We start from the raw sequence: 288,358 nt of genomic DNA, 5'->3' as shown, positions 1-288,358 counted from the left end.
AAAGGTAAGTGTTTGAGCATGTGCTTATTGCACCTTACCTGCTAGTAACAACTCACAAGAGAAATTAATTCTGAAGCCATAAATCTGTTGTGTACATCTCTTTCTGCATTGCAACACTGCTGACTACAATCACAAATCAATTGATGCGAGGTTCCTTTTGCATGGTGAGGCTCTTGCCCTGTTTCCTCAAGGTAAATCAGGATTTATGCTGCAGGCAACAATATGTGGTGGGGGAAACACAGACAGGCCAAGAAGGGCTGGAATCCTTGCTCAGGCAGAGACAAGGTCAGGGAATGTGGCACATCGAGGACCTGAAGCCTGTTTGGTATCTACCAATGTGTAAAATCAACTTTATTGTATTAGTTTCGATCTTGTGTATAAAATAAATAGTTTACAAATGGATAGCTTAAAAAAACCTAATATTTAAAGAAACTGGTAGAGGAGAGTAATAGAAATGGAGATGGGAGCCTCTATTTTGCAGGAGATGCCTGGGCATAAAGTGGAGGAAGACACACTTTACATGTAACACAACTTAGAGTTGAAATAACATCTGTACAATAAAATAGCCAGAATTTGTGTTATGGATCATATTGATGGTTTCTCTACAGCTTTTATTGCATGCAAAACACCAGTTCCCAACAATCACTGCACAACTACCACTTTAATTACATTACTGTAACAACTTACAGATGAAAACAGTCATTTCAGAAGTCTCACCTCAGCTTTATTCCCACCCAGTTGTCAAAATATCCTATTTACAGTTGCAATCCTATACAACAACTCCAGCAGCACAACTGCTGACTAGTCCTTCACATTTATAAAAAAAAAAAAAAAGAGTACACTTAACTGAAGTGATATACTTGCTTTACAGTTTGCTGTGCTCACCCAAAATTTGCTAATTTTTTGCTAAACTCAACACTTTGGAAGGGCAGCTGAAATTACTGGACAACTTTCAGTGTATTAATATGCTTTTCAATAGAGAACAACTGCATCCCTTCACCCCTCAGGACCTTTAACAGACCAGTATTTTCCTTCTATGGAACCTAATCAGAGACCTCATTAATTTAACAAAATAGGAATATCTCAACATAATGATGGATACTCTTCTCCTAGAAGCCTACTTCACATAATAGTCACACATTGCAGATGTAAATTATACAAGTATCCATATGCTTCATTTATACGACTATTTAACCAAACTGGCATAATAAATATGTCTAGTTAGATACTTGCAGTAAGTGTGCAGCTGTCTGGAAGGAGGTACAAAATCACCATTAGTGAAATCCAAACTGCAGCTGTCATTAATCAAAGCTTTGCCCTTGAACATTCATCACTGGGATATTGCTGTGACAAAGTGGACTTCTACTGCTGTTTGGGATGGGAAGATTTTAGTTCCTTAAAATAATTCAAGTTTTCTAGTGGTGCAGATGTTGTGGAAAAGGCAGTTTTCATGCTTGGTCTCAACAGAGCAAATAAGCAGAGGAAAGATCATCAGAATATTAAGGAACACTTAAATTGTATGCAAAATGCTGAAGCTTTGTACAGTACGTGAAAAATCCCTATTGAAAATATTTGTGTTTAATAAAAATAATAGATGTTTCTTGGGTCAGTGAACTGGAGATAATGTAGTCAGGAGAGAGTTGACTGTTAGGCCAAATGTAGATTTTTACAATATTGAAGTGGTGATGTAGAAGAAGCTTAGGTCAAGATGAGGTTCCATGTGTAAAACTATGCTGCTGCTGCCAGGCCCTACATCCTTTGATCAGAAAAGAGCAGGGACTGTTAAAATTATTCATCCAATGGATTGACAGGGATGGAGGGGTTTGCACAAGTTCAGGGGATTAAACCAGAGCAAGCCAGAGAGCCTTCTCATGGTGAATATGACCAATATTCATATCACAGAATCCACTTGGGTTGGAAACGATTTTGAGAGACCATCTAGGCCAACCTCCCTACAATGATCATGGACATCTTCCACTAAACCAGTTTGTTCAGAGTCCCATTGAACCCGACCCTGAATGTTTTCAGGGATGGGGCAGCTGCCAGTTCTCTGTGCCAGTGCCTAATAACCCTCATTATAAAAATATTCCTTTTATCAAGTCTAAATCTATCCCCTTTTACCTTAAAACTATTCCTCCTTGACATATTGCCACAGGTCTTACTAAAAAGTCTGTCCACATCCTCCTTGGATTAAAAATACCCTTTATTAATTTTAACATCCTAAAATTCATTAATAATAATAACCTGTCTTAAAATAATACCCTTCAAGTATAAAAAAAAAAAAGTCCAGAAGTCACAAAGGTCTTCCTGGACCCTTCTCCAGTCCAAACAGCTCCAGCTCCTTCAGTCTTCCTTAACTGAAGAGGTATTCCATCCCTGTGATCATTTCCATGACTCTCCTCTGGCCCTGCTGTAACAGGTTCACATCTTTCCTGTGCTGAGGATCCCAGAGAGGGATGCAGAGCTCCAGGTGGGTTCTCACCAAAGCAGAATAGAGAAGGAGCAACACCTCTCAGGCCCTGTTGGTCATGCTGCTTTTGATACATCCCAGGACACAGTTGGCTTTCTGGGCTATGTCAGGCTTCACTCTAGACTGTGAGCCATTGTTCCTTTAGAAAGATGATTAAAAACTTTCCAAAAGTTTCCGTTTTCATGAACTCTGCAAGCCTTATTATTTTATGCATTAACTAGCAGCTAACCAGGCTTCTTCACAGATAAAATACTTGTCCATAGAGGGGATATAGGCCACTGGATCTGCATGGATGTGGCAAAGTCAAATTTAACCACAAGAACAAGGTGGTGAGTGACTGCTATCAGACATGTTATTTAGGCTAGACAAAAGATGATACACTCCTATAAGATCAACAGGGACAACCTGCAACATCCACATAAGAGGCTGAAGGTATTTTGTGACGGTGCTTGTGAGATGTTTCCCAATACCCTTCTAGAATGGAACTTGGATTCATACTTTAAAATTCTCTTAGCACCTCCAGAACAGAGCAGCCATGTACACTGATTTATGGGGATGATCCCTGGGCTGTGAATGCTTAGAAAGAATGCTGATCATGGGGGCCAAAACCTTGTCAGAAACCATTCAAGCTATTTTACATGTATATGATTGAGTCCCCCGTGGGGAAATATGTGGGTCACAAATAAAGACATTTCCAACTAGACTTCAGCTGTCAGTACATTCTTTTAGAGTGATTTGTTGGACAGTGAGACTGTGCAAATGGGCAGTTCATAAACTTGCTGAAAATCCATACTCCTGCTTGCCTTGCAGTAACTTTGTCACGTAACCATACTTGAAGAAAACTACTAAGAATTTGCTGACTGCAGCTTCTTCTGCATTTGTGAGCCATCTGTTCAGTCCCAGCATTTGGGTATATTGCTTCCACATGAAATCCGCACACTTTACTGGATGCTGCTTTATGAGAGCATTATCCAGTTCAGAAAGAGTAGAGAATCTCTGCCATCCTCAGCTGTGCAGTCACACCCAAGAGGTTTAGAATTCACTCCTGGTGCCACTGAGAGCCCTAAAGATATAACTTGTATACAGAAAAAAAATTTAGGTCTTTTCACTGCACTATTGAAATCGTACTTCCAGGCAAAAAAGTGTTAGCTGGAATTATTCTAAATTTATTGTATAGTGAATGACTACTCAAAACTTTCTTCTTTGCCAAACACTTATCAAATATCTTTTGGTTTGGGAAAAAGCATCACAGTCTGCGGCACAGTTTTAGTATATAGCCATAAATGATGAGCAGTGGGTTTGAGATAAGCAACTATCATACCGCTCATGTCCAGTGACTTCCAGAGAAGGCAGTGAAAAGGAATTGTAATATTGTCTGAAGCTCTCTTGCAGCAAAATGATCATGTCTGGATGAACAATCATGTCAAACTATATTTTCCTTTTTATCATGACCATTTTTATACTACTGTTTTTTTCAAACATATGATGAGGATTGGCACTAAAGACACTGGAGAGGAAGATGACAATTTGAATTAATCACAATCCTACAAAAATGCTTTTCAGTTTTGTGAAGAGATTTCTATTCAGGAACGTCGATATCCCCAAACCTTTGGCAGAGCTTAGCATGTATTTCTCTTATATAGTAAAACAAATCCTGTTTCAAGGAAGGTTCTTCCAGAAACTTTCAAATCTGATTTTTTTGAGTGCAAATCTTGCAAAATACAAATCTGGACTGGGAAATCCTGCAGTTCTTGTATTTATCCTTAAAAGTAATGCTGGATGAGAACACTTTGCCAGCACAGGTTATCTCACAAACCTAGTGTAACCATTTAATACAATTCTTATTAGAGGGTATTTGTCTACTCAAATTTGTAAGCCAATCAGGATTTATGTGGTTGTCCCACTGAGAACTGTGTATACATGTCCTAGCTATCCTTTGTCTTCTGCTCTAATCCTTTACTTACCACCCACACTGCTTAGCAAAAGTTCAAGGTGCTGGCCCTTTTCTTTACCCAGACATCCTCCAGTCCTTAGGATTGTTTTGATTTAATACCAACTCTTCATTTAAATGCAAAATTCACCTGGCATAACATTATTACAGCATGATTACTGTCTTGTCCCTCACAACTCCATCCCATTTCTCCAGAGATCCATCTCCTCACCAACTGACAATCAATACCCAAAGCTACAAACACAAATCTGGTGCTCGACAAACTACCATTACAGTTCATTTCTTAGGCCTTTCTTTCATGAAAGTAAAGAAAACTTGCAAAAAAACACGGTACAAAGCACAGCCTTATTACAGGGACCTTCACCATATATCCTAATGCTACATGAAGTTCTGCAGGCAAATGCTCAAGGAAACCCCTCAGCACTCTGGTACTCAAGAGACAGTTGACATCCCATGCTGAGCAATACACCAAAAAAGAGGAAAATCCTCCAAAAAGGCACAAATCCCATCCTTTCATCTTAACTGCAGAGGCCAAAGCTAAAAATATAGTGAAGAAGATAGCTAAGTCATAATCTCTTGTATAAATTTACTAACTTGTTTGATTGATTTTCTCCTTCGACCAAAATCTTAAAAGGGAGACATTATCTTGACAGCAAAGGTCATGAATGACATAAGAGAGAACATGAAGGCACTCCAGTGGGAAACTGGGGCTTGGTAGTCATTCCCAAGCCACAAAGCCCTATATGATAAACAATACATACTGCAAAGCTGAGCAAAGAGTGTTTGTCCCTCACCTTCCCAAGAGTCCTGGCAGTTACTTTATCTCATTAAAGTACTGGATGTACTTATCCAATATTTACAGTCCTGTTCTTAGGTTATTCTAGCAACTGTCATAGTCCTAGACAAGCAGTTAATGAAAGATGCATATATTTTAATTTGTGTGGAGTGTCAACTGGGATTCTTAGGCTGTTACCCATACACCTCACTTAATCACCAACAAAACTTTTGAGTAGTCTTGTCCTTCCCTCTGACATGCAACATTTGCACCACATACAGGACAGATTTTCTTGGGTTCGTGCTTCGTATGTGTCCAGCTCAGATTCCTTAGGTAAACAATACCCATGCGAAAAAAATCTACTGCACAACTAGATATATCCAAACTAAAAAAAGGTTCCTTCTCCTCCAGGAGTGTCTGTTCTGAAAAACTAAGATATTTCAGAAACAAAGCCAGTTTGATCCAGAAACAGATTTTTTAAAGCATGTTTTTAAGCAGTAATTGTTTTCACTGTGCTTGTATGTTTGCTCTTTTTGTTGTTCTGGTTTGGCTGGATTATTAGTACACAATTCAGCCAATCTAACCAGGTCATCTCAGCTCAAACAGGATCTCCTGCTTTCAAAGGCACCATCTCTTTCTATTGCCTGAAGAGATATATCCTTATATTTAGGGGTATAACTGTAATTCTAAAAGCCAGCCCATCTGTGGTGCAAATTATGGGGATTGAATCTCACCCTCAGTTTCTTTGGGCCTGTGGATAATGCACAAGTGTTGGTTACAGTTATCTAAGCTTTTGTCTGCTCCTAATTCAGCTCACAGAATCCTAGATTGGTTGGGGTTGGAAGAGACCTTAAAGACCATCTAATTCAACCCTGCTGCCACGGGCAGAGACACCTTCCATTAGACCAAGTTTTTCAAAGCCCCATTCAGCCTAACCAGGAATACTCCCAGGGATGAGACACCTAAAACTTCTTTGGGCAACCTGTTACAGTGCATCAACATCCTCATGGTAAAGAATTTGTTTCTTATTTATAATATAACCTCGAATAATTTGTGCAGTTTTGGTCACCACAATATAAGAAAGATATTAAACTATCAGAGGGCATCCAAAGAAGTGCAACAAAGATGTTGAAGAGCCTTGAGAGGAAGCCATATGAGGAGTGGCTGAGGGTATTTGGTTTGCTCAGCCTGGAGGAGACTGACAGGAGAACTCATTGCAGTTAGAACTTCCTTGTGAGAGTGAAGGCAAGGGGCAGGCACTGACCTCTTCCTTCTGGTGAGCAGAGGGCATAGCCTACTGTTGTGTCAGGGGAGGTTTAGGTTGGATATTAGGAAAAGCTTCTTCCCCTGGAGAGTGGCTGGGCACTGAAACGGGCTCCCCAGGGAACTGGTCACAGCACCAGCCTGACAGAATTCAAGAAGCATTTGGACAATGCTGTCAGGCACTTGGTGTGTCTCTTGGGGATGGTCCTGTGAAGGGACAGGAGTTGGACTCAATGATCCTGATGGGTCCATTCCAGCTCAGTGTATTCTGTGATTGTGGTTCAACATGCCTTCTTTCAGTTAAAAGCCATTTCCCCTTGTCCTATTACCCCATGCCCTTATATAAAGTTCCTCTCCAGAAAAGCACTAAAGACTGGGAACAAGTAAAATCTGTGGACTCTCAGTCACAGAGGGTCAGAATAATGGCAAATTCAGTAAAAAAAAAAAAAAAAATCAATAAAATATCCAGGTTTGATCTTGCATTCTCATTAAAATATTGATCCCTACTGCATCAGAGTTCATGAAGCTGGTTTGTTCCATAACAATCACTCAGATTTCATATTATGAGCAAGTACCTCCCAAAGCAAAACTTCCAATGAAAAGTCTCATAGATGGCAGTTCCATCCTCTAACAGACATTCATTTGTCCAAACTGTAAGACAAATAACTTTCAGCAATTAACGGATTTGCAGAAGTAAAAAATTATCATGAACGATGCAACATACAGAGATACACAAGTATTAATAGTTTTAACACCAGTAATAGCTCAATGTCTGCTCCTATTTGCAAATGTTCTGATTTCTTATTACTGCCTGCCCTTTTGTGGCCCAATTTTTCCCTAGGTAGATATCCTATCCCATCTTCCACAGCCAAGATAACACAACGGAGTAAGAATAGGTCCTTGACTGGCATAGAGTCTCTCCAAGAGAATGAAATCAGACAATGCTTTCCATTATAACTTGAGCCTGACAGCCTAAATCAGGATGATCTCATGATATGGTGTAAGCTTTGGATTCCTTAGTTAAGCTCTGTGTCCAGTCACAAGTGTCCTGTGAGGTCTTGGGTTAGTCACTAAAGCTTTTGTTTTGACCAGCTGGGTTTTGCAATCTGTAAAAAAGTCCCAGCAGAGCAACGGTCAGCTGGGCACCACCACACAAGGACAGGACTCCTCAGGAGGCTTCTGTGTTATTCAGACATGCACACTGTCACCAGACACTCCTAGGTGTCAAATGGAGACTGTACACACAGACACCTAAAACTGCTTTCTGAATGGAGTGGGAAGCCTTAGTTATCGCCCCCGCCCCCCATTCTAGAGGATGATTTTAAAAGTGTGGTCTTCAAAATAAAGAGGCCTTCCTCTGAAGAGCTTCTACATCTATGAGATTCATTGTCCTTGCTGTAAACTCTAGTAGCAACTCATAAAATATAATGCTGACCTCACATAATGCATGCATTTCAGAATGCTTTATGCACCCTGGGTAATGAACAAAATTAACAGTCTAAAAAGCTTTCTAATTTCACATCTAATGAGACTATACAAAAAAGCAGCTGGAACTCCTGCTTATAAACACCTTACTATAATTACAAGAAAAGCAAAAGAATTAGGCTTTCTAATCGTAATAAATTACCAAGCAGAATATATAATAAAATCTAACAAGCTCTTTCTATATTGCACTGTGTTAAGACAACCTTTTTATATTACCATCACAAAATGCCAGGCAGCTAATTAAGTGAAGAGCTTTTTTTCCTCAGGTTAAGTAGAGCATCTACATTTCTGCAATGATTATACTGTTGGAAAGTTTGTCCTGATTCTGCTCCCATTTAAAGAAAAGAAATTAAGTCAGCATTATAGCAAATTGTGTGCTTGTTCTCAAGTGCATTTAGCAAATGGTCAAAATGGCCAGGTAAGAGCCTGAAATAAACAAACTACACTTGTAACCACAGTGTTTCTCATTCAAGGATTTTACTGCATTTGATAAATATTAATTAACTCCCATACTGCTGCTCTGAAGTAAGCAAGGGATATATTTAAGTATCATTTGGTTTGCTACTGAAGTGCATCCCCCCTTTTATTCTTGGATGGGATAGAGCAGCTGTTTAACAACACACATGAATATTAAGCAAGAGGTTTAGAGGAGTAAGGAATACCTAATCCAAAAGGCAGCCCAGAGGGATTTACACAGGTAGGTAGCAATTACTTAAAGTAACAGCCCCCAGACTCCACAGGTAATTTGTTCTTCTGTCACCGCCACTTTACATTTAAATTTGCTGCAGCTTTTAATAATACTGGAGGACTTCGGAGGCAGCACGTCAGCTCTGAACTGTAGTGAGGGAAACTGTAGCACAAAATCAGGGCCAGAATTGCTAGAATCTTCTTTTTATTCTGACAAAGCGAGAGAGATGACATAAGTGATCACAGTAAGATTTTGGCTTCATGCTGCTGAAAGAGGCTATGAGTAGCTGTTTAGAGTTCAGAGGATTCAATAATTAAACACCTCAAACAGCTATTCCACCACCCAAACACTGTCTAACCAACAAGCCCTTATTTTTAACGCATCCCACCCCGTACAGGGTACCACACTCAGCAGCAATGGCCACCAGCTGGCACAGGGTTTCTGCCCCATTTCTCTTGATGTCTGCATCAATGGATTATCTGCTGCCAGCGCAAGGAATTCACAACATGGAAGACACAATGTCATCTCAGCCTCACATTCTGCATTACAGGGAAACCTCTTTACAGTCTCCCATTGCAAAATCTACTTAATATCTAGCTGTCTCAGCATGAAGAGCCAAATTCTTTCTTGGGCAGATGAAATCTATTAGAGAAAATTCTGATTTATAACAGGACAATCCATCAAGCAGCCACTCTAAAAGGGCAACAAGGATATTGTTGTCTGTGTAACAGAAATGAAACAGGAAGAGCAGACAGCTTTCTTTTGCCATGAAACATCACCACCAGTCATTTCTCTCTGTGATAAAAGGAGGCATTTTAAAAAGATCAGCATTAGTTAGGTACCTATCTACAAATTTCTTTACTACTTAAATAGTCTCTGTTGGGTGGAGGCACTTGCCAAGGAAATCTCCATAATTATCCCTATAAATAGATCATTTAAACACACTTTGCCTACTTCAAACAATTTTTACAGGGTAGCCCACTCTGAGAGACCCTCCAAATTACTTGCTCTGTTTTACACCCAATCTACACCAGTGCTTCCAGTTTCATTATTAGGATTATATTATCAGCTTAACTTGTTCTCACTTATCCACCAAAACCAATTCTGGCAGGACAGCCAAACATTTATCTTAATTGAAAACATCATGTCTTTGTTTTTTCATCAAATTAATAAATGAGGTTACCAGATGGCTCCTTTAGGATCACTGAGCTGGGCTTCTTAAGATTTCATGTTCCTTGTGCACTTTACCACAAACCTAAAATTCCTTAACACTGCCAGCACATCACATCAATCAGTACTTGCATCCTCACATGACCAAAGTATCTCCAACAAAAATCTGAGTTTCACAAACACAGAATCCTTTCCTGAATCCAGCCTCTCATATCAAAAGACTTGACAGCAGACCTGCGGCCACATGTTAGGAGTGGTGCACCATGGAGCAGTCCTAGAGAGACTTCACATTTGATATGCATTACTGAGTATGTTCTCCTAAATAGAATTTATTTCTTAGGAAAGTCAAGTGTCTTTTATTGAACACTTTTACAATCAAGTATTCAATCTCCCAGATAGGCTCTATGGCAACATTAATCAGCATTTTATATAGTTAAAATTTGATCTATCAGATTATCAACCTCTTTCTCCTTTTTAATGCTGAAGAAAGGGAAAAGACCTCTGTATGGCTAATTTGAGAGACTGAACCAGGCAATGCATTGCTGGCCCCAACCAAAACCCTCTGCAGGGCCACTCCTCCTGCCTCGCTGCAGAGGGCTTCCCAAAAGTGAAAGCAAATCTCATGTTTCCCCAGCTCCTTTAAGGAGCTCCACCTGGCATTGAAAAGGCCTGTATTTCTTTTCGATTAACTGCACAAAACTGTAGTCTGAGCATCTTCTAGGCATTTGGATATGGTTTGGTGGTGGTGCATTTACACCATCCAACACCTAGGAGGCTGATCCATTGGAAGTATGCATATACATTACTGCAGTATGGATCTGAAACGGGCTTGGCCATGCCTACATTGACAAATCCTCCATGACTGCTTCCTGGACAGATTCATCCTTACCTAAATCTGAAGAAATCTTTGGACAGTCAATTATTTGGCACAAACAGATGTTACTGAGAGATGTTGTGCTCCCACTTGCTTTGGCATTATGGCTAATTGAAACTTCTTGAGAAAATCCAAATGGCTGGAAGAGCATTAAAGCATCCTGAATTGGAGTTCAAAGCACTGGAAACTCACAGGTGCATGGTATAAACTTCATGCAGTAAAAGATAAACTATACCTACAGGCCCTGACACATAGCAATGTTTTCTCTGATCTCCCAAAAGCCATAATGGAAATTATTATAGACTTCTGGTGAGCAATCCAGAAGATTTTGAAATAGAAAACACCAGGCTTACTGTGGATAAAAAACCGTCAACAGATAGATACATTTGAAATCAGTGTAACCACAAGATGTCACTCTAAACTTTACTTAGAGGAAGGGTTAGACTACTGCAACTTTTAATAGAGTTCAAAGATACTTTTTTCGAAGTATATTCACAGTCTTCGACATTGCATTTACAAAAACTTAAACCGTAAATTAAATGCTACATGTTAAACACAACTAAAAAACATGTGAGAAATGCAGTCTACCGCAACAAAACTTACTTTTAAATCCTCAAAAGGCAGGCTGGGTATGAAACAGTAACAAGAATAAAAACAGAACACCCTTTTGGTTTGAGAGGTTAAAGAAGAAAAAGAATGAAATTAACAGTTTGGTTCAACACTGGAGATCAGAAACAACTCAAGAAAATGTAAGATTTGGGAGAATATAGCCGCTAAACATTTCAACCCTGTATCTATCCCTCTGTCTCACTGCAGTTAGGTTAGATTTCTCCTGCTATCTAATTGCTGTCTACTTGGAAAGACTCTGCATTTGTTTTGCAGTGGAAGTCATCTAGTTCATCTAAACTGCCTAACTATTTGGATAAAAATCAGATCTAAGAGAAAGGAAGCAGCACTTTTGGTAGCACCAGCATCTCTGAAAGCTCAAGCAGCAAAGGCTCGTGGAAGTGTCCAACAGTTTTGACCTTGCTTTAAAATATGTGTTATAATACATCACACAATGGAAATTGTGAAGAGAAACTCTCTTTACTGTGCTTAAAATCTAGGAAATCACTAAGAAAAATTAACTCCAAAACACTGATAAGGTTACCAAGGTACTCCCAAAGGTAGAAAGTATCACATCTCAGGAGTACGGTCACACATCACTTTTCTCTCTGCTCTGACACTTGATTCAGTATACAGAGTGGCTGTGCTCTGGGAAAGCTGTCTGAGCAACCTTTGCACCATTTATCTGAGGAGCTGAAAGGCTGAGAGCAGTAAGAAGACTTCTTGACAGTTCTTAAGCTTAAGAGCATTAAATGCCACCCTGGGAATTAGATCCTATCCCTGGCTCCTACCGATAGTCTCACTGAGATCAGAAAGTCACATACATAATATTTTTCAAAAATAATCACCCATCAGATGATCCTCATGTTTTAAGTACCCAAAATGAGACACTGAGTCTTGCTGGCATGGTGACACTCCCTGCTACAGCTGGAGCTGTAGTCAGACATGAGAAATTGTGCATGTGGTGACATATCAGGTCAGACATGTCTTCAATCAGGCCTCAAAAATAAGATATTTTTACTTCTATTTCTCAGGGCTTCAGTATCACCTCTGTAGCATCTCTCAGAGCATAAATAATGATGGGAAAGCAATTAATTAAATACTGGCTGATGAGCTGAGTCCTGCTCCTTCTGCATACTGAATGAAGCAGCATTTTTAAAGAGAACAAGTTTGAGGTCAAATAAATAAGTATCACGCTGTACGTACAGGAATTGAACCAAAACTGGCTTAGTTATAGCACTGCCCTCTGATCACTTATCTAATTCTCTTCCTTTCACACTACTTGGAAATAGCACATCCTTTCAGCATAACACAAAATAACATAACGGAATGTAACAACATGCAATGATAATTATTATAAAGCTATTTTCTATTTCTAAAGCCTGGGATTTTATGTAATGGTGCCTTAATCAGCTATATCAGCAGATATTCAAAGCCACACAACTATGACAACAAAATGAAGATGGGGAAGAACAAATGAAAGATATAAATTCAGTTTTCTTCGCAATGAGTACATAATTATCTCAGAGGCAGATCGGGGTGACAGAACACAACCACAAAAAAATGGACCTCACAACAGAATCAACGTGCAATGGGAATGAACAGCACAGGCTGCAGCATTTCCTGTCAAGACACACTGTAATACTCAACAGAGCTCCCAAGGAGAGAATAATACCTGAGCAAACTGCAGCAGAAGTATGAGATAAATATGATATTCACAGTCACCTGCCATCATATGTATGTATGAATTCATGTAAGTATTCTATATATATAGTCAATAAATATATACAGGTATGTGTATCTAAGATTAACTTGTTCACTTTGATGCATCTTACTGTTCAATGTTCAATCCCAATTGCACTTAAATCACTCCAATCAGCATTTTTCACTGACTCCCACAACACACTGAAAGCACAGGGCTCAGTAAAAAGAGTACTTGAATTCCAAAAGATCCACAGGGGTGGCACTGGCAATAAACTTGGCTCAATTATAACAGCTTTACGAAACATTAGGTACAACACTCTTAAAAGCTAAAATGTTTCTATGATTTCAAAATTACCATGTAATTTCTTAAAAATCACATCACAGTCTAGCCTAAAATGACTCTGTAGACCAAAACATTAGCAGGGGAGAAAAGCTCTGCTATTTTAGAGACAAAAATAAACATTAGGATTAGTGATGGAACAGCTTGCTCCAGATTATTTTCTTCCATTTTATTAGTAGATATACATACTACATTAGCAAGATATAAAATCCAGTCTTTATTTCTTTAACACCAAAAGAAAATCATCTCATTGTTCTTCTATATTCTGTCAGCCTGAAAGAAAAAAACTGCATTATTCAAAATAAAACCAAATTATCTAAATTAATTTCTTAATAATTTGTCTCTAGTTCTCATCACAAACCAACAATAAAGGGCTATCCCTACCTAATAGAAAGAAAAGCTTCACATTGGGTCAGCAGCCACACAGTAACAGCTGCTGCAACTGCATTTTATTAATTCTAATTATACACAGAATCCATATGGCCAAGATGCACTACAAAAAAATAAAATACAAAGAAACCCTACAGAAACAAAAAACAGCTTTTATTGAAAAAAACCACCAACCTCAACACATATCATATTGCTCATAATAAAAATGGTTTATTTCTAAAGCACATTTTTTCATTTTAAATCACAAAAGTCCCCATGGGTTCTGAATTCCTTGTCTGAGATGTAAATATTATCATTCACGGGTTAAAAGGCAGCAAAACACAAGCAGAGGGTTGCATTAGGATTACAAGTGATTACATATTACCCCAGTTGTATCAGTGCTGTAATCGGTTTCTTCTTGTACTCAGACAGACCGAGAAAACAGACAGAGCCTTGGGCTGGGATCTTCTATTTATCAGATATCATCAGCATCCACTCCCATAAATGCAAGAGGTAGCAGAGCTTGGGTTTTGGGTTGAGATCTTTCCTGGAAATTCACAAGCTTTTAAAATTTAAATTCTTTCAACTGAAAACTCATTTAGGGTATCCCATGCAAGATTCCCACATCTTTGCACATACCTTCCCTCAAGGTAGGAAATAGCCTAAATATTAAGAAGCTGCCTACTCACATCACCAGGCTGGCTAGCAAGAACAGGGAGCACAATGTCCTGGCTCTCTCTGCTCATCTCTAACCAGTACAACATCACCTTAACATCCAGTAAGCTCCAAAGACTAAAGCAATTCGGAGAAATATTTCAGCTCCTCCATAACAGACACAACTCAGAAAAGCTGGGTAACATTTCAGACTTCAATGAAACAAAAAGGTTGCCCAGAGAGGCTGCGGGTCTCCTCCCTGGAGATATGCAAAAGCCATCTGAACACAATTCTGAGTGACAAGCTCTAGGAAACCCTGCTTAAGCAGAGAGGTTGGAATAGGTGACCTCCACTCAAGATACCAGTGGTCCATTCCAACCTGACCCCTTCTGTCAGTCTGTGAAGTTTCCTTCTCTGGGTATCTTCACTCAAACTCCTCTACAGCAACGTGATGATGTCTGTCTTTTCTCCATGTGCATCCACCTGCCAGCTCTCACCAGCTAAATTTGGACCCTCTGCCCACTGCCAATGCAACCTGATAGAATCAAAGAAGTCTTATTTCCTCCAAAGGATCCACAGGCACCATGGGTTGGGAGGAACTGCAAGAGACTGAGAGAAATTATAGTAACACAAGAGAAACTGCACTGCCAAGGAAGCAAAAGCAGCAGTAGGCCAAAATCCACTAAAAACCATTTACAACAGATCTGCCTTTTTTCCTATCTTTTTGACAAATGGTCCACTCCTTGTGACTAGACTTTCACTGGAGAATTGCAAGGGTTAGTTCCTCTAGCCGGCTGCAGTCCAGCCCCCAGCTCTTAAAAAATAAAAAGATCACACAGCTTCAAACCATCGCAAAGATCAAGCACTACCTTTAGCTCATTTGAGAGAAAGCACAAAATTTGCTTACTAAGAGAATTGGACTTCAAGAATAAAAGCAGCTGCAGCTGTCTTCAGGCAAAACAAAAGCTGCCCTTGAATTTAAATTTCAGATCTGCTGTAATTTATGCTGCAACAAAGAAAGATGCCAGTTTAGGAAAGTAGGACTGTGCAGAGTAATAACAGGCTTCCCCATTGTCAGAGATGTCATTTGAGCATCTCTCAAATGTGACAGAGCACTGAAGAGGTTTTGCACATTGCTTTTGCTCCTCGACATTTTTAATAGCCAGTGAGGGTTTCAATATTTTTAGATACAGCTAGAAGAATCTGTATTTCTCAGTCAGGCAAGGTCTGAATATAAATCTGAGAGAATCACCCAACACATGATCCCAGGCAAGAAAAATCAACAGGGGTTTTATTCTTTGACATCACGAATGGTGGATGCAGGCCCTGAGCAAGAAGATTGCTTTATGTCCCTGGGCTGGAAACAGGCACGGCTGCACTACATTAACACCTGAGGAATTCAGTGTGGTAACTGTGGGTGAAATAGCCTGATGTGACCAGAAAGCAGCTCACCGAGAGTAAATCAAGAGAGCAATGACACAGGAGACAAGTGACCTTACATACAGGAGCACTGCAAGTAGTTGAGCACACCAAACATGTGAGAGGGACATAAACATCTACTGAGAGCAAGCTTGGCAAATATGAACAGGCAACTCCCAGCTGTGCTTTCCTGTTGAAAAGTTTCCCAGCACAGCAATTAATTTCATGTCCTTCCAGTCCCTGAAACATTGACAAAACACTGAGTACTGAAAAGTTCTGAAATATGCTTCCTCCTAGGCACTGAGAAAGATGGGTAGTAGCAAGTCACCATCACCTCACCTCAGAAAGGTGACTGTCAAACAAGTTCTCTGAATTTCCTCAATGCTAGCAGCTTTATCAGGAACCTTGTGAAATTGGACACTGCCTTGTTTTCTGTGATGCCATGAATATTGTCTGCTCAAAGAAAGAAGTACAAAAGAGGTCTTGGCGGTTGTTAAGTAAAGCCTGAAAATATGACAGCAGTGTTTCTTAAAGACAGATCACAGGAGCAGACAGTAACAACCTTCAGTATTTAATAGATTCTTTTCTATGCCTTTTGTGCAAATCTCAGCACTACCATGTATGACCAGCACTCCATTTTTGCATTTTCTGGAATCTATAATTGTTCTTCACATCTGCTTTGGTCCAGGCCCCATCTCTAGCCTAGGACTTTGAGGCAGGTCTCCTTTTCTTATCATGTGTCCTACTTTTCATACATTTATTCCCCAGTCCTGAATCACCTCCTTTCCTCTATTCTCAAATGCCATTAAAAATTTCTCCTTAAACACAACATGCCTAAACAAATTCCTTGTCTTCCCACTAATCTCCTGTATTTTCTTCTTCTCCTTCTCAGCATTAAAGCCTACATAATGTGGGGGATATTTTTTATCATTATTCTTAGTTGACATGCCTGGCTATAGCTATCAAAATCTTCCTCATTTTTCATTCTTAGAGTTTTTATGGCAGTGACATATTGCAACATTACTCCTATGATAGGTTCCTCTCAAGGTTTTTTCATATTTAAACTATCCAGAAATTTAGCCATGTCCCTAAGAGCAAGAGAACTGTCAGTCCCACCTCACAACTTTGTAGACACTGAGGTCAATCAAACTAAGACAAACCCATAGGAAAGGAAACTCTTGTCTTTCTTCATGCTAGCCATAATAAATACTTGCATTTCTCAAAAACTGTGCTATTTTTAATAGATACATATGTCCTAGAATAATGAAACCAAAGAGAAACTTGCTTTTGATCTCTGAAATGTCCTCTTTATATACCTAATCTGTCCTAGGCACCTTCCAGTAACATGGAAGAATATAAGATTTAAGCAGATCTCTGCAATTCTGGAGACTAATGTAACACCATTGAGGTACACTTCCACTTCATTTATACAATCTTTTAAAAGAAAACTAATATGCGATTGCAGGAAAATCATCTGAGTTCCTTTAAAAGACATGATCACTCTTTTAAAACATATGGCTATAACAAGGCTTATTTAAAAGTGAGCTGGATGAGGAAGAGTCTGAAGAAACCAGCTTAGGGAAATGTAACATTGCATCCTAAGTCTGCAGGACCAGGCTGTGACACAGATGATGAGTAAATTCTGTAACAGCAATGTTTACTACAGCAATTTTTAAGATGAGCAGCTTTAGAACATCTGCATTATTTTTCAGAAATGGTACAATACCATCAAAAAAAGAAAAAAAAAAGGTGATGCAGATTTTAATTGTAAATACAGCATTTTAAAATTCAGGCAAAGTTACGCAAGCATGAGATAAAACCCTAAGACATGGTTTCAAAGTCCTCAGGAAATACGTCACCAGCTGCAGATTGGGTTTATCCGAATTTTAGAAAACCCTATTGAGATTAGTTTTTACCTAATACTGCATAAGATGATTAAAGTTATTTGTGGCACTTTAATTCCTACTAGAAACAAAATGATATTTTATAGAGATATATCTACAAAAAACCCAAACAACCCTGACATAAACCTCTTTTATCCACTCTCATTCCACAGAGCCACCCTCTAAGCTGGGGAATCATGCACTTTTCTTAATGAAATGAAGGCTAGACAACTATATAGCAGAGGTTTCTCAAAATAAATTGTACTAAACTATGTACTGCATTATTCAAATTGATGGAATTTCCTGAAGAACAGAACCTGAACAAAGAAATTTTTGGTTGCTTTAACACATTTGGATGACTGGATGTATTATTACTCTCTTTCACGATTTCCCTTTTTTATCTCAGCATGATGTCTCCAAGATGCCCCATTATGAGGCAATCCCACAAATAAGTCATTTGGATTTCTGGATGTTTCATTTCCTCTTCCTTGCAGGGTTTTTAAAAAGTTCATATCAGCACATGTGCTACAATTTAAGGGAACCTTGTGATTTTACTATCAGCTAGCTACAGATGACACTACAAAAAGAAAAAATCCTTACAAGGTCCTAACAACAGCATAACTCCTCACTGCCCATAGAAGAATGGGCAAAATCCTTCTGGTGAAAGCAAATTAGAACTAACCTAAGAGTAATGTCAATATCTAAATTCATGTTCTTTCCCTTGCGTGCTCCTTCTGAAGAGTTTCTCCTCCTCCCTCCTCTTAGGGCTGGATTTTCAAAGCATTGTGTTTGGACCACCGGAGTATAAATGGGAACTCCAGAGACTGCAGTTCCACATGTCACTTTGAAAATGTGTCTCTTAGCAATTAACTCAGCTGTCACTGAACACAGCCACTCTAGCAAGAAGTCCCACAACAAGAACAGCCCAAAGGAAGAAGGGAATGCTTTTGAACACAAATTAGAATGCAAAAGGACAATCCTTCAATAATCCTTCTGTAAATCATGTACAGAACTTTTCCTTACATTATTGTAGTGGCTTCCTGCATGTGTAGAATGTATGCAAGAAAAATACTGAATCTTCCTTTCTCTCATGTTTCCCTGCTGCTCAGTAGTCCACATTTAATATTTATGGAACACATTGAAGATAAAAATAGTCAAACACACATTGAGGAACCAAGTTCAAAGATGGCTGAATCAAATCAGCATAATCACACAAGCATAAATTTGGGAATAAAAGGAATTAGATGACACTAGATTTGAAAAGTGACTTATTGTTGTTATTATTATTTTTCTTTATCTGTTCTTGTTATACTGAATTTAAGACATCCTACAGATTTTCAAAGCTATTTGGAAGTTACTGAGAGTTGAACCCACACTTAAAGGACAGAGATGGTTACAATGGATGAATTTATTTGTAAAGGAAGCAAATTCTGATGAAGCTGTTAGACCTACAAAAACTGAATTTGGCACATAAAATTATGTTAACTTTATTTCTGGTAAGAATGTGCACCTCTGCATCCAGGTTAAGGATTCTGTATTAAAAAAAAAAAAAAAAAAAAAAAATCACATTTTTCCTTGGTAGTTACAGCCTAAATATTTGAAAAGTCAATCATCCTGGATAAAACCAACATATGACAGCTATAAACCAGAGAGTTTTGGAAAGCAATGAAATCTCAGACTCTGGAAATTAAGTCTCATTAAGTTCAGGAACAGAAAAATGGACACTTTCAAGACCATTAGACATTCAGTAAATATAAAAGATAAAGGAACATTAGGAGTACAGAACTTAAAAGGAGACCAGAAGCCCTGCCTCAGGTATTCCTTTGTGTGGTGGTCTGATTAATAGGTTAATAGGGAAACTACGCCATGAAGCTAAAACAGATATTATGGAAGTGAGCATCTTTTTAAACAATAATTAGGCAAGGATCTCATTATTGATTGTGTAATAACATTATCTACCACACTTAAAACGTGCAAGATGTCTCCTCTCATGGAGAAGAGATCCCTCTTTAGTATTGTTCCAGAATCTAGACCAACCAAGTAACAAACCAAATGTAATAATGAGAGACTTTGAACATGTCTCGCAATTCCCAAATCTCTTCTACAAAAGAAAGCATTTAAGAAGAAGGAAAAGACATCTAAAGACCAACAAATTAAAACGCTAACTTCTGTAACACCATACTCCTCAATCTGCTATTGTAGCAATCAAAAGATGTCAATTCTTCTTCGGATTCAACCTTATTGTAGCTATAATCACTTTTTCATTTCTAACATGTGTAACACATCAACAGATACTGTAGTGCAGCCACACACAAAGCACACATGTTCTGAAAGTACTCTGAAGTATTCTCACTACTTCCAAGTAGTGCAGAAGTAAATGTAGAGCTAATAGCACTTTTGTGACTGGTATATTTCTTCAGTACACATTTCTATATCCATAGTCACCTTCATAAAAACAATATGGAAAGATCCAACCTTTTATTTTCTAAATCTCTTTACAATTAGTTGGTAAATGCAATTCAATTATTAATCTATTTTCTTTTTTAAAGCACACAGGTAAATTAAAATTATGTAGAGTTTATTTAATAAAGTTAAGAGTTTTAAAGAAGTTCAGAAAAGTTACAAGTAAAACAGCACTAACATTAATTAACTTTGCAGGAAATGTTAGAGACTGGTAATACACATTTTCCACAAATGCTACAGAAATTTCTGAAACTAGTCCCAGACCTCTATTGTCTTCACAGTAATAATGCATTATTGATATGCTTCCACTTTCATGACAAAATTTTTCCATAACTGGTCCTGACTGTACTCGGGCTTTAAACAGCCATAAGTTGAAGGCATATGTGCCTTCACAAAAATAATTTGTGTTAGGAAACGCACCCTTGAGATGAGTTCCTCACAAAAATGTAGATGTGTGTGGAGGAAGGGCTACGCAATGTGAGCGAGAAGGCAGAGCAAGGGAGATACACAGTTACAGTCACCACTTCTTATATTCATGACCTTGAAAACAATATATACAGTAACTCATGGAGGTTGCTTTTTATAAAGGTCCACAACAACAAGTGCTTGATTTTAACAAGATTTTCATTTACAAGTTGAAATGGGGTTCTGCAAGTAAGTGGAAGAAAGACTGAGTGATACATTTGTCTGAACACTGCAACATCACATGAATGGGAACATTCTGCCCTACTGTGTCCTGGAGAAACTTTCTTAAATCATTTTTGAGTTCCTCTGCTGACACTTTTCACAAAAACATAAATCATAAGACACAAAGACTACCAATGCTACTTGGTGCCAGTGAAATGAATAAATTTTGGCCATTTACCTGTGGAGATGGCTTCATCTTCAGCTTTGCATAAACAATTGTATCCTACTCTGCTTCTGTATCTCCCATTAAATAAAGAAAAGCAGCAAGGTTTAGGAGTAACTATTCAATACCTTAACTTGTATTAGGTTACTGTTATTTTTCTTCCTCTGTAAGTAAGAAAATACCTTTCAAATATCAGGACAATAAATTTCCACTCAGAGAGCCTGCAAGGATCATCATCTCAACATGCTTTACACCATAAACACAAATTAAATAGTGACCAATAAGGAAGCTACTAGGACTGACCTAGCTCCAGCCTCCAAGAGAGTGCACCTAGTATTAAACAATAGTACCTACCTAGAAGTGCCTGAAACAAGCTGCTCTTAAAGATGCCCATCACCTTTCTGATGGCTTTTTTCAGCTGTTGCTCTTCTGGCTTCTGTAGTTTTTTGCAATATTCTTCCAGCAGCACTAAAGCTCGGTCAGTATCTAAAAAAACAAAAAAAAAAAAAAAAAAAAAAACAAACAAAAAAAAAAAAAACAAACAAAAACAAACAAACCAGTGTCTTTATTAGCTCTGAAAAGCATCTAAATGATCAAAGGTTAACTAGACATTTTGAGAGGCATTATGCACACATATAGGAAACATTTACAGCAAATGTTTATAGAATCATAATATCACTATTGTTGGAAAATATCTATAATATCATCGAGTCCAACTTTTAAACCAGTACCACCGTGTTCCCCAAACCATGTCCACAGGTGCCACATCCACATGCCTTTGGAACACTTCCAGGGATGGTGATGTTACTGCTTTCCATCATTAGCTGTATGTCATGAACAACATATGCAATACTGCATATGCATTTGGGAAAATGATCTTTGGAATAGCATCTATAACAAGTGCTCAACTTCCATTTATCCAAAACCATCTGGAAGCTATGGGGCCTGGATTAAATTACAACTTGCAGAAGCTACAAAATTATAAACAATAACCATTATGGATACCCATGTAGGAACACTGGCCATAAAATATATTCATAGAAGACATTAAAGTGTTTGCTTTGCATCTGCAGCACTCAGTTCTCTGACTGACAAATGTGTATTTGAAAGGCAGGTGTCCAAGTGAGAGACTGTTTTTTTCTATTCCCTCAACACATAAAATTGCTATCTACCTCTTTGGTAAATGAGGCTTTGATAGCAGACTTTCATCCATGTGCTGGCTCAAAGAGAGCAATCCAGCCTTTCTGTAAGAGCACAGAGGAGCAGAGCTCTGTTTCTCCTGATGCTATTATCTTTGGGTAGTCACTTGCCAAGAGCATGAGTGACATGTAAAATTGCATGAAATCCAACCATCGCCATCTTACAGAGAAGAAAACAGAGGAACACAGAGAATCAGAGTTCATCTGTCCTTCTTCCCATCCCAATTAGATCCCAGAAACATACACAAACATATCTATGACACTGAGATATCTGCACATGCTTTTGCAATTGTATTGCCACCAGATTTTCAGTAAGATTCCCATACACTAAAAAAAAAAAAAAAAAAAAAAAAAAAAAATCCCCTAATTAATCATTAAAAGCAAGTGTCCCAGTCTAAACTTCTTCCATTAGAGTTCAATGCAAGTTTCATTACCAGGACTGGGTCAGATTCTTCTGGTTAGACTAAACTCAAAGTTGTGTAAAATGCTTGGAAAGGCAAAAAACTACTGTTTTTATAATTCTTTTTTACTAAATAACTGAAAGAAAGCTTCTTTTTTACCATATAAAGATTGTCTGTCTTTGTTCAGGATCTTGATGACTCCCTGTAATACAGGCCTTGGGATGTGACAACCAGATGAGTTCATATCGGGGCAGAGACATGATTTGTATTCTGTAACCTGATTACATTGTCAAATTTTAAAAGGGGAACATTTTAATCAATCATTAAAGTTTAAAAAGATGCAATGTTTTTTCTTTCTCTCCAGAAATTCTAGCTGATCACAAGCATTTTTTTCAGTGAAATTAAAAACAATTAATAAAAACAAATTGTATTTAAATGTTTTTATATGCGCACAGACGTATGTATATAACTGTATAGCATCATTAACATTGGGAAAGACCTCCAAGAGAATTGAGTCCAACCTTAGGCACCTATCACATAGACAGGAGATTAGGGAACATTTTACAGCAGCCTAGCCATTATAATGGAGGAGCTCACAATTCTCTGCTCCCACCTTGAAGGGGTCTCCAAGAGGAGCCCTTTCTCTCTATGGGAGTTGTCCTTGGGGCTGGCAAGGATTAGACAATTGCACTTAAGACCACTTATAGCCCACACACAGAGAGAGAGATGAGCTTATTTAAGGCCACATCACAGTAATTGGGCTGGGCTTCCATCAAATCATCCAAACCAAAAGCACAGCCTTGAAACAAAGCTCTGGATCCAGGTGGGATATGGTTGGGTACAAATAACTACTTCTGCATGTGAGCTCAGCTTCTTTTGCCTTTAAAACCCCAATTACATCATACCTTTTACTGACCTCATAACTGCCTGACCCACCTGATACACTGAACTTTCTGGCCACCCTCAATAAAATAATTAGGTCGTAACTTAAAGCATGGGTTGAAATCAGTAACTCCAAGTACAGACCTGCATGTGTCATGCATCCATGGTTACTTATATTAAAGTGAAGCTGCAGACTAGTGGAAAACCACTGCAAAGTATCCAATACTAAGGACACATTTTAAGAGTAAACTGAGTAATTAGGAAAATGGGATGGGAATGCCTCTTCCACACCAGGGATACCACTCTTTTTTTCTTAGTGAAGCATGCTGACATCCCCTCTTTCATTAATCATTCCTTTCCTAAAGTGTACAGTTCACTTTTAAAAAGTATCCTCTTTGGGGATATGAACAGTTTTTATTTTCACTTGAAATACTACTTTTCAATTCGTGAAGATGCAAAAAGTCTAATTTTCGTTGACCCCAGAAGAGTCCAAAATTCTACAAACTGAACAACCAGCAACAGAGCATAGTTCTAGTGCTAAATCTAAGTCCCAGATAAAGGAATCATCTCCCTGCCTAATTTTTCTCTCTAGCTTTAACAGGATACATTGTTATTCCATTCCTAAGCTCTAGCATGGAGCTGCATCCTTTCCCTGCACTATCTCACTTGGCAGCAGTGTTCCTGGGTGATTCAATCAGGATGCCCAGGCATATCCTGACCAGGAGTACTCCAGCATGGCAGGGAAGGGGACGATGCAACCACTACTACTGGAGCACTCCTGAAAAGTCAAGGGATTTATGAAGACTACTTGAATCTCCAGTCAATTTGCCACTAGATTAGGCTTCCAAAAAAGAACTTTCTCCCTTCTTGATGAAGTCTCCTGGTTAAAAAATTACTCAGAACTAGATCTTCATATGGACTTGACAGTATTTAGCATGCTGGGGCATAATCCTACCTCTGCACAGCACAGAACAATAGGAAATAATGTAATAAAACGGCACAGCTGAAGAATGCTCAGTACTGTCCCCAAAATAATAACCACTGTCAACTCCCAGTCATACCCAAATCAAATGAGGACATCCCAATTTTTTCTTTTGCAGCTACAAAGCTTGAGTACTATCTGGTGGCAAGAATGGACCGCAGCACAATACTCAAATAAGAACCACATTCCCTGCCACCCAATTAAGTGGAAGTTTCTGAATCTGAATTCCCACACATTCTTTTCATCAAGAAGATTGAGAGATCGGTGACTTCCATGAGGGAGTAGATCACTGTATACATTATTGTATTCAATAAAGCACATAGTTAATCTCTAGCAGCCAAATAAAGTCTAGCACCTTAAACAGTGTATCAGAAATGCAACCAAAATAAATAAATAAAAAAATAATCTTTGTTCTATGGTAACCCTGTTCTCCAGTACTGATACCAAAACCAAATCCAAGCAAGACAACAAATCCACTGACCACATAATTTAACATCCCAAGAGGTGGGCCTCTGTGTGGAGCCTGAGTAGGTCCTTTGTCTGTGAACAAAAGACCACTGAAAAATCAGCAACAGCTGTGCCCCATGAGGCCTGCTGGACATAGATCTAATTTTTTTACTGTGTCTTTGTATTTTATGACCCTATTTTCAAATTGACCCTGTTGGCTTTGAAAGATGACTTTGACAAGGAACCATTCAGTAGATACAGTCCTACAAAAAATTATATTCTTACAGTCAGTAGATGGATTATTGTTTTATTTAAATAAATCACACTCAAAATCATCATAATACAATTTTAAGAAAAAAATCTTAAGGAATAATACAGCCCTACAGGATCTTGTCCAAGAAGTCACCAGTTAACCCAAACTAACTCACAATTCTGTAAATTTTATTGCTTAATCACTCCATAATCTTTGAAGTGGCTCAGGAGTGTTTGTGGTTTATGTTACCAATCAGGGAACAGGTTATTGCTACAATACGTAAATCAGAGATATGCAATACTGACAGAAAACTACAGAGCAGTAACTCTGTTTACTGGACTCCCTCAGAAAACTTTCTTTCCTCTTTCAATCTAAAGTTTTTATCACACAAGGAATTACTCAATTTTTCTTCTACAGAATGAGTCTCTGCTTAAAGTATTTGTCTATGTAAGAACCAAAGAAGAGGTAAATCCTTTCCTTGGGGTTATTATTCTAGATGGGATTATTACAGAATTTGCCACGCTTAACAGTACCCTCACTGCATCGACTTTTCTGCGATGTTGATTTTGAAAGCTCAGTAATTTATGCTACAAAATAAAATAATCTGTCAGGGCAATGCTTATACATCTCATGAAATAAATACAAAAGTTGTATAGAAAACTGTATAGAAAAATCCAAGTTATATTTTAACAAAATGTAACTTCAGTATTATCTTATAGACATAAGGTTTTCTGGGGATACTATCAAAAAGAAATGAAGCTATACATCCAAGCACATACAGAGTAAGGTGAACTATATATCACCAATAAATTGTTTCCTAAAGCATTGCTCTTAAAATGCAAGCCACACATACAAAAGACTAAATTTGATAATCATGCATACTTCAATTAACACTACAATAATTTAATCATCTACTTTGCTAAAATGACATCAAATTCAATTCTCTCTACTTCCCAGAGTCTGCATCTGAGACCTGGATGCCACTTGCAATACCAACCAGTTCCCTGAAGCAGAAGGATTCTCTTCCTCTGCTGGCTTTTTATCTATGCTCTCATGTTTTCCAAGCACATTTTTAGAATCATTCTGAAACTCCATATAGGCAAGGAGACACCACACTCACTGCAGCATTTACAGTAGGGTCCTTGTAGAGTTGAAGCATCTGCTGGTGTGGGCAATTGTGTTTTAAAAGTTCCTGTGCCCTCAAGTGGGACTGAGGATGACATAGCCATGCCTGCCCATGGCCGGTCACACACCAAACCCTAGGACTGCCCCTAAAAACAGGTTTCTTAACCATCTCCCAGGTGTTTATGCACACCATTTATCCTTCAGATGAACTAAATACACTACACCTGAAGATAATTTAGGTCTATCCATGAACTTCAGTAAGTAATTAGGGACAGATTTGACTAACAGGATTAACTGAAACTATATGAGAAAGATAAAAATGATTCAAAAACCAGACTCCAAGCAACTCCGTTTTCAATCCAGGGTTTGTTGAATTATGATGGCTCAAACCAAAGGAGTAGATAATGGAAGCACATAACTCAAGGAGATGCTGCAAAGGCCATATATATGAATATATGGCTCTTTACAAGCCATTAGAGTTCCTTCTGACCACAGCAAAGTCATATAGGCTGAACCCATATATGTAACTGGTCAGAACCAGTTACTGATTTTGCACTCAAATTGTTGTGCTTTGAACACCCCCAGTCTGCTGAGACCTGCTGCTGCTGCTTTCCTTGGGAGTATGATCCTGCCATTCAACTCCTGCTAGGAAGCAAGATAGTTTTTTTTCTCTCCATGTCTCAGATGATGGAGAGAAAAAAATGAAAATACAATTCCAAACTCAGCAAGTTCTGCCTTGCACATGGAAGAAATCAGAGTCAGCTGGTTAAGAGCACCCTGCACCAACACAAGGGAGTATCAGGCAGCCACTGCCTCTCAGTGAACCAAGTCTACTACAGCCTCTTGCTTAGTTTAGAACCACATTTACATTTTCCTTCCTTCCATCAGTGTTTGTGAATGGAAATATTTTTTGGGGTGCAACAGGGTAGAAAAACATTAAATGAAAAATAAGGTTTCATTGGTGAGAGATGTTTAACATTAGTTGAGATCTAACCCTAATTGAATTGATAAGAAGAAGGGGTGTTTTTATTTCAATTTCTCTTTTTTTTTCTTTTTTTTTTCAATCTGCTTTTTCCTAAAAGGGATTTCAATTATCTTCTGACTTGCAAAGTCTGTTGTAGACGTGAATTTTAAAAAGGAAACGTCAACATATTTCACTTTACAGGTTTCTGAGAACCAGAATTGGGAAAATGTAGGGCATTGAAGCATGAAAAGGCATGAGGAATGGTGGAGAAAAAACACAGGAGCCAAAATAGAAGTGAGAAATTGAACCAGAGCACCAGGAAAGGGAGCAAGGAAGTGTTCTCAGTGATCTTTGATAACTTTAGAAGAAATGGATCTCAAAAACTACTTTAATTTTGGAGAGTTCACACCTTCATTTAGGTGACCAAAAAGAGACAGAGGAGCAAATATTGTTCCCTGCCTCAATTGATTTAATTCTCTGGTCTATAAATCACCAAAAAAAATTACAATCAATTGCTTCAGATCAGCAGGAGAGAATGAAGTAAGAAATTTCCAGGCAACCTGCTTCAGGACTGATCCAAGTCAAAACTATCAGTAACTCATTTACCTTCCCTGATCTTCACACAGAACAGCAAACGCAAAGGAATAAATCCTGCTAATAGACAATACTCAGTCTCCATAGAGGAAAAGAGTAGAAAGCCAGTTAAATTTTAGAACAAAATTTAAGAAACAGTACACTAAGATGGTTGAGAAAAACACAAGCTGTAAGCTCACATGTTTCAAAGGACTTGAGAGCTATTAGACAAATGATAATCATAAAATATTTACATATAAACATCAATATGAGAGACACATTAATCTAGCAGACTGCACAGAGGGAAAGCAGACAGGGAATATGTGTAAAAACAGAAAGCTCCCAGAATCTGGGCCCTTCATCCCTGTAAGAGGACTTTCAACAACTATCCACAAAATGCAGCATATGGATTATACAACCTTGAGGAAGCATAAGGCATGACATATGTGACAATCACCCAGTGTGGTGAGCACTCACAACAAACAAGCAAAAGGGTTAAAAATAACAGCTCCTCAGGATATGCATGGCACATAAACCCATCTTCTTTCCTGCTAGGGAAAACAAGGGGACAGAAAAAGGAGGGGGGTAATTATCGAAGGGATTACCAGGCCTGTTTCTGGGGTTTCAGCTTTTAGCAACCAGATTGGCACACAGAGGAGGCCAACACATGGCCTGTGGAGATTAATCTGGGGCAAGTGGAGAGTCTTTCAAGGAATGATATTTCAAGCTGAGGTTGCATTCTGAGTTGCTCAAGTTGCTCCCTGCTCTCAACATCCCTAAACTAACTGTAGCCTTGGTGAATCCTCTGCACAACTGCTTTCCTGCAGAACACAAATTTAGGAACAGTTCCCTTGTGAAGCAGTGTTATTTTATACCATGATGCTGCCAGCAGACAAGAAATGGGCCAGACAGACTGTTAAGAACTGCTATGCAAGTACAAAAACAAATTTCTGAGAACAAGGTATGCCCAGGCATATTAAGAGGAAATCAGATATCCAAATGCCAAGGAGAACTGAAGTTAGGAGGACAGGCAGCTTTACCTGTCCATGCAGTTGTGTTATTGCAGGTCTCTGTGCCCACACAGCTCATGGGAAAGGCTGCCATGGAACCGCAGAAGTTGCTCAGCAGTCTCTTGTTCCAGAATATTGATTTGAGCAGACAATAACAACACAGAGGGCTAAATGTTCTGCAAGTCAGACTGCTTTGAAAAGCAGGAGTCGTGTTATGATGTGTCAGCTGAACTTTCTGAGAAACAGAACAGACAGAAAGAGCCTGGAGGAGCCCTATGAGGTTTTCAGTTTTCCTCCCTGCTGTGCAGAAGGACCCAGGCTTATGCCCAGATGGTGTCCAACTGCACTAGTAACCTCCTACAACATCCACAAGACCCCTCACCATCTGACTTCACTGCTTGAAGGTTCTAGTGTTTTTTTCCTATTACATAAAAAAATATTTTTTGTTATAAATCAGGACAACTACTTGTTCTCCCAATGTCAACGTGTAAAGCAAATCACCATTATTCCCTTTACAGCCTCTTCTACACTTGTTTGATTTGTCATGTCCCTTCCCTGCTCAGTGTCCTTTTTCACAGTTCCAGCCTCTGCTGGAACTTTTGTATACTTCTGACATTCTCAAAGCCTCTTATTCTCTTTTCTGGAATTAAATTTATCTTAACACACAACCTATAAACTCAGGCTGGATGCCCAGTAATGATACAGCAACATTGACTGGTGGATGGAGCTGGACAGAAAAATCGTCAGCTTTATGAAACAAAACACACAACCAACCAGAGAAGTGATGCATTCTTTTTTTTTGCCTATTTGTTAAGAACCAGACTTTTTGTCTAACTCACCATAAGGTAAACTAAGAAAAAATTCACTTATCAGTGTTGATTAGTTTGATGTAATCTTGTCCAAATATCTTCACACTTGATTTTACAGCATATAACCATGCATCTGTTCTGGTAAAATGCTGTCCTCACACATTTTTTAGTTTTAAATATAATTCTTCAAACTTGACTAACTGTACTTACACAAGGAATAGGATAATTATATAAAGATCAGGGACTGGCTCAGCATAAACTCACAAACTTTACTCCAGCATTTCTGTTTATCAGAAAGTATCCTGAAAGCCAAGCTACATTCCTGCTTCAGTACCCCCAGATGGGACTATCTGACCCCTGCAATCCTACAGATATGTCTTCTCTACTCATCCCTGCCTGTAAACTACAATTAAATATTTCAAAAATACTCAGTATTTAGTGTATAACCTGTTAATCTTATGTATCACACTTCACCACAAGGAAGAGCCCAGTTCTTATCAGAGGCTCACTCTGGGACCTGAACTCTTCCCACCACATCACTTTTCCTCAGGGGACCACAAAAGGGCTTTAGCAACTGCTGACATCAGCTGCTCATCACACCAGGGCCATTCATTTTTTCCAATTCTCTTTCCCCAGGTATGTTGAAGGCAATCTGGGACCTGTTCATTAGTAATTCTTGCTCCAGTTTGGTGACCTGGCTACACAGGTGACCTGTTTGCATCTCAGACAACAGAATGAACAGAGTCTGGGGCCTTGAGACTCCTTCCAAAACTAGAGACACCCTGCAATTACAAGTAGCTTCACCTGACCTTCTTGCTTCTGCCTTTCAAGCGTCACAATGTTAAAATCTAGGTGTACAAATGTTAATGTTAAATCAATAATGCAAATATGAAGACAAAATGAAAAATGAAGCCACAAACCCTCAAAATGGCATAGCACCAAATAAAAACCTCTTATTTATACAGCTGAATAAATGTAAATTGACATCTTAACAGTGCAAAATTATCAGAGTGCCCTGCTTTGAAGAGCTTACAATCTAAATCAATGCAAGACACAAAACTAGTGGAACTTCATTGTATAGTTGCAAAGAGCAAAAACCAGGAGATGCACTTAGTACAGCAGCTGTCCATTTTTTTTTTCCTTTAAAGGAACACTCAGTATCAAAATTAACATAAATGTGAAAATTGGAGTGAGATAGAAAACTAAGAAAAAGATGCCTGCTGAGGAATAACTAAGTTCTAAACTCATACAAAAGAATCATTATATTACATGCAAGAAAACAATTCAGTAACACAAATGCCTTTCTAGTGATGCAAAAAAAAAATAAATGGAATGAGATCAAATTACCTTTATTTATTAGCAAAATAGGCATTATGGTCTTACATTTTCTCACATCCATGTTGAAATTTTAATTTAAGAACCTTTGTATTATACTGGAATCTCCAAGTCAATTAAAAAAACCCAACATGTGCCTTCAGGCAACAACATAAAATAAATTTTACATTTTGGACATTAAACAACTGGGTCTGTAGATTTGCAAACCTTGGGTTGGGGTTGTTTGGTTGGGGTTTTTCTGGTTAAAAGCATAGCTTAGCAGACATCCATCTGCAAGGCAGGGTTAACACAGTGCTCAAGACCTAGAACTGAACCGGAAGGTGCCTGGAATTATCCCACTAAAGCAGAATGCAAGACATGCCCACATGGTCAGGGGAGAGAATAAAACAGAGAAGATTGGTTTCTGCTTGTGAAACTGTAAATTGTACAGATTCCCTCTTTCCAGGAAACTCTACATGATTCAATTCCCTGATAAATACGTTTTGAAGGAAGCGTTAACCTCGTCAGCCCAAAAGTGAATTGGGGACAATTGCACGGACTCGTTCTGGCAAAGTGTTTACTGCCACCAAAAACTCTTCTGGACCACATCCAATAAAGAGCAAATGTTTTCTTCACATATTTTGTATGTTGATTACTACTGTCATCACCCATCAGGTCAGGACAGCTTTGTTGGCTCTTTCTGGGATGAATACGGCAGGAGAAAACATGACCTTTATTTCTATTTTTATAAAGCTGTTGTTTGGCACCATTTAATTTGCAGTAAATAAAAGAAGATACCACAGTGAAACAGACCTTAAATACTTCTAAGAAGCAGGAACCTTGTATGACTTGACCAAAAATAAGCATATCTGAGTAAGGCAGATTTTCTCATTTTGCTGAAGCAGGGACTGCAAAATCATCTTTTATCACATTTGGCCACTAGTTACAAATTCAGCTTTTTCTCCATGGTTACCCTCTGACATCTAGCTTGGCCATCTGGAACAAATTCAGAAGGAAAGAAGAGAGGATGAGAAGGAATAAGATTATGCTTATAATGCAAGACACCATTGCTTCTACTGAGTGCAATATGCACTAAAAAGGAATGGAGGAGAGGATGCACAGCTGCCTCTTGTGCCTGTACCAATGCTATGGTTGCTTCCAATTCCAGTGACTAATACTACAATAATTTATAACACTTTTTTCCCCCACTAAAATAGTGACTAGCGTTAATTTATAGCACTTACAGAACACACAGTGTCAGTTCTCATAAATATCTCAGATAAGGAGATGTTGTTGCCACTAAAATTTATATGAGAGAATGAGACATCATCAAACTGAGGTGAGTTATAGTGTGGTTACCCTGTGTTTTGTCTATGGGGAGAGAGAAAATTACAGTTGTCCAGAAGGTAATGCAGATTTTAGGTGTGTTAAAATGCCCTTTGGAGGTGGATCTCTCTCTCTGCTGACCAAAGCAACCCTCCAGGACTAAAAGCTGGGCACCCTACCTAGGTGAGGCAGATAAAATGGGATGGCTCTACATTAAACATCTGGGAAGTACCAGAATAACAACAGAGCTGAAAAGGAGTACAAATTTCACTATTCCCAGTCCAGAGTCCACTTAGCTTATGAAAGCATATAACAAAGGCTTGTTCTGTATAATGCCTGCTCCTATAGTCCTTTTGTGGGCAAAACACTTCACTGTTTCTCACAGCAGAAACAATGTCTGGCTGGATAATACTCATTGCCATAAAAGCAGTGACATCTTTAAATCAAAGCTTTGTGGTGAAAATTGGCACCGTTTAGATAGCAATTTTCTGACACTTGTTTAACTCTTAGAAATCTAAAATTGTGCTTTCCACAGTCTGTAAACATAACTAAAATTTGCAGTGTTCCATTCAATTAACTCTAAAAACTGAGGGGTAGTTGAACAAAACTGGGAGTGAAGAAGGTGGCCTTTCAGCCATGCACTTATTTGAGAATTCTTATTCCGCAACTGAAAGGACAAAAATCTTCTAATAACAATTACCTGTTACAAGTTACCGAGAAAGAAAATTTCCTATATGTGTTGAATTTGCTGCTGTAAGATGTAAGAAGAACCAAATTCAAGATTTTTGAGCACAAAAAGTTATGATCCTAAATTTAAATTTTGTTAGCTAAAAAGAAGCTGCCAGTTTGAAAGAGAATTAGGGCATGAATGGGCGCTAGCTTTGCCTGGTCCTTTATGAACTTTGTTTTGAAAGTTCCTGCCGAGTTGTTTTTAGATCCATTCCTTTCAACAGACCAGTCACAAAGTCAGCATTACCACTACAAAATCCAGCATTTCATAGAACACACCTGTCAGATTCTTCTAAATGGCCCAGAAGTTATCCACATGGGATCAGACTGACACGTTTTTAATTCTTGACATTGATATACTTGATAAAATATGTCCTGGAAGGCATGTTTTAATATAAAAGGAATGACAGAAAAAGTTATTCCATAACCAAAGCAGCACGTCTTTACAAACTGGCTACAAGGTGGGGTGAGCCAAGACAGTGTTAACAGCAGCCTACAGGTTTCATCTGACTAAAGGTACAATCCCTCTCCCTTAGAGAGATGCAAAGTGGGATGAGGGTAGCACAAAACCCAACACTCATATCTCTGACTGCCTAGACACAGCTACATGTGCAAGGAGGATGACAGGGTTAGTCTAAAAGCAATGTGCAGCCAGACACCCAGATGTGGGGGTTCCTGCCATCATCTGTGTAGATCACAAGCAGGGGTCCAAAACTGGAATGTGGTCTCCATCACAGAGGAGCATGGATTTAATTAGTTCTTTCCATCACTGTGAAAGACATGAATGAATTACAGTAACAGTTTTGCTATTAACTGTTCTGTTGATGAATCAAAAATATATGCAATTACAGATCTAAACATAGTTCCTTACAGTTAACGGAAATCAAGCTAAGTAACTCAGGAAGGGAGGGAGGGAGGGAGGGAGGGCAGACATCTAAACTCATGCAAAAACCTAACTTCACTTCTGTATGGTCATACAATTTCACTTTGAAGCAAAGCCTTCCTCAAGAAATTCCATATTTCCATGAATATAGTTTTATTCAGAAATATCCAAGTTTGCAAAAGTAAGGTAAAAATTAAGCAAAAATAATGAACTTATTTACTTCTCAAAATTGTTCATCTCATTCCATCTCTAAATGGCACTGTCCAACAAGTCATTTTGTAACTAGTCAGATGCCTGTCTTGTCTGATTTAAAACTTCAAGTGTACTTCAAAATTAGAGATGACCAAAAGCCAAAGAGAAGAGTCCTTTGTTTAACTGTGCGGCAGTAGTGCACCAATCCACACAATGTATCACCCCATACCTAAAGGGAGCACATTCAACACCACAGGATACTCCATAGTCCTTTTGCAGCCCTGCTTTCTGCTACCAGCAAGCATTCCAGCTCTGTGAACATTCCTGGGAATGTAGAGCCTCATTGCCCTCCACACTGAAGTGAGAAAAACAAAGCATTGTCACTCTAGCACATCTGGCAAGGACAATCAGGTACTGATACATGACCAGAACCAGAAGCAAACCTTTTTTTTCCACATCCATAAGAAATTAAAGCTTCCTATAAGTTGTATGATTTTCATTATTAAGCAAACTATTTTTTCCCTAACTAAACAGGCCTGGACTTTTAAGAGCAAGGTGGCAGGCATCACACCAAGCAGCAAGGTAAATTAGGTGCAAAGCTATGTGAAAACTGAAGACTGGTATGAGATGTGAGAGCTATTTCAAAGCTAAATTCCCAAAATGCTTCAGTTGTTCTTTAGAAAGACCCAGGACCAGCCAGTGCCAAAGAAAGCAGTGCTTGGTAAGAACTTCCAGTGATAAATATCAGTATGCTTTAAAGCTTGTTTCACAGGTTTCTCTGTCTCCATACTGATTTTAAGAGAATATTTTAATCAAATCCAAAATAGCACTGCAAAAAGAAGTGCTGACAAGGAGAGGGATAATCCTGTCCTCAATGCTGATACTGAAATACTTCTGCTCAGCCTACAAGACAGTATCCCACTGAGAAGATTTCTACAGATGCCCTCAACGGGAAGGACAGTAGACATGAATTCCCAAATTTTCCCCAGAAAAGGAAAATAAGTCATCATCAAAAATACTAAACTAGTTACCCACAAATGGCTGTCAAAATCATATAACAAATAAATGGGAAAAAAAGCCAAAAATCAAACATGGAAGAATCCCTTCAATCTCCATAAAATTCACAGGAGTAGCAGGGATTACTTGAAAAACTAGCAATCTTTTGAAAAATGGTAAAATGTTTTGAGTTGCCAGCATGCTTTTAATTACGTTTAGAAAGTTAAAATCTATTGCATGAACTAGACAAATTAAGTTGTTCAAAATCACAATGAAGTTGCTGATTTGCCAACATGTTTAATCCTGCAATTTACATGCTTAAATACATTCTCAACAATACCTTTAAATAATCAAATACATTCAAACTGGTAACTTCAGCCCACTGACTGATGAGACAATTTAAAGTATTTCAAGGGGGATATTTGGGTCTCATGACTTTACATTTTAATGTTGCCAAAACACACATCCTCAAAACACCAAAGAAGAAAGTCAAGCCTTGGTGTACACTAAAACTGACCCAAACTGGCTGCAAACAAACAGGAAATTCACAGATTTTTAAAGCCAGGAGGGACTGCTGCGATTGGCAACCTCACTTCTGCACAAAAGAGGCTGTAAGATTTCACCCCAAAAGTCCTACAGCAAGTATTCAGAAACTGAATTACAGCTGAACATCCGGCACACGTACATCCTTAGTGTAAATCACCTAAATCAGGATTAAAATTTAAATTATGAAAAGCCTCAGTTTTCCTTCTGTAAACAGATAGGATACAGAAGCCTCACCAGCACATCAGGGAGACACTTTTACATCACAGCAGGAAGAATAATTAAGGCAACTCCTCCACACACGTTTCCACCTTTACTATACATAATGGCAAGTGATTCCATGAATGACAATGCCATTCACTAAAATATTTCAGTTTTGCAACTTCATTTCTACACTATAATTTTTAAAAATACAAACACAATATCCCATTTATTGTTTTTTAATGAAAATAATTCTAACAATCTGCACGGTTTATTATTATTTATATAGTAAATGTTAACTCAGGAGTTATTCCTATAGGGAAGAGAATCCAAAGTCACATCAATTACATCCTCATTTCTGTTTGTAACATTCACTTTTTGCCCTTTCCCCCATATTTTGTATCATCAGATACTGGGATGTATCAGATCCAGGCACATCTGGATAGATGAGCTGAATAAAAAAAGGTTCACATGACCCTTATTCCATTAGCATATTCAGAAACTTTAAATCAGTGTCCAATTTGCAAGAAACCAGAAATAACCTAAGGTCTGCAAGTGTTTTTAGAGTAAGAATTTGCCTTCATATACTCCCAATTGTTGTTTGAACACTGGAAGCCACATTTTCCAAAGATGCAAACACAAACTTGAAGTGAGAAGAGGCCAAATGTAAGACTATTTGTCTTTTCTTAAATGCTGCCACTACAGCCTTAAAGACAGTAGTTTTATATTGTCCTAAAGCATCGAAATTCAAGCGAATTGAAATCAGATTTTAAAAAAAACCACATACAAATCATCTTCAAAACACAGCTCTCATAACTTGTTTTTAAAATTAGCCTTGAAACTTTGTTATTTATTTATGCTGCTACTGATAGCTGATGTTTATCCGCCAAACATGTCACAAATAGATAGCAGATTAAACTACAGTTTTAAAATTTATTAGCATTGGTTAAGAGTGGCTTCTCACAAAATTAAACTTCAAGCTTTTCTCTTGGTGCCTGTTCAAAATCTTGGGTGGCTGATCTTTACAAAAAAAAAACATCTGAGACCAAATTTGACATAAATCTTAAAACACAGCATAAATTTACTTTTAAAAATTATTATTTAAGTGCACAGATTTTTCTCCCATTTTCAATGCAAAAGAAAAACCATTTCCATTCCCCATTAAAGCATTTTTAATTTGAAATTCTTAAGCATTAGAAATCAACAATCAAACACAATGAAGACGCAATATGAGATATGAAGCTTCATAGCCCACCTTTCTTCTTGACTGGCATTCTTCTTCCTACTTCTGAATCTGGTTGCAACCACTTTTTTACAGGTACTAACGAAGTACTACTGGAACACTCTGCAAGGTCGGGAACTGACTATCTATTGCAGAACACTTTTACAGTTCAGTAAGGAAATGCAGCTTCAGTCTTCATGTCTATGAATACTTGCTGATCCCTTGAATTGGACTTCCGACGCTCTCCACAAATAAAAAAAAGGGGGGGGGGAAGAAGTTTTTTGATTCTTTTTTAAGAGATGCTTTCAATTTCTTTAAAATATATTTGACTCTACAAAAATACAAGAGGAAATGTTCCTTGGCAATATAAAACCTTATTATAACTCCTCTTCTGGCAGCAAAGTTTGAAAATTAAAATATTTTATGCAATACAATTAAGGCACAGTCCATCTCTAGGCAGTTTTCTCAATACTCCACCTGTACATGCTCAAAAACATATTATTTGCAGGACAAAAATGCCCAAGTAATCCAAATAAGGAGGAAGACAAAAACAATCCAAAGTGCCTCTTTAAGCTTTTTCACTTCTTGAATTAATTTTGCTAGCTATGTATTAGGTGACTACACAGCAGCCTGAAAAGATCCCTTTTTCCTCACCAGACAAGAGCCTTCAAATATCACCCTCTTACCCAACAGAAGTCACTGGGCAGACACTTTCATTTTTATTATCTGCAAGCCACCCAGCCTTACGGTCTTTAATGTCCCTCTGATCCTCCCATGTATTAAAAGAGAGGATTGAAAAACGAGGAAAGCAATCCCTTGACCTGGAATTATTAAAGTGACAGTGCTGCCCACTGGGCACTTGGGCAAAGCAGATTGCTTTATACTGGAGTCATTTACTGCATGCCATTCCTTCCCTTGCACAGCAGCAGCAGCCACCTCGTGAAAGAGGAATAAGGAGAGTTAGGAGAAGAGCTTCACAAAAGGTTCGTTTTCAGAGATAATGAAGTATTAATGAAATAAAAAGCAAGCCATGAAATCAGTCCGGAGCTTTCCACTCAGAAGTGCAGTTGGTTGGCTTCAGTATCAGCCTCTCTCTCTCTCTCCCTTTTTCTGGAAAAACAAAAAGAGAAACAGAAACGGGATAGGTTTTCCTCATCTACTCCGTTAAGGAAAAGTCCGAGAAAGGCGGACAAGCTCGGAAGGCTTCCCTTCCCCTTGAGAACGGGGAGCTGCGATGCACACGACAGGGCTTTGCCGCGCATCGTCTTCTCCGGGAGCCGGGTTCGTCAAGGGGGCGGCTCTGCTCTGCTCTCTGATGTTCGTAGCTGGGATCTGCTCGTCCCCGCATCCCGCGGGCAAACTCAGGGGCCGTCCTCCCTCATCCTCTCCCTACTCCACCCTCCCCCGGTTCTCTCGAACCCAAAGAGGTCTGCCTGCTGCTTTCTGAGGCGAAACAAGGCACAGAGGGCTGGATGGGGAGATGGGGGCACTGGGAGCGCGGGTGAACTGGCGGAGCCGGGCTAGGTTTAAAGACGAGCACAATTCCCCCCAGGTCGGCTGAGAGACAAGCGAGAGTCAGGAGCTCAGGGGAAGAGGGAGGGGTTGGAGGTGGGGCAAAGCGAGACACAGCCGGGGCGAGGGGCGCTCGAAGGGGGCGGGTCGGGGAGGGAGCACAAAGGACCCGGTGGCGAGGGAAGGGGGCAGCGGGCGTTGCGGGGGCTGAGGGGGCGGGGAAAGGGCGCGGGCTGAGGGGAGGGGGTCAGCGGGTTACCCCGAGGACTGGGCCTCCCCGCACCGAAGGGGGAGTCCCCGCGTCCCGGCCGCCGGTGCAGGGTCCACGCTCAGCCCCGCTGCCATCGACGAGCCGCCACCGCCATCCGCCGCCCCGGCAACCAGCGCCGGGCCCTGCCCGCCGGCCCGCGGCCAATCGGCGGCCGCCATGCTGGGCCGGCGGCCAGCGGCCCAATCATAGGCGGCCTCTGAGGGCCCTGGTCATGTGAGCGAGTAAGATGGCGGCGCCCACGGGGAGGGCGTGAGGTGGAAGGAGCCATGTTGTAGGCGGCGGGAGCGGCTCGGTGAGAGCGGCGGGGCCGTGGGGCTGTGTTCCCCTGTGCGGCTCAAGGTCGGAGCCTGGGCCCGGCGGGGAGGCCGGGAGGGTCAGCGCGGTGCGGGGGCAGCGATCGGTAGCGGTGGGGTTTGACGGTCGGGGTCGAGCCGCAATTTCTCGGCGCGAGGGTTCCGACCTGAGCCGGGCCCCGGGGCTTTGAGAAGGTTCCCTCTGCCTCACAGCAATGCTCAGGGAGAGACGTGTGTACAAGTCGTGAGCAAGACTCAGGGACAGGGGGGTGCTTGAAACTCTATGATGTGCTGTCTGTGGGATCCCAAAGCACAGGTTTGGGGACCCTCCTCAGGCGGCCTGAAGCGATCCCAGTGAGCTCCTGCCCGCTTGTCCCGCGTTCTCGGGTCCTGCATCCTGCCAAGTCCGAAGCCAAGCAGTCTGTCCCGTAGGTAGGGCTTGGGACACAGCCTTCACGTTATAAAAGCAACTTAAGGTAAGTATGGTTGGCAAAGTAAGTCCGGGAGAATTTCCTCTGTAGTAAAACGTGTATGAAAAGAAGCACTTGAATCATTAAATTCCAAGTGTGATCAAGAATTGTTGTAAAGGGTTGGCCTCAGGAGTCATCAAGATGCTCTTACCACTTTCTGCCCCTCTCAACAGGACAGGGAGAAGGTGTGAATAAAAGCTCAGGATTGTGGTAAGGTCAGGGAGGTCACTCACCAGTTACCATTACAGTCAAAACAGTAAACTGTGGGGAAATTGAATATATTGTCAATTAAATCAGAATAGGGTAATGAGAAATAAAGCCAAATCCTTAAAACACCATCCCACCCCTCCATTCACTCCTGTTTTTCTCTATGTCCTCCTCCCTCTTAGAAGTGCAGAGAGCCTCTTAGAAGTGCAGAGAGATAGGGAATGGGGGTTGTAGTCAGTTCATCACGTGTTGTCTCTACCAGTCCTTCCTCCTTGCACTCTTTCTAGTGTGTGGTCCCTTCTATGGGAGACAGTTCTCCGCAAACTTCTCCAAGAGGAGTCCTTCCTGCAGGCTGCAGTTCTCTATGAGCTCCTCCAGTGTGGGTCCCTCCCACAGGGGTCAGTCCTTCATTAGCAGTGGCTGTTCCAGTGTGGGTCTCCCACAGGCTCACAGGTCCTGCCAGGAGCCCACTCCTGCTTGGGCTCCTCTTCCCATGTGACCATATGTACTGCCAGGAGCTTGCTCTAGCACAGGCCTCCCACTGGGACACAGCTTCCTTTGGGCATTCACCTGCTCTGGCATGGGATCCTCCAGAGGCTGCAGGTGGATCTCTGCTCCACCATGGTCCTCCATGGGCTGCAGGGACACAGCTGCCTCACCACAGGGTGAGGGGAATCTCAGCTCCAGTGCCTGGAGCACCTCCTGCCCATCCTGTACTGACCATGGTGTCTGCAGGGCTGTGTTCTCACTCCTCTTTTCCACCTGCTGTTGTGCAGCAGTTTTTTTTACCCTTTCTTAACTTTCCCAATCACACCACCATGGTAGTGGTTGGCCTTAGACATGACCTGCAGCAGGTCAGTCTTGGAGCCGGCTGGAACAGACTCTGTTGGACATGGGGGAAACTCCTGGCATCTCAGAAGCCATCCTTGCATCCCCCTGCTACCAAAACCTTGCCACACAAACCCAGTGCAACTGTATGCTTTCTGATTTATGTCTACAAAGTATGGATTTATTTGGTTTGGTTTTTTTTCTATTTTTTCAAACAGTTCTGTTTGACAGTTAAGTCAATTTAAACCTGGAGTATCACCATGCAAAATAGGAAATGCATTTGTGATTCATAGTGGCAAAGAGTCTAAATGTTTATCTGATTCATACTGGGGCTATGTAACTTTTATTACATTTGTTTATTTTTTCCTTATGATCCAGGACTTCAAGATGACAGGAAGAGAGTTTCTTGAACTAGATTCTCCACAGCAAAGACTAATTTTTGAAAGATTTAAGCGGATGGAAATCATACAAAAGATGTTCAATGAGCTTCCTAAAGCAGATCAGTAAGTGCTAGTAAAGTAAATGAAGAAAAGTGCATCAAACATTTCAAGTCTTAGAGGCCTTTCTTTTTCCTTATTCTTGTATTACAAATTTTCCATGCAGTTACAAAATTAGTTACTTGTGAAGATGTTTGTTATTGTCCAGAACAGAAAACTCGTTCTGTGTTATTTCAGTGTTGTCTCTGGTCCTGCTCAGCTGGTTTCTGGCATGTGCTCCCCTAGTGCTTGGGATATTGGGATAGCTGATTAGCCCTGACTAGCTTTGAGCATTCTCACAGTCCTGTGCTAGAGCTAAAAATTTTTCTAGGAACCTGAAATGTGATTCTGCTGGAATTATCTTGTGTCCACCAGGGCTGGCCTGGGGCCAGAACTGAGTGAGCATCAACCTGCTGGTTTCAGCATTTCATTCTGCACCGTTCCCTGTTTCAGGAAGGCGAGGCTAAGGTATCCAGGTGGTGGTGGTGGAGTCAGCTGGAGTCCTGCAGGCTCACCAGCAGGGTTCTGTACAGCACGAAGCCAGCTAAATGCCTTCTGGGCCTCACAAATGACCTTTTGGTTTGTGATGGTGTATGTCACTGCAAAACCTTACTGGACCTGAGCTAGTTCTGTTTGTTAGGAGCCATTTGCATGTATGCATCAGCTTGGATAAATTTTTTAGAAATAAAAGGAAACTTATTTCTGTTTTTTAAATAAGACTAAATTGCTGGCTAAACAAACTGCTGGTACTAACACAGGGCCTCCCCACATAGGTAAGAAAGAAAAGGCTGCAACTTTGTGTGGGATCTGCCACCTTCACATTCAGCCTCCAAAACTCCTCCTTCCCCAGGACAGCAGGGGAGGCAAATAGTCAGTAGTGATGTGGTAATATGTGGATAAAAACTCTGGACTTGCGTGCCTCGGAAAGTAGTAGCTGCCAGACCCTGGCAGGACTTAAAGCCTGTATCCAGAGGGGAGCTCACTAATGTCTGGAAAGGAAGAGCAAGCACACTGCAGTCAAACTGAGAGTTCCTGTTTACCCAAACACTTGTTTTTAACAGTAGGGAGCTGAAACAAACAAAAAAACCACAAACCCCAACTCTTTATCTTCCTTTTCTTTTGTGCAGTGTAGCAGTTCTGTACCTCACTAAGTAGATCCTGCTGGTCCTGGGTACATTAATTTGCTCTGGTTTGCAGAGCACTTAAATATGCTCTGAAATTTTAATCTCAGTCCTCCATATTTATTGACATGCTTGCCTGTGTTTCACTGCCTGTGACTGTAAAGGTAAAATTTGAATTTTCCTATTCAAAACAAGAAATAGTTGGTGTCCTTGATGTCTGACATTTTTAGTGTTTTAAGTTTTGCAAGATCAGCAAGTACATCTCTGAAATATTTTCTATGTGTTTTTTTAGCGCTTAATATTATTTGAAACATTAAAATGTAGAAGTTATAAGTAGATTGACTTGACTTTTTTAAATTATGTACTTTGTTGTATATATACTTCCTCATTTCTTTTCAGAAAACATTATCCTTAGAAACACGCTTATTATGAGAGTTTTAATGAAGTTTCCATTAACTGTAAAAATGGGAGGAAAAAAAATTGTAGCAATGGCTTCTCAACTTGTCACTTTATTCTTGAAGTGTGTGTAAACTCAGGCATGCAACAAAGGATGCTGCAGTGGCTGCTTTTTGGAAGTAGCTACTCTCCATTTTGCACCCCTTGTTGCAGGATTTTCAGAACAGAATTTTTATGTTGACTAAACTAAACTTTTTTAGAGTTCTCAGTTGCTGAAATTACTTTCCTTCTTTCACAGGAACCTTTGCAATCATGGAAAATATTTCCTAGCAGCAAATTCAAGCTTATGTGGCTTAGTAGCAAATAATTTCTTCAGGAGCATCCTACATGTCCGAAAGGCTTCACTGGTGTCTGCTATGCCAATGGCTGTTATTCCATTTCTTTCAACAGCAGCAATTTATGAAGCTTTTGTACACGACCCTTTATTTTCAGGTATTTCCTTTTTTATTTTTTTTTTCAAAGGGCTTTGATTTCTTTGTTACACAGTGTAGCACTAGAGGAGCTTTTTCTCTCTGCAGAACGGTGCTCTTAAACTGTAGTGGTTTTGAAAAACCTCAGTTAGTAAAGCAGAGTTTGAAAAACAGAATGCATTGGACAGCAGTGAGTTGTCAAAGTAGAGTGGGAAAGGAGATATATGTTTCTATATATTTCTAAAAAATTCTTTTACAGATTACTTTTTTTTTTTTTTTAAGAGTCTCCTCCTTTTGTAATTTTTGTCATTCCTGTACAGCTTGGAAGTTTCTGTGAAGAGCCTGTTTTCACGTTCTTGCATGCAGCTTATAAATTGATGTGGTGGAGCACATGTGAATATTCACAGTGAAATATTGTTTGCAATGCAGGTCAGCTGAACTGTGAAGTGTGTGCTGTGATCAGAGGAGGATTAGTAGGTGCTGTTGTGGGTGGTTTCTATCCCATTTTCCTGGCTATCCCCTTGAACGCAAGCCTTGCAGCCAGGTACGTCTTTCTTACCTGCAATGTATTGATTGAAATGTGTTTATGGGTTAAATGTTCTCAGTGTAAGTTCTGCAGATATTTAATCTGTGCACACTTGTCTTCTTGTAGACATTTAGGATGTGGAAGGAGATTTACATTAAGGTCATCTGATTACAAAGTAAAGTTTGTAAGAGCTATACCAAAGTGAAATAAGATCTGCTAAGTGATCCATTGGGAAGCCCTTGTGTTTAGCAGGAACCTTCCAAGTCTCCCAGGGTGTTCTTGGGTGTGGGCAGTGGTGGCTGCCACCACTGAAGGTGGCTGCACAGCCGACAGACCCCCACTGACCCTGGGCAGTGCCCAGCAGCCAAAGTCCCTGACAGGTGTCATTCGGTGTAGTTCAGAGCGCATCAAGGGCAGGGCAAGACTTGGTGAGACCCAGGGCATGGTCAGAATTTTTTTAAAGCATTTATCCAGAGAGCTCAGTACCACCAAATGAATTTAACCTAGGAGGAGAAAATTACTATCTACATAAGTATTTATGTTAAATCTTGACACCTGTGTAGAAAAAAAAAGTAAGTTTCTACCACTGTTTCTGTTGTTCAGGTATATGTCAAGTCCCTTGCCAGGGAAAGAAAATCTGTTGCGCTACTGGCTCACAACTGCTCAGCCTGTCTTTAGAAAGATGAGTCTGGGTATACTGGTACAGGCTCTGACTGGATTGTACCTTGCCACTAAACAACACGGAATATATATCAAAATGCTGCTGCAGCTGAACACTAGCAGGGATCCTGAAGAGCTACCTGAATGAAGTAAAGCAATTTTTCAATTGCCTTGGATAAGTAACCATAATAAACAAGAAAAAGAAGTCTTGCTGTGTCTTTTTTTAATAGAAAAACAGAGTGTCTGCACTGGCATTTTTTTAGATTTTCAACTTAAATGCAGGATAAGCTTTTCATTATGCCTAGTTTAGTGCAGACACCTGAATAACAGACAGGTGTATTGTTTTGGAAATGGGAGGCAAGAAAGCATTTATAGTGCCTGCTTTAACATTTGATTCTAAGGTCGTGCTACAACTTTCAGAAGCTGTAAATAAATAAAAGTATGCTTGAAAAATAGTATTTTTTCCTTTCATAACGCAAACCATGGAGATTTATAAAACCAAACTACCAAAAAAATGACCCAAGGGGAAAGATCAAGGCAGGATTTTACTAGATTACTCAAAATCTGATTATTTTTCTCCCTTTTCTCCATTCTGCTACCACAAAACTGTCACATGATTACCCCTTTTACACTATTAGATAGGTCACACTGTAGAGAATACTTTTAACACAGAGCAAGTAGGAGTAACAGTTGTGTCCGGCTTCCTAGCATATCAAAAAACTTCTGGCCTTGTAACCATTTTGCCTTGAAATTGTTCTCCTGAAGGATGGGGCTGTGTCAAGCAGCCTCTGAGGGCCAGTGCTGTTACTGGGATATCTCAGTCACAACTAAAATCAGTGGTCCAGGGTAATGCACTCATGACTCAGGTGTGTCTTCATATAGGTGGCTATATATTCCAGAGCAATATAAATTCTACCGCATGGTGTCTTTAGAGTGTTCTGAAGTCTGAGAGCTAAATCAAGAATTCCTCTACAAGAAGCAACACTCCTGATCTGATGGAGTCTTTAGCCCTCGTAGGTGGGGGTTCACCTCTTCTCCCTGGCAACAAGTAACAGGACAAAAGTAAACGGCCTCAAATGGTGCAAGGGGAGTTTCAGGTTGAATAGCAGGAGGAATTTCTTTACAGAAAGGCTTGTTAAGCATTGGACTAGACTGCGCAGGAGGTGGCAGGAGTCACCATCCCTGGAGATGTTCAAGAAACCAGTGGATGTGGCACTTGGTGCCATGGTCTAATTGAGGAATTGGTGATGAGTCAAAAGTTGGAGTTGATCCTGGGGATCTCTTCCAAACCTTAATGATTCTGTAACTGTAAAAGTTACACAGTTACTGGTCAAGTTACTTCAGTAAAATTCTCGCATCCCCTTAGACACATGCGGAAATATTTATTAATGAGAATTAAGAATTCAATATTGAGACCTTTAACTGAAAAGGGTTAAAATTTATGATGCAATGCTGAAAAAAAAGAATCATTGAAGAAGTTTCAGCTTATCTACCTTTTCCTTAATAATGGGTCATTAGAGCAAGAACATGACACGTTCTTTCTCTATTAACTAGGAGCAGCAGCCTGATCTGTACAGGGAAGCAGCACTACACACTCCCTGTTGTTGTTAGGTAGAGATCATTTAGTTGTCCTTGATGTAAAGTGTTGCTGTGTCACGTGGTGTTCCCATCCTGGTCTGCACCCAGACAGCTTGGCCTTACCTTAATCACCCCGACTGGAGATTCTCATTTTACATGACAGTGAATTGTCATATCTCCGGAAGCCATCAGACTTTAACCAACAGAACCACTTACCTGTGATAATAAAAACATAAAATAAAGGTGTTATTGTGCAATAGCATCTTGAAGTGACAATGACTGGTGCAGTGATTATTGGAAGCGTATAGTTAAAATGCCATAACCAGATTCTAGTGCTTATTAAAGCGTGAGATTCAGAAGTACCTTCCCTTCTGTGTACTACTTTCATTTTGGTATGAATTGAAGTCGTAATTGCCACTCAGTCACCAAAATGCATGTTCTGATGTTTAGTGATCTGACCTGGATAAACCCTATCCTTTCAGGTACTCATTTCATGGAGTGAAAGGTGAAGATTGTATATTAAAAAAAAAAAAAGTTACATTGCTCAACATTTTTAATAAGTTGCAAAGACTGATAGCTGTTTCCAGCACAGATTGCAAGTGTGTACTTTACATGTTCAGCACTAGTCACATCAAAGGTCAGCTGAACACTCCTGAGACTAGAAAGGTGGTGTGTTTCTGAACAAGGAAACTTTTCAATTACACACTCTGTAGTTCTCCTTAAGCTATTGAGAAGTGTTCTCAGAAGTTCATCAATGAAGTCTGAAATTGTTTCAGAGCTCCATGGGACAGCAAGACACTATCCCAGTTCTGGCATGCAAGCATGTGGAAGAGTGCCTACAACAGGAATCTGGGAATGCTCCTTCCATTCCTGGTTTCATACACAGTATTTGACCTACCTCCTACGACCCCCAAGAACCAGTCCTCAGCCTCTGACAACTCTTAAAAACTCCCCAAAAACACTGAGTGAGAACAGGTATCAACTGGATCCTTTCTTCCACCAGTGTGGTAGAAACAAGTCAGGTACAGGCCACATATCCCAGAGAAAAGACTTCAGGCCACTTCAGGTCTGGACTACACCCAAAAGAAGGCCAAGAATGGCTATAGATAAGAGCCAACAGAAGTACTAAAAAAGCACCACTTTCATCTTCTAGATGCACCATTCTAAATGCTGTCTCAACATTACAGTCTATTCTACAGCTCCTGCAAATTACATCCTCATACTCCTGGTACATGTGCGAGTCCTGCCCTCCTACAAATTGAGCACAGGCAGAGATATTTCTCCACATCTGCATATCCCACCTAAAATGGGTGGAGAAATGTAGAATCAGCAGCTGGTAACATGCAATTTTTGCACAGAGTGTTCTTTAAACAGAGTCCATTTGAACAGCTCCCATACCTAAGATATCCTTCAGTCATTTTACAGCCTAACTAATAGTAAGTACAGCCCTATAACCAGGATATTGTTGATTCCAGCAGCAACTCCTCCATGGTATATTGATCAAACATATCTATATTAATAAAAAATTAAAAACAGCTATGAAAAACAAGAATTGCTGATTCTCAGAAGTACAGCTCTAACTGCAGTTCAAAGAATACCACCTTTGTGTTGTCCTCAGCACAAAATTACCTTTAAAGACAGAGGAGCAAGAACATTTCTCCTGCATACCCTGACCCATTTTATCTTTTTTTCCAGTCTCTATGACCCAGAAATAGCAGCAACAACATTTTCCCCTTTCTGTTTCACCACTTTGTTTAAGGAACCAAGTCATTCATGAGAAAAAAAGATGAAAAAACATTTGAGCCCATAAACTGAAAGATCAACAAGTCTCATTTTATTATGATATTGTATTCTTATCTGAATGGCACATAATTACAAAGAAACATTTACAATATATTTTCAAGTATTAAGTTATGTCATTTCAAGGCTTTCACTTCAAAAAGCTACATTAATAATACACCATACAGATAGTACAGTTGGTTAGAGTTTCAAATAACTTCCTCCCTTCTATTTGGTTTAAATATGATTCAGTAGGCACTAGAAATGCCTGCAGCCACTGACTTTCTTGGGACTTGACCTTGTTCTTGTACCACAATACATGATTTTGCATGTCAGAAAATCAGCTGCTCTCAGACACAGCCACGGGTCGTGTCACGACAGAGCATTGTGCAGGTTCACAGCACAGGCCAGAAGAACTGTCCCTGATCCTGCCATTCAGCAGTGATGCAACAAGAAAGAATGCATGTTTAAATTAACTTAAAATAACACTCCTACACTGAAGTAACCGTAAAAACGCCACTGGAACATCCCATGCTTGCTGCATTAGTGTTTCTCTTTTCCTCAAGCACATTAAACTGCAAAATAAAGCATGTTCATGAAGCCTGAGCAAGGCAGGTTGAGAGTAGGTTGAATCTAAGTTATTTCCATTTTGCATATCAGTCAGTGCAGGTCCTGGTGGTTAACTCTGACTCCTGTGCACTGGTATAACCCATCAGTTACAGCGGAGTTACCCAAGATTGAAACTTTGAACAGCCCTGTTGATTCCACCACAGAAGTGTAAATCTAAGTCTATTAATCCCACTAAGTCTCTTTTATGCTGTCAATATCCCCTGAACAGACGGAATTCTGCATACAGTGGAGAAAAACCTGTTTGATAGAATATTGCCTTATAAGAAAAATCATCTTGGACGACAGTAAATAATCCCAGCATTCAATTTTTTTTTTTAACCGAAGACAGCAAAAGCCCTCTTTATTCTCATTTCTTATACTACCTTTTAAAATAAAGCAGGAAATGTGGCCAGCAGCTGGTCCCGTCTCTTCCGCCCCAACACAGCTGAATCCACTTTAGCATAAAGAAAAACAAGGATGCTAAATACACATATACTTCATCACACAGTGATGTTTCACAAAGAAAAAAATCAAACTCCTTTTCTACTGATGAACACATGACAGGGTCTAGCACCAATAAAGCAAATGACTGGGACAAAATGCTTTCACCTACTCAGCCTTAAACACAAAATTTAAGGCTTCAAGAAACAAGACTTCAGAAACACTAAATAGCTTTTTTTAAAAAAGAAATTAATAAATGAAGCTGCTTTAGAAAAGTATTCTTTGTGAAACCTCACTTTACATATTATCATTTTCACAATCCTTCTTCCCCCAACTGACATACATTTAAACAACCTAAACATTATAATACAACTGAAAAAAGAACCCACTCATCTTTTGTCATAGGGAGAAACACTGACTAGTACAAGAAAACACACACTTTTTTGTCAAACTATTTTTCTTCCTATCTCAGGAGTAATTATGGAGCTTTTTTCAAATCACTAGCCTCAAGATACATATTTGCTCATCTCCAAACTCTGCTTAATTATATCAGGTTATGGATTTCTGGATCTTGTAAGAGGCTAAATTAAGAACTCTACAGTAGAGTTAAGCACATGCGCATACATGCAGTATTTTTAAAATTTAAAGCTACTCTGAAGTAACATAGCAATTTCAGTGTGCATGGGCACAGAGATTTACTTATGGGAAGGTAATGAGTCACTTCGATGCACTGATTCTTCAAACCTAATTCTCCTTAGAGTCCATGCAAGAGTGACTCCTCTATGTGAGGATTCCTCTGCAGAGATTTAACCAGTGCTCAGGCTGTTTCATCAGGTAAAATTCTGCATCGTGAATCAGAGCAAGCTACAGAAGGGCTTCTGAAAGGTACTGTGCATCCCTAATACTAGACAGCATTTTAAACCAACAGGTCACAAATTCCTTTTATTTTTCATTCAAAAAGCAATTTACTTAGACTTTTGGGACAGTCCCCTGTAATAAAAGGCTATAAATGTCACATCCCCCTTATTAGCATATTTTCCTTTTTCAGCTCATCAGATAACTTGGTTTAATAGGAAATTTCTATTTCAAATGGTGTGAGCATTTTTTTTTAAATTCAAAATGTAGCTCCTATATTGGCCACTATGTGGCCAATGTATTTGTTTCAAAAACCAAAGGAGGAAAACAGCTAATGAGAATGATGTGATTGTAACCTTTACTATTAGTTGTCATCCAGAGCTAGAAACATTTTGGCAGACTAGGCCAAGGACCAGCGAAATCATTTCTGAACCAGTCATTACAAGAGACTGGGATAAGCAAAGCAAGCTGTCTGATACCACATTATGGGAATATATTGATCCTTACCAGGTTGCGAGGTGGAAAACGACTGTTCTTTAACCCCTACACAACGGAGCCTGGCAGGGCAACCACCTAAAAGAGAAACTGTCAGAGAGGTTTTAATAGTAATGTATAACTGAGATGCAGTATAATTTCATATGCATGCTTTCTTTTGCCGATCATTACTATTTTCTTAAGTCTGTCCAGTGACGATGTCATAATGGAGTTTTTGTTTGGTTTTCTAAGCAAGCATTTTCAGCTCCTCAGGATAAGCAGGCTAGACATTATCTGACTCAAGACCGGGTAGTCAGCATTATCTTTACTGCGAAGTGGAGCCGAGCACACCTTCATGCATCAAGTCGGCATGATCTTTTCACCCAAGTGCTGCGAACGGGCTCTGGCGGCACCGTGTCAGTCTGCACGACCACTGTCGCACTGCTGCACACAGCTCTGCGCGACTCCCATCGCCAAACAGGCTCACACCACTACCGTCCACATGCCAGATTTACAGGACCTTAAACCAAGGCCACCGTCTGGCTCCCAGCGTGCCGTTCCAGAGATTTTTTTTTTTTTTTGTTACCCTGGCCACTTAAGTAAGCGCCAGGTTCCCCTCCTTTGCATCTCCCCCAATACCACCCCATCACCACTGTATGGATTTCTTTTCCTCCGCACCATTGCCTGCTTCCTCCGCCGCGACGCGAGGCCCTTACGGGTGAGAACCCCACGAGTACTTCCAGCAGGTACTTGACCCTACATTTTGAAGGAGGCCGCTGCCCGCCGAGCACAGATGGAGCAGAACTCCACCGACACCTGATCCCGGTCCACGTGCAGGCAGATCCCGCCGGGGGCCGCCCACTCCTCCTCCGTCTCAGTCCCCGCCGCCGCCTCCTCCAGGCCGCGGGGCCGGGAGCTGGGCAGGGCGTAGTCGTGGTCGCTGCTCTCGCCGGCGGGCCGGAGGTGCTGGTGCTGGCGGCGGGGGCTGCCCGTGTCCCTGAAGAGGCTGGTGCTGAGCTGCAGCCCGCCGGCGCGGGTCCCGGCCAGACGGCTCAGGAGCTGCCCGAGCGCGCTCTGGTTCGCCAGCACAGCCCGCAAGTAGCTGCTCTCCCGCTCCAGCTCTCGCAGGCGGCGGCTCAGGCCGCGGTTGCGGTCCCGCAGCTGCCGGTTCTCGGTAGCCAGGCCCTGTAGGCGGCTCTCCAGCCCCAGCACATACTGCTTCTTCTTCAGCCGGTTCAACCGCGCCGCCGCCGCCGCCTTCAGCCGACTCCCGGCCCCGCCGCTCTTCCGCCCAGGCGCCGCCGGCCGCGGGCCCTGGCCAGGCGCGGGCAGCGGCTCCGCGTCCCCACAGAAGCAGCCGCTCAGCTCAGCTTCCAGGTCCCAGTCCGGCCGGGCCGCCTCCAGCAGGTCTCCCAGCTCCAGCCCGGGGAACCAGTCCTCCTGCTCCCACACCTCCAGCGGACCGCCGGGCGCCTCGGCTTCCTTCTCCTGCCGCCGCGGCTCCGAGGCACCCGGGGGCTCCCGCCGCGGCGGCGGCTGCGCTTTGGGCCGCGCGTGGCCCGTGTCCCCTTCCCCGCCGCCATCCCGCCCTCTCGGGGCCTGTCCCGCTCCGGCCAGCGGCCAGACGGCGCCCGAGGGGCTGGCCCCCCCGGCCGAGGCCGCCAGCAGCTGCGTGAGGCTGTGGCGCATGGCGAAGCGGCGGGAGCGGGGCCCGGCGGGACGGGACGGAGCCTGAGGGCAGCGGGCGCGCGAGGCTGCGGGCCGGCGCTCCCGCCGCGGGGCCTGTCGGGAAGCGGCGCGCGGGGGGTGTGGCGCGGGAGCGCCTCGCGACTGCGCGCGGGAAATCGGCGTCTGGGAATGTGGGGGAGTGTCACCAAACGTGGAGCGTGTGGGACGTGTATTGAGAGAGGCTGCTCTTCGACGTTTGGTCTTGGTACACTTTCGAGCCTAATCAGCGAGAAGGGAGATCCGTGAAACAGAGAGCAGCCAGTAAGCTCAAAGGGATCTCCAGGTGTTGGAAAGACAAATCGGTTGTCACTAGAATTGCCCTGTAAAGGTTTAGGGCTCTACACGTTTTAGTGACCTCAGACCTAGGGGTAGGTTAACAAGGCTTGGGGAGAAGGATGTACCGCTGACAGTGGACACAAAGGATGCGGAATATACGCGCCACAGGACATTTGGCAGAACTCCCATGGTAAGGAGTAAGTTAATAAACCCAACTCGGCAACTGTGCTAAATCAGCTCCGACTGGGTAAAACAAACATAATTCCTGCAGGGAGAGATCCCAACCACCAACTCATGGATCACTGACCCAAAAAAAGGAAAAAGATTGGGCACGTAAACTAATTAGCAAGAGAGAGTCATTAACTGATAGAACAGTAATTAATAAGAGAACTAAGTAGCTTGTAGTTTGTAACACGAATTCCCTTATTTGCTAAAATATATAAATAGTAAAAAGTTTTGATAGTTGGTGCGTTTGATTTGTGGAATACCACCGAGCACGCAGGCTTGTGCAACACTGAAATAAATTAAATGTCTCACGTGTAATTATTGGCTTGTTGCACACCGGGTAACAAATCCCATTTCTGTGGACAGCGGGGTGACAGGTGTGGGAAGCTGGGGGTGTGAGGGGAGACGTGTGTGGTTGGGGCAATGAGAGGTGTGTAGGAAATGTGGGTGTACAGGGGGTGTGTGTGTGATGGGGGGAGAAGGAGGGAATGGGGGGCAGTGACAAGGGGTTTGCGTGTGAGGCAGTAGCGGGGAAGGTCTCTCACACACAGACATTGCCAAAGGGTGGGAGGGGCAATGTCCCTGAGGAGTGCAGAACGTGGGGTCTTTCCCAGCACACCCCATGGCTGGGGCTGGGCCAGAGGCCTGTGAGGCTGTTCTGTCACACAGCGAGTGGGTGTCTCTGCCCAGATTTAGAGTATTTAGGCACCTGATTTCAGGGTCTCATGTAGCAACCAGGGGGATACAGGTGGCACTCACTACCTATGGACTAATCCAGACATAGCTGCCAGCTCTCAGAGCAGGGGCATAGTGTGTAATGTGAGTCAATTGGTGTTCAGGCTATGGCTGTCTAAGATTAACTGAGATTATCTAAGTGTGTGTGTGGGGTGGGCACCTTGTAGCAGGGAAGCATGGTTAAATAAGTAGGAGAATGTGGCCCATAAAATGCATGTAGAACGACACTTGTAGGAGCCAGGATCAGAAGAAATGCTGTGGTTCATCACACGGCAGGTAGAGCAGTACTTCTCACCTGGATTTGCATGGGTTCAAGGACAGTCCAGAGAAGTTCAGAAGAAGGGCTGCTAGCAGCTGCTGCTTATGTAGAGTCAGAATCACAGATTCATAGAATTCTGTGAGTTGAAAGGGACCTTAAAACTCACCTAGTTCCAACCCCCTTGCCTTGAGCTGGTAAACCTTTCACTAGACCAGGTTGTTCAGAGGCCCATCAACCTCGTATTGAACACTTCCAGGGATGGAGTCATCCGCAGCTCGTCTGGGAAACCTGTGCCAGAGCCAGAAACTATATCTGGTTCAGCCAGTCCTTGAGACAAACTGGTCACTGGCCTCCAGACCTGCTGCCTCCAGTCATTTCTGTAAACGACCTCAATAGACAGCAAGTCTGACACTGTGCTGTGGCTTATAGATACTCAGGACCAAGATACACTCAATCCATTACCTAAATTCTTGAGTTATCCCAAGGCATAAACATATGGCAAAGAACTTGTATTCTGGAGGCACCTGCCTACAGCCCAGGTGGGGGATGCTGTTCGGCCCATCATGGTGGTTGTTTGGGGTTTTTTTTTTTGTTGCTGGGGACTTAAAGAACAGGAGCTAAAACTCGGCAGCAAAAAACTTCCTTCTTGCCTAGGAGACCAGCAGGAGAGAGTAGGAGATCTCTATCCCACAGTGCTGACAGGAAAGATTTTTCTTTTTGTCAAAAGCTGCCAGATGTGTACAAAATGGAAGAGTGCATTACTAATATTTATCTCCAGGAAACAGCTAAGAACTGGGAAAAAACCCTGGTGGAACATCTAGAACATTGTCCTGTTCCAAAGAGCAGATTGAAATCACCCAAAAGGCTTGACAATTTATTCTGAGCTGAATGGGGATAGAAATACTACTCTAGCATAAAATAGAGTTTAAATGACTACATGCATATGTAAGACTACTAGAAAACTATAAATAGTAATTTGCTTGAGAATCAGTTGTTGTATGGTATTATTGGATTACCTGTTAAGATCCTAAATTTAGAGAATTGCAGAGATAGCAAGGTAGGATTTCTTTCTTGGAGCCTCAGAGCCTCTTACGTGCCCATCCTCCGTTGAACTTCAAAGCAGAATCAAATACAAAAGGCTACAAGTTTGAGGTTTTGGTCATCTTGAAAAATAAAGCAGTTTTAACAATAAAAAAAATGGAAACATATGATTCAGCAGAGGTTAGCACTAAATAAATCAAATTAATATTTTATGTTTTCCACCCTAATAATTTCTGTCACAGGTGTGAGTGGTTCAATGATCCATGCTCAGATTTAAGAGCGTAGTGCTTTTCTTTCATGTCTTAGGTTGCAGTATAGGATGTGCCCAAAAGTATGTAATCTATCACCAGCTGTTAAAACCAGGTGGGGCAGTCATCTTTATCTTTTCCACAACCCATCCTTCCTCCAGGAAGATATCCTCTGTTTATTTGGCCATTGAGTCCCACTGCACGACTGATAAAATTACATCATCCCATTAGGAAATGCTCCAGCCAGGGTGAGGAGCCAAGAATTTCCTACCTAAATAAAAACTGAGATTTGGAACACCAAGGCAGCCGTTGGATCCACTGGATTCCAGAGGAAAACCAAACCTTTCCACATCATCACTGTACCTTCATAGGAAAATTGCACCCTTCTACAGGAGCACTGCTTCAACTGAGCCACATCTGTCACTGCAGGAGGACTGCAGCCACCATTTAATGGGACTGCTGCCAACACCCTGACTGATGGGGTGTCAGGTTGTATTCTGACTCAGTCAGTGTTTTTTGGGGGTTGTTTTTTGTAATAATGTATTTCTATTTTAATTTTCCTAGTAAAAAACTGTTATTCCTATTCCCATATCTTTGCCTGAGAGCCCCTTAATTTCAAAATTAGAATAATAATTTGGAGAGAGGGGGTTTATATTCTCCATTTCAAAGAGAGGCTCATGCCTTTCTCAGCAAACACCTGTCTTTCAAACCAAGACATTTCATAGAAGTGTAATGACAAAAAGGCTACAGAACTGTCAGTGTAGGTGGGTTTAAGCTAGTGAGGATGGTATAAACCAGAAGATGGTCCCATGGAAAGGAGCAAAATTCAGGGGTGTGTTACCATAGAGGCACCTGTTGAGAAGAGAACAAAGAAAAAAAATGCAGTTATGCAACAAAGTGACACAGTTTGACATTCAGAGCTCTCTCTTTAGTCAGCAAATCCATACTGTGCTTTCTGTAAGCATCGAACTGCAGCAAGAGTGCATTGTACTCCAGCTTGCTGCATTCTCGCTGTCCTTGTAGCTCTTGAACCTTCAGATCTTTGTCTACTGCTGCCTCTTTCTTGAGGCACCTCCCTCCTCTCTGCATGGCTTCTTCCACAGTCTTGTTTCTCCTCCAGCTTCTGAATCTCCTGTTCCTTATCTTGCAGAGTTTTGCTCCTCTCCATGACCAGGTTCAGTAGCTGCTCTTTCTCTTCATGTGTCCTTTCCAGCTTGGCCTGCAGCTCACTGTCCTGAGCCCTCTGCTGACTCTCTGCCTGCTCAGCCCTTGCAGCAGCTTGTTGGTGCCTTTCCTGTAGGAGCTGCAGCTGCTTCTTCAGTGAATCCACCTCCCCGGCATAGGTACCTGCTTGCTGGCTCTGAGCTTCCAGCAGCTCCTTCCCTTGCTCCTGGGCTCTGTGACTCTCCTAAGTGTATTTCTCCTGAAAGGAGCACAACTGCTGTGAGAACTTCCTGGCCTGGGCCGCCAGCTGGAGCACTTCATCTTCCTTCTCCCTCACAGCCTGGCTGATGAGTGCTTCCCTGTCCTGCTGCAGGTGCTTGTTCTCCTCCCACAGCTGCATGTGCCAGTTGTTATGTTTGTTTTTGAAATGGATCATCTTTTCATGGTGTTTGACTGGATCCATTAAGTGCCCCTCCAAATACTGAATACGCTGGGTCTTAATTTTCACAGCATCCTTGGTCCTCAGTTTCTCCAGCTCCATGTTGAGCTGCTCCAGGTCTCCACAGCGTTCGTGAGTGTCATCCACTTTCTTCCTCGGTATAGAGACAAGACAAAGATTCTGTTCTAGGTGTGAACGCAGCAGTGCCTCCTCATTCTGCTCCTTAGAACTCTCACAGAGTTCCTCCAAGCCTTCTGTCAGATCTTCCATGTCTTTGCCTGTCTCTGGATCACCTGTGGAGTCAGCCATCCCTGTTCCTACTTCCTAAGCCATGGAACCCCTGTCTCATGCAAAGACAAGATAAAATTTTATAGTGGCTGCCTCTGTTAGTGACAGTCAGCGTAATGAAACAGTGCCCAGTGGTTGTGGCGCCAACACGGCTGCCATAAGCTGGTGGTGTTTCTCTGCAAGTCCAGAGAAACTGATGTGGGGAAACAGAACCTCCCAAAACCAATGTCAGCCAGTAACCACACAGGCCTGCTGCCCTCCCCCTCCTCTGGTTCAGAGTCAGGCACACTGAGACTCAAGGATGCCAGACTCTGTGAGCAAAAGCAAAGAATGTGGGCTTAGTATTTGTGCAAGGCTAGTCATTTGCTGATGACTAGCTTTGCTAATTATTCTTTCTTGAAGCACTGCTGTTGTAGCTACAAGAACTACTATTATATTTAGGTAAAAAGCTTGTAAGTGATAGAACTATAAATAACTCCTTACTCAATTCTTTTCCTCTGCCTTTATATTCTCCTACAGCCCTGTATCGTAACTGCAAATAAAACAAAGAGGGTTACGTCAAACTTCTAATTGATTTACAAGATTTCTATGAAAGTACATTGCTTGCTAAAAATAACTGAATAGCCTTAACCCATGCTTTGAGATTTATGAATCAATTAAAAGATCTCTACAATGTTAATAATTAGTGAATGCTCTGTGGTGCAAAACCTCTGTGCCTGGAGAAACAGCACCTCGTCTGAGTTTTCACACTGATCTACCGGATTACTTTAGGCATGTAATTTTAAAAATCTGGTTCTTCATGTAAAAATAAGGAAAATATTTATATTACATATGCACCAAAATTATTATTTCTGATGAATCACACAGCATGCTACCCAGACATTTGAAAAATTAGCCTAAAACTCATCTACAAGTTTTTCATTTGGACACAGACCTGAAACAGCATGCTGACAATCAGGTTTTGTAAATTCCAAGGTTTGACTGGAGGTAAAGATAGGATGTGGGAAGGAGCCAGCTTAAAGCAAGGATGAAAGATAATGTACAACAAAAAATGAATGAAGCACCTGTGAAGCACAAAGAATTTCAGAGCTGTGTAGTACAGACACCAGCTGTGCCTCCACCATCCTGGGCTCTCTCACTGCTTTTGCTACCTTGAATCCTTTGCAAATAATGGAGGAGAGGGAGAAGGACTGAAAGGTTTAGGCTATCCAATGGAAATACAGTGAAGAGCAGGGTTTAAGAAGAGAAAACTCTTTCCTTACCAGGTATTTTCTTTCTGCTTTCTGTTTGTTGTCTCTCCTATTGTGCAATTCTGTTTCCATAGAGGTAAGACGCTGAATCCAATCACTCCAGAGCTCATTACCGCATCCAGGCTGCTTGGAGCCAAGCCAGCCCCACCAGGGTGGCTGAAAGAGCTGGCAGTGTTTCTTAGCAAACAAACATTGCTGGCACTCTCAAAAGCACACAGATTTGGAAAAGGAAGGCGAATTTCTGCAAGCTTAGAGAACTCCTCGTTCTCAGCTTACTCCCTGCACATGCCAGAGGAGATCAGAATGCAGGCTCTGACCTCAGAACACACTGAAGGTCCATAGAAAATAAAGACAGACCTTGCCCTGAACAACTTGCAACTTTATTCAGCAGCTAATGAAAATCTGGCAGATAGGACTGGGAAAGGCAAAATAAATGTAACTGGAAGAAAGAAACTGCAGGTTTTGCTGAATCGTCTGGAAAAGAATGCAAAGAAGAAGAGAGTGCTGTGGTAACAGACATGAAGCAAACAAGAGGAAAAGGGCACAGTACACATTTCAAAATGGGTAAAACCAAAGCAATGGGAGTTACTGCACCAACTCAGATTTGCAGCCTTACTTGCAGAGATGGGAGGTTTCTGAACACAGAGCACAAAAGGAGAGCTGGTTTATAGCAAGTGAAAACAGTGTAATTTAGAAGATATACACATATCTATCTATGCATATACACACATATGTTCTAAAAAAAAATATGGGCTAAAACAAAGATGAACTTGTAACATGAAGGAGAAGAGAGGAAGGAACTGTTGTGTTTCTCCAGACAAGAATGAATATACATAAAGATATTCTAGGAGTGTGGCTGCTTTGATTCTTAATTTCAGTTCAGTTCGTCTTTACGACAAAGCATAGTTATTAATTTATCAAACTGCCCTTTAATGAGTAGCTAATTAGGCACCTTTAAAATTTTGGTTATGGATGACTAAAGGCTTTCTCTTTGACTTAAGAGCAAAGTAACAAGTTTCTTGAAACTTTTTGTCTTAGTCAGCTTCCCAACTCACATTTCTCTATCAGCATGTTATCATACTACTGAAGTTAAGAATTCTGTACATGGTGAAAAGAAAGGTATTAAAAACTGGGGAGGAACTTTTGTACTTAAGGAACAGTTTTTGTTACTTGGCTCAGTTTCTTGGTTAACCTAGATGAGTACATAGTACTCCTGTGTCATTCGTTAATCAAACTAGTTAATTACAAGTACAATGTTGCAAGTAGATTGTTGGGTCCCAGAAACCTGGGGTTTTTGAGCTTTCTGTTCTGTCAGGAACTGACCCCCTGGAGAACACTGCTTTTGACCTGAGCCTTGGAGATGGCATCTAAATATGAATGGTAAAGTTAAAATCATGGGTGTGTAGTGAAATAGAAGTGTGTGCTTTCACATGGTGATGGGCTTTCAATTTGAGGTTTTTTATAGTATAGTAATAGGTATGGGACAATATGGAGGATTTTGGGCATTCTCTCTTTCAGTGCTCATCTTCCTTCTTCTTCTTCTTCATGGGTTTCAGGTAGTAGTTTCTGGTTGGTCAGTCAGTGTCACACTAAGGGTCATGGGAATTTAGTTATTGGGTTAAAAGGATAAATAATATAGGTGTTAATTCTCTATTGGACTTGTAGCAGCTGCATCTTCCTCCATTTTCCTCTCTTCTAGCAGGTAGCTAGAAGTGCTGTTGAACGCTCTGTACTTTCTGATAAGATTTAATAAACAAGCAGCCTGAACACGAGAAAATCCATTTCCATCGTGAATTTGTTAATCCTGGCTCTGAGTGAAGGCAGAAGAGACTGAGACAAACCACTAATTAGGTGGTGCAAAACTCCTGCACTGCTGTTACAGTGGTGCCCGTGTTGTGAGGAATGAAGATATCTGCTAAGTCTCAGAGTCAAGGACCTCCCTGAGGAGAAGACGCGAGCAGCTGGAAGCTGGAAAAGTCCCTGGGGTGAACAGGAGCTCAGAGATCCCTAGACACTGGTGAGAGGTGAACCAGGAGCCCGTGGTGCTGGCCATTCACGGAAAAGGAGGGACCCGAGGAAGAAATTGACTGCCAGTAAGGTAGGAGTGATTTGTTATCTTCAGGGTGATCTATAAACATGAGCAACGTAATGTCCAGGTCTCAAAAGTACATTCTGGACCAAATAGAGTTAATGGTCAAAGACCATCCTATTAAAGTCTCCTGAGACCAATTAAAAGATCTTTTAAAATGGGCCCAGGAACAATTTCTGAATGAGGACCCCCAAAAAACCTGTTCAATCCATTTCTCTGGGACGTTTCAGATCTCAGATTGTATAATGCAGCCACAGTTGGACGTCTTGTAGCTGCGAAGTTATTTTCTGCTTGCAGAGTGGTATATGAAGTTGTAACACATAAATGCAAATCGCAAGCAGAGAGCCAAGATATGATCCCCATGACAGAAATCCCCGAGATGCAAGCCGCAGGGGAAGCTATGGGAGCGGGTGGAGTGCAGGGAATGTCCCTCCCTCCTCCGGATCGAGCTGGGACAAAACCAAAAAAACACAGGATGCTTTCTGCTCCTGCTGAGCGACTCCCGACAGAGGAGGGACCCTCGAAATCTCGGGGGAACGACCCTGGATCGGGGATGGCCGAGCCCCGCTCAGCAGGACCGGCGCAGCAGCTCGGACACCCGCTCCTCAGCAGGGAGCAGGCGCTGCGGTCCGAGCGCCGCTGCCGAGCGCGGGGAGCGGGGCAGCTCAAACAGCGCCTACATCGCTGCTGCCGCCCACTGAGCAAAAACCAGCCCCGACGTAAAAACTGGGGAGCTGGGATCGGCACAGCCGCCTCCCGCCTTAAGCAGAGCGGCGCCGACAGCCACCGCTGTCCGAGCGGTGGGGGGGAAAGGGGAAAGGCACCGCCGCCCGGACCGGAGTGTTATAAATTACTCACCGCAATCGGGTAGGTCAGTCAATAAGGAAATTCATTAATTCGTTGATAAGGAGCGGGCAAGCAGCGCTGGGGACGCGGGGAGTCCGCGCTGCACCAAGACGTCCGTCCTACCCCTGGTCACTGCCCCTTTTACAGGCAATCTCTGGCAATCTGGGCTGTGGCATGCCCACCGTGCTGGGGTACAGGTCCCAGCAAGCCCGAACATGATGGCTAGTACTCCAGCAGCAGTGGCTACAAGCCCCCACCAGGTGTGGACAAGGCTCGAACATGTTCTCAGGTTACACGCTTAGCAAGCAGGTAACAGCAGTGACAAGCCTGCTCATGTTCGCACAAGCCCGCGTTTTCCTTATAAAAGCGGATACAATTCATAATTATAGCGGCCAAAAAAGAAAAAAAATACATAACAGCAAAACCCAGCAATTCGCAGCAAAGTGATTCAAACAAATCTAATGAAATCATGATATTTTCCTTTGTCTCGTGTCCATGCTTTACTTTAAGTTCAGTATTCCCGTTTATATTGATCCCACGGTATACTTCCATAATGACACTATGTAATATTTCACAGGAGGGAGCGGGCCAGCCCCCGGCGGTGGGGCCGAGGCTGCGGCAGCCGCGCGGAGCGGAGCGGAGCGGAGCGGAGGCAGAGCCCGCCGGGGAGGCGGTCCGCACGGCTCGGAGCAATTCCGGTGCGCAGTTTAAACATCACAAGCGCGGCTTTGCCCAGCCCGCAGAGTGCGGCAGGGCCGAGCCAGGGAGAGATAGAGCCGGAGGGAGAAGCTTCGCAGCTCACCCAAAAAGAAGGAGAAGGGGGCACAGCTCAGATTCCGAATCGGAGCCTGCAAACACAGAATCAGAAAATATACACAGCAGCTCCCTAGTACCGAAAACTGCTGCACTAACATTTAACCCTTCGCCAGCCTTTTTGCAAGCTCTCTCCCGGTCGCAGACAGAACAAACAAGCGCAGCAGGGATTTTTCCCGGTCCCTGGCACTCCTCAGAGATCTCAATCGTGCCGATCAACCCTCCATTTGGCCAGATAGTCACATATCATAATGTAATCCCGAGAGAATTTCTGAGATCTGTTTCAACTATGGGACACTGCTCAGGATCTGTTTAGGTCACAAGATGGCGGCGCCATGTGCTCTCGGTCCGTACAACAAGATGGCTGAACCAGGCGCACGACTTCCGTACGACAAAATGTCGGTGCCCTGTGCACTTCCGTGAACTATGCTTACGTACTTCTGCAAGTGCCATTTTGTGAACAACAAGATGTCAAACCTCCTCCTACAGCTCCTCCTCTGGCAGTTTCTATTACTGCACCCTAAAATACAGCAACAGATGCCAAATCCAAGTTGCTTTACAGAAGGAGGAGGGAATGAAGACATTAATACAGCTTTGAAGTTAGAAAAAGGAGAACACAAACACACAAAATAAAGGTAATTCACAGACTGCAAGCAGGGAATTAGTCCCATTTCCTTCAGGAACAGGGGCCATCCCAAAAAAGAAGAAAACAAAGAAACTCTCAAGAGAAATGCTCACAGATTGGGATAAGATCAGAAGAAAAATACTGAAAGAATGAGATTTTAACATGGCATCAACACAGCTAGGGGCCATGCCAGTCAGTTATGGAAGGAGAAATGTCTATCCCAAATGGGCACCTCTGACGCACAATATAATTAAAGACCTGAGGCAAGCGTTGAAAGAGATTGGTTTAGGCTCTCCAAGTTTCAAGCAACTATTAAAAGGTATCTTTGGTAATTATGATTTGGTACCTTTTGACTGTAGACACATTGCCATGATAGTCTTGACAGATGTACGGTCCATGTTGTGGGAAGTCAAGTGGAAGAGAGCTCTCACAAAATTAATAGAATCTTATGCTAGAAGTATTTTGGTTTGAAATACAGATGTCTGCTAAGAAAGGCAGGAGCCTTTCTTTGAAATGGAGAATGTAAACCCCCTCCTTCCAAAATATGGGAATAGGAATAACAGTTTTTTACTAGGAAAATTAAAATAGAAATACATTATTACTAAGAACAAATTTAAAACCATTGACAGAGTCAGAATACAACCTGACACCCCCATCAGTCAGGGTGTTGGTAGCAGTCCCTTTAAATGGTAGCTGCAGTTCTCCTGCAGTGACAGATGTGGCTCAGTTGAAGCAGTGCTCCTGTAGAAGGGTGCAGTTTTCCTATGAAGGTCCAGTGATGATGTGGAAAGGTTTGGTTTTCCTCTGGAATCCAGTGGATCCAACAGCTGCCTTGGTGTTCCAAATCTCAGTTTTTATCTAGGTAGGAAAGTCTTGGCTCCTCCCCCTGGCTGGAGCATTTCCCAGTGGGATGATGTTGTATTGCACTAAGCAGTTTGTTTTGTATTACAGGGTTTAGGGTTCTTATATTGCACTGAATGGCTTGTTCTGTACTCCCCTTAGTTTGTGGTGTTGGTTGAGTCCTCCCCTTCGGTTGCACCCCATTGGTTGTGGTTGTCCAGCCTGGGATGCCTTCCGCAATGATGCTCCCCCAAAATTGGCAATTGCCTGTCCTGGACATCAAGGACTGTTTCTTCCAAATTCCCCTACACACAAAAGGTGCCCCACAGTTTGCCTTCTCAGTTCCTACTAACAGTCGAGAAGCCCCAGTGAACCACTATCACTGGAAAGTTTTACCGCAGGGAATGAAGTGCTGTCCTTCTATCTGCCACTGGTACGTGGCCTCATTGCTGTCCCCGGTGCGTGCCCAAAAAAGGGAAGCTGTCATCCTCCACTATGTGGATTGTGTGTGCCCCTGATGACTCTATACTCCAACACACACTTGACCTAGTGGTTAAAGTTTTAACCTCTGCTGGATTTCAATTACAAGATGTCCAACGGGTGCCACCTAGGAAATACCTGGGCTTGTGTGGACCATTGTCCCACAGAAATTAGAAATCAAGAGTAATCCTAAAACCCTAGCTAATCTCCATTCCTTGTGTGGGTCTTTGAACTGGGTCAGGCCCTGGCTGGGCCTCAACAATGAGGACCTAGGCCCCCTCCTCAATTTATTGAAGGGGGAGAGAGAGCTGGTTTCTCCCAGGGAACTAACCCCAGAGGCAAAATCTGCAATCAAAAAAACATGAAAAGCTTTAGCCAAGAGGTAGGCTCATCGTTACCAGCCCAAGCTGCCTTTCAAATTCATTGTCCTAGGAAAGTTGTCACACTTGCATAGTTTGATATTTCAGTGGATCAAAGGGCAGAAATATTCAGTCTTAATTATAGAGTGGGTTTTTCTCTCCCACCAACGATCCAAGACAATCACTAAGCCACAAGAGCTGATGGCTCAGATGGTCCGAAAAGCCAGAATAAGACTGTGTGAGCTGGCTGGTCATGACTTTGTGTGTATTCACCTCCCAGTCAAACTTTCTAAGGAGGTAAAGAACTCTCCCGAAAGGTTGACCAAAGAAATGTTTGAGCACCTGCTCCAGAGCAATGCCAACCTGCAGTTGTCTCTGGACAGCTACAGTGGACAAATATCAGTCCGCACCCCGTCACACAAATTGTTTAATGAGGAATTCCACCTCATTCCTCATGACAAAAAGGAACTGGAGACTACTCAAAGCTCTCACAGTGTTCACTGACACATCCAGGGCTTCCCACACATCAGTGATGACTTGGAGAAATCCCCAGACTCAGCATGGGGAAGCTGATGTTGAGTTTGTGGAGGGGTCACCCCAGGTCACTGAACTGGCCGCAGTTCATGAGAGCCTTTGAGAAGTTCTTGGAGCCAATTGACTTGGTAATGGACTCAGTCTATGTGGTGGGGGTAGTGTCCAGGGAGGAATAGGCAGTTCTCAAAGACATTGAGAACAAGCAGCTCTTCAGGTTGAAATTTATTTAGTTTCTAATTTATTTAGTTTCACATTGGGAACATCCGTTCTATGTGATGCTTGTCAAGTCACATACTGATTTGCCAGGCGAAATGTCAGACGGGAATTGCAAAGCAGACTCCCTGGCTGCACCAGCTGAAAGGATGTGCCTCCCAGACATTTTCCAACAGGCAAAACTGAGTCACCAGCAATACCATCAGAATGTACCAGGTCTGATCCATCAGTTCTAACAAACACGGAGTCAGGCTTGTGCCATTGTGGGTACCTGTCCCAGTTGCCAGTTCCAGGCCATGACATTGCTGGGTATGGGGGTTAACCCCCAAGGCCTTGGGAGATGTGAAGTATGGCAAACAGACATTACACACATTCCGAGTTTCAGTTGCCTTAAGTTTGTACATGTAGGCATTGACACATATTCAGGTGCAGTTTATGCCTCTGCCCATGCAGGAGAAAGGGCTGTGCATGCCAAACAACACCTAGTGCAAGTCTTTTCAGTGCTGGGGATCCCTAAGGAAATTAAGACTGACAACAGCCCAGCGTATGCATCCAAGGAATTCCTAGAGTTTGTCCAGCAGTGGGGAGTGGAATATAAAACTGGCATCCCCCACTCCCCCACAGGTCAAGCTGTGATTGAGCATGCCCACCAGATGCTCAAGCAAGTCCTGGCTACACAGAGCAGTTCAACAGTGTGGATGTCACCACAACAAAAGCTCTTCAAAGCCATGTTTACAATTAATTTTCTAAATTGCTCATTTGAAAATATGAGTCCTCTGGTGGTACGTCACTTTAACAACAGTAATCAGTTTAAGTTGTCTCAGCTTCCACCAGTCTTAATTAGGGACCCAAAAACTTGGGAAACCAAGGGACCTTATGAACCCATTCCCTGGGGACGTGGCCACACATGAGTATCCACCCCCACAGGCAAGCGCTGGAAACGCCTTAAGTAGGTAAAGCCTTTCGTCCCCAAAACTCCAGCTCCAGCAGAAGGTGATGAAAAACAAGTAGCTGTCACTTCAAAAAGAAGATACTGCTGGGAAGAGGAAAGAAAACCTTCCTGAGATTTGGTTACATTCCGGAAGACGCACTGACTTTTAATATACTTTAAAAATGTTCGGTTTTCCTTATAAAAATAATTCTGTTGCTTTTTCTTGTTCTTCTTCTAATAGTATTGGCGTTTGGAATTCTACATAGCTTATTTTTTAAAGCCATTACCAATATAATCCCTACTAACTAAGAAGTCAACCACATAAAGTTGACAAAACAAAAACAATCTAACTGGACCACAGATCACAAGTGGTGGACAAATACATGTTCTGAATCAGAATACAGCCCAATGCTCCTCTTTTAACTTTATTTAACAAAAAAGGGGGAGATGTTGCATTGCACTAAGTAGCTTGTTTTGTATTACAGGGTTTGGAGTTATTATATTGCACTGAATGGTTTGTTCTGTACTCCCCCTAGTTTGTGGTGTTGGTTGAGTCCTCCCCTCGCCTCTCCCCTTTGGATGTGCCCCATTGGTTGTGTTTCTATTCGCCTCCTCCACTTCCCCTGGGTTTAAAATTGACACCATCCTTTGTTCTCTCTCTCTTTTCCCCTGGAAGTTGTTCCGCAATAAAGACGGACTGTGGTCCTGGGAAAAGGAGCCTCCTTATATTTTACCTTTGTCATTGTGGGCTTACTCCTTTTCCCCCAGCTGTCCAGAGCTAGCTGAGCGGACCCAGGGAAGAAGCCAAACCCACAGGATGAGGTAATTTTATCAGTCATACAGTAGGACTCAATAGCCCATTAACAGAAGATATCTTCCTGGAGGAGGGATGGATTATGGAAAAGATAAAGATGACTGCCTCACCTGGTTTTAACAGATGGCCCATTAGCAGAGAATATCTCCCATGGAGATAAGGATCACTGCCCTACCTGGTTTCAACAGATGGTGATAGAATACATACTTCTGGGCACATCCTGTAATGAAACCTAAGACAAGAGATCCACACAGAAACCTCACATTGGGTCAATAGACAGACGATCCTCCTAATGACAAACCAGTAGATCAAGCGGCAGTCCTGCCTCAAGACATGTTCGAAGATATCAAAGAAGCAGCTCAGAAGACCATAATTCAGATCCAGCCTACTGGATTTCTAGGGTGAATTTGCACAGAGGTGAAACAAGGTGTATCAGAATCATTCACTTCTTTTATAGATCGCTTAACTCAAGCATTGGAAAGACCAGGCAGTGATAAAAATACACATCCACATCTGCTTCAAAGCTTGGCTTTTACAAATGCCAACCATGAATGTAAACATATAATTAGTACTTTGCCTAACCTGCAACCAGCCCTGCCTGAAATGATAGAAGCTTGCAGCAAGATGGGTGCTCCTCAATATATGGCAACAATTCAAGCAAACGCTTTGGGGGAACAATTTGGAAAAAGTTTAGAAGCTGCAGATAAAAGACTGGAGAAAACTCTGGCAGCTCTACATTTAACTCCTCAGCAGTACACCTCCTCAGAAGTAATGACAACAGAACTTTCCAAAAAGCCATACTTCAAATGTGGAAAATTCGGACACATAAAAAAGTATTGCCCAGAATCAACAGAGAATGCAAAAGCACCAAATTTATGTCCAAGATGCAGAAAAAGAAGGCATTTTGCAAGCCAATGTCATTCAAAGATGGATTCAGATGGAAAGCCTTTACCCTTGACAGGAAATTCTGAGAAGAGCATGGATCACCAGCATGCAACGACACAAGTGATGGTGACAGGACAGCAGCCAGTGGACCAGCAAAACACACAATATGTGGGGAACCCCAATCAGCTGCCCTACGCAAGACAATCTGCCACTTCCCCAGTGAACCAGACCCGTTACCCCCAGGGGTGCAATGTGAACTGGCAGCTTCCAAATTAACCTACTTCATGAGTGAGACTCATGCAGTGATTTCCACAGGAGTCACTGGAACGAGACAAGTCATGGAAGAGACAAGACTTTCTAATCATAGGCAAAGGCAGAAGTAGCATTTTAGGACTCATCATCTACCTGAGAGTCATCTTGTCAAATCAGAATGAAGAATTAAGTGTTAGCTCAGGTCTTGCAGGCTCCATTGATTATTCCAGAAAATACTCCCAACAGCCAAGGCCATTGCTCTGCCAGCCAATGCAATTGGACCTCAAGTCATGCCAGTCATGAGTCAACAGCCATTGCCTGGAAATGAAGACGTGGAGATGCATGTCTTCTGGGTGAAACAAATAGGGCGAGATAGACCACAAATAACTTGTGACCTGACATATAACAACAAAACAATCGTGATAACAGGAGTGTTGGACACAGATGCAGATGTGACAGTCATTTCATATATATTTTGGCCCAGAGAGTGGAACCCAATCACACCTCTGAAATCCCTCTCAGTAATCAGAGGATCCACGGTGTGGAGGAGTTTCTGGACCAGTGGGGCCGTGGAGAGCTCGCTTTGCAGTGTTGGGATATATCGGGCTATTTCAGTACTAGCAAGGACACGATGACCTTGGACTGAAAATAAGAGATAAACAGGTGTCAAGAGTGAGAAAGCAAGCCAGGATGTGCTAATCGCAAGAGCAAGAAAGTAGAACACAAACATAAAATGCTGTAACCAATTAGTAGGGTAGTCGTGGCACATGAACAGTTGTTTATAGCCAATGAAATATTAGTATTGGGCACATGAGCACATGCACGTATGTCAGAACTTTATAAAAGACAATAGCTTGTATAATAAAGTTGAGCATTCACCATAACTCTATGAGTCTTACGTGTCTGACTCCGGTCGCTCCTCGCAACACCACGGTATGTTTGCGGAGTGAAAATTTAATCGTCACAGGACCAGAAGAAAAAATGGCAATTGTCTGTCCATTCATTGTACAGAAGCTGATCACAGTGTGGGGAAGAGGCCTCTTGTCATAGTGGGGAGCCAGAATAGAAGTGGATTTTTAATGGGGGTCACTGAAGTACGCACCACCCTAAAGTTAACCTGGAAAACAGACAATCCTCTCTGGGTGGACCAGTGGCCCCTGGAAAAGAAAAAGTTGAGTGCTCTCAAGGAATTAGTGGAAGAAAACTGCAGAAAGGCCACATCAGAGCAACAAATAGTCCCTGGAATTCTCCAGTGTTTGTCATCCACAAGAAAACCTCAAATTCATGGAGATTGCTCCATGACCTCAGGAAAATCAATGAGGTCATTGAAGAAATGGGACCACTTCAACTTGGACTTCCATGAAGCAAAAGCTAGATGGAAGGAGAATGAGGAGATGCCATGAAGGTTGGCTGAAATATCTTTTTGTAAATTAGAGGGGTGGACTGTACTACATGAAAGAAAATTCCTTTAAACCATGAAAGAAAAGACATTGGGGGGGTGGAGTGAAGTGTAAAGTGTTTGGAAAATACTTTGCCCCGAGGGAAAAAGGGAGATCACTGTTCCTGGGAATGAAATATGAACAGAGAGAAGTGAGCTGAAGAGAACTTTTGTCTTTAAGTAGCTCATCCTTTAAAGTAATACCCAGTGACTTTTTACCATGGCCCATAGGCACAGTTTTAGGAAGACTGTGAAAGTGGGAGGAGTTTCATGATAGCAGATCCCAGGCGGCTGTTATTCATGAAAAAAGTGAAGTCAGGAGAGAACTGGTTATTTCCTCTCTTGAAAAAAAAAAAAAATCCTTATAGCTTGAAAAAACAAACTCCTCTCCCTAAAGTAAACTGAAAAGATTATTGTCCTGGTTTACAATACAACATACATATTCTATTACCATCTGAGAAGTGTGATCATCCTTATCTCTGTGGGAAATGTCTTCTGTTGATGGGCCATCACTGATAAGGGTGATCATCCTTATCTCTGTGGGAAGTATCTTCTGTTAATGGGCCATTGAGTCCTACTGTAGAACTGATAAGATTACTTCATCCCATTGGGAGATGCTCCAGCCAGGAGGATGAGCCAAGCCTTTCCTACCTAGATAAAAACTGAGGTTTAGAACGCCAAAAGCAGCCTTTCTCCACTGGATTCCAGAGGAAGAACCAGGTTCTTATCCACATCATCGCTGGACCCTTTGGAGGAAAACTGCACCAGCACCCTGACTGACAGGGTATCAGGTTGTATTCTGACTCTGTCAGTGGTTTTATTTTTATTATTGCATGTATTTTGTTTTTTTCTTCTTTTTTTTTTTCCTCTTCCCTATTAAAAATTGTATTACTGACTTGAAGTCTCACTGGTTTTGCTTTTCAAACCAGTACATTTATTGGCGCCCAACGTGGGGCAAGAAGGTACTGAGAAAAAAGTCAGCATTACAATTTTGAATTTTGCCAGCCACCTATTCACCATGATTCTCAACATGCTTACGTGGGTTTTATATCTTACTCTCTATATTTTTCCGCACATGGGGAACTATCTGCCGGTTGTAATGCTCCTGTGTAGACCAGGGTATGGTATAAAAATTGCTTTATTGGTCTATTATGTCTATTGCATGATAACCTCTGAGGCAATGAACATCATTCGGAATATATACTCAACTTTGTTTGTTTGTCCTAGTCTAGGCTGCTACATCTGGGGTCTCAACAATCGCACCCAGCCCCTGGGGGGAGGGGAAAAGGATGATTTTTTTCCAATTTTTCAGGCATGGCACAGCAGTTTTTGGAAATGTTGAGTTCTCTCTGGATGCCAAGGACAGCATAATATTGTTGTTAGTTCTGCTTTGTCTTCTCTGCACAGCCTTCACAGCCTGCAACATGCTTAGAAACAAAACACTACATGGTATAGTGCAGCGTATTCTTGAGGAAGAGGAAAAAAGAAACAAATCTACTGCGTCCATGTCTGCACAGACTGTCACAAAGGAGAAAAGAGCCAAAAGAAAAGCAACAGCATCCGTCTCTACACAGACTTTTATCCAGGAAGAAGGAACCAAAAGTGCCACCAGCATCTCCACACAAACTGTCACCGAACCAGAACAGCCCAGACCAGTAGCAGTTGCCCCCGTTCAGAAGAAGAAATCAAAGAGCAAATCAGTTCGCATAGTCACTGATGAGGACGTGGCAGGACCTTCGCACCCAGCAGAAGAGACAGAGCCAGAAATCATCACTCGCTCTCTATCCCTGGGTGAGCTGCGTGACCTGCGGAGGGAATTCACCCGCCAGGCAAACGAGTCCATCCTGACCTGGCTGCTCCGCATCTGGGACGCTGCAGCCAATGACACAGTTCTGGATGGAAGTGAGGCCAGGCAACTGGGATCTCTGTCCCGGGATGTGGTCATTGACCAGGGGATCGGGAAAACCCAAGAAACCCTCAGCCTCTGGCGGCGACTGTTGACAAGTGTGAAGGACAGATACCTTTGTAAAGAAGATCTCCAGGTGCACCAAGGAAAATGGAGCACAATGGAACAAGGTATCCGATGCCTGAGGGAATTGGCTGTGCTGGAGATCATTCTCTCAGAAGATGAGAGATTTCCTAAGAGCCCAGACTGTGTCCGGTGCACCTCACAGATGTGGTTGAGATTCGCATGGCTTGGACCAGAGATATACTCCCGTTACCTGGCAACGCTGCAATGGAGGGAAGGTGAGGACATGGTAGGCGTCTTGGCCAATAAACTAAGAATTTATGAGGACACTGTCACTGCCCCATTTCGTACCCATGTCTCAACCGTGGAAACAAGGCTGGTTGAGCAAGTCCGGAGCTTGATTGAAGAGGGCCATCAGAAGCTTAAAAAAGAACTTAAGGCAGAAAACTACCAGATCTCACCAGAACCAACAAGAGTCTCTGCCATTAGGAGCCGGCGTTTCCCAGCCAGGGAGAAAGGACACACTCCACGAGGTAACCTCTGGTTTTTCCTTCAGGAGCATGGAGAAGACATGAGGAAGTGGGATAGAAAACCCACCTCCTCCTTAGCAGCCCGGGTACGTGAACTGAAAAGAGGGACACCGAACATAAGAAGCTCACCTAGAGTCAACGCTGCTCCAGTCTCTCGTGCACAGAACTCCAAACAGTAGCAGAACGATGATATGACTGATCCTCTTGAAGGGACCTCAAGAACCTATCTACAGGAAGAGAGCAACGTGTACCAAGACCAGGAATAGAGGAGCCCTGCCTCTAGCCAGGTAGAGGAGAGGGACAATCGGATCTACTGGACTGTGTGGATCCGATGGCCTGGCACATCCGACCCACAAAAACATAAGGCTTTGGTTGACACCGGCGCCCAATGTACCCTGATGCCATCAAGGTATGTAGGAGAAGAGTCAATCTCTATTTCTGGGGTAACAGGAGGATCCCAGCAGCTGACTGTAGTAGAGGCCGAAGTGAGTTTAACTGGGAAAGGGTGGCAGAAACACCCCATCGTGACTGGCCCAGAGGCCCCATGCATCCTCGGCATAGACTATCTTCGAAATGGGTATTTCAAAGACCCAAAGGGATATCGCTGGGCTTTTGGGATAGCTTCTGTAGAGACAGAAGACATCAGAAAACTGAATACCTTACCTGGTCTCTCAGATGACCCCTCTGCTGTGGGACTATTGAGAGTTGAAGAGCAACAGGTACCAATCGCCACAACAACAGTACACCGTCGGCAATACCGTACCGACAGAGACTCTGTGACTCCCATCCATGAGATGATTCGTAAACTGGAAAGCCAAGGGGTGGTCAGCAAAACCCACTCACCCTTCAACAGCCCCATCTGGCCTGTGCGCAAGTCTGATGGAGAATGGAGATTGACTGTGGACTATCGTGCATTGAATGAAGTGACTCCACCGCTGAGCGCTGCCGTGCCAGATATGCTGGAACTCCAGTACGAGCTGGAGTCCAAGGCAGCAAAGTGGTACGCCACCATTGACATTGCCAATGCATTTTTCTCCATTCCTCTGGCAGCAGAGTGCAGGCCTCAGTTTGCTTTCACCTGGAGGGGGGTGCAGTACACCTGGAACCGACTGCCCCAGGGGTGGAAACACAGTCCCACCATCTGCCATGGACTGATCCAGGCTGCACTGGAAAAGGGTGAGGCTCCTGAACATCTACAGTATATCGATGACATCATTGTATGGGGGAGCACAGCAGGGGAAGTCTTCAAGAAAGGAGAGAAGATTATTCAGATTCTGCTGAAGGCTGGTTTTGCCATTAAGCAAAGTAAGGTAAAGGGACCAGCTCAGGAAATTCAGTTTCTAGGAGTCAAATGGCAAGATGGACGTCGTCAGATCCCAACAGAGGTAATTAACAAGATCACCGCTATGTCTCCACCAACCAACAAGAAGGAAACACAAGCTTTCCTAGGTGCCATAGGCTTTTGGAGAATGCACATCCCTGAGTACAGCCAGATTGTGAGCCCTCTCTACCTGGTTACCCGCAAGAAGAATGATTTCCACTGGGGCCCTGAACAACAGCAAGCCTTCACCCAGATCAAGCAAGAGATCGCTCATGCGGTAGCCCTTGGTCCAGTCAGGACAGGACCAGAGGTAAAGAACGTGCTCTACTCTGCAGCTGGAAATCATGGTCTATCCTGGAGCCTTTGGCAGAAGGTACCTGGTGAGACTCGGGGTCGACCACTGGGATTCTGGAGCAGAAGCTACAAAGGGTCTGAAAACAACTACACTCCAACAGAGAAAGAAATTTTGGCTGCCTATGAAGGAGTTCAAGCAGCCTCTGAAGTAATTGGCACTGAAACACAGCTGCTTCTAGCACCTCGACTACCGGTACTGGGCTGGATGTTCAAGGGAAAGGTTCCTTCCACACATCATGCCACTGACACTACATGGAGCAAATGGATTGCCCTCCTCACTCAGCGCGCCCGTATTGGAAATCCGAATCGCCCTGGGATTCTGGAAATAATTACAAACTGGCCGGAAGGTGAGACTTTTGGGTTATCTTCTGAAGAGGAGGAGCAAGTGGCACGTGCCGAGGAAGCCCCACCATACAATGAGCTACCGGAGACTGAAAGACGATATGCCCTCTTCACTGATGGTTCCTGCCGAGTTGTAGGCACTAACCGAAAATGGAAAGCTGCAGTATGGAGCCCCACACGACAAGTTGCACAAGCTACCGAGGGACAAGGTGGATCGAGTCAGGTTGCAGAGTTAAAAGCCATCCAGCTGGCTTTAGATATTGCCGAACGGGAGAAGTGGTCAAAGCTCTATCTCTACACTGACTCATGGATGGTAGCTAATGCTCTGTGGGGATGGTTGGATCGCTGGAAAAAGGCCAACTGGCAGCGCAGAGGGAAACCCATCTGGGCTGCTGAGATTTGGCAGGACATTGCCAGCCGAGTAAAGAAGCTAACCGTGAAGGTTCGACATGTGGATGCGCATGTACCTAAGAGTCGAGCTAATGAAGAGCATCACAACAACGAGCAGGTGGACCGAGCTGCCAAGGTAAAAATATCACAAGTGGATCTAGACTGGCAGCACAAGGGAGAATTATTCCTAGCTCGTTGGGCCCATGATGCCTCTGGTCATCAGGGGAGAGATGCAACATACCGATGGGCCCGTGACCGAGGGGTGGACCTTACTATGGACAGCATCTCACAGGTCATCCAGAACTGTGAGACCTGTGCCACAATCAAACAGGCCAAGCGGGTGAAGCCTCTGTGGTACGGTGGACGATGGTCAAAGTACAGGTATGGGGAAGCCTGGCAAATTGACTACATCACCCTTCCCCAAACCCGCCAAGGCAAGCGCTACGTACTGACCATGGTGGAAGCAACCACAGGATGGTTGGAAACCTACCCTGTGCCTCATGCCACTGCCCGCAACACCATCCTGGGCCTAGAAAAACAAGTCCTTTGGAGGCATGGTACCCCCGAAAGAATTGAGTCAGACAACGGAACCCATTTCAAGAACAGCCTTATCAACACCTGGGCCAGAGAACATGGTATTGAATGGATATATCATATCCCTTACCACGCACCAGCTGCCGGGAAAGTTGAACGGTGCAATGGACTCCTTAAAACTACCCTGAAGGCACTCGGTGGGGGAACCTTCAGAAATTGGGAAATGAACTTGGCAAAAGCCACCTGGATGGTCAACACCAGAGGGTCCATCAATCGAGCCGGTCCTGCCCAATCTGAACCCCTGCACACAGTGGATGGAGACAAAATCCCTGTGGTACACATGAAAGGTATTTTAGGAAAGACTGTTTGGATCAATCCCACCACAGGCAAAGGCAAACCAATCAGTGGGATTGTTTTTGCTCAAGGACCTGGTTACACTTGGTGGGTAATGCAGAAAGATGGAGAAACCCGCTGTGTACCGCAAGGAAACCTTATTTTAAGAGAGAACTGTGTGTAGGGTTTCATTCTGTATTATATGTAAATATATAGGGTATTGGTTTGGGTATAATGTAGATGGTAATAGAATAAGGGGTGGATTATGTCCTGGTTTACAATACAACATACATATTCTATTACCATCTGAGAAGTGTGATCATCCTTATCTCTGTGGGAAATGTCTTCTGTTGATGGGCCATCACTGATAAGGGTGATCATCCTTATCTCTGTGGGAAGTATCTTCTGTTAATGGGCCATTGAGTCCTACTGTAGAACTGATAAGATTACTTCATCCCATTGGGAGATGCTCCAGCCAGGAGGATGAGCCAAGCCTTTCCTACCTAGATAAAAACTGAGGTTTAGAACGCCAAAAGCAGCCTTTCTCCACTGGATTCCAGAGGAAGAACCAGGTTCTTATCCACATCATCGCTGGACCCTTTGGAGGAAAACTGCACCAGCACCCTGACTGACAGGGTATCAGGTTGTATTCTGACTCTGTCAGTGGTTTTATTTTTATTATTGCATGTATTTTGTTTTTTTCTTCTTTTTTTTTTCTCTTCCCTATTAAAAATTGTATTACTGACTTGAAGTCTCACTGGTTTTGCTTTTCAAACCAGTACAATTATTTAAGTAAGGAATTGACTGAAGTGTCTTTGTATGTTGTTAAGATATGAAAAAGAGGAAGAAGGAAGTGGTCTGAAGATCTGCTCTGAGTTTATTATTATTTTTCTTTGTGTTATTAATAAAGTTTTTCTTTATCCCCTGTTAAGTTTTAAGCCTGCTTTACTTATACTCCTATTTCATAACAAAAAGTAAATATATTTAAAATTAGCAAACCCAAACTATAACATTTTTGGTACGTTGGCTGGGAAACGAACAAACTAAACCAAGACACTCACAAGGGAAATACTTGGGATAGAGAATTTCAGAGCAAGCAATCAGACCACAGAAGATACAACTGAGGACCAATATCTACAATTTGCAAGATCTACAGCAACTTTTGGGAGAAAGCAATTGGATCAGAATCAATTTTGGGAATCACAAATTGTGAACTTGCCCCACTTTTCAACTTGTTGAGAGGAGACTGTAACATAAAAGCTTTGAGAACTCTCACACCTGAAGCTCAAAAGGCCCTTGACAAAGTTGCTGAAACTCTTCAACAGACACATCGTTGTGCAATGTCACAATCATTATTTCTTTCAGTGTTGGGAGAAAGAACGCAATTATATGGTCTCATATTTCAGTAGGACACCTCAAAAAAGGATCCTCTGTTAATCATCGAGTGGGTTTTCTTGTCCTACAGATCCCCCAAAAAAATTTTTACTACATTAGAAATGGCAGTGCAAATCATAATCAGGGCCAGAACAAGATTGTTAGCAATGGCAGGCAAAGATTTTAAAACAATTTATCTGCTATTGAAAAACGAATATTTTGATTGGGCATTGCAGAAATCAGAAGAATTACAAAATGCTTTACTAGATTATTCAGGTGTTTGTTCAATTCACTTTCTGAGTGGCAAATTGTTGCAGGCAAAATTGAGTTTCAGGGAGAAGCCCATGTTGAGTGAAGTTCCATCGGATGCAATAACCTTGTTTACAGACAGTTCAGGGAAAACATATAAGTCAGTTATTACATAGCAAAATCCAAAAACAAAAACATGGGAGTCAGATATTCAACAGGTAGAAGGTTCTCCTCAAATTGTGGAATTGGCAGCAATGGTCAGAGTATTTCAGTTGTTCCAGGAACCCCTCAATCTAATCACAGATCCAGCCTATGTAGCTAATGTGGCTAAGAGAATTGAAGGGTCACTTTTAAAGAACATTGACAATGATATTTGTATTGATACCTGTCATGTATGCATCAAGCTTTGCTACACAGAAAAAATAAAGACATCAGGGCACATTCCTCTCTCCCAAGACTTTTGGTGGAAGGGAATGCAGAAGCAGGCAAATTAACAATGCCAATTGCAGACACCTTGCCAAACATTTTTTGAGCAAGTGAAATTAAGCCATGCATTTTTTCACCAGAATGCGCAGGCACTTATGTGAGCATTTTGCATCCCCAAAGATCAGACTAAATCAATTATAAGTGCTTGTCCAGATTGTCAACTCGTGCAACCCCCTGTGTCCACTGGAGCAGTGAATCCGAGAGGATTGCAGAGTCTGCAATTGTGGCAAACGGACATCACAAAATACCCATCATTTGGGAGATTTAAAAATATACATGTTTCAGTGGACACCTTTTCAGGTGCATGCACACCTTTTCCTTGCATGCAGGGGAAACAGCAAACACGCATGTCAACATTTTTTGCAAGCATTCGCTTCATTGGGTGTGCCTCAGGAAATCAAAAGAGATAATGGTCAGGTCTACATAGCCCAAAGTCTTGAAATATTCTTGATGAATTGGGGTGTGCGTCATACCTTTGGCATCCCTCATTCTCCAGCAATCGTTGACGGAATGCACCAGACTTGGAAAAACAAAAGGGGGGGAGGCGCAGGCTATGCCTCAAATGCGTTTGAATAAAGTGTTGTATGTTTTAAATTTTCTAAATAGCTCTTCTGCAGAACCAAATCCACTGATCATCAGACACTTTTTCTAACACAACATAGGCAAAATTGAGGGAAAATCCTTTGGTTTTGATTAGAAATCTGGAGACAGGAAAAATTGAAAGTCCACTCCAACTAATAACCTGGGGCAAAGGCTACGCTTGTGACTCCACAGGTGCCAGTCCCAAGGGGATTCCTTTGATGAACGTGAAACCCTATCAGCCACAGACACAAGCAGACGTCCCTGGAGGCAAAGAAATGAGCACGCAGACATGAACTGCAGTCTCGAAGAAAAACATCTTCTGTTCCACATGCAAAGGCTGTGAACTTTGGGGTTTATGTCAGTGCAAAAATTGTGGGAATCATTGACATTGTAAAGCATTATTGCCAGGAATGTGATGTGGATCGTGTTACAATTCAGACTTTTACACAAAGTGCAAGGCTTTTGAAAAATAAATAATTTGGTTTATCACATTTGGCCTTGAATTGGAAATAAAATTAAAATGTTGAAAAAAATTACATTTGTGCCTTATTACTTTGTTGCTTGCTTTTGGTAATGTGATCATGCCTGTGAGTCAACCGAAGGACAATGTTTGGGTGACCTTGGAAAATGCTTCAGGCCTGGACACCATTTGTTAAAGGAATTCAAGTCCAGAAAAGCCTTTTTCAACCTCTTTGGTCAGTATACTGGTAGACAACTGGCCAATCCCAAGAAATGTCTCACCAGATCTTTCTCGATTCATTGCCAATCCCACAGGGGAATGGAGTGTTTGGACCAAATTCCTTCCTCAGGTATCCTGTGAGCCACAAGAATTGGAAATTCTTGGCTCAGTGAAAATGGAATTTTGTATAATATATAATTTTCCTGGGTCAGAACAAAGTAAAGACAAATTTACAGATTCACTACAAATCATGTTGTGTACAAAAATGTAACATCTTGGTGCAATTCCACCACAGTTTCACACACTGTACCCAATGATATCAATTTGCAGTTACCATGAGTGGTTTACCTCATTCGTGGAGATAGAGTTTGGCCTGCCATTCCATCAAACATCAAAGGCAGTCCATGCAGCAGTGGGAGACTTACACTGCTAACACCTCATGTAAAAATGATTGAAAAGCACAAATGTGGAGAAAAAAGATCCACTGATGAATATGAACCTGATTGTGATGCAACTTTAGAGCATGGAATTTTGGAAGGTTTGTGGCAGCTCTTCTTCTGCCTCAAGCTGCTGCAGGGGCAGCCTTGAAACAATTGGCTCAACAAAGTTGTTGGCTAAGGAAGTGATCTCGTGCTCTCTCTCAATTAGTGATTTGTTAACTGATGCTCAAGGAGAGAGACATGCAGTTCTGCAAAACAGAGCAGCAATTGATTTTCTATTGTTGGTGCATGGACATGGATGCAAAGATTTTGCTGGAATGTGTTGCATGAATCTTTCTGATCATTTGGTATCTATACAAAAAGGTATACAAGACTTGCAGGACAGTAACTCCAAACTCAGAGTTGAAGAAGGATGATTTTCTAATTGGCTGAGTCTCACACCACTGTGGAAAAAAATTTTGAAAATGGCCATGTATGTGCTGTTTGTCATGATAGTAAACACAGTATTTGTGCCTTGTCTACTTCAGTGTATCCGCCAATGGATTAACAAAGCTGTAAATGCAGTGTTCATGGTTCAAACAGAAGGGGGAGATTAGATCTTGCATTCATTTTCAGGTAGCTTTTCAAAATTTGAGGTTTGGTCTGTTAGTGAGGTGATACACAGAGTCTTTTGAGACACCAGAAAAAGTCTGTGTCAGTCTCTAAGAGGGTTAAAAGAATAGCAAGGCACAGAATGTCTTCTACTCGATCAGAAGACATGGAGATTGTCACTGCCACAATCTAAACCTTTTATTTTGATAGCAGTGAAAATCAGGTATAAAAATTTTGTAAAGTATGATTGTAGAGAACATAGCAGATTACATGACACTTGCCTGCAAATCTGAAGCCTTCAGACCCCATCCCTACAATTAAACCCAAAGCTGTTTAGATTTAGCAGTATATTGGAGCTTCACAGGAGATACAAGTACAATAAAATCATTAATCTTGTGAAACTGAATGTTTCGTTCACAGCAACCTCTGTTTTCAGGTGAAAAATTAATTCATATAGGGAGTGTATAGCTGTACCACATTGGTGAGAATATATTGTTCTAAGTGTCATGCACACATGTTCCCTAGTCAAAAAGTGTTTTGTATGTCTGGGAGAGAGGAAGCTGGAGGAGTTACAGTCTCGTACAAAACATCTGAAGCAGGAAGATAACAAAGACTAGAAAACTGCTTTTGACATTTGTAAACTCCACAGATAATTCCTGCCTGATGAGAAAGTAGATTCCCCGATGGATACAGGTACAAACAAACAAATACATTTTGGAGAATATATACCCAACATCCTTCTCATCACTAAAATTGGCCTTTTAGATCCTTTTGAGTAGCACTGGAATAAAAACTGTTTCACCTTTACATCTTCAGCACTTAAGACTTAGTATAGTATGCTAGCAAGATAATGAACACATTTATAAAGCAAACTTTTTATAACCCTGATTTTTTACAGTACTAAGCCCTCTTCACCATGTAGAATAGGACATTGACAGTGCCACTTCATGCTGTGTTTCTCTCATTGGGGAAGTAACTGTCATGTCCTAGAAATGTACAATCACAACTAGAGGAACTTTCAAAAAGCTAAATTCTTCATGCCCATATTGCATGTTGGTGAGATCTAACATGGCTGAATGAGGACAAAAAAAAACCATACCAATGAGCTTTAACACTGTCCTAGGTTACAACCTAAAGATGTGCCCAAAAGTAGGTATTCCATCACCATCTGCTGAAACCAGGTGGGGCAGTGATCCTTATCTCTGTAGAAGATATCCTCTGCTGATGGGCCATCTGTTAAAAACAAGATGGAGCAGTGTTCTTCATCTTTTCCATGACCAGTCCTTCCTCCAGGAAGATATCTTCTGTTATTGGGCCATTGAGTTCCACTGCACAACTGATAAAATTACATCATCCCATTGGGAGATGCTCCACTGAGGGGATGGAGCCGAATATTTCCTACCTAGATAAAAACTGAGATTTTGGAACACCAAGGCAGCCCTTTCCCACTGGTTTCCAGAGGACAAGAGCTACCAAACCTTTCTGTGAGATCACTGCTTCAACAAGACCACTTCATCTGGACTGCTACCAAAACCCTAACTAGTGGGGTGTCAGGTTGTATTCTGACTGTCAGTGTTTTTTCTTTTGTACTATTACTAATTTGTACAATTACTATTGTATTTTATTTTTTTCTTTTTTCTTATTAAATTGTATTTCTGACTTGGAGCCTCTCACTGGTTTTGCTTTCAAACCATTACAAACACTAATGCTGCTGTCTTATCAGAAAGACTTCAGGAACAATCCTAGCAATGTACAGAAACAGTTGACTTTGCTCTTATATTTCTGCTGGTTATTTGGATCATTTAAGGGATCAGCAATGCTTCAGTTAGACAACACAGTCATCCAGGTAGCACAGCTACCTCTGAGTTCTGTAAGTGCCTTGTTTCCTAAATTTGTTTTCAGTGAATAAGAAATTTAAAAATCTTTACAGTTTGCATAATGATCTGCAAGCAGATGTTTAATTTGAAATAGAAAGTGACATCTGACAGCACAAAACCAGAACAGTAAAAGAGCAGAAACTGTCAAAAAAGCTACTGTATTCCTCTTCCAAGTTCCACCCCCATGCTTTCAGTTTCATTCCCAAGATTTCTTTTTAACACTAACTAAATAAAAAAAACACCTTATTTTGTCAATTTTGCAACCATGAGCATCCTGAGAGGTAGTGTATCTTCTATCCAGGTGTTTGGAGAGTTCATCATCTTCTCCCAAAGGGCAGTTTCATCTGAAGTAGAATCCATCCAATCTACTGTAGTTCCATAGCTTTTGCCTAGAAAAATGTCAGTTTTAACAGAAAAATTACTTAACATGCTTCAGAGTTAAGCGCAAATTTGCCTGCTCTAAAATGGTTATGAAACACTAATCTTAGAGAAATTAGGATTTTAGTTAAAAGTTAGTTATTTACTAGAGTTAATTAAAAAGCAGATAGATAGATAGGCCTTGCTGAAAATAATTAAAAGTTAGAAGTTAGTTAGAAGAAACCATAACTTGAGATAGTTATCTAAAACTGAAATAATTGATTGCCTGTCATTTTATGTTTGCTCAGCTGTGCTTGCAATGGGAAAAGATGAAACTAGTAAACAGGTCCAAAGACACATAAACAATTCCAACCAGAAACTTACTCCAAGTCACAAAGGGAGGGAAACTGGAGTTCTCCCAGAAGTCATTTGTATTGTCATTGATAGAAAAGGTCAAGAGCTCAGGGTGAGGAAGACCCAACTTACTGCCTCTTTTTAAGACCCCTTCCCATAAGAACGACCCCAGACTTAATTCAAGAAGCCAGCCTTGCATGCTTAATAGCCATTCAAGCTAATTACCATAGGATGTGAAGAATGGGAGGTGTTGCTATTATGAATATGCATTTGTTTGAAGCTTTTCTCAATAAATAGACTCCATGATCACCTGTAATTTTGCAGCGTAGATTAGGGGGTTACCTCACACTGCTGCCCAGCACTGAATAAATATATACTTTCTAACTTTAAATTGTCAGAGAGTCTTTTTGTCTGTCACAGTTCAGTATTGGTATTAGACCAATATTCATATTTTGCTAATTCAGTTACACCTCCTCAGGTACCTGACCTAGTGCTTTGGAGATCCAGTTCTACAATTTTACCCCTGAGCATTTATGTCAAATACAATTAATAGTAGTTTCACACAAATTTTGTCATCTTTGTCCAGATTTTTTCCTTTTTATCTTTGGTCTTTTTGTCACAATCCCAAGGAAGAAATGCCAATTGCCCATATACCTGAGAAGGTTTAACAATAAAACAGGTTACTGATTTTGTACTGAAATGCAACCTTGGATACTCTAAGATTCAAATTAATATTTACTATCCTAATTTGTAATTTAGGTTATGCTGGTGAACCATGCAAGAAATTAAATTTGTGAAAAGTTGTATGTTGCATTTCTTGAGAAGAATCCAAACACATCCTCCCCTCAGATCAGAGAGCAGAATAAAAGAGACAAATAGATGAATTGTATGCTTTTCCTGTTACTATATCTGCACATCTTACATTTCCCTTATGCTAAAAACTTGTTTGCATTTATAATTTTTCCTATTAGTATATTCCAATCTTATCCTTCATTCCTGATCTATCCTTTTATTTCCACCCACTGGTGTCTTTACCATATTTTTTGCATGACTAAGTTTGGAAGACATCAGATTTCAGGTGCAGGAAGAGCATATTCTCATACTTTAATCAGTACCAGACACAATATATGGCTGGACAAAGCTTTGTTTCTAGTATTTCTCCTTGTCAGTCATCCTAATCCTCCTGACAAAACTTCAGGACCTGTTCTGAAGAACAGGTACTTTACGGAATGAAACTGTTCAAGAGAAAAAGAAGACTTAAAGAGAAGAGAAGAAATGGAAAAGGGGAAAAAAAAAGAAAAAAGAAAGACTACTTTGTAAATTAAATATTAATGTGGTGATTGTCCAGTACCTGTTCCAAGGCCTATCCGGAGGCCTCCCAGAAAGTGGTTTGCTAGTCTGTTGTGATCCCAGACTGTGAGCTCTATGCAGGCTTCTTTTAAATCTTCTGGTCTAAAGCCATCATAGACCATGGTGTGGTTGAAAACCGGGTTTGTAGTTTTGGCAACCGTCCTTGTTTTCTGGCGACTTTTTCTGCTGGTGTCTGGAAGAATGGTACTTCAGGGAGAAAAAGCACTGTCAGTTTGCACTTGCACAGCATAGCCTGCATTAAACATACTGAAAATGCAAAAGCTGCTGAAAACTATGATCTGCATATTAAAATAGGACTGAAGATAAGGTGCTTTACAGAGATGGAGTGAAGGGTCATATTCTCAGCCCCTTACAGGAAATACTGGCAGCAGGTATCCACCCTTCTGCTTCAGAGGATGGAAGGGCAAGTGTCCTAAACCAGGACAAGCAAGTCAGGTGGGGAAGAGGCACAAGTGAGTTTATTTGCTGTGTTATGACTGATGATGCTGAAACATTTTGTTGCTGCCAGATATTTCCCCAACCATATTGTTATTCTTGTCTCTTCACATTTTCAGTCTGTATGTGGAAAGGAAGGGGGAAGAAATACAACTATGTATTCACATTATTACATTATTTCACGCTTCTGTCTCCTCCCAAAATTTGCTAAGCTAAACTGTGTTTTGCACAAACATGCTTTGCTTAAATGTGAATAAAAGCCAGAACAGTTTGAGTAGTCCTTCCACCAAGTGACTGAGAGACAAAACCAAAGTATAATAATGACACAGAAAGCTCTCCCAGTAAGTTTTACTTGGTGGTACTTAATTAGTATCTGGAAGTTGTAAACTATGCAGGACAATTTGCACTACAATAAAGAGGAAACAGAAAGCAATTCAGTGATCTTTTAATACGAATGTAGAAAAAGAAGATACAATTAGAAAGCACAATGGTAGCATTATTAGATCACCATGTTTGATGACTTCCACCACAATTCTTACCATTTAATAAAAGAGTTGAGCCTATTGCCTCTCAGAAGAGGAAGGTTATGGCATTCCTTCACCCAGATGTGGACCTCACCAGTAGACAGAGTCTTCTTTCCTGAAAAATAAAACAAAACATCTGCTTAAGCAGATGCCTTTTAAAGGTATTTTGTTTGATGCAGCAGTTCTTGCCCATTTGTAGAAGTGATATTGAGCCTGGACTTGTTATCTCACATCTTAATTCAACATTGCTCTCTGTACTCTGGAAGTTGAAATCTTCATCCCATCAAGGTACTGCAAGATGACATCATGTCTGCACTCCTACAATGACTTTTTTTCTGTAACAACTAAGCAAACACATGCCACTGGTCTCTTCTTCCCAAGAATCCTAAACATATCAGCTTGTCATCAGCCTATGTGATGTTAGCATTTATTGTTGCTTGTACTTTCAAATAAGCTCTTTTATGCTTTTAATAAATTTGATTCTTACTGACTGACCGTCTGTCTGGATTAAAGACCTGACCTGGCTTCACTCTTAGATTGGTCCACTATCTGTTGCCAGACAAGATTAAACCAAACTGCTATAAATTTCTGCTTTCTAAATACTTGTTGCTACTTCCTACATCTAATATTGCTTGAAATTCAGTGTGCTGTCATTGTTTAGCACTTCACAACATCTGCCTGATGATCTAGAATCTCCAAAATTATTGAGAAAACAGAATTTTGTTACATGTGCATATTACAAAACTTAGATTGTGACAATGAGGTAATTTCTTCCTCAAAGATCTCAAAATGGTCTTTGGAGTTCTTAACTGTATTCACAATCTGATTTAATCCTCTAGGAAGAAAACAGAAAGTTTTTATGCTGAAAGAAGCTGTCTGAAGTGAATGGCAAACATTAAATGAGGGGTTTCTTTAAATTTAAAGAAAAAAAAAAGACAAAACCTTGATGAACCTTGATGAAAAGGCTTGATGAACCAAGCAAAGCAGCAATGCTTACCTCCAATTGGATGTGGGACATACTGGAGGGCTAGTTTCATCTCCCCTCTGTTTTCTAGATTAAAAGTTATTGCTGAAGTCTGAAATGAAAAAAAAAAAATAAACCAAACATCTGATATTAAAATGGTGCTGCACTTGCTCCATATCCTCAGAAGACTCATTCCATATTTGGTTAACAAGTGTCTTCAGATTTCTGTTGCAGCAATATGACAATGAGAAACACTTTGAAATTCCTACTCCTTAGACTGTGAGAAAGTTTTCCGTACTATAATAGCTAGCTAGACTAAAAGACATCTCAGAAATGTATTTCTGTTTACTTACCAGTGTATAAGTAGTTATGATTATAATCAGCAGAAAACCCACAGAACACACAACACCAAGCCTAAATAATGACTTGGTTTTGCACTTACACAGTAGAAAATGCAAAACAGCCAACCTACCCTTGGCTTGAGAGGAAACCAGTTGATCTGCTTATTGGATGGATCATTCCAATTCCAAGATCCCAAATCCAACTCCACTTCACCAAGGAAGCTATTCCTCCCAAAGGTATCATTGTGCCAGACTGAGATATTGAGGCTTTGATTCTTTAGGAGCTCCTTCTCAATTTTATACTGCCAGGAAGAAATAAGGAAAAAAAAATTAAACAAGCTGAATTTTTACTAGTGCTGTGTCAGAAAGTGATACAGTTAGAAAAAAAAAAAAAAAAGTCTGGATTTATATGTCCATAACTGTCCACTTCTTCAATTCAGAAAGCAAACAAACCACAATAAAACCCAACTGTTTACTTTTTATTTCTACCATCTTAAGCTCATGCATGACTCGTGTTTGTTTACAAGATGTATAAAACCACCAGTGTTCTCAATGCTGGTTCCAGAGATCACTGCAGAGTCAACCTATCAATGGAAGCACACAGCCAGCTCTGAAGGGCAATCCCTCTCATGCTAATGTCTCTTTTGAGTGCAATTTAGATCTGTGCCCAAAACCCAAAGTTCCTTACACATACAGTATATTATATCTAGTAATAGCTCGATAAATACCCGCAGTATTTCATTATAGACTGGATTAAAAGTTTTCTTTTTGACAGAGGTCTTCCGTTTGCCCAGTCTGTATTTCTCTGGAAGCAGGTAGGTCTTTACATACCTAAAATTTAGACAGAATTGTTAGAAGGGTTAAAAAACCCCCAAAACCTAAAAAATCCAGACCCTCTCCAACTTCATCTTCAAAAAGACACAAGTATTTGTTTACAAAGTAAAAGAAATCCACTTGAGTAGACATTATACTACTTAGCTTGTATATTTAAGAATTAGTACAGCAGTGGTGATGTATAAACATCATCACTTTCTTGTAATATCCTTCTCCAGGGGAAAATCTGTTGGAATGTCTCCTTAGCACATGAAAATACAGAATATATACCTGCAGCAGGCCCAAATACCGTATTTATAGGTACTAATCCTACTGAAAACATATCAAAGTGGGATTTTGAAAAGGGACATCTGAAAAGTGGCATTTTAAAAGATAATATTCTTAAAGGTTTTAATTTTCCATGTTAATATATATATACACACCAATTTATAAGGGTGGTTCTATATTCAATCAGAGTAAAAACAATACCAAAAAACACAAAGCACATTATAGCCTCTTAATCTCTTTCTTGGATGGTTTACTCCAGCAGGTTGGAGAGGCTGGAGAACCCCAGCAGCTTTCATTTCCACATTAAAAGAAAAACTTCCATTAGAAAAGAAATGCATTCTTTGTACTTACGGGTCTGAACGCTGCCGCTTAACATCTGCTACTGCCAGGTCTTTACACTGGCAAATAAAGATGTGCAGCTCATTCAGCTTTTCCACAAAATCAATGGCAAACTGAATGTTCCCCTTCACATCAACACTGCCAAAGTCTGCACTGTAGATGCTCATTAGGCTGCCACTCATCTGCATCGTACAAGAAGAAAAATATTTTCCAAACATTGCATTTCACCAGATACTTCAGCATCAGGGTAGAAGTTGTACTCAGGATTCAGGCAGCAAAGAAATCAGCTGCATCTCTTTAGATGTAACAGTAAAATGTAATGGACACTACTATACAAGCTTCTCAGCAAGTATATTAATAAAAGAAAGATATTTGGAAATCAATGGTGTTAGGCCAGGATTCTTAGAGACAAATTTGAATGGGTTAACTGCATTGAGATAGAAGAAATTAAATTACAGGATGCTGTAGGAATGAAGACTGCCTGTGCTCACATCATGGAAATATTACTTCTAAATCTCCCCAGCAGATCTTCCTTGTAGAAAGCAGAGCCTAAGAGTTCAGGACAACAGACCTTCTCAAAATACTAACAAAAAAGATTACTAGATAAAGTCTATATGTCTGAATTATGTACCTAAGTATGCAATTAAATAAAACACTGAAAATGAAATACTAAATACAGAGAAGAAAGATGTGTGTATACATATATATACTTTATCTCAACATCCTTCCACAAAATTCTGTTTTTATTACTCAAAGTCCACATAAACCAATGACTTTTGGTAAGAGCTAGTTGACTCAACTACACACCTGATATACCAATAATAACTCCTGCTTTCACTTATTTCTCTCCCCTTCCTCCCTTTCTAAATGTTTGTTCTGTATGAATTGTTCTTCATTTTCAGCTACAAATGTAAGCTCTAAGGGTAAGATCAATACCTTTGTTCAGAGCCCTGAACAAGCACCAATATATTACTAGGAAAAAAAAATGAGATCTAATTAATTTTACTTTACTTGCTTCAGGCAATTCCATGCAAGGAATTATGTTATGTTCATATAACAGAAGTGGAAAGAGGGAGACAGAGATGATAAAGGAAGAAAGATAAGATGAATGAGAGAAGAGCCAAGACAACATTGGAGAAATTAGCAAAAGCAAAGTGCCATTAAAATAATGCTTTGGTTTACATACAGAGGATAAGGAGGCCATGCCAGAAGAGCTGCTAAGATTGGTTAGAGAGCTGGGACTCTTCTTGATTCTGCCAAAGGAATAACTGCTTTCTGATGCTGTATCTGTCTCTCTGTCATCACTCTATAAAAACATCACAGAAAGAAAGTCTGTGTACATTGTTTATAGTCACAAGGAAAATTTTAAAAAAACAAAACTAAACAAACAGAATTTTAATGCAGATTGAGACTCAGTGGAAGTCTGAATTTAAATTCCCTTGTAGTGCAACATGAATAATATTTCTTGAATTAGGTCATGCATTTAAAGTTGAAAGGGAGTTTTTCTGGTGAACAGCCTACACTGATAATTTTTGAAGCAGCAGTGCAACTAGGTTTGGGTGCTTGTTCTTTTGTCTGTTTTAAATCTCAAGTAGCAATGAAATATTACAAAGTTTATTGGGACAATTAAACTCGACTTCTCTGTGTCACTATCTCATGCACAACCTATGCAATCGATAATGCTCAGTTCTTTCACCAGCCCTTTCTGTGTCAGTTCTGTGCCTCTCTCTTAAGGGCGTTGGCCAGAAGGTAACATTCAGAGAACAGCAATGGATACAGTGAATGGTTTTTGCTAAGTCTTTCTTGCAAGAGGGCAAGCAGGGCTTTGCTTTTTCATGAGGGAATTGCAGCTTTTGTTTCCTTGGTCATTTTCAGGTTATGTACTCACAACCCCATTCTATCCCAGTGCTACCTCTGCACTAAAGAATTTATGCCCCTCCTACACAAGCTGTTACAGACAACTTCATCTTCCTGCTGTATTCCACCCAGGAACAATTTACAAGGTCCCCCCACTTCTTCAAACAGTTTTGAACTGATGCCATAGGTCTTCTAATAACAGATACAAGGTTAGTAAACAACAATTTCCACATGTATGAAGAGAATATATATATAAACATTTAGCATATAAAGACTTTTTGAATTTGTTTATGAAATCTGGTTATGTCTATTGTGTTAAGTAAAAGCAGACCAGAATTGTTCCTCTGTTCAGAGGTCAACAATATGGACTGAATAATGTCCAGCCTACACAGGGCAAAGCTTCTTGAAAGAAGATTGATTTGGAGAGTGCTCTTTGAGACTGCACAAAATAAACCCAGAGAGTGAAGTAACAGTTAAGCAGTGTGGATAATCAGTCCAGTTACCTGGACTCTTTGAAAGACAGAAAAATCCTAAATCTTTCTAAAGGGGAGGATATACAGTGATTAGACAAGGGGGAATTGGCTTTTTACTAACTGATTATAGGTTTAGATAAGATACTAGGAAGAAATTTTTCACTGTGAAGGTGGTGAGGCACTGGCTTAGGTTGCCCAGAGAAGTTGTGGCTGCCCCCACCCTGGAAGTGTTCAAGGCCAGGTTGGATGAGGCCTTGAGCAACCTGGTCTAGTGAAAGGTGTCCCTGCCCATGGCAGGGGGGTTGGAACTGCATGGTCTTTAAGGTACTTTCCAAACCATTCTGTGAGTCTTGTGATAGACAATCATAGATGTCATAGCCCTGACAATTCAAATTGCTTATCACTTTTAAACTTCAATGTCATTTTAGGAGATTTGACTATGGCCTCAGTGCTTATTCCATCATACCATGATGATGATAACAACAATAATTAAGCATGGCTTGCTGTTGGGAGTTCTGAAATTTTATTTGCACAGAGCTAATGGTCAGTTACCTGAAACTATAACATTTCAGAGATGGTGCTTACCTCTTCCTGTAAGAATGAGGGTACTGACTTGCTCAGTCCTTTGAGTTTTTCAGGGTTGGAAAACAGTTTATCAGGCTGTGAAGTCACTGTGGAAACTGAAAAGCAGTAATTCAAAAGGCTTCAAAAATATGTTTGTACATCAGAACAGTGAAATTCCGTAGCAGGATACAGTTAGAAGCAAACCATTTCAGATGAAACACATGCACATGCACAACCAGCTTGGATGCGAGGGGATTTTTTCCCCCATAGTACTAAGAGAAGTTATCATTAGGAAGAATAATCTATTGTGGCATTGTCTATAACAGTGACCAACATACTTTGACCAGAAATGCTGCTTGACATGAGGCAGCCTGGGTGCTACAAGCAAATTCTGATCAAAAGTGATGAAGAAAACATTGCAGATTTCCTTCTACATTTTCCTCCTAGAACAAGAATAGGCACAATTGTGCACTAACAACATCATCACTGACATTAGAATCATCATAATATTCTTAATAAGAAGTCAGCATACAAGCCAAACACTCTTTTGTTTACTCAGTCTATTTAACTGTGATAGGCAAATCTGTGTAATCAAGCAAAGTCTAGACCTGACCAAGGATGTTGCAAGTATTCCTACTTAATTATAAGATGCATATGTTATTATTTTTGCACTCTGTCTCTTTCATACATGCATACCACTACTGCAGCTCACTTCTGTGCTCTTTCACTGTACAAAACCTAATTGTACAAGATAGGCTTGCAAAAATCCAGTTTGCAGTAAGTTCACAATCCTCAGAATTTTTCATGCTCTAGCCCCATTTATATTTAATAGTACAAAGATTAACTGGATACACATTGTGAGATGCATCAATATCATGTGACAGAAAATGATTTGGCAACAAACAGCCAGCTACAGGAGCACATATTTCTTGCATAAAACGAAACACTGCACACAATGGGATTGTTTGCAAACTGAGTGAAGTTTTTGCCAAGCTTCTGATGTCAAAACTCATCTAGCGCTCAACAGACCAGTTACTGTCAGTATGCAATTAGAGGTAGTACTTAGAGCAAGTATCTAGTCCAAATGTGTTACTTATTAGTTGGTAAATAAAAAAAGTATTGTTAATGTATTAGAGCAGTTATTGGAGGAAAAGTCTCTCCAGTATCTGCTGGAAGAATCTTATTACTCACTTTCTGCTGCATTTTCAGTCCTCTCTTGATGCTGATCAGGTTTCGGACCTGCTCAGTGCAGTATTAACAGTCATTCAGCAGAACACTTTTGCAAGGTTATAAATAGCATCAGTGTACTTTATAAGTGGGATTTTTCTGTTTTTTTGGTGTTTTGGGGTTTTTGTACTTCCCCACACCCCATGAACTTTGTGATATTTTTTTTTCCTTCCAACAGTTAGTAGTGGTTTAGGTATTAGGCCTGTATGGCTATTACGGTCTGTTTTATTTTGGTGCATCATGGAGTCTTTCTGTTTATGCAAACATAAATTCAGAACTAGAGACATGGCTCAGTGGTGAACTTGCCCGTGCTGGGTTAATGGTTGGATTTGATGATCCTAAAGGTTTTCTCTAACCTAAACAATTGTATGAATCCGTTTCTGTGTTTTGCATTGCTGTTCTCCTTTGAGGAGCTGGATCATGACAAAATAAGAGTGTAATATAAGTGTACAGGCTAAAAAATCAGTCTTTTTGCTGTTCCAAAAGAACAGCCTTTTCAAGAGAACTTATCTTATTCCGCCTGTACAGTTATCAGTTTGGCTGTGAGTAATTTTTTAACTTCAGTCTTAACAAATTAAACTCAAATTTCCCCTGCTCTTTACAGGTTAGTCTCTACATAGTCACACTGAATGCCAAACAGGCTTTCAGTAGGGGTCTCCACTTGAAAGCAGAGTGCAGGATGGTGCTTAAGTCTTGTAACTTTACTGAGTGTTGTTGGTATCCTAATATGCTATTATTAGCATATTGCCCATTATTAGCATATGCCTAATTATCCTATTGATACTATGGGCCACTGGCATGCAAAATGCTTTAAAGCATCTAAAGCATAAAATAAAAAAATACAACTGCACACAACTGTTCTTTTAAAACTGTAGTGCTCCAATACAGTAAATAAACAATTGTATGCTATATTCCACCATATTCAATATTATTTGATAGTTTTCAATTCTGTTTATTTTGACACGTTCTTGGAGCAGGTTTTCTTTTTATTTTTTTTTAGATTCAGAATTTCTAAAGGTATATAGAAAAGAATAATTGTAAGGCATCTGTAATACATTAATGGACTGATGATGATCAGCAGTAACTGATCTAGAAGTTAATTTATTACTTAGAATAATGCTACTTTATAGGACTAAGGCACAGATATTAAGAAAGGTTCCTTTCTATCTGATGTATTCTAAAGAGTGTTTTGCTCTAGCAAAAGTCATCTTGGATCTTACAATGCAACAGACAGACAAACTTAATATTTACTGAAGCCAATTTCTTTCAGCTGGACTTGTATTCAAGGCTCCCTATGATTTCAGTAACTCATAGGCTGAATGACTGAAGGCCAAAAGAATACACTCATAAGTGGTACAGTTTCTACAGATACAGGAGTATATAAATAGATTCCTTAAGAATAAACACGACAACAGAATTCCACAAAAGCTTTTCAGCCATGCTGAGGCCAACCAAATCTAAAACCACAATATAATTCTTGGTTAGAAAAGAAAAATCACTAGCAAACAGAGGCCACTGAAAAAGCAATAAACTTCCATGCAGACACAAATTATATTTACCATCTTCAGCACTAAGAACTAATTCTTCCTTTGGTTTATTTATTTTTTCTTTATCTGTGCAGGAAAAAATAACACAGTTAGAAACTTTGTTATTCAGTATAAAATGGATGGCAATGATAATCACAGAACTAAGAATAAGAGGACCAAAACCACAGACAAACCCAGAGAGGCTTTTATTTAACATTCTACCTCAAAGGCTACATCCAAGCAGGGGCCTCATGGTGACATAGTTTCTATCAGCGTGTTGTTGCAACAATGTTAGTGCACACCTAAAACCTAGAAACTGGTTAGAAGCAAGCAGTAGCATAAGTAGAATTAGAAGAACAACTTGCCAGTATCTTTCAAAAATCCACATCTCCATACTTCAGTTCCTTACAAATGTAAGTTCAGTTTGTGTCTTTCCCATTAGACATCAGCATGAAAACACTCAGGGGCAGGGTGAAGTGAGACAGGAATAATAATTAAAAAAAAAAAAAAAAAAAAACAAACAATCAAAGGAGGCTACTGAGGGGAAGCTGGGAATTCATTTTAAGTATAATATTATCTCACTGTATTCTCTTAAAGTAAACTTGATCTATTTACTGCTAAAATACACAGGTGGACCATTACTAAACTGAGTTTTTCATGCTTTCATTGTCTACTTATTTGACCCAAGCCAGCAACTAGGAGGCAATGACAGTAGTTGCTCATTACTGTTTTGGGTAATTGTCAATCCTTTCACAGTTGAAAAGCTATCCAGGAAATAGTTAATCACTGATCAACACAGTGCACTCCTGGAAGATGCCTGCTTCACAGACCAGCCTTGTTCCAAGATTAACACCAAGAACTGAAAGTTAAACTGTATGAGAAAAGAATCTGGTTCCAAAATATAACCTCCATACAACTTATTGAGAAACAAAAAGCCACGACTTGGCAAGGCTCTATGGACGACCAGCATGAACACATTTAAGCCAAACTGGGGGTCATGGGAGACACACACGAGCTTTGTTCTCACTTGAGGTGGCTGATGGAATGTCCTCTAGACTTTTGGAAGGCTTTTTCCTATCTGCACTCCTTTTCAAAGCCATCAAAACAGGGTTTAATTCTTCTTCACCACCTGTTATGAGATAAAACACATGAACACTGCACACACAGACAGGCTATTACAAGCAAGTTAATGAAGAACCAAACACAGGTTTCCCATGAGAATCTATTTTGACAGTCAGCAGAGACAGTGAACATTCAATGAAAATACAAGAGAAATCCAAAATAAAATAAACATCTAATTTTAAGTAGCCATTTGTGCTCTTAAAACAACCTCAGTCATCAGAGCAGACAAGTCTGACAAGTGGTTGGACAGACAAGTGATTTGCCCTGTGTAGGTGTAGGTCTATCTTTACTGACTAATAACAGTGTTTGAAGCAATTATTGCACTCAGCTGGTTAAAATTAATATAGGATAAACTCAGATTGTAGCCATTTTGTAACCAACTTTTAATGAATCAGCACAAAAGAAAATTTTAGTTTTTCCCTTTGTACAAATTTGTCTGTTATAGTCTTTCCACAGTGAAAGTAATTTTGTTTCAATGCCAGAGTAACCAAAAAACCTCAACAAAATCAAAAGCAAACAAAACTAACTAATCAAAACCACAAAAAACCAAACACCAATTCCCCACACACACCCAAAAAAACCCCAATAAACAAACAGACACCAACGAGCTGTGAATGTATTTGGAACCCTGAAGTTATGTATTAGACTCCAAAAGTAGAATCAAGACAGACCTAGCTCCTTCAGAAATCTTTAAGACTTTCTTTCCTCCCTATCTCACTTTCCTCCCCCTCTATCAACCAATCACATCATTGCTGCCTGTAATCACGGGTGAAACCAAATGACATTTGATTTTTTTCTCACTTTTTCTTCACTTATCTTTAGTTTTCACTGACTTTTATTGGAAACTCACTTTCAAAAGAGGCTTGGATGTAAGTTGGCAGACCCCGGGAACTTCATATATTTCTCAGATTCTCCAGGAGAATAAAATATTCCCAGTTTCTCAGTATGAGGCTAAAAAGGTTAAATTATCTCCTGTACCTTAAGATCTTTGATGAATATCATACACTACACATTGACTAGAACTGCCATTTAACCAAATAATGTGAATCCTGGTAAATGGATCTCTTCATTTATATGGCCATTTTTCTGTGCAACAGGCAGCAATGCTAAATAAAACAGCAGAGTATTGGTATTACCCTTATATCCAGATATTCCACTAATAAGTATTTATCTTCAGAGACTAGCCAGTCAAACTAAAGAATAAACCAAATGAGCCACTGATTTTTTTTCCTCTTTTAATCCAGTATATTTGAAGGGATTACTAGGCTGAATGTTACAAATGTATTAATTTGAAGGCAATGCCACATGGGATAAGAAAAGTGTAAATCACAAAGACTGAATTGATCCATGCTGCTAAACTATCCTTACCAAAAAAGGCTTACCCAAACAAGTCTGTTAAACCCTTTCCAACCAGACAACTTAATTAGTTCTCCCCACCCCTCCCAAGCAAATATCCAAATCTCTCAATTAAGAAAGTATCACAAAGACTTTCCATTAATATATTTCAAGCTGGATACAAAAAAAAAAAAAAAAAATATTGTAGCCATGTTTTAACTTAGCACCATGAATTTTAGAAATCAGATAGCTCACGAGTTGAACTTTCGTTTCCAGAGTGGGAATCAGAGTTTTCATCTGAAAACTTGGATCCCAAATTTAAGTTGTTGCCTTCCTCTTCATTGTTATCCTCATGCTGAGACATTTGGCAGAACTGAGCTGCTTTTGGCTGGGGGTAGTTGCTCTCATCTTTAAGTGGTGTACTTGCTCTTCTGAAATTCACCAGTGCTTGAAATTCTGAATTCTGTTCAGAAGCCTCCAAGAATGTGCTTTCATTCATCCCTTTTTCATTTATCCCAAATGATTTGATTGCAGCCATACTGTTCTTGCCTTCCAAGGGATGAAGATAAACAGGAACCATTATTCTCTCTCCCATTTTGTTAATAGCTCCATCTCTTTTAAAACCAGAAGCTTCAATTTCACTTACTGCTAGATCATTAACTGAGGCTTTGACATATTTTTCTTGTGCTCCCTCTTTGAGAACTATCTTCATTTGTGTATCATAACTACTTAGGGCATTGTACGGCTGTGACCTTGTCATGAATAGAGTCTCTTTTTCTGATGGAAATGTATGATCCTCAAATTCTTCTTGCTGATATAAATCTTTGGATATTGGATATGAAACTGCAGATGCTTCATAAAGAAGTTTTTCTAAAGAGTGACTTAATTCAAATTTTGCAATATTTGAAACAGAAGTTTTTTCTATAGTTTCTTGTATTTCTTGAGGGTGATCACTGTCTTGTTGATGTGGAACATGTATACCTACACTAGTCTGTATTTTATCATGAATTTTCATATCCATATTTTCCAGCACAGAAGCTGGTGTTTCAGAGACCTCTTTTGGTGAATTCTGAAAATTAACATCAGACCCTCTATATCCAGTGCTGGACAGTGCAGATCTTTCTGTGGTCTTACCAATTCCCTGCAGCAGATCTTCATTATGCTCATAGGCTGTGCTCATGGCTTTCACCTCAGCAGTCCCCTGTACTGTGCTGTCAGCATGTTTAGGTTTAGGACAGGGTGTTTCAGAGGCCTCCTTCAGCATCCTCTCTATAAGAGAGCTCAAGCCACTGGCCTTGGATGGGGCTACAGACTTTTCTATATTCTCAGTGATTTCCTGAGGTATCTCTCCACCATGCTCATAGGTCATGCTTTTAGCTTCCACCTCCAGAGTTCTCTGTACTGTGCTTTCAGCATGTTTTGATTTAGGAGGGGGTGTTTCAGAGGCCTCCTTCAGCAGCTTCTCTAAAGCAGAACTCAAGCCACTATCTGAAGAGGGGGCAACAGACTTTTCTATTATCTCACTGATTTCCTGCAGCACCTCTTCACCATGCTCATAAATCATGCCTTTTTCTTGCACCTCAGCAGTTCTCTGCACTGTGCTGTCAGCACGTTTGGGTTTAGGAGGGGGTGTTTCAGAGGCCTCCTTTAGCAGCACCTCTAAAACAGAACTCAAACCACTGGCCTTGGATGGGGCAACAGACCTTTCTATAGTCTCACTGATTTCCTGCAGCACTTCACCATGTTCATATGTTGTCCTTCTAACTTGCTCCTCAGCAGTCCCCCATGCTGTGCTGTCACCATGTTTGGGTTTAGGAAGTGGTGTTTCAGAAGCCTCCTTCAGCAGCTTCTCTAGAGCAGAACTCAAGCCATTGTCCTTGGGTCCAGCTACAGACTTCTTTATGGTCTCATGTACCTCTTCAGGCTGACCAGTAGCTTCTTGGTGTGCTGATTCTACACTGCAGTTAGTTTGTGATACACTATTCAAGTCATCATATGTTTTCATTCCCACCCTTTTGTATTCAGAAGGTTGAGATACAAGGGTTTCTTCAAGAAGGTTCTCCAAACCAGCTTGAAGCCTCTGAGAACCCTCAAGAGTATCATCCTTTTCTGCTGCCTGATATTGTAGATACAAAGGTTCAAATTCCCTAAACAGTTTTCTGAGACTTTTTCTGTTCTCATGCTTATCTGTTGATGACACATTAACTTGTCCTGTACTCTTGCCTATTTCTTCTCCTTGATCAACAGAAAAAATATGACTGTCTTCCCCTGTTCTCTCAAAGACCTTGCATGGATTTGACTGAAAACATGTCCCTTTTAAAATATTTTCTTTTGGGTTTAAGCTACATGATATTTCAGAGGCTTCCTTTTCTAGCTTCTTTAGACATGATTTAAATATATCAAGCTCACCCTTAGGTAGAACAACTTTATCCACAGTCTCTGCAACTTCTTTATCCAAAGGAGTAGTCTTGTTTTCCTCTTTTTCTATAGGTAAATATAGTTTATCACCTACTACTGTCTCCTTTAAAGCATCTTTATCACCAGGTGACTGGAGCTGCAAGGATACATGATGATCTTTTGATGAAATAATGCTTTTTTCTCTAAGTTCTCTAACTTCTTGCTCTGGAAGACCCATCTTTTCCTGGGATTTTGAGATAACTGGTCGTCTGTCCAGCTGGAGAGGGTCCGTATTTTTTGCGTGTGTCACATTCAGACCTTTTAGGATAGGAGATCCTACAGACTTTTTGCGTACCACAGAATCTAGTTGCTGTATTTTTTCTTTCTCAGATGTTTGGGCTTGTTGTTGAATTAACCCTTGCTTGTTCACATTATCTCTACCTTTTTTATCTTCCTTTGATTTTCTTTCATAGGTAATTGATCTAGTACTGTTTGGCAAAGAATCATCTTCCCTGCCAATGCTGCTCTGGAATTTAACTCCAGTATCCCAGAAGTTTCTCAGACTCTGGAAGTGTGAAGGATCTAAAATTTGATTCGTGGACTTTTCATTCATCTTTTCTTTTAAAGACAAAACCTGGAAGCTGGGCTTCTGTTGGGAAGAAGCAGTGGCTTTCTCTTTAAGAGTTTCCTTCTCATCTTTATCTTTGCTTTTTGAGGAAGCTGAAGTAACACCAGCTCTGGGATTCAAGTTACGGGCTTTTAGGAGTTCTGTACCTTCACAAGCTTCATCAGATTGAAGTGTCCCTCCTGGCTTTCCAAATGTATGGCCTGCTCCACATTCGAAAGACTGGTGACTTTTGTTTCTTGAAGCCTGGCTCACACAACTTAGTTCAGGACTTCTTAATGTATTCTTGCTCTGATCATGCAAAGCCTTAGGTAGATACACTGCAGATTGTTTGAGTTTGTCACTTTCTCTGAGACCTGTCAGTGCACGGCCACCTGATGCATCAGCATTAATACTAACTTCTTTCCCTCCATGACTGGGGATAGTTTGATCCCTTTCCCAGAATGCTCTGATCTCCCTTATTCTTCTTTTTTCTTGTATTGCTTTCTCCGATTCACATTTCTGAGCTGGTAGCTTTTGTTCTTGATGTTCCAAGAGATTTGATTTTTTATTTTGTTGTTTGATTTCTTGACCATGTTCTTTTTCTTCAACTCTTGTACAATCAAAATCAGTCAGCAATTTATCATTTTGCTTTTCATTTGCTTCCCCAGTCTTAGGCTTCACCCTCTCCTTTATCAGCTGCACGTTTTCTAAAGTAAAGGATGTAGATGAAATAGTGCTCTGTTGTTTAATCTTTTCAAATGGTCTCTCTTCTGTATCTTCTGTTTTTTCATGCATGCCAGGCCCACTGTGTTCTGTAGGAAGAACTGCTGTTCTGAGTGACACATCCACCACCTCTCTGGGCTCCCTGCCTTGGGACTTCATTGATACAAGTTCCTTATCTTCAGTACTAGAACTTCTCTTAAACCACTCTAAAACTTTTGGTACAGATTCATCATCCACTTTCGTGAGTCCATCAACATGTTTTCCAGGTTTGAAAGTGGTTTTAGCATCTCTCTCCTCAACAAGATCAGGCTTACCTTGTTGAAGACTTGTAGAATTGGTACTGGACACCTCACACGCTTCTGTTTCAGCAGAAAGTTGATGTCCATCTACAATGTAAACAAACTTATCAGAGTTATGAATCAGATATATGACTAAAAATGTTTGGTCTACCTAGAAAATTCTCCGATTTTTTTAACTGCTAGTGGAGAAAAGAGTTCTCTATCCTTGTGATTTTGGAAAAAAACATGGGCAATAGAGTGAGAAAAATTCCTGCTCTGAGACATCCTACTGGAATCATTGCTTTTCAGGGTACAAGCTAAGAAGATGAATTAAACCCATTCTTAAAGGAAATGCCTTCAGTGAAGGGAGGCTGTGTGTGACACATGCATAGAGGATGACAATCCAGCATATTTGTGTTTAGTCCCATAAGCAACCCCTAAGTCACATCTAAATTACTCCCAAGGACAACTGACAGCACTACGCTAAAATACTATCCACAACAGAGGTGCCTATACTGGCTCTGATAAGATTACCAGTAGGAGATCATAAAAGTATTTTAAAAAATTGATTATTTAATTCTGCAGTGGCACATTCCTGCAGTAGCAGATTCCTACTACTGTTTCGTAGCTGTTAATTGTTAGGTTGAATGCACATTCTATCCTATCTTATTTCATTCTTCATTTCTATTAGACTCTTACCAGTAAAGTTTTTGTGTGACTCTGATTCATGGCTCAAGATCTGGTTGGATTTTTTTTCATGTGTCTCATCAACACTCTGTTCATAATTGCTGTTCGACAGGATATTACTTGAGGTCTTCTGTGGAGTTCCAAGTTTCTTGGTAGAAACTGTATTTGTCCGGAAGCTTTCACTCACCGGGAAGACTGATCGGTTACTGTCACAAGGGCTGGATGCAGATGTGTCTTCTTCTAAGCCATCTATTATTTTCATTTGTAAAGTTGATGAATAGGTTCCCAAGGGCTTTGCAGAAGAAATTTGCTTATCCCCAAGTGAATCTGATTGAACAGCATAATTTTCAGTACTCTTTTTTTGGTCAGGTTTTAAGATACCATGCTCTCCGTTTTCTTTACCATGGTGCAGCTGTGGGCTTCGCAGAGGTTTTCCTTTATCTGAGCTAGATGAAAACCTCACTTGTTTCAGTTTTTCCAGTGAATTTTGTGTGGAGTCTTCTGCTCCTTCCGTAAGAGAGTTCTTCTTACCTTCTCCTTCAAAAATAGTTGCAGTAGAAAGACCATTTTTTTTCTGGACATCTAACATCTGACTGACCCGAACTTCTGAGTCAGTGGAACTTGAGCTTGAGCTACGCTTCAGAATTCCCCTGGGTGGGGTACCAATGCCATTAATCCTCTCAGTCTGCTTGGTTGGTTTGGGAACAAGGTCTTCTCTTTGTGATACAGAATCTGCTGCTTTGTGAATTAGTTTCCTAGCTTTTGGGACAGGACGCTTAACTATTTCCTTCTGTGATTCATCAGTAAGTTCTACAGAAGGCTTCTCAGGTTTATCTGTTTCACCATTTTGTAAATTAGATTTAGGTGGGCTGTCTTCTGAGAGTGAACAAATTTCTGTAAGACATAGAAGACCTCATGAGTTTACATGACATTTGCCAGTATAAACATAAAGATATGACAGCGCAGATCTAAAATGCAGTGATTATACTGGTTTATTGAAAACAACTGCAGCAAAGTAATTTTACATAGGTGTTTCATTTACATAGGTGTGATTTCATTTTTATGTAATAGAAATTTTTAGCAAATTAAAAGCCTCCAGTTATTTCTTATTTTAGAAACATTAACTATTTAATGATACCAAAGAGAGCACACCAAGTTTTTTATCAGCATTATTCCTGCAAGGGACAAAGTTTGTAGGGAAGGGCAGCTTTTGAATACACATACACCTCTTCAGTGTCAGAACATAAACAGCAACCTACAAAAATGGAAAGTGGCTATTTCAACAGTCATATGGAACAAGGCAAAAGCAGAAATAATCTCCTGGCAGGGAGATGAAGGGTTTTCTACTCCTACTATGCAAAACTTTCCTTTTCCTGTTAGCATGCTTCACAACAGAGACAGGAGAGTAAGAGCCACATATGACTCTAAATTACAACTTGAAATGCCTGTATTGTGATATGCAATCACTCATCAGCTTGCTTGCAGAAAATACTGCTGGAAAGGGAGGATAATAAACAGGACTATGGAAACAAAGGAGAAAAGTATGAACCAAAGAGTAGAACTAGGCTGCTTCTGTCAAGCTAATTAGCAGCAATGACGGAAAGGTCAAAAAGACAGCTATGCCAAATTCAAGAAAATTTCACTGTCCTCTTGTCAGCAATTCAGCACAAGCAGCCCTCTCAGATGGTGTGCTTAGTAATGACTAGAACTATGAGTAAAAGAAAGGAAGCAAAATCAATTTACTCATGTCTACCATCATTTTCTGAGTATATCCACATGCTTTAGATGAGGTTTGAAATAACCTAGTTGACATCTTCCAATAGTTAAGACAAAAAATGCTTTGATCTCTTTCAGAAAGAAGCAGAAAGAAGCAATGAAAGTAAAAATAATTTCCATATAAACCTAAAGGAAATTCACAGTCATCTGCTAAACAAGTACATTTACCCTTCTTTGACAGCTGAGGTACAATGGCTGGTCTGTCCTCTGATTGCTCATTGTTCAAGTTATCATCTGATGCAGTGGAATTAAATGGGTTTCTCCTTTGCTAAAAAAGGAACAAACATTACTGTTTCAGTCAAATTCTTAAATCACAGAATAGACATAAGTGCAGTGATTTCCTCCATCCCAATAATCTATCAGCAGAGAGTCTGAAGGCATACCTCTTAAATTGGATACATGACAAAAAACCTAAAGAATATGAACAGGAAACTATCAAAGTGCCAGCGATAACCTCATCTTCTTTTGAACTCACCAACAACAGATAAAAGCTACCACTTAAAGACACTTAAGAATTCCAAGTTCTTGCAAATTAAATAATTTTATTTCTAATTCTGTGATGGTAGTCAGAGCAAGTCAATCACTTACAGTGGTTGAACAGATTGGAAATAATGTTAAGAGAAAACAGCCACCAATTACAGGTTTAGCAGCACTTTAGGGCTGAACCTTTAGTGGCTCTCATTACCTCCCTCCAAAACAAATTTAAAAAATACTCATTTTTTTACAAATTTTCATTTTTCCTCAAAGCTTTACTTATGTTTACCACTGAAGTAAATAATTTTCACTGTATTCAGTATCAGTCATACCCTTACTGATGAGACTGTTGCCTTAACAGGTCTTTCCTCTGGTTTATTTAACACAGGCGTTACTTCTTTGGAACTGCAAAAGAAAATTATATAACATCTTCAGCAAACAGGACATTACTTTAAGCCTTTTTGGAAAAGCAAAACAAAGATCCACTCAAACATAAACAATTGGCACCTGAGTTTTTCTATTTAGCCTGTACTCATCAGATTTAGAATAAAAGCTTCTTCCTATAGCAAAGGAGATACTCTTGCTGCTTTGTTTCCTTGCAAAAATGTACTTACTTGTTAAAGAATACAATACAATACAATTCTACTTGGCATGGCAGAAACCGTATTTTTGATACATTTTAGATGTCTGAGCAATCTTTATAAAAAATAAACATAAACATATATTTTATATTTACTATAAATGTAGCAAATATAGCTACTCTCCAAACAATATCAGTGCTGCCATCTCCATCCTTGTCCTACATTTGTACTGCTAGGACTGAAATCAAAGTGGAGGAAAGTGCCAAAATCTGATCAAAAATAGAGTTTTGCAAAGTGTCAAAATCAGAAAAAAAATAGAAAAACCCCATCACCACTATAGTAAAGATGTGGCACATCACAGATGACAACATCATCCCTCAGAGTTACATTTTATAAGCTATTCTTTCAACTGAGATGTATAAATTCTTTTGATTGATAGCATAAGTGAAGTACATTATTACTTGTGATAAGTATAGCCCAGATATGGAGAAATTAAAAGAGCTAGAAGCAACAGCTCCTGTATTACTTAGAGAAATATTTCATCTACTTGCAGAATAACACAAAGTTTTTTCCCAAATCAGAATTTTAATCTTTGAGTTTACCAAAACAACTCTGATTCAAAAAAGTATTTGGTTTCTGAAGATGGATGTTACATGTGGATTTCAATATGGTCTTCACATAACAGCCGTATTCAGTATCCTAATTTCATATGAAAAACAGTGACATTAACCAAGATACAGGATTATGATTTTGGGGTGGGGGAACAGGGTGAAGCACAAAAAGAAATTATATTTCCAGACAGGAAATATATCTCAGGCTAGGAAGGAAAGCATCTCCTATGTTTTTCCAATATAGATGTACAAAGAGATTCCAAAACTGAGTATTTCTTTGCTCAATAATCTTTCTTATGTGTGGAAAGGTTTAAGGGTGGCAAGCAGAAGAGCCACAAGGTGTCTCAGAACAGAAACAGCATCCACCTCTCATCAAGTTCCAGTTTCATCTCCTTGCATTGACAAATAGTCTCTCCAGTCTGATTATTGGCACCAGTCTGCCCTCCTGAGCGGGAGGACAACTTTCCCGTCTTCTCCAGGGTGCACAGTTAAGCTCAAAGTTTAGGGAAGAAAAAAATCCCAAAACACTCTGATAACTACCTTTGAAAGTCTATTTGCCCTTGGACCGCTAAGTGTGTCTGAGCAGTGACATCACTCACATTTTGCAGAAGGAAAAACATAATTACAGTGAAGAAAAAAATGACCATAGTGAGCATTAAAGGCGTTCAACACTGCCTTTAAGCAATATACCACCATGTATAGCAACAGAGGGTTTAAGGTATGAGCCAATCTTGTGATGGAATCTATCTCAGGGGTGAAAAATTAACTGTTCGTACATTTTTTAAAGACAGTAACTGCTGCAGCCTCTTACATGCACACACCAGATTACTAACAGATTACTATTGTTATTTCTACTATTTGCTGATCCCAAGTAAAAAAAAAAATTGTTACTCAAAGAGTGAATTTCTGGTTTCTTTTCCAAAATATCCTTTCACATTATGGTTTTTAACCTTAGTTCTAGTATAAGTGTGAAGAAAGACACACATATAAAAGAAACTACAGAAAATGGAGTTTGTCGTCTTTCTTTTATAAAGCACTTGTGGTTTTGTTTTTGACAGCACCACACCTGTACGCTCCTGCATTTTGTGTTTTCTCTGCAACATCTACTATTGAACAGGACAATCATGATTTTTGTTTTTAAGGTTTAGGTCCCAAATACTGCAACCCCTCACTCATTTTTAAGCAAGGAAAATACTGTTAAGCACCCTGAGCTGCAAGAAACTGGTAAGATGTAGACTTCAATGTAAACATTGAATGTAAACTTCAATGCAGTTTTTACAAGTGGAGAGGTAACTTTGTGTGTGAGTTCAATGAAACATAATCTCACAATCTTGAATGCACTGCTTCTTTGGATTTACCATAGAATAATTAAAGATTATTAACTTGGTATTATGGCATTACATACTGAAAACCCTGGTCTAAATAAAGCAAAGCAAAAGAACAAAAAACAAAACCAAAAAAAATAAACCCAACCAACCAAACAAAAAACCCAAACAAAACAAAACACACACACTCACACAAAGAAAAAACAAAAAACAAAACAAAAAAATACAAAAAAATACAAAAAAAACCCCAACCAACAGCCAGGATCCTATAAGTTTTACAAAAAGGGTCTGAAAATGGGTTTACCCACAACCCATATAGATAAGAAAACTGAACAAACAGTTCCCAGATATGATGCATTCACAAGGCTAATCTGAAAGTGTGTAAAGCGAAAGTGACAGATTGAAAAAGGCTTTAACAATTCTGCACTTCAGCTTGGAATAATGATGTGCCAAGAACCACAGTGAAGGCCCAAGTCCCATACAGACTGAGGCAACAAGGCAAAGGAAGAAGCAAAGCTAGAGAAAAGGGTTACAGATTTGCAGGCATTGTCAATACATGGATTTTAAAAGTCAGGGCTTTTGTGCAAGTTTTCCACTTGCTGAACTTCAGGACCCCCACTTGCCACCTGTTTAATGTTGATTAAGAATAATTTCTAGTTTAGGGAAGAAAACAACTTACAAACCTTCACTTGAAAGGCAGCCCTCCTTTTTTGAGATTCAGCCTATAGACAGATGGCATTACTGGACAGAGATAATATTTACAGTGTGACTCATTTTGGAAAGCTCATTCTGTTCAAGGTTACACCTTCAAAGACATTTCACACACCTGCCCTGTTAAGCCTCTGGTATGCAAAAAAATTATCACAATGATATACAACTCAAGAAAGAAATAATTCATAGCTTCATTATGGAATTTAGATATTTGGGGTGTGGGGATAAATGTCACCACTAATTTTAGGAATATTGTTGCTCCACCTAATATAGCAGCACCCTGATTCAACAGTAGCTGAACTGGCTCCAGGGTTGGATTTTATCCTCATTAGTTTCCAAATAGACCTACCAGAACTAAACTTCCTTTACACTCAGTAAGAATTGTTTTGCTTTAAGAACAGGATCCAGAAGAAAAGTACTCTGAGTAATTTGTTATCACATAGCTTCTGGACCCAATCCTCAGGTTAGCTGTGCAGTTTATGCAAAGCCTGCAAGTCAATGCTGGCTGGAGGCACACTCTTACAGAAAGAAGGGGAAAGAGGAAAAAAAATAACAGAAAAAAAAAAAAAACAAAACAGAAAAGCCCCATAAACCCCACATCACCCACAAAGTTATTCTTAAAACAGCACTTTAAAATGCTTTAGAAGTCCAAGTGCTTGAACCACAGGTAGCATTTGGACGCTGTAAGCCATCAGCTGCCTTTAATGCAGCTTCAAACTCTAGAATGATACTCTGTTTCATCCTCTTAGCTGTGTTAAGACTATTGCATTGTAAGAGGAAGAGCCCATTAATTCCTTATGGCTCCACTCTTAGCAGCCAAATTAAATGTTTGTAGACTTTCCCTTCCCACCCCAGATACTGGGGTCATTGCTTTCACACCACTGTGTTTCCTTCTGCCATTAGAGACAGGCCCACAGTTATGCCAGGCCACTCTTCTTCAAATTCCAGTATCAAGAGAACAGAAAGGAAGAGTCTTTTAAAAGCATATGGTGCTTCCTGCAATTTCTCACATGCAACATTGTGCAGGCTAATCTCAGTTATAGTGAATTAAGCCCATACTAAAATCATAAGCATTGAATTTCATAGTCCTGCCACATTTGCTTGCCATAGGTTTTGACATTTTAGAAAAAAATTATCTGAGGCATCTAATCAAGTTATTTATGCAAAGACAATGTAAGTAAGCATCCAATCCACATATGATAGATCACTTCCTAAGGTCCATGTCCAACTGCCTCATAAATCACTGGACTGTGTGAACTTGCTTTAGAGGGAAGATCTTGAGCTCTTGAGGAAAGTGTAAGTACACATGAACAAGGCATGGAGGCCAATTAACTTTGGTACAATTTGGAGCAAAAGGCAGGAGAGAGTCCTGGAAAATAATTATAAAGCTTTGCATGGCTGTGATCTGAAATAAGTCATCAAATCACTTTAAGTTGAAGACCATTATCAAGTTGGTCTCATTTTAAAAAAAAATATCTACATATTCTTAAACTTTGCTATGTTAAGTATTTTTTAAGAGGCTGCCCTGGCATATTATGAAATCTATTATAGTTTATCAATCACGTACAGTTTGTGGAGAGTTGTAATTATAAGAATAGCATTATAAAGCTATACTTCTTTAAAAATATCATCATCTTTTCCTGATGTGGAAGATGATACGTAAAATATTCTAAAAGATACATTAAACAGCAACATGTCTTCTGCTGTTCTTAAAGAAATAACTTCATAGCAATCCCCTGAAAGCAAAAGCCACCTGCAAAAAAAACAAAACCTATTTAAGTAACAACTAACTCTGCCAGCATATCAGTTAACTTGAGTTGGGAGGGGAAACAGAGCTCTGTCTTGTGATAAGCACCCTTTATCATCCTTTTTGGACAAGTTCATTTTTGGCAAGTCTATAACAAAGCATTTATTTCACCTTTTTCAGCACAATTTCCATGTGGTCAAAACAAACACCTCTGAGTTCACTGATAGTGATAAAATATAAGAAAGATGAGTTACACAAGCCAGAGTTGTTGAGACTCACACCAACCTTTGCTGCCATTCACCATGAATGTGTGTGCCCAGACTGCAGACCACAAAAGTGAAAGGTTAAATTGCTACTAGGTATTATATAAATGCATAGTAGGAGAAGCCTTACTGCAAAGAAAAAAACAGATGATGTACAGAGAAGGACTTAGAAGACACACAAGAAAGTGACAGGTTATAGAGATGATCAATGGCACAACCAGAAGTAAAACAGTTCCCTTAAGAAGTAACTCTGGCTCTTATCTCACTCTGTACATTATAAGCACAAACAGTGGCTATCTGGGTTACACCCTGATTCTTGTTTCCTCAGTGTGTTGAGGAATCCAGCCACTTCAATATATTTATCTTTTACCTGCTCTGACTCCTGCTATATCAGCACTTTTCTTCTCAAATGTAGGCTTTTTGGAAGTCTTTACCATAGCCAATTAATTACGTGTAGGTATGTTAAAGAGAAAATATGTCTGTTTCAGAAATCAACTCAGGATATTTCAAAGCTAAAGAAAGCTGTTTGGGATTTTTACAGACTTGAGATAAACTGATTTAATATTAAATTCTTTTTGGTTCAGAAACTACTTATCATCCAGCCTTCCTGATAACTGCAGTAATTCAGGCATACCAAAGATGACTTTAAAGATGAAATTTAAGATGACTTTCAAAGATGAATTTATGTTACACAAAGGAAGCTTCTCCATTCCAGAAAGACATTTACTTTTCTTGGTAGAATCTGACTAATTTTCTGCAGCTATCTCAAGATTCTAGTTTGTTCCATCTGAAATATGTTTGATCTTCTTAAAAAGTTGCAGAGGTCTTAAACTATGTGCCCAATAATTTGGAAAATTCAAAACAGCAATTTCTTAGTCTCCAGTTGTTCATGTGATCCGAAGTGTTCAAAACATGTGGATGTGGCACCTGGGAATATGGCTTAATGGTGGCCTTGGCAGTGCTGGGTTAATGGCTGGACTTGATGATTTTACAGGTTTTTCTAACCTCAATAATGCTGTAATCCAAGTTTAAAATTCAGGCTGAATTAATTGAATGGTTTCAGTAAACAAGTGAACGAAGAGATGCAGAGGTTCTGGTCCCCCTATTACTGACTTCAGGGGACTGATCATTCTAACTAGAAAACCCAGGTCTCACTTCAAGGAACCAAAATAAATTGTGACATGAGAACATGTGTGCATGCTGAATTGTCAACCTTTTCTGAGACAAGCTGAAGTCGATTGTTCTATATTCAAATGCAGAATAGTACATGACTATGTGCCTGTCACACGCAAAGATTTCTTGTACAATTCTCAAATGAGGGAACATTTGGTGATCTTTGAAATAAGAGATAAGCACAATATTTTGGGCGGAACCTGCAGCTCCCAAGTTTCACTAGTCCATAGATATGCATTCTAAGCATGATAAACAGACAGCTTACCTTGAACCAGTTTTCTGTTGTTCTTCTTCTTGATGTTCCACAATGCTGTGTAGATCTGGTGGCATGAAGGCTTCTTTATTAACATTGTTCACCCAGCTGATCTTTGCTTTGCTCGTTTTGTTCTGACCCACTTCAGCTAAAATATGAAGCAAGAATATTGTTGTTTCCCACATGTTCATACAGGATTTCTTGAAAAAGAAGTACAAGTATTTGCATTTGCTATTTCTAAAGCCCACTATACTTGAATTGTTTCTAGAAGCAGATCTAGTGCCTTCTAAAGAACACCATTTTAATGCTACTAAAAGTGTCAAATACTGTTGTGAATACTTCATTCTATTAGACCAGATATATCTTGTTTAAACCTTAAAGTGATCCTAAATGGAGGAGTTTTCTACAAGAACCCTGGTAAAGACTGATCCTGCAGTTCTTGCCGTTAGACAAATACTGAAAGTTCATCCTCCGTGTCCTGAGGAAGCAAAAATTATTAAACCATATGAAACTGAAAATATGTTGAAATCCAGTCAGTTATTCCCTTCCTAAGAAATAAACTGGAAGTTGGTCACAACTCTCTTAGGCAGGTGGCTAGTTCTTTATGGACAGAATTACCACAAGATGTTAAAAGGATAATATAAAAAACCCAAACAAATAAAAAGCCCCACCTCACTCAGCAAATGCAAACACATTTGCATATCTTTTTAGGGTGGGACAAAATTCTATTCTGTTATCCATTTCAGAGCAAAAACATTCCATTATTTCCTCTAATGCTTTTTCCTCTTCACCAACAGTTTAGAAGTAAAGAATTTCTTTGTGTGCAAAAATAAGCAAGATTTTTCTTCACACTTTTGGTATCTATAACTGCAAGGAAAAATATCTTGCCATCTCGTGAGTCATTTAAACCAAGCAACTGTTCATAGTTCTGAATGTACCAACATGTCCCTTTGTTTAAGTACAAGATCGGGATGAATTAACTTTCCTTTAACATGGTATGGCTTTCAGTACTTTCCTTCAAGATACAAGTTACTGTGAAATTTAGCTAGAATTTTACAGCTGATTTTCATAAACTTGAAGCACAAAACCAGCCAAAACAACAAACACATCACACTAACCACCTATGATTCTTTTTTCTGCATTCTTTTCTGTTTCAGGCTTTTTCTTTTTAACTTAAAAACTCAAACCAGTAACCTCAAACTGACTAAATTGACATTAGTTAAAGTCATCTCTAACAAATATAGAGATTGAGCAAGTGCAATATTACAGGGTTAGATGGAGGAAAACAAAGCTAACTTGTAGTTACAAAACACATAGAATGCAAGAAAGTGTAGTCCAGTCACAATATGGAAGGGAATATCTTACTTGCTTCACTAGCACACAGAAAAATTCCTTGACACAACCAAAAAAAACTAAGTAGTACAAACATCAGCACAATCTGGTAAGAATAACCTAAGTCTTGCCCTTCTAAATTAAAAGGACTTAGTAGAACCTGAAGAGGTTAAAAGGGAATGTAGGTAGATTTCACTAAGAAAAAAAAATATCAGTTTCTATATGAAGAATGATAAAACAGACCAGGACATTTTAGATTAAAAGTCAGATGCTGAGAGATTTATGATGGGGGTCTGTAAAATCCTGGTTATTAAATAATATGTGTTTGTGAATACAGATTTGCTGCTCACTCCCTCCCTCCAAGGGATAAAGTTGACGGTGACCAGGGCACCCATCGTGGCATGAGGATTCTGGGTGTGCTTAAAGTTCACCTGGACACAGGATGCCAGTTACAGCTGCCAGAGCTTCCAGCACATATATTTCAGTTAGTTATAACCACTGTCTCTAGCTTGTGATGCCTGCCATTAAGCCTCAAACCAAGCATGGAAATCTTGGAAATTCATGTTAAAGAGCAATTTCCTCAATCTCGGATTCTCTGCATGTTCCTAAATAACTCACACAGCCTCAGAAATGGAAATGAAAATGAGTGTAGGAGTGCAGAGCGCTTTTAATCCTACACATAAACAAAAGCCAGTCCCTTCTGTTAGCAGTCACCACTCTTTAATATACAGCACTGTGGGAGAGGAAAGCTTGCACTGTAAATTACATGGGAAGTTTTTTGTTTTTGCATCACTTTCCACTTGTAAAGACACCAGTACTTTTGTATTTCACAAGCAACATTGTCTGAGATTAGCAAAGTAAGAGCCAGCCTTTCCAAAATAAAAGTACAAACCAAATGCTTACCAATGGTGGCAGGCTTCCTGCGCATGGAAGCTCTGATAATATCTGCTCCATGGATCTTGTCCCTGTGCCTCTTCAACTTGGCCTCATAAAACCACTGCCCACTCATATTCTTTAGCTTAACATGGTCTTTGACTTTTTCTGGTAAATGCCTGAGGAAGAGAAAAGTGAAAAAATGAGATATAACCATACTTCACATACTTACCTATGTGAACAAAAAAAAAAAGTGTCAGATTTTTTTGGTTGCTTGCTTTTTTGTTTTGGGGACCAGGGTTGTGTTTTGTTTGTTTATTTTTTTTAATACTGTCTCCACATGCTGTTTCCATCTTCTCACCTGTTATGCTCCTTTTAATTATGAAGGATGACATTGAGCTGGAAAGGGAAGAGCCTCAAGCCTTACTTCAACCTCAGTCTACTAAAAAAACAAACAGATTTGCTATGATAAACACTCAAGCACTAGAGAAGTCTCCAGTTACTGCAGAGCCTGACTTTCTGCCTTCAAAGGCCAGTTTTCCAAGATTAAAATTAAGATAAGCTAGAAGAACAGAATGAAAAGTCTAGCAAAATTAAGAGCATGGCTATTCTGAGGCTCAGAAGATGCCTCTTCAGGGTTTTTTTTGGCACTGCTTTTATACACACACACTCCAAACATTTACTGGAAGCATGGTGCCATTTTTTATATAAATTGCACAAAAATCTTCATATGAATACAGCGAGTTAACAAAGAAAAATATCATCACATGGAAGAAACAACAAAATAAGTTTTTGCCATTTATTTTATTAATCTACCTATATCCATCATGTGAATTGCAGCCATTTTAAAAACCAGGAGACAAATTTTTAATAATTTGTTTTCAGGCTTCAGGGTTTTCCTGCTTTTATAAGGCATGCTTTAACAGAATAAGTAGTTGCTGTGGGCAATTTAAGAGATTGTTTTTTCCTTGTTAGGCATGTAACATATTAGGCATATATTTACACACCAAGAGACTAGCCTTCAGATCAGGGAAGTTACTGCACAGATTTAGAAAACATTGGAGCAAAAAATAAAAAAAAAAAAAAAAAAAAAAAAAAGAAAGGTCAAGTCATGCTTCATCTTCCTTCTCCAATTATGTCCTTTCCTTCAGCAAAAATAGCAACAGGGCCCAAGGGAGAATCAAATCAGATCCATTTACTGAGACTTGAAGGCCACAGTGCCATGGAATGGTGCTGTCTTTCACAGGCCTGATAGACTACCATGAATGGATTGGGTTGGGAGGGACCTTTAAAGATCATCTAGCCCAACCACAAGGAAGTTCACGATAGCACGACATTTCTCAGGGGTTTAGGGGACAGATCTTCTGGTACAATCAGTTAACTCTGATGACAGTGCTTTTATATTATAGGTTACAGATTTGACTGTCACGTACTGATAGTCAGCAGAGAAGATTCACAGCAGAGAAAGGACATTGGGCTAGTCCCTCACACTAAGATAGACCATTCTCATCTGTCAATCAACTTCTCTTTCATCTTGGAATAGCCACATATGAAAAGACTAATGTGAATGCATCAGCTATATTAGAATTTGAATACTTAAAACTTCATTTTGAAAGCACTGTCAGAAATCAGTCCCTCATAGGGGTGCCTCAAATCTACGGCACATAGTTTAGGCTGCCAGATGTTGCCAGATGCCCCACTGGCATTTTTAACTCCAAGATTCAGCAGTCCATAGTATTACTGAGTCATTTAAAATTTCTCCCTCCCTCTGTGCTTCTCTAAGGGCCAAAATATGTATCTTTCCTAAGCCGGTGCTCTTAGTTGAAGCAGGAATACAGCAGTAGCTTCCCTTTGTCCTCCAGCAAATATATTACTCAGTTTATAAATGCAGCCAGCAGGAAGAACGGAAATGTAGAACACACAAATTTTTACACAGGTGACTGCTTCTCCCTTTCACCTTCTCTCACAGGTGTTATTTGTCTTCCCAGAAGTGATGCCCCTGAGGGCTAGGGACTGGCTTTTCAGCTGTTTGTGCAGCCTGCAGTGCAGCAGAGATCTGACTGAAGCAAGTGCTCTGGGACAGTATGACAACATATGCCAAGGGAGGCTCTCTGGTGGGAGGGCACTGAGTCACAGCACAAGTATTCAGTGTCCTCACCCTGTTGGATTCAATCCTTTTACCTCAGACACTGTTCACCCCTCTCCCCTTGGTATTCAGCCACTGAAGCTGGGGTGTGGTTGGAAACCTTTACATGTTAACTCAGAGCAGAGGAAGCTCAGCTGGGCTGTGGAAGGGGACAGGATCCCAGGCCTCTCAGCTGTTGTAGCCTGCTTACCTGCATGCAGGATTCTCAGACCTGTGACCAGCTAACATAACCAGACAGAAAGAGAGGCATGGATTTGTCATAGCTCTAGACTCAATAAATGTCACCTGGCCAACGCAGCTTTCATTTTGTCTGGAAGTGAAAGTCAAGCACCCTGGTCCCACCTCTGCTTGCTGCCTGTGAGAGTTGGTGTACCTTAACTCCACCAGCTCAACAGGCCTTCTAGACTTTGGGAATTAATTAATTATGCTTGCTAACAAAGATCTAAATGTACTCTCAATTTACACAGCAATGCCATTACAAATGACCTGCCTGCCTGATAGGGTTTGTATGGTGAGAACTGACAGGTGCTCACAGCAGCTGACTTACAAAAGATTTTTACTATCTCACCTCGAAATAAGCTTGGCTTACTTGCCTTTTCAAGACAGGTTAGTTGTTGGGTTTTTTTGTTTGTTTTGTTTTGTGGTTTTTTTTTTTTTTTTGAGGGACTAAGACCCAAATAAGTATTAAAGTTATTTCTAGGCATTCTCCAACCACAAGTAAAGAAACAGATTTCTATTATCAGAAAGACAATTAGTTCTAGGTCTTGTCAACAGAAAAGTTTTTAATCCTCCTGTGTTCATCACTACATCATAGACTTGTAATGGCCACAGCTGTTTCTGCAACAAATGGGAATTTTTACAATGTTACCTGTCTCAAGATTTGCTAGGAGGAGATCTTCGAAGTAACATCAAACTGCTTGCACTGTGTGGGCCTGTTTGACTGCTAGGAATTAGACATAGATTGTGGTTTGCCTTGAAAGCAAGTGTGGAGAATCAGATTGCAGCCATGGTTTTCCTCAGCTACATCAGCCTCCCAGCAAACCACAACAGGACTGGAAGCCAACAACTGATTCTATGCCAGCTTCTCAGTTAACAGAGCTGCCATTAAATTTTTCTCTCGCTGATCAAAGAACTAGTGGACATCCAGATTAAGAATCAGATTGCAGGCTCAGTTGCCAAATTGCAATTAGGAGAAAATGCAGCAAGAACTCAATGTATGATGCAAGTATGTATTCTAGAGTCCCTCTGTGCTCTGTTAAAATGCCAGTTAGCTTATGCTGCAGTTTTTCAAGGGGAAACAGCCTAGTGTTATAATGAAGCTAGTACTCATTACTCCTGTAGGAATTTTAAACTCAAGAAAGAAAAGGTACTTAGTTAAAAGGAAAATTAAAAGAGGATTTTGGACTGAACAAGACCGAGTTCCCACTATTTAATATGATATTTCCACTATGCCAGGGTGAAACACGTTTTATGACAAGCTGGACAATTTGTCATCTCCCCTAGGCTGGGAAGTACATGTAGATTGCACTGAGCAGGAATACAAACCAACTGTCCACCACTCTGCAGGCAAACAGAAAATCTATGTGTGGATTAATTGGGTTGCTCCTCTCCACCTCTGGAATATTTGACAATGGGCTAGATCATATGTTATGTAAGGTAGGAAATCAGCTCTCATAAAATTAGTCCTGTCAACCTTCCTATCACCAAATCCAGAATGGTTTATCCTATGCTTTGTAAGCTACTATAACAGGTCATTGCATGAGCAAAGAGATAAGAACTCATCCCTGTTTTTGAAAAAAGAGTATCTAGCAATACATACCTGTATCTAAAATGTTTCTTCTACACCTCCTTAGTGCCTCAGTTCCCTACCCTGCACATGCCTTATTCATAGTCTACACTACAAGTCAACACAGAATTTGCAAGATGTGACTACTGACACCTTAATACCTTATTTGATTGCCTTATACTTCAATTGACAGCTTAAGCTGAGCTTTTCAGACAGGAGAATCTGTGTGGTACCAGCATATTCTGGGACTCCTGATGATGAATGAAGGAGGACTTGGATCAAGGTCTGTGTTTGCCTCAAAGACAGATTAATTATTGTCCCACACACCCTAATCCGTACATATGGATAAAGCACCCTAGAGACCAATAAAGTCTTTACAAATCCTTATATTACCACACCTTATCTACAAATTAACTTCCAAAACCTCCCTTCTGCACATGGAATACCAAATAGGTGGAGCAGTTGAAAGGAAAGAGAATTTTGATGAATTTTATTTCAATTGTACTTGCTACAAACATAACAACAAATAGCAAACCAACAAAAAGACAAAGGATTTAGGTTCTGGGTGACTTTCTGAACACAGACAAGACAAATTTTTGTAGCACCACTCATGCAAGAACAGGAGTAAAATTATATTAGACCAGGCATTACAAGAGCCAGACCTGTTGATTTTTCTTTTTTATCCTTTGAGAGTAGTAAACAACTACAAAAAGTTTACAGGACAAAGCAGTATTTGTTTAAGCATTCCACCTTGTATGAGCATGCCACTTTAGTCTGCAAATATCTATATAAGATATAGGAAGACATTCTGTTCTGACATTTGTTAGAGAACTACACCCAAAATATTTGTAGTGGGCAGTCCCAAATTGCAAGTAAGCTATTTTTTGCATGGTAGCTGCACATACTTTTACAAAACCCTAAAAAACAAACAAACAAAAAACCCCATAAGTTACTATTTAATTGTTTTAAACAATAGAGTAATACAATTTCAAACTGTTTGAGGGCTATACTCGAAAGAACAAAGTAGTCCTCTGAGGTTATGCAACCTCTCTCCATCCCTGTCACCACAGCTCCTCATAAGCAGCATCTCTAACTCTTGCCTTTGGGGTCTCTCTAGACATCAGCATTTCTGATAGTTAGAAGTAGCTGGATACATGGAAAAGCAAGCCAATTCTGTTTGTAGTAATGCATGTTCTTCCATTTTATGCTTATTCAGAAGTCTGTATGCGTTAAGTCTACTAACAATACCCTGATGAATAAATCTCAGGTATTATCTTGCTTTTGGGTCCTTGGAGAACTGACTAGGATGTAGTCAATGCAAGCCTTGATGACTAGACCAACCTGACATTCTCTCTCAAGTCAGATGGGAGACACACTCATGCAAGCCTGGGGAATCAGAATGAATGAGTGAGTTCCATGCTCAGAGGTGCAACAAGTCAATTGATTTTGGAGAGAAAGAAGAGAAAACATGAAGCTCTGCTGCCCACTGAAATATGGTCTCCATCAGAATCTAGAACCAAATGTTGACCCCAGTGTTTATGCTGAACAAGTGGCTGTGAAACACACTGACCACATTAACCCTGCTGTACATTTCTCTCTGAGCAGATGGCCACCCATGGGGTATCAGACTGGCACATATTCCTCCCATTTCATTTAAATTGTATGTATATTCTGCACTACAGATAGAGTCCTTCATGTCTGCCTTTCTACTACATCACCTGCACTTAGCCCAGACTTACTCTCCTATTAGTAGTTTCACTGACAAATTTGAAGTGAACTTCCTTTTGCAAGCAATGAATTACAGAGATCATGAAATTAGATACTCCCTAGGCAGACATAATGAATATGTGAATTTGTTGAAGCATTTCTTAGTATATAGAAGCTTAACACTATTCCATTCAGGAAATCAGTATTAAGACTCTTTGAGTCTTGCTCCAGGAGGCAGGAGTCTTCAAGGTCTGCCGGTATTAGCAGCTTCTGTTATCTTCCAATTGTTTCATTATCAGGACAGCCTTACACTGTTTAGTTTCTCTGCTTATTTTAAAGGATTTGCATTGAGGCTCCCCAATGGCTTCCCCTCCCTCTTCTGATGCAACCCAAGTAAACCTGCCAGGGGAAAACCAAACCAAACCAAACCAACCAACCCAACCCTCACAATGAAGGCACAGCTGTCCTGTGACCATACACCTTTGGTATTAGAGCCTGCCTGGACAGCAGCACAGGACAATCTGAACAAGGGGTGTAAAGGTTACTAGAAAATATGTAACAGGCAGGTTCTGCTCACACAGTGTCCCCAGCTTTTCACAGAGTTTAAAAGTAGGCATATAAAGCATAAAATCAACCCCACCAAATGACACATACAAGCAAATATAAGTGAGCAGAGGAGTCTGTATCATAGCTTGCTTCACACTACGAGCAAGGACATCTTTCCTGCTGTGCAAAAGAAAATGTTGCATTTAGGACTTCAGGTGAACTACAAATCAAGACTAATCTAATCTGAAGACAAAGGCCTCAATTTGGTGCTTCATAATACAACACAGTGTCAGGTACAAATGTGCTAAATCTTACCAAGAAAGTTTTTGAACTGTAGGGAAAACCTTGCTTACAGAGGGAGCATACAATATACAGGTTAAAAATTGTTAATAGTATCCACTTTTTCCCTTCAATACATTCTTCTACCATGCAGAATAAGTCCCATCTCCCCTGCTTCACTAGCAGTCCCAAACAATCATCATCCTGTCAAGCAATTTATCTGCTATTAGTAGAAAAAGTAGCAACCAATACTGGGAAGAAAAGGTATCAGCTCATTTCTCAGTGTAGTCCAATGCTGTGTCTCTTACCAAGACCAGTAAGTAAGGTCTCTCCCTTAAGCCCAGTTATCACACCTGATCAAGATGAAAACAGTCCTTTTTTTCTTACTGGTGTTTCACAAGGTGGGCTGGGACCATTCTCCCCAGCTTCTTATGTCAGTTGGCTTTGTTTAAAGTATAAATAATGACACAAACTTTTGCTAGAGAATAAAATCGATTCACTTTGTGAATAGTCACTGTATTTAGAAAATCATAGGTGGTGCTAAGCAATGTCCATTACGGGGAATTCATCCAGAAGACATGAGCTTATCTTTTTCTGCCACAAGAGGTACGCCAAGAACTTCCTTGCCTCTGTTAAGCATGCTCTCAAAACAGTTTCGTGTAACAAAAATATATTTTATGACAATTTTAAGTATGTATTCTGATGTCAGTTATTTTCACATTACAGTACTGAGTCTGGTATCCCCAAAGCCAATATTAATCTCTCTGCGATACCTTAAAAACACCCCACCTCATAAAAGAGCCTTCCTTCTGATGGTCAACAATATAAGGAAAACTGCCTTGAAAAGTAACTGGAGAGGATAACCATTAGAACTAGCCAAAGTCAAAATAACATTTACAGAAGGCTTTCAACAGCTACACACTCCCAGCAGAACCAGACCCCTGAAGCTTTTTCTCTTTTTGCAAGGCCACACCAATTAATTATCAAAGGGGTTTGGCACACAGCAGTCCCCACCCAGCACACAAACAACTCCACATCAGAATTTCCCCTATCATTAACCTCCTTCAGTTTACACAAGGAGCAAACAATCCCATGCTCAGCCCACAAGAGCCCTGCTAGGAGGTTCTGCTGGGAAGGGCTGATCGCCACAGCAGGGTACCCTGTCCCAAAAGTGACCACAACAGATTTCTGCCTTAGACACGCTGGTGCCAAGGGCCAGCTACTCAAACCACAGAAGAGTCACCTAACCACACTCCACAACTTCATAAACAGATATATTTCTGCTCACGTTACTGTCTCCAGAAAGGCCTCAAACTTAAGTCAATTCTGAATTCTGCATCTGTAGAAGGGGTTAGGGTTATGTTGAAGCTACTGCCAGGACATTCAGTTATGTAACATAGCCCACTCATTTGCTCGATGCTGGAGCAGGGCATATCAGAGATTCCTGGCCAGGAATGCTGACAACAAAACCAAAATAATTCAGTTAGTAATATGCTGAAAAAAGCTTCTAGTCTTGACAAGCTGTCAACTGACTCTTGTTTTATGCCTTTGCCCCATCTACAGCAACACAGACATTGAGTGACCTGCTGCAGTTCCTAGGGTAAGGAAGAAAAGACAGGCATCTTCTCGTGCTACAAATAAAAAAGCATACAATGTATTTTGCTTTCTGTGCATCACACCCTTTTGTCATCTGAGATTTCTTCATCACCCTTTTGCCAATGAGAACATCAATATCCTCGTTCGAGAAAAAGCTCAGCAGAGGTGAAGGAGGAAGCAGGCATGCTGCTCCCAAAGCAGTGCTGTACCTAAAACTAATCATGCTGATCCAGACCAACACAAAAGGAGACACAAGATGGGGAAACACATATTACAGCCCCAACAAACTAAGAATTAAAGCACACTACCTTAAGGAGGCTGCATAGGCCAGCCTAATCAGAGCAGTTTTATTAGATTAGCAATACTAGGAACTGCTAGCAGGGAAGAGACTACCAGGTGATTTGTAAAATTCCACTACGAAGTGGCTCAAAGAGGATTTTGTCATGTTACCAATTTGTCCTTGCTCCAAGAATATGGCACAGATTATTAGAACAAACTTCAAACCTCAGAATTTCTTCTGGAAAGGAAAAAAATTCACATTGAAAGACTCCCATTATATACACATATAAATAACACATGTTGTCTGATGTTTGTATGACAACAGTTGAGCCCAGCTCTTGGAATCTTCCTGCTGTGCAAGGTTATAGAATCCAAACTAAAATACTGCATCTCCTTGGCTGGAGATATCATTTGATTAGTGGTTTAATATATAAGCATCTCCATGTGCCACAATTAAGCAGAAAAATCTATTTCATATGTAAGCTTCCAGCTTCTCAGAAGTTATATTTAGAAACCAGAAGAGATGTTTTATTGTAGCAGCAAATGTGCTGATTACAGGCTGCTACGACCTGCAGTCTCTTGCATTTTCCACCACACCCTCTCGAACTAGAATTATAAATGGCAAAAGTAAAGCTACAGGGACAAAAATACTTGCTGACAGTCCTTTCAGACCACTACTGAGAGTGGCTTTTTTGAATTTCTGTTTCAAGAAGGGCTCCTTTCCCTAGATGCTGTTTTCAAACTCTCATCTACAATTACTCACCCTGAATGCTTTCAGACTTGGCATTGATGTAACATTTCAAGACTAAAAACAGTGGTTTTCTACCTTCAGTAAATAAAATGCCTGTTCTGTTACAGCAAAGTCAGTTTACTGCTTTTTGAAGCAAAAGACAAGACTGTCTGGTAAAAATATTTACTTAGGCTGCATTAAGATGGGGGCAGGAACTTGGAACAGTGCCTGTAATAATTTTACCTTCAGCACAGCAAATGCTTTAAAGGAAAAGTCTTCTTAACAAGGAGAAGCTACTGGTCTACACTTCATTGCTCTTAAAAGAAGCAAATAGAATAACTCAACAGAATGCTGACCACATGCAGATCAAAGAACCTCAGGGCTGCACAAGCATACTCAGCAAAAGGAATGCTGCTCTTAGGGCAAGAAGCAGGCTGCCTTTTACTTTGCAGGATATAGAATATGCCTAAACCAAGCACATTTATAAAAAAAAAAAAAATCAGAGATGCATCATGGTTGGAATAATTTCAAAGCATTTAAATTCGAAATGCATTACTTCATGAGGAGTATCACAACAATAAGGAATCTTAGAGAAGATTACCAAATCAGTGAGAGAAAATCCTGCCTTCACTAAGCCTGTAAAAAATTTTGTTTCTTTTATAGCACTTGGAGTTTTCAGCACCTCAGGCTCCATTTGTCATTATTTGTCTACATATTAATTTGTGTACCTTGTAATGGATCATTTCCTTCACACTGGAAAAAGAAAACCAGTGCCTACCAAAATCCTCACTCTTGAGCAGGCAGCTATGTATATCAGCTGAAGCAACTATATGACTGCTATTTATACCTGTGTAGATAGAAAGATTTCTCAGAGTCATCTGGGAAACACTACTTTCCATGCATGCATTTCTATTCACGGCAGTTACCCTAATAGTAGCTACAGTAAAACCTCCTAGCACATAAACCACTCCAGAATAACAACATATTTCTCCATCTGTGACACCACAAAGAAATTAAGGAGCAATTTTCTGCTTTATCTATGGATTGCAAGGTCTTTTCTTGGCAGTGGGGCATAGTGCTGGTACTTCTTCTGGGCTATAGCTCCAATATAGTGCAAGTCCATAACTTCAGCATTCAGACATATTTGCTGACTGCAACCATATTTTGGTTTATTGGGGGTGCTTGCACTCCTTTTGAGCCAGGTCACTAAATTACTATGCACTAGTCCAGTCTGCAGTGGTTCTGACACTTGCAAACTGAATCTTCTTCTGAGGAAACCAAGGCAGATGCATACAGGGAGCTCTTGGCCCCTTAGGGAATTGAAAAGGTCCAAAACAATTTTGGCCAGTAATCAATCATTTGTGTGGTAAAGGTATTTCATCCAGAGACTATGCTAAATCTAGTCCAGAGTAAAAAAATCTCCAAAACACATATACTGAAGAAAATAGGGCACTCAGCAGCAATTGTTTTAATCTACTCCTGAGTACCACAGTACAGGAGCTGTGCAGGTGTTCCCAGGACAAGCATGGTGCTAGATTCCTTACCTGACTCTCTCTTCTTCAGTTCTTTTAAGCTCTGCATCCCGTTGCAGCACCTTCATTATTGCCTCTTGCTCCTCCTCTGTTAGGAAGCTTAGGTCAATCATCTTGCTCTGTGTGCAGGGCTGGTGAAGTGTCTGGGAAGATCCTGGATCCTGATGAGGACAGTTGTCTTGTATCCTGCTTTAAAGTTCTAGAAGACTTTCTCAGCAGGCACTGACAAACCTGGACCAGGTTACAGTCACTAGTTTAAAGGTTGCTTTACTGCATGTTTCCCTAGATGAGAGACTTCTGTGGAAGTGTTGCATTCCTGCTTGTCATCACAATAATGTCTTCTCAGTTTGTCCTCTCAGCTCTGCTTCCTGGAGTAACAGTTCATTGACCCAACATATCCAGTGTTTGAGAACAAACAAAACATTCCCTTAAAAAGAGACAAGGAAGAACAAGTTGCAATATCAGGGATCAAGGAAGTAGATTATGTATGCATTTTTAATTAAAAGAAACAAGTTTTTCAGTATGATTAAATGACTTTATGAAGTTCAAATGGTCACTTCAAGTCAAACTTGATTTACAGGCCTCTTAAACAAGGTGGCCATGAAAATATCTTCCTCCCCAATATGAAAACTCACACCCTAAAACATAGAAATGAGTGTCATTTTGTCACAATTGGTACACTTGTATTATACAAGCATATTTTAAATCACCCTTACACTTAGCAGAATAATTTGAAGAAAAGGGGAGATAATCACCCCCTATAAGTAAAGAGCACTTATCACAATTATTTAAAGCAAAAGGAAAAAAAGGAGGCCAAATCACTGTCCTACAGAGCATATGGAATAAACGTGAAATAATTTAGACATAATCATATTGAGTATGTGTAATTACAAGTCATGTGGTAACATGAACCTCACTGCTTTGTACAAGCCAAACTGCATATACAAGTAGTAATTTAAAATACTGTTTTGTCTCTGTTTCATAGGCCATGGTTTCAGAGGACTATCCACTTAGAGATAATTCCAACTGTCAAAGACAAAAACCTCTCCTTCAAAAAAACCCCTTAAAGGAATAGAGAGAGTGGCATGGGAGGAGTTCATTATGTCTGTGGTAGGGTATCTTAGTGCCTCAGGATTACAGAGATGTGGATGTCAAAGCCTGAGAAAAAATAAATATATAGCTCGAATTTAACGCTCAAAAGCAGGTCTAGTGCCAAATCTGGTGAGAGACAGAAGAGAAGGAGATGTTCCCACTGGACCTGTCTCTGTTCCAGGCAGCTCCACCACAGCCCTTCAGGGCTGTGGGTGTCTTCCTTTGGCCCTTGCAGACTGTCACTATTATGTGGCTGAAAGGATGCTGACCTCCTATCAATCTACTGAGCACTACAATCATGAAACGAGTCACTGCATTTGCTCCCCTGACCACAAGAGCATAACAAGGCCATTAAAACAAGATACAGACACTAGCAAGATTCAAAGGGAAACTTCATTCTGAAAATAACATAATTTCTTTTAGATTTAGTAGGGAGCTGTAGCCACATTACTGATTATCCCCTCAACAACTCCAGTGCCCAATCACCTTCTGCATGTTTTTGTTTGGCTGCCATATTTTTCTCTATGACTCTCATTGTGATTTTGTTGCATGAGGTTGATACCACAGCATCTCAAACAATCTGCTGCATGTAACTTCATTTGCGTTTAGAAAATCATGGGTTTATAATCAGGCAAAAGTGAAAAGTGCTTACTATAGTACTACCAAAAAATATAACAATCCTAAATTTGTTGAGTATCTACATCGGCTCTCCTTCAGCTTAGGAAATGGTATGGATATTGGTTTCAACTGTTATGTGGAAACTTTCTACATCATCTGACACAGCAAGTAGCATCCACACTGCTGATCCAAAGCCCTGGATGATGGCTGAATGTCAAGTGCCCAGCCAACAGGCACAGAAGCTCATGTTGCAATTACAAACCCTGGACAGCTGTGAACTGGAATAATCAAAGATTCTGCTTTGTTTCTTGCCAAAGATCAGTCAAGTCTGCAAGCCAGCTGCTGCAGGGAATAATACCTTACCATATCTTCGGTCTTTTTTTTAAAGAAGACTGAGGGAAGATGTGCTATACTGTCTTATTACACAAATTGAAAAATCCAAAGGAAATAGTTGGACAACATTTACAAAACCACGGTAGACTTCACTGATGTGTCTCAGCACTCAAATCAATAAAATGAGTGGAAATACAGCTTCAGTCCTCCCCATCTGAACAAGAGTTTGCAAGGGCACATCCAAACAGGCTGTGAGAGCTCACAGCAAGCAGCACAGATACTAAACTTCCCAGATACCATCATTCTGCAGAGCATTTTCTTCAGCTAGGGTTACACCCCCACTTTGTTTTCAATCAGAGGCAAGATACCAAGATATCACCCACCCTGGCAGGCTCTTCACCCATGATTCCACAGTTCTTCATAAACAAGAAAACGTATTTCTGTGTGTGTGGTGCATGGCCGATCTCATGAGATTGTCTGACACAAGTTACTGCAAGGCTGGCTTTCTGCTAAAGATTATCAGCACTGATTCCAAACACAGATGGTAAAACCTGCTAGCTTAGAGTATAGAACCTGTTATAAAACTTAATTTTAAAATAAAAAGTGAAGAAAAAAACCCCAATGTCTTCTCCCTGTTCAATTTACACTCTAACACCACCTCAGGGTCAATTATTTTGACGTCCTTTGATATTTTCATCCTCTTAAAAATGCCTATACATGTCAGGAGAACTGAGAGGTCTGAACAGTTTGTTTGGTGCCACTGCAAGTTCAATGGCAATGGGTTTTTTGTCAGGAAAGTTTTCAGACCTAAGTTTCAAATAAGACTGAAAGTTCCTTATCAAACTAATTAAATCATGGAAATTGATACCACATTGACTGACTTCTGAAGTAGAGTTCTGAGGTTCTCATGTGCTATACACTAACATTTGTGAGTCATGGCATATTTGGCATGATTTTTTTCTTAAACATTAAATTCAGGCACAAAAAAAATCTTCCCTTTACTGAAGACTCCCCATAATTAACAGGAATCTGGAATTATGTTTCACCCAACTCATGCGTGAAAGCTTCTATAATAATAATGGCAAATATGGCAATAAAAGAAACAGAAAGGCAACTCAAAATATAGTTTTGCTCATGCACACTCTTAAGCTGCTCTTAAGTTTCCAAGTGGCTCAGGCCAGGCACTCACCCAAAAATTGTATCTTGTAAAATTTTTCAGAACCTCTTAGGCTGCTGTACACCTCAGTTACTTGAAGTCAGAATTCACATTTTGCTAAAACAGGAACCCCAAAAGAAAGACAACTTTGTCTACAAATTCATTAACCTTACAAAGGGCTCTGCTTACCCCCACACACTGCTTTCCCCCAAATACAAAAGGGGAATATTAATTTGAATACTGTATTCCAAACACTAGGGGATATTACATTAGGAGGTACTACAATAATAGTTCAGTTTCCAAATTTTTACTCAGTGAATATCTATGGGATTGTCTTGGGGTGACTTTATGATGCTTGTATATGCCAAATCATCTGTACTGTTGGTGTTGAATATTAAGTTCTGGAGCTTTAAAACTGGTTCCAGGAGTGAAGGGGGGGAGAATAGGTGCAGAGTTTGTTATCAGAGACTGCACTTGCTCCCCCATCCTTCACACAGACTGTGTTGTCTGCAGTGGGGGAGGCAAGGAAAAGGTTGGAGTACTTTGCCATGGCTAACACTGTTTACCAACAGTCAGAAAACAAACAGCAAAACCCCACAGTCAGCTGTTCCATTCAAACCAACAAGATCTCCTTTTGCATGTAGAAACCTAATAACATCCTAAATTTACATTGCAAAACTACTTTTCAAGTGCTCCTTGTAGAGTAGACCCAAGCTGCTAAAGCTTTGATCCAGAGAATCTGTATTGCAGCCAATGCCTTCTAACAAAAGGAAGAAGGTGACAGCCAATCCTACACCTCTGGCTGCTTCACACAGCTCTTCGTGCCAACTCCTCCATCTGAACAACTTACCCTGCAGGCCTGGCTGATCAGTGACTGCTATCTGCACACATCTTCATCCCAGAAAACACTCACTTACAAGTAACCTACTGGCTCCTAAAACTAAGAGGGGTTTGGATTTAGGTGCTTGAAAGCTACACACTTTTCTAACTGTATTTCTCCACTGCTAGAACATACCAGCACTAGCAACTAGGATGAGTTGGAAGTCTGCAATAAGGCAACAGGAAGCTGAGGAAGACAGAAAAATGCAATTGTGCACTACAACAATTTGCATGTGCTGAGGAACTCATCCTCAAAAGTAACCAAGTTTGGCCTACACCCATGCTCAGGAAATAATAAACCTCTATTTTGAAGCAGGGAAACCAAGAAGAATACTAAGAGCAATAAAAGCCTTGGAGAACTGGCCCCTATGGCCCTGGGAAGTGACATTAGGCAGTAAAGGTACCTCTGACTTCAAGCCCCACAAGCTACAGCTTTGCAGCAACAACAAACAAATCAGTCTCCTGAATAAAATTCATTCTCCAGTGATATTTAAGTAGTACAGACACAGGTAGCTCATCACCAGCCTAGGCTTAAAGATAATTTTTCTGTAAATACATGAGGCAAATCCCATGAAGGCAGAACAGCTAATTAAGCTAAACACCAGTGTTGGCACAAGCACAAACAGTCATGGACATATTTGCTCAGAAGATCAGAGGATTATGGATTTCAGTTTGAGCAGTGGAGAAAGAAAAGCTATTAACTTTGAAGAGGGACTTAAGTCACAATTCACAGGAGTTTTAGAAGCTGTTGCCTGCAATGATAGGACAAGAATTTAAAACAAGCACAAGAAGGCCTTTTGTCATTTTTATTCCTGAAGGGGCAGAAAGAAAAAGTTCACCCAGTAAGATATGCATATCTGCAGCCAATCCAGCTGCTCTTACAGGAGGCGCTACCAGAATATTTTCAAAATTATAACAGCAGAGTATACACAGCATATCATATTTCCAACAGTCTTAGAGATTAATTTAGAGAAGAGTGTTTGCATACACGTATGTTTAGTCAGTGGGAGGTAGGGAATTTCTTATCTAACTAGTCATGAAGAGTGTTGGTAGAACAAGGACTTTTGCAGAAGTGAGGGATATCTATTTTAAGAGCAGTTCCAGGGTTGCCTTATTAATACAGCAATGCTTCATTTTATTGCAATAATAGGCCTCTTGTTCTTCTGTACAGTATTCCTTACAACATGGTTAACTGCTCCAAACAGCCACAAAGGGGAAAATATTAAAAGTTACACACAAGCTTTGCTCACATCTTACACTTGCTCAACAATATCAAAATAATCCTTGCTGCTTTTAACCTGTAAAATAGTAGCAGTCTCAAGATACTTTCACTGAAAGCCTTATATAATGATGTTCAACCAGCTGAAAGAGGAAGTTCAGCTGGAGTAACACAAGCACTTCAGAAGAATTCTCATTTTCTCCCAGAATATCTGATTCGTTCATCCACATGACTCTGCCTGTGGTTTAATTTTATTCTTATTTGGTAAGACATTGAGACCCTCATCACTTTGAAGACTATAAAGGCAATTCACTCTGAAGAAGAGTTAATAACAAAGAGGATAAAAGTTAACAATTTAAAATTGGAACAGAAAATAATAATTTGCTTTGGTTGTGGCCTAATCCCTCTAATCACATATGGCATCTTGCCATTTCTTTCACAGGGCTTAGATATTGTCAGCACTGCCTAAGAATGTCCATCTCTACACCTGCTATGGTGTAAAACCATTAGGTCAGAGGTATTACGAGGATGTGGTCTCTCGAGAAAGAAGAGAAAGAGTCTCACAAATTAAAGAGAAGCCTCAGAAAAACACACCTAAACATTCCTTCTCCCTGTGACCAGTGTAATGTAACTGTAGATGCCATTTATTTCACATTGCAATAAGTACAAATCTACTAAAAATATATAATTTGAAGAATCTTCAAAATTACAGAAATTCCACCAAGTTACTGATACTAACATCAGCATATTTTCAAATCTACTTTTATTTCCTTGCACATTCTACCCTTTGTACTTGGCTGGTTTAATCCCAGTAGGCACATTGCTTGAATTAGTAACAGTTCATTTGAAAGAACTTCATTCTTCTAGCTAATTCTTTTCATCAAGAATTACAAAACAAATAATATCATCTCAGCATAATGGATTTGAAATATAATAATGAAGGTGACTCAGTCCTGTAATCTCTGAAAGCAGAGCACTGTCAGTTGTGTAACAATTATTCTCATCTCCACTTAGACAGCAGAAGTGTGAGGCTCACAGGACTCAAGTTCCCATTGCCACTTTCTCATTCTTCATGTCAACATTGGCATTAAACTCAGACAGGGTCCAGTCTGAGGGACTGTTTTCATATCTTGTTTGAAAATAGATTTAAGCAAAATACTAAAACCTTTAGAGAGATCAGAAGCAAACCAACTACTTGGTGGGAAGCATCTCCTGATCCTACATGTCTGATACATTTCTGAATTTAATGGCTAGCTATTTCTGAATGTTTTCCCAGCATAAATACAAGACAGATTCGAAATCTAGCAAAGAAGTTACAGAAGAAACAGACAAAACATTGCCCCACCTCTCCCTTCCAAAAAGGATCCCAGCAACAAGCAATGCTGAAACTCATAATGTAACTAACTGATTAATTTCTTAAGAAGGTTTTGTTAAGAAGCCATGACCTTCTTCTCATTTTATGGGAAAAAAGTGCTTTTCCTCTTCTTCTGGAGACTTGCCATCTTAGACAGATTCAGCATGGAACATAACAATGACAATGGGACAACAGGACCTCCATTCCTTTCTCACAAACTTTTATTGAAGAATGGAGAACACACCTATTTCTACCACTTGTACTGTCCCATAGAGGACATTCATCTATAACCAGGAGCTCCCAAAAACCTTCCCTTTTCTTCCATTGCCCCGTTCTTTAAAAAATAAAAAAAAATTCTGGTTTTGGATTTAGCATTACCTGGATTAAGCTACTGAACACTGCACCGATACAAGGCAAATAAAAACATTTATTAAGCACTAGGAATTCCTTAAAAAAAAGTTATCAAAAAGGTCAAAGTAGAGGCCTTGATAAGTTTAGATACTGGAGACTTCAGGGGAACTATCTGACCTCTACCCTCCTTCCTTGCTCTCCAGCAAGCATTGGCTACATTTTAGCTAGGATTCTATTTTATTGTAGGAATTGTACTCTTGGAGAATGGCAGTGAGCAAAACAGTGTGACTAATTAACAAGTATTTCCTATCAGTGGCTACTGGGAAATGACACACTTCCTGAACTTTGTTAAGATATTCTTTCTTATGTGAAAATAACTGAGCTGCAGTTTACAGATACTGGGTACTTCTGACTCTTTGATAGTGCAGACAATCCAACAAAAAGGTTTATTAAGGGGCTAGCAGCACAGATGAGAAGAAATCTACGTTACAAAGAGCAGACAAGGATTTGGATTCAAATACTCAGAGTAATGCTAAACTGAGCTGATAGTAAGACAGTTTGTAGAGCAGTTCCAGTCCTAAACACCAACTGGAAGACTGAAGCATACAGTTTCTGAAGAACTCTTTTCAGTCTTATTTCAAAGTCCATGGAATGACTTCTCAGACAATTTTTATTTCATCATGGAAACCCATTAGTCAGTATCTGTTGCATCCCTGTGACTTGGACAATCTCATTCTTACTCTTCATTTGAGATGATGAGCTAGTTGAGCAAGGACAGTCACCATTACTGACAGACTGGCTTCCCCCCACTACTTTTGTAAAACTGGCAAACTGTGGATTAACGAGTTGCCCCTTCCATGTATCACTTGGATCCTCTCTAAAGCTCTGCCAACAGCCACAGGTCACCGTTAGTAGCACTCTGCCTTTGCAGGAGGGTGCACAATACAGCCTTGTGGTACATATTAAGCATAAAATTTCCTAGTCAAGACAGCAACATCTTACATCATCTTTGCTTTCCCTGACAGAGGCCACCGATCCCAACTTCCCCAGAGCACCTTTGCCTGCAGCTCAAATTTGGGATCATAAAGAACATTGCAAAAGGCACTCCATAATTCTCAGACAATTAACTGCCTTAGTAAGTACCTGTGGGAATCAAAAGAATCCATAACTCACCTGAACCACTCTAATTTGTCACTGCAACCTCCCTGCTTTTCAGCTACCAGCCTTGTACTTGTAACTACAGCTCTATCTAATTAAGTACTACTGCGGACAAAGAGCCAGGAAACAGAACAAGACCTTTGTCTGTCCTTTCTCACAGGATGATTGACTAACCACTCACCTTAGACACTCACTCATGCAAGTTTTGAAGGTTAAAATCACCTACCTAATAAATTACATAATCTCAAGGATACTAAGAAAGTTAGCGTCAATTAATCAGGTCCTTGCTACCATAACTAAAGCACACACCTACTTGAAAACAGGGCCTCACACAATTGCCAGCACAATTTCCAGGTTCTAGAGGAAAGAAGATATCCTTTAGGAGTCCTGCAGCCACAGAAACAATTAAGTTGCAAAAAGAAGCACTACATCAAAGTTCCCAGGGAAGTTAAAAATCAAAATGGTTTAAAAAGTTAGCATTCAAAATGGTTAAAAATAGGTAGCACGCAGTCTGCACATAGACCAATCAGAATCAGGTCTCTTCTTAGTTATCAAAATTAACTTAAACTCCCCAGTGAAGTTTTTGTTTCAGGATTACTGGGAGTTTGTTTACTTGTTTTGTTGTTGTCCTTTTTTTAATAGATACGTTTTTAAAAGCTCACGATAGCTCCCTGTCGAGAGGAAAATAACTTGTCCTCCCAGCCATAATGTTTTAACAGCCCCATAGCATGAAGATTTTGTCTGCTATTGGGGTCATTCTGGCTAAGTTGAAACCAGCCAGCAGCAATGTTAGCCCTCCTTAATACTGATATTAAATTGCAAGAATAACAGGAAGTCTGTCAGCCATGAAAACGTCACTCACGAGATTGTTTGCACTGCAGGGCTGGGCTGTATCATGCAAAATTGTCTTCTCCCTGACTGGTACCAGTTTCCCTGAACACTTATGGCCAGATGCAAGCAGAAAACTCTGACACTGAAAAACAAGGTGTGCTATGGCACAAGGAAGACAAAAGGTCATGGCAAGAGCTAAACCAAACTGCTACTCATGAGAAGAATGAAGCAGGGAACAGTTTTTGGAGCAGCCTTCAGTTGCATTGGATGAGGTGAGGTGTCAGTTTGGACTGCATGAGAAGGATTTGCCCTACAAATGCTGCTGAGTAGCATAGGAATACTAAAGAAGGAGCAAAAGACTTGACAGGAATTGTTTCTCATACAAAGGCAGCTAAATCAGGAGTTTACAGTTTGTGAGGCTGGGCTTTGGAGTATCAGGCCTGTCCCTGAACAGGTATTCAGTCTTGCAGGAGTGGCTCATTCTTTAAGAGCATAGCTATGCAAGGTGTTAGCTCATCTGCCCAATAGTTACAACTACATACCCAGGAAGCAGCCAATCCAGAGCCCCTGTGACCACTTAACCCAAGAAGATTCAAATGCACATCCCCTTGTTCACCACAGTATATCATAATCTCTGAAGGGTTGGCTTGCTTCTCTCTTGACCCCTCCTAGGCCTGAACTACCAAGAATTAAACCTCACAGAACCAATATTAAAGTGATGTTACAACCTTGAAGGCAGAAACAGGAAACCAGATACACCTTCTTTCAATCAGGCCACTATAAAAAAAGTAAAAAAAAAAAAATCAAGGTCTTTCCTAACTTCCCGCCTCATCCAGACAGACCTGCATTCCTGGCTTTAGAGCAGTCCAGTTCTAATAGAGCAGAGGGAACAGGAGAGCAACCTGAGGGTATCCGTTTTCAATCCAAGCCTCTTAACCTCCAGAGAAGTAATGTAATCACTATGAAGCAAGATAAAATTGATGACATTTAAACTAATAAAAGCTATCCCAGGATTATAAAACAAGTTATGTGGGCAGGACCAGAATACAAGTTTAAGGGTTTGCTACTTCTGCTTGTTTGACAGACTTCTGCCTAGGACTTACATACATACCTTTTGCTTACAGTGCTTCAAGTGCAATTACAGAGGGTTTTTGGATCTCACCCTTAATTTTTTGTAACAGATGCTCTATTTTTAAATACTATATTTAAATCACATTAGCCATTTAAATTTATTCGAGAAGAAAAGCATGGTAGTAGATCTTAACATCTCCAAGATAACGGTGTAAAAACCATTTTTAACCCAGGGGTACTTGGATACACTGATCTAGTTCTGGAGCTCCAGCCACATGGCTGAGATCATATAGTCTGACTGTAGTTCATCCAGCCTGTACAGAGCTAAATCAGTCAGTTTATCAGTCAGCCAGAATCAGACACCAGACAGGAGATTTCATACAGAAGTTACTAATATTGTTTGATATTTTTGTAGAACAAAAACATTTTTGCAGTGAATCTAGCATATTGTTGTGCTAATTACTCCACAGGTTAGAATCCCCTTTCTTCTTACCTTTTTTTTTGTTTGTTTGTTTGTTTATACTCAGACACATTTAGAGAGAGATGAAATGCAAAATTTCCCTGACTGGGACAGAAAAATAGAAAAAATACTTTTAGAAGATTTATACTGCAGAGAAAAAGGAACATACCAAGGTGTAAGGGAAAAAATGGGATCTGTATCTCTATCCATGGTTTGGTTTGGAAGAAACCTTAAAGACCATATAGATCCAACCCCCCCTGCCATAGACAGGGACACCTTCCACTAGTCCAGGTTACTCAGAGCCACAACCAGCCTGGCCTAGAACGCTTTCAGGGTTGGGGAGACCCCTGCCTCTCTGGGCAACAAATTGTTAACTTGCTCATTAATTTTTAAGTTGCTCATTAATCTGATGTATAGGCACAGGATATTGAGTGGGTCACAGGTTAAAAATAGTCAGGCATTATCTTCCAGAAAAGGAGCTAGAAAATAAAGAAGGGGAAGAGGTATTTTGCTCCTCCTCACATGTACATTATATCTCTTCCCTTCGCACCTCTTGGTGCAATAAGCAGAGTCAAACTACATATAGCAAGGAAACCTTACAACATGAAGTAAGAATCTAACATAGCCAATTGCTATACCCTGATGAATTGGAATGACTCCCTGCCACAAGGGATTGTGATTTGTGAATTGTGAATACATCTGCTGAAATCAGCTCTCACACTCCAGTTGTGCTCAAATAAGTTAAAAAACTGAAGATTGCCAATACAGCAAGTGCAACATTGCTGGTTAGACACAAACATTTTGGCATAAGTGTTTTGGAATTGGAAGATTGAACTATGGAGCCTCCTTAAATCGACTTCTGATGAACCTAAATAACCTGTCTTTAAATGCAACAGGTGATGGACTTCAAGCACCAGAAGGGTACCTACTACTTTTAGCAGCCATCCATTAGTCAGCCATCCCGGGTGAAAAGCACTTTTTGTGCAGAGAAAAAAAAATTCTTTACTATGGTTTAAAACAAGTCACTCTAAAGAGTGACTTCCAAAGGATATGAACATCACTTTTAATTAAATAAAAAGAAAATTATTTTTTTTCTTACTGAGAGACTACAAATTATATTTCTTTGCAAATAATGTTTTCTTATTAGGTTTTTGATTTAAGTCTGTTACATCCCTTTCTGTCATGAACACAGGAAACAATACATTGTGGAAAAAAAGTAATTTCTTTAACTTCACCCAACAGCTTTCCTAGTTAAGCCTCTTTTCTAGATGTAACTACCAAAGATTTTTTCCACATACAAAACTGAAGCAGTATTTTCACTTGGGAATCTGGCAAGTATCTCCTGCAGAATAACAGGCGTTTACTCCACAGAACACCTGCACATGGTCTCTATCCAGCAGAAACACTCATGGAGTGCTATCCAGTGTTCCAAAGCATTGGCTCTTAAGGGAAATGACAAATTCACTTTTCTGTCATCCATTTTTGGGGGCAAAGGAGTGTTGTTTACTCTGGCCTTTGTCAGAATTGGAAAACAAGAACAGGAAGACCTATTTCACTGTATTTTAAAACAGTCTTTCAGTGAAACTGGTAATACATTATTTTGGGACGCAAGAAACGATGGAACAAAAATTGTTTAACAAGAAGCAGGTCCAATGATAGTTTCAAGAAACTCAAAAGTGTGCCTCACAACCAAAGCAGAGAGAATGGCTGTACACATAAGGCAGAAGCAGACTAAGATGCTTATTATTTCCTTCCCTTAGACCTAGACATAAACACACTAAGGTATGGCAATTGGTAGCAGTGTCTAAGCATTTTGTAACACAGTTGTGGCACTGTAACAGCAGTGCAGGAGTTTTGCACCACTTAATTAGTGGTTTGTCTCAGTCTCTTCTGCCTTCATTCAGAGCCAGGATTAACAAATTCAAGATAGAAATGGATTTTCTCGTGTTCAGGCTGCTTGTTTACTAAATCTTATCAGAAAGTACAGAGCATTCAACAGCACTTCTAGCTACCTGCTAGAAGAGAGGAAAATGGAGGAAGATGCAGCTGCTACAAGGTCTCTTCAAGCTAAACAGTCCAATAGAGAATTAACACCTATATTATTTATCCTTTTAACCCAATAACTAAATTCCCATGACCCTTAGTGTGACACTGACTGACCAACCAGAAACTACTACCTGAAACCCATGAAGAAGAAGGAAGATGAACACCAAGAAAATGCCCCAAATCCTCCATATTGTCCCATACCTATTACTATACTATAAAAAACCTCAAATTGAAAGCCCATCACCATGTGAAAGCACACACTTCTATTTCACCACAAATCCATGATTTTAACTTTACCATTCATATTTAGATGCCATCTCCAAGGCTCAGGTCAAAAGCACTGTTCTCCAGGGGGTCAGTTCCTGACAGAACAGAAAGCTCAAAAACCCCAGGCTTCTGGGATCCAACACACAGCAACAGTATACATGAATAACACACAACTGCAAATGAGCAGAGACTTGCAGTACACTTGCCCAAATAGGGCACGGGAAAGCATATGCAAATAATACAAAGAGATGCAAAATCTTGCGAGATAAGAACAAACTTTGTAGAGGGGTCAGGAAAGATATCAGATGAAATTAAATAAGACTGCAGAACAAAAGGGAGATACGTCTGATGGAACTAGAATAATCCTGCAAAATACGTAAGAAAGAAGCCTAGAAACACTACAGTAAGCTTATTCCCTCAAATAATATGAACTACATCATCTGAGATCAACCCCTTTTCTTCCAGGGGGGAAGCAAGGTGAACAATACATTAACAACTGGAAAAGAAGGATGACAATTTATGAAAATTGCAAAAAACTCACTTTGATTGCAGCTTCTCTCGCCAAGGAGCTCTCAAACACTTTACTGTGACTCCTGCAACTGAAACAAACCATCAAGCAGCACAGTCATTGGTACTAAATATAGGGCACCAGCTCCAGGGTATTGTATATATACTCCAGGTTTATTACCCCTTATTTGTGTGCTTGTTAAGAACTGTTTGGGAAAGAGATTATAACGACAAATGGTAATTAAGAACTAATGACTAGAAAGCTGCATTGTTGCTGTATACAACTTTATATTAAAGCACTTTGATTCATTAGTCTTTTAAACAATCCATCACCGAGAGCTGCAATCCATGTGTAAACACACCAATGTTTTGGTGCAACATTTTGATCAGTTCTTTCAGCTAGTAAAATCAAGTTTATTCTCACAACACCCTGTTAAGCATACGCTGTGAATGAGTGCGGGGGGGATGCATCACGACAATATGTTCTAAGTCCCTTCCCTTTACACTTTCTCAAAAAAGTTCAAAAATTCTCGACACTTGACAATTCTGTCTCCAGATTTAAGTGACTTTCATCCTAGCAATCTCCTAAGCGGATTCTTCTGCTCATACAGGAAAGACAAAACTGGCTGCATTAAACTTTAGGGCCAGGTCCAATCCTGCAAGTCATTGCAGAGACAGCGTGGATGATGCGACTAATTCGTTTGAGATTACAAGTGTTTACTATTTATACAAAGTTCATTAACATCTCTCAGCTGAGATCTAAAGACCTTATTTTAAACAAGAGAGTCCTCCCATTCCAGCAGACTCCAGGAGCTCCGTGCAGGGCAGTTCTGACAGTTTCCCAGCCCTCACCCCGGACGGAGGCAGCAGCAGCGGGGATGTCCCGGCGCTCGGCTCCCCGGGCACGGAAGCTCCCGAAAGCGGTTCTGAGGAAAGGCGCTGACAAGCGCCACTTCCCTGCGGCCTGAGCAACCGGGGCCGCGCCGGCGAGACACCTGTGAGCGCGGAGCCCTCCTCAGGTGAGCGGGCCCTGCCAGCCGACCGCGGCCAAACCCTGCGGAGCGAAGGCTGCCAGCCAGGGCTGCTCAGCGGGCTCTCTCCCACGCTGTCCCAGCACTGCGGGCGCGGGTGGCTTCTACGCCCCTTTTTGACTCCGAGTCACTCCATTAACAAGACCCCCTCCTTCCGCCCCCAGAGCCCTTTCTAGGCCAGCCTCACCTCTCCTTCCTTTCGTCCCCTCCGTGGCTCCCCCCTTCTTTCCCTCCGGCCACAGGCACCGCCGGCTCCCCGATCCCGGCGGACAGCCAGCCGCTGTCCGGCGCCTACTGCCCCGCTTGTCTGAGGGCAGGGAGGGAGGCGGCGGCGCGGGGCGAGGCGAGGCCCGGCACGGCCCGTCCCGTCCCGCCGCCCCGGGCCAATGCCGGCGCCCGTCCTGCGAGCGGGGCGGCTCCCCACGCCCGGCCCGGCCTCCCGCTCGTGTCACCTGCGGCACCCCCGGGTGTTCCCGGCGGGGCCATGCCCCGGTGGGGCCGCGGGAGCTTCGGGCCTGCCGGCCGAGGGCACTGCTCTGGGGCAGCTGCTCCACAGCGGACCGTGGCTGCTTCGCACGAAGCCCGCGCGGGAAGTGTCGGCTTCACTTGACGAGCTGCCTTGAGGGACAATGATCAGTATTTCACTTTACCCGGTGGTAGGAAACCCGAGAAGCGTGAACATACGCCCCTGTTTGAGTAAAGATATGGGCCGCGATATCAGAGGTTTCAGTCATCTATTTGTTCAGGAAGCCGGTGGAAGTGCTTTTCTGTTTAATTAGTGGCACGAAATACCCAGGCCGCCCTTTCTTGGGGCGTTTGGCAGGACCTTCCCCTCAGCAGCCAGGCACCACGGCCATTTCCGAAACCGGAGTGCGTCTGCGAGCAGGGTGAAAGCCCCGAGCCCGGCACGGGGAGAGCAGCTGTGCTGGCATTTCCCCCTTACGCACCTTCTTCTCAGAGTGCTTGATCTAAGTGATTTACTTATGGTTTGGTGCTGCTGGAGGATTTCAGCTTCTGGCGTGCCCGGGAGCGGGGCCGCTGTGCCCTGGGGGCAGCCCTGCTGTCCCCTGTCCACGTCTGCCCATGTCTGCAGCAGCTCTGCTTTAAATTACACCCCGACTGTGCTCCCAGCCCGAGTCCATTCACTCCCCAAATCCTATGCCAGCAGCCCTGGCTTCCTGCTAACAATAAATTCTTATGTTTTCACTTCCTTTTCAAACTTGGATATGGTGAAACAATTTTAAGAGAAATTTTAGTGTTCATAGCATTGGTATAAAATTTTGGTCAATTACATGTCTTTTCAATCTCATGTATTTAATATGCGGCTCTTCCTTTTTGATGACAAAATAAGGATCTAGAGTATGCTTTTCATGCACTATGCAGTAAAAATCGGGCTTGATAAGGCTTACATTCAGTTCACAAGGATCAGAATTAATTGGAGACCTTAGAAAAGATTGAAAGTCGCTTGCTCCCCTGAATAATTTTCATTCAATCACCTCTCATCTACATATCCTGTTTATTCATGCCAATGCATCATACTAAGTTTTATCTATTCAAACCAACACTAAAGTGCTCTTCAGTGCAGATCAAGAAACATCACTTAATTAGAAGTGATGCGAAGCCCTTTTGACACTCTTCGTAGATGGAGCATATTTTTCTCGTGTGTAAAATACCTCTTTCCCCCGCTCTCACAGCAGTGCCGAAGAAATAGGAAGTTATGAATAAAACGCGCTATATCAGCTGGCAGCTGTGAGTGCGCTTGACACCTGCTGGACGGATTTGGAACTGATGGGTCTGGAGTACTCGCCGCCCAAAATAATTCCCCCTCTAATCAAGGACTTTGGACCCAAGCTTAGGAAAAAGCATATCCTCGCTGCTAAATGGCCGAGGTCTTCACCACTGCGAGAAGTGACTGCTGAGAAACTGTGTATGTGGTGTGTGCTGTGCCTGTTAAATTGCATAGGTGAGCTCTCCTGCTCAAATTTAATTCAGCGATGGGTTCCTGAAATGGATTCAGATGAAATCTGTGGAATTATGTGTGTAAGGACTGTCTCAGCTCAGACCAGTTGCCAGTTGATATCTTCATAAAGAAGCTGAAAATATCTGAATGACCTTCAGAACATGGAATATCTGAAGGACCCTTCGATTCTTTTCTCAGTAACCGCAGACAGAAAATCTGAACCCAGTATTTAGCCTGTCCCCACAGCTACTCTGCAGCGGTGCAGTAGATTTGAAGAATCTACACATTTCATGTCAGCAAAGAACAGCTGTTTTTCAAGTTAATTGAGCCTGAACACTCTCAAGGTGGCAGCAAGAGAATAAAAATGAGCCATAGAAGGGTATACTCTACCCACCCTCCTCTTTGTGTTCCCCAGACGTGGTCACAGAGTTGTTAAGTTCTCAGCACAATCAAAAGATATAAGCATGGTTTTGATTGCAGTCCAACAGAGAGAATTATTGCATCTTCAGGAGAAAGACTCAAACCAACCAAGTCTGCCAGGTATCTTTTATATGGTAGTATTGCTATCAGATTCAGAAAGTGGATCATCTTTCTTCCTTCACCCCCTCATTCAGCATGTCAATCTCTCTAGTGAGATTTCCCAAAGTAAAAAGAAAGTAATCCCATCTTCTTCCGATAATGAACAAGTTGGCGAGTGTCTTGGTGTGGTTACAAAATGGCAGGTATTAGTTGAAGAGACAGTAATTTCCAGTGAAACAAATTTAGCTGATAATGCTTTCCTTCCTCCAGTTTCTTCCTGTCACTCAACTGCCTTTGATACTGAGCTGCTCTCTGGTGAACTAACACAAATCACTAACTCTGATGTTGTTCATTTAATGGCTATAGCTATATTTCCCAGGTGGCTTTGACCACATCATCCCTTGCTTTTTATCCTTCAGTTGGTTCCTGGGCATCAAGGTAACTTTTTTGTTTCTTTTAAAATCTTCCTCGCTGGTAGGTTATGCTGTAAAAAGTTATCCACATGCACAAAGGAAGGCAGAGAAATAATGGTGAGTGGAGAAGCATGAGAAACACCCTGTCTGGCTGCCCCGAAGTCCACCACAGGAGCTCTCAGCCCATCAATTGTCCATCTCTTCACACATGAAGGAGTGCAGAGTCTTTAAAAAGCAAACCTTCAAAAATATTTTAGAATTATTTAGAATTTATCTTAAAACATTACAAGAAAATGTATACCAGAAGCGCAAACTGTGAAAGGAAACAGTGTGGATAATTTATATTACTCTATACAGTACTCTCTGTGGTAAGAAAAAGACTGGCTTGATGTTAATGACCATGAAAGGAATGGCTTCAAAGATGAAATGTGCATGACTAGGGCCTGTTCATTTTCCTTCTCTTGCTTGCAGACAAAATAAATTTAAGTCCTGCTTCCAGTGACCAGGGCATCTTTAAATTTACTCCCTTTTGCAGCATGGCTGGAGATCTCTGTCTGTAGTACTAAAAGCCTTTTGTCCTTACTTTAATGAATATATCTTAATTACAGAGACTGCTCTACTATGTCAAATAGGACTTGTCAAAGGAAAACACAGATTCTCACAGGGATGGCCAAAAAAATATTAACAAAGTAAGTAAATGTGAATGTTCATCATGGAGAAAAGGCAGCTGTGGGGAGACCTTATTGCAGCCTTCCAGGTCCTGAGAGGGGGCTTATAAAAAAGAGGGAGAGTGACTTATTTTACACAGGCAGATAGTTATGGGACAAGGGTGAATGTTTAAAGCTAAAAGAGGAGAGCCCAGAGAGGTTGTGGATGTCCCATCCCTAAAAGTTTTCAAGGCCAGGATGGATGGGGCCCTGAGCAAACTGAACTAGTGATGACATCTCTGCCCATGGCAGAGTGTTAAAACTAGATGATTTTTAAGGTCCCTTCCAACAAGAATTCATATGATTCTGTGTTGCCCAAGAATGTGGACAGCAGAATTTCAGTGATTGATAATTTATTTCTGTGGTTGACTATGGCTCCCAGGATTATGTGGCTCAGGCACTGATATCCTATGAAGGAAGGAAATGACCAGAGCCTATCCAAAATCTATTGCAGTCCACTGGCCCGGAGGAGAGAAGCAGAAGTAGTTCAGGATCAGACTCCAACCTTCCTTTCCACCTTCTTGAGCCCTGTCCCCAACGCTAGGCATGGCCTTTTGCACTGGTATGGGCCACAGAGTATGGCTGTTGTTGCCACAGTTCAGCAGCCGGCCAAGGCTCCATGGCCGTGCCCTGGACTGAGGGAGCCGGTTCCTGAGAAAGCAGCTGCTGGGTGGCCCAGCTCACGTTCGGCGTGGGACTGTCTCGGCGCGGAGCTGGGACACGCTCTCTTTCCTGATGAGAGCTCCAACGTCAGGCTTCCAGCCTGGCACCGCACTTGGGCGAACCTCAGGCCTTTTCCCCCGTACTTCTCGTTTCCCGGGGCAGAGGGCGCCGGCGGCCCCCGTGGCGCCCGGCCCCGTCGCGATGGCGACCGGCGCGCGGCAGGGCCCGGCCGTGCTCCCCGGGGCCCGCGGGAGGGCCGGGGCAGACAGCGCGCGGTGTGGGCCGGGGGCCGGGGGCTGGGGGCTGGGACCCTGAGGGGGGACGCGGCAGGGCCGGGAGGTGCCTCAAGGGGAGGGGTGGCGGGCGGCCGAGGCACAGGGCGACAGCGCCGGCGGGACTTGGTGCCTGCCTGCGGGCAGCGAGGCGCTGGCATCGGTGAGGGGTGGCCCAGCTTTGTCCACCGAGGTGTCTGGTGGTCAAGGGGGCTGGGGGGAATAGGGTAAGGGAGGTGGGGGAAGTGTTAGCCAGGGACGGGTTGAGGGCAGAGGGAATTGTTAGCCTGCTTTGGAGATTGGGAGGGGGTCGGGGGTGTGACTGCGCGGTGTTGTAGCGTGACTGAGGAAATCGATTTCGCGTATTCTGCACCTGGGACGGGGCAGCCCCGCTACGTGTACCGACAGGATGGGGAGCGAGAGGATGGACAGCAGCCAGTGGGAAGGGACCTGGGGGTCTTGGTCCATGGCAAGCTGGACATGAGCCAGCAGTGCCCAGGCAGCCAGGAGGGCCGAGTGTGTTCTGGGGTGCATCAGGCATCGCCAGACGGGCAAGGGAGGGGATTGTCCTGCTCTGCTCTGAGCTGGGGTGGCCTCGCCTTGGATATTCTGTGCAGTTTTGGGTGCCGCAAGGAAGACATCAAGCTGTTGGAGAGTGTTCAAAGGAGGGCCACAAGGATGGTGAAGGGTCCTGAGGGCAAGCCGTATGAGAAGTGGCTGAAGGCACTTGGTCTGTTCAGCCAGGAGGAGACTGAGGGGAGACCTCACCCCAGTCTGCACTTCCTTGTGAGGGGAAGCACAGGGGCTGGTTCCAATCTCCTCTCTGGTAACCAGCGAGAGAACCCAAGGGGATGGCCTGAACTGAGTTCAAGGCGTATTTGGACAATGCTTTCAGACACGTGGTGTGATTCTTGGAGTGTCCTTTATAGGGCCAGAGGTTGGACTTAATGATCCTGTCGGGTCCCTTCCAACTCAGTGCATTCTGTAACTCCATAAATGACGGGGACTGAGGGGATGGAGGCTTCTGGTAGTGCATCTGCTCAATATATGGGGGTAATTATGTGAGTGCAAATGCTAGTGCGGATGGCATTAATAATAATGATTTGGCTTATGAGAGTGGCGAGCTGCCGTACAGGTGGGCTCTGTAAAGAGTGTCTAGGAGGTAATTGTAGTTGGGTTGCAGTGTCAGAAAACTGCCTACTCCTTCTAAAGATGCAATGGCAGTGTAGTCATTGCTTGAGACAGTGCTGGTACTGATAAAGGGGACCCCCTTTATCAAGGGGGTCAGTCAAAAGCCTCACAATTTTATTTGTTTGGGAGAAGAAATAGATCTTTCCTTCTGTAAATGTTCTCCTATGGGTTTAAAATATACAGTCAATTCTCAGTCCTCTTAAACATGTTCCTCTCTCTCTCATATGTGTGTATTATCTAAAGTTTGCAAAATCCTTTATTGTAGTATGTGTTTTTTCACCTTGTACAGCTTGGAGGCTTTCTAGTTCCTCTCTGCTTGGGAAGAATTCCATAAATATATAACTGGAGCTCATCTGAGTCTGTAGTTAAAAAAAAAAAAAAAGGCCCTAGGCCTTTGCAAAATACTTCTGCTCAAAATTTTCTGTTTTGTATCCAGTTTTAGGCAGGGAATTTGATTATCTGTTCAGTGAAAGGGACAGAAACCATTTAAAGAAAACTTTAGGGAATACTCTAGTGATCTTCATTTTCTGAGGAAAATCAGTAAAATACATGCTCAAGTGGAAATGGAATCGTCCAGTTAATTGTGCACTGAAGAAGTGTGATGGATTCTATTTGATGCTTAACAAGTGTATCCTGCACTTGTGCATTTGGTTTGGAAATTTCATTAGGGTCTAGGAGGAGCAAAGTATCTCACTTCCTGCCTCAGTGAGATTTCTTAGTTCACTTGTTTGTTTGGGTTTCTTTTCAATCTCAGGTCTTACAAAAGCCATGTCTTTAGGATTTTTGAAAGTTTCGTGAAAAAATATTGTACTGAATCAGAAACTGCAAAGGTTGTATGTGAAATAGGGTAGAAAGTTATTTTGTATATAGGAAGCTGACATTGCCTTGCTTCAGGGTGTGGTGAGAAGGCACAGGACAGTGTATGGATTATAGTGCATCTGTCAATAGTTGGTTTCACTTCATTCCCTTGATTTTACACACTTGCTTATGGGGCTTTTTACTGGATATTTTCCCCTGTTTACTTGTGTTCATTTTAACAGGAAAAAAAAGTATCCTGCTGTAATTAGTCACAGAACAAGTTTCTATCAATTTCAGCTATTATTGTAAAATTCAGAATTTAAATTCAGAGAAGCAGTTTAATACCAAAACAAATTATACACAATGTTTCTACTTATTCAGTAATGAAACATTCTACATTATATAAGCTGTTTTGGTTTGGACATTTGTTTATGTGACTGCTAAAAGGGAGGAATCTTCTTAAGTGCCCTTTCTTGTGACTTTTTTGTTTTGTACAATATATGCTACCTGTTCCATTGCAGAACTTTTCATTGCTGGTTGAATTCTGAGGATGGTAGTTGTGGCAGCATGCCCAGGGAATACTGCTGATATGCATATGCTTTCAGAAAATGCTTTTGTTCCAGCTGTGACAATGAAAACTGGTATAAGAGTTGTGGTGAAAGGGAGATATTCATAGTGCTAGGAGAACAGAAGGAGAGGGAAAGAGAGGTATGTGAACAGGTGAATTTGATAAAACAAGCCTGATAAAGAAACAAAGGACTGGAAAAGGAACAACTGCAGGTTTGATTTGCAAGAATGTAAAAGACAACCTGCAGTAAGGGATGCAATAAGTAACTGGTGATAGAGACCACTGTATCTACTCAGGTATACATTGCATATATATATATATATATATATATATACACACACACACATATATATCTATATCTATATCTATATCTATATCTATATCTATATCTATATCTATATCTATACACACATAATATATATGGACATGGGCCTAAGTGCTACCCCTGGGCTGGATTATTGCTGTCAAAAACCCAACTTCTTTATTTCAGAACTATTACAAACTTGTCACTAGTGACAAATGCCAGTGAGCACACAGTGTTTTGTAAATCATTCATCTCTACCCTTTTTTCCTTCACTTCTAGGACAAGTATAAAAAAAAAAAAAATGGAAGAGAGTAAGAAAAAGAAGAAACCAGAAGAGCAAGTTCAAGAGCCTGAAACAGATTTACCAGAAGCCTTACTAGAATATCAGTAGGTTTAATATATTTTAACTTTTCACTCATATAGAATATATTAATGAAGGAAGCAGATAACAAAGACAACTTATACAATTTAGAGCCTGAGCTGATTGTTTTGAGGTTTTGAGGCTATTTCAGAAAGGTACACTTTTTAAACTGTACCTGTAAGAAAGCAATTCAATGGGTCAGAAATTTTATGCCATTAGGCTATAACTTATGGGAAAAAAATTATTAAAACCAGGAAACCCTGACATTTTTTTCTGTTAGTAACAAGCTTTTGATCAGCATATGCTGAAGTTGCACGATCACATTGGACTGTATTTTTTAGGATTCCTTGGTGTTCGCGGAGGTTTGTTGTCACTAGCCAGAACCTCAAGACCTACAGTTTGCTGTCTTCCTTGGTGCAGCTGAGAGCAGAGCACAGTGTTTTATTTTGAAAGTAAGAGATGGATAAATTAAAGGTCTCTTAAAATCAAGCAGAGAAAAATAAGAGCCAAGGGGGAAATACCTGAAACAGTTACATACCAGTCCAACTTATTTGATTTCTAGTCTCTTGAGTAACTGATTAAAAGGAGAAAAATTAAGGTTCATGACTTTTATCTAAGAGACAGAACTTGGAAGGGAAACACCTCAGGAACACCCAATGTCCAACAATTATCAGCATTTAGGGAGCAAGGAGTAGTGCCTTGGTGTGGAAATGAAAAGTGGAGTAAGCAAACTGAAAAGTTTGCTGCTGCTCCTATAGTTGTGCTGACATCTGTATGAGTTCACAGGGTTTATGTGGGATTTTCTGTTTCATTTTATAGAGCACAGAGTACAATTTTCCATAGTGAGATAGCCTAGATTTAGCTGAATCATATCACAAGCAAATACCATCTGAAAAGTCCAAAACTAATTCGCCTATTTTGTGAAGGAATAAGGAAACTGTATAACAGGGCTAAGAAAAAAAAAAAAAAAACAGTACCACTTTGTGATAAAATTATTGTTATGCATATGCAAATATCCAAGCAAATGATTAATTTGTCTGGAGAGATTTCCACTGGTATAGGTGCTTCATTAAAAGGGAATATGTAGTTTCTGCAGCAACAGTAGAGTAAAAAGGGAAGAAAAGTACTCTTCTTGCTATTTTTATCTTTTTCCCTCTCTCTCCTCTGTTCCTCTTGCTCTCCCTTTATTTCTCTTCACCTCTGTAATCTGTAACTTCTCTGTACCACTTGACTGATCAAATGTGACTAATCATGCAGGTGAATAGCTGTCACATTCCACTTTAAGATTTATCAAGTGTGTAGTATTTCTTTAACTTCCATTCTTGTTTTTTATTTCCATACACTGAAGAATGGTCACTGTTCCTAGGGAGTTTGTTATTTTGCATTTTCATTAAAATTCTCAGTTTCAGTATTTCTGAGGAGCAACAATCTTATGATGTACTTTTGCTGTGGCCATGACCACCATATCTCTGGTCTAGTCTCTCTCTAACTAATATCCTTCTACTTAATAGAAAACATGAAGACTACCTTGGAGCACACTGACACCAGAGAGTGCAAATTTAGTAATCTGTAATTAGCATGATTCAGTGATTTAAACTTAGCAAATTAACCAGGAAAAAGATAATCTTCTTTTAAAATAGCTTTGGGCAATAAGGAAGGGAAAAAAACCCAAAACCACAAAAAAGCATCCAAAACCCCCAAACTAAAAACTGAAAGAACTGTTAAAATAACAAAAGACTTTGCAATAATTGTAATACTCACCTCTGTTGTGCCATATGATGAATGAATGCTGGGAACAGAGGTACATATTACAGAGATTTTTTCAAATAGACACCATTTGCAGCCTAGTGTTTCTCATTCTAGAAGAGAGAACGCCAGAAAGAAATGTTTATTTCATAGCTGTGGCAAAGAGGATGTCAAGTAGCTATGAAAATGTGAAATCAGTGAGCTTGTTCTTTGACAAAAATATAAAAACAGAATATACTACTTAGGCTGGAGTCCCTGTTCCCTTAGTTCTTCTTCAAGGCTAACAAGTTCTTGGTGTACAGATGTAGTTTATGACACTTAAAAAGCACATTGTCAGAAGAATTGAATCCCATTGAATTCTCCAATTTGGGGTTCATTTGACCTATGTGTGAGTGAGTTCCCTAGGCTTTCTCTATAGCTAGTGATGAGTAATATGTTCTGGAGTACAAATTATCTTATCCTGAAAGTGACCTGTGTAACAGGTCAGCTAAACCTCATGCAGAATGAGCAAATCAGCTCCAGCCTCTCAGGAGGCTACACAGGAGCAGTATAACCAGGGAATCTGCTGCTCTATAGGGGTATGAAATGCTAACTAACATGCAGGCCCAGATGTATATGGGAAATATTTTTTTTTGTGTGTAGTAAGCAGGCAGTGGTATTTTCCCAAATGAGTCAAGCAATATGGTATGAAAATAAATATTTTGGTAGTATTTACATCTAATCTATCTTAAATAGCATTCCTTTCTCTAATGTTTTTGTAAGAACATCTCTTTCTTTACTCTCTCTTCATAGCATTGTAGCAAAAGAAGCAGCAATTGAACGGGTTTTGTTTCATCTAAAAGGACTGGAAGAAAAGATCAAAGAAAATCTTAAAAAAGTAAGCGACTATGCAACAAAGTTTATTTGTGGTATTCTTACGGATTCAGTTTTATTCTTTCCATTGTAATACTACATACATTAAAATTAGTTATTGCAGTGAATTTGTTACAGTCAATGAAACTAGAGTTAGTAAGTTACTTTATGTGCTGAAAGTTAAGGTGTTACCTGAATTAAATGTGACATATAGCATAAATGTCCTAAATATAGCAAGCTAAAAAGAAACTGCAGGAGTAGAGTGTTACAGAATAGGACAGAGCAGTAAGGTAGAGTGAGTTCAGTGCAGGTGCTTTCCAATGTACAAGAGATCTTTATAACCACCTACCTATTTCATGGACTCACAGAATCGTTAAGGATGGGAAAGACTTCTCAGATCATCAAGTCCAACTGTTTAACCCAGCACCACTGTGTTCATCACTAAACCAGTTCCACAAGTGCCACAACCACATGTCTTTTGAGCACTTCCAGGGATAGTGATTCCACCACTTTCCTGGGCAACATGTCTTAATGCGCCACCACGCTTTCAGGGAAGAAGTTTTCCCTAATATCCCATCTAAATCTGTCACAATTTCCTTTTCCTCTTGCCCTGTTACTTATTACCTGGGAGGAGATACCATCCTCCACCTGGCTAGAAAGTTGTTCCAGATGGTTGTAGAGAGAGATGAGATGCCACCTGAGCCTCCTTTTCTCCAGACTAAACATCCTCAGCTGCTCCACATCAGACTTGTGTTCTAGTCCTTTTATCTACTTTGTTGCCTTTCTTTGGCATCTTTCTCTGCAGCAAGCACAGGACACTGAGCCCTCTTTCAGTAGATACCTTTCCTGCAGTATGCCTTATAACCAGTCCTACAAATATTCTTCAATATTTCAGTGCATGAAGAATAAATGGTATCAATTTCATTTCTGTCAGTAGTATTAGCAGGCCTAACCAAGCACTGAGAATTGCTGACCTCCTTTGAATGGCTTCTGAAGTAATGGAATTGCACAGGTTTCTGTGATACTCTAGTTGTTGCTGCAAACTTAGTTACAATAAAAATTGAATAAAGAAGACCATCATGCTATTTACTAGCTGAGATTTCTAGCACTGACTGATGAAGACACACTTTCTCGTGGAAAAAGAGTTGTTTTGGGTAATTTTTTGTAATTACTGATTGCTCATGAGTGACACTTTATAGAACCATGCGTATGAGCTGTATATAAACAGCCAAAATATGGCATCTGATAACTGTGAGCAGTGAACATTTAAAATAGGTATTAGGGAGTTACCTATTGAAATTAATTGAAAGTGCTCAAAAATCCTTATTCTGGATCATGTTGCAGCCTGCACTTCATAGCAGTGAAACATTGAAACAATATCTCTCTGTCCTTTCTGTGCTTGCGCTTGCACTGCTTTTAAAAGCAGTTTAGCTTTCTGTGGTACTTCTTTCAGTCTTGAAGCCTGGATGGTGTTTCATTCATGGCTTGACTGTCAGTGGAAGTGGCAATTGCTCTTCTTTTTGCAGGCATCTGAAGGCTTTTATGATTGTTGTTGGATCTTACGTCTCTTGTGGTTATACTGCTGGATTGGAGGGTGGTTTGACTGCTTTGTTCAGGGACACAGAGCAACTGCATAAGGGAGACCCCCTCAGTGGGTGTACCCACTTTGTTTGAGTGTGTTACTGATGGCCAGCACCTGTGAGGGACTCACACTGATGGTTTATGGAATAATGTTCTTTATTAACATAAAGCTATGACAGATTAAGGTTTGAGGATTTTCAGTGACAGTAATTCCCTGCAAAAACATATTCAAAATAACTCACTGACAAGCTTTTATCCCCAGTGAAAGTATTCAGTGTCCACAGAGTATGGTTCGAGCCCCATAGGTGACCCTATGAGGGAGAAGACAGGTTCAGCCTCACGGCTGATCCCAGCAGTTTTGATGGACTTCCCGAACTTCTCCCCATTCCCAACTTACTTTAACACTATTTCTTTATGTTTAGGTAGTGCTTGAGTGACTCTAGTTATTCATCTTCTCCTCTCTCCCCTGGCTGACAGGTGCTGTGCTGTTTGTCAGCTACAGAGTGCAATTCAGTTCCCCTCCCTGCAAGGATTTCTATGCAGCCTGGCCATGGTGTCTCCACTCCATTCCACCCTCTGTTCCATCTCCCTTAGAGGGGCTGTGGTTGCAGATTGTAGGGAATCATCATGGAATAGGTTTTGAGCATGCCAACTGCATTCCATTCAGAGATTTGCAGCTGCATTTTACCCTAAAATTTCCATACCACCACAGCTTCTGTTAGGATGTGAATACAGCTTCCCAGTTTCCTCTAATTTTACCCCACCTATCTTTTTACAGTTATTCCCCCAATATGCTACTAGTTCATGGTCTTTCAAGGACTCTATATTTTAGACTGAGCAGTGTACTTTAAGGCAAGGGTGAAGTGCTATTGTTTTAATTTAATCATTTATTTTTACAGTGCTTTGAGCTCCATTCTTTATTTCCTACTTAATGTTTCTGAGCGGTTTAGAGTTAATCCTAGAAGTGAGGAATGCTTGAGACTTTCTACTGCCTGTTACTTACTTACTAGTTGTTTGCTCCTGTATGGTATCCTTTGGGAGCAAACATACACAATCAGTAATTTCAAACAATCTGAGTGTCACTAGAGAGGATGACGGCCAAGGGCTATGATCACAGTTGTGGAATCAGGAGGTATAACTAATTTCAGCTCTGACAAGACTCTTTGCTGTGGTTATATGCAAGTGATCTGATTGTCTCATGATTTTTCTGTATGAAAATAGTACATTCTCATGAAGAATGTTGACATGAAACGAATAGCTCCTGTGTATAAATATTGTTATTAAATTATCCACAAGCAGGTTTATTTTCAGGCAATGGAGGATTATTGGTGTGCTGTACCAAGTACAGCTGTCATTTGTCTCTCATTTCCTTCCAGTGGTCTTGAAGTTACAGAGGAAATGTCTGAGCCTTGTAAATTCTCCCTTCTGCTCTAACCTTTCAGAATATGCAGAACAGGTGTTTAGCTCAGTGTTCTTGAATTTCATCTGGCACTAGGCCAGATTTTACTTTTTTAACTTAAATTTGTCACTTTGAAAACATTTTAATATCAGCTGTGCCTTCTTTCTTAGAATGTTGTTCTGAAGGAAGAACAGAAGGTGCTTATCAGGCGCTTCGTGAGGCAAATAGAAGAAAAGGAGAAAAAAAGAGATGAGAAGAAGGTTGTAACCAGGGATGATGTGGAAGAGTCACTGAAAGCAGTTTTTCAGCTTGTGAAGGACAAAGAACAACTTCTTCAAGGTATGTTGTGAGCTGGGGAAGTGTGGTTTGCAGTTTACACACTTGGGATTGAGTACGTGTTGTTGCTGTTTTGCAGTTTAAGTAGAGATTCAACTTCTTTGTTGCATAAGAAGTATAAAACAACTCCTCTCCCAAAACTGGGCTCTCTCAATTTAGTATGAGACTGCAGAGGGCTTATAAATCAATCTATCCCTTCTATGTGATGTATGGTGTTGTGCTTCCTTTTTTTTTTTTAATCCATGAAAGTCCTAAGCACTGAAGATTAAAATAAAATTATTGATGGCAGGAAAAAAGACCAGTTTCGAGTGTTGAAAATTCTAGCTGCCACCCCTCCAGTTCTCTGTGGGAGACGTGTTGTTACAATATCTTGGCTAGAACTGTTGTCTCTCCTTGGAAGAACAAGATCAAGCTGTTTGCAGCAATAATGGTGCCCCTTGAAACTGTGTAGGGCCATCAGGTTGTAATGTACTGTAGTGTGGAAGAATGCCCCTTGCTTTTCCATTCCCTGTGAAAGCGCCTTTCCTAAAGAAGTTGACATTGTAAGAATTACCAGTTCAAGAAATCGGTAATGATCTTTGACATTCTTATTTTAATAGATCTGCGCTCCCAAATTGAAGAAACTAAGAAAAAAAATTCAGAAAAGCAGCGTGAGAGAGATTATTGGTTGGAATACAAAAATGTTGGAAGTAAAATACATGCTGAGAGGATTAGCAGTCTGGAAAAAGACACTGTGGAAGTCAAATATGAACTTGAAAGAACTGAAGGTCAGTTTACAGCTGATGTAATGCAAGTCTTACAGGGTCTTTGCATATTGCTTGCAGGAATTAAATGATAAAACTAATTTTAGGTCAAGTTCAAGTAACATGTATCAACTTTTCTAGTAATTTGCATGAACTTTTCAAAGTGCACTTAAGATGTGCTGCATAATCCTGAAAAATATAAGGATTCTCTTTTTCTTTCTCTCTCTGTAAAAATTCCTTTATTAAATAAATTGATAAAGTTTACAGAAATTATGACAATTAAAGAAACTGATAAGCTGGTCCTTTGATGTTTTTCTCGTAAAATACAGGCAACCCATTTTTAAAAAATGTTACCGAGAAGGATAGCAGTTTTTTGTAAAAGAAAAATCTATGCACATTTAAGTCACCTACACAGAGGGCTCCCTTAGCAGTCTTACTTGAAAATGTTGTCTCTGTTGCTGTTACTTCTCATCATCTACAAGCATTTCACATATTGAAAGCTCCTTTGACAGGAAAGTAGTATGAGCTCATTCTTGGACAGTCTTTTCTATGGAGCACGCTGGTTTACATGCAGGACTAGAGGGAGCTCTTTAGCCAATGGTCTGGACTTTTCCTCCTAGTTACACAGTGTGAGGCCCTGCAAAATCACCAGTACAGACATAGACAAATACTGGGAACTATTTCAGCACTGTCACAGCAGTGGAATTCATTTGAGAACTTAGATATTTTGGTGCTGAGTTCTTTACAAAAATTTCTTTTTTACTGCATTATTTTAAAAACATTTAAATATTTTGCTGTTACATAACCCATGCTTCCAACAGGAGAAAGATGTCCTGGTTTTCTTTCTTTATGTCCCTCTCAGTATGCATGACCGCAGCCAAGCAGCTGGTAGTAACAGGCAGTGACACTGCTCTAAGGGTCTCTGTATATTCTGTGCCAACCATTACCAGGCATCAGCTACTGTGAATAAGAGCCAGCCAGCCATCTTTTTGTCTCTCAAAACATATTTTGCCACGATTAAGATCTGCTCTGTGATTTCTACATTTCCAGATAGCTTAGATATCCTCGTGTGTATTCAGGAGAGCTTGGGGTTTTTTTTCATTATGCATTTTCCATGTTCTTGATTTAAAACTTTGCTATATAGTTGCTGAAAAAGAGAATGGTCTTTTATATAGAATGCCAGCAGGGACAGGCAGTCTGACCTTCTGCATGTTATAGGGTACATAATGTCAGGGTTTAACAAAAATTCATGGTCCAACAAAAATTCATGGTCCAACAGAAGTGTATTTTTTCAAAGTCATGTTATAGTGGTACATATATAAGTGGCCTACATAACATGCTGGCAAATGATGCTGCCAGTACTGGATGTTGACCAAACTATTTTGCTTAACTCCCTAAAACTGAACCTAGAAACTCCCCTAATCTGGGGAGTACAGCCTTCCATCAGAAATCTAAGAAACTTCCAGAGCAAGGCAGCAACAAATTGGGCCTGTTCACACCTTGAATGTGTAACAGGCTTAGAGAATAAGCATAGGTGAACAGGTTTCTGTCTCTGTGTGTACCACTGTAGGGATTGAAACTGGAACAGTTCATGTTGTCTGGTGTGACATATTAAGCAAAACAGCTGGAGAAGAGAAGAATAAAAGAGAGCCACACATTCTGGTGATGTGTGGGGAAAACAGTGTTGCAGTGAAAGGATTAGGGAAGATAGCCTCCTTAGAAACTGTTCAGACATACAGTTTCTCCATTTTCATTCTCCAAGTACAATTCAGGTTATTTAGCTGTCTGAAATAATGAAAGAATGAATTCATTATGGTATGGAAGTACTTCTTTTCATTCTGCCAAGTCTAGATGGTGGGGTCCAGCTTCCACAATGTTAAATGAATAATTAATGCACAACTAATACACCGTTCACATTTCACTGCCTTTGACTCCACAGTGCATCCATGAGCAGATATTAATTTCCAGCTAGATCAGAAATAAGCGGTCTGCAACACAAGTGCAGTAAAAGACTGAATTTCAACCCTTTGGAGCAAGTGTGCAGCGCCTTCCTTCAAAGAAAATTACTGTAATCTCATTCATTCCTTCAAAAGGAGGAAATATCAAGCAGAAGTGGGCTATTTAGAAGAGCAAAAAAAAAAAAAAAAAGAACCGAAAGGACGGATGAAATAATTAAATAGGAAGTGACTAGAATATGAAGCCAAACCTATTCAATTCAATGTAAGACACACTTTCTAAATAATGACCAGAAGTAATGATAGAACCAAATAATTGTGGCAATTGCCACATTCTCCATTTGGTCCTGTTGTCAAATTAGAACCTTAGACCCTTAGATAAGTCAGAAAATGTATTAGGCATGGTATAATAACTATCCATGTGGATAAGGTGATCCAATATGCCTCTATATCCAAAAACTAAATTTTCTAAGAAAATCTCTCACATGGCTCCGAGACTTCTGCTATCGATAGAGACAAAAATTAATATTAAGATGCCAGTATTTTAACAGAGAATTGCTTAGCTCACTGCTCAGTTAGCAGTGAATTGCTCATCTGTTGAAATTTTCAACAGAAACGTGTAAGCCACTTCCAGTTTCTAGTTTTATACTTAATACTGCTGTTCTTTGGGTTTAAGAGGATAATTTCTGTGGAGAAGGATATTTTAATCCTTTTCTGTGGAGAGTCTCTGCAGGTGACACTTGCTGATAAGTTCCAGTTTAGTAATGATATGCCAGTTATCTATCCATTATCAGGAAAAATTTATGTCAAATAATGATTTCTGACTTCCCTGGGTTTTTTGTTTGTTTCTTTTGAAGAAAATTATAGAGAAGCTTTGAAGGTTGTGAGAGAAGAAAATCAGAAACTGTTTGATAGGCACATGCAGTTGCTCAGTGAAGCGGCTCTTAAGGTATTCTTTTTGCTTTTTTAAAAAACTGCTAACTGCATTATAGTTGGGATACATGCACTCTGCATTATTAATTATTTTAACTCATATTAAGCCTTTGAACTTTTCCAATAAATTCAGAGTAAAATAATCTGTAAATCTTGGTATACATGGATTTGGTTATTGCTATACATGCATGTACTGTTTTTTTTTCTTTCTATCAGGAAAACAATGGGTAGATGTGAGGGCATTTTACAAACCAGGCATGGGAAACTGGGACACCATGCACTGACAAGGCTTGTTTGAGAACTGTTGCTTTTGCCATGGCCTTGATTTTGACATTTTCACAGATTTCAAAAAGCAGTAACATACAAAGAATTTGCTTGAAAATATGCATTAATTTGAAAAAAAATATATTTAGCTGTACTTGTAAAGTACAACATTTTTTAAATGCCACAATAGTGCAGTCTCAGGGAAATGCAGGTTTATTGAGTCACTAATTTTTTTGTCATCTCTGCCAACTCTGATTTGAAAGCTTGGTTCACAAATAGCTCTAGTGACAACTTCTTACTTTCACAAAATGCAAAGCATACTTCAGTACAAACCACTAGGCTCATTAGGTGTTTAAATTCCCTGACTTCAGTGCTGGAATTTCCAGTCATGTGAGAACATAATTCAGAGCACTGTGTTTATGGTGATCTACAGGGGCATCTTCCCTCCCAGTTCTTCCTTCCCACTTTACTGCCATCAATAATTAAATTATAGCCTTGTCTCATTAGCACAGACCTCTACATGCTTAGGTCACTCATTTGGGATTTTACTTGGGGTTTTAATCCCTGAAGGTTTGATTTTCTGAAAGCAATAAGATTTGAGCAGTACTGGGAACATAGAAGAATTTGTTAGGCAAAAAGGGAAGTGTCCCATTTTTATATGGGAAATCAAAAACAATTGGTAAATTGCTTGACATATAATCTGCTCTAGACAGGCTGATAGAGGAGAAACATCTGGCCTTGTGAACTAAATCCCCTTGTAATCCCTCAGGGGATGCTACAGTCTGTTGTTGGGATGTTTCTTAATTATTTCTTACTAAAGAGCAGAAGGTTCTTCTTTATATTATGCAGAACTGTCAAAGTTCTGCTCTCAGATGAGATAATCTTAAATTGTGTTTTCTCAGAATGCTGTAGGATACTTAGACAAAAACTGTCGCAGAGAGATTGAAGAGAATGAGTGGCTAAAAGAAGAGGTAAGAGGATCACTTGCCTTCAGTTTATCATGGCAGTTCATTTTTTAAATACTGTGGCCTATGGTCAGAACTGTTTCCAGTCACAGGCCTCGGGAGACTTCTGTTGGCAAAGGAAAGCAATTTTTCCAGTAATTAATCTGTAATCCTGAGCAGCAAACATTGCAATGTGGTGAATAAAGGTAAGAGGAGGACATCTGCTTTCACAAATGGAGGACCCCCTTTCCTGCCCAAACTGTTACATTAAAGACTACGACATTCCATGCAATTAAGGACTTTTATCTGTGGAGATGGGGATGCTATATAGTATAAAGGATCAACCAGGTAAGTAGCTGAAGAGGGAGGTTTGAATTGCATTACAGTTCTAGTGCTGCTGTATTGAAAGAAAATGGATATGGATGCTGGAAACATGTTCTGAGAAATGGCTTGAAACAACATTAAATGGAAGCTCATAAAGAAACCATGGGGGATCTATGCTGAAGTAGGAAAATCATATATAGTTGCAATTAATTGCTTGGTAGCTTTTATACTGTCCTTTAATGACAATTTAGAGCTATATATTAGATAGCTGTAATTGTCTTGACAAGCAAAAAATTTTGTGAGTCAGATTTAAGAAACTAATTTTTTCCATGGTGAAAGTTTGATTTTATTTATTCCAGTCAATATAAGTTCTTTGTTTCAATCAAATCTAAGCATGAGATTGGTGGGTGAAATGCCTTTCCTCACTTTTACGGCCTCACAGTTGAGAACTGAGCAAAACTTTTTTGGGAAATTAATAAGTGTACTTCTTACTTTTCCATGCCACATCAACAAACCTGGCAGATGTTTCTTCATTTTAGTTACTAATTTAAGGTACTTGCCAGTATGCAGGGACACAGCTTTCTTTCTTCCCCTAAATGAGCTCTGAGCATGCATCTTCAGCTTTCCAGGGACATTGTCCAAACCACAGCTTCTGAAGCAATGAGGGTAGGGAAAAGAAATGGGAGAGAATTAATGTTTTATTCTGTATAAACAAACAGGAGCTCAAATCTATACATCCCATCACTGAATGAGTATGAATTCTCTTCCCTTCTCCCTGTCTCACTGAACACTTACTGTACATTACCAGTGCCAACAAGAGAGCACTTTGGAGTACTCTTATGTCCTGACAGGCCCTCACCTCAGAGCTGAGGGAATTGGATTTCTTTCCTCTCAACTAGAAGTTTCTTATGTTCCGAATTACTTTCCTATGTTGCTACTTTCCTATGTTATGAATAACTGCTTTGAATTTTGGGGGAAAACAAAACTATTATCACCAACTTCTCCAGTCCTCTGAATTCACCCATTCATTTTCTCTGCTTTTCTTACATGGATGAAATATTTTCTCTCAGACTAATGTTTATATGTAGCTGACAGGCTGTTTCAGTATTTCCTTTGGGGGAGATAGACTAAAAATCTTAATTTTGTCTCAGGTCTTTTTTTTTTCTTTTTAAGTTTGGCAGCTGAACTGAAAAATTACTTACAAAAATATCCCTAGATTAGTTACCTCCAAATTTAAACAGATTTGGAGACTTCAGTCACATTTTTCCATGGTTTCCATGGTGTCACACCAAGATGGTGCAAAGCTGCATCACCTCACTGTGCCAAGCCACATCCTGTTACTGGTTAATTTTCCATTTTCACCTTTTTAATCCTTGGGAGAAGTTGGAATTAGTTTTAGCTGCAAATTTGGATGATTATAGGTGATTAATTTGATTTTGATGAGAACGGATGCTTTCAGATCACTGGGTACTTCTCCTACACATGTGGATATGGCTAAGTTTTATGGGAAGGTTTCTTTCCCATAGTAGATTGCCCTCCTCAGTGAAGGGGGCAAGAACTTGCTTGCATTTCAGTAAAAGTTGGAGGAATTGTGGGAACTGAATAATCATCATCCTTTGGTCAGTATAACTCCATGATGATAAGGGGCAATTACAGTCTGAAATCAAGTAGCACCTGGGGCTTAGCCAATGTCACAGAACCATGGAACATCCTGAGCTTCCTGGAAGGGGCCCACAAGGATCATTGAGTCCAACTCCTGGTCCTGCAAAGCTCCCATACGTGCCTGAGAGCGTTGTCCAAATGCTCCTTGAGCTCTGTCAGCCTTGGGGCTGTGACCATTTTCCTGGGCAGCCTGCTCCAGTGCCCAGCCACCCTCTGGGTGAAGAAATGTTGTGATAACTTCGACTGAAAACTTCATTAATTCCAGGTAAGAAGGCTTTTTGTGTATAAGAAGGAATTAGAAAAACAACACTTGCTGAGCAAGACCCTGAATTTACCTCTGCAAAGAAGCTTTTCCTCTCTCAAAGCTCTGATGTGAAAGCATAAAAGAAAAATCCAGAGCTCCTGTCTAGCAGACATGTTTGACTACACAAGAAGGTTGTGCTGTCAGGGTTGCATAGCCCAAATGTGTGGCTGTGATTGACGGATGTGGGCTGTGACAGTAAAAGGGTTCTAATAAATGTGTGAAAGAACCAAAGAGACCTTCCCTTTGTCTAAAAATGGGTCACTATGTTCCCCCACAAAATGTGCAATCTTGCTGATACAGCTGCATTTTTTTCTAGAGTTGTGCTGGTAAAGTAGTTGCTATCAAAGCTTTCCAAAATTCTAAGAGTTGCTTCTATTATTTTTTTAATTGTCAAAAGGTTAAGATCTACCGTAAGGAAGAAAGTGATTTGAAAGCTTCTGTCCAGCTCCTGGAAGAAGAAAATACCAGTTTAGTTGCAAAACTGATTGATATCAAACTTCAGCATCTAAGAGTATCAGGGTAAAATAATGATTTTATGGACTCAAAAATGACTTTTTTTTTTTTTTTTAAAGATAATGCTCCTGTCTGCCTCTAGAGCTCTTTGGGGTCTCCCCCATCAAAGCCAAGATAATTTCCTAGTTGAGGGAAGACAGGATTTGACTGAGGATAGGTGGGGGTAATATCTGTGAAAGATGATAGCAACATGGGGACTTCCCAAGTACCAAATGTCAGGGAAGAAACTGGGTCCTTAATTAATCTACTAAGACCTAACACCACTCACTTTATATCACCGAGGCTTGGAAATAATTTCTTTGTGTTGCAATTAGATGGTCTCAGTCCCAGCTTTTCAGACTAAGTGCTGAATAATATATTTTTCCTTTACTGTTCACAAAATGTTAAAGGATGTGAAGATTAATTTGCAAATATATAGGGGGTTTGCAATCTTTAGTGAAACAAATGACCTGACACTGTGGAAGGAAGACACCTTGGGAAATGTCTGTGAAGGTGTCTGTAGTACTATCTTCTTTTTTATTGAAACAATTTAACTTTTTCCCCAGAGAAAGATTTATTTAGCTACAAAATGTCAACACTAATGCTATCAAAACCACAATGCAACAATGTGAGAGATCAATCTTCAGTTTCCAGTCCCAGCTCAGTGATTTCAGCTGTATTGCACAAAAAGTTCCAAGTCTTAAGAAGTGACCATTTTTCTCTCCTTTCTGAACTTTGGATTTCTTTGAAGTGAGAGCTGCCAGCTGTGGTCTGAATCTTGGACTGACTGGAGACTATAAAATTTGTTTTCTTTTAAGTCTCATGGACATAGTTGAACTAAAGCACTAAGAATAAAAAAGAGCAGCTTATTAGCCACTAAGCTACCTGGCTGCCTCCATTGCATTTTTGAAGCATTGCGCTATTCTGCCTGTGTTGTTAAGCAGCAGTGGATCTCAGAAAGGGTGGCCTCCCCCTCACCCCAAATCATTGCACAGGACACTTTAGAGTGAAAATTCACACCTTTATTATGGGTTTCACTCTATATTTTTTTACTCCATAGGCATTTGTTTCTTAAAAAGGGAGCTGGCTTGCATGAAGAACTTCCTAAGGATGAAATGAAAAGGGAGAACAGAGAATACACAGGTAATGTAAATGCCAGCAGCTTATAAGTATTGATAAGTTACTGAACATTTACAGACTTTTTATTGCTGAAGCTTTTTAATCAAACTACCTGTTTGACATGGTGAACACCTTATTTCCATCTTGACTGCAGCCACCACAGCCATGATAGATTGTATTTTAAATAAGGAGACAAAATCACAATCTAGCTGTAATACAGTTTTTAAATTTAAATTTGTTTTAGATTGTGGAGTATAATTACTCATCTAGAGCTACCCTGGAATGCAGTTTACAGGACTGGCCATCTTTTATGAAGATATGAATCATATCTTAATCAGTTCTTTACTGATCCATATCATAACTTCATTATAGGTTGTCCCTGAGAGGACACTCTTAAACTCTGTGTTGCCTTTTACTTTTACTGTGCATGTACTTTGCAGTCATACAGCCAATACATCAGAGTTAATTTATAACTAAACCCCTAGCAAAAGCAGGTGAAACTACATGGAGCTCAGCCTGAACTGAAAATCTTGGTAAGCAGTACTGAATTTTGGGCTGAATCTCCATCTCTTCTGGTAGGTGTGCCCAGGGGAATTATATACCTTTAGCCAAGAAGGAGCACGAGCCTGTGCTTATCTGTTTAGGACAGTCTCTGTGGATTCATAAGTATCACAAGTTTTATTTTTACATCTTTTTGCAAGTAGAAGAAAGAGGATGGAAAAAAGTAGAAGAAGAATGATTATAACATATCTCTTTAATACAAAATTAAAGCGATATATTAGAAAAATGGAAGCCATACAGTTACAGATACACGAAGTTTGTTGAAATTCTGGTGGGCCTTTTGAAACCAGCAGGCACCAGCAAACATGACAAAGACTTCTGTATTAAATGTGTGGTTACTTTGAAAACCTTTGCTAGACTTCTTTAGTTACTTCGAGGAGAAGGCTTTGTTCCAATAAGCTGGGTCACTGTCCCAGGCAAACCTATACATTGGCAGTCCATGTTCAGAATCTTCTATCATCCTGAGAATTAGTCAACTACAGACATGATCTCTTTAGGGAAGTGAGAAGTAGACTAACTGTGTTATGGGAACTTGTAGTTACATACCTATAGATACACAAACATGGGTATAGAAGAAGTTTATACATGTTTTTGCTTCCTTTCTTATTCTTTTTAAGTATTCAGGGCTCTACAGGATTAAAGTTGAACTGAAAAAAGTTCATTTTCCCCCCTGCCTCCTCCCACAGATCCATTAGTTCTAACTTCCAATCAGTTTCAGTCCCTGGGTCTTGATCAGAAATTGTGAACAAAAAAACACATAAAAAACCCCACTGTAAATGAACATTTGGCTTCAACTGCCAATTAAAAATGCTACCAAGCTGTTCTTCGCATAGCATGGGCTAAGCCATGTTAAAATTACAGGCAATCCTCATACCAAGTACTGATTCTGACTTCCATAAGGCTTAACAATTACATACACTTTTTTTCTTTAAAAAGCAAAGACAGATGGAAAGAGCCTCAGAAGTGCCTTTGCAAAGATTCAGTCTAAAAAAGATTATGAGAAGCCTCAAGACAGTAATGAAAAGCTGTGGAAAAAATTTTCCATTTCAGCCCTGGACAGCTTGGATGAAGAAGAGTTCCAGGTATGAGTTAGAGTTATCAGGTCTTTCACTGATACAAACACCTTTAGGGGTGGAGTATGAGCTACTGTTGGGACCATCCTGTTTCTGGTGGTGTTATGGCATCCAATGTCCTTTACCTGGTTGGCAATTCAGATGCTTGACTGTAGTCCTCTGCTGCTGTTTGGGAGAGTAAGGTCACTCCATGTCCTTCAGCTGCTGGGCCGAAAGAGCACAGGTTCTGCGTCTTACAGACCAGCCTCACATGGATGTTTTGGAAGCCTTCAGGCATCTCTGATATAATGAGGCACATGTTTTGGCAACTGAATGGTGTCCTAGGAATCATCTCATGGAATGTCAGGATGAAATTCCCCTAGAAAGAATTCTGAATGTCACCTAATGAGAGATTACTTTGCTTGGAAGGTGATGGACTGGTCCTTTAGAATCTGTGTTCCCAAGTAGCATTAAAGGATCAATATTCCTTCAGTAGAAAGCCAGGATGGTGTTCCTGGGTGCAAACTGGAGGGTTGAGAAAACAGTGCACACTGGCCTTTCCTGTAGCTGATTGACTCTAATCCAGCAGAAAAGCTTTCCTTTTCTTTCTCCACCTGAACTAGTTTGTGTTGGCTCTGTCAACCGAGTAGACTCAGAGGTCTGGAGAAGACCAGAGCCAGTGCAGATGTGGTAGAAGCACATGGTTGGGCTTGGACCTCTCTCTCTCTCTTTGGCAGGAGCAAGCTATTGGATTAGTTTAACTCTTCTCACAGAACCAAATTAGAGATCAGAATTTGGTTTATAGAAAAGGTGGTATTGGTGAAAACACACAGGAGAAGAGGGCAGCAGGGCTGTAGCCTCCTAAAATGAGTAGGCTTGTAAAAGAAGCCTATTATTACTGACATTATCAAACACAACCCCAGGGCAGCATCTCTGCAGTTGCTTTGAGAAAGTTACTGAATTTTGTTGTTTTTTGGGTTTTTTAAAAATAATAGTTGCTTTCCTATGAAATTGCAAAGGAAATACTCTTTCTTCTTAAGGCATACTCAAAACTGGGACCTCTAAAGAGAAAGCTGTATGTGGTTGGAAAAGCTGTGCCTACTTGTAAGGAGACAGAAGAAATGCCAAGCAGGAGCCACAGAGAAGAGGACACTGTTGGTAAATCAGATGGGCATATCACAGCTGAGATGATCAAGGCTTTATTTAAGGAAAATGTTGATGAAAACTAGACAAGCTGTGCTGTTTACACAGAAATGTAACATTCTCCATTCATTAAATATTTGCTCTCTTCTGTGTGGCATGGGGCTTTGAGGAAACTACTTTAGAGTGCCTGAATCATGATTATAAGCTTCATGAGAGGTATGTCTGTTTGAATTGAAAGGTTCCTTTCCTTACCACTGAGAGAGGTCTTGTGCACTTCTTGGGGTATTCAGTATATGTAGTAGCACATATATCTACTAAAAGGTCTGAGCTAATATTTAGTTTGTGTGGTCTCCACTCGCAGATGTAGAATTCCCTCTTGATCAGACAGTGAATGGGTCTGCCCATATGCAGGCTGCCATAAAACACAGAACTATTAAAATACTTAATGCTCTCCTAAAGCAGAATTAATTTATGCAAGTATAATTCAATTATTGCTATAAATTGAGTGTTTGAATGCTTTCTTATCTGTCTCCACAAGACCCCCTACTTAAACACATTGAAATAAACAAAAATTAATTTAAACCAATTTAAAACTAGCATAGAAATCTCTAAGGTCTTAAACATTTTGTTTAGAATTGGCCAAATATATTGTGTAAGCCCATATCCTTGGTTTGTGGCTGGTCTCTAAGTGCATTGATGCAGTGGGGGGGTTCCCTCTGGACACCCTCTCAGCACCACACAATAGTTCCTTCCCACATGTAGGCTCTGACCCATGCATTTCCTCATTAGAAGCTTCTGACAGCATTGAATAATCTGATTTAAACCCTTGACAGAATAATCAGCTGTTTAATAAAGATTTTTAAAAAACTTACATTTTAAACTACCTGTATCTCAGTGTATCTGTACTTGAGCACAAACACTTTTGGTTTTCCAAGCATGCTCAGCTGTTCCTGCCCAGCAGTTGGCTCCTTGGGCTGCAGGTGAGTCCCACTGGTCTCTGGGCTCTACTGACCAAGCTCGTTCTCCGAGGCTGGGATCATGAGCAGACAAGTAAAGGTGGCAGACTCCACCTCACACCGACTCTCACTTCTCTGCCACGTGGCAAACAGTAAAGTGAGTTTGGACATGGAGTTAACACAGTAGAGTTACTGCAAAGGCTGAGGTGATTCCTATCCCCTGGGTGTTCATGGAACAGGGACCCACACTTGGACAGCTCCTGCTGTGTCTGCAGCCCAACAGAAGCCTCCCCTCGGCTCCCCTGCTTTGCTTTGAGCGCAGCACAAGCCCCATGAAATGGCTGACTTGAAAGAGAGATTAGTTCTGCTCAGTGATTAGTTTAGCTTCTCCTTTAGATGCAGAATTAGAATGTGGCTTATGCTGAATGGCTTTTCTGTTAAAGAAAGGCGTCTCCTTCTTCCCACCACTCCCAGAGGGGATTTACATTTTCTAGTGGTGTAAATGCAGGGCCCATCTCTAGGCTTCTCTTGGCTTATACCCATAATGCAGAACACCATGTGCAGGACATATGGCAGGACAACATCAACCTGCACCTTGGAAAAAAGAACCCTTGCCCTCCTCCAGTCAGTTTAGCCTTTTTCCATAACAGCCTATGTGGGTGAAAGGGAGTTAAAAAGAAATCCCAAACATGCTAATTAGGGTACAAGCCACAGGCAGCCTGCACAAGCCAGAAGCAACAGCCTGCAGCAAAACATATTTAGTCAAGTGTCCCAAATCCCCTTGATTTCTAAAGGATTAGCATTAAGGCCACTTTGAGGCTTTCATATGGAAAGAGCTGGGTCTTCAGCCCAAGGCATCTGGATTTGATAAATTTGTTACTGGCAAAATCTCTCAGAAATGAGCAGCATGTTGTAAAATAGGGGGCTGATCAGTCACTTTCTGGCAGCACAGCCAGTGTTTCCAAGCCCCGCTTGGAATTCACTACTCCAGTTAGGACGAAACTTATGGGAGTCACCCGTGTATTCCCAGCATTATGAAATACCTTTCCTTTCCTGTGTCACTGTTGCACAAGACAAGGAATCAAGCAAGGGTCCAGGTGTCTCCACAACTATAATCCAAGCTAAGCTTCAGCTGAGCTGGAGTTATGCATTTAACTAGAACACAGCTCAAAGAAACTTACAGTTTCAACAGGAAGAAAGAATAAGTATTCCTTGGAATTCAAAACTAAAGTACAAGCATCACTCAAGTTGCATGGAAATAAAAACTATTTTAATAGAACTGAGGTCTGTGAGCTGGAAGTGAGAAACATCAACCCATGGAACGTCTAAAAAGCACAATGGGGAGAGGTGGGCTGAGAGCCTGTATCTTCTCCAGTGATGAAAGGAGCTGCTTACCTCAGCACTCTGCTGGCTTGAACCCTCTCTGAGCAACTGGATTGTACTGCTTTACAGTCTGGCTGTGCTGGTATGATCTCCCTCAGACTGAGCTGCAGGGAATGTGGGTGATTTCACTTTTGGTCTGGTTTTTGTGAGGCTTGCAACCTCCACTGCAGCAACGTTATATAAAAAGGCAATCTTTCCACAGGTTCAGACCTGCATGTTTTGGGAAATGAGGGTAAGAGACTCGTTCTGCAGCATTTATTCTTGTTTGGCTGCTTTCTGAGAGAGAAGTTATTAAACACTCTGCTTCTGTGGGCTAAAAGGAGTTTGCCAGAATAAGGTCAAGGCAGAAGGTAATGGACTGCAAAGTTACACCATAGTGACAAGGACGGAACAGAGAATCTGTTGGTGTTAGCATCTTTAGCTATTGAGGATTTGCAGCTGGATGTTCCTCCAAAAAACGCTTTTCCTTGGATTTTGAGTGAACTGTCACATAAGGATGTTTTTTGCAATCCTACATTTCAGAGCACATGTTCTACAGTCTCCCACAAACACCATACTGGTTTAGGACATGACATGGCAACAAGATGCCAACAACTGTTCGCAAATATGGACAACTGAACACTGAGCCATGCTGAAAACTGGGATTTAACATGGTGTGGATCTTGGCTCACTTAGTGATTAAAGTAAAACAAGAAGCTAAAATTGTATCAAAACTGCTTTTCTAAAAAAAAAAAAACAGTACTTGGGCAATTGCTGTAGCTGGCAGAGGGAAGTTCAGCAGCTACCGCCAAGAACAAAGCAGAGATCCATGCCATGAAAATAAGCACAAGACCCCTGTACTCCTTCTGTACTGCAGCTGCCGGCTATCCAAAGCACTATGCTTGCATCCAACACGTTCTCTGTACCCATTATCACCTCACACAGAAATTTAAGCAAGTTGGCGCTTTGTTCCAAGGCTTTTTGATCTTTGTTTCAGGAAATTTCATCATCAGAGAAGCAAGAAAAGAATTAAACATGTTTTACTCACTCCTAGACCTGTTATCTCAGGGAGGCCATCTTCCATGGTATTACTCAACCTTCAGGTACAAAAAGGTGCTGAGTAGGTGGCAGCAATGTTACACCTTCAGGGAACATGACCAGGGTTTTCTCCTCCTCACTCATTCTCCTGATCCAGCCAGGATGCAGCTGAACAATCAGCTAAGTCTCTCTGCCCTCCAGTTTGAACTTGGAAGACAGCAGCAGCTCAGTTTTTTCTTGGGCAAACTCAGTGGAAGATGTCAAGCCTGTTTCTGCTCTCTCCACTGTGGTGTGAGAGCTCCAAAGGTCAAGTCAAGAGACTGACAACAGGCTAAGGAGAAAGCTCTTGTTCAGTTTACATATGCTGCCATTAGCACTGCTCTTTTGTCTGCATTCAGCACATTTTTTCACTGCCCTTCACATTATCTTGTTAATCTTCTGCTCCCATCAACATTTACTATGTTCCCAGTGTTTTTAGCACTTAATTCTCATTTCTCTGCCACAATCTTTATCTCAATTATGTCATGGCCTTTAAGTTGCAATTCATTTATGTTGCTACAAAAATTTGTGTCTGGCTCTGGAAATGGGCACTTTTTGTCTAATGAAAGATGCAGGGTTTCACCCTGTCCATTTTCCTTGCTGAAGGGCTGTTTGGCAGCTGGGAATGTCTGTGAGTTATTCTGGCAGTTGGCTGAATGGAACCTCTTATGCCACAAAGTCACGAAAAGACAGACTTTAAACATATCCTGAGGTACCAGCTCAGCTTAGTTTGTGACTTGGAAACAAAGAAGAGAAGCAGCAAAGGAATTTAGATCTGTCTTCAGATGAAGACTCTACATTTGTGCCATTAGAAAACTCAGGAGCTGTTCAATATCTTGGTCTGGCAAAAGACTAATTGTCTCAAGAGCTAAATCCAGTTCTTTTCATTATACAATTCCCTGATTTAAAAAAAATTAAAATATTGTGGTTATTCTGAAACACTAGTTCCCTACATAAAGCTTTAAGAAGAACCACATCCCTCTAAAAAAGCACTTCATCGTCCTCTGCTTGCTAAGGGCAGGCAGCTTCCCTAGAGTTTTCTCCTGTAGATTAAACAGCCTTTCAACTCAGTTCTGAAGAGAACCAGGTTTTCACAACCCCTTATTATTGAAAAGTGCCAGTAATTAAAAAACAAAAATACATCTGTGTGCTGTGCTTTTTCAATTAAGCTAAACTGAGTGTTATTTCAGTGATACTGAAAGCAAACATTTACCGGGAACAAAGCAAATGAGAAAATACTACTCTGGAAAATTCTCAAGCCAGTTTGTCTCCCAAGAGTAAGCAAAGAGCAAGGGTTTTTAGCAAGGCCTTCAGCAAGAAAACCTAATCTGCACAGCAGCTCTTTCAAGGAACACAGAGCAATGACGAGACAGCAGTAAAGGGTAACAGGAGTTCAGCATCCCTGCAGAAGACATAGGTTTGGGTGCTTGCAATTCTTTGGTGCTTTCATGATTTGCAGCCTCAAGTCCACAGCCACACAAAAAGTCCAAGGGATCAAAGAGATCTAGGAACACAGTTCTCTCCTCAGCCAAAAGCCTCAACTTATACTCTGCAGAGAGCACCACAGACCTAAAAAGAAGGTTGGCATGTTTTAGCATAACCCAGCTCGTCAGGCTCTGGAGGAGGACAAAGGTCTAGCTTCTTCCTTCACACAATATCTGGACTGTATTTCAGAACAACCTGTACCCTGGTAGTTACTGATGTAGGTAACAGATCACAGATGTGCACCCTTTTTTCCAGCTGGCCCCCAATTCAAAAAACTTCACCTTCTTTTATACAAAAACTCAGGTGAGTTGCTCTCTGAGGACACCATGCCACACTGAAAGTCTCAGAGGCAGGAACGCAAGATTTTAGTAAATGTGTATGAAACTCCCCAGATCTGGGTGTGTCTATTACTTGCTCTATAATACGTTCAGGGGTCTTTTTATTCATGTTTTGAGAAAGAAATTTTAAATCTACTGACCTGTTACTGCTCAGTTTATGAGCCTGGCCTGCAGGACAAACCTCAGGTTGTTGTGAGGAAGAAAGCTCCACCTCTATCAACTCTTCCTGTGTCTAATTACAGAAGATGGTCTCAACAAACTGTTCATAGCTGTTCCAGCACTACCTTCTGCTGAAAGATTAGGGAAGGTAATAATAATTTTTGGGGACATATTTATGATTCTCGCTCAGTTATAAACAGTACAAGTTTATTGCCATGAATATTTCGAAAAACTGGAAGATGGTGAAATATCACTAAGTCAAGAAGGAGGAGACACCTTGTAACTGGAACACCGAGGCTGTCCATGATGTCAGCCCAGGGAAGAGGCTGCATGGACCATGTCAGGTTCAGAGACCTGAACTTCCTGCAATACAATATGCACGTATGAAATACATTTGGTATTTTATTAAGTAAACAAAGCAATTATCAGTGCACATTTTAAGCAGCAAAAAGAAAAGAAGCACCTCAGACTTTCATACCGTAACAAAAGTTCCATGGAAGCTGCATTTTATTTGAAAATCCACCCATTTTTGCTAACATACATTTTAATATTTTAAACAAAAATAGAATCTGCAGAGACAATGCAGCAAGTATGCTTAATTCATGTACAGAATTGCTTTCGTATCATTGACTATCCTTCTGAAGGCCCCACTCCACCCAGAAGTTATGATGTATTTACACAAAGCACCGATCAACAGTGCTACTTAAATTCCTCGTGAACTAAATACCCACTAGACATATGTAAGGAAGCTACTTCCCCTTTTTTACTTTTAAAAGGTACATGATCATAAACGAGCCAAATGAAAAGGCTTTCCCCCCCCACACACAACACCTCAATTTATTTTTTTTACAGAAAAGAAGGAAAGTCTTAAAGTGAAAGCAATTCCTCACATTCATCTTGGAAAGGCCTTATAATGTCAAATGTAAAAATAATGACATGCCAAGCACAAAGCAATAAAGTTCCTTCCCAATGCACTAATGCTGAATTAAAAATGTAGTGCTTCTTCTAGTCAGTTAACTGTTCCCTTGCAAAATCCTAGGCACAGAATTGACTATAAGGATTAATGCGTTTTACAGCTCTTCCCTAATTCCCATATATACTGAGAATTCATTAGATTCAGACCTTTAAAATATTTAGTGCTCTGTATGTCAGCTGAAAAGCATTCTGAATCAGATTCATTCTTTGTGGATAAAAATCAGACATACTGTATACATCCATACTCATTTTCATAAGGAGTTTTTTTGATACAATATTAATGTTAAATTGATAATCATAAATAAATACAAACAATAATACATAAGGAATGTCTACTGCAAACTGAATATATAATTTTTAAAAAAAGTTAATTTCCGTTACTGCTGTGCCTACATTTGTGAGGACTGAAGAAAAGGTAACTGCAGAATTAAGAGTTAGGATTTGACCCTCCCCTGCCCAGAGTCTTGCTTCGAGTTACGGTAAAGGACACATCTCCAATCCAGACAGCATTTCCAAACACCAATATCAATTTCCAGAAGAAAAGCTTCTCTTTGTACATTACCAATTAAGGATATTATTAGAAGCTGAGAATATTGACATGTTAGTCACCGCGACAAAAACAGATCTTGGTCTTAATTCATGGCAATTCTTGGCTTTGTGTTGTGTACTGATGTCTTCTTATGGAGGTGTCCCAGCTTCCTTCATTGGTCTTCAACATTTTACTGCATCACTTAATGGAAGAGGAGAGTTTGAGAGACTGAAGCTCATTTTTTTCCTCGAAGTGGGAGTTTACTGCTGAGCACATCTTTTTGGAAACATTCCTTTCTCTTCCATCTAACACAGTTACATAAATTGAATCTGGAAAGATGAAAAACCCTGGGGTTAACAAGCAACAGAAGTAGGACTTCACTCTAAACCTTTTTTCTTCAAAAATTTCCATTCTTCTGATGCCCAAGCTACCCCATGATCGGAAGTTTTGAACAGAAATAAAATATTAAAAAAAAAAAAATCAGGGCCAGGAAACAACAAAAGCCATCAGGATGTTCTTCCAATGACACCAGCCTTTGGAATAGCTCTGCATTAAAAATAAAACCCACCTAGTTATCCATGAAATATTGTCACCAGCAGCAGCATGACACAGACCAACACTATTATGAAGAGAACTCAGGATCATTTTTCATGTTGAACCAGAGGAAGTGCACAAAGAAAAACAGTTGTTGTGTGCAATAAGCCTACTCTCTCTTTATACTATGAATTCTTGAATTTCTTTTTCATGTGTTCACTCATTTCACTATTTAATTCCCACCTGCCTCTGACTGGTCAAAACCAACACAACTTCTCCACTGCAGCTCTGTACCAAAATGGATCCCTGGCACATGTGAAACAAGCACCTCCTCCTGCATGAAGGGAACTCTGGTCAAGCCACGGGGAAGCATACGAGCACTCTGCCAGCAGCACTCAGGGCTCTGCTACTAACAGGGAACTCTGAACATTTTCCTGATGAGATGGTAGATACCAGCTAGCACCAGTTCCTTCTCCCTAACTGCAGCAAGTACCACGTGAGCTGGTTATATTTCCAATGGACTGAGGCAAAAACAGTCTCTAAACTGCTGAATTTAAATACACAATTTCCGAGTGACTTCCACAGTGCTTCCAACTCAACAAGATTTGATTTTTATTTCCTTCAGAAACAGTTCTAGCCACGTTAATAAAACTTGAATTAGAAATTTTTTGTTTCATATCACAAACACCAGCATCTCCCCAGAATAATGGACAATACCTAAGTTGTTCTACAAGAAATCCTGGAGAGAGAGCTCTGCAAAGGGATCCTTTCCTGAGGCTCTGTGAGGACTCTGACTGGAAGGGCTGGATGCTGCAGACAGCTAGTAAGAAAGACGACAGAGAAAGGGAAAGAAAAAGAAAACAAGGTCTCAGAATGACAGAATATGAAAGCTGAACGTGTAATGAAAGGACAAGGGGAGGTTAAGAGGCAAACTTGGCAGAAGTCAACTATTAAAACAAGGTGTTTGGTCATATGGAAAACAAAGCCTCTTCAATGGTTGGTGTAATGCAGAAACAAGCTGGACATGACCCTGCAGAAAGGAAAAGCCAGTGGCATTTGCCAAACAAGCAGATAAGCTCACACTTCTGTATCAGTTTTCCTCAAAAGATGATACAAAATATTCAGCCTGGCTCCTGTGAAACAGGTTAGTCCTCTCCTTGCTTTACTGGGAAAACAACAGCCTGTCAGGGAGAGATGATGCTGGGGTCTGGCCAGAACATGGCAGCTTTCCAGATGGTTTCTCCAGAAGGAACAGCTCTCAGCATCTTTTCTTGTCAAAACAGGATGCATATGAAAAGAGGCTGGATAGCAGAGAATAGATAATTCTCAATTTGGGACCTAGGAGGAGAGCATTTGATATATTCTGTGAGTAGGAGAAAAAAAGAACAAAAAAAAAAAAAAAAAAAAAAAGATGAGCGTTTCAACTGCTACCGTGGCTGTTTTAGGTGAGAACTCAAGACTGTGACTCAGTCTGTACAGTCAAAAATTGCATCCTACAGTCATGTACCTAAAACACCACACCACAAACTCAAGTCATATAAAGCACACAGAGGTGGGTAATACTGGCATTCCAACTGCTGCTGCTGAGAAGGACCAATAATCTGCAGGCTGTACTTTCAGGAGTGTTTGCTATTTGTTGATTTAACTTTCCTTCTGTGTTAGTACTTTTCCCATTATAAACGGTGTTTTGTTAAATCCTATTGGCCACCCCCCTGGGTAGAACATGCATGTTTTTGCAGTTACAAGTCAAAGTCAGCATGCTCCAGTTTGGGCTCCTCACTGGAACAGTTTGTTCAGAACCGAGTCACTTTGCACTCTGTGCCAACGGCAAAAAACATTGGCATTTCCAAAGGAAAAGGTCTTCATGCAGGCACCTACCAACCTACACATGACAGGGCATCTGCTTATGGGAATTGCTTGCTTGGAGTGCAAATATTGACATTGCACATTTAAATTTTTCACATGAATGTGCATCTGTGCATCTTGGAAATCACATGAGCAGAAGGACTTCCTTCAGGATCAGTACATGCTTGATCTGCATTGGAATCTTCATCTCCACCCAAAACCCCACTCCCAGTGGGGCACTCAGATCCAGTCACCATAAATAAATTATGGAAAAGTCATGAGACAGAATAGGAAATGCTTGAGAAGCAGTTTCAGGATGTCAGAATTTCCCCTCTTAAACTTGTTTCTTCCCTTTGGAAAGCCACAGGCAGACTAGTGATATGGTCCAATAGAGTCCTAACTTCAGCAAGGAATGCCTGCTGCCACTTGATTTCAGGAGACACTTGTCCTCTTCATGGTCAAATGTCTCCAAGTCACATACAAAAACTCCTATCAAACTGAGCTGGCAACTCTCCAACACATATCAAGTCCAAAGTAACATCCCAGTTTGAAAGCAGTGTGAAAGACTGGTAGGTTAGAGTAATTTGTGCAACATCAGCACATAACCAGACACAGGGGAAACTTCAGGAAGCCTGTTCAGGTTAAAATGTGAGATAAAAACCTGACAATGCTATTACCTAGATGCCATAACTGAATAAAGACAAGATACAACATCTTGCAGCAAATACACATTTTAACAAGATTCCTCTAATTATTAAAAAGGAGGTCTAAAAAAATACATGGAAAGTATAGTTAGACAGTTTCCTACATTGCACCTCTCCAGACGACTGTTCATAAATAGATCTGAAAACCAGGACCGCTCTTAGCAGTTTCTAAGAAGCATTTAAAACATACCAGTGTTGGCCATCAGTTTCTCTGGTGCTGATCTAACTGGAGCTGTGGATTTAGTGCCCCTACTGCCCAGAGCTGGTGTGATGTGAAATGCACTGCACTGCTCACCTCCAGCATCAGCCATCACTTCTCGCTGCCTCCAACAAAGACAAAGCTCCCTGGAGTCACAGTAAAACCTACGAACCCATCCATAAGCAAGCATTGGGCTGATTGCCATCATTAACTACCTTCTGGTTTCCCATGAAACAAGTCTGTTTTAGCATATATTTTAGGGGTAATCTGCCAAAGCAAGCATCTCTAAGGTCTACTTCCTGACATTAGGGTATGAAGTTCAGGACAGACTTTTCTTACAGTTTCCAACAGCCCTCGAACCATCCCCCCCCCACACCCAGCCAAAAAACAACCACAAAACACATCCACCAAACCAACTTACTTATTTGCACATTTACCTATTCTCCATCACCCAGGTGATCACTCCTGCAACTTGCCGTGTACAGCTGGCTGTGTTAACAACTGCAGTGTTACAATTTACATAGATGTTAGCAGTAGGTGCAGTGATTTCTTTATTCTATTTTAAATCTTAAATTTTGCACTATCCATCTGCTTCCCCCTCCTAAGGCTAGGTCTTTCTGGAGACAATCACACCAGAACATGTGACGTGTGAAGGCACCCAGATTTGTCCTAACTGTACCATTTTATATTGGTCAACACAACACCGCAGCCGGTTTAAGAGCCAAGCCCTGCTGCTGCACATTGTGACACTCAGGCCTTGTGATGGGCAGACACATTCCAGCCCCTGTGCATCAGGCATATCTGCCTTGTCTGGAACACTGGGCATTTGCTGTACTGTATCACATCTGCCATCCCTCTGCTTGAACCACCAGCCTGCCCCCTCCTCAGACACACACACACACACACTTCCCCCTGACCAGCTACAATGTCATCAAACAACTCCATTCTCACTGTTCTGGGTAGCGTAAGGTAATAGTTTGCAGTGGGTGATGCCCACTACTTTATTATGATGAAAACTTATTTTCTTTCTCAGATGGGAAATACTGCAAGATACATATTTTCAAAGAAAAATTACGCACCTTTCAAAACTATGAATGACTTCTGCACTCAGTTTTTCAAAGAAATTACTGTTCTAGTTTCATTTTCAATTGTTTTGCCTTTAAAACCCAAACTACTCTTGCTTTTGACTGCAACAATTAGGAAAAAAGTTGCCAGCGTGTAATGAGAACACCTGGAAGAGAAGCAAAATAGGTATGTCTAGAAATAAAAAAAACCCTTATTTATTAAGACTTATCCTTGAGAGCATCAAGTTATGAGCAACAGTTTCATTTATACAAAAACTACACAATATTAAGATGCTTATTTTCCCAGTGTGTTCTCAACTCACTACAACTCGGCAATAAGTTTTTGGCAACAACTTCATATCTGTCATCATGCTTTTAAGTACCTACAGCTTTCTTTACTGTAGACAACACCCAAGATCTACCAGGAGACTGGAGGTGATATAATCTGGTGCTTTAAAAGTAAACATGAAAAACAACTTCGTTTTTGGCAGTGATGTTGCCTTGGACAAAACCAGTATTAGAGCAATGGTGTTGACAGTGATCCATGTTTGCATTGTGTGCCTTTCGGATAACCATAATTTATTCTTTCGGATTTGTTTACTGGCCCTAAGAAGATGTGTTCCTATTTCTTTTACTTTCCTTTTACTATTTCTGGCACAAGAGCATTAACTGTACTTAAACTGTGAAATACACTCCCAGAAGAGCCTCAAGACTCAGCACACTGTAAATTCAGTGTGATAAAAGTATAATTCTCTTCCATAGCTATACATTAATAAACTCTGCTGTGTATGGGGAAGCTCTCACATGCAGCCCCTGTTTAATTTAAGATGATTTACTGATGTCAGGCTTGGGAAAACTCAATACCTTCCAGTAACACAGACAGTGTCTCAGGGAAAGCCCTTCTTGGTCACAGCAAATGCTGACTCAAAGGGTGTGTTTTCAATGAAATTAATTCTCACAGGAGCCAAACATCGTCAGATAAGAGAATAAATATAGCTCCACACACCTCACTTGTGACTAATTCCTCTTTCTCCTGTTCTGACAGCCAGCTGGGATTCAACCTAGGCCACGCCCTGCAATGTCAAATGAAGCAGTAAGGCTCACTGAGCTATTCAGACCCATCTACTTGTTCATAACTGAATCAGGCAGGTGTTTTGTTTTTAAAGGATCATTTCCATTTTTTTTTTTAATGTAGAGAAAACTCCTATCCTTGAATATCCTTTTACTTGGTCAATATTTAAAAACTGTCATAAACACTATTTGTCCTCTTGAAATGGTATAAAACCCATGTGAAAAATACCAAATCATTTAAGTGACAGTGGAGATGCAAAGCAGCTCTCAGAAGTTCAAGAAAAAGCCAGTTGAGAACTGCATTTCTAGCTAAAGAAGTCTAACAGCATCCCCTTCAGATAGAGCATTTAAAAGAAGATATTTAGAAAAAAAACCTCTATCCATAAGGCTGTGGGTTTTGAAGAAGACAATGGGCATACAGCCCACTGGCAGCACACAGCAGAACCTTTCTTATTAAAGCATCAGACTGAGACACTGGAAAATGCTTGAGGCTCTTTTTAGTTCCAGCTTAATGCCAAGTTCTCTTCCCTCCACAGTCTAGTCCCAAACTCTGCAGTTATACCAACCTATACCAAGGTGAAGTTATATATGAATGCTTTTAAATACTCACCTATAGAGACAGAGCTCTTTGTAGTAAGATCAAAATACAGGCACAATATATTTCATTTTTCTAATAGAAGTCAGATGGACAGAGTGAACTTTGAAAAAGAAGCATCTGATAGGTGAGTAAAACCACACTTAATCCTAGAGCTTCAGTCTGCCAGCTAAACTTGGCTCTGCCTCTAACTGCAGTTCACAAACACAAAGTCTTAATGATCTCAAAATTTCCCAAAAGTGGTATGAAGGTGGTCAGGGCTACCCACCCCCTCCTCCTCCTACTTTTTAAAATGTTTTTCCTACTGTAAAAAAAGCCCCTCTCTTAAAGATGCCCATTGGGTTATAAAAGTGAGTTCAGACAGAAATTTTGCAATGACAGACATTTGCAAAAGAAACAGTAAAAACAAATTAACAGGTATGTATTTAACTCCAGTATCAATGCAGTCAGTTTCTGAATGGCCCTTTGGCACACTCATTCCAGTAGGTTAGGTAATCAATCTGGATACAACACATCCCAAGAAACAGGTAACCAGGGGATTTAAGAAGCACTCCGTCCAAGCACTTAACAGGGAAAGCTAGGTAGGTGGGTATTGCTATTGCACATGTCCACTGTAATGCAAATGCAGTCTCCTGAAAAACCATGGAGGAACACAAAACCCACTGGAAACTAGACGGACGTGCCATGTGCCTCCCACTGTGGTGGTCAGGACCAACCATTGGGTGGTGGGTTGAGGTTCCACCAAGTTTGTTTCCAATTTTTCCAAACCTATCCAATGCAGCTATGGACATAAAAGGCTACACACCCTGTTTGGCCCCTGAAAAATGCTGTAATACAAGCACACACCTTGCATCTTGAGTACTTTATAAGCTAATACTTTTAATTGTAACAGGGGAAAGAACAGTGACACATACACTTAGGAAAAAGATGTAATAGCCAATTTCACAAAGCCACACTCTGGTAAAGCAGCATGGAATACGATATTGGGGAAAAAGCTCATCTTCAGCAAAGAGCACAGACATTAGCTTTTCCTACTCTTTGTCATTGTTACATTCCCAGAAAAAACAGCGCCTGAAAAAAAACCTACCCTTTTAGCTTTGGTAACCTGAACTTGCTTCTGTCAACATGGATACAAGCATATAGGAAGCAAGCCTCCCATGAACCACTGGGCTTGTGCAATAATTTGCCCAACACAAATAAGAGATATTAATTATATCTATGTATAAAATTAACATATTAAACATAGTGCTAAAGAAACTGCCTCGTGCAATTCATTCCCAGCACCAATAATTTGAATATACACTACCTGTGCTCCTGGTACAGGGCCAAAGGGGTTTGGTGGTCTCATGACTGGCTGACTGTATATCAAAGTTGGCTGTGTCATTACTGGTATGCCTCCCATCTGTGATGGCTGAAAAAACCCAGACAGCATCAAATCACACACAGTATTTATAGATTGCAAGTATTTAAGGAGATAAATGAAAATGGCAAATAGGTGAAAAGTCTTGGTCATATTTGAGACATGCAACCATGTGAGATCCATCTACAATATTCTGCAAATAAAGGTTGCCAGAAAGGAACATTAGAGCCTTTCCAAGGAATTGTCTCAATAACAACTGAGCCTATTCAATCTCTTCCTGCAAAGATCTGAAGCATGAAAACACTTGTTAGACAAGCATTTGTGCTGGTTCTTCTGCTCCCAAACATGAGGTCTGACAGCACTTCCCTGACTGCCTCTGAAAGCACAAGCACAATTTTGCAGATGGCAGTGCAGTGCTGACAGAGTACAGGACAAAATGGAAAACTGAGGGCTGTACATGGAATTAATGTTAAGTCATTATGCAGAGTCAGTGTTGCCAACACTCCAGCTGAGCCAAATTAAGAGTTTAATGTGTATTAATGGTCTTACAAGTCAGATTATATTTTACATAGATGCCCATCTCTGGCACTGCTTTTGGCATTCCTCTCAGGCTTGGGTTGACAGACAGCAGCACTCCTACTGAAACAATCCCCATTCCAAGCAGCTTTTCCCTGACTAATCCTAGTGCTGGTGGTACTCCTCCTGTCATGCCAACCAGCTGTTTGGGCAATCACAGGGTGAACCCATTCAGTAAACTGACCCTAATGAAAAGGCCCTATAAAGAATTATAAGAGCAACTGAACAACTGCTGGCCCAAGACACAGGAAGCAGCAGCCAGGGAATGCCCAGGCACAGTGCTACAGCACTAAGCAAGCTGCCTGTCCCAGCACACTCGCAACATATGGGAACACAAGGGAAAAGTCTGCACTTGGAGAGGACCATCCTCAGAGCTCTGGTCGCCACTACTGCTTTTATAAAAAACTAAAAAGGTTTCACAGCAAGAGTTGTAAATTGAGTCAACATTTCACAGATTCCTCATGGTAAATGTCCTCAGTAAAGTCTGAATGAGCCAGGGCAGATTTCAGGATGTGCTACAGAGCCCACTGGCCATTCTGTAATGGCCCACCTTACTCACCTACTTAGACACTGCACATGTTTGAACAAGCAGCAGCAACTCAGGGTAACAGTTATGGCTCCTTAATCCCAGTTTGCATTTCACATTGACATTTAAGCCCCACAATCAAACATAACACAACAACATAATATAACAAGTAACATTACTTCTCATACACTACGTATGTTACCTTCCCCTGCTTCTGACTCAAAATAACTATGAAAATGCTGCTGGTACCACAAGATCAAAGTTGTATAGATCAAATTTGAATCCACGCTAATGCTAGTTTAATTGTAATAGCTTTGATCAAGAACATGGGAGTTTGTGGATGGGTAATGGGGAATGATACGATACATGATACTCTCCCAAGAACACAGTTGGCCACTTCTTCAGTTCACTTACTGAGGGCACACAAGTTCTAAGTCATTAAGCTAATTTGATTATATGATGAAACATTTAGCTTTTTTCCTTTAATCTGTGAGGCATTTAATAGAATAACTGCTTGAATTAAGTTTTCTTGCCTTTTATTCACCCAGTAAAGGTGTGCTGCATCAAAATAATTCTAAAAAGATCTAAGGCGTCTCATTTCACAATTATTTTAAAATTTAAGGTAAAAGCAAACATTTTCAGAGCAAAAAGCAAGAAGGTCAGGTTTATGTCAAAAGCCTTGAGGCACTGGTGTGTCACTAACAGATCCAATTCTCAACCAAAACCACACCATATTGCAGTGTTGCCAACTTGCAATTTTGTAGCATTAATCATCACAGATACTAGCTCCCAACTTCAGCAGATGGTATTTAAGGAAGGCTTCACTTCAACAAGAAACTATTTCTGTTCTGAAAGCAGCTATTTATATTGACATGATAAACTTACTTCTATGATACATTTATTTCTATGCCTATAAAGATCACCAAGAACAGGCACTGTGTTAATTTTCATAGAATCACAGAATGGTTTGGGTTGGAAGGGATCTTAAACATGACCTAGTTCAATTTTAAGAAGTTTATGAATAGAACAAGTGAAGTAAGGAAGAGCAGACTTAATTTCAGACAAACAGCATGTAAGTGGTTCAGAAAACCGGAAGTTAATTTGGTGAGGAATAAATGAACTGGAGTTGAAATTCACTCTGCAGTAGAATAGTTCAGAAAAACAAGAGCTACTAAACTATAAGCAATCAAACAATATATAGCATCTGCCTGGTTGGAGTTGTAGGAATTCCACTCACCATCACGTAGCCCATCATTCCTGTTGGTGTTGTGGCAGGATAGGCCATTACAGGGGGTGCCTGGTGTGAGAAACAGAGGTCAACTGAGAGGAGAAGGTATCTGCTGCATACTCCAAGACATTGCTTTCTAAGGATCAACTTCAGCACTCAGCTTATTATGAACATAGCAAAGAATAAATAGGATTTGCAGTCTAATGTTAAGAGTGCATCCTAATTATTTCAGATGGAGTATGAAAATTTCTGGGCCATCTTGGCAAATCTCTAACAATGTATTTGTTTTTATCATGTTAGGATTCTGGCTGTTTGAAGTAAACTGCAAGTACCACTCTCTCAACATCCTATTTAGAGAACACAGTACAAGACTCAGAAAAGTTTGAGAGAAAATATTCATGAAGCAGAAGCACTTTTTTTAATCCCATGAAATATATATCTTATTTCATTATCAAAAGTAATGGTGCACAAGGAGTCTTAAGAGAGAATTTCAAAGACCAAAAGACCAAATTTTCATGGCTTCTGCTAACACTTAGAGGAATTCTCTTTAGCCAGTATGGACACAGTATGAGAATTCTCCCAGCAGGCTTTAATATAAATTAGACTCTCACAGGAATACCCAATTTACATTCCCTCTTCCTCACTCACTCCATTCACTGCACATGAACATGCTAGTAGTCCTCTTAGCACTTGGCAGATACATTTATTACCCTGATGTGCTTACTGTCCTTTTATGAAGGTACAGTACAGTTGCTGTCAACAGACAAAGCCTGGGTGAACTTCTGTTTTGTGAACAGCTTAGCAATATATATATATAGAAAAACAGCTGATATATCTTAGAAATATAAATAAAGACAGCTCTTGACTCTTAGCCATATTCTTTATTCTACAGTTTATTATCCGCTTTCTAAATTAGTATTAACCATTACCAGGACAAAAGAGTTGGATTTTTTTTTTTTCAGACTAAACTGGTGCTTACAGATATTCAGATAGCTTACTGTCTATCCACTCCACCTCCTCTTAGTCTTCCCTTTTAGAAAAAAAACAGTAATTTTCATGCTTTTGCTGTGGGGAATTTCTATTCAAGACAAACATGATAAGCATTTCTTGGTACACAGACATTACTGCTACAGGAAATAGGGAAATAATAAATCATTAATCATATTGGATGAATTAAAGCAGAAAAATTGTTTCATCAAAAATAGTGCATCAAGAAAGCTGCTTCTAAATTCAGTTCTAAAGTATCAGCTGCCTTTTTTTTTTTTAATAGTTGAGCCAGTGCAACAGGATTTCAATAGCCATGAGAACAGATGGAAAATCATCTGAACAGTGTATTCACCATATATTTCACACAGTGGGCAAAGCTATCCTGAAAATCACAACTTTTTGTTTGTTTGTGTTTTTTGTTTTTTTTTGGTCGTGTACACACACCTACGCAAACATGCTGAATAAACTTATTGTTGAGTGCTCAAATAAAGGACCTACAACCCTGTAGTTACAGAATTACCCTGGAATGAAAACAGAATGCAGGGAAAGACCAATATTACTGCTGACATAAAGAAAAAAAGTCCTTTGAAATGAAAGCCTGCATTTCTCAGACAGCAAGCACAGGTTATTTCTTGCCCTCTGTAAACTAACTGCATTAATTTTCTTTTTTTCATATGAGCATTCATGACATATTGGTCTCTCCCCACTTTAAAAAAAAAAATTTAAAAAAATCAAGATCTACCATAAATGTGGATCAAGTGCCACGTATAACAGAAGCCTGTGAGATTTCATGCAGTTATTCAAACACAATATTTTTATCTTCATTCAGAATTCACCAAACGCATTAAAGGCAGCACAGACACACACCCCGGCTCTCTGGCAGCAGATGGTACAGTTTAAAGCGAGGAAAAATAATCTTGGTATTTCCCATGCCATCATTCAATTCAAGAGCCTGCACACCACCTATGAAGTTTGTGTATGCTAGGAAAAGCTCGATTTTTGGCACACCAAAGATTTTCAAATGAGAAATGTGTAAATAGCAAGGAGGTTATGAGATTCTGCAACGGCAGTGGTTAATATCAGCATGCCAGTCGATTGCAAAAAGGCTGTGGGTTGTTTGACTTACGTATTGTGGAAAATGCATGCCATTCTGTATTTCCCAGGGAGAACAATTACATAATGCAATAACACTGGATTAGAAGCAAATACTTACACAACAGAATATACACAGATAGCATTTTAGTTCACAAATACATTAAATGTTTACTTCAACACATTCTTGTAATTCAAGTCATTCACTGAGACAACATACCTGTGATACTGTCATTGGTATTAGGTTTGACATAGGTTTGCTTAGTCCATTTATTTGGTATATGCCTTTTTCACCAAAGATTTTCAAAAGCATATTTATTTAGCAAGCAGCACCAACTCCACAATAAATGGACCAGCAGAGGAAAACAAAGCTTTTTTTTTCCCCCTCACACTATTTCTTTTCCAGGTTTTTGATGTTTATAGAACAGTTTCACAGCAAGTGTCTCAACAGTATCTCTCAATAATAAAAGCTGTTAAATGTAATGACTTATCACAAGATGTAGATATAAGACATGAGTTATTAAACAGATTCAAGCATACAGCTAAACTCAAACCACCAGTCATTAATGCAGGTAAGTAGTTACAACTTCTTAAATAACTACACGCCCTCCAGTAAGAATCCACAAACATATACTTCTCCCTAAATAAATGTAGTGAGTTGATAGGGGACACCTGGTCGGGAAGAGGTGGCGGATCCAGGGAGACAAGTTCTATCTTTCCAAATCCACAGCACTTCATTACTACACTGCGGATTCAACCTGCCCCAGTCAGATACAATAAACCCTTGAGGGCAGTTTGTCACCTGTTCTGTCTACATACAGTTCCCCAGGTCACTGGTGAAAGGGTGAGTAGGATTCACGTGCAAAAATGTTCTGTGAACATTGTGGAAACTACTTCTGTAAAGCTGTAACATGTACTTAAAAGCACTCCCCCTACACTGCTTCCCCAAAATCCTTGCCAATACTACCTGTTAAAACAGACATGAATTTGCTCATCAAAACTGACATGGATTAAAAGCAACTGCACACTCTTGGGTAGGAAAGCAGTAGTTATGTACATTAAATAAGCTGTAGCCATAGACACCTCTGCAAGTATCAGTGGGGCCAGTTCCCACCCCCAGAGCAGGCCAAGTTACAGTGTAATGATGCATGACCTATAAATTCACCTGAAGGACACTTTCACACTTCTGCTTTTCTAGACTGCCAAGTACCTTCTCATTCCTTGGGATTCAGAGTTTTATGTCAAACTCATAGAATTGTTTGGGTTGGAAAGTCCTCTGATAACCTACATTCAACCCCCCTGCCATGGACAGGGACACCTTCCACTTGACTAGGCTGCTCAAAGCCCCATCCAGCCTTGCCTTGAACACTTAGATAGACTGGGGCATCCTCAGCTTGTCTGGGAAAGCTGCACAAGTGCCTCACCACCCTTGCAGTAAAGATTTTTTTTCCTAGTATTTAATCTAAACCTGACCTCTGTCAGTTCACAGCCATTGCCCCTTGTCCTGTCTCCACATGCACTTGAAAAGTCCATCGAGCGAAACCCAGAGACTCCTACATCCCATGAGAGAGGCTGCTCAAACACTACTGAAGTTTGTGCTAAACCTGCACGTCACATCACAAACGATTTACTAGAAGCACGTAGAAAAGAAAAACAAATCCCAGTAGTACATAGCTCCAACTGACCACTTCTTGAATTTTCTATCACCCTCTTACTGCAACTGTAGAGCATTTTCAAATTCACCCATTATACATCACCCTGCAGATCTAAATTGCAGGGAACTCACTATTATAAAATGAGCATTTGCTTACCAATGTTGGAGCATTCCACGCAGTTGTAGGTGCAATCTTGGGTTGCCAGTTGGAACCACCTGTTAGTTTCTTTTCACCTGGCTGAGTCCAGTTTACATCACTTCAAATAAATTTTTTAAAAAACTGTTAGAAAACATTGGGCTTTCTTATAAAACTTTCTCAGGTAAACACCATTTCCATTTGGGAATGAGGCTTTTATTGATGAAGCTCATTTAGCAAAGGGGTTGATAAAAAATTTCATGACAATGTGATTTGGCTTGGAAAATTAAGAAAAGAGGTTCAGCACGAGCCCCCTCAGCATCTCAGTCAAGTTGCCCAGAATAGGTAAGTTAGTGTATCTGACTGAGGTCAAGATATTTGAGTTAGATTTCAAGACAGCATATTAGGTTTCTGAATGATTTCAGAGTTGGCAGAGATGGACCAAATAAACTTGAAATTCGCCAATCCCATTTCTTAACTTTCCTGCTAGAGCAGATGTTCACTACCCTTGAATACACACACCCTGCTGCAGAATTCATTTGTCTAAAGGTCAGCCTCCAGACCGAGGCTGCAGTTCCACAATCTTTAAAACCACTCTGCTCACACTCAGATCTTACCAAGTATTTAAGGAGTTCTATGACTACCTGCAACAACTACAAAGAAACATTTTAATGAAGTAATTTTTTAAAATATACCTAAAGTCTGAAACAAATCAAAGACAGGACACACTGCCTGCTGCTGTCACTGCCACTCAGTCTACAGTTACCTTCCAACAGCTCTCAACAATTCATCTTATACAAGAAGTACAATCCCACATGTGCTCTAAAGGCTAACTTTATGTTGGCATGCACAGGTTTCAACGTGCACATTCAGTTTTACTATCATGAAAATCCAAATGCTCAACTTCTGATTAAGCATACTCACTTTTTAGTAGTTCCATTTCCAATGCCCAAATCTGTCACAAAGGAGAAAAAGAGACTACTGAAATTCTGTTTGTTTAAAAGAAATCAAATACGTATTCACAAATTAAAATAAGTATTTACATATTAGTGGTTCCATACTTACTGCCTACAAGATTGGCTAAAGATGAATCCAAATCATCTGACACTAATTTATTAGGTGGTACTTTGGCAACTGGAAGACTCTGGTTTTGAGAGGCCACTGTTGGTTTTAGGAGACCACCTAGTTCATCAAAGCCTTGGAATGAGAAAGATAAGTCATTTGAATTGCAGGCCTTCCACAAATGTCATGACATTCAACTAAACAGACAGCAAAGTCAACACAACAGCTAAAATACGGAGATATTTACCATATTTTTTTATATGGTATTTACCATATCTTTCATTTACCATATCTATCAGTGAAATAAGATTTCACTTCAGTGGTTTAAACTATGAGACAATTTTACATGGAATGGGTTAATAGTGACTGTAAAGCAGTCAAAACATAAAACAAAGAAAAAATATATAAAGTGTTTCAATCTTACAAAAACACGGATTTGCTTTTAGCAAATGGCTAGCTTGCAAAAAAAATAAAAAGGAAAAATGGTGTCAAGAGTCTAACGCAAAAAACCAGAAAATATTTACTTTCCAGATGCTCAAAAGAACAGAAAGAGCACTATGACTTCAATCCAAACTAACTGTGTATCAACTGATCATTTTCTGAAGCCATCTTAATGGCTTCAAAAGTCAAGTCGAAAGAGGAGGCAAAGGAGTGCCAAAACCTGTTGTAGATACATAAAATGAAGATGAAATTTTACCTCTTCCAACCACACTCTACAAATACAGATTTAATTTCAGCTGACAGCATGTAAAATGAAGACTTTTCACTGTGTGAAGTTTTAACATACAAAATATTTAAGTGAGGGAAATCAGTGTAAACATTTCAGCAGAGTGTAGAAATAGTCTGTAAAGAAAAATTATTTGATTAATGCTGTTATTGACCCTTTAAAATCAGCTTTTCTTCATCTGAAGCTGTCCCAGTAGTGTAAGTAAATACATATTAAGAGATTTATGCCTCAAGAATAAAATAAATTTAAGGGAAGGACATACGTAATTTATTTTAGCAAGTGTCTTACCACCAGAATCTGGGACAACATTAGAAGATTTGTTTCCAAACACAGACTCAAAGTCAACATTAAGGCCAGCTGATGGCTGTGGTTGAGCAACAGGAGATGGAGTGAACCCTGTGGGGAAAAGAAAGAAAGAAAGAGAAAGAAAGAAGTTGTATGCTTTTATACAGCATTTCCCACAAATCCACCTTTATGCAAGACAAGCCAAATAAATATTTCAGCACTGCAGAAAGACCAGGAATACCTCAAAAGTCCAGATTTCACTCTGACACTGAGCAGTTTATTTGGTCTTTATTTGAACTTACTCCTCCAAAGAAAGACTTGGTCTCAAAAACTGAACAGACAGGCCATAAAGGACACTCCCCTGCCACTGCTTAATCTCTGGACATCTTCCTTATTCTTTTACCATATGCTCACAATAAAGTGACTGAAGAAAAAGACAGCATGCTTCTCCAGGAAAAAAAGCTGGAAAGTGCAGAATCTGTTTTGAGACTGTCTGACTGAAGATTATGCCTCCATGTTTTATATTAATCTAGCAATTCTCTTAGGTACAAGATCCCAACCACCTCAACCTGCCTGAACTAGTGATGCCTTTGATTAGACACTCTTAATACTAATAATTTTCATAGCTCTTAGTTTTTTGTGGACACACATTTTGCAGTTGACTATGCTTTGCAGTTAAATTTCTAGAAATTATGGTAAGATATGGGGACGTACAGTCACATTTCAACTCCTAGTGCTGTCTGAACTTATTTCCTTTGTCTTCCATGTATCTGTAGTGTTCTACAGATACACAACTATTTTTCAACACTGAAAATTTATCACAGCATGAAGCATTGCATGTGATGTTCAGCAGCACTAAGTTGATAGCTCAGTAATAAAGAAGGTAATAGCCATTTGTTTGTAGTATTTTTAAATGTTATATATTATCACACACAAGCACGTGCATGGGCATCACCTTGGGATTCAGGCAATAACAGAAGCAATTGTTGCTTTATATGAAAAGCACAAAAAAAAAGCCACCTTGAAAATTAGCTCTTCTGGTTTCTGACAAAGAGTATGATGACATGGAGAAATGAAAGGATCGCAACTACTTCAGCAGTAAAACACTGCAGTGGGTAGAAATAACTGAAAAAGAACACTCCTTGGATTTCATTTTGCTTGCTGGGACAGAACCTCATTTCAATCTTACTGTTTTTCTGAAATAAGTCACATTTTGCCTAAAAAAAATTAGCAACTACAGGATGTTATTCTTGAATATAAACTTCACAGAAAAAAAACAAATATGGATTACCTGTTTCTTTTTGTCTTAAAGGAACTTAAGACTTCACACCATCACTAAAATTTAGACAATGTAGTTTTCATTAAAAATAAATCAAAGAAAACTGCATACAGCAAAACATGGGAAGCAGCAACGTGGGAAAAGAGAGTAAATAATCAACAAGCCAAAATGAGTATCTTTTTGACATGTATAGCATCAAGTTGTAACAAGCCATTTCAGAGATTCCGAACTGCAGATAGGAATTCCTTTGATGGGATGTCCTGCAACTCCTAAAACTGTGTCTGTACCAACAGAAAACTTGACTTACAATAGCTCATATTTTGCTTTATCAATCAGCCTCAACTCAAACGAGCTGAGTTTCCTGCTCTCACATTTTAGAAGTTTCAAGTTTTAAGAAGATGAAATCATCTCCAAGACAAAGAAATACACGAGACTCCTTTCACTCAGCCACTGAGAAAGATCAAATCCTACTCGATATCAACCACTAACTCAGGGCATTTTGTTTAAAAGGGATATTTTGAAAGGTGAAAAGGTCAGTATTTTTAATGGAGTTTCTTTGAACATCAAAGTTAACAAACTAATAATCCTACTTTTTTAAATAAAGAACAAAGGGAACAGAGTAAATGGTAGTATTTAACCTTTTGTTAAATGACACTCACTGATTTTTATGCACAGACACTAAACCGAAATGCGACTTTATGGTGCTTTTAAGAACTAAGCCTTCAACAAACTATTTAGTGAAGGTATTCCTAAGCCTTGTATGTAGCAATGGTTACACACCCTGCTCAACCTGGTTTGGACAGATTTGGACAAACCTGTCACAGACCACAGTCTCTGTAACAACTATCAGAATGGTGTTCCAGAATCAGAACCAGTATGGGGCTACTACACAGATGTGATACAGCTGCACAAATGATTAGCCAGTACTTTAATGCAGTAGAGACCTCTTTCTCCTGTTCTCTTGCAAAGCTTAACACTAGTTTAGCGCACTGTTTAAGAGTAATATATCAACAAAATTGCCATAAGCACGAACATCCCAATCCCTTTATCTTAGGAACAATGAGGTAGAGCAAGATGAGAAGCTACTTCTAAGCATGCACGTCTTTCGCGTGGTATGTGGCAACAGGCAAACTATGAGAGATCCTGAAATGGGGAGATACTCATTTTATGTTTAGACTAAATAAGCCTTAGTTTGGCACAAATGGAAAAAATACATACCATTCGTGACCACACACCTGGCACAAGCACATGAATAATATAATAGTTGGACCCACTACAACAAGGCACTTCTGCAGTCAGTAACATGCCTACTAGTTCTAAGCACACAACACATTCAAACTTGTGTGTGTGGTAAGGCTGTATCCCGTTACCTACCTCCAAATAGACCAGCTACAGAAGAAGGCTCATTGCGGAAATGAGAAGCGTTAGGATAAGCTTGAGGACCACAAAAAGAATCTGATAAGGAGTATCACACAAGAGAGAGAGCCAGGAAAGGAGAAGAGGGAGAGTTACAGAAAGAGAACCAAGATACACTGTTTATCCGCTATTCAAAACTTTAATTTCACATCAGTCTATAAATCCACATATAGTCTAATAACATAAAACCAATGTAATGAAATCAATACACATCAGACAGACGGCAAGAAACAAGTTCACACAATCTCTAACACAAAAGGGAAAGCACAGCTTCAAAAGAACAGCTATATTAGGATCCACTTTTTTTTTCCAATCAAATGCCATGTTTTACACCCTTGGAGGAAATGAGTGTAAAAGCTTCAAGGCATTTTTCTTATACCTGAAGTATATTCATATTTGGTTGCCACAAAGGGATTTAGTTGAGTAAATGGATTGTAATGATCTAAAGAACCAGAAAGAGTTATTTTAAATCCACATTCACATTATCATAGTGCCTTGATCGTGCTACAGCTAAAACTGCATCTACATGTCCCATACTCTCTGGTTCTAGATATATCCTCAGAGCACGACACACTGGAGGGGAATGTAATGTATCAATGCCATCAGAGCTGTCATGTGATAAATACTACAAAGATCAGCAAGCACCACAAAAACCCACCAGGGTCCTTGTTCACAGCTCTGCCTTGCTACAACTTTTGTGTGACTGCAGAAGATGCTAGAGGAACCTAATCTGACTAAATAACTATCCTACTAAAAAAACAGCTGTACTTCAAATAGTCATTCTACATTTACATGAACCATAAACATGTCATTGGAGCAAGGAAAAGACAGATTATCACATAACAATACCAACTGAAAGTATTTTTTATATATATATATTTAAAGATGTATTGCTTTGCTTTGTCTTGCTTGCTTTGTCTTTCCAATAAAGACAGACAGGCCAGGAAACTAATTAGCTAAGATGACAAAGTATAGTTAGTATTAATAACTTTAAAGTTATGATCCCTTTGTTTTACCTCTGTTAACAAGTACCAGAGGTATTAAAAAACCCTCTTTGTCCTAAAAGTCTGTATTTTTCTTTGATTAAATCTAGTGGGGTTCAACCAGAATAAATACAGCCTATGGTGTACAACTGTCTTTAAACTTGCTTTGTTTAATAGAACTGACATGTAATTAAGTGATTTTTTCCTCTATTAAAACAAAATGAATCTCCATATTGAAAAGTAATTAAATTACTATAGAGCTGCACCAACACAAATGTTGGAAGGACTTCTAGTGAGGCAGCCATGCTAAACCATCTCCAAAGTAAGATATGAACAGTTTTTAACAGGTGAGTTGTTAGTTTATTGCCTCATAGGTAAACAGTCTGAGTAGATTATGCATCAGTATGTGTGTGGCTTTATCAGCTTTGTTAATGACAACATGACTGGGGCAAAAACATCCACTAGCAAAAAAAATCAGATTAGGCTCTTTTGTTTAAAAAGAGCATTTCAACCTCGGAAGAAAGTAATAGCATTTTCTTCTCCTTCTCAGGCATATGCAGCATTTTAGCTTAAAATCTCCATGTACAAGAGACTGCAAAACTGCACTTGACCAACTGCTCTAACTGTAACTGTTTCTTTACATCAGGTTAAAATCCCATCTAGGCAGCCAAGCAAGGATTTAAACACCATTCTTACTGTACAGCTACCAAATCCAAATTCCAACATAGCATAAAACCAGCCCCAAATGACCAGCTTTTAGTTTCTGAAAGGCTGCAAAAATGTACCTTAGAAACTAAAATAATGTTAAATTTTTTAGTAAATATGAAATTTTTAGAAAGAGGAAATTAGTTTAAAAATGGTACTTTACCAACAAACATTTCATGTGTGGGTGTCCTACTGGTGAAAGTAGATACATCAGAAGACACAGACAGATGAGCAGCATCGTTATTTTTTGTAAGGAAAGGATTTAGGTTTGGAATGGCATCATCAACACTATCAACAGTAGCAGAAAAAGGATCTGTTCAATTCCAGAGAGCAAGAGAAAGAAGAAAAGGGAGACTGATTTAGTTTCCTCCTGACATCTCTAAGCTTGGGACGACCTAGCTAATTATTTCATTTTCAAATTGTCCAGGACTGCAGATACTAGCTACTAATTCCCTTTTAAATTTTTTTTTATTATTATTACTAACACCATCTTATAAACTGTGCTTCCTCCTGAGTGTGTTTTAGACTGAAAGTAGCTATGGTATTCCTCTTTAAACACAATCACTTTTTGTTTCTCACAGTCATGTCCTGACATTTGCAACAAAGGCTCTGGAGCAGAGAATGCCTGTTGGCACTACAGAACCCAGGGTGCTATGAGAGAATTCAATGCAATAACATCCCCAAGACAACTTTAAAAACCTGAACAAAACCAACTGAGCTGAACTTCTTTCTCCAGACTGTGCTTATGGATTTTTCTGTTATTGAGCACCACAGAATTTCCAAGAGCTATGATTGTATCAAGGTAGTGTACAGGACATAAGGACTTTCCCTGCTACCTGGGACATCAGAAACCAAGCAGCTTGTTGTGGATATGCTGTTAGCTGCAAGCAAGCAAAGGACTGCTCTGCTTTTACAGACAACAGACACTATGCCATAATGAGGAAAATGTTCCTTACTTAAAAAAACCTGTCAGACTTCATCAGAATGAAGGAAACATGGATCTATACAAGTGACTTCCCAAGGCACACAGTTTCAAGGATTCTTGAGAATGGATGCAATTGCCAAGCTCAGGGACTCCTATAATTCAGAATCTAACAGATAAACTAGATAGAGAAGGCAGCTACAATACCTGTTGCCTGAATGAGCTGTGGCTGAGCTGTCTAGTTTCAGAGCCTGTGAACCCTTGATGGAAAATTCAAGAATTCACTGAGATCAGCAAGGGTTTTATATCTAGTCTAAGTCTACTTATCATGGTGCCTAGAACTGCAGCTTACTCTCCTAGACAAAGCCACTACAGAGAAATTTCTGAATAACAATGATAGGAAAGATGTCTTAAATACTTCAGTTCTTGGGCTTTTTTATTTTTTTTTAACCTGGCCAGTTTATGCATTTATCCACAACTCTTGTAAATACTATTGTGCTGCATGAAGCAGTTTTGAAGTGTAAATTATTTTCTCTCCTTGAATCTGACTTCCTGATTCTTAGCTCTAAGTCCCACACAGCTTCATAGTGTGCTCAGTTGTACAAAACTCCTAATGGAAACAAAACTTAAAAACTACATTATTCTTCACAGGCTTAATGCACGCTTTGATTTGCTGCAAGCTCAAGTTATTAGGTAAGACCTGACTTTTCCCCAAATTGCTTGGCTATGTTGCAAGAACAAGTGAAATACCTTAAAAGACCTTTTCCTAAATCATTCAGTCAGCAAAATAACAATGACCAACGCTGAATAAAAGATAAGCAGAATAAGCTGATATAATATATGTAATATGTAACAGGAATACAAAATTGCATACTGTCTCATGTATGTTTTATATACTGGACATGCCAATCAGCCAGTTGCCTGAAACTGAACCCTTGTTTCAGCTACTCCTTAAAACTGCTTTCTGCTTTGAATGCCATTTTAAAAGATGTAGAACAAACAACTCTGACAATACAAATGGGGCAGATTATCCATTCATCAGTTCTTCCTTGCTCTTTCTGTGGCTGTGTCTGATTTTATCGGTTCTTTTTATATATAAGAGGAAAAAATTCAAATAAATGGGTCAAAATGTTCATTTCCACACTGATACATTTGCTTTGCCTCTGAAGTTTAGGTACAAATTGATAGCTGGCAGATATACCAGACACAGCTGGAATGGTCTCCAAAGAACACCAATAAACAGTGCAGATAAAACAATACCAAAGAAATTTTAAGAAGCACAAGATTTTAACTATATTTGTCTGAATCTACTGACCACTAAAATTATTTTACACATGCACTCATCCAGAAAATAACCACAAACTACTTTCTGCTCCCAGTTCCCAAGCCTCGTATATGGAACTTCTGTGTTTTGACTTGTTAGACAATACAATGCAACTTTACATTATCAAGAATTGCTCAGAAACGTAACCCATTCTCACATTCTCTGGTTGTCTGCTGCATTCTAACTCTATCCAGTGTCCAATCTTGCCTGAATCTCAGAACTTGCAAATGCTAGTAACAAAAGTAACCGAAAATTAATTGGGTTCGGGTAATTTATGTTCTTGCATATTCAAGTTTTAAAAATTGCTCTCAATTCTGACAGCAACACCTCAATGTTTCTAAAGCCAAATTTCATCCTTGAATACAAATAGCACCTGTTTGTGTCAATGGAATCACTCTTTATGCTATCATTAGGCATTAATGATTTAGGTGCATTTAAAATAGTTTGAATTTTTCAAATTTCTACCTTTAAGTTATCCAATTAGAAGTATTGTGTCCAAAAAAACAGTGACAAAGGATTTCCAGTGGCATCTTTTACAGTCTGAAATCGGTAAACTGAAAACAGATCAGAAAACACAATCACAGAACTCATTTCCCCAGGAATTTAACCTTGTTAGCTTTAACATTCTTGGAAGCACCAAACTAAAGGCACCAACCCAGATATAATGCTTCCATAACAATTTACTGGTTTATTACACACCTAAGAACTTCTGCTTAAATTTTTAACGGTAACTGATTTTAGCTGATTTGATACTCTTAAAGCCACCATATACACCAAATACAAACATCATCACGTCAGAAAATTACCTAAGGGAGGGATGCTGTGCAGTGGTTAGAGCACAGGACTGGAAATAGTTCAGGTTCCATTCTTGGCTCTGCCACTGACTTGCCGTATGACTTCAGATAAGTCAGTTAATTGCTCAGATTTCCCCATCTGTAAAATGTGGAAAGCACTTCTTATCTACCTCACCTGTGTGAAGTGAGTGTTCATGTCTGTAAAGCTGAAGAGCTAGGGGTTCTTTTATGAAAAGTAACCAAAAATGGTGATGCTAGAATTTTAGCCTAAAATTTTAGCAGACAATCCAAAATCTTCACAGTTAATTAAGTCTTATAAGTATTTAGAAACATGTCAATAGTAAGCAGATATATCAACTACTATTACTGAAGACTCATACCACAAGCAACACGACATTGAACAAACACAGACTTTCAGGCTCAATTTTCAGGTTAAAAAAGAAATGCTATATTGTGATGTGACCTCTGAGAAGCAAAGAGTTCCCCTTTTATCTCTTACCCACAAAACAAACATGACAAGCTGAAACAGAAGGTATTTTGCAGAAAGCAATCAAGAGGAGCCAAATCATTTTTCTCCATTTCTAAACTCTAAGCCTATTATAGTACTGAAATTTATATGCCTAACTCCATACACTCCTCACTATATCTTCCTCCAAAGAGGCTTTGCTCAGCACAACTAAATAACAAGTAAACGACTCATTTATTTCAGAAGCTGCCACATATATTAGTACTGCCTTCCTCACTCAAAATAGTGTTATTTCCCTACAAACAAATGTGAGAAGGTATACAAAACAAAGTACACAGCAAAAAGTAAATAGGAACTGGAATACATACACAACTTACTATGAAGATACATTAGATAGCAGGAAAGAAGTTAAGAGCTATAGCTCATAAAAAGAAATGGCAAAGTAAAAATTTAGAACAGGGTTGTTCTGATGTCTATGAAACTTCCTGAAGCAGCAATTCCCAATTTTTCACATCACAAAAGAAAGCATTTTTGCAACCATCTAGCTTTTAAAAAAATAATGTGGAAATAGCCACACAGTTCTGGAGTTTACTATTTCATTAAGTATCATTTATGTAGAAAAATAATAATAATAAAAACCCGACAACCTCCCCCTCCCTGTTATAAAGATTTTTAATCCTCCACCAGTATAACCAACAGCAATATTGGCAATATATTGCCATATCTGAATTATTCTGGATCACTGCAGCCAAGAACAGAAATGCTCCAGCAATCAAACCAATTTTTTAGGAAAATTCATGCCTTTCTAGAACTCTCTTGCTTGTTCTCCTTTGGTTTGAGGACTTGACTGTAAGTCCTTGACTTGACTGATGACCTCCAATAAGATCATTTCAACTAATTCAGTCCATCCTAGAAACTGGCAGAATGAAAATTTGGGTGTTCTGGAGTAGATTTCAGAGGGAAGGATATAAATTTTGCCTCTTCACTCAAAAGGTCCAACCACAGCTTTTTGCTAATTGGCTATTGTAGTTAAAAGTAATGTAGCAGAGAATTTGTAAAGAGAACCCTGATTTATTATTTCAATAACTATCCCTGGCCTTTCTTTCTATGCACAGTTGTCACAGGTGCCTCCTTTCAGGCCTCATCCAAGTTCTGCATTATCATCACCAGCAAATTTGATTTAACATTAGACAAAATCTAGAATACGTATTAAAACAATTTTACATTCATGTTCCTGAGCTTGCAGCACAGACATCTTCACTGAACTGATTTCTAAGCAGCTAAGTGTATGCAGCTGGCTATGTGAATCTTGAAGAGAGCAGTTATGAGGCTGACAGAGCTGGTCAACAATTAAAATAACTTGGCTAATAAGACGACATAACAAAATAATTTAGAATCACCACACACAGCTACATTATTTTAAGCCATACACAGATTTTACTTTTTATGATTCCTTTATTCACTAGTAAAGTCTTATTAAGATCTCTCTCTTTAAGGAAGGACTAGCCCCCAGACTAGGGGCAACGTGTACGGGAACATGGCTGTAACAATTAGAACCTTAATCCAATTCAGAATTCTTACCTCCCCAGGTACTTCCTACTTGTGGAGCAGCAGATATAGGATGTACAGATGGATGAAAAGTTGGCTGCAAATCAAGCAGATCATTTGGCAGCTTTGAAGTGCTATAAAGATAAATCAATACAACTGTTTGAACTACATCACAGTTTTCAATATAGGCAAATGCTAGCCACTGTCAACAGTAATGAAAGCTTTGTTACATAATAGTTATTACAAAATGGACAGAATTGAGCCAAAATCAGAAGGGCTGGTGAGCTCCTTATTTTCAGTTCTGTAAAAAAGTGTCACTTTAGCAAGATAAGTTGTATATTATGCCAAGGGACTTTTGTCAAAGCTGTCCAAGACACAGACAGATGTCCTCACAGTCGAACACCAGGCTAGGAGATGTTATGCTCAGAACTCTTCATCAACTTTTCAAGTCAACTCATGAAAACTCTACAACACAACAAAAACAAATGGACAAAATGAACTCTAGTGGGCAGCACCACCAAAATTTTACTCTAAATTCCACAACTCCAATCTTTCCACTATAATCACTACTGAGAAACTACCTCAGAACCATGAGCTATTAAAGAACTTTGGACAAAGCATAACATAAGAGGCCTTGAAACACTTGATCACACATAAGGCCTGTGAATGAAAACATACTTAAATGCACATTTTAGACAATTCAAAAACCAAACTGAGACCTTTTATCATCACATGGAAATTAAGAGTGAAGGCTTATATACAACTGCTATATTAATTTAAGGAGTCAAACAAGAAATTCATCCTTCTAAATAAGTATTGGGAAAAAAATAAAAAATAAAAGTGTACTGGTGTTCTCCCAGAACCTTTTAGGACATGAAATGAACCCTAACCTACACATATGGCTTCTATTACGCACAGAAGCTGAATCACTGTGACATGCAAACATTTCTTTAAATAAGACCAGCACAAGAGTTTAATGGCTATTAGTGACATCCTAGATCTGTGTATTTTTTTTGCTCACCCAAATACTTACACAATTCACAGTTTTCAGTATTGCATGATCCATTTCAGCAGTGATTGCAATCATATTTTGCCACTGCTACTCCTATTAGAAAGCAACAAGGTCTGGCACTGCCCTGTAATGTGAGCAGCTGAACAAAGATAATTTTCAAGGTAAAGCTTGTTCAAGGTAATGACAGGGATTAACCAGACACATAGCATTTAACAGCAAGTCACTGAACTTCTGACCCAGCATATCCCCTTCATGACAGCTCCTGCTGTAAAATCTGTTCTTTGCTCATAGCAGTCATTCTGCCAGCAAGTAAATTGGAACATGAAGAAAAACTAGTATTTGGTGTTTTTTTACAAGAAAACACTCTTGTCCTCACTATGCAGAGTTTCTGTCTGTTTGAAGAGGCTTTATCAGATGTTTCTATCTTTCAGACCTCTTAAGAAGCAAGATCAGATATTCAAGTTCAAAGCACACACCCATTTCAAGTTTTCAGGCCTCCAAAAAGCAATTAAAGAAAATGTTCTTACAAGGAAGTCTTTCAGTTACTAACACTGACAGATTCTCCAGCATCTCATACACGACTCAGCTATTTACCGCATACTTGGTGTCAAGTAATTTCCTACAATAGCTTCCTAATGGGAAAAAAAGCTGTCAAAAGAGCAATAGATTCTTACATGAGCTTTAGCAGAACAACTAAGCAATCCTTCAGGTTCAGGATCATGCTCAGAATAAAAATGTTACTTCAGAGCACCAATTCGTGTTATACAGATAGAAACACTACTTTCTGCTGCTGCTTAATTTGACAGGAGTTTTCCAGAATGAAGAACACATACTTGCTCATACCAAGAGCTCCTGTTAGTTAAAGATCAGGATTAGCATGCAGTGAGTACTCCTGCACTTTCTTTGCAGGTCCTTGCAGAGATGTTCCAGATACAACACAAGACTGCAAAGCCTGCCTCTCACTTCAACTTGTGTTTCAGGCTTTCTTTTTTTCTGAAAACCTAGCCAGAGTATTTGCTCCTCTACTTTTAAAGATCTAGAAATACATTTTCTTTATGACTTCTCAAACAGAATTTTTATATTACTTTTCTCAAATTTACTTATAATGCTCCTTGGGGACAAAACATGTCTGTTTTACAGTTCCAGTTGTCTGGCTTAGTAAGAACAGCTACAAGGGCTGTCAGCAGTCATTTTGTTCCAGAAACTTCTGCAAACAGATGATGAGAACAGTTTTACGTTATTTATTGCAACAGGCTATTTTCCCATCAGCTTCACTATAATTTCTTATCCCACTGCTCATGGACTCTACACCCAACCAATCCTGTGCAAACGTTCTGTGGCAGATATTTAGAGGAAACCCTTGCTGCAGCACATCTCCCAGTGGAGGATTCAGCGTACCTGTTAGAGGAGCTAGGGGTAGAAAAAATATCAATGGCTGGTGTAGTCATTATGCTTCCTGCTGCAGTTGACACAGGAGAAGCTGCTGTGGTTAAAGAGGTATGAGGTTTCTTTGCAAGTTCTTTTAGACGTTGCTCCTGTTGGGAAAGTGAGCTGGTGTAAGACCTCTGAACATTTGTGTGTATGACACTGGAGGTAAATAAAGCAGAACTAACAAATTATTTATTCCACACATTAGTTTTAGCCACTTACAATTACAAGTCAATGGTGCCATAAATGCTTCTGAAAACTATTTTAACAAACTCTCTACAAGCTATACCATCTAAATACACACAATTGTACACACAATCCTGCTTCCAGCACTTTGTCAACAGTACATTTAGTATTAATAACTCTGTTTTTCCCTTTGCTTCTTTAAGAATCCTAATAAGCTATCAACAAAAACACAGGAAAAGCATTTTTAATTAAAAATTCTCTATGCCTACCTTTAAAGCTTTTAAGCGAGCCTGTTCTTCCTCTAATGCAGCTTGTTTTTCCCTTTCATCCACTTTTGTGAGGGACAGGCCAGTGCTTGCAAGGGAAGAGACTGCATTGGAAAGGGTGGTAGCCCTAAAGTAATTGGACAGGAGCAAAGCTGGCTGTTAACAGATGACACGTGGTAGGAGCTTCTAAAGAACACTCTGTTTGTATCCACCCAGTCTCCTTCTGAGTTCTCTAATGTTGACTATATCTTATACTGAACAAGTGAAATTGAAATAAGATATATCATATGAAATGCAAAATTAAAAATGCCCAGAAATCATGCTGTCAACTCTACTGGCTTTTGGACTTTCCACCTTGAATGCTTCCCCTCCTAACTGCATCACAAAATTCATATTTGAAGCCTTTGCTCTTTTTCTGTTTGCCAAAAATGACATTATTTGCAGGCACACAGAAATCTCCAATCATTTGGGCTCTATTTCAAACTGTTGTTAATTTAACAGGCTTAGTGAACAAACTGTCAATGCTTCTAATATATCCAAAAGGAAGTGTCAAATTTATCATCATGTTTAAGAGTATGCAAAAATATTTAAAACAAATACTTTATTTTTAACAGAGTAATCTTGCAAAAGAAAGCAAATATTCCAAAAAGTAGTGCCCTAGCAAAATAGTGCCCTAATAGTCACTACCGTGAAGAACTTGTAAAATTAAATAGCATTTCTTTATTGCATGTTAAAAAACTAAGGCAGTAATACTTTATAAGTCTTACCCCCAATATTATGCTTTGTTAAATTTAAACAATGAAATATGTCATGTAGAGGACTTCTCTATATTGCCTGCTGTGTTTGGGAGAGCACTCACAATAATATAATGCCTTATACCATACACATTATGGTTTTAACTTCCAATTACTTTCAAAAGTCATTCTTAATGTAAGGACTTCTGGAAGCATCTCCTTGCTTTTGACAAAACAGGGATTAAAACCAAGATGTAAAAAGTTTAAGGGCATGTATTTTTTCATGTTGCATACCTCACAGATGTCTAATTATCAATATAAAAGGAACATTTGCAGGAAATATGTGAAAAAACTTCCTTCCTCTTCAGAAATTCAGGATCAAATGCTAAATGCATAAGTAGGGATGCTAGAGGAGGCCCTTACAGGTCCTTAGAGTCTAGTTCTGATGGCCTGGAAGAAGCTGTTTTAAGCTATGACAACTTGCTAATCCATCATTGCTGATACAACACCTTTAAGGAAGCCTCCTCAAATCTTATTTCACAGTGAAATTGAAAAAAACTGATGTAATGCTCAATGTGACAATTGTCCAAAAAGGACAAGGATATAAGCACCTGCTTGCAGCTGTGGAATCTTTGATTTTCTTCCCCTCTAGAGAAGCTAAATGTTGTTCCAAAGCATCAAGAAGGCTACTCGGTGCCTGCAAGGAGAGACATTTGGGAATATATTTGAAGAAACCAAGAGTTAAAATATTTTCAGGGAATGCAACTGTAGGGCAACAGGTACAACAGCTCAGAATACTTCTACACCCTCTGTACATTCTGTACATATTTAATGATTTCAAGTAGAAGGTGATGCATTCTCCTCACTAATTATTCCATCACAATGATTTACCAGCAAGGACTAAAACAAGCCAAGAAATTTTAAAATTAACAGTGAGGAAACAGCAAGCAGACAATCAGAAGCAGTCAGTATTTGAAGAGACACTAAGAAGGACAGTGTACCTAATTTCCCTGTGCACGCTCTGCAAGTCTTCACATTAATTTCAATAGGCATATAGCCAAAAGCAATGCTGCTAAAAACCACAGCTCTGTAACATCATATAAGAGTTTCATTATGTGACCTCACAGATATAAACTGTGTCTTCAAGCATGATGGAAATAAGGTCATCTTAAAATTCAATTAGAGAATGACAGAAATTATATACATATTTTAAAACAGCATCATAGAAAATGAAACCCAGGTTCTGGCAGAGCTTGAATTTAATCACAAACTTAGAGATAACTTGATGTGACAGTATATACAAGAATGCATAAGTGAGTACCATAGTGACCAGTTTTACTGATCACAAAACCCCAAAAACACACAGACATGCACTGGCAAACACATAATAGGTTTATCTACCTGTGAGAGATCTGGTATGTCTCCTCTGTCAATTCCAACTTGCTGCAATAAAACAAATGAGGTTTAGAACCTGTTTGCTTTGAAAGCAGAGATGCTCAGAAAGAAAACAATATTAACATGAAGTAATGTAAAAAGCACAAACCTGTTCAATATATATTTTTAATCCCCAGAGTCTGTACTCTGCAATGGTTGGTTCTAATAAACTCTTGTTAAATGTATACACATTGAAGTATGAGTGTTACACAGATATTTTAACAGTCAGAACCTTAGAAATAAGAAAGAACCCAGAGTTTTAGAACATGGAGAAGTTTGCCTGTCTCACAATTTACATGGCAAGATCTCAGACCTACTGATACACAGGATATATTCCATGAAACGAAGCACCTTTGAAGCTTTGTAAAGAAACATTTTTCTAGAATGCAGATGACAGTTAATATACTTGCAGCAGGACATATACTGTTACCACAGAAAGATCAATATTCTTAACTTCAATTTATAGTCTTATCTGAACATAGCATCTCTGACAGAGACACTGTCAGGACAGGCAGCAAGCCAAGCTTGAAGGCTTATTTTTTGTTGAATACATATGAATATTCATATATATATATTCATATATATAAACATATACGAATACCAAGGAAGTAAAAACAAGAAGAGAAGCACACCTCAACTGAGAAATTCCATAATATTAGGACATCAATTTAGCAGTGCTCTAGAAACAAGAAGGCACAGACTAAACACAACTTTTTTTAAAACCCCACAAACTAAACATTTTGCAAGGTAATTGCTTTTCCCTCTACGAGCACACCTACAGCAAGAATTCTTGAAAAAAATCCCATATTAATCAGTTTGTCTCAGTTGCCTATTTGTGAAGCTGTTATTTCATCTAAAACTTCTGGCAGAATTGTGTGTTTCAAACTAGAATACAACTAGAATCATAGAAAGCAGATCACCATGAAGTTCCTTTGTTTAAAGCAAGTCTATTCTTCAAAGAAAGCTCACAGGTGTACATAACCAAGTAAATTTTAAAATGCACATTAATACACTCTCCTCAAGCAAAAGATAAGCCAATCAACACTACACAGTCAGGTTTATCAATACCCCCCTCAAATGAACTCATCACCAGGGTAGGTAGAGATGAACAGCAAATAAGCAGGAAGGAAGAAGCATCTGCTTTATAATAAAAGAAGCACTTTACAAGCTGTTTCAAATAAAGGGCAAAGTTGACTGACTTAAGTTTACCTCTGCAACTTTAAGGAACTCTGAGATCCGTGTCATTCTAGTGAGGAACTTCTTATATATGTCAAGACCTTCTTTGCATTGGTTCTTTTTCATATCAAAGTACTTTTCTAGAAACAGTAACAATATTTCCATTAAAACAGAAATCAAGATTTGTAAATTATATGCAAAGTAAAAGCATATAGACCAAGACAAACAGAAAACACCTGCAGATCTGTTATTATCATAACTGCAGAAGTCACTATAACCTAACTTGCACCAAATGACAAAAGCTCTGTAAAATGTGAGCTATTGGTTCCATGCCAGCAATTACACCTTACCTTGCCAGTACTAGATACTACAAAAGTATAACCACCTTGAAGAGGACAACCAAGTTTAAGAACAGGTCACTCAAAGATATGTAAATTCATCTTCTTGGGAAAAAGAAACAAACAAAAAGGCAGTTTTACAATCTGGCAGTAAAATATTCCAGCGGCCAGATATCAGGCAAGCTTTTGATCTTCTCTGACAAACTGATGCCTCTTACTATGGTATGGTGAAATGAAGTACAACTGATTAGAAAACACCAGCACTGAAAGCAAGAGGGGCCCACCCCTCTTCTGAAAAGCCCCTTCAAGGCCTGTTTGTTTTTTCTTATTAAGCTTCACTCAAAGCCTAAGTGAAAGCAACTGCATGTTACTTCTTACCAAGGGAAAGGAAGCTGACAGAGGCTTCAGACTGGAATGCTGATTGATTTCAGATTGTCCCTTACTGACTTATTCTAGATTTTACTTTTCATTTTGCAAGCACTGGGTAATGACAGCAATCAGATAGCTTCATCCAATCAGCATACAACAAAATCAAGCAAGTCAACAGATTACTTTTAACTTAATTATTTTCTAAATTTAGGCTCCCCTTCACCTCCAGTATGTGCAAGTGAAAGGGCCTTAACCCCGAATTCATAATTCTCCATAAAATATAAGATACTCTTTAGGAACATAAGGCAGCCAATCATGGAAACAAAGCAACACTGAAGTTTCAATAGCCAAGCAATCACTGATGCGACTGCAGATTTGTAACTAACCATTACCGATTCCTTTACTACAAAACACAAACTGTTTCTTGAGAAAATCCCCAACCAACATCAATATTTTAACTCAGGATTGCCATGCAGTTCAGTAAGATAAAATTAAAAGGGAAAAAAAAAAAAACCAAAACCAGTGCACACAAAAATCCCTCAAAAAGCAGTGCAAGGAAAAAAAAAGTTAAGTTAATAAAATCTTGGATGGGGTTTGCTTTCAGATTTTACCTCTACCAGGGTACAAAGCAACATCAAATGCAACTGTACAGAAAAAACATGGGAAATAACAGTAAAATGTTGATGTTCTACAGTAAGACTGTTTCAGTTTCTCAAGACAGCAGCTCTTGTGAATCATTCACTGCGTTCCCCCCAGAGCAGAACATTGCAGAAAGCAGTTGTATTTACCCAAGAGGTTAATAATCCCTTCGTTATATGCCGCGAACAGTCTAATGGCATCTTTGAAGAGAAGCATGAAGGCAGCATTAATTACACCATTTGTAAGTTCATTGCTATTAACCTAAGAAGATGAGAGAAAAAGTTAATTGAACTGGATTGATCACTTACTGGAAAACTTCTAGTTAAACTCCAGCATGCTATCTCAAGACAGGCTTTACAATCATCTCACTGGCTATTAGCAGAAAGTAGCACCCTAACAAACCAACAGTTTCTCCCATCAAAGAATTAAATCAAATCATTTTGGCAGACATTTTTGTTAATCAGTGCTAATGTTAACTAACATAACTAAAAGACAGAAGGCAGAAATAATCAGCTTTTCAATAAACAAGCAATACTTACATAAGGTATGCAATAACACAATAATTTAGCACAAAGCATGCTTTCCAGTGTACATTGCATCAATTTTTTCTGATTTCTTGGGGGCATACCAACGAAAACAAAATGATTTGTGCTCTTTAAGCTGTGCAGATAACATGGAACCAAGTGCAAGGCCTTTAATCTTGACCTATATTACATGTTTGTACAAGTTGACGGTATGTCAGAAATGTACATGCTGCTAAACTTACATTAAAGTCAAGAAGTGCATCCATTTGATTTTGTATAATTGGTACAGTTTTTAAGAGTTTTTCTGTGCTCATTGTTCTCATCACTCCATCAGCCCTGTTGTGGAAAAAAAATTCTTCACATGAATTTTGAAGGCAATTGTTAGAAACAAGAGAAAATATATCAGGTCATCAGAGAAACAATCTAGGTCTTTGCCATACAAAGCTGTCCTGGTGGTGTTTAGGAATGGTGTCTAGCCAAAATAACCATAACAACTGCAGCACAGAAAGACAACTTATTTGGTCAAAATATGAATCCAAGATGAATTTTTACTCAGAGAAAATGAAACTGATAGTGTTTATAAATATAGGAGAGTTACAATGCATCAGGTAACAAAAAAACCCCAACACCTCTAAAGATTATTTTTGAAGCATTTTTTTATATATTCTTTTTTTCAATCACCCAATTATTGCTTTGTGTCAGTTTGGATTCTTTTCAACTTAGAGGTAAGAAATAAAAAAAATGCAGTTGTATGTTTTACAAGCTTTTTCAGAAAGATTCTAGAGACTATATGAAATTTCTTTTTAGTGGCTGACTACCAATATTTGGTTGTTAATTAACTGTTCAGATTGAATAGACTAAGATTGGCTGCATATTTGAAAGCCCAACAAATAAATACCAAAAAAATCCAAGAAAAGCAACAGCTGAGGAAGAGACTAAATCCCTTCAGTGACATGAAACAAATGCTTTCTGTAACACAAATCAGACAGCTTTGCAGTTCATCAGCATGCACACAGCAAACCAAAAGCTTCCTGCAAGTGCAAATCTCCTAGTGCATCTTCACAGAAAAGTTTGTGGCTCTTCTCCAGGTTAGAACACAGTGGGGAGCATGCTGCTTCCAGCTCTCTACTTGTGTTGTATATTTACTCCTAACAGCAAACAGCAAATGCAAGAAATTTAATGGGGCAGAGCATGGGTGAGAGGGCCCTGAGAAAAATGGAGGAGTAGAAAAGGCAGATTGCTGCCATCAGAACGGGTATTCCTATTGGCTCACAGAAGGACCTGCAGGCACACGGCACAGGCTAAATAATTCACCTCAGATGCAAAACACCTGACAAAACAACTGTATCTCTCTAGAGCAGCTACAGGCACCTTACCACACATGAATCTTAGGTGTGAAAAAACACTGTTTTGTGTTGCTGGCAACCAGAGTAGCTCTAAAGGCAGAAAGAGCAAAAGGAGCCCAAGCATCCTCCTTTTACTTTACCAACACACTTCAAACCAAAATGGACTCTACAGTCTCATCAAGGAAGCAGAAGGGATTTGGACAGTGTTCTGAGGCCCATATCAAATGCCTTTACAACATTAATGCAAAATATCATGAGACAGCCTGTTGTTACAATTAATTCATTCAATACTATTACATTCAGATTTCTGTGGATTAAGCGTTAAGTTTTCAGTTTCAATATAAATTCATATGTATGCATGATATAGGACATCCAAATGTAAAATTAGTATGATGCTTTTAAACCTTAAAAAGCACCATATAAAAATATAATGGAGAAAGATGGAAAGACTCAACTGTGATTGGTACCTTCTCTCCAGCCTTCCCAAAGAAGAGCTCCAGATTAATTCCATCGTTCACTATAACATGCAATTTACCAAACTACTGGTGCTCTGAACTGTGTTACTTTACATGTAAACAGGTACTTAGCTTCAGGCACCTAATTTCTCTTACATGAGCACACTTCCCAGGGAAAATCTGAATTCCTCTAGACCAACTCAGGATAATAGCTGCTGCAACTAAAAGTACAAATTTACACTGCTTTCACAAAGGTAGTAAATTTCACACAGATTTTGTGACAAGGACAGAGAAATACCATGAAGGACTGCAAGGTGTTTCACCTGTCATTTAAACCTTCCAGAACTACAAGCACAAATAAATTGCACACTCTATATTACATAGAAGGCAAAGTATACAGTCTATTGTGAAAGATTTGTTCAAACTTCTACTCTCTTTATACAGACTTCCATGCATACCATCTTTCATTCCTTTACAATAAGCTGTTAATATTTAAACATATAAAATTACAACTGAAGTAAAATATGCTTTGCAATATACGATATTGAGCAGTAAGCCTTTGTGTGTCATGGGAGATACTCGAAAGAGAAAGAGAGTCATTATTGTCTGTATTGGGCCAGAGCTGACATCAGCATTTTTCACTTGCATTACAGGACACATGACAAAACCTCAAGATCAGTAGAACAAAATGCAGTCCTTACCCTCTTTTTACTTTAGTGAAGTCAAAAGCCACCTGTCTATAGGAAACTGCTTTTTCATTCAAATACCTGCTATACCGCCTGATAAACGTTGACATGTCATAACCTGAAAAATCAAGTTTCAGAGGTTTATTACCTACCTAATCAAAGAACAAGGAAGTTACTCAAAATAAAGTGCAAAATACTAACACAAGACAGCCCCGTCAACTATGCAAAATTGTGCAAAAATATAATTTGAAAATAACTGCGTACGTCATTGTAGTCACCATGCAAATCAAACAGACAATACCACAAATATCTAGACAACCTCAACTATGTAAAAGTTTACACTTCATTTCCTTAGGAAATTACTTCCACAAGCAAAACAAAGTAATTTTTATGCAAGTTCTCTTATACTACAATAGAAATTGCTATCAAAAATTTAAATGATGCATTCACAAAGGCATTCACATCAGCTCTGCAACATTGTCTCATTTGCAAGTGAATTGAAAAAAAAGGCTTTGATGGAAAGACTACAATATGACAAATTTTTCTCTGTTAAGACAGCAGTGATAGGAAATATTTTGATAACTGTCAATCTAGGGGCATAGACTCAGAAAAAGATCTGTTCATAGTCTATGCTTAGAACATAGGAGTTAAAACTCAATAAAATGACAATTTGGTAGAGCCTTGTTTATAACTGAGAGGGTTTCTGTTCTCAGGCAACCACTTTGGCTACCTGCTCTAGTACACTTGTGGCAAAGATCAGAAGAATATAAGAAGCAGTAGACAAAGTAAGGAACCACCTTAGGAGAAAAAACAATGACAGCTACATGTATGGTCAGAGCTGCACTGAACTGCAGCATAGCAGTTTGGAGGACTATTTCAGTTGAAAAATCTGAACCAGAAAAAACACTTATTTGCCCACTGAATTAGTCTCGAAGATAAATGGAATGGTCTTTAATCAATTTCCCAAAAAATAATGTTATTTTTTTTAGATACAGCTCTTGTCTCACTGACATGATGTGATGCTTTTTTTTTTTTTTAATCAAGTTAATTATCAAAATTGCCTCATTTGGAGAGGTCTATTTATATAGAAATAAGAGGAATACTGAGATCTGTATCACTAAGGAAATCAGAAGCTTTTAAGTAAGCATGTTAGAAAAGATGCAACATGTTCTTCCAGAAGACAGCTCCTGGCACATCATTACAGCATTTTATTTAAGAAATGCAGTTCAGGGTAAAATGGACACAAAAGTTACTTCCTAAATGACAGGGTTCAATGAAAAAAAGACACCTTACCTTGCAATCCACTTTTGTCTAGGAAATTGCTCAAATTAAACAATGTGTTTCTGGACGCCAGATACTGGATAAAACGCTAGATGAAAGAGAAAAAAATTGAATACTTTTACTGTGTTACTAAGGAGAAGGAACTGAAGTAACAGTATCAGAAACTTTTTATCCGGGTTGTAAAATTCAGCCTTTCTGCCTTAAGACTGACTTCAAATGTGGAAACTTAAAAAAAAAAAAAAAAAAAAAAAAAGCTAAACTATCATACTAAGCCAGTTATTTTTTAATGCATAAATCTCTGAACAAATCCAACTGGCATTTTGTATGAAGGCCTTGTTTAGTCAGAATTTATTGTAAGCCAGAATATGGAACTCTGAACTTCTAGAAAAGTACCTTCAAATACATTCTCATTTTACATATTCATAGTTGATTCACTGACTTCAATTTTATAACAACTGATTTAATTTTACCAATTAGCCAAGTCATCTTTGCTCAGCATGCAATTGTAATGGTACTTAGCTTAAATCTGAAAACAAGGAAATGTTAATGTTAGTTTGTTTATAAATCAAATATCAAGCATAACAATCAACATAAAGCATTAACACTACCACAATACTTCTAATTATACACCATTACAAATTACGTTTCACAAGGCGATGAAGCTATTTTAATCTTGTAAAGACATTTCAGATAACTGACACTATGGAATAGGAAAAAAATTTGTACAGAGCTGCTACAAAAAGAAGCCAATTATTCAGTTGCAAGAAACATTTTGACAAAAGACAAAAAACAGTGTTGATTAGTTGTATTTAACATGTACTAATCCATTACTTTCATTACCATACACAGGTTACTTTGAAAAAGGTGGAGAAAAGTAAAGGCACTCAGTACCTAGTATAAAGGAATTAAGCCAAAGCTGGAGGCACCCTCCCTGGAGCTATATAAAAGACACTTATGTGGAATTTGGGGATGTGGGTTAGTGGTGGGTTTGGCACTGCTGGGTTAGCAGTTAGACTTGATCTTAAATATCCTTTGCAATCTAAATGGTGCTATAATCAATTTGCACTCTCATTGTTGAAGTACTATTTCCAACTGTGAAAACTTTCAATTTGAGCAGCAGCCTTACCCTCACTACTTCTTTAATATATTTGGCAAGCAAAATTCATTTGGAAATTCTATTCTTAATGGAAAGTATTTCAGACAGTGGTCCCACAAAATATCTTTAATTACTATGAACTATTTCGGTATCAGTTTTAAAGTCATATGTCTCAAAGTGCAAAGTGTATAGACTGTTTAGAAAAAGTGTCAGTTATCCCAATGAAAAAGTTTAAGCTTCAAGTCATCAACAGAAGTTTGCCCTCTTGTGGTTTAGTTAGGTTCACAGAAGGGATTTTCACCCAGACCAGCAACAACCTGCAAGTGAAACCAGTATACGTTTAAAAACTTTACCTCTCCCTCCAACTCAGACAAGTCAGAAGAAGCAGTTCTCTGAATGCAACCTGAAATGAAAAACTTTGGTACTTTGCTAAAGCTATCTCAATTCCAAAGTCCATATAGCTTTCATTATTCTGACTGTCTGTAGTAAAAATGAATATTTACAAATATTTTCTAAGAAAGCTTTAGAAATAATTTTTTTCCCATTTTTTTAAAGGTAAAACATTCAAGCTGCTGCTCTGCTTGGCTTGGTATTTCAAGCAGTAAGGCCCTACAGGAATTTGAATTGTGAGACAAAACAAGTTTATTCCTTTTTGTGTAACTTGGGTTTATGCTTGTGAAATCATTCAACTGCTAACAGTTTGGTGTTACTTCACTGTCCTAGGGTGACCCTCAAAGCCAACGCATAGGCACACATTTGTTTTCATTGCAAAGGATTAGGGGGTGATGGTAGAAATTAACCTAGAATCAAGTTACCTAGGAGAAAAGGGTTAATTACAACATGAAGGTAAAAATGTTTCCATTTTCAGATTTTATAATCCCATAAGAGTTAGTTTTTCTTGGGTTTTTTTCTTTCATCATTAGAATATGAACATAGTGTCCCAAATGCTGAGGGTACATTTTTTCTTACTTTTTACTCAAGAACTGTATACTTTGAAGTAGAAACAATGGAGGCAAACAGAAAATGAGACCTGGGTTCATGCAGAGTTGGACCCAAAAAGGCAAACCCAAAGATTGTCTTACAAAAAGTTAGTGGAAGCATTTAGCTGACATTTACAGGAATGAGGAGATGCAACTGTTCCCAGACACATCATTTTTGTATTACCTCATTTCCATACACCATTAGATGATGGGTTGTGATAAGAGATTTGAAGACCACTACCCAGCTACTGTTGGTGGTTCTTTCAAATAAACTGTCTGCCAGCTGTGGGATGTTCACATTCATCTCATTCGTGCACTGGATTAAATCTGCAATATAGAAATTTCTGTTATTATCAGTTCTGTGAAGGAAAATCAATAAGTGCTCCTCCCAAAAATCAGTACATTCATTTTATGTAGTAATACTTTTAGTGAAAGCTGAGGGGTTTTCCAGTAAAATAAATATTGAAAAGCACCATGGCTTTGGTCTATCAGAACTTTGTATTATAAAAGTTCACTCTGCTCACTGCCAAGATTCAATTGCTTTTGCAGCTGCCTTAGAAGCTGGCCCTGGAACAGAAGTACCATAATGATTTACACTACCTCTGACTTACAACTCTCAGCTTTCAAACACCTACAGCATTAAATAGCAAAATAATTATTACATGGTGCCATTTAATTAAGTTTTACTGGAAGATTATGACTAGAATTAACTGTAATCTCAGATTTCTGGCCTCTTAATGGATCAGTAAACCCTTTCAGACAATGGTTCAGAGTGAGCAATAAGAGATTCAAATACCGCTTAGTCTTGAGCCAATGCAATCAACACCTTCAAAAAGGTAGAGGAAATGCTGAGTGGCAAAAGCAGCCCCTAGCAACAATGCCATAAATTGACAGATTAATGTAGTTCAAACAAAGTTGGATTGTTAACCAAAAAAGATGGTTAGGAGCACAAGATCTGAGCTTGGCTAGCTAAAACAAAGCTTTCCAATTTCTGTTCAGCCTCGACTACTCTCTCACCTGTGTAAACATGGGGAGCTATACTTTTTCAGCACAACTAATACAACAATTTATCATCATCCAATAATTTATTTCCAAAGGCTGATGAAGGAAGGGATGACTAAGATCATGACACTATGTTGACAAATACAACAGAAACAACTATATGATAATACAGCTTCCTATCATTTAATATGAAGCTTAACTTAATGCAACATAGTAGTGATGAATTTTTTCTACTTTACCACTCCAAAAATAATACAGTAATTTTCACTGAAATTGACAGCCCTGTCAAAGGCCATAGCTCAGTAACAATCAAGACTTCACAATGACCTATGCCTGCATGTCTAAGGACTACCAAGGCATACTGGAAACACCCATTTAATCTGAAGGCAAACATTTCACCTTTGAAGACAATTTTATATCTTGCTATGAAGAATCATTCACCTTGAAGGACTCCTGAAAGACAGGACCTTCCTTCAGCCAGAGCAGCAGGAAAGCACAGGTACCACATACTCAGAACTAGTATGGTCAGAACCGAAAAAGATGCTATTTACATGTTTAAGTATTAAAGGAAGCAAGCAGGAAGTTATTTCCACATTCATAAATGTAATGAGATGGAGAGATAAACATTCTTTTATCTAAAATTGTGATGACTACAGGCATTCATGACCTCATTTTTAAGTCACGGTTATCTATTATTGGATGATGATTTGGGGCTGTTAAGACAATGCCAGGATATTACTCAGCAAGAGACGTGCTCTGAACTGGATCATGAAAACCAAGCCCTGCAGCTCCTTCACCTTCAGGTCTTCCCTCCTAAATAATAACACCAACAGTTTTGTGCAAAGCTATCTGGCAGGAACCTACATTAAATACAAAGGTATACACATCATTCAATGTCAAGTCATAAATTTTCCTATAAGAGGTGCAAGTGCATATTAGAAAGCAAGAACTTCCATTCTTAAATGCAACATTTGCCAACAGACCAACAGTAACAAAAAATACAAAAGAAGAGGTGGCATTTGAAAATCCACTATGTATAAACATTAAAAAAAAAACCCAGCCCAAATAAGTATCCAGTGTAGATGATATTTTGTGCTGGGAGAAATGTTGTCTGAAATGCCACTGAACTTTGAAATCATTATCTGTTGCAGTGCATAAAAGAAAACAGGCTTACTCTGTTGCCCTAAGAAAATCATCCCTCACAGGACTGATGTGTGTTTATGTGAAAAGTATATGAATAAACCTGGGGTGGGTGCAGAGGGAGACAGTGCAAGCACATTATGAGGAACCAGTGACCAGCTGGGAGAGAACATAGGCAAGAAGAGAAGTACAGAGGCAACCCCATCCTTCAGTGGAAGTAAATTTGCAAACACAAACAAGAGAGTCACTACAAAACTGCAACTACTACAAACTAAATTTAGTAAAACATGGAATTTCTCTCTCTCCAAAATGCTAATTAACAGATGCACAACAATCTGGTATGTCTTTATACCTCAAAGTACCTACCCCATATACTTCTCAAAAAATTTACATCTCTCTGAAATTTATTTTGAAAGTATCTTCACAAGCAATGCTAAATAGGCAAAGAAGTATTTGCACAGCTACATCCAAATCAGAACAGAAACCTTTTTGTTAACTACACTATAAGCAGTATAGTACAGACAGCAGAAGATGGTATCCTTCATCCCACACTACTGCACTACATCCCACACTGCATATACAATGCTCTTACTTGTTTATCCTATTCCCACAAACACCCTTCATTAAAGGAGAGGAACAAATATATAGTTATCTTCACATCCTACGCTTAACACAACTCGTCTCACACCCACCTATGAAAATACTAGCTATGTGTTTGGAAACCTAAGGGCCCCAAAGCAACATATCTCTAGACTGCTACTTACTGGAAATGCTAAGAGAAATACCACAGACAGGTGTATAACAACAGGGTACAGCGCTAAGGGGAACAACTGTCATCTTAGAAACAGTTAGAAACAAAATAGAAACAAAATAATGAAGAAAACAAAGGACAACCCTTGGTGAAAGAGTGATATCTGTTTCATTGATCATCTTGTCCTGGGAGTCAAGAAGGAAGACTGAATAGTTACCCCCATCAATACTACAGGAAGGAAAGCAATTTTATGTATTGACCTTCCACATTAAGGCCCAGAATACCTCAGAGCAGAAAAAGAAACTCTCGTGGGAAATACAAACCACCTAAAATCATAGAATTCTGCAATTCTAAAATCTATTACAACTTTCACAGCATAAGACACACAGCATACAGGTGTTAGATAACAAATGTCACTCCTTGTTTCAAAGGAGGCAGCAATTGGCAACAAGAACCTTAAGCTTGTAGTTGGCTGGGAGACTTACATGGGGGAAACTTAGACAGCAATGAATGCACAGTCATATCCACAGACGTGGCTGGGCAAAGCCAAGGGAAAGGCTACCAGGTTGTCCAGGGCATAAAGCACATGATGCACAAGAAGTGGTTGAAGGAGGTGGGGTTATTCCACCAGCAAAACAGAAGGCTGGAGGCAGAGAGAGGGAATATAAATACTACCTTCAATTAGGTACTTCTTGGAGATTCACAGAAAAAAGATGAGAAGGAAAGGGAAATGGTCAGGCACCAGAGCCTGTAAAAAACCAGAACTGTTAATGTTCAGCATTGTTTAAAAGCTGGGCTTCATCACAAAACTCGAGCTCCCTTCCCATCTAAAGCAATTTACAAATCTATGCAACATCTATGGAAAGAAAGAACAGAGGCAGGCAAAACCAGAAGTGAGTTACAAAATTAAGTTTAAGTTGGAAAGAGTAGTCTAACAGGTATTCCTAAAGATTGAAAACCTTAGACTTAAGTGATTGACAAATTTATTTTTTTTTTGAGAACACCGTTTATCTACCCACATTAAATCATGTATCAAATTTCAGCAGAGGTTTTAGAGTCAAAACTAGATTTTCCAGGAAAACATTTGTAGCTTGTTTTTAAATAGTGTGCAGATTTTATTTTTGTTATAACAGTTAAAGCTTTCACCACCAAATGACCTTCGCATAATTCAGTTCTGTTTGGGTCTTTTTCCGTCAAAGCAAGGGTTTTGCAAAGAATCATAACAAAGGTCTGGCCAACAGACATTTCAGCAACACTTGAAGATTTGCAACTGCACCTGTACCATAGCAAGCATATTGCCTAACCCTGTTCAAGTTAACTACAGCAAAACATACAGTACAATACTCAGGCATAGAAAAATAATATACTTGAAACTCCTAACCAAGAGTTTTACAGCCTTTATTACAGGAAAGAACCAAGCCATCAATTGCCCTATGCAATTCGTAGTTACCAGGTGAAAGAAGTATAAAGGTGCAAAGTAGAATAAAGTAGAGCAGGACTGAAGATACATACACAAGAAAGAACCAGCAATCACCTACACAAAGCAGTTACTACAAGGCTATGATGATAAAAGTACGCTGTCTACTCCACATTAGACATGTAGATGTGGATTAGCTACCCCATGGTAAGAGATCATGAGTCTTTGACCCATGGCTAGCATGAGGCAGTCAGGCTGGATAATAAAGCATCAAAGGCATCTGTCCCAAAGTACCCCAGATAATGTGTGTGCTTTCAGCACATGCCAGCGACCTAACTCCTTGTGCTGCACAACATTCCGCACCAGGCAGCCTGCTAAGACAAAGTTATGAAAAACTGATTTCCTTCCCCACAAAAAAGAACCACAAGGTATCCTGAATGAGTCTTTGATTTCATTTCCCAGAATCTTACTCATTAATTTGCAGTAAGATTATAAAGAACCGGGCTGAGAATAGTTTTCCTTAACAGTTTTAATTTCAGATACAGTTTCAGGCCATGCCATTTGTGGCAACTTGACGAGTAGACTGAACATAAGCCAGATTTACATACTTCATGTACATGCAGTACCTGATTATTTCTAATACAGGTTTACCTGTATCTCTCATTTTGAATAATATTTTTACTCATCAGTATCAACCTGAAAACACTTACAAGAGTAAGATCCTCCAGGCCACAAAGTGTGCCCCTCATCCCAGGTACTCCAAAATAGGTCAAGCAACTGTGACAGATATCTATCTTGTTAGCTACTGCTTTTGCACCTTTTATACCACAGATAATACCTAGATTAAGCAAGTAATTGGTTATATCCTACAAGTTACTGATAGTTGTGCCATTTAAAAAAAAAATACATACAATGGGAGAGACAGTATCCTTTCAGTAAGCAATTGAACTAGTGATCATCCAACATGAGTAGGCAGACAGTGCCAAGAGCTAAACACATTACATCCTTCAGTTAAAAACAAAAACAAGAATAATAAAAGGATATTTAAATACATACTGGTGGATCCAAAGAGCCAATACACATCAGAGCAAGTTTACTGGCAAATTTAAAATTGAAGTCACCACAGCAAACTTGTTTCTTTTTTTAAATACAAAAGGAAATATAAAACATTTCTTGCATGAACTAATATTCATGCAACTTATGTCCACATAGAGGAGTTCGACAGAACACAATTTAGTACCTTTCAAACTGAAGAGATAAAATGGCATGTGTTGAGGGTTAGTTCTTTCCTTTTTTCCCTCTGTGGAATTTTCCCCATTGTCATGCTAAGATACCTGTTGACTGGGCCCTGGTGACAAGGGGGAGGGGACGGGAGGGAAGAGGGAACCCCGCGAGATTCAAACAGCCAGAAGAGGAAGCGGAAGGCTGGGCCTCGGCCCATTTCCCCCGCGGAGTTCGGACGAGAAGGACGATCGCCGTCTGTGTCCCATCCCTGCCATCCCAGCGTCGGGAAACCACCATCGGACCCTGCCCGGCTGTCTTCTCGCTGTGAACTACCACCATCCAGCACTCTGCTGTGCACTGGGACCGACACCGTGAGCGGAGGGCTCTCTCTCCATCTCTCTCTCCCCCTGGGACAGCGCTGCCATCACCCCCAGCCCTCCTGCGGCTCTGCGGGACCCGCCCGCCCCCAGCACCGGGAACTGCAGCTCAGGGAAAAGGTGCCTGCAGCCAAAAAACACTGGGACTGAGTTACTGTTCTGTTTGTGGCTAATTTCATAGCTGTTGTTGTTCTTGTTTGTCCTGTTAGATACACTAGTAAAGAACTGTTATTCCTACCCCCATATCTTTGCCTGAGAGCTCTCTTAATTCCAAAATTATAATAATCGGAAGAATCACAATTTTTTTCAGTCCAAGGGGAAGCTTCTGCTTTCCTTGGCAAACACCTGTCTTTTAAACCAAGACAGCATGTCAGTGGACTGACACTCACGAGGGAACACTTGTGGCTAATCACAGTGGTGGAATACAGGACAGTGTCTATCCTTAAGATAATTTTACTTAAGAGTGTGCATTTCCTCATGATCAATTCCCCTTTCACCTAAGGCCATACAAAACGATTTTTAGATTTGAGCAGAAGACTTAGTAATTTTTGATACAGGGCTATTTTGCTTTCTTCTAAGGGACCAGTTTCTTAACAAGACAAAACATTCAAAGCTGACACACTTTCATTTTATCTTGCTTTTGGAAATGAGTGGGGAAAATGCTGGTGCCTCAACCCAAAAGCTGAAACAAAAATAAAACACTAATGGAAAAGACAGAGTTATCTACACTGCCAATATTCAAGTTAAATTCCTTTCTCTGGCTGCCTAGATTTTAAGTCATATAACGATTTTCAAATAATACCAGTTTCCTCTATGGTAGGGTATCATTTTCTTCCTGTTTTACACAAATATTTGATCACTGGAACAGAGCTGCTCCCTCATTTGGCCAGCAATCTGAATCAAAATGAAAAATGGCTGAATCTAAAAAAAAAATCTATTAAACAGCTAAAACATTTCCAAAGAACAGGTGAGAAAGCAGCAATGTGACCATTTCCCATGCAACAATGCACTGTGCAGCAGCAGTTAACATTGACAACTTTAGGAATTTGGTGAAAAACTTCAGAAATCAGAAGACAGTAAGTTCACATCAAATTGGTTAATTACATGAAAAATGATTGGGTTTATGCCATTGAGAAATCAGCTACTAGACAAAAAATTCCTTCCTTTGATTTTTTGTTAGGAATACAGTTACAGCAAGCTTTTACTATTTCTAAACAAATCTTGTAGGTTTAAGACAAACATTCCTCTGCTTCTCCCTAAAGAGCTAATGATCTATATGCCCATCTAGATTTGAAACACTCCTGTTTTAGATTGGGGGAAAGCACACACACGAGACATATCTTTCCTTCCCAGAATGACATTGAGAAAGTTTCACAAGAGGGGCAAAATATGGGTTGTTGAGAAGGAGAGGGGGGAAAAAAAATTAAAGAAATAAACATGTTCCAGTTACAGTAATGTAACATTTGTCAGCAGATTTTAAATGAAGGACAAACTGAATTTAGCATGAACAAAAGTTTTTCATGGTCCATTTTTATTTCGTTATTTACTGAACCAGATGTGTCTTTTAACTGAAACAGGTTGCATGAAATGTAACATAAAATACTAGAAATATCTAACCTCTGTTTAGTATATATTATTTCTTCAAATTTCTGTTACAGATCATCTTCCTTCCTTGATTAATTGGCAAGTCAGGGTAGTCCCTTATTTCCAAAAGTTCAGTAAAAAGTATCAAGAAGAGTTTTTCAACTGGCTACAGATGACCATAGGTATTTTGGATTATGGAGGCTACTTTTTCTATTGACCTTGACATAATGATGGTGAAGTGTGCATTAATTTTATCCAGTTACAAAATTGACAGAATTGAAATGACTTCACAAATACATACCAGTTTTATTCTAGCAAAGCTCTTTGAAAGCATTTCTAGAGCATATATAAACAACGTTCTCTAATACTTAAATACTTGCAGAATTTAACTGTGCCATGAAAAGACACTTAGCAAGACTTTAAGAAATCAGAAATGCCAAAATAAGAACAAAAGAAAAAGGTTTTCTGTAAAATCCATAATTAAAATCTACTTCTACAGATTAACAGTTCTGATAACTGTAAACCCTAACACAATCCAATGGATATTTTAAAAGCAGATAACTTAATGCAGGCACACGGTAACTTTCAAAATAATTTCCCACTTATTCTACAGGTGATGTCCTTATTTAAATAAGACAAATAGGATTAGATAGTTCCTGGATGTAAATAAGTACTTTCCATCACAGAACCAAGCACTTCTTCTAAAAATAACTCAGAATAATTCTTGACATTATTAAACTGATAAAATTGTAATTTTAAAAATACTGATTTCTTCCTCAAAACAATATATTTGGTAACTAAAAATTAAGCTTGTGCAAAATACAAGGATACCCCAAATGATATATTGATCAAACGAGACACAGTGATGTTAAATTTCTTTCTGAGCTACTCACTAAAGGACACTTAATCTGCTGAACTTAATCTGAAGAATATTATATAACAAGCATGTATTTGAAAACTGAGTGAATACTTCAGTATTTTCCTAATTAACAGAAGATATCTACATTTGCAGTTTAAAACAAAATATGTCATGAACACTCTTTGTTCTAAATTTAGGTTTGTTTCACTGGTGAATAAACCCATTTGTACCAAACCACTTTACTAGAAGCAGTTTACTAAATCAGATTGCCCCATGGCTTCACCCAAATCCCCTAGAGAAAGGACAAGGAAATCTTGACCACACATTTTTAGATTAACAGTAAAAATTCGTACTGAGAAATCCATCTCAGCATGTAAACAGCATCTTAACAGCTACATGCACTCACTCAGGAAGCAACTTATGGAAGAGGTAAAGAAATCTGAGAAGACTCATTCTATTCTGAGCTTTCCATGTTTAAAAAGAACTATTATTTAATATAATTTATATTAGATATGCAGGATAAAAAATGCAGAAAGATTTATTATAATGTTGAATAACTTGTTATGTAGCTAAAGGTTTGTATTTTCATTTAATCAAGCTGCATTCTTGCTGGTTTCTACCAAGTCAAACGAGACTATCATGTTCTCTCTCCTACTTAAAATTACTGTTTCTTACTGAAATTCTAAGAAATCACTTTAAATCTCTACCAGTAACCCTGGGAACTCAGCATTACTGCCTCAGGTAACTTTTAACTCTACATTTTTCTCATATGGCAATATTTTGAGTAACTTCTTCTGTTTGAGAACTGTAAAAACCTAATTAAAATACTTTCTGCAAAAAATACAATAAAAATTAGTTCAGTTGAACAATTGCTTTCAATGAAGAATTCTATGAAAAACATTAGTAGTGCCTACCAAAACTCAACAAATAAAGCACTGCTAAATGAAACAGCAAAAGAAGTTAAAAATAAGGGAAGCACAACTTAAACCATCCTGTAGGTCACACAATTTTCCTTTTTCTTTATCTTAATTCCTACATACTGGAAGGTGCCACATTACTACTTGATTTAATATTCATAATGATAATTCCAACTCCTCCAGTTACAAATACTGTGGAAATGACAAATGCAACTATGTACCTTTTGAGATTTGATTTCTCAAGACAGACTTGAGCATCACCTTTGTCTAAACTTGCCAAGTATCCTCATCACATTTTAAACATAAAAATACTGCTAAATATTGCCTCAACAGCTCCAGTCACCAACTGTAAATACAACATTCTCATTTCAAATATATTTGTACCATTAATCCAGAAACAGTTACAACCAGATTTACACAAGCATTCAGTGTAACTTGACAGCACATAAACAAGCTTGAGCAGTTCAGAAAATGAACATACCATCACTGTAATTCTTGCTCTTATCTTCTTATCTAATCAGATACATATCTCGATTGAAAAAAATGGCAATTTTAGGCAGTTCAGTTCATCCTGCAAAGAACCATGTTACACTTTCAGACAAGAGAAGCTGATTCTCTAAACCTCAGTGTAAGAAAATAACCTGAATTGCCAGATCATCATAGCAGAATAAATAACTTATACACACATTGAGGATCACCGACCTATAAAATAATTCGTGTTGGCCAGAACCTCTGAACATCATGTAAGTTCCAGTCAGCTCCTGCAGATTCTTGACTAAATATACAGGTTGTTGGAGCCTGGATTCCTCTGAGGAATTATCTTCTAAAGACAACCAGTTGTGGAACCACTATCAGTGACAATTAGTTTTGTTTAGTTTTATGTCTCTTCCTTTCTCTCTGCATATAAGGAAAGGCTATTAAGCTCACAGCTGACCAGACTTTGAGAGAACAAAATTGGCATTTATGGCTACAGCTACAAGTTACCCCATTACTGCATTACCACAACATTTCTACTGTTCAAGCTGAATGCAAACCATAGCTTAACTCACTTCAACTTCATGCAAGTTTAACACATTGCAGAAGTTAGTTATTTTAGACCAACACAAATTCATAAGATACATTAACTCACAGGATGTTTTCATGACAAAACAGGGTGGTCCCATTCCTGTCTCTACCTGCAAACATTCACACACTTCCATCACTTATGTACTTCTAGTGTACTTCTCTGAACCATACTAACTTCTCATAATCGAAAAAAAAAAAACAAACCCACACACACACAAAAAGCCCTGACCTCACTGGAGGTAGGTGAAATAATGGAGATGACACATGAGGTGACACAACATAGCCTAGTTTTCTCATTATCCTACATGATAAACAATGGCTCACAAGAGACCAAAATTGGCAAAAGCCACAACAAAAGGAAATGATGACATGCAAAGGTAAGAACGAGAGGTAAAAGGGAAGTGGACAAGTCCTCTCACTTTTGGCGCCAGTGAGTGACTGTTACTCAACCATCCCCACTACAGTCATCCCCTGTTCTTCAAAGAGATCTGCCTCGGCCTTCAGTGGTCACTGTACATCTCTACAGTTCCATGTTTTCTTAGATTAATATTCCAAAAGTCTGATGTTCTGGAGCAAATTTAAAAAATTCCCCTTGTGCTTCTCAGTGGAGACTGAATATCCATACTCTCCATAAATAAACTTCAACTCACAATGGGAAAACCACTATTTTCTTTCTTAATAAAATAAAAAAAATTTCTTTCAGCATTTCCTAGCTTTTCAGTCTTCTTAATTCATCTGACCTCCTCTAGATTCTCTACGGTTTCACTGACTTATATATATAAAACAGGCACATATATATGAACACATATATTTATTTATATATTGCAATCTAGCATCCCAGCTGGATAGTGGAAATTACTTCCTTCTACAGACACATGGAGAGATGCCCATCTTTCCTACATTCTCACGTTGGTGGTTTATAAGGAAAATTCAGCTAAACTCTCTTGCAGTCTTCCTGCATGCTCAGATAATCCTCTTAGACTCAAGTTTTACACCTTCCTTACACACTAAGACCTCTGCAAGCATTCATAGAGCACTACTCCAATTTATCAGTGTAACTTCATCTTCTAAACTTAGTCTGAAGCTGCAAATACCCCCAAAACAACGCAATTCTCTGTTGACACACAGTGTATACAAATATACCAGTTACTAATAAAAACCATAATTAGAACTACAGATGGACATATTCTCCACTTAGAGTACCCTCCAAACCATAGGCAAAGTGCTTTAAGCAATCTGTATTAAAGCAGAACTCTCTTGCCCCACTAAGTTTGAGAGTCAAAGAAAAAACACAGTAAAACCCATGGCCATTACCTGCTCCTACCAGTTGTGACAACAGAAAGAACTATCTTCATTAAAATCTAAACCCACTAATCAACACAAAGGTATCTAAAGTATATTAGTTACCTTTCTAAAGATGAATTTTCCAGCTGCCACCCACTCTTAAGAGTAAATTCTTTCTCAAAACAGAACAAATCAACAATTGCTTCAGCAATCCTAATACTGAGAAATATGCAAGATATACCAAAACTACTGAATACTTTTGCTCTACATTCAGTTCCTACACTACCCTTTAAAAGCATTTTATCATGAAATCTAGTCCAAAATAATTATTAGCTCCCACACATGCACTAGCACATTATTCTCACTGAAAAGTATCTGTAAACTTAGAGCCTTGATCCTGTCTTTACAAATACGCTTAATAACAAGCCTGTAAATCATATTCTGAAGATGATTCTTGATTAAAAGATGAAAAATGTCTGGATCTATCAGCCAATTAATATGCAATTCTTGCATAAACTGTATATTCAATCTGAATATTTAACCCACTGGCCTAATTAAACCAAGGAGAAACCAATATTCTTTTTCACTGATCATATGCTAATTTCAATGCATTAATGAATAAAATTATGAATAGTTCTTTGTTCAAGATTGCCAGTATTTCCAGAGTGCATAGCTGCAAACACTTGAGGATGCATCCCATTTCAGGTTCTGACAAGTGAGAAAGCAGGTACGTACCCTAAGGGTTCTAGATGAGCGCTGCTGTTTAAGAATACATTAGCACAGGTGGCCAGGCAGGCTTGGATTTTGAATGACAGCCAGCCATTGGTTTGATATTGAAATCAATATTTTATGTATTCATGTATCATATTAAATTAATATATTTATTTATAATAATACATAAGCATCCAATATATTTATAGTGTGAACAGTCACACATAGTGGATGGATAGAAGCACGATGAACTGCATGAGGTGGAACCTTTTAACTCTGATGAGGACTAATTACTTTGAAAATTGCATTGCTTAAACATTGCTTTTATATCCTACTGAAAACATGAAGGTATTTCAAGCAGCCTGCATACATGAGAGTTTATCCTATGATTTCACCTTAAGATGCATAGAGAAGGCACATAGCATGGTTTATAGATAGCTGAGAGATCAGTATGTGATGTCAGAGATATTAACTTCACCACCATGTACACATTGAATGTTATCACATGGTTCTCTGTCTCTGACAGGAATAGTGCCCAAGACATTTGCATACTTTAAATTTTTGGTTATAGTATGCAACTTCCAGCTCTCTCTTTCTGCTCCAAAGAACCTGTAGAAGTTCTATAGCTATTACACCCCCATACAGTAAAAAACAAGTCATGCTAACAGACATGTTTTTAAAACATGGCTTGTGAAACCCATGTACAAGCTGCTGTTGTACTGCCAATAGCACATACCCAATCGTTGCAGACTGCTCTGGATACCTCTGGGATGCAGGCATAGTACCATCAAATGCCTTACCTGGCACCTTGCTAGTAGTGGTACAGCAACATTATTATAGCCCAGCCCACTGGAACAGGGAAACCATTTTGTTAACAGACAACACCACCAAACAAAAAATTCTCAGCGAGCACAACTCTACAGGAGTTCTGCAGCAAGACAAATTTTTTGAGAAAATAAGCCTTGAACCTAACTAGGGTTTGCTTCAGTATCTAACCCTCCTCAATCCTGCAAGCAACTCCTAATCCCAAATTTAGCTCACCTGGTCGTGATATCTGATGATATCTCTTAAAAATTACACCCAAAGACTGTCTAAGTACCTACCACAGAACCACAGAATGGTTTAACTTGGAAAGGACCTTAAAGATCATCTAGTTCCAACACCCCCACCACAGCAGGTATGCCACTCATCATCAGTCTGCTGAAAGCTCCATCAAATCTGGCCTTGAACACTTCAAGGGATAGAGCATCTACAGTCTCTCTGGGCAATGTGTTCCAGTGCTTCACCACACTCTGAGAAAATAATTTCTTTGTAGTATACAATTTAAACCCTCCCTCTAGTTTAAAGCCATTTCCCCATGTCCTGTCATTATCTACCCACCTAAAAGGGTCTCTCATTTTTACATGCCCCCTCCAGGTACTCCCCAAAGCCTTCCTGTATCCATACTGAAAAACTGCAGCTCTCTCAGCCCATACCAACTTCCAACACCTGTGGCTTCCTTAATCTTGCATCACAGAGGTGCATCAGAAAAAAAACAGACTTCACCCACAGCATGTTTTGGCAGTAAACACTTTTAGCACACTAGCTGAATCTAAAGATATTTATCTTCTAAATATACAGAGTATCCACACAAGTGTAATTTAGGTGTTTCTTACATGTTTACCTTCTACATCCCTTCATTCTAAAAGAGGCACCAGAAAGCAATTTTGTATTAGTGATGTACCATCACACTAGAGCACAGTGAAACTGAAACCAGTGAGGATTAACACCAACCTGACTTCTGCCACCTCATCTCACTGAACGGATCTTCAAGCCGAAGAATTCCAAAGACCTTTGTTACTTTGCAGTTACTCACACACATGAAATCCACATTTTCTCTTTGAACAGCAGTGCAGCATCTTCAATTAGACAGTTTAATAGACAAAAGCAAAGACAGGAGAGAACCAAAGCCATCTGACCTGAGATTTTCCTGCTTCAATACTTGTCTCATTTCAGTAGCTCAAAGGTCTCACTCTAGCAAAATTGTTTAGAATATGTGTTATTCTCTTCCATCTTAAAACAAGATTTTGGAAATTAGATTTCCTTCTGGACAAAATCCAACTCTGACCATGAATAGCACATTTTTCCTGAATGCCTTTAGGAGCTGTCAGAAAGCATGTATTTAAGTGAAAGGAGTTATGTCTCTGTATTTGCCTTCCTCCATCAGTGCTGAAACTGCCAATGAAGGTGTGTATGTCTGATGCATGGTAGGACATTTCTTGGTAGATACCACCTTCTACAGCTTCTGGTTAACTACTGGACAAAACCCAACCAAAACCCAAACTTATAATTGTGTGGAAGTAGGTTTCCTTTTGTCAAGAGTCCATGCCAGTATATTGTACAAAACAGCTGCACTGTCAAGAGACTACAAAGGTGTGTCAGCATCTACTACAGGTCCTTTCGTCCCGTAGTATACTGATTAAAAACCAACACTCCATATTCTATTGCTATCCATTTACACAGATCTTCAAAATTAACTTAAGAAAGGGGAAAGAAAAAAAAAAACACCTGGGAAATTTTTGCACCTAAGACCAAAAAGGTTTAATCCATATTCTAAAATGGTTTGATTATTACATCATGTTCTTCCAACATCACAGAGATGCAAAAATTACTCATTTGGGTTCATTTTAATACAGTATCGAAAGTTCAATATATCAAGTTACTGCAAATGGTGCTTTTCTGGCATAAAATAAATAGAAGAAGTCCAAATTATTTAGACTTTTAAAATTAGTACTATTTATTACAAAACAATGCAAATGTTTTTCCTTACAAATAGCACAATGCTCAGCTGTTGGAGAAAATCTCCTCAGATGATACCTTTAATGCAGATTTTTACTATGAATAAACTTCACAAACATCATACTACAATCCAGCTAAGCAGTATTTCCTATTTTGTATGGATCTACGTATCTCACTTTTCTGTAGGTCTCTCAGGAAATACATACAGCAGCATCCCAGATAATCACTTATAGCTGACTAAACAGAGCTTAACAGGTCTCAGTGTAGCTCTGATTTAAAGGCTCATAAACAATGACATAAGCAGCCCAACAAAAGTGGAAGAACCTGAAAAGAGGGGAAAATAAGACAAAGACAGTTGACAGTGGGGCAAACAAGTGACAAACAAAACACAAATTTCATGAAGGAGGTTTGCTGAGGAATACTTTTTTCTCAAAGTTTCTACAGAAGAAGCTGATCAACCTCTAAATAGTAATCCTGAATATTACAAACTAGAAACACTCACCCAAAAGGTTGTTGCAAAAATGTCCTTACCAAATCTCAGTTAACAGACCAAGGAGGAAAGCAGTTTTGAGTATTTGCCTATTATATCATACAACGAATTTTCTTAAAGAAAAAAGTTAACTCCTGACACAGTATCTGAATTATTTGAATTATCAAAGCAGCAAATTCTCAAACTTCAAATATTTATCATTCAGTGAAAATCAAATACCATCCTCCTCCTACAAAGTGACTGGCAGAAAATCACAAGGCCAGCATAGGTTTACACAGTTGGGTACTTCAGCTGGTATCTCAGAGATCAAATAGGCTAAATTTTGTACTCCCTGGTGTTATATGAAACAGTCTGAAAACACAGTTTTGTACCATGTGGCTGAGATTTATCTTCTGCTATACAAAAAAAAAAAAAAAAATTTTACTCTGCACACCAGACTTTTATATGATTTCTGTCTAATCTAAGTGAGACTAATCTACATTTTTCCCATCAGGAATAGAAGAAAAAAGTTCAACCAAGAAACTGTTCCTTCCATGTCAAGCATTTGGTGTCATGCACAATTCTAGTAATTTTGGTTAAAATAAGAGTCACTGTTTTATTAACTATCATTTTTTCAGCAACAAGGAAAGTTCGTGATACATGGATTTAGAGTACTGCTGCAGCCATTTTAATGCAAACCCTATCAATTCCATACAATCGATCTCAACTTTTGCACTTATAAGTAGGTGAACTCATAAGGAGATCTGTTACTGACAGCCACTTTTGTATTATTTCTTTTGACAAAAACAGGATCAGATTTTGACATGAACTGTTAGAAAACTAGAAAAAGCAGACCACAAGAGATAAAAAACAAACAAATAAACCCCTCTGAATCAATAAAAACAGATATCACCACAAAATTGTCTTGACTGACACTCATATACTGTGAGTGTGCAGCTCTTCCATGAAGGGAGGCAGTCAAGCAAAAGTACAGCTAAATTCTTCCATTCTATTAATAGAAATGTTGGAAATGCCTGCCTAATTTAGCTTTTACTTCCTTTTTCAATTTAGACTAACATCTCCCATGAGACATTTGGAGGTCTCTGACCAAACAAGACTCACCCTGGCTCATCCCAAGCACATCTTCAATGCACATTTAAATGGCACTCTTTTACAAGGGCACAACAAAACCATCCTTTTACAGACCATGTCAAAGCTGCTCAGAGTAAAAAATTTAAAATATACTGTGAAAAGAGGTTAGGATGGTACAGGAACAACTTTCATTTAACATGCAGAGTAAAAAGGAAGCTGAATTTTTCCAGGACCATACATTAAGCTTTACCAATTTTCCGTAGATAAAGCAGAGAACCTTACCAAGGGGAACACACCCTCTTTACAGCAACACAGTTATGTCTGACTTCCATAAATCCAAATCAGTGCTTTCCCTCATGCCTCAGTTTTAGAGGCTGTTCCTGAGCCCTTCATTAGTGACCACACAGTCTTCAAGTTTCACAAGTCTCAGAGCCAACACAGAGTTTAAAACTTTTAAATCTGAAACTGGATGGGGTAAGGAGAATTGTATACAGAAAGAACTCCTCAGTGTCCACAGCTTTCAGCTGGGAACTTCTCTGTTTACCATGAACAAAGACACGTCCCTATCACAAACAGCCTTTAAGATAAACTAAAGCCAAGAGAAGTAGGAAATAACATCTGCCTTTCAGATTTGGGTAAAAGGAAAGAGACCTTCAGCCAGATTCTATCCTTAAACTATTTCATAAGAAAAGCTCAAAAAAGACAAAAAATTAGTTATTCCTTTTACTCCAAAGTAAGATTTGTTCATTGGTTAAAACCTCAGAGAGCTAAAACAAACATGGAACTCTGGTAAAACTGTGTTAAGACATCCTGTGTCACAGCCCTAGTACACACCAAGAGACTGACCACATTCCTATCTACAAAGACTCCTCATTAACAGTTTAAAATAAGGATCAAAGCATCTCCTCCAACCCACTATATCTCACTTACAGATCATTAAATATGAAAAAAGTCTCCTCAAAAACTATGTGTAAACAAAAAGCAAAATATCCCAGCAAAACAAGAGGCAAAAATCAGCCCCTAGAAATGCATGAGCTTCCAATTCATAACAATGAAATCACAAATTTCAGAAATTAAACTAACTGTGCTGTTCCTTAGTATTTGAGAAATAATACAAAAACTTCTTTGGATTTCCATTCCCTTACACACCAAATTCAGCACTGAAACAAACTTCATATATTCCATATATTACTTTTAATGCAAAGTAACCTGTTTGGAAATTGACTTAATTCGTGTTACATTTGAGAGACTTAAATGATGCTACATAGTGGCAAAACATTTCAACTGGACTAGTCAGGAAAAAAGCTTGGGCTTTTAAAAGCTTATGAACTATCAACCTAAAAATAAAAGTCTGTATCCAGACAACCATTTTTCCTCAAAGCCCAAAAAACAGTGTACTAGTCTGTGTGCGTCAAAAAGCTTACAGCTAAAAGTTGTGCATCCTCAGCTTTTCCATTCAACTGCTAATCAAATGTGACAACTTACTACACATGACCTAATCTTATTAGAAAAAACATACGACAGTCCACAAATACAGAGGTGTTCATATCATATTTGGGTCCATTTTTTTTCTTTTATTCCTATAATTAAAATCTACTTCACATGTATTGTGGATACTCTAATTCTGCAGTGCTGCACTGTAACACTCATGACTGTATTGCAAACATCCTAGGGAGAAATAATCCCTAACAAATTTAAGACAGGTTATTAATATATAACAGAAAAACTGATTTAAAGAACAATAAATCCAAATTCAATCATTTGAATAAAAAACAGCTGATCAGAACATGGCTATATCAATGAAAGCTAAGGAACATGGACACCCAGAGAGTTAATTCAAAACTTAAATATACCTAAGGATTCCAGTATATTTCTAAACAGTAAAGAAACTTCACTTCTCAAGAGAATAAAAGAACACAAGGATATTGTTCAAAAAGACATTTTTCTTTTTTATCAGCAACTAGGATTTGAACTAGTTGTGGTTCATGATGAACTAGTTGTGGTTCATGATGAATAAAAGGTAATTGCAAGTAAAACACCTGAATTTCAGCCCTAGAACTTACAAACTGACATAACTGCTTATATAAATATTAAACTCAAGTGCCCCTTGTGAGAGAGAAGAATGAAGGCATTTCATGAGTAAGCAAGACTCAATGAAGCCAGCCTTACATCAACCCAAAAATGAAGAATTGCTTTGGGAACTACAACTGTATCAGGCTACAATGCATAATCAAGTAAATATTCCTAACAAACTGATTTTTAAATGAAAGTTATTTCTAATCTCTGCATAACAGTATACCTGCCGAATTATAAATTATATGAACACCAATGGCTTCTGGCAAATAGAAAAGGGGACAGAATTAGATGTGATCAAATAACACCACTATTCCCTGTAGGGAGACTTAACCATCACAACAGTTCAAACAAGGTTTTACACTTCACATAAAAAATGAGGTCAGATCCAGAATACAGAGTCACTGATCAGAAAAATTCATAAAGTTTGAAACAGGTTGCAATGACAGCTGAAACTACTATGGTAATACTGGGCAGGGAGAGAAGGAAAAGGAATAAAGCAAATTCAAGTGTGACCTAAATAATATTGACTCATTTGTCAGGAAGAATGGACAAATAAACCAAGTGCAACTGCAAGCACATGTAGGTAAAACCGTGATGCAACTTCTGAACATATGGGAAGAAGTGGGGAAGAGAGGGACATGATACACAACAAAACTAAACCCAAGACAAAAAGCACATATTTGAATAGCAAAAGAGAGGTACAGATATTCTTCATGTCACTTTACAGGTCAGTATCCACCCCAGAAAAACCCAAACACTACCAACAGCAAAGCAAGTTACAAGGAGCCCTTAAGAACACCACGGAACATGAAGACACCAACTTCTACATTTTGACAGCCAAGACGTTCAACCTTTTGGTCTGGCAAACAGAGTAACAAATCACAGACAACCAGAGCTGCTACAAGTGGATTGAGTGCCAAATTGAAGGCAAAGACTTTTTTTTTTTTTTTTTTTTAGTTAAAAATAAGTATTCAAACCATGCTTATCTGTTTCTACAGCTTTGTAGCCTGAGTTTAATTTACAACTTTGTACGTTACCCACTTTGGGTCTGAAATCTAGTTTACTATGATACTTTTAGAAACTTACACTGTGCAGATGAATACCAATGGATTGGTTTGGTTTTGTTGGGTTCATTTTTCTTTTCTTATTTAACTAAAGTAATTAAGGAATGATAGGAACCTCATTATCACCTTTTTATAAATGGATAAAAGAAAATCCTTTTTTACGAGTTATTAACATGGAAAATCTGTTTATACACTAATTATTTAACCAGGAAACAGTGACATTAAGGATTCACAATTTGTGCTTTAAATTTTATTAAATTAACTACTCTAAAAAATCAAGAAAGGTTACAAACAATGCAGATGCTTTCTTGATGTCATACCACACAGCCAGCAACTGGAATAGCTGAGCTACTGCAAACACCATATTTAGAGTAAATATGTGAAATACCAGATCAGTTTCAACCCATGCAAACTTCTCACTTCCCACACCAGCGAAAGAATCAGTCCTGCTAGAATGGCATCGCTGCTGGAGCATACGAGTGTTGTGACTGAAGGACTGCTTCTTGGGATGAAGCAATAAAGGTCAGCAAGGAAAAATTTCAAAAGTGTCTTTTCAGGAGAAAAAGGGAGATGATGATGAGAACTTAAATTAACATAGGTATGAATGAAAGTATATAGGAGAGCTCAGAGTGAGTATAATTCCCACTATGTGAGGTTTTTTCATTTATTTTAGACTACTTATGTCATGACCTGCATAAAAGTGTCAGGATTTCCCTTTATGCCACCACAGTTAACTCCAGTAAATTGCCTTGTGCTTCATTCTGTGAATTAACATGCCCACATCAAATTTGAATGTAGATTTTCTTAATTTACACCCTCTCTTTTGAAGTAAAACTTATAAAAGCCTAATTTACCCTTGTATAACACTGCAAATGATCTAGACAAGCATTACTTTAATAAAGCTCCTTTAGCAAAAGAGCACAGGAGATTTTCAGTCACAATCAGAAAATCCAGTGTATTTGCTAAATCTGTATGAAATGCTTAATTTCATTAAGTTATTCTCACACAGTTAAATACAGCTTAGTTCCCTAATTTCTAAAATCTCAATACCAGATTTGTGACATATTACTCACAACTTGGATTTACTGCTAGCAGATTTGAGCCTACCACACCTTAGCACTGAATTTACTAACATTACATTTAGGTTTAGAAATTACCAGCCACTTGATAAAGCTCTGATATAAAACTAGGGGTGAAATATGAAGTAGAACAATATTTCTACTTCAAGTTTTGAAGGATACAGTTACTTTGAAGTTACTAGGAGTTAATAATCTGCCCACTGATGATCATATTTCACAAAGGAGAAAACAGCCAGAAGAGGAAGGAAAACACCGAACCCAACAATTTTATAGCAACACAATCTTCTTTCCATTTGATTGCATTCTTTTTTGTTAGTTACTTGTTGGTTACTTCTAATTGGCTGAAGACATAATCAGTAATAAAATCTCTCTCATACCAAGTCTTTGCAAGATAACATGGAGCTCCAAACTGCAACTACTCCCAGAGTTAAGACTTTGACCAGCAGAAAATCTAGATGGTTAAATTCACATGGTCATGAACAAAAAGCAAAGTTTGCAGCAGAAGAGTTTGCTAAAATGCTCAAAAGGGCACATACTTGAGATTATTGATTTAAACTTGTATTGCAAACTACTGGAAAATATTAAATAACTGCCTCAGTAGGGGGCTTCAAGACTTCATAAACAAGTCATTTGCAATTCTTACCTGATTTCTTCTATCATGCTTAAGAAACAGCTACTTCACAGTTTACAGAAAAGCACACATATCCTACCAGTAGTAAAGCTACTATGTGCTATTTTTAAAGCATTAATTGATGTCTAAGAGTCTTTGAGTGAAAATATTTAACGGTATTGAGAAATATCAATTTAAGGAAACTGTTTAATAAATTAAGCTTTCAAATACAGGTGTCTCTGCTTCAGAAATAATGTTGCATTATCCAGAGGGCGAAAGACATCAATAACATTTTGTAAGTGAACTTTCCCAGAATTCTACCATCATGAACAAACCATGTACTTTACATAAGGCAACAAACGTAAAAGTCGGGAAGCTTTAAATTCCACATTGGATAAGTCATCTCTTGTATTATTATGCAAACTACCATTACTTTGTGAGACAAGTCATAAGGGACAACTTAAAACTTTCACACCTACAAATCAAAAATTGATTTTAAGATTAGGAACTGAAGACCAAAACAGATCATTAGGTCACAGGCTGAACTACAAAAGAATGCTTCTCCCAAACTTCCCTTTTAGAAAATGCAAGAGTTGACTGCACCATTAAAGAAAAACAAAAAAACAAAACAATGTCAGCTAGAGCTATGCCCCAAAGTTACATGACACCTGAATAATCATAGCTGATGGAAAACAGTGGTGGTATGAAGATTCACAGGAAGCTGATTGCAGGTGTCCCACAGCTTCTCGTCCTTAGCTCCTGCCTCTTACTTCATCTGAAGCAGAATACGGCTTCAGGCTAAGTAGAATAAAACAACAGCTGCACAACTACATGGCTATTCTTTCTGTAAATGAGCAGCTGTACTAGAAAATTGTCCCTCTGGCAGCCAGGAGGAGTATGATAGCTCTCATACTCTACTAAAAGGCACGAACAAATATTCCAAAGGAATTCCAGTAAAAAGAAAGTTGGCTAAAGAAAGAAACAAAGCAATCAGAGAAAAAAACTGAATATTTCAAAAGAAAGTTGTAACAATGCAATTATCTGTATTTGAAATAATTACAGTTACAGAGAGCATTTCTAAGCAAAAATAACAATGCCTCCAGAAATTTAAGTCAATTGCAGAATGGGAAGCAAAGCTGCAAGAAACTTCAGGTGATTCTGCCAAAACCAGAGACAAAACACAAGTTTGTTGAAGCACTACAATGCCATAAAAGGAATGTGGATAATCTGTTTCTACTGGAGAGCACAGAAGTACCCACAGAACTAGGAGTTAATTCACCTCATCACTCAGTTACAGTTAAGCATGTAAAGGCAAGTGAACACTTACAACGCTGGTTTTCCCAGCTTTCCTACAAATGTCTTGGTTGATCCAGGGAAAAGCAACAATCCGTGTCCCTCAGTTCCATAAATTACCCTCCTTGTACCATCTCATTTTGAAACAAAAGTTGTCCCCAGCACAGACATTAAGCAAGTTCTGAGCTGGGCTTTTCTCTGTCCTGGTAGTAGCCTCTAGACAAAACCAAAGCAGCTGACACTAGTGACTTAGGAGTTAAGTTCCCAAAAAGCTCCTTCAGGTTTACTTTCACTTACACAGCTTCTCATAGACACCTACTCAACACAGGGCAGGGTTCTGGTCTACTGTCTTCCTTAAAAGTACACATTTTCTTTCACAATAAGAAATCAAGGAAATTACACTCTGGCTTAATTAGAGAGATATTTCCTGTTAAGAATGGGTAATGACAGCATCACAACTTCCTTCCAAGTCATCCGTCCACATTCTCCTTTAAAGAGGGCTACTCCATTAGCTACAAGCAGATAGGGTTACTACACCATGCTCATTCAAGAGGCCAACCCTAAATGCATATCACAACAAAGCTGGTTTAAGTACACTCCACAACATACACATGTACACAAGCATTTTTATGCTACTGAGCTATCGCTGCAACAGAAGTTTCCCTGAACAAACCCAATGAAATCTACTTGGCATTAACTTCAGGTATTCCTAATATTAATGAATCTCCAGGTATTCTTAATATTAATTTTCCATTACATACACAAGCACACCTCCCTCTCAGAATCATGTAAAGGAGGAGTGAAATCTGGTAACAAGTTTTCCAGCACCATTTATATTCCAACAACCTAGAGCACTTGTTCTTAGCATCAGTATCCATCACTCAACGTGGAGACAAAAAGCTAACTAGAAAGAAAGGGTTGTACCAATCTCATTGTGCAAGTTAAACCCACAAACCAGTTTAGAGCTCCCACTACTCAGACAGGTGTAAAAACTGGGACAAAGTCCTCGTGAAACTAGGTTTTCCATATAAGATGAAAATGTTTTGAGGGCTCCAAGGCTACTAAATCTGATTTCTGCAAAACAAGTAATCCATCAAAACAAAAGCAGCATTTGGATTACCAAACAGAATCCTTAAAACCAGCTCTAAGGCTGGACCTTCAAAACAGCAGAAAAAAAAAAAAAAGTATCATGGGTTCAAGTATACAGCCTCAAGATAATGTTACTACCTAGCATAAGCCATGTCCATTTGTAAATTAGAAGTCTTTCTCCCTCAAACCAAACAACTACACTTTGTAATGGGGGAGAAAGCATTCTTTGAAGTATATTACATTTTAATCATCATGAGCTAGGGAAAGAATTCGTTTTTACTGTCCTTGATTAAGATAACCACCACTGAGGGAAAGAGAGGTAAACTAGGATGGAAAGCACTTCAGTTTTCAAACTCTATACACTGTCAAGAGCAAGATAAATAAGAACAGGAATAATTATGTTCACAAGTATCTATATTGGACTTCCCTCCATTTTCATGAGTTAACATGAGGCTGAGTTAGTTAAATCTGTTCAAGACAGCTCAAGCTTAATGTAGAAAGAATTTCAGTAACCGGACACTCAGAAATCTTGAGATCTATACAAGAAATACAGTAACAAAAATGTATGTCACGGTAATAGAACATGCTGCAAAACTAAGACTTCATTACAGGACAGTATAGGAAAACTCAACTTATTCACCCACCCAGGACACAACCTATAGTGAAGTAAGTTTTAACTGTATCATCATAATAAGCAACAAGAAAAATACTAAGGGAGCATGTTGCCTATGAAGACTGGTATATTAACTGTCAATTACAATGAGATATCAGTTCATAGCACTTACTAAGTTAAACTTTGTTGTAAAAGGAAGATATGTACAAATAGTTCAGACATGGGGCTTGAGTTACAGCTTGTGTAAAATATATTTATTTTAAAGCATACAAACATAGAGGGTATGAACAAAGAAAAAGTTCAAAATACAAGACCACGTGTCATTTCCTGATGCCAGGAACAGAGACTTCCAACAAACATATTAGGGTAGCATACAAAACATTCTGCTGTGATCTATATTAACCATTAAAAAGAGGGACTACCAACAACAACAAAAAGTTTGCTTTGCTTTGATAAAAGAATTCTCAGAGAGAGTCAGAAACTAAAACTCCTGACAGTCTAGAGTAGAAAAAGGAAATACAGAACTGGTCTTCTCATCCAACAACTACCAGACAGCTTTCTAAGGAAGTCCAGGCACCCTTCTGCAGCAGCACACTGGAGGTCTCCATTAGGTTGTCTCCCAGCAGCCCTTTTCAGAACATCACCCTTTTACAAACACACCCCACCTGAGGAGCAGTTTTCTGGCCAGCTTCACATTCTTTTCAACAAAGCTTACACCACAAAATAACTCTGCTCCTAAATGCCTTATTACTGAAACTGTGCTTTTAGCACTATTACAGGCTAAACCTGACAAGGTTTTCTTTCCCAAAACCCTCAGTTCTTCTGTGTGAAATCCAGTAACATCAAGATTTCATACATATGCCATATGAAAAGATGCTTTCTCCACCTGCCAATAAGTTACTCAAAGCACAAAAATTAATCCTCAGTGTTCTGACACCTTCAGTTAACCAAAAATAACAAGACTACTCAGTTATTATCAACTTCAGCCAAAAGATGAGATGAATGAGGGAATACCAAAAAGAGACAGAGGCAGCTGTTCTGGGACTACCCTAAAAAATAAATCACATTGCTCTCAGGTACTTGCAGAACAAGAATTTCTTAAACTTTAACATGCACACATTTTGGTGGAAAGAAGAAAGAACTGCAATACAAATGTAATCCTACTACTATCATCGTGTGTGCTCATTTGGATACAGAGCAGTTCAGAAGGCACAAATTCAAGACTAATGAAGACTCAACCTTCTCCTGCAGATGTTGGTGGGAGGAAGGGAGAAAGCACACATATAGAAAGCACAGACACACAAATCTCTCCAGGATCTTTTATTACCTATTTGGGAAAGTGAAAGGGGGGTGGGGGAGGGCTGTCCTTAAAAGGCCTAGAATAGACAGATGCAAGACAAGACAATCAGGTATTCAGATCAAGAACTTCCTCGGTCCTGTGACCTTACAGCTTCGTGGGAGACACACTAATGTGAACTTTGGTGTTCATAATTTTCTTCATCATCACCTGGACAGATTACAGTTGATAGAAAACCTTTCAAGCCTTCCCACCTTTGATCTGCTCTTAATAGAAACCGAAAAATGGCCAGACCCTGCATGGTATATTAAGATCAGGTACTGAAGTTCTAAAGAAGTCCTCTTAGATATATCTTCTCAACCGAATGAAACAGCCTAGAAAGCAGACTAGGAACATCCTTACTGAGAGAGACTTGCCCCTCAAACAGTCGTTTTACACATTTTCCTACATGGAAGATTTACATGATTGCTAAAGAAAGATTTTTTTTTTTCTAGTAAATTACCTGGAAAATAATTAAGATAACTGATAAGCTATTCCTTCCTGAAACTCCTGCACCTCCTCTAGAGAATGGGGGAGTACTGCCCTAGCACGACGCAAATGAGATCAATCAGTAAGGAAATTGTAGCCCATTCCTCTGCCTGGCCTCCGTGGTTCTCTCTCTCCCGAAGAAAGGGGTATGGGGCAGCTCCTGTCCTTCAGAAGCTCACATTGTCCAGGGCCCTGTGCATAAGGAAGAGCTGGCAAGGCCCCTTTCGGAGAGCAGATACATTGAACAGGCTCTCCCAAGCTCTCCATCGCCACGTCCCCGACCCTACGCCCCCGCCCTCCGGGTATGCCCTGTGCTGAAACCCTGAGCTGCTCCGCCTGAGGAGGCTTCCCGTCCTCATGAGGCCGGTGGGATGGGCGGCAGCCCCACAGAGGGACCCTAGGACAGGCCGGGCAATCCCGCTCCTCGGCGGGACGCTCGAGGAGATCCCTCGGGCCGCCGTCCCCTCCCGGTACTCACAGTCCAGGTGCTTCTTCTTGGGGCCCATGACCTCGTGGGTCGTGGCCTTGCACACGGTTTTCGAGACGGCCGAGCCAGTCACGCTGTGCTGCGCCGCCGTGATGCGGTCGGTGAGGCTTTGGCCGGACATGGCGGGTTCGCTGGCGGCGCTGGAACCGAGCGCGGCTCCGCTCCCTCCTCTGGGGCCGGGACGGGAGGAGTCGCCGGGGGGATGGAGCTGCGCGGGCTCCTCACCCCGCCGTGCCGCAGGCGGCCCCCGCTCCGCCCTCAGGGACGGACCTGTCACCCGAGCAGGGACCCCTCCTCCTCCTCCTCCTCCCGCCCCCCTCCCCCGGCCGCCGTCCCCTCCCCCTGCGCGCCCGCCCGGCCGGGGACAGGGACACGCACTGGGCGCCGCAGGAAAATGGCGGCGGCCGAGCTCCTCCTCGGGCCTTGCCGGGCCTCTCCCGCGTCACGTGACCGCCCGGCGCTCCGCCCACGTGACACGCACCGCCCCCCTCAGCGCCGGGGGGCGAGGGCAGAGGGCGGGAGCTTCGCCTCAGGCCGGGATCGCTTCTCCCGGAATCCTGGACCCGGGAACGGCCTCTCCTGCCCCTGAGCGCCCTTCCCCTTGGGCAGGCTTCCCTTCCTCTCGGCAGGCTCCCTTCGGGAGATTCGGTGAGCCCCTGCTCGGGTTCAGCGCCGGGTAAAGTCTCCGTGGAGCGAGTGAGGGGTGTCTCCGCCCCTGAAGGAAGTAGTTTTGTATTTCTCAGTCTGCAAAGTTTTTGTGGAAACTCCTTTGGCGTCACCTTAGGCTAGGGAAAGCTCAAAGGGAAAAAAAAATCTGCTCTTAGGCAGCGAGGGGTTCGGAGGCGGCTGGTTGCTGCCATCGGGCTTCTATTCAGAATTATTCTTATTTGAAAGCTCGCCAAAAGTTTCTCGAATGTACATCACGGCCAGCGCAAAAGCCCTGGTGGTTTCCAGGTCCTTCATGCTTAGCCTCCCGCTGTTCTGCTAGTCAGCTAATGCTGCTTGGACTTTCTGGGGGGCTCTGTCCTTGGCTGCCGGGGACTGTGTACGAAGTTACTTGGTTTCTGTTCATAGAAATTAGAAAGTGTTACTTTAAGGCGCCTTCTTCCAGCCTGGTACCTGCAGCTGTAAGCCTGGTCCCGGTGACAGTGAGGAGCGCCTACTTTCCGTCCTGGCCCCCTACCACCCATGGCCGAAGCGCCGTCTCAGCCTCCCAGCTCTGCTACTTCCATTGCTCCTTGAACAGGGCTCTTCTGCTTCCCAAACACACAGCAGTGAATAACACAGCAAAACCACAGGATTCCAGCTGACAAAGTTCTTCCTTTCCCAGAAGTGCCTCCTGAGGAGCTGTCCTGTAAGTGTCCCCCATCTATGAAGCCACTGAAATGTTTATTGGGCAACTTAAAAATAAGTGGTATACAAATGATACTCAGCTCTGTCTGCTTGACAGGATGTGTAAGTAGGATTATCTGTTTATAATGCGAAAGGAAAATTGGTGTCAGAGGAAGAACATCTGGTGAAAGCTGAACCCAAATAATGCCATTTGTGCCATTGTGTATGTAAAGAAGGCTTGCAACATATAGAATTTGCTTTCTTCATGATGTCAAGCTCTTTGAGGATACTGTTGTATTTGTATTCCTTGGCTCCTTCTGATCTGCTTTAGGAGTCCCAACTATCCATGCTGGGGAAATAAATTGCTGATGTATACAGCAGCAGACTGTGGCATAAGACAGCTGTAGTATAAAGCTTCACACTATGAAAACACAGGGGCTGCTCTAGGCTACTGATGCAGCAGCACACACTGATATTTTTTATGCTAACTTCATCTAGGACCTGGATTTCAACACTCCATTTCAGGCTGCTATTTGGAGAAATTCCATGGAATTGGCCTGAGTAAATTAGGCTCCATCACTTCTTCTTTGATGATGCCTGTCACTTTCTCCAGGAACAGTGAAACTATCCAAATAGAGGAAGCTTGTGACTCTAGGAGTTACTGAGACCAGATTTGGACAAAATATCTAATTCCTAAGGGAACAAAAAGTGACCTCAGTCTTAGAGGTCCAAAACCAAAAATAAATTTTGCCTTTTTTACAGCCCTTCTTGCTCACAGAAAGCTCACAGGTTTACTCCACAGTTAAAAATTCTGCTTGTAATGCTTGTTTGTAAGCAGAGATGGGCGAGTAAACTGATGGCAAAATATATTTTGATAATTGTTGCTTTTTAACTTCTTGGGAGACACTTGATGCCATTACAGCAAGAAGCTTGAAGCACTCTGAGAGATAATATCTGAGTACCTCCCAAAGATTTGGAAATTGAAATCAAAATATTATCTCTTTTCCTTTCCAACCTGAAGAAAACAAGTTCGATTAGTTTATAACTCATTTGTTTTTGTTTGTGTGCCTGGGTGTGCTTGAGAATGAAAGGAGAAATGAGTACATATCTAAAGAGAAACTACTGCAGAGATAGGAGTCCTATATTTAGTGAAGCAGCAAACCTAAACAACATTCTTTTCTCTTGTGAAAAGTTCTAGAATCTGGATCTAGTATTTTGCAGGTGTTCAGCTATCCTGGAAGGACAAACAAGCTAATAGATCTGTTTCTTCCCATGTGTATTGTATAGTACTGAAAATCTAGCCTCAGCATGACCTCTGCAATTTATTATGTGTATACTTTTCTTGCAACAGCGGCATTTCCACTCTGTGAGGTTCCTGTCACACTGTAATTCCTGCAGTCCGACAGGGTGATTTGGAGTTCCCCGTGCTGCTGGCATCCATGCCCTTCCTCCTTGCTTCATTCTACTGGACCCTATTAGGAGAGCCATGGGTTGGGGGCACTATTAATCAGCTTCAGATCTAAGCCAGGTGTTTTCACTGAATTTCAGGTCTATTAGAAATCAGCCCATCTGAGGCACAAAGCTAATGAGGAACAAAGCTGAGCATATGCTGATAAACTGTTTCAGGCTCATTACCAAGGATTTGAGGCCATATCTGCTAACAGCAACAAAAAAACCTGTAATTTGGGAAGCTAAGGGGGCTAGTGAAGAGAAGTTGAAGAGAGGGAATAACTTTAAAATAGAGCTGGGTGTTGGAGCAGCTGAAGGGAATGGTAAGAGTGATGGGGCAAGAGGCAATGGGGAGGAAAAGTAAAGGCAGCAAAGCCACCTGTGTAAGGTTGGGAAATGCCCTATCAGTGTTGTATAAATGATTTTGAAACAAGTTACAATCCAGATGTTTCACATGACCCATTTAATGGATCACTGTAGTTTCAGTTGCTGTTAAGGGTTATAGTATTTTCCCCAGCTTTTCAAGGAAGGTGATTTTGATGTCAGCCACAGGAATTCAGCATCGGTTAGAGTAGACGTAAGATGTAGAATAGACTGTAGGAAATAAAAAGCACCAGATTCACAAATATAGCTCTCTATTACATTTGTCCATGTCTCTGGCCATTCTGTGGTCCATTTCTTGTGCACCTCTGGCAACAGAGAACTCCAGAGCAGCTGCACAGCTGGAACCAGGCCACTCATTGACCATATGCGGAAATCTACGGTTAGTGATGCACTTTTGAGTAGCCTAATTTTGCCCAGCCTTGTAGAACTGTGCCAGTTTAACTCCAGTGTAATAATTTCAAAACCATGTTCAAAGAGTTTGACAAAGATTTACCCAATGTTGTTTTTTTGTGACTATAGTAAGAATTCAATATGATTTGCATCACCATAGCAACTTAATAATTTAATGGGCAATAATGAAATTTTTGCAGCAATGCCTCTGAGAAGATAAAGAAAAATTAAATTGGAACAAATCAAAATTATGGATAAAAGGACACTTGTTAATGGCATAGTGAAATGAAGTAGACCAGGAGTGTGGCTCTTGTTACTCATTCATGCTGCCAACAAGACCAAAAGTCAACAGAGGTAGGCAAGGTGGCCACATTGGTTGGCTAGGGGAAAAGGAGGCAAAAAGACAATTGGTCATTGCAATCTGAAATATTTCAAAATAGTCATGAAGCACAGTGGAATTAGGATATTTTTTAAAGTTATATACCTCTTCACTACTTCAAATGTGCTTGTTCACAGGTTTTCCTTTTGCTTCACTTGTATCCAGTTTCTGATCTTTCATACTTTTAGTACTCAGCTCCTTCCTTTGCTAATGATCGTTATTTCATGTTCATTCCTGTTTCAAATACATCACCCTTATCCATTCAAATATCCACCCTGAGTCCATCCAGAATTTTCCTGCTGAAACAGGGACATTCAGCTCTTGCTCTGCATTCCTCTTATGTCACCTGTGTTTCTTTGAGCTCCACCCTGTCCTCACATCTATTCCAAATCTATCAATCCTCAAACCTGTTCCAGCTGATTCCTTGTAAAGACAGCTTCCTCAAGTCTATAGTGAATGAGAGATCTCTTTCCCAGTTCTCTTCCCTCTTTCTGGAAATAGTGACAGCTTTCGTGTATCTTTTGTTCCTTTTGATTTTCCTCTTTTGTGCATCTCTCTGTAAGGCAAATATCCAACTTCCTCCCTCATACACAGTATTCTAAGATCTGCAGGTTGTGTAACCTTCTCATGCAACTCCAGTTATCTAGTAGTTAATGCCCCTTGCAGTAATGTTCCCTGAAAAGAAGCTGACTTTGTCAACAAAGAAAGCAAGCTGTCCAAAAGCTAACATAATTTTGACATGAGTAAAGCACACAGGAAGGGACAAAAGTGAGTCAGTACCATTGCACAGGAGGGCAGCAATCAGAACTAATTTTACGGTACTCACTTTGGAGCAGGATATCTGCTCCAAAGTAGGAGTTCCCGTGCCTCTTGAGAGTATCTAAGTAGAGGTGGAAAACAAATATGATGCTTCTGAATCCTCTTGTGTGTTCTAACACCTTTCTTTCCTTGTCCTGACATGAAACTCACACGCTGCAGAATTGATTGTGTCATTAACGCTATAAGCAAGATTCCTAGCTGGCTGACAAATGCACATAGTAAATGTCTTTGAGTGTGAGAGAGAAAGGAAACAAGCTCCCTTACATTTTGTTCACACTTTCCAGTGGATGTGTTAAACACTGACACCTCTGAAGAGCAAGAGGCTTGCTGTCCTCTACAACTGCCATGCACTGCCCATCAGCAAACATTCCTAATGCATTCCTGCTGCTTCTCTTTCCTACTGTGGTTTTTTACACATCCTTTCTCAGCAGTGGGCACTCTCACAGTAACTCAGATACTGAACAAAGAGAAACAAGCCTTACAACACAGCCTCACCAGCATGGTAAATGCACCTATACACTTTTCCAAGGTTTCTGGAGACTATCTATCATGCCGGACAAAAAAAGTGGTCCCGTTCCTGATAGTGACACTTGTCCTCATCCTTTCCCCCTAGTTTGATGTTGAAAACCTAGGCCCTCACTGTCAAATGCTTCTCGCTGTCATTGCAGGCTGGCAGTGTTTGTGAGACTTGGCAGGAGACAGCATTTGATAAGAATCCTTCTCTGGGCACCTTTGAGAGGGCACTGTCATTCATTTCACTCCCCTGCCAGTTCACAAACACCAAGCCAGCAGGACAAGTACAGGAGGAACTGCATTCCTTTTGGGCTCCTGTAACTTGGAAGCAGCCTCTATCATTTCCTTCAGTCACCTTTGAGCCAAAAGCAAGCAGAACACACTTCCGCCCCAAAGGAATATTTTTAAGAAAAGTTATAAGCAAACAAATGGGCAGGGTATCAGTGGAACAGCCATTGCTGCCAAGCTAAAATTGGTACTTATACTCACACTCTTGCACACATATACGTACAGCAGAGCTTAATCAATTCCCTCATTAATGTTGAGGATCATGTGCTCATGCTCTGTGTCTGGGAAAGCTTTACACCCACATGAATTTTGATGTGGAGCTGAAACAAAAATGTTGATGCTGGCAATGCCAACTATAGAGAGTAAATAGCTGGGGCCTGCCAATGCTGACTTGAATGGGGCTTCTCACACAGAAGAAAACCTACATGTGAAAAGTATTCTCATGATCAGGTCTGTGCAGTAAAAGTAAATCCTGGTTTTTCTTCCTCAAGCAAATCAATTCATTTATGCCAATGAGTTGGTTTCAAGCCTTGTATGGGTAGGTTCCACTCTCTGGTCTTTATGTGAGATCTGAGCCTTGCCCACTGGAGTGAGTCAGGCTATCGGTGTTTGGCTCTGTGCTTTAGGGGTCAGTGACTGCATTTACATGTGGGCAGACTTCATGCTGATTAAATCAAACTACTGCACTGAAAAGAACATTAACTAAATGCCTCCTAACATTCTGATGGTGTATAATTTATTCTGAATCTTAAAATCTATAGAGGATTTGTCCTAATTCATTCCAGTACACACAAGTGCATAAATGGAAGTGCTTTCTGTTTAGTTAAATTGAGGAAATGCATAAAAAAAGAAATTAATGGGAATTTAAAATTGCTTTCTTTTTCAGGATCTGGGAAGAAAATAATTGTGAGTAATATTGGAATGAATGTTCCCACCTTCTCTGTCATTCTGTGTTTCCTAGCTTTATTTCTTAGAACTCAAAAAGCAATACTTTCTTAGTAGCAGTGGTGCAGCAAGGTTGTCTTGATAATGTGCTTCAGCCACGAGCCTTGTCTAGAAGTGATTGGGTTATATGTTTTGCTTGTCTTCTCCACTGAAACCAGGGACAAATGCAGGCCAGATGTTAATTTCAGGGACACAGCCCTCCCTTCACTACTCTGTGTCAGGCACTCACCTTTGTGACAACTCAATGGCCTTGAGGAGATCCCACAGTGGAGGCCCAAAGGCAAGAGAGTGCATGCTCACAGTCCTGACTCAGGCTGTGCTTTCTCTACAGCTCCCCACTGCTCGTGGCTAGTGTTGAGGTGCCAGAGAGGGGATGAGGTGGTATGCTGGGAACAAGGGAATTGCTAGAAGCTACACCAGTGGAATGGGAGAGGGGCTACAAGAAGGGTAAAATTTCCTTGGTAACCTCCCAATAAATCTGTATCAGTTTAAAGATACAAGTGAATCTGGCAACAGACTTCTGTGACTTCAGATCATAAGTCACCCACTGTGTTGAAAGCTGTTTGATGTGGATCTCTCCACTGGCAACTGGCTGCAGGCCAAAAACCTCACTTTCTATGGATCACAAAATAACCAGTTTTTACTGATCACTTTTTTTCCTGAAGGCAGGAGCAAAAGTAATAGAGCATCCACCTAACTGGTTCTTCTCTCTGGACCACTTCTGTGTACTTTCAGTAATCAGTTAAGCCTGCCTTTGCCTTTCATACAGCATCCCTTTTCAATGGAAATCCAGACATGTTGGCAGTGCTTGCTACCAAAGGAGTAAAGATGGAATAATGATCCATAAGAAAATATTATAATCTCTGAAATTGAACTGGGATATTCTCAAGTCAAACAGTAGCTCTGCATGTGTTGGTATTCACTTCTAATATTCTTCAAGAGAGCCTGTTCATTGCTAAAGACTTTGTGCATTGCAATAGCAGCTGAAACCTAGGAAGAACTACAAAAGCAAGACGCTGATGAACATTCTGGGCACCTGTGTTTTTTAACCCTCACAACCAAAAAAACAGTCAATGATGAAGAGCAAAAATGGATATCAGATGCATTGAACTTATCTAGATTAGATAACGCAGTTGGAGGAAAGAAGATAAGTAGTTTGTGCAACATTTGTTGACCTGAAAGATCAGATGCCTAAAAGAATATTTTATTAAGAACAGTTGTAAAGAAAATAGTAGTGTGGGTGGGTAAAACCACAGATCAAATAGTTTGCAGGTCCATATTTCATCACGTGGCAGTATACTTTCAGATGCCAAATTCTGTTCCTATTGGATCTATGGCAAAATGCCCACTGACTTCAAAGAGAATAGGTTTTGTCCCTCTAAGCTAGGAGTATGGCCAGCAATACTAATGCAATTAGAAATAAACCGTGTAGGTGAAGAGTAGGTAGTTGGTGCTGGAAATTTAGTGCCTGCCTGATCTTAATCCTTTTATTTTCAAATTAACAAAACCCTTTTACTCTTAGAACATTATATCAATCACTGTATTATTATTTTTTTTTGGACCACAATATTTTACAGTCCATTGGTTGAAGTGATTAATGCTAATAAACTTTATTTAGTAAATAGTTTTTTAAACGGCTCACCCAAGTTTTCAGAAGCATTGGAAACATTCTTTCAAACCAGAACTTTTTTGATATTGCATCCAGTTTTGCTCAAGACCTTTAAACTTCATTTGTATTCTCTTTCTTTTTACCACCTCCTCTGTTCCATGATCTTCCCTTTAGTGAAGTTTATCCAAATATATATCCTTAAACCTTATCCTGAAAGTGGTTTTGATAAGTCTTTGTAATTTATTGACAGCTCTCACCATTATAACAGGTATCTGTGCATGGATGTGAAAATGAATTGTATAAAATGAACTGCAGAACTTCTTTTGCATTAAAGGAATTTTGCATCAAAACAAGTAAAATTGCCAGCAGTAGATCTGTAGTATTTTAAAATCAGATAAAAATAGGATTGCTGAATTCTTTAATTAACATAGCTGAAAGTTAGCCAAATCAGCTTTGGACACAGCAGGAGATGTACAGTTTGTCCTGATTTTGTGGGGAATGAAAAAATGTAATACTTGGCACATGAACTAACTGTGCTAACTTAAAATGTTACCAAAACATATTCAACTAAATCAAATATGGTGGTTTACCAGATATTAGCTCACATATTTTAACAGAACAGAAGAGCACAATTTTAAAGTTGTGGGTTACTGAAAGGAACAAAATCTAGACAAACTGATTATCAGTGACATGAACATTTTGAAGAGAACTACTTACATATTGAAATTAGTGAGGTCCTTTGGCCAAACTCTGGTGTTCTTACTGATAGAGAGTAACATCATCTTCCAGTTCTGTTCATTTGGGAATCTGGTCTTTTTTGGCAAATGAAATCTCAAGATGTTTCAAACGGAGAAAGCATTTTCCATTATCAAGATGTTAAAACCTGTCACTTTTTAATTTCTATGTGTCCATTTGCATAAAAAGGGCTTTGATGAGGTTAGAAGTATAATATTATGATGGGTATAAATTCTTTATTAAACAGAAACAAACATCAACTGAGGAAGCATCATTAGTACTCACAAAATCTAGACTAGATGTAGTACCTGCCTGTGTATGAGGGAACTTCAGTGTCTTACTAAGCCGATACTTTCCTGTAGAAATTTTAGTGCACAATTCTCTCATTCTCAGATGGGCATTCTTAAGCAAAGAAACTTTCATGAAAAACATATGAAAGGCCCCAGTAGAAAACCTCTGATGAAATCAGATGCGGCTTTCAAAACAGTCCTGTTACAGAAAGGTAAAACTGATTTTTCCTGGGACAGTGAGGACTGAATCCAGAGAAACCCCTGAGGAAGGACGCTGCTACCCTCCCTGCAAAGATTTACTGTTTTAAATTGCAGCTCAAATTCCTGCTAGTAAGGTGAGGGGGATATTCATTAAATTACTTCATGTGGCAGCTGCTCTCCCCATTCATTTTTCCATAAACAGCCCAGCTCAACTTAAGAGTAACACTGCCCCTGTATGAGAGGGCTGTGTGCAGACAGCTACCAATTTTACTTCTAGTGGCCTTTTCTGTCTTTAGAAATTATCTTTTTCTTCAAGAATTTTATTATGAAGACTGCCTCATTCCCAGATATAACATTTCACAGTTTTGGAACAAACAGCTACCTGCAGAACTTTCTAAATTGCCACATCCCTTGGTGTTTCTCCTATCCAGATAATTTTGTTTCCTCAAAAGTATACAGCTCATCCTTTCAGAGGACTGAATTTCCCTAGCATGGATAGTTTGCATGTTAAAAAACTTGCCTTCAGAAACCACAGTGTAACATGACCAGCCTTAGGCAATAGTTCCCAAAACTGGGGTTCTGACCAAAATTAAGTTAGATGTTTCTGGGGCTGTGAGCCAGTCTGAAGGGGAATTTGCAATGGGAAGAAGAGTTACTCAAAAGCCAACTGGACTGCACCTTACTCTTTTACCAACTTCCATCTTTCAGATGGCTGTGAGATGTATTCTATAGTCACAGTGGGTGAGGATTATAATAGTTCATCCATTTTACAGACCATGAACACCAAGACAGGAGGCACAAAGGCAGAAAGGCCCTGCAGATTAGAGGGTGAGGTGGAAATCTAGGCTTTCCTCAAGTCACGGCCACTGATTCACTTTGCAGCACACTGCAAAGAGCTGTGACCTCTTTAGGTGAGACACGATTTTTGGGCATCATTCCTCAAAGTTCCTCAGATCTCTTTTCTACACCAAACCCATATTCCTTTGGTGGGGGAGGTAGAATGACTCAGTCACTCCACAGGCTCTCTGTCACTTCTCCCTGATACATACTCTCAAGAAAGCAGAATGCATCCATGTTGTTTGGTAAACAAAGGGATGTGTGGGATCATTTGTCTCCTTAGAGACTTAGAGACATTGCATGGGTAGATGGAGCAGAGCTGAAAACAAAGACCTAATTTCAGTGCTCTTGCAAAAACATCTGGCCAGCACTGTCTCTTAAAAAAAACAGACTGGAGGAATGTAAACATATGTTTGGCCCATGAAGGAGTCGTTACATAAATGTTAATTACGAAGAGGATTTCCCATGAGTACAGGGGCTTTTGACAGAACTTTGATTCCATGCAGGACACAAGTCCCAGGAGTCACATGCTGTGCCTTAGAGCTATGCTGACACTTCTCTGAGCCCTAAGAAGCAGCAGAGGCATTTGCTGTAGCACAGGAACAAAGCAAGCTTTGATGATTATTAGTGAAGTTTGTGCAGCATCATGTTGAAGCAACTCTTTGTAATTAAACAGTTCCACTGATCAGAGCACGTGAATATCTAGTTATGATCCCAAAATTGTGAGGCAGCTTCCCTTAGGTCACTTAAAGAAGATAGCTGAGCATTATCATATCATTTGGCATAGCAAGGGCTGTGAAGCCATTACATTTTTGCTATTGTGGGACTGACATTCTTCTCTTTGCTTTCAACAACTTGAGCTGTTATGATGTGACTTTCATGCCTTTTTCTTACAGAGTCAGGAGGTATTCAAGTTAAACTGACCTTTCCAAAGGGATGCTGAGATTCTCACATGGCTAACATGACTCCAGGCTCCCACAAAGATCACAAGAACAAAGGAGAACCTTAGGCATTCTTTGCTGTGAATAGTGCCATTTAGCAAAGGGAGTGACTTACCATGTCCGAAGTGAAGCCTGCCTTCAAACCATTGGGGTGAAGGCACCAGAGGACCAGTTTAATAATCACCCTGTTTGCATTGCTTAAACAGACACCATGAGCCTCCTCTTCTTCTCCCACTATGGCCACCCCTCCTCCTGTACCACTCTTGTTTTTTCTGCATTTGTGCTCCTGGGTGATGAATCTGATCAGGGAACTTACCTGACTGAAAAATATGGCTGATGTTTATCCAGCCTTTTTTTGAAGTGTTCTTTTTTCAGTTGGATCAGAGTTCCCTGATCCAATTTGTGATGTGGCTCCACAGCAGATTAAAGGCAATGAGAGGTGGGAATGTTCAGGCAAGAGTGGGAGTTCAGGGATATGAAAACCATGAGTCTTTGGTATCCAGTGATTGAATATTGAACCATGCTTTAGGACTGATACCTCCTTCTGTCAGCCTTGCCTGTTAAACTCTTACTGCATGTGGTGCTCTATAAATAACGTCTTTTGAAACTATAGCAAGCCTATTTTAAAAGAGAAACACAGTTACTGAATTTCCACTATGATTTATCTGCCAGCTCTCTTCCCTCCCCAGTGACTGAACATCTCACTTAGGTATTTCACAAATGCGAAACAGAATACTCCACTGCTTTTTCCTCCACCCTTAAATGAAATTATGAGAATTCCACCTTTTAAAATGACTAAGAAAGGCAGCAGGACTTCTCAGGAAGAAAGAGAGAGCTCTAGATTTAAGGCCTTAGGGAGTATCACATAGTGAGAAAGACTTGGAACATTTAAAAGCCAGGTATCCTAAGCAAGCTTTTTGTTGAATATTTTTATATATCAGAATTTCTGACCATTTCCAAGGGGTTGCATAGGAATTCTATACTGGCATTGGAGAGAGTTTGTAGCCAAAATGTAAATGAATACTTTGACTTAGTTAGGTATTAATGCTGAAAATAACATTTTTTTCAGCAGTAAAATATGGGTTACAATTCTGAAGATGACACAATTCGAAGTATATTTATTTGCAGTAGAAACCTGCCTCTGAAAGAGGAAATAATGATTTGTTCATAACATTGGCTCTGAAATATACTCAGCAGTGTCAGAGGGCCAGCTTTTCCAAGAAGATGATTCTGTGAGTGCCATTGGTACCCAAAGAGCAGGTGATATGTATCCTTGATGTATGGCTTCTAGCTACATTACCTGTTCTCCTAGTGATGTAATAACAAGGAGTCAGACTGTCAGCTGTATTTAATATTGACTCACAAGCCTTTGTGACAGGCGAGCATGATTTCCTGATGTCTTTGACACCCAGGAGAGAAGGATGACTGAGACATCTATAAATCTCAAAGTCCTGTTTTAGACATAGCAGAGTGAAGGAGAGAATATTATGACAACGTAGCATTTGCATGGTCAAAGTACTACAGTTGTAATAGCATCTCAAATACCCTCATAAAGCTAAGGAGTAAACACTATTATCTCCATAAAGAAGCTTGCCAAAGGTGGTATACCCTGGAATTTATTTTAAGTAAGTTTAAGCTCTTCAGTTTCCCTCTAGAAACTAGTAAGCCGTTGAGAAGCACACTTGTAGCAGAAGTAAGAATAGATACTGGGTCTTGCTGGGATTCAAGCCCATGCCACCTCCCAGCTATCAGAAGTTCCTGTCTGAGAAGTAGCTGGAAGCTCTATTAAAAGCTGGATTTTATTAAGTTGTGTCTGGACAATGGACCAGTTGTCTGGAATTTGTCTCCTGCAAACTGTCCTTCATTTGGTGTGTCCCTGAAAAGAAGTAATCCTTGTTTCCACTTCTGATGATAAAGCACAAGCTAAAACAAGCAGTTTTTTCCCCTTGAATACCAACCAGCTACTATTATACAATTTGTTATCAGATCAAAGCAAACATGACCTTAGCCCTTGGACAGTACATCATAGTGCCATACCTTTCACATAGAAAGGAGGAGGAAGGGGGAGGAGAATACATATCCTGCTTTGCTCTCCAGATGTGACTGCAGCTACTCTAAACCACAATTATGGAAATGGCTACGCTCTGACTTTCATACTGATGAGGTGTCTCTCCTCCTCAGTCTATTTCTGGGTGCAGTAAATATTGCTCTCCATGTAGCACAAAAGCACCTGATTCACAGCCTTGCTGTCTAATGACTCAAAAATGTGAGGACAGAGAGAAGCCATACCCATTTCTGAAGTCCCTTGCTCAGCAAATCAGTACAGGTTGATGCAGCCTTTATACCTTAGCAATAGACCTTGCTGCACCTGAGGGATCATGTTGTGACAGGTGCCCTTCCCTCAACCTGTCCCTTTCTGTGCCTTGTGAGACACAGACAGACCAGATTTCAAACTTGCCACGTGTAGGAAGCCATTGGCAAGAAGAGAGGATACTTTGCCAAGTTGATATCTCTGTTGTTAACATTTATAATCCTTTGTATTTTACATTAAAGCCCAGCTTCTGGAATTTAGTGGTTATGTGAGAAATTCAACTATTGTTTATTTCTTTGAAGGTTTTTAGTGTTCAGGTTTGCAAAGAAAAGACTTCTGAATTCAGGGCTTGGAGGTTAGGAGGAAGGGGAACCCCTCTCCATAATTATCTATAGGGAATGTTGATATTTTTAAGCAAATTTCATGGTAATGAAATATGAGTCATGTTGTTTTAAGATCTGGGATGCTGATAATGCCTCTTTTATTGTCCTTTGCATAGTCCTACAGACTCTTTCACATCTGGTCATAGACCCACTGCACAGTTTGTGTTGTATAATAGTAGTACAACAGGTTTCCTGATACCTGCTTACATCTCAAAAGTCATGTCAGGTAGGCACTGCTTGCACCTCCACTATTAGTTATTTTCCTTCCAAGTAAAGGAAGAGCTTTAGGCCAATGTGGATGGCTTATCTCACAGGTGGTCCTTTTCCCCACTTTTCTCATCAGTGTTCTCATCAGCATTGAAAGTGAGCTCAGTACACAGCACTCTTATACTTAAAATGATTCTTGTTTTAGGGCTTCAGCTCAGCATCACTTGGGCTCTAAAGGTGATCCCTTTCTCATGTGCTGTTCACACTTTTTTTTATAGTGTTTTGAGCAAATGCTGCAGGACTGATTTATCCCTCACAATCCCTCTCAGAGCCATGCAAATGTGTTTTATTACCCTTCCTTTACTGACAGTGAAAGCAAGACATGGAGATTAAAGGCAATATTCTCTCATTTGTTTTTGTTCTTGGAAAAGAGCCAAATTTGTTAAATTCTGGATGAAGGTGAGGGAGGAAAGATGTGGGGACCAGTCTGGGACAAACTCCTCCCATTCCTTGAAGCCTGTTAAAAGCAGTTCTGCCACAACCTTTGGAGATCAGGTCTCTGGGAAGTCCTGGAGATGACAAAAAGAGGTAAGAGGGAGCTTTGTGATGATATAAATTTTCCATCAGTCTGAGTTGAAGAATGCAGTTTGTCACTGCAGAGACAGAGAGTTCATAAGAAGTCTGTATTTACAAGAGCATTGAGGTGGTTTTGAGAAGTGGCAGGGCTTCAAGTTCACTGAACTGAAGTGGACCTTGAGAGGAGGGGCTGCTGTTAAGGAACTGGGAACAAACACCATGAAAAGCAGGATGGTGGAAGGTTTGCTGTGCTACCAGTGAGTCCTCCCTGCTCTTGCTGCAGCTGAATTGTTCCTGGCTTGCAGAGGGAAAGGCCAATCTATTAGGAAAGAGAAAATTGCACTGATTAAAGCTGAATTTGGAATGTATTTGCAAAGACTGCAACTCCCAGTGAATAACATATGCTATCTAAGTATGCTAGGAGCCAAAACAGGGTCTCTAACTTATATCCTAGTGGGAATGTCAGAGTGAGAGAGAGATATTGTCTCTGTCCACTTAGGACAATGCATTCCTTGTGGGATCTGGATAGGATTCCCCAAGAGAATTACAAATTCTATGTTAGATGAGGATCTCCTATACTTTAAAAAACTGCTCCTGAAGGAGTATCTAACTGGTACATGGCAGAAAGTCTGTGTTCTTGCACTTAAATTTATGCCACAAACTAGTCTTCCTCCTTCCAGCTGACTGTCTCAGTAAGTGTCCAAATTCTGGAAGAGGAAGGAGACGCCTCTATACATCATCTATATAAGACTCAGTTGACCTCCCACTGTCATTCCAGAAGAGCAGAGAGAAGTACATGGTTCCTCTGAACTCTGTAATTCTGTACATTTGTTTGGGATTTAGAAAACAGGGTGATAGATGTTCTCTATATGTCAGTGACAAGATTAATAGGTGTTCCTTCTTTAACCAACCATTTTCTTTTAAAGTGCCACTGTCTGTTTACTGTCTCTTCTAGTTTCTTGTGTTCACACTTGAGAAATAAAACCTGCTGGCATATATAGCTCAAACAGCCCTGATCTCAGCCATGATCCCTGACTTCTCAGCACTCCAGAACTATACTGGTAACAGTGTTGAGCTCTCTTGAAAACAGATGCAAAGACAGTCCAGTCATCATTCATGTAGCTCTGTACCTTCACTCCCCATATCCAGGAGAGTCATTAGCCCAAATATTCTGTCCTGAGGATGATATTTATTCCCCTCTTCCTCTTTTATCCACTGATTTTATTTAGCCTGGTATCCTATCTTTCAGTTTATATTCTGATCTAATGTCTCTGATCACTGTGGACAAAAAGTGGAAAAATCCTGCTTGGGCAGTGCATTTTTTTACAGTAAGTGTGGTAAGAGACTGGAACAGGTTGTCCAGAGGGGTTTTGGTTGCCCTATCTCTGGAAGTGTTCAAGGCCAGGTTGGACAGGGATTTTAGCAACCTGGTCTAGTGGGAGATGTCCCTGCCCATGGCAGGGGGTTTGGACTAGAGGTTCTTCAAAGGTCCCTTCCAACACAAACTGTTTTATTATTCTATGGTTCTATTACAGAAATACGTTCACAGAGCAGTTCATAAGCAGAATTATGCCTTTTCTGCAAGATGTGTTCTATCACACATTTAGATAAGGCTTGTCAGTCTGTGTTCCCTCTTTTTGCTCCCATAGAATTTCTTTCTGTGGCTGCACTTTTCCCCTCACATTTTTATTTACCTTTGTCTCAGCTAAGACTCCACCACAATGTTGGACCTTCTCACCTGCCTCCTTCTGGCTTTGGACAAGCCAGTCAGTTGTGTTAACAGGACTGAGCTTCACTGATCCCCAGATGGGTGAGGTTTCTTTTCATTTGTCCTTCTGTCCCTGGATAGAACAGCACTGCTGTTCCAGCCGCTCACCTGAGTGCTGGAAGTGTTGGGAGTCCTTTGCTCTTTGTCCCTTTGTAGTTCCTTAGTTTTAATTTTTTAACCATTTGTTGCCATGTCTTTCTTTCTTTTTTGCCATGGTTCTCCCCAGTCTTTTGGCTTTTCCTTTTCTCTGCCTTCTCTCTTTTTTCATCCCTTCTTAGTTTCTGAGGGAGTGCTTTGATGGTGTTTTGGAGTTGGACCAATCCTCGTCCTTAAGACACAGAGACCAAAGGGACAGTGGCCAAACCATTAAATGAAGACCCATCTCCTGTTGTTTATTTCACACCTGGCCTCTTCACCATGAGGTGAAGACCTCATGGGCCTTGCTCTTGCACTGAAAGGGACAGTGGCCTAAAGAGCTGGTCTGTATGGTGTCACACAGGAACTATAGGTGTGCTCTGGGGAGCTGTCAGACCTTCTGTGATTTAGGCTGGATGGTCAGGGTAGTACAGTTCCCTTGCTGAGAGCACAATAATATGAAGTTTTTGTGAAATGCAGGAAGGGGATAAAGACAGTGCTCAAATAAATATCAGAGGTGTGGATGACATTAAGATTTTTCTTTGTCTCTGCACTCCATTCACAGCTTCATTCTTCTCCACCTCTCTCCCCACCAAGGCCATACTGTCTGTCCAGTGCAGTGGGACACTTCTGCCAACACAGATGGAATAGAAATGATGTAATGATAATGGAATTTCCAACTCCTTATACAAATATGCAGAGATACTTTCTCTGCATATTTCAGTGCACAGCTCTTAAACCAAGGTACAGATTCTTTTCACATCCCTTATACATGCATATATGCCCTCTTTTTCTGAGTCAGGCTTTCAGACAGCACATTCTTGCTGTCTTGTGCTTGCTGTTCATGTCACATTGGTCATCCCAATCCACCCAAAGTGGATTAGTGGCTGCTCTCCATCACTGGAATAGGGCAGCCAACAGGCACTCTGGAGGGAACATAAGCAGCTAGGAGGAAGAGAATTTACTTTTACAGAATCACAGAGTCACTAAGGTGGGAAAATCAGAGTACACCCATTAATGCAGACCTACCAAACCCAACAGTAAACCACATCCACATCTACATGTCTTTTTAACCCTTTAGATTAAAAAAAATTCTTAATATCTAATCTAAACCTCCCCTGAGACAACTTGGGGCCATTTCCTCCTGCCACTTGCTACTTGGGAGAAGGCACTCACCCCCACCTCACTACAACCTCCTTTTAGTTGTACAGAGTGATAAGGTTTCCTTTATGATATTTTTTACATGCAGTGCTCTATGTGAAAAATCTATGGAGCTGTAATGGGCCAGTCTTATGCCATTTACAGAACTGTTTAAACAAAAGCTCACCAACCTAAAACATTTAATTCTGGCTGCAACTAAATTTGATATCTACCTGCAGTCACTGTTGGAATCCTATGGCTTTTCCAGTCATTGCTAATGACTGATGAGGTGCCCAAAATGAGCTATTCCCTGGGTCATATAACCCACATACTCCTATTGATCTTGTTAACATAGATTTTGGTGAGTGCAGTTGAACATGCTACCTTGAAAAATGTTTTTTTCAATGGATGCTAATCCTGAGTTACCAAAAACCCATAGGTACAGGAAAGGCAGATTATGTTCTGCAAATCATATACTGAGATCTAGCCAAGTACAAAAGAAACTAAACAAGAGCTGCAGCCAGGCCTTTGAAGGTAAAACAGTGTGAAACATTTGCTTCTGTTAAAAATACTCTAACTGCTTTTGTGTGTGTGTGTGTCAATCTTCCTGCAAAATCATTCACCTCTATGGTTTTTTTTCACCCAACTTTGGACACAAAATACACACTCTGGATGGCTGCCAAAATGGTGAGGCAGCTTCTCTTAGATCGCTTAAAGAGAACATCTGAGCATTATCAGTTGGATTTTTTCATGCAGTGAGGGGAATATAAGATTTTTCTGCTTCCCCAATGGTACAGCCTCTTGCAATACTTCAAGCAGACTGTGTTTTCATAGCTTGTTTTCAGAAGGGACTGCATTATGAGCTAGCCAGAAAACTAAAGCCAAGCTGGTTATCTCATACAGCTTGCAACATTGCTGAGAAGCCAGTTCCCTTGTGGTTAAGATTTTCCAAAGATACAGATTACTTGAATGCACTGACATCTTTAATATCTGAGTGGCCTCCACAAAATATCTCAGAAAGTCTGTTTTTGGAAAAAACTGTGCTAATCTTCTGTGAAATCGAGCCTTTCTCAGTTGTCACAAGGTAAATGGGCAGTAACTAAAATCATAGACTTAAAAATCTTGGCTAAGTTATTCTTTGACCTTATAGTTATTACATATGTTTTAAAAGACCCTGAAAACTTGTTTGAATTATTAGAATCTACCATCATTAATCCTGAAACCTCCTCAGACCTGTCTTATTTAGATGTGGATTTAAGCAAGCAAATAAGAACCTCATTAATATGGAAATTTGGAGCATTTCATCAGAATTATCAATGCTGACTTTAGCTTATTTCCTGAGGTAAACATGAGTAGTATCTTCCCTCTCCCATTAACTTTCTAGTTCCTCAATAAAACATTCTAGAGAATTAGATTCTTCTCTGTTTGCCGGTTTGAACAGGAAACATTTAGTACTGGTTAATAGTAAGTATTTTCCATATGCAAATTTGCTCATTTTCTGCCCCTTACTTCTTGTGAAGGGAAAGGGTCATTTATTCTGCTTAAAGCTTTCCCTCTGAGCTATTCAAATTAACAAGATGCTAAGTGTTTTACTGAGGAGGGTCTATAATTTCCTCAGCCGGTACAGCTGGAAAATCGACATTTATTTATTCTCTGCTCAGAAATTACTGGGACAGAGACATACATTTGCTATGTAAAATACATTGTTAGTTTCTCAGCATGTATCATGATGCTGGGTCAGAGTTAAGAAGGTTAATGGAATATTTAAAGTGAATTTTTGCATAGCATTTTTTAGTACTGCAATGGATAAACCACAAAGCTAAGAGCATGTTTATGTAAGGTATTTAAACAGGTGTTTTCATCCTATAGAATGTATAGAGGCTATTATCAAGATGTCCTTACATCACTCGAATGAGATTAAGCTCTTTTATAAATACTCTTTTAAAGGCAAATTTGATATTTGCTTCTAATGTTGTATTGCTGTAGTAATTAGCATCAGGTCTGATGTCTCTCTGAGTTTGCTTTCATTTATACAATTTTTGAGGCCAAACTGGCTGCAGTTGCTTTTGGGCTTGAGATTTTTAGAGGAAATACACCTGTGTTACCCCTGTCAGTCCAAAATTCAGTGGAGCTCAAAGGCTCTGAGTATATTGTGTACAATACAGGCAGTATTTTTGACTAGGTCCCCTGGTCCAAGACATCCAGACCAAGGCATTGTGTAATGTTGACTTTTGTCTTCCCCACAGAACTCCTCGAGCAATGGAATTTCTTGAATGTCATCAAAAGAAGTCAGACCCAGATGTGGACTGTTCCTGCTTGATATGCCAGGAATGAAGCTAGCTTTCTGTAGTTTCCCATGCTGCAGTGAGAGAAGGATTAAAAACTAAGGTATTTGAACACTGTGGAATTACCCACAAATAACAGTAGTGGATATTTTCAAAAGGGCACTTTGCAAATAAGCAAATAAACAAAATACAGTCACCAGTTTGACACAACCAGGGCTTGAAAAGAATATGCCAGAGATCAAATAACAGCTGTACCTGCTGGAGCTGGAACCAAAACAATGTAGTACACTTCATTTTCTACTTCAAAAACAAGGATTTTGGTTGATAAAAATGCTCTTAAGCCTTTTTAGCTGTGTGGTAGGTACAAGATTTCTCCAAAATGGCTTTACAGGAGCAAACTGCACTGGTAGAGCATGGTGACAGTTAGACTTTTTTTTAGGCAATGGGTTTGGCTCCTGCTGATCAGGTATAGAAGCATAGAATGATAGGATGGTGGGAAGGGACCTTTGAAGATCATCTAGTTCCAACCTACCTGCCATGAGTAGAGACATTTCCTGCCCTTCCTTGCTTCCAGCTTCCAGCCCCATACAGCCTGCTCATGAAAGTTTCTAGGGATGGGGAATCTACCACTTCTCTGTGCTAGTGTCTCACCCTCACAGTAAATAATTTCTTCCTAATGACTAATCTAAACCTGCCCTGCTTCAGAAACTCCATTTCTTCTTGTGCTGCACTACATGCCCTTGTCAAAAGTCTCTCTCAATCTTTCTTGTAAGCCCCCTCTTACTGGAAGGCTGCACTAAGTCTTTTTGAGGACTTGTCTTCTCCAGGCTGAAAAACCTCTTCTGATGCACTCCAGCCCTCTGATCACTTTTGTGGCCCTTCTCTTGACCTGCTCTGACAGGTCCATGCCTTTCCTTCACTGATGACTCTGGGGCTAGATGCAATACTCCAGATGTGGAGTATAGATATGACAATCATCACTACAAGCCAAACACAGTCTGAAAAAAAACCTTGGGATTTCAGATATCTTTTAATTTCTATTTTGCATTTAGAGCCAGCAGCTGCCATCTTCAGTGAATTCATCATTAGCAGGATGAGAATGATATGGGAAAAGTTTCTCACCCTGTTTCTGCTGTGGTAAAGCTGAAGTAATTCTGACTGTTGAGATGTTTTGCCATGGGTAAGCACTTTTGGGCATTTAACTGTTTTTTTTAGTTCTTTCACTGATGTCAGCAGCAGCCAAGCATGGCCTCAGCTGGCTGGTTATTAGATAAAGAAGGCAAGATTGCAGTTTTGGGGGATTTTGACACACACACAGCACCACTGATTTCACAGTGTTGCAGTGTAGAAAGATAAACTGTGATGGTTGTAACAGTACAGGAACCTAGCATCTGAGACAGAGATAGTTTAACTTGTGTATTTTTAGAGGCATCACAGTCTATTTGTTTGGGAATTTGTTTGATTGCTGTTTATATTTTAAAAATATAATCACAATCAGCTTTCTCTTTTCTTGCAGCAGAGAATTTTTCAGCAGTTTCAGCAAAATAAATATAAGGCATGGGATCTTGAACAGATACAGTTTTCTTCAGGATATGTATAAGAAATTTGAGTTAATGGGTAGCAACAACAGAAATAGATGAAAATTCTACCTTAAATGGTGGACAAAATACTTTAAATATGTGTTAAGGGCCATTTTTTGTTTACTTTATGTAAGACTTACACAAGTTCTTCAATCTATTTTACAAGATAAATGTAAACCAGACAAACTCTTTTTAAATCTTTTGCAATTATTATGAAGAAGCAAATATTGACATCAGGCTTAAAAATCTCTGCCTAGTTTATCAGCTGAGAAACATCTTGCTAAAACCAAAATTTTACCCACCAAGTTTGAGAATTGTGGTCATTTATAATTGCAAATAACCGAGCCACGCTAGTTGGGGCTCTCAATATTTCTATCATTATAACTGGATATATTCAACAAGTCAGCATGTGCCTCAGCAAAACTGAATGACAGGAATCCAACAGCTTAAAAGAAGGATTGCATTACACATAAAAGGGAAAAACCGGTTCATTGTTAAACAGTTTCATTTGTATCTCACAGCAAATTAGGTTCCTTCAAAATCTCCTCAAGGGAGTGTGGCATCATGAAGCCTTTCATCAGGGGCCCCAGCCTGGGCTCTGCTTCAAACTTCTTCAGAAGAACAGAACAAACATCCTCCTTCCACTGAGCCGGATGTTTTCGGAAGGTAGAACAAGGTATCCTCTGTGCCTCAAAGGGAGGAAGGATCACATAACACCAAGCATAAATGTGAAATTACCAGTTTTCACAGGCATTATCATTATCATTATCATTATCATTATTATTATTATTATTATTATTATTATTATTATTATTATTACTTTTTTAAACCAGGAAGCTTTCCCACATCCCAGTAAGAGCTATGAAGTTCTATGAGTTTCCTCTGCTTTGGATGTACTGACATTCAAATCCCAGGTTCTCAAACACAGTCATTATGTGCTGGGCACCTTAGCAAAGAGAGAGTGCCTGGTAGAACACTTCACTCTCATAACAGCCCTGTGACAAGTACAGAAATGGTGTACGTGGAAAATTATTTATCAGGAAGCATTTGATGTATTTTTAGGTTCTCCTTTAAAACAATTTAGTGGCTAGAAAGCAAGATCAACTTCCTGGCACACTGCCAGTAATTTCTCTTTAGACTTCAAGATCTGGACCCAACCACACATGAACTTTTTCAGAGTTGTCAGCAATTCAGATCAAAATTTCTTACAACATTGTACAAGCAGCAGTTCCTGCCATTTTCTTCCCTTAACTGAATACCCTGTTGTTAATCCTGTGTCAGGAATTGGAACAGGCTGCCCAGGGAAGTGGTGGAATATCCATCCCTGGAACTATTCAAAAGGCATGTGAATGTGGCACTTGGGGGCAGCATGTCATGGTGAACATGATGGTACTGGGTTAATGGTTGGACACTACAATTTTAGAGGTCTTTTCCAACCTAAACAATTCCATGATTCTGATCAACTGAACAAAATTTGTATGAACTTCGTCCTATATTGATCACTCTCCAGAATGCAGAGTTCACCAGGAGCATGGAACAAATCATAGCAAGGGTCTTTTTCTCTAGTAAACTGCCTAAGTTTAAACAGGTCAAATTCTTCTGGACTTCTCTGTTCTTGCTTTAATGGTTTTGCACGTTTTGCCTGCATATGCAAAATACTCAGATGTTTTTTAAAGCATTCTGGAAAATTAATTTTTTCATTCATGCCCAAGAGAAGAAAGGGCATGATCAGCTTGAGGGATTAATAAAAAGGGATTTGAATCTATTCACCTCCTAGGGATTCACTTCTCAGCTGCAGGTTATAATGATATCAAGACTGGCCAGTGGCACACTGAAGAATGCTTCACACTTGTAGTCCTATTTACCTACATGGGCATGTCTGTCACAAACCTCAGACCTCATGGTGTTTTCTATAAATTTGTGCACATTTCCAAGATGATAGACTTAAAAACTGAATAGTGTGGAGATGACCTACCCTTTTATGTGTGGAGGATTTGTCTCAAGGGCAGAAGAAAGTAACTTTATAGGTCTTTGTGACTGATTTATTATCTTGATAATGAAAGTTGTTTTGTCTTTTACATAGCCAGGCTGTTGATCTTGTAAACTTATGTCTACAGAAAAAAGACTTTTTAGACATTGTAGTAACAAGGGCTGCATAACCAGCAGTAAGAGAAGCTTTAATATCTCTTCCATTACACTGATATTTTAGTAAAGCCTTTGAAACCATTTCCCACAGTATTCTCCTGGAGAAATGGCTTGGATGGGTGCACTGTGGTTAAAAACTGGATGGCCCTGAGAGTGGTAGGGAATGGAGTTACATGCAATTGGCTGCCAGTCACCAGTGGTGCTCCCTAGGGCTCAGCATTGGGGCCAGTCCTTTTTAACATCTTTACTGATGGTCTAGACATGGGGATTGAGTGCACCTTCAGTCACTTTGCAGATGACACCAAGTTGGGTGGGAGCGTTGATCTGCTGGAGGGCAGGAAACCTCTGCAGAGGGATCTGGACAGGCTGGATTGATGGGTCAAGGCCAATTGTATGAGGTAGGTTCAATAAAACAAAGTGCCGAGTCCTGCCCTTGGGTCACAACAACCCCAGGCAGCACTGCTGGCTTGGGGAAGAATGGCTGGAAAGCTGCCCAGCAGAAAAGGACCTGGGGATGTTAGTCAGCAGCAGCTGATCCTCAAGCAGAGTGTACCAGGGTGGCTGAGAAGGTGGCCTGTATCAGCAACAGTGTGGCCAGCAAGACCAGGGCAGGGATTGTCCTCCTCTACTCAGCCCTGGTGAGGCTGCACCTCGAATGAAAAGGACAGAACACACCAAGAAACACTGATAAAGAACAGACCTTTGGCTCAGCCAACTTCAGGAGATAATCACAAGTTTTCTGGAAGCCAATTTAAGTGCCATGCCAGAACACAGTCTAATTTTGCTGTTAAGCCCTTTGCCAGGAAATAAACTATTTCATTCAAGATGTTATTGAATTAAGCAGAAATGACTAAGGCTGAGATTCTGAAATCCAGTTCATACTGAATGTCACCTCACTTGACGGGCAGATCTTAAGTAACAAAAAAGGCATTCAAAATTGAGCTTTTAATTCAGTTATATTTTTAGCTAGGCCCTCCTGCTTACCTCTAGATACCTTGTTTCTTATCAGAATGAATTAAAGCTTCATGGAGCATAAGATGGAGGAAAGCTGAGCTACTGTGGTGCATGACTATATACTGAATAGGATCAAATGGGTGAGAAATCAGTGTTTCTGGACAGGAAATCTTCATAAAACAATGCCCAAGTGTGGTAGTTAAAAATACAAAATACAAATGTATTCACAAATAATTTAAAGAGTTTGTTTTACTCTGACTTCTACAATCTGAATTATTTGCAAATAGTTGGATGGCAACCAGATTTTTTTTCACAAGAAGGCCATTTCATTGTTCTGCTTAAAAAATTTCCGTCATTCAATTAGGGAGCTGAAACAATGTCTTGGACAAAAATGACATGTTCACTGCAAAGCAAACAAAATCCAAAATAAGCTCAGTGGTTTTTTTCCATTAAAATTGTTGTCTTTCTCCAACTGGCTATACCAGTTTAAATCCTAATGGAAGCAAGGCTCAGCAGTTTGTCTCTGTAAATTCAAAGAAAGATGCAGCTGCTGAGAGCAAAGCTGATCTGGCCTAGGTAGCTTGTAGTGAAGAATGGATCTCTTTCACAGTGAAGATAAAGCTTTAAGGAATTGACCATGCAGTATGAGTAATGCATGGTAAAGTATATAAAGAAATGATTCACAAATAAGCCTTAGACTGAGAGTTATTAACTGATTTACTCATTGGATTCTGACAAACACCACATATTTTAAGACTTCCTAACCAAAAAAGGCATCCTATTTTTTGCAGATTTTACCCAGAACTCTAGAGTACCTAGAAAGAACAGCATTGCTCTGAATTCTGGTTTTTAAAAATGGAAATTGAATTGAAAAGCCTTCCTTTGTAAGAAAAACGAGGACTTGACCGCTTTTTTATCGTTATGACTACAGCACTTTTCACAGAAGTAGGGTGTTAACCTCTGAGGTGTGGCTATTTCCAGCTCAGATGTTTTTCTTTTTTCCTGAATTTTCTCTGTAGTTTCAGCTGGATGACGTATTCCTCGCTTCCCTTCCTTTGTGTAATCCTGGTGGCACAGAATGGGAAAGACTGCTGTGTTTCCCCCACAGAGATTGCCTGCTGCTGAAATGCAGCTAGTGAGGGATATGTGCACAAGGTGAACTACATCCACACTCTTTGAGGCACTCAAGAGAAGCTGTGTATCCATGAGGCAGACTTTGCCCCCAGTTTATTAAGCATGCAACACCCTCCTTGGATGACAGCAGTGAAAATATAGGGAGTGGTGTTATCCTGAGTGTTGTTCATTGTCCATTCTTTCCCCAGAAAACACAGGTTATTTTTATCAAGCCTCAGAAATGACAGAGAGGATCATGATTAGCTGATGAAACTCAGCAATTCTGCAGCATAATAAAAGATCAGAACTCCAGAGGAACAAACAAACTGTAGGTAGCCCATATGATACATAAAAGTAACCTTGAAGAATTTGAACGGAGTCCACTCTCGAGTACTACTCCTCTCTTTTACATTAAACCTTTTGCTATCCACAAGTAAGAAAATCTTTAACACCTTTCTCTGCCATGGTGTCTTGTCATTAAGTGGTGCCATTTGCAAGCAAAGGTGTATTTCTCACATATTCCCACAGTACTGTTCTGAAGTTCTCTTTTTATAGGCAGAAATCTGAGACAGGCCTTTCCTAAGGGTCTCTGGAAAGTCTGGGCCAGCATTTTTCCACTGCACCATAATCTCCTTCCTAACACAGCTACATTTCTGGGCCTAGAATGAGTTTGGTTGTTATTCTGGCAGTCCACAACTAAATAAAGGATGAAGAAGAACTAGGGATGATTTTCTGACCCTAAAGACCCATTCAGTAAAACCAGGGAAAAGTCCATCTTGATATTGCTAATATTTCATAAGAAATTCACCTCATACCAAGATCTTACTTTTATAACCTTTCAGAATTTCTTTGCATAATATAAAGAGATGCACATTCTTAATTCCTTGAGGATAACTTCTAAATCTCTTTCAAAGATGCAGTGGGACAATAACCTGGGATTTAAGTGCTTCAGACTTCTGAACAAGCCAGATAGGATATTTGCAAATGAGGTCCACCTCTGCTCTGAAGAAAGCCCATTTCACCAGTGTGATTTTATTTTTAAAAGCAGTTTTCCTGGCAGGAAAACTTCTCTGCCTTCAGCCGATTACGTAAAGTAAACTATTGACATATGCAGACCAGTTGAGACCATTTTCTCCATTAAATTCAAACCTTGTTTTAAAAGTGCAGTTTTAACATGTTGTTCTTTCTGAAATATTCCACAATATGTGCTTTCACATTTGGTTATATAACATCACATTCTTTTACAGTAATAAAGTCGAGTGTATTTTGGAATTGTTCACAGACTGAAGCAGTTTAGCACATGGGACAAATCCAGATGTGAAAAAGTTCTGTGGCTTGGCTAGACATATTACTAAACCTTTTCTCAGATGTCAAAGTGATGGTCAGGATGAATTTAGATTTCCATTCTGAAACGGACCTAGCACTTTCTTAGTATGCACAGGGAGAACCATCCTATTTCTGATGCTGGGATATTGCAGCTGAACACAAAATGTATTTTACTTAATGTTAATTCAATAATATGTTAAAACTGTTCATAAGCTTCACTTTGGTACTTATGAGGCCTGCTAATAGCCTTGGTACAGGAGAATATACAAATAATAATGCTGTATTGAATAGAATTCAGTACAGCTTCAGCCTAAGGGTAGAGATGACCGATGGTAATGCAACAAGAAACCCCTAGCTGGTAGGATTTAATGTATAGGCAGATTGCTATGATTTTTCCAAATTCATAGGTAGGTACTTAAATATAAGCCACAAGGTGATCTGCTATTCTAACAGAATAAATACATTAATTTGTAAATACGTGGGGCTTTTCTGTTTCAAGAAGCTGATGAAGGGATGTGACAAGAAGGGCTACTGCTATACAGTACCCTCTTGGGTGGAGATGGGCAGCCCCTGAGCTGCAATGAAACACCTCTTTTATCTGAAGGTATTTTCATGACCCTCTGAAACTGAAGGCAATTCGGGCCAAAGCTGTGGTCTGCATCCCCAAACAGACATTTGAGAGATGCTACATAGCTCTCTCTGCCAAGGATGTGACATCACTGACATGAGTCTTGGCACAGGAGATCCCTTGCCCAGATATCATCCATTGTGTCTGCCTGCATTATCATGTGCTGCCATCCCCACAGCAGCCACATGATCTGCACATTGAATTGCTATAGCACACTTCTTTACCCCAGCTCCACACTGTCAACAGCACAATTTTAGCCTTATGACCTTACAGGATAGATCCTGCAGAACTTACATATATGGATCCTGTATTGTCTCTGCACAAGGGAAAATTCTCTGAACCTCAGGCATTTCATTACAACCTCCATGTGTCTCTCATTGCTCTGGTCCTTCACTGTATAGGCTACATGACACTTGTTTTATCTATGGCCTGGGGATGAGAGAGGATAAAAGTTCTCCATTAGGATCAAATAATCTGCTTCAATTGGCTTATTCCAGTCTCAGGTTCTGGTCTGAATCAGTCAGGACCTGACCCATTAACTGAACAGTGTTTCTGTTAGTATGAGACAATGGGTCTATGTCAACAGTGTGCTGGTTTGGCTTTACATCACATTGAAATCAAAGTAGTCATCATGTCATCAGCCTGTAGAAACACAGTGGTGAGTTCATCCACAATAGTTATTTAAAATCTGTCTTTTTTTTTTTTTTTGAGCTGACTTTGATGGAAAACTCTGGGCTGACTGCCTTTGAGTTTGCTCTTTTATGTTGTTTGTTGTTCTGCTTCCTGGTTATTATTGATATCCCATCATTATCCAAATATTTTCTAACCACAGGAATTAGTGCAGCTACAAACTCTTTTTTTGTTTGTTTGTTTCTTGTTTCTCCCCTTTGCTTGTAACTTACGAATATTTATTTGTAGAGGCCAAATGTCATGTTACAAACTGTTTTCTATCCTTCCCCTGTATATAGGCACAATAAAGTGATTTACCATGAGACCACAGAGTTTAAATTCATTTCCTTGCAGCATTTATTGTTTTATTTACCCACAGAATTCTCATTTATTAATTCAAAGGATTATCCTGGCACAATTCAGTTTGTTGCAGTGGTGAGATTCTAATTCAAATGTTGAGCTTTGGCTTTCTTTATCAAAGAATTATTTTCCAAACATGCTTATCACCAAACACCCTTCATTTGCTGCAAGATATCTGGGTGGGAAATAAGAGACAACTTAGAATTGTATGCCAGACCTGTTTTATTTGCAGATGTGCCATGTACACAGAATGCCCACCTGCTCTTTGCCAGCAGTAAAAAAGACGTAGAGTAATGTCTGCACTCAGCTTTGCAATGCTGAAAGCTTTCTTTTCATGGAAAAAAGTCTGGACATTTCATGCACTTATATGGTATTTTGAAGCCTAGTACTTCAGAGCCAGAGGAAATGTACATGTCCAAGAGAGTTTGCTGGATACACAGACAGTATTCTTGGAACTAGACTTAAGTGTAATCATTAGGGAAATCACTTTGTTGCTTTCCTTATGCTAGTAGTTTCATTATGTGCTGTGCAGTTTGAGCCTCTGGCCTCCTCCTCCTCCTCCAGGGCAGGAAGCTTTCCATTCTGAAAGCAACAATTCCGTATGTGATAGATTGATGAGCAGCACTTATACACAAAAACACACAGTTTTGTTTTCTTTGGACTTTATCCCTGAGAAGCCTCATACTCACATGAATAATAATCTATCATATATGTTCTTGAGACTGACAGTCACTACTCCAGATGTGCCTCGATGGTTGAGTCAGCTCACCAAACATTAGGCCTCTGTAGCATAGATGTCTACAGCTAAACCAGGTATCTGAATTGTTTTTCATAGTCAGTGGACAGAAAAAGGCACTTGCAGGGACTAAGGTTAGGGATTTTTCTAATCAAAACTGGCCTATGTTAGATATCTAACCTAGATGAAATTGATTTTGTCTTAAAATCCATTTAGTAGGTCTTTACCATCCATATAAAAGGCTTGGGTGACTGGCTTGGATTTATACATATATGCTATAGTGTCATCTGAGTCCTGTCCTTTCTGTTCATATTCATATTCATATTCATATTCATGTCCATATTGCTTTGACATCTTCAATGAATGTGTAATGGGTTTATATTTCATCTGACTAAGGAATATATTTCAGCCTTCACTACCAAACCTGATTTTTACTCTTTTCAACACTGTGCACTGTAAACGGTCTTGTTAGTCAGACAGACCTATATGCTGGATATCAGTTTTGACTTCTTTGGCCTCTTTTGAATTCATTTAAATGCAGACTCAGTTGTTCAGGTTCCTCTAAGACCAAGCCCTTGCTATACAGCTCACCAGCAAAACTTCTGTGCAAATTTTAGGTATTTTGCATGAGCAAGATGCATAAATTGTCTAAAATTAAACTACTTAAGAGTATGAAACTTTACTCAGAATATGGATAACTCTTAGCTGTGTAGTTCTTATATACAATCCATACTCTACGTGCATAGCCACATCTATCTTGTTTTACTGACTTCCCCTTCTGTGTTCACCAAAACTCATCTGTATCTCTTTACGTTCACTGAGGTTAACAGCTTTTCTGTCCTCTCTTCCTATCATGCATACTAAGAGAGTTACTCCTGCTTCTGCCATATATTTGCCATGTGAACAAAAAAAAGTATTCCTACTAATGATCTCTCAGACCGATTCATGGTTCTAATTCAGATTCCTTCTTGCAGCTCTCCTTGGCCATGATGCCTAGAAAATACTTGGCAATCCATGCTGTCTGTCTGGCTAATGCAGTTGCATTGCTTCCTCACTCTCCATATAGGTCTTTTGTATTTTGTCTTGGATTTAGATTCCAAAGCTATTTTCCCATGTGTATACAGTACTGAGCTCAACTTCTGCTGAGCCACCATAGTATAGAAATAATAAAGTATTAGTAAAGAAAATAATAACAATGAGAAAAATTTTGAAAAATTAAGGGTAAATAACATTTCACTAAAGCTTTCCAGTGGAGATCTCCACTGTCCTCTTTCATAAACACTAACACTGTGCTTTCTTTGTTAGAAAATCTTTATTCTTCTGGTTTTGATTCTTTCATAATTTTAAGTTGAAAAGCTTCAGCTAGGTTCTGAAGTCAACACTCTGTTGCAAGCATGCACTCCTTTGGCAAAAATCATGTATTTTTTTTTGTCTGTAAAATACCACACTTTAGAATAAAAGATCACTGTCATTTTGCTCAAGAAAGGCAGAAAACTTCCAGGCTGTAGCAGGTTCCTACCATCTGCTGCTCAGACAGAAAAGGTTGTTCTTCAAGTGGACATTGGTGAGAAAAGATTTATTGGTAGTCTTTTGTTGGATCAGCTGGTATAGTTTGAAAAGTTAGACAATATTAAAAAATATAAGCTCTTTTTATGTCCCAAAACAATGTATATAAAATGTCTAATATACCTCATACCATAGAGACAAGAAACAGGTAAAACACAGTAGGAGAGGTGTAATATACAGCCAAGACCTGGGATACCACCTCACTTGCTCTAGAAAGAGCACAATCAATGCTACATCAATAATGTTGTATTTTTTTTTAACCAAAGGATTCCATTCCACTTCACTAGATGTAGTGTTTGAAAATAGGTGTTTAAATGCATCATAAGGAATTACTTCAGAACAGAAAGAAAACCTCCACTAGTTCTGTGGAATAGCTGACAAGAGCTATCCTAGCCTATAATCCACAGAGAGCAGTTACAGCTGTGATTACAGAATTAGGAGATAAATATCCTTTGAAAATGTTCTTCTAGACCTCCTATCCTTCCCTCAAGAAGCCCTCTCCTTTGAAACCAGGGTGTCATTTACAGAGACAGAGAGTTTCTTCAGGTCTTCTGCTTTGTGTGGTGTCTCATTTCTGTGTTATCTCCAGTGAAATCTTGACAGGTGATAACAGGTGGAAGAATTAAACTACTGCATGTCAGTAATTAATAATAATAATACAAATATATCTTAGACACAAGAATTATGAATCCATTGAACTTGTTTTTCCAAAATGTGTGAAAGCTAGTCACAGTTAGGAAGAAAAGCTAGTTATTTGGGGAACTCTCATGTGCCTGTCACCATTAAGAACTTATTTATGCCTTATTAAAGCATTTGTCCACACAGACTGGCTGAAGGGAGCTGCCCAGAAATGGATATAGATGGCTGTAGGTGTTTCATCGGGAATAAAAGTCTGTACAAATCCCTGTCTCAGTGGAATCAGTCAGCATTCTTTCTGAAATCTGCCAAGCTTTCTGAAGCACCTCAACAACTTTGCCTTATCCTGTGTGTCCTGTTCCTCTAGATAACTGTTTTCTGGTCTGTGCTAAACATACCTTATGTGTTGGGAAATACTGTTGATCTGGCATGGTGCCTGAAAGGTTTTGCAGATGGGCAGGAATCTTTTGTTCTGATTAAGGGCTGCAGATGCAAGATATGCATATCAATTCTCAAGAAAAGGGGAGGAAAGTATCTAGTGGAATGGAAATAACCCTCCTTTTCTCACGGACAAGGGAAATGTTTAATAGTGCTCAGCACCAACTCTGTCCATTATTTTGTCTGTGAGGAGCACCTGATCCTCACCTTGGTGATTTGTCATCCACATGAGTAACTTTTACAAGAGGCAGTGAACTTATCTGATGTTAAGACATTTGACTGCAGAGATTGCTGCTGCTTCAAGTCTGTTTATCCTGAAATTTTGGCAATATCTGTACATGAATTTCTCTATTACAGCTCCAGGACTGTCACTTCCCTTCTTTTCACTAGGGTCTTGATTTGATACAGTGTTTGTGCAACACTGTGAAATTTGTCACCTTTATGTAACACAGCAGTGTTCCAAAAAACAAATCTTTTTTCAATTTATACTTTAAACGTTCAGGATTTATTTAATAGGATCCACTCAACAGGGGCCTGTTCACATCAGGTATGAAAGTGGCCTGAGACACACTAAAGACTGTAATATCGAGATATTGAGCCCTTAATTAACATTTTCTTCTTATTTTTTTTCCTTCTTTTACAATTGTAACATTAGTCTTGGATTGCATTGCATCCCTTTTCTACACTCATAGCCAGGCACATTGGACCAAAATCAGGACATCCTAAATTAAATGTCTAAACCAGAGTGGATGGATGGTGTTGCCTCCTCCACTGACTACACGTGGACCCCAAGGGGATTACCTGAGACAGAGTCACCTCTGCTATGGACATGGGGCACTGGGGGCAATGAAGCTCATCCAACTTGTCTGAAAATGCCTGAAAGCACTCAAGTAACTGTGTTCCAGCACAGAATATACATGATGCCAGTTGCTCTAGGACAACTGCCTCTTTGCACTGCCAATGAATATAGTTTGTCCCTATAGCTCAAGCAGCCTGAGAAGTTAAGCAGATAGGTGAAGTTTCATACTGGTTCTACATGTGCAATATTTGTTTCTTCCTTCATCCCTGAATACCTAAGGAATATGGGTGCTAGTTGTTAACTAGAGCACGTGTATGCTTGGATTACATCTTTGTTTACATCATCAAATACTATTTTGTCCCACAGAAGAGGATACAGGATGATTTCACAGGGGGAAGAAATTAAGACAATCTTCCATCAAGCATCTCCTTAGCTTTCCAGTCTATATATGTGATGTTTTGCTTAGGACATATAGGAAATACAATGGTAAATTGCCTCTGAATCCTGTTCATCCTGCAGTCAGAGAATGAGTGGAATGGTAAAGGATGAGATGACAGTGTAGAGAAGTAAGGTTATTTTTTAGCATGAATTTCCCTCTGAAAATATGCTGGAAAATGCAGAGAATGGGAGAAAATATGAGGTTATCAGCAAAGATTAAGGAAGGAAGTTACAGAAATGTAGAATAAATGGGATAATGAAAAACTGTGTATAGTCACTGTAGAGATTTGAAAGAGTTTAAGATTCACTGAGGCACCAGTAAAACTATATAGCACACTCAAATGCTTATTCAGTGTTTTAGTGTTGAGAGGACAAGGGAATTAAAGTTTATTTTGTGTCTGGAAACTTCAATACTGGTCTCTGAAAAGGAACATCAGCAGCATGTTCTTCATTTAACTTTCACTGCTCTCTTAGATGTAAAACAGCCCAGTGGTTGCTCTAGTGCAAGATCCTGGCTGGATTTAGATGAAGCTCTTCTAGCTCACACTCTCCTCCTGAATGTCTGCATCGTGCAGATGAGCACAGTGTAGAACATACTTTAGGAAGTGCTGATTCATACTGGCAAATCCACATAGCAGAGATGTTTCCAGTCTTATCCACTGTAATCTTGGTGGAGCAGATGCCCTGCATGCAGAAAGCAGAAATCAAAAAATATTCTCTGCCAGAGCCAGCTGGTGGTGGAAAAGTGGCCACTGCTGCCTGTGTCATCATGTCTCTCCATCAAAGTGGCTATTCTTTCTTCTCTTTTAAAATAGCAACTCCATGGATTTCTTCTGGTGAAGCAGTGGGAACACTTTCTAACTCACTTGAGTGAAAAAGGGACAACTTGGATTAAAAACTTTAAATAATTAATTTTCACAATCTAGGTCACTTTGCCAGAGAGAAGGGTTTGGAAGTGCTTATATAAACAGCTCATCTGACAGATATGAGGGATCAGGAATACGTAGAAGAGAGGCAACAAAGAAAATTTAGGAGTGATAACTTCTTCCAGTGTCACAGCTGAATCTAGAGGAATGTATCAGATCACAGACTGAAACTGTGCTACCCAGAAAGGAGTGATATACACAGCTAATAGTGAAACCATGTTTCAGTGTCTGGGATACTGGTTAAGCTACAATTCAAAATGGAAGACATGTTAGAAAGATGATAAACCAGTATGACAAACCCTTAAACATCTTTTGAAAAGGAAATTTATGCCTCACCCTTACATTATAGTACTCTAAATCTGTCAATAAAATGAACTGGGAAGAATCAGGAGACAGAAAGTTGGACTTGAACAAGCCTTTGAATAAGGAATAGTTAAGCTATCCAAGAGAAATATAGTAACATGAGAGGCCAGAGATGAGAGAAATCAATAATTACTCCACCCATGTTCATCACAGCCAAGAGTTAACACAGAGCAGCCAAAAGGTTGGAGTAGAAGCTGCAATACTCAGGATGACAATACCAAATGGCAGACAACACACCAGTCCTGGCAGCTTGGTGTCCTCCTACAGCATTTTCCCTGTAATCATGTGTTATATGGACCCGGCAGTGATGGTGGGGACAGTGCTGCCTATTCTGTCACAAATGCCAGAAGCACTGCTATCCCCAGATCTGTTCCGGGGAGAAGGATTAAATAAGAGAACAAATGCTCTTATTACTTACCATGACCCTTCCAAAGGAAAAACATCATAAAACACACTTCAATTAAAAAAAAAAATCTAACCAAACTAAACTCTTGCTTATGTAATAAGAAAAACAACTTGTATTATTTTCTGTAAAATTGCCATCTAGGGGGCTACTCATATTATATTCCTTGTTTGAAGTGGTGACCATGAATGTTCATTTCTGATCTGGAAAGAGGTGAGAAGCAGGAAGGCAAAACCTACAGAGTAGTCAGTGTTATTTAAGGAAGGAAAGACCTGGAGACAGAGTAGAGAGTTTTTAAAGGCATATTCTGAAATAATGTGCTCATCTTGGCCACTGGGTCTAATAAAGAATATAGTTAAAAGAAAAAGGTTGAGATGGGCAGTAAGACTCACATAAGAATGTGAAACCATGGGTATTTAAAGGAAAAATACTGAAACTTAATTTTAGTAGCAGGATAATGGAGGGAGACTATGATGAATTGCATGAAATGAACATAAAAAAAAGAGTCACATTGGGATTCTTCCATTCATGTGCTTTTCACAAGAAGCCATTCACAGAAACAGAATAGCAGTGAGCATGAAAGGAAAGAGGAAAATGTTATTTCAAACACTGTACAACCCCCACTGTTTTACAAAGTATGAGTGAGAGATTAGCTGGTCTTAAAAGAGTAGTTTTTATTTTTTAATTAATATTTTCTTTATATTCTCATGAAAAATGGAAACATTCTCATTTAAAGGAATAGCAATAAAACTGTGGTATGGAAGAGATATAGACTCTAAAATTCTATGGCATGAATGCAGCCAAACTGTAAGCGAAACTGAAACAGGGCAAGTAACTCTGTTTTGACTGTTTGTGGCAGCTGCCTGTATTCCAGCATCTATTTTAAAAACAAAGCCATGCCAGTATAAGCTATAATAATTCCTGGGGGTAGATTAGAAAACAGACATATGCAAACTAATTTTTTTATTCAACACTTTTCAAGACTTCTCCTTCTGGAAAATGTGACACCAGCTTTTGGTAATGAATTTATTACTTTAAAAATTGTGATGAATCAGAACTACCGTGAATATGAAATGAACATGTACAAGGGGAAGACAGATGATCATAATCAGCAGTCTGATGGCCAGTGCCTGTTTGGCTGATGTGGGAATCTCTGTATGAGCTTGAGTATAACTAAGATATTACATTTTCTTTAAATGTGTCCCTGGGCAAAACAAAACAAAGGCTAGATTAAGTGATCACCATTGTAACAAGTCTTAAACAAAAAACAAGACAGTCTTTCTTTTTCCAGTATTTAGACATCTCATTGTTGAGCCAAGGGTAAAATAATGCTGTTCTGAAGAAGCCTATACATTATCCTGATGTGCAGCCGCTGAAGATTTAATCAAGGTTGTTGACTGGGACCTTCTCCCTAAACCTCTGGTCTCCTGCTCAGCTATTTAACACAGTGAGTGTATTCCAGTGAGTATCTTCAGGGAGCTTGAAAATAAGATGACCTCCAGCTTTCTTTGTGGTCTGCAGTTCAAGATGTAGGCAGGGCTCATTTCAACAACAATTTGAAAACGCACGCCTAATATTACCCTCTTCCACGTGTCCATATTGTTTTGAAACTTGTCTTTATATATAAGACGGTCAGCTTTAAGGTGGTTTTAGATCTACAGATGAATTGTGAGAACAGTGTTAACTGTGGTGTTTTGCTATGAGGTCAGAGAAACTTTGGGTTGTGACTCATGGGCACAGGCAGATGAAGAACGGTTGTAGGGGCTGACACCTATAGCTTGAACATAGATTTCAATGTCCTCCATTGTGCTGACGCTGGAATTTGTCCAGTCCCTTGATGAGCTGGCTCTGGGCACCAAAGTGCTAGGAAACTGTTTCAGTGAAATAAATGAAAGTTTACTGTGGCTTTACTGCCTTGGAGCAGGGTCCTCGAGAGTCATATAAACATGAGAGTTGGCACTAGGAACAAGATGGGATTATATGGGCAGGGACTAATCAGGCTGGTTTAAATTGTCACCTAATTGTGACCAAAGGTGGGCAACCATACCTGCAGATAGAAATCCTTTGCTGTGCTCAGCAGTGTTTGCTGCTGCCTGACATCTGCTTGTAAAGCTGTCCTGTTGGGTCACAGTGAGCCAGGACACTTCCCATTAAAGTAATTAAAAGACCAAAGTATTTGTGCCTGAAATGGGTTGGGAGACAGGTCTGACAGCAGAAAGAGACAGGCAGCTCCAGAGAAGAAGAAACATGGCAAGAGGTGTGATGGGCTGGGCACACAGGATACTGGCAGCAAATATGCTTGTGGTCATGACTGTTTACCATAGGTATGCTGGTTTCTACACTTAAAAAGTGATGTTTTATCTTTAAAAAATAAAAATTAAAAAAAAACAACAGAAAAAACACACAACTGAAAACAAAACAATCCCCATAAAAAACAAAGATAAATTAGGAGGTTGCCTGATAACAAAACTTTTTCTTACAGGGAAGAAATACCAGGTCCCACTTAATGAAACTAATGGCTGGGGCCAGGCACATTTCACAAGAGAAATAAGGCACAATTGTTCAAGTGTGAGAGTGATTAACCGGTGGAACAGACTACCATGGGAAGCAGCAGATTTTCCATTTCTTCAAGTCTTCAGCTCAGGACTGGATGCCTTTGTGGAAAATACTTTTAATAAACATGAGATTTTGGGCCCAGCACTAACTAATTCAGTAAAACTCAGTTAAAGCTTATTAAACAGGAGGTCAAGCTGGATGATATAATACCCTTTCTACTCTTAAAAATCAATGAAGTGTAAATGAAACAGCTATTGAACTCCACTAAGGAACTGGTTAGGGAACACATTCCTATGCTTTCCTTGTGAGTGGCAATGTTCTGGCTGGAATATTGCAGCCTCTGGTGTCCAGGACAGCATCTTGCTCCTGCTTAACCCTCCTCTGAGGTCAGCCTGTCTCTGTCTGAAGCCCTTCAGCTATGATTATCTCCAATGTTCTTTGTGTCTAGTTCACGTTGTGTTACATAAAAGCAGAACTACAATATTACAGGAAAAAGCAGTATGCTTAGCACCATGTGAAAGGGAAATAGAAAGAAGCTAATTTGGTTAGATACAACAGATGCTTCATGTGAATGAAGTCTGAGTAACAATTTTTTCATGCAGTCTTAAATCTGCAATTTTCTCAGCAACTCATCTCAAAAGTCCCTAGAAAAGCTGGGGTTTTTTTTCCTCCTGAAAGTAATAAAACAATACTTAGAAGTGAACTTTTCCTCAATAGGGTCCAAAATCCACTAGTGAGGAAATCATTATTATTTGCTTCAGACTTATAGATGGAAATGAAAAAAGTAAGTTGTGTCCCTAAGTAGTCAGAAACTAGTGAGGGTGATCCTGCTGTCTGTATCTCATACAAGTGTCTGACAAGATTAGAAGTGTATTAGAAGTGTACATATCTGTATTTCATTGCAAGAAACCAAACATATTTTCCTAAAGGGTTTTTCTGTGGCTGTCTTGATAATAATCCTGAAGGAAGTAGGCTAAAGGATGCTCTTGCTCATAGTTGGATCTGATGATTTCTGTCAAATACAGTCACACAACAGATAACGTATAGATAAAGCTGTAGGTATTTCTAGTACCCTCTGGAGTGACATTTCCAACCGTTTAACATGTTATTTAGATGCAGTTAAGATGTTCAGAGTCAATCTATAGCCAGCAGTGTGGGTTATATGCATCCCAATGGCAAATGAGAGATATCACAGGTGGGAAAGGAATAGATGCAAAGTGCCTGGTGCTCAGCCTGAAATTCAGCACACAACTGCACAGCTTCTCTGCATGCACAGAGCTGGTGTCTGTGCAACACCCACATATTTACATGGAATCATGCTTAGGAACAGTTAGGTTGTACACACTTGGACTGTCTGTGCACTTAAAAGCAAGCCTTCAGTCTGAGGGTGAAATAAAATCACAGTTTTGTAATATTACACACTGTTGTCACCCATGAAAAAGTCACAGAGAATAGGCAAGCACATGGAACACAGAAAGGAACCTGAAGGCTTCACAGTTTTCACAGTAACTTATTTCCCTAACAGGCAACTTTAGAAACCCCTTTCCAGCAATAAACCAGCATGAACACTGTGGAAATATTACCTCTTCAGTTTCTCAAAGATTATCAGAAATATGTAGCTACCCTGAGACCAAATCTTAACTTGGCACTAAGGGTGAAGGAAACAGGCCAACAAGACTTGCCCCTGATTCTGCTGCAATGTAACAATGTAATCTGCTAGACTATTTAGCTCTCTACTAATCCCTGTTAATTCTGTGCTTCCTCCTTGTCTGACCTGCATCTGCAACATGTCTGTATAGAAGGGAATTCAAGAGGCCATTGGCCTCACTGGCCTTATATCAGGTATGCCTAAAATATTAATGACTGACATTTCTCTACCCTTAAAGCTTCCGTATACAATCCTTCACAACAACCTATTCCCATTAATTATCTATTAGTATATTTTCCCTATACATAAACTGAATCTTCTTTACTGCAAGTAAAGTCCATTCTTCTTCTCCTGTAGTCTTCAATGACTTTTCCCTTTTTTCATGTCTGTTATCACCCCTCTTCTCATTTTTCTGTTATTAAGGATAAGAAATTCCAGTTTTTCCATTGCAGGCCATGGTTTCAAACCTATCATCATTCCTGCTGGTCCTTCTCTGGACAGTCTGCAACAGAGCCAAATTATTCTTTAAGTGTAGTGCCTGGAACTGGATATACAGGTAAGACCTTAGCTGTAGTAGATGATATTATTCAAATCTTTATCTGTTATAATCCCCTCAGCCTCCTTCCTGTGGCCTGGTCTTTATTTCTACATTGTCTGTTCCATGCTTGTGCCCATGAACATTTCTGCCCAAGTGCAGTATCTCAAATTTGCCTCCATTAAAAAGCTATTTTCAGTCTCTTCTATAAATATGTCAAGAGTGCTTGGAATTCTAATCCTATACCCCAGTGTTTTTTCAGTCTCCTCCCACCTCTTTGGCATTTCCATGTGGAATGTGCCCATTTTCCATTCCAGCAGCTAAACTATTATTGAATAGATTGAAAAAGACTTAATGAGGGAGAGTTCCATTTGGTAATGCTGCTACACTAATAAAGGATGGCAGCAAGGAACGGTGCAGTGCAGTGGTGGCAGCACTGTCCTGGTCTGGTAATACCCAGCACAGAGATAGATCATGTTTTTCTTCACCAACCTTTTAAGGTTTTAAAGTGGAAAAGTGATGCAAAGACATCTTGGGCCATAGTTTAACCTGTTATTTTTAAAAGCAGCAGAAGTTTATGTTTTCTGTTTCCTACCTTCCGTTTGGCACTTGTACCCTGCACAGCCTTTTCTGTGTGGTCATCACAACTATTTGTGTGGCCGAGTGATAAACCAGGTTGGGGGAAAACTAAGACAGCAGAAAGAGAAGAAGCCTAGCTCATAGATAGATGCCTGCTGTGAAGCAATCACTGTGGAGATTGTGCCCATACAAGGAAAGGGACAGGAAAGCATGGCTGGAAGTGTATGCTCACAATGGGTTTAAGAAAGATTCAGCCCTTGCTGCTGCTTGGAGAAATTACCCATGTACCTCTCTGCTCTTGCTTTTTCTATGATGCTGGCTCTAATATTTCATAATATTACTTTCTTTTTGGCTCCATTAATTTTGACTTTGGTTGAATCCCTGATCTGGTTGACCACAGGGAAGGAGTTAGACACAGGAGAGATGCTCCTGAAAATGTAGTTTCACGACTGGCTTTTGTCGAGCTAAAGTGATGTTTGACCCAGAAGCATTTTCTTTACTGTGCCTTCCACCAGCTCAGCATGAGGCTGTGTGACTGACAAGAGGGCACAGCAAGCACCAGCAGCATGTCCTGGGCTGTTGCACCCCTACCTTAGGTGCTTGAGCCTTATGTACTGCTAAGGGCCTCTCATCTGCTACTCCAAAGCTGCCTCCTCGAGCTGTGTCCTCTCACCCTGGCTGCCTTGGCAATGTTCCCCAAAGCTCCTGGGGCAGGATCTTTCCCTTGTTTTTCTCATGCTGTTGTTCTCATGCTGTTACTCTTATGACCTTGCACCTGCAAGTCCCTGATAGTGTTCTCAGCAGATTCTCATGGGAAGTGATTGCCACCAGCATGGGAATCCCCCCTCCTTTCCCTCCTTTCCTACCCTTTTGCTTCTGGTTTACATTTCAGGGGGTAAAAAATTTAACAACCACCCAGCATGTGATACCCACAACATAAATGGTTTCAACCAATAGCATTTGAGTAGATCCCAAAAACCATTATATCATTGCTATGGTAAAAGCAGTACAGGGAAGCCTGTCCAGGAGAGGAGAGTCCAGGAGAGGATGCTTTGTGAGGACCCTCTCCCCATTTTTTTTTTTAACAGTCCATGCAGAAGAGCTCTGCCTTTCTCCATCTCTGCATTATTTTTTCACTCTTAGTTTCAATGTATGCCCTAAGCCTTGAGCCCCACTAATAAATTGTTGTGCCTGTGAACTTGTCACCACAGCCTGTGTGCATCAAAGGAAAGGCTTGAAAGGCAGGAATTTCCCCCGACAGCCCTCTTGCTCTAGCAACACCACCTCCTGTGCAAGTTCTGCAGCATTGTGCAGGAAAGAGAGCAGCTCCATGCAGTTTAAATGAATGGCTTTAGCTGATGGGTTTGCCATCACATGCAGTGGAGGGGAGGGAACATACGGCTGAGGCAAGACAGAAAGTGACAGTGGAAAGGCAGCTGCATTGCACTGGAATAGAGTGAAAACATACTCTGAGTGGAAAGGAATAAATATTAATACCCAGGACTTTCCTCTTTGTAGAGAGACAACAAGTTTACACGAATTGGCATGACCAAAGGAATGATTCTGGCACTGAAAGCTGCCTGTCACAATAGAGACAGGCAGACCCTGGGGAGCAGAGTTCTTGGGAAGTGAAGATGCAAGAGAAAAGTGATGAGGTGATAGGACACAGGAGCTGTTCCAGCAGCTGCTGATGTGGACTGCTGCCCTCTTAAGCACTGCTGGCAAATCTGCTTGCACCCTGTTATGAGGTTTCACAGTTACTTTGGAGTTTTTCCAGTACAACTACTGGAAAATGAAACTGAAATACAAGCTGAGAGAATAATGCATTTATTTAAACACAGATTAACCATAGGTGTTGGACCAGTTTCCCCAGCAAACAACTCCTGAACCATGCAGCTAAAGAAAGCCTGAATTACAATGCATAACTCTCTCTAAGTCATTTCTAAATCATCACATTTTGCTGTAGCAAATCATTGCACTGAAGTTTTAGCACTGGGAGTAGCTTCTGAAGATGATGTCAACACAGTCATCACGACTGTGTGCTTCAGTGGAAAACACTTGGGCTAAGCCTTGTGCATGGCTATTTCAATAGAAAAATATTAAGGGAAAGTGTACTGCCATGGTGAACTACATAGAAAAACTAGGGTGTGGCGTGGGAAAAAAATCGAAAGTTACATACAGAGGCAAAGGCAAAAGATGCATTTAAATCATTTTTTTTTCATTTATCCATGTATTTTTTTTTTTGCATTAGCTGCTCCTTTAGTGAGTGATGCTGTCACAAAACAGACAATGTAGCACAAGGCTTGAGTCTGTACTATCTTCCCTACAGACGGGCTGTGTAGCAGGGTGGCTTCTCCAAAAGTATTCCCTGGTGTTAAGGAGACACCTTGGCCAAGATCTGCCTGCCAAAGGGGCTCCAAGTGGTAATAGAAACATGGGGCTTCCTTGGATGCTCCTGACCTGTTGTATCTTTCCCAAGTTGAATGCAAATCTTTGTGGGGATCATCCTTTTAGTGTTTTTGGGAAGATGGGGAGAAAATCCTAGGGAGGTAGCCGCACATACTTCTGCTCACTGTACAGATAGCAAGTGAAATACAGTTTAGCTGAATGTTAGTTTCTTATCCTGGCCTTTCAGATTCTTTGGTGTTATGGTGATTCAGTGCTTTAATATTCACACTTCTGTGGACTAGTTCTGAGATGGCCAATAGGATGGACAGCAGCCCTTACACTTAGGACACTTAACTGCTGCTGTTACAAGCACACCAGCAGCTGAATTTCTGTTGATGACTGAGGTTGCATCACAGAATTTTTGTTGTACTTGGTCACTGACCCAGTGTGTGGGACTGTAGATCCTCCCATTTCTTCTACAAACTGGGCTCCAAAGTCCTTTTGCAAATATGCTTCATGTACTGTCATATGCCTGTCTGGTTCAGTGAGAGCCCTTTCACATACAGAACAAGCTTTTCTGGAAGAAAGGTCACATTAAACTAGAGTAAAGGCTCTGTTCACATAAGATGTGGGTCCATGAGGATTTATTTGGTGAGAATACAGACTTATGTAATTCTGGCTTTTTATCCTGCTACCTCCCTCTCTTCCCACCAATTGTTCTTGCACCACTCCCTGCACTATGACAGCAGAGTTGCTTGTGTACTACTTTGTGAACAAACAATGGAACTGATCTAACACAACAAAATAGAGATGTGCTCCTTGTTTTCTTCTGCCAGTTCGTTGACTTGTGTGATTCTTTACACAGCTATGTAAATCACTCCTTGGCAGAGAATAGAAGGGCAGGGGGAAGCAGGAGAAATTAGGCAGATGGGGTGGGATGGGACTGTCTGAGCCATGCTGTTGATGATCATTAAGCCACAGACTGAGATGATACTTTACTGACACAAAACTGCATGTTGCCCCTCTCTCATCATGGCAGCAGAGCTGTTAGAGCATCATAGAGAATCCTACACCTTGGGTCAAACCCTTTCAACATTGAAGATAAACCATGAAATGAAGTGGCACCCAGACAGATTTCAGGACATTGCTGAACTGCAGCTCACCACTACCATCTGGATGTTTCTCTGACATCTTTCACTCATGGCTGCAGTTTCCTTTCTGCTGGTCATCAGAAAATTTGCATTTGTCTGGTTTTGCCCATTAGCTAAAGACAAAGGATCAAGTTACTTCGTGCTTGATCAATTTTCTTCTGGGTTAGTGAGCTGAACTGGCTCATTGAGAGTGTTTTGAAAAGCAAAGCTGATGGAAGAGCAGTGGTGGAAAACCAGAATTAGGAATATGAAGAAGGTTTGGAAAGGGGGGTGGGTGAGATATCCTTCCTTCAGTATCACTGAGCTGTCAGATCAACTCAGCTGTCTTGTCTTCTTATTCAGATACATCTCCCATTTTTATGCAGGTTGTTAGCTCTAGCAGATGGATAACGTATGTAAGTTTTATCCATATCATCTTGAACTTCTGCAGAAAGATTTAAATGTGTGAGCTGTTCCTTGCTTTCAGGGTATGAGTCAGCCGAAGGTTTGACCCATTAATCTTTCAAAAGTGAGAGAGGGGGAAAAGACTGCAGCCTTTTCTGGCTGTTGCAGTCCCATTACACAAAAGGGATGCTACAGTTTTCCGTGTGCATGCTTTTCCAATTGGTTTCTAATGTTGCTGTTTTCATAAGGCAAAAACTGTTAGCATTCAGACTTAAAAACTCTACTGGTGTTCTGAAAATCCAGCCATGTTTTCAGACTCTTAATAAAAATACCAGTAAAACAGCCTCTGTAATTGGAGATGGACTGACAGGGCTATTGACAATACATGGAGCAGAACTGAGTCCACCTCAGTTGCCAAGGCTATGTTTTCCTGATGAGCTAATACAATTTTAAAAATTACTTTTTTTCCAGTTAATTCAGTAGTTCTGATCTATAGATACATAAAAACCAGTTAGTAACAATAATAAGAAGCACTTTATTTATAGACCAGATCCTGGTACTAGGTATTTTAGCTGTGGGGCTCTCTCTGCACTGAAGAAAAATAACTGCTACCTAAGGCAGCGTAGCATTGGGGCAGCACAAAGGGCAGGGCCCCTCTGTTAATGCAGAAGCTCTAAAAAGCCAGATGCAGATGCTTCACTGAGTAACAGGAGAGGTTGTAAGAAAACAGGTATTTCCTGGGCAAAATACCTCTCCATGCTCCCTGTGTCAGTGGGAACAAGAAGCTTGTTATCCAGGCCTCTACTCCTTGATGCCTGCGCACTAACTCACTATTCCATATATCCTCCTTTCCCAGCACAGCACAACCCGTTCATCTTTAAGACAGCAAAATTAAGGGCTACCACACAGTTAGAAACCCTAAGCTAATTCTATGATACTTTAGAACACCACTATCTCTTACATTCTTTCTTACGTATCATCCACTGCTTACTCTTGGAGACAAAAGTTAGCTACCTAGAGCAGCTGGTTGCCAAAATCACCCCTAGAAGAAGGCAGAAGCTGTGTGGACTACCTAAAGCACATAAAGGAAGAAAGATGCCAGGGGAGGTGTCTTGCTAGACCAGCCACAAAGAAAAGCAAGGTGGTTAAAGACAAGGATGCAGCAAACACAAGACTGTAGAGTTGAAAATCTTGAGAGAAATGAGCAAGGCAAGTAGTAGAATCACAACCCTGGACTTCAGGAAAGCAGATTTTGGACTACTTTGGATCTTTTTGGCGGGATCCAATTGGTATGGGGCTCAGGACTGCTGGTTGATTTTCAAGGAGAAACTCCTCTAAGAAAAAGAGCAGTCTGTTCCAACGTGCAGAAAAACAAGCAAGTATGGCAGGAGACGAGCACAGATGTATAATGGACTCCCAGCTGAGCTCCAACACAAAAATGAAGTGTATGGAAAGTGGAAGTACAGATGGACTGCCCAAGAAGAGTACAGAGACATTGCTTCAGTGTGTAGAGCTGGTGTTAGGAAAGCCAAAGCTCATCTGGGAGATGAAACCATACAGAATGGGGAAGGTTACCAGGAAAGGCTTCTGTAGATAGAGTGGCAGCAAAAGGAAAGCTGAGGAACACATGGACCTGCTGCTCCATGGAGCAGGGGGCAGACACAGTCACAAAGGACATGGAAAACACAAGGGACACAAACTGAAGCATGCAAATTTCTGACTAATTACAACTTTAAAAAAAGATTACCATGAGGGTAATTTAACACAGAACACAGATGATCACAGTGGCTGCAAAATATCTTGCAGTGAAGGAATTTGTAACTGGACTCAATGAGGCCTTGAGGAAGTGGCTTTAACCAGCCCTACTTTGAGCAGAGGTTAGAGATGAGCTTTGAAGGTTCCTTCCAAATTCCATGATCCCATGATTCTGTGAAGAAGCTTACCTGGTAGAGAATGAATGAAAAGTGTGAGACTGATTTACTCTCAACCCATATATATATAAAGTACTTCAATGTCCGTGAATGATCCAGAAATACTGTGGTATGTATAAAAAAAACCAACAAACCAAAGCAGACTACCTATTAGGACTCCATGTCTTCGATGCATTCCAGAGTTTTTTTGACATTTATTATTGCAATCTTATGAGAACTCATATTTGGCAGAATCTTCACATATATATTAAATCCAGCCTCCTAAGTACCCACCATGTGTTATTAAAATACCACTAAATCACTACTTAAAGCTGACTGAAGACTAAAAAAAAGAAAAATATTGTTCTCATCTTTTCCTCTATATACTATGTCAAGGGCCCTAATACTTCTTAGTTAATATGTGTATGGTATTTATATAGCAGTATTATACTAATTAAAGAAATAATGACCTATATTTTTTCATGGTACCCCTCTGGAATATAAGAAAAGTTTCTCCCATGCCATTGTTGAGAAACTAAGGCAGAGAAAAGCATGGAGGCTTTCCAAAGAGAATCTCAGAAGAGCACAAATTGAAGCAAATTCCCTGAACTTTCAAGCTTGTGTTTAACCACATAACTAAGTCTTTAAATAGAAGCTAGATGAAATGTACTATGACATTTGGAAGCTGGGCTCCCCTGGTATACCAGCCTTTCATGTCTTCCGAGAAAGCAAAAGAAAAGCAAGTGGTTTGGACTAACAAGTGTCTACAGAGGGAAGCAGAGCTATCTTGAGAAGGAAGTTCCCCAGCATCTAGAAGATAGGAGGAGGCATAGACCTGCCAGGACACAGCACTTTGTAAGGGAGATTAACTGATTGATTCTGGGAGTGGGTGAGGAACCTTTCTGAACCAAGCCATGAAGCACAGGCTAGCTGAGACTTCCACTTTCCTCGTGAGCTGGTGAAACGTGGTGGAGTTGAAAGTGCAGCTCAGCTGGCCATCTGGAGCATGTCAGCTGACAGCTCCAGGACAAAGGGGAGCTGTCTTCTCCCCAGTAGCTCAAGGGTACCCACAGGGAGAGGTTAAAAATTCTCTCTGCTGAAACTTTGTGTCTGCCCTTCTTTCAACAAATCTGCAGCACAGTCATGATTTGGTCCTAATTAGAAGACACCAGTATTAAAAAAAACAAAAAAAACCCAACAAAAATACCCCAACTCCTGCTGTATTTTAGAAACAAGCCTGTATGTTTTCTTACACTTCTATCAAAACCTCATTCTTACAGCACGGACCTATGCAGGGCTTTTACCTGTAAACTATCATCTTTTGCTCTGTGTTGTATAATGCTTCATTGGAGCCTACATTGGAGTTCTGCAGAACAAAGACTGTTTATTGCTAAAAAACACTATAGTACATGCACCATTTGAAGTTTATCTCTTCCTCTTTATCTCTGAAGTTCATGCGAGATTAAATTTTATATACAAGGCACGGCTCACTTCTGTCACTGCCCTCAAAGCTTTTTTGAGAATGGAATATCTCCCTCAGGGAGAAAAGGCTTGTATGTGCCTCTACAAGAATAACAGATAAGATGCTGTGCCTGTAGGCAGATTACATTTCCCCTTTGTTAAAATATGTTTTTTATTTAGTTTTTTTTTAATTTTTTTAATTATTATTTTTACTGCTCATAATTATTATGACTCTGGGACCTGCGGTTTGCGAATAAATAAATAAATGAATAAATAAATAAACAAGCCCCTGGTAACTACAGTTATTTAATTTATAGCTGCAGAAGGAGCTTGCTAGGGTATACAGAAGAAGGAATCAGAGAAGAGCCTGTCTTTATTATCCGGAAACATTATTTGCAGACTTAAGGATTTTTGTGGAGTTAGAGAACACAAAAAAAAAGAGAAACCCCAACACACGCTTTGAGCTCAAGAAAAGATGGACAGAGGGGTCGGTGACACCGCGGCCAAAGGAGCTGCTGGTTGTTTCTCCACCGCCGTTGGTTTCCCACCGCACGCCGCTCGGGCCACAGGCAGCGCTGTGACCAGCGGGCCCATTCTCGGCCGAGCACCGCCGAGACGAGCGGAGTTCCCGCCGCCCGTTCAGCCCCTGAGGCGCGGCCAGGGCGCTTTTCCAGCGCCGGGAAAGGCGCTGCTCCGCCGGCGCGGCGGCTCCGGCCCGGGCAGCGCGGCCGCTTTACGGCACAGCCGTTCCGACCTCCCCGTCCGCACTTTGCGGCTGCGTGGCGGTGGGTGGGGGGCGGGGAAGATGTCTGAGCGGGGAGAAGCCCCGGCGGCGGCGGCGGCACCGGCGGGGGAGATGCCGGCGAAGAAGCAGAAGCTGAGCAGCGACGAGAACAGTAACCCCGGGGACCTGTCCGGCGACGAGAACGTGAGGCCGGGCGCGGGGGATGGCGGCGCGGGGAGGGTGGGGGGGGGGGCTGGTGTGGCGGGACCGCGCGCGCGCGCGCGCGCGCGGCGGGCGCGGGGCCTCGCGCCGGGAGTGGGCGGGCGGGCGGGAGCGCTGAGGGGAGGGGGCGCCGCCCCTCGGTCCCGCCGTGAGGGGACATCGCTCACCGGGACCCCCTCGGGTGTGTCCCGGGCGGGAGAGGGGATGAGCGGGGACGGTGGCAAGGGGGTCTCAGCCCACGCGTCTCGGCTCGGTGGCCGCTGGAGGAAGGCCCCGGTGGGAGAGACCGGGGAGGGTCTGGGGGAGAGACTCCCGCTTGGCCTCCACGTGGGTGAAGGTGGATTTGAGGCCCAGCCTGTGAGCGGGCTCTGTCTCGAGCTCTGCTTCCAAACGTCAGACTTTTGTTTTGTTTTGTTGTTGTTTGTTTTTCCTGCAAACCGGCAGCGTTTTCCATCTTGCAGTTTTGCATCGTGTTTCTTCACTGTCACGTTGTGGAGTAACATGCAGCGCGAGTTTATGTGTGCAGCCTCTTTGTGAATGAGAAATAGGAGATGGTGCTCGCATACTACTGTCAGCAGAAGGCAGCAGGGGTGGGGTCTGTAATCTCTAAATTAGATGACATTTTAGTGTTCAGAGCATAGGTAAAGTGATTGATATAGGATAACTTTATACTTGAAAGGTAAACTTAATCTAAGGTATTGAACAGTCGCTTTATGTAGTTACTGTGTGTGTTTTATAGTGTGTGGAAGTTTTTTTCCTGCACTTATCCAGGAAGTGAATGATGTGGACCACATCTTCCACAACATTTGGAAGTGGTGCTTGTGAGGTGACAGGCAGGTTTGAGATGTTCCACACCACTGTTCTTGTTTTTTGTTTCATAATTCAGCAGCATTTGTGGATCTAAGTGTAATTCGGCGACAGACGTTCAGGCTTAGTTTGCTGTCAGTTGTAGCCTATCACTGACTATGGAATAGGTTGGCCAAAGACGTTGTGGATGCTCCATCCCCAGAGATGTTTAAGGCCAGGCTGGATGTGGCTCTACACAACTGGGTCTAGTGAAAGGTGTCCCTGCCCATGGCAGTGGGTTAGACTAGATGATCGTTAATGTCCCAACACAAGCCACTCTGTGATTATATGATTCTCTGAATCTCTGATGTGGGTCGCCTCAGTGGTGAAGGGATTCCTTTTTCAAGAGTTTGTTACTGGACTCCACTACTCCTGCAAGATGGGGGATTCTGTTTAAAAGTTGACATAAAAGTGTTGATTTGGAGAAAGGGTGTGTTTTGCTCCACAGGTGTCCTGTGTGCAGATTTGTTGGTTACGTGGTAGTTGCAGATACCCAGTGTAGCTGTACCACACCAGCTGCCCTGTGTGCTCACATTGACAGTATCTGTATAGTCCAGAGAAAACTTCAGTCCTGTCAAATATTAAAATTCTGGCAAGTGCGCTTGGGAGATGAGAATTTGTCAAACTCTGAAATTTTTTTAGGGCAAAGGAGGAGAAACAGGAAAACTTAAAAATTATTAAACTTGGTTAGGAATATTTCTGGAGGGTTGGCTCCTTTAGGGGCCCAGTGTGAAGGGAATGGCTCCAGATTTGGGCAGTACACTTATGGGCTTGTGTGGTATCTTTCCTCCTTTATGTCCTCTGAGTGTCCTGTTTTTCAGAGTTGTTGAGAAAACAAAGACTAGTACACTTCTACAGGTTTCTGATAATACAGACATGAAACTGGGACAAAGAATAAATGCTTGGTGGGAATTGGTGTATTAATGTTTGTAGTTGACCTCATTCTGTGTTCCTAATGCAGCTTCATGAATCTCCTCCAGTGACAGGCTGTTGTCTGCCTCTGTCTCCCTTTAGTTCAGCTCTAGAAATTACCTGGCCTGGGACGACTTGTTTTTCCCCGCTAGTCTGATGGAAAGTGAACCGACTGTCTTGCCAGAAAAAATGGGAAAAGCTGATTTTTAACAAGCTGAGTGTACTCATATGGAAGCACAGGGTTGGCAGGTACAATGCAGGTGAAGGTGACGTTCTATGTGACAGGTGATGCAGGGAAATTTGCTTTTCAACAGTGCCCTGCAGTCAGAGTGCACATGAAATTGTAGTTACTGCTGATTATCCAAAGCCAATTTAACATCTCTTAGCGGCTGCATGGGGTGTTTTGTGTATCCCATTTTTTTTCCATTTTCCCCATTCTTATGCTAATGGTTGGAGGGGCAGTTGGATTAGTTAGCTGATCAGAATTTAGCTTTTAGAAGCAAGTAAGTATCTGTGGGAAGGAGCAGGAGGGAGAGGTGGGACTTTGTGTTCTGATATCGATGCTGACCCGCTGCAGAACCAGGCTGTGAGTGGTGTACAGAAGCCTCAGAATGGCTCGGTTCTTGGTAAGGTCAAGCCTCATGTTTTTACACAAACACAAACAACTCTTCTTCAGTACTTCAGAAGTACTCATTTCCTCTGGATCAAAGATGTTTTCTAGGAGAAGCAGCTGCTTTATCTCTAGACATTTTCTCAAGAGCAGCTACCAGTATTCTGAAGAAATGTCACTAGATCACAGTTCATATCTCCCCCTCTTGGATTAGTCTTTGTGTGATTCATGTTCTGTTTCTAGAGAGGAATGCTATTATGCTGGCATTAGATTTAAATACATGAATCTAAATAACACCGAGTCCTGGGAGATCTGTTCTTATGAATGACAAGAAAAAGTGAAAAGGCCAAGTGCTGCAAGGTTAGTTGAATTTATACAGCAGTTAACAATCTCTTCGTGACATTCTGTATAATTTCAAATGTTTCCAGGATGATGCTGTCAGTATTGAAAGCGGTACTAACACCGAACGCCCCGATACGCCAACAAATACTCCTAATGCACCAGGAAGAAAAAGCTGGGGGAAAGGAAAATGGAAGTCAAAGAAGTGCAAATATTCCTTCAAATGTGTAAATAGCCTAAAGGTAGGTATATGTGAGCTTCAGGGAATGCTAGGCACCACTTACTGGCAGCAGTGTTAATGTTGGCTGTGAGACAACATCTAGCTTGATACTTTTGAATGTCTTTAAGCAATTATGCTCCCTGCTGATTTGAAGCAATTATCTTTCCTACTTGGAATAGCCAAAGTTTTGAAGAAAAAGATACTGACAAATAGGAAACAGTAGGTAGTGCTGCAATTAACCCTGTTTTTGTACAGTTTGCAAAGTTTTGTGTGATGCTATGTTTATGTATTATATGGCATATGGAGATGTAGAGATAAATATGAGAAGTCTGATAAACAAACTGAGCTAAAACAAATCCTGGGACAACTCCATGCAAAGCACAGAACCTGCATAGATTTCTCTGTGTGTTGAAAAAAAAATACCCAAGCAAATCAACCCAACAATCTCAGAGTAGCTTTTTCCTCACACTTAACCAGATCAGGTATTTTCTGTCCTCTGGCAGTATCATAACTACTGTGTACAATTCAGTTAATTTATTGTGAGTGTTAGCACCTGATTTAGGCAGTATGTATCTTCCCATATAACAGGTGATAGTTTTAAGAGATGTGGATTCATGGTCTTTACTCCCTGTTCTTCTGTTTTAGCATAGTGCTGTTTTTTTCTGCGCTGGTGACAGACTATAGTGGACTGAATGAGTTTTCTCATTCATGCCTGTTTTACTCTGTCAGGATGTTCTTTTCTCATTCCTCAGCCTCTTGTGGGATATTTATGTGTCAAAAGGTGTAAATAAGCCTTATGATTTCATTTTTACGAGGTTACTAAATAAAGGATGATTGTGTCTGGAACAAGATGGGAGTTACGGCAAACTCCGTGAGGATCTGTGTAGCTCAGTAGTGGATATTTTCTGCAGAGTTACTCTAAGAGTATTTTTTCATTCCCCTACACTTAACTGTGGAGCTGTGCTGATGAGGCTCTTTCTGAACTTTATCTTCAGGCTGCCTTAGTAAAACACAGGGGTATCTAAGTGGGAGGGGATAAAAAGTTTGGAGCATGGAAACCTTCTAAATGAGCTTTGCTGCTGGAGAAATTGTGATACGAAGTTATCTGGGAAACAAATTTATCTTACTGTGTTCTTGAAGAATAAAAAATTACCTCCAGGCCTTTGAGGGTGTAGGAGGAAGGGAGGTTGTTTCATTTCACCAAGGTAGGCAGCAGTTCCTGTGATTTGCGTGAATCACCCCCACAGATGGTGCTATTTGTGGCTTCAAGTCATACTTCAGACACAGACACAGGCCTCTGGACACCCAAACTTTTAACAAGTTCTGAGCTTTGTTACTCATGCTTGTTTTTTGTCTGCAGAGAAAAAGGGTTAGTGCTTTCCAAGTGTCTTCTGGGAAAACAAAACGTTCCATCACCCCAGTGTCAATCCAGACCCCACTGTAGGGTGATCCAAAAGACCAAGCTATGAAACTAAGCAATCCTTGACTTCCTTGGACTTGGATCAGGGTCTGGGAACAGATTCCCGTGCAAGTGGAATCAAGCTGCGAGGGAATAAATGTAGCATTTCAATTAAGTGGGGTATTTTTATTCACTTTTTTCCCCACTGCTCTTTGATCTGAAATTAATGGTAATAATAAGAGATGTGCATGTTAAGACGAAGACAAGTAACAGCCAAATTTGGTTTTTTACTTCATGACTGAGGAAACTGCTCATCTTTTCTTTTTCCTGTTCTTCCATACTAACTTTGCAGATACTCTGAAGAAAACTCTAATGATTGAATGTTGTAGGTGGGTTTAGAAAGACATTTGTGACTCTTTGAGTACCGTGTATACCCTCATTTATGTTTTTGAACTCTGCTGTAAGATGCAGGTATTGAAGTTATTAAAGGTCAAAATGATTCAAAGATCATAGAAATTAATATTTTTTAGGAGTGTATAAATTACGTGTTCTTCCGTTTTTGTACTTTTGGTTTTCCCCTCTTTTTTTTTTACTTTTTTCCTTGGGGAAACAAAGAAATATGGCCATTACTGTCTGCTTTGAGTGTTAAACGGTTATGACTCAGCCTGAAACCTCAGTGCTTGCTAAATATGCTTTTTAAACAGTACTTTGGGAGTTATTTTGGATGAAATTTAAGCACCGGGAAAACAAAAATACAACTTGGAAAATGACAGGAAATAAACTGCCTTTTTTCTTTTTGGCGTAGTAAGTTACTTGTAAGATGCACTGAAAAATTTCTGCTTTCTGTGGGCTGAATGGAAATAGGGTTTATAAATGAGCCTACACTGCTAACACAGTTACACATCCTCATATACATATATATGTTTTGCTGATAGATCTTTTGGCAGAAAACCAATGTGTATTTTGCTATGTTGTGCTCCTTTTAAAGCAATGCAATTATTTTCCCTGCCCTTTACTTCTGCTTAGGGTGTGTGCTTAATTTGTAAGCAGCCTGATGTTGTCTCAGCTTCTACTTGCTGTCCCCTGACCTGGGCACCACTGTCCAATGCCACGCAGAATTCTATCTTGTTGATGTGTAATGGGGACTAAATGTAACTAAACCCACTTCCCATAATGGCTTACTTCCACTTCCAGGAGCTGGAAAAACACGTGTGGGTTGTTGGTTCCCCACTGGCAGTGTGGGTGACACGGATTAAAAGGATTCATGCAGGTGATTATTTTTGGCATGGTATTGACTTCACTGCTTTCTGTCTAAAACCAGGTCTAATCTTACTTTTTGGTTGAACCCAAGTTGGCATTGAGTGAGTAAGGCTGGAACTCGCCACTGATTATTTATTTGCTTTTGTAGCAATAGGTCTGTTTTCTTCTCTGCCTTCTTTCTCTATTCCACAAAGAACCTGGGTACTTTAAGTTTCGTGCCCTTTATTCATAGCAGGGACAAGATGGCATTTCACAATTTTAGTTTTGGACGGGTATCTGGGTCACTTCTGTCTGTACAAACCAGTGTCAGATTTGTGTCACATACTTGGCGTCTGAGCATAAACATTGTGCACGGCACCCAGAAGTACAATATTTTGGAAAACCTCCTTCATTGTTTAGCACTTGGGACAAAAATTGGAGCAGACAAGTATTTTCAAAATAGCTGTTTGCTCTCTCTGACTACTGGGGGTGTTGGGAGTTTATATAGGAGCAGAGCTTCTGCAGATACCCTGGTATCTTCCTACCTGGCTGCTTCATCCATCAAACACCAGCAAAACTTCAATATGTACAGTCAGGCTCCTGGAGATTGTAGCACTTGGTGTGAGAAATGTAGTATGGGTGAAGTAAGTAGAGTAAAGACATTTTTTGTCTTGTAGAGTAAATTTTTGCAGGGAAGTAGGTTTTCTTTGAAAAAGCTTGCAAAATACTTTAGGTATGTACTCAAATATAAAAATACAGAAACAGTACAGTGCTCTTTTATATATCTCTACTTATCACCTTAGTCTGGGTCCTACCTGGAAAATCAGAAACTTATTGCAACTTATGCTGGAAAAATATCCTATCTTGAGGGTGA

The 288,358-nt window shown here is 40.0% G+C and overlaps 8 protein-coding genes across 18 annotated transcripts in view; 3 read left to right on the top strand and 5 right to left on the bottom strand.

Moving 5' to 3' along the window:
• Positions 1 to 21,878, bottom strand: part of DLG2 (discs large MAGUK scaffold protein 2) — a 966,698-nt gene extending 944,820 nt beyond the window's left edge. The window contains exons 1-2 of the mRNA XM_062487504.1: positions 21,570 to 21,878; positions 21,319 to 21,450 (exon numbers count right to left, since the gene is read on the bottom strand). Coding sequence (XP_062343488.1) covers positions 21,319 to 21,450; positions 21,570 to 21,588 — 151 coding nt within the window. The 5' untranslated portion in view covers positions 21,589 to 21,878. The remainder of the gene's footprint in view (positions 1 to 21,318; positions 21,451 to 21,569) is intronic.
• Positions 21,879 to 39,052: 17,174 nt separating this feature from the next.
• LOC134041163 (transmembrane protein 126A-like) lies at positions 39,053 to 44,874 on the top strand. 5 transcript variants are annotated; one of them, XM_062487500.1, is made up of 6 exons: positions 39,053 to 39,137; positions 39,427 to 39,567; positions 40,975 to 41,099; positions 42,888 to 43,081; positions 43,489 to 43,603; positions 44,189 to 44,874. In XM_062487500.1, the coding sequence occupies exons 3-6, from the start codon at positions 40,984 to 40,986 to the stop codon at positions 44,391 to 44,393; spliced, it is 630 nt and encodes a 209-aa protein (XP_062343484.1). In that variant the 5' UTR covers positions 39,053 to 39,137; positions 39,427 to 39,567; positions 40,975 to 40,983; the 3' UTR covers positions 44,394 to 44,874. The 5 variants fall into 5 exon arrangements, with proteins under 5 accessions (XP_062343484.1, XP_062343485.1, XP_062343486.1 ...); XM_062487501.1 differs by having other exon boundaries at positions 39,408 to 39,567; XM_062487502.1 differs by having other exon boundaries at positions 39,403 to 39,567.
• Positions 44,875 to 47,635: 2,761 nt separating this feature from the next.
• CREBZF (CREB/ATF bZIP transcription factor) lies at positions 47,636 to 51,670 on the bottom strand. Of its 2 annotated transcripts, XM_062487497.1 has the most exons (3): positions 50,660 to 51,670; positions 50,015 to 50,092; positions 47,636 to 48,665 (listed from the first exon to the last, which is right to left on the bottom strand). In XM_062487497.1, exon 1 carries the CDS (start codon positions 51,668 to 51,670, stop codon positions 50,738 to 50,740), a length of 933 nt encoding a protein of 310 aa, XP_062343481.1. In that variant the 3' UTR covers positions 47,636 to 48,665; positions 50,015 to 50,092; positions 50,660 to 50,737. The 2 variants fall into 2 exon arrangements, with proteins under 2 accessions (XP_062343481.1, XP_062343482.1); XM_062487498.1 differs by having other exon boundaries at positions 50,015 to 51,670.
• Positions 51,671 to 55,378: 3,708 nt separating this feature from the next.
• On the bottom strand, positions 55,379 to 56,429 carry CCDC89 (coiled-coil domain containing 89). Its single transcript, XM_062514142.1, is given in 2 exon segments — positions 55,379 to 55,601; positions 55,603 to 56,429. Coding segments are annotated over 2 exon segments (1,050 nt in total).
• Positions 56,430 to 79,903: 23,474 nt separating this feature from the next.
• On the bottom strand, positions 79,904 to 134,532 carry SYTL2 (synaptotagmin like 2). 2 transcript variants are annotated; one of them, XM_062487494.1, is made up of 21 exons: positions 134,483 to 134,532; positions 121,119 to 121,533; positions 110,536 to 110,684; positions 108,313 to 108,448; positions 101,969 to 102,041; positions 101,331 to 101,430; positions 99,399 to 100,280; positions 97,104 to 98,807; positions 93,265 to 93,366; positions 92,271 to 92,324; positions 90,676 to 90,723; positions 89,506 to 89,600; positions 87,777 to 87,896; positions 86,603 to 86,772; positions 85,879 to 85,981; positions 85,282 to 85,452; positions 84,843 to 84,921; positions 83,861 to 83,960; positions 82,867 to 83,072; positions 81,047 to 81,193; positions 79,904 to 80,160 (listed from the first exon to the last, which is right to left on the bottom strand). In XM_062487494.1, the coding sequence occupies exons 2-20, from the start codon at positions 121,217 to 121,219 to the stop codon at positions 81,048 to 81,050; spliced, it is 4,539 nt and encodes a 1,512-aa protein (XP_062343478.1). In that variant the 5' UTR covers positions 121,220 to 121,533; positions 134,483 to 134,532; the 3' UTR covers positions 79,904 to 80,160; position 81,047. The 2 variants fall into 2 exon arrangements, with proteins under 2 accessions (XP_062343478.1, XP_062343480.1); XM_062487496.1 differs by lacking the exon at positions 90,676 to 90,723 and having other exon boundaries at positions 79,904 to 81,193; positions 98,736 to 98,807.
• An 8,640-nt stretch (positions 134,533 to 143,172) lies between these two features.
• Positions 143,173 to 160,731, top strand: CCDC83 (coiled-coil domain containing 83). Its single transcript, XM_062487493.1, has 10 exons — positions 143,173 to 143,261; positions 145,774 to 145,858; positions 148,984 to 149,152; positions 149,749 to 149,916; positions 152,705 to 152,796; positions 153,947 to 154,015; positions 156,676 to 156,797; positions 157,831 to 157,913; positions 159,387 to 159,532; positions 160,543 to 160,731. Exons 1-10 carry the CDS (start codon positions 143,176 to 143,178, stop codon positions 160,729 to 160,731), a joined length of 1,209 nt encoding a protein of 402 aa, XP_062343477.1. The 5' UTR covers positions 143,173 to 143,175.
• A 5,531-nt stretch (positions 160,732 to 166,262) lies between these two features.
• On the bottom strand, positions 166,263 to 233,616 carry PICALM (phosphatidylinositol binding clathrin assembly protein). Of its 5 annotated transcripts, XM_062487489.1 has the most exons (24): positions 233,356 to 233,616; positions 206,743 to 206,885; positions 204,495 to 204,570; positions 203,217 to 203,319; positions 200,957 to 201,050; positions 200,340 to 200,451; positions 198,878 to 198,984; positions 197,636 to 197,677; positions 196,846 to 196,931; positions 195,504 to 195,627; positions 195,019 to 195,155; positions 192,642 to 192,742; positions 187,718 to 187,867; positions 186,246 to 186,308; positions 185,825 to 185,905; positions 183,175 to 183,282; positions 182,163 to 182,294; positions 182,022 to 182,052; positions 181,119 to 181,218; positions 179,342 to 179,365; positions 177,238 to 177,297; positions 174,845 to 174,949; positions 168,778 to 168,880; positions 166,263 to 167,855 (listed from the first exon to the last, which is right to left on the bottom strand). In XM_062487489.1, the coding sequence occupies exons 1-23, from the start codon at positions 233,483 to 233,485 to the stop codon at positions 168,788 to 168,790; spliced, it is 2,202 nt and encodes a 733-aa protein (XP_062343473.1). In that variant the 5' UTR covers positions 233,486 to 233,616; the 3' UTR covers positions 166,263 to 167,855; positions 168,778 to 168,787. The 5 variants fall into 5 exon arrangements, 4 of the variants coding, with proteins under 4 accessions (XP_062343473.1, XP_062343474.1, XP_062343475.1 ...); XM_062487490.1 differs by lacking the exons at positions 185,825 to 185,905; positions 186,246 to 186,308; positions 187,718 to 187,867; XM_062487491.1 differs by lacking the exons at positions 168,778 to 168,880; positions 185,825 to 185,905; positions 186,246 to 186,308; positions 187,718 to 187,867.
• Positions 233,617 to 281,778: 48,162 nt separating this feature from the next.
• The window catches only part of EED (embryonic ectoderm development), a 17,085-nt gene continuing 10,505 nt past the window's right edge, over positions 281,779 to 288,358 (top strand). Inside the window, exons 1-2 of the mRNA XM_062514132.1 lie at positions 281,779 to 281,901; positions 284,716 to 284,868. Coding sequence (XP_062370116.1) covers positions 281,779 to 281,901; positions 284,716 to 284,868 — 276 coding nt within the window. The remainder of the gene's footprint in view (positions 281,902 to 284,715; positions 284,869 to 288,358) is intronic.

The sequence above is a fragment of the Cinclus cinclus genome, chromosome 2 (assembly GCF_963662255.1).
Source record: "Cinclus cinclus chromosome 2, bCinCin1.1, whole genome shotgun sequence".
NCBI lineage: Eukaryota > Metazoa > Chordata > Aves > Passeriformes > Cinclidae > Cinclus > Cinclus cinclus.
This window is presented reverse-complemented; position numbering and strand designations above follow the sequence as displayed.

Coding starts and splice junctions, on each gene's coding strand:
- PICALM (XM_062487489.1), bottom strand. CDS start 233,485: ATGTCCGGCCAAAGCCTCACCGACCGCATCACGGCGGCGCAGCACAGC. Junction 198,985..200,339: donor AGGGATTATTAACCTCTTGG/GTAAATACAACT, acceptor TACTGTTTCTAG/AAAAGTACTTTGATATGAAA. Junction 168,881..174,844: donor GCCCTGTACCAGGAGCACAG/GTAGTGTATATT, acceptor CTTTCTTACTAG/CTGTCTGCAGCATCCAGCCC.
- CREBZF (XM_062487498.1), bottom strand. CDS start 51,670: ATGCGCCACAGCCTCACGCAGCTGCTGGCGGCCTCGGCCGGGGGGGCC.
- SYTL2 (XM_062487494.1), bottom strand. CDS start 121,219: ATGATTGACCTAAGCTTCCTAACAGAGGAGGAGCAAGAGGCAATAATG. Junction 89,601..90,675: donor GACTGAAAATGCAGCAGAAA/GTGAGTAATAAG, acceptor ACTGCTTTTCAG/TTTCCACAGTGACTTCACAG. Junction 84,922..85,281: donor GGTTTCCTCTCAAGCCAAGG/GTAGGTTGGCTG, acceptor TTTTCATTTCAG/ACTTCAGCAATAACTTTTAA.
- LOC134041163 (XM_062487500.1), top strand. CDS start 40,984: ATGACAGGAAGAGAGTTTCTTGAACTAGATTCTCCACAGCAAAGACTA. Junction 43,082..43,488: donor ACACGACCCTTTATTTTCAG/GTATTTCCTTTT, acceptor TTTGCAATGCAG/GTCAGCTGAACTGTGAAGTG. Junction 43,604..44,188: donor AACGCAAGCCTTGCAGCCAG/GTACGTCTTTCT, acceptor TCTGTTGTTCAG/GTATATGTCAAGTCCCTTGC.
- CCDC83 (XM_062487493.1), top strand. CDS start 143,176: ATGGAAGAGAGTAAGAAAAAGAAGAAACCAGAAGAGCAAGTTCAAGAG. Junction 143,262..145,773: donor GAAGCCTTACTAGAATATCA/GTAGGTTTAATA, acceptor CTCTCTTCATAG/CATTGTAGCAAAAGAAGCAG. Junction 157,914..159,386: donor GGAGAACAGAGAATACACAG/GTAATGTAAATG, acceptor TTCTTTAAAAAG/CAAAGACAGATGGAAAGAGC.